The sequence below is a fragment of the Equus caballus genome, chromosome 13 (genome assembly GCF_041296265.1).
Source record: "Equus caballus isolate H_3958 breed thoroughbred chromosome 13, TB-T2T, whole genome shotgun sequence".
NCBI lineage: Eukaryota > Metazoa > Chordata > Mammalia > Perissodactyla > Equidae > Equus > Equus caballus.
Window position 1 is genome coordinate 9,715,151 of NC_091696.1, and position 268,333 is coordinate 9,983,483.

General features: G+C 53.4%; 18 protein-coding genes, 5 long non-coding RNA genes and 2 other non-coding genes across 75 annotated transcripts in view; 11 read left to right on the forward strand and 14 right to left on the reverse strand.

Annotated features, from left to right (window-relative positions):
• Positions 1-1,425: 1,425 nt before the first annotated feature.
• Positions 1,426-1,558, reverse strand: MIR9127 (microRNA mir-9127). The gene is given in 1 exon segment (NR_128159.1): positions 1,426-1,558. It is a non-coding gene; the product is annotated as a microRNA mir-9127 (primary transcript).
• A 336-nt stretch (positions 1,559-1,894) lies between these two features.
• On the reverse strand, positions 1,895-5,814 carry SPACDR (sperm acrosome developmental regulator). The gene is made up of 3 exons (XM_001498790.5): positions 5,104-5,814; positions 4,534-4,857; positions 1,895-2,360 (listed from the first exon to the last, which is right to left on the reverse strand). Exons 1-3 carry the CDS (start codon positions 5,155-5,157, stop codon positions 2,124-2,126), a joined length of 615 nt encoding a protein of 204 aa, XP_001498840.2. The 5' UTR covers positions 5,158-5,814; the 3' UTR covers positions 1,895-2,123.
• Positions 5,815-6,391: 577 nt separating this feature from the next.
• On the reverse strand, positions 6,392-17,337 carry TSC22D4 (TSC22 domain family member 4). 4 transcript variants are annotated; one of them, XM_005598625.4, is made up of 6 exons: positions 16,647-17,316; positions 15,186-16,221; positions 14,570-14,674; positions 12,760-12,926; positions 7,478-7,526; positions 6,392-7,057 (listed from the first exon to the last, which is right to left on the reverse strand). In XM_005598625.4, the coding sequence occupies exons 2-6, from the start codon at positions 15,945-15,947 to the stop codon at positions 6,848-6,850; spliced, it is 1,293 nt and encodes a 430-aa protein (XP_005598682.1). In that variant the 5' UTR covers positions 15,948-16,221; positions 16,647-17,316; the 3' UTR covers positions 6,392-6,847. The 4 variants fall into 4 exon arrangements, with proteins under 4 accessions (XP_005598682.1, XP_014585363.1, XP_001505106.1 ...); XM_014729877.3 differs by lacking the exon at positions 16,647-17,316 and adding an exon at positions 16,399-16,614; XM_001505056.6 differs by lacking the exon at positions 14,570-14,674 and having other exon boundaries at positions 16,647-17,337.
• Positions 17,338-19,937: 2,600 nt separating this feature from the next.
• Positions 19,938-28,430, forward strand: NYAP1 (neuronal tyrosine phosphorylated phosphoinositide-3-kinase adaptor 1). Of its 5 annotated transcripts, none has more exons than XM_023655343.2 (7): positions 19,938-20,078; positions 21,335-21,486; positions 22,975-23,330; positions 23,783-25,297; positions 26,189-26,407; positions 26,624-26,733; positions 27,284-28,430. In XM_023655343.2, the coding sequence occupies exons 2-7, from the start codon at positions 21,419-21,421 to the stop codon at positions 27,545-27,547; spliced, it is 2,532 nt and encodes an 843-aa protein (XP_023511111.2). In that variant the 5' UTR covers positions 19,938-20,078; positions 21,335-21,418; the 3' UTR covers positions 27,548-28,430. The 5 variants fall into 5 exon arrangements, with proteins under 5 accessions (XP_023511111.2, XP_070086855.1, XP_070086856.1 ...); XM_070230754.1 differs by having other exon boundaries at positions 26,192-26,407; XM_070230755.1 differs by lacking the exon at positions 19,938-20,078 and adding an exon at positions 20,507-20,797 and having other exon boundaries at positions 26,192-26,407.
• A 44,360-nt stretch (positions 28,431-72,790) lies between these two features.
• Positions 72,791-96,628, forward strand: AGFG2 (ArfGAP with FG repeats 2). 4 transcript variants are annotated; one of them, XM_023655347.2, is made up of 13 exons: positions 72,791-73,218; positions 82,324-82,417; positions 83,261-83,376; positions 84,769-84,922; positions 85,495-85,660; positions 87,052-87,177; positions 87,860-87,892; positions 92,981-93,101; positions 93,266-93,348; positions 93,540-93,623; positions 94,578-94,706; positions 95,014-95,099; positions 95,452-96,628. In XM_023655347.2, exons 1-13 carry the CDS (start codon positions 72,998-73,000, stop codon positions 95,509-95,511), a joined length of 1,473 nt encoding a protein of 490 aa, XP_023511115.2. In that variant the 5' UTR covers positions 72,791-72,997; the 3' UTR covers positions 95,512-96,628. The 4 variants fall into 4 exon arrangements, with proteins under 4 accessions (XP_023511115.2, XP_023511116.2, XP_070086861.1 ...); XM_070230760.1 differs by lacking the exon at positions 72,791-73,218 and adding an exon at positions 73,304-73,696; XM_023655348.2 differs by lacking the exon at positions 87,860-87,892 and having other exon boundaries at positions 72,798-73,218.
• A 3,355-nt stretch (positions 96,629-99,983) lies between these two features.
• IRS3 (insulin receptor substrate 3) lies at positions 99,984-103,421 on the forward strand. The gene is made up of 3 exons (XM_005598654.4): positions 99,984-101,294; positions 101,488-102,623; positions 103,016-103,421. The coding sequence occupies exons 1-3, from the start codon at positions 100,898-100,900 to the stop codon at positions 103,076-103,078; spliced, it is 1,596 nt and encodes a 531-aa protein (XP_005598711.2). The 5' UTR covers positions 99,984-100,897; the 3' UTR covers positions 103,079-103,421.
• A 157-nt stretch (positions 103,422-103,578) lies between these two features.
• On the reverse strand, positions 103,579-105,280 carry SAP25 (Sin3A associated protein 25). 2 transcript variants are annotated; one of them, XM_005598628.3, is made up of 6 exons: positions 105,001-105,278; positions 104,696-104,796; positions 104,499-104,605; positions 104,260-104,401; positions 104,042-104,139; positions 103,579-103,953 (listed from the first exon to the last, which is right to left on the reverse strand). In XM_005598628.3, the coding sequence occupies exons 1-6, from the start codon at positions 105,144-105,146 to the stop codon at positions 103,654-103,656; spliced, it is 894 nt and encodes a 297-aa protein (XP_005598685.1). In that variant the 5' UTR covers positions 105,147-105,278; the 3' UTR covers positions 103,579-103,653. The 2 variants fall into 2 exon arrangements, with proteins under 2 accessions (XP_005598685.1, XP_014585369.1); XM_014729883.3 differs by having other exon boundaries at positions 104,499-104,796; positions 105,001-105,280.
• Positions 105,281-105,541: 261 nt separating this feature from the next.
• LRCH4 (leucine rich repeats and calponin homology domain containing 4) lies at positions 105,542-116,375 on the reverse strand. Of its 2 annotated transcripts, none has more exons than XM_023655351.2 (18): positions 116,156-116,375; positions 112,476-112,620; positions 112,184-112,310; positions 111,888-111,993; positions 109,945-110,081; positions 109,692-109,807; positions 109,447-109,546; positions 109,108-109,198; positions 108,951-109,030; positions 108,806-108,867; positions 108,587-108,718; positions 108,400-108,468; positions 108,211-108,308; positions 108,010-108,093; positions 107,702-107,787; positions 107,389-107,526; positions 107,212-107,289; positions 105,542-105,915 (listed from the first exon to the last, which is right to left on the reverse strand). In XM_023655351.2, exons 1-18 carry the CDS (start codon positions 116,373-116,375, stop codon positions 105,811-105,813), a joined length of 1,974 nt encoding a protein of 657 aa, XP_023511119.2. In that variant the 3' UTR covers positions 105,542-105,810. The 2 variants fall into 2 exon arrangements, with proteins under 2 accessions (XP_023511119.2, XP_014585364.3); XM_014729878.3 differs by having other exon boundaries at positions 105,542-106,908.
• On the forward strand, positions 115,968-125,838 carry FBXO24 (F-box protein 24). Of its 18 annotated transcripts, none has more exons than XM_070230767.1 (10): positions 115,968-116,795; positions 119,040-119,138; positions 119,239-119,422; positions 120,393-120,631; positions 120,837-121,071; positions 121,728-121,886; positions 122,151-122,272; positions 122,594-122,656; positions 124,777-124,947; positions 125,274-125,838. In XM_070230767.1, exons 1-10 carry the CDS (start codon positions 116,754-116,756, stop codon positions 125,634-125,636), a joined length of 1,677 nt encoding a protein of 558 aa, XP_070086868.1. In that variant the 5' UTR covers positions 115,968-116,753; the 3' UTR covers positions 125,637-125,838. The 18 variants fall into 18 exon arrangements, with proteins under 18 accessions (XP_070086868.1, XP_070086866.1, XP_023511123.2 ...); XM_070230765.1 differs by having other exon boundaries at positions 116,014-116,795; positions 122,525-122,656; XM_023655355.2 differs by having other exon boundaries at positions 116,115-116,923; positions 122,525-122,656.
• LOC111776194 (uncharacterized) lies at positions 117,657-128,984 on the reverse strand. Its single transcript, XR_002812162.2, has 5 exons — positions 128,892-128,984; positions 121,479-121,644; positions 120,879-121,122; positions 119,989-120,173; positions 117,657-117,902 (listed from the first exon to the last, which is right to left on the reverse strand). It is a non-coding gene; the product is annotated as an uncharacterized lncRNA (long non-coding RNA).
• On the forward strand, positions 125,426-131,998 carry PCOLCE (procollagen C-endopeptidase enhancer). Of its 2 annotated transcripts, XM_014729884.3 has the most exons (10): positions 126,785-127,081; positions 127,966-128,074; positions 128,520-128,778; positions 128,975-129,049; positions 129,621-129,745; positions 130,253-130,389; positions 130,730-131,001; positions 131,235-131,312; positions 131,447-131,617; positions 131,757-131,998. In XM_014729884.3, exons 1-10 carry the CDS (start codon positions 126,987-126,989, stop codon positions 131,888-131,890), a joined length of 1,455 nt encoding a protein of 484 aa, XP_014585370.2. In that variant the 5' UTR covers positions 126,785-126,986; the 3' UTR covers positions 131,891-131,998. The 2 variants fall into 2 exon arrangements, with proteins under 2 accessions (XP_001505108.3, XP_014585370.2); XM_001505058.6 differs by lacking the exon at positions 128,975-129,049 and having other exon boundaries at positions 125,426-127,081.
• Positions 131,999-133,129: 1,131 nt separating this feature from the next.
• On the forward strand, positions 133,130-136,545 carry MOSPD3 (motile sperm domain containing 3). Of its 5 annotated transcripts, none has more exons than XM_005598630.4 (6): positions 133,130-133,960; positions 134,421-134,688; positions 134,923-134,998; positions 135,231-135,460; positions 136,048-136,212; positions 136,313-136,545. In XM_005598630.4, the coding sequence occupies exons 2-6, from the start codon at positions 134,484-134,486 to the stop codon at positions 136,342-136,344; spliced, it is 708 nt and encodes a 235-aa protein (XP_005598687.1). In that variant the 5' UTR covers positions 133,130-133,960; positions 134,421-134,483; the 3' UTR covers positions 136,345-136,545. The 5 variants fall into 5 exon arrangements, with proteins under 5 accessions (XP_005598687.1, XP_070086876.1, XP_001505109.1 ...); XM_070230775.1 differs by lacking the exon at positions 133,130-133,960 and adding an exon at positions 133,990-134,088; XM_001505059.5 differs by lacking the exon at positions 133,130-133,960 and adding an exon at positions 134,142-134,224.
• Positions 136,546-139,992: 3,447 nt separating this feature from the next.
• Positions 139,993-153,556, reverse strand: TFR2 (transferrin receptor 2). The gene is made up of 18 exons (XM_001505061.5): positions 153,241-153,556; positions 152,740-152,992; positions 152,460-152,646; positions 148,616-148,756; positions 148,430-148,541; positions 148,203-148,325; positions 147,696-147,812; positions 147,425-147,564; positions 146,905-147,068; positions 145,898-146,017; positions 145,418-145,500; positions 145,271-145,334; positions 145,104-145,171; positions 144,946-145,022; positions 144,764-144,848; positions 144,448-144,675; positions 143,960-144,100; positions 139,993-140,762 (listed from the first exon to the last, which is right to left on the reverse strand). The coding sequence occupies exons 1-18, from the start codon at positions 153,271-153,273 to the stop codon at positions 140,481-140,483; spliced, it is 2,418 nt and encodes an 805-aa protein (XP_001505111.2). The 5' UTR covers positions 153,274-153,556; the 3' UTR covers positions 139,993-140,480.
• A 1,056-nt stretch (positions 153,557-154,612) lies between these two features.
• On the forward strand, positions 154,613-156,071 carry LOC138916981 (uncharacterized). The gene is made up of 2 exons (XR_011424274.1): positions 154,613-154,728; positions 155,875-156,071. It is a non-coding gene; the product is annotated as an uncharacterized lncRNA (long non-coding RNA).
• ACTL6B (actin like 6B) lies at positions 154,798-166,421 on the reverse strand. 7 transcript variants are annotated; one of them, XM_005598632.4, is made up of 14 exons: positions 166,292-166,421; positions 165,749-165,825; positions 165,379-165,544; positions 164,989-165,089; positions 160,749-160,846; positions 159,986-160,080; positions 159,814-159,920; positions 159,024-159,113; positions 158,811-158,872; positions 158,583-158,697; positions 158,388-158,468; positions 158,193-158,288; positions 157,897-157,983; positions 154,798-155,088 (listed from the first exon to the last, which is right to left on the reverse strand). In XM_005598632.4, exons 1-14 carry the CDS (start codon positions 166,314-166,316, stop codon positions 155,008-155,010), a joined length of 1,281 nt encoding a protein of 426 aa, XP_005598689.1. In that variant the 5' UTR covers positions 166,317-166,421; the 3' UTR covers positions 154,798-155,007. The 7 variants fall into 7 exon arrangements, 6 of the variants coding, with proteins under 6 accessions (XP_005598689.1, XP_070086883.1, XP_023511128.1 ...); XM_070230782.1 differs by having other exon boundaries at positions 157,897-158,104; XR_002812163.2 differs by having other exon boundaries at positions 154,810-155,088; positions 157,897-158,000.
• A 2,783-nt stretch (positions 166,422-169,204) lies between these two features.
• On the reverse strand, positions 169,205-173,103 carry LOC111776195 (uncharacterized). The gene is made up of 3 exons (XR_002812165.2): positions 172,789-173,103; positions 172,124-172,241; positions 169,205-171,080 (listed from the first exon to the last, which is right to left on the reverse strand). It is a non-coding gene; the product is annotated as an uncharacterized lncRNA (long non-coding RNA).
• Positions 173,104-173,183: 80 nt separating this feature from the next.
• Positions 173,184-178,669, forward strand: GNB2 (G protein subunit beta 2). Its single transcript, XM_001505062.7, has 10 exons — positions 173,184-173,612; positions 175,850-175,995; positions 176,204-176,242; positions 176,363-176,469; positions 176,796-176,859; positions 176,943-177,105; positions 177,200-177,266; positions 177,602-177,803; positions 177,895-178,111; positions 178,191-178,669. Exons 2-10 carry the CDS (start codon positions 175,939-175,941, stop codon positions 178,295-178,297), a joined length of 1,023 nt encoding a protein of 340 aa, XP_001505112.1. The 5' UTR covers positions 173,184-173,612; positions 175,850-175,938; the 3' UTR covers positions 178,298-178,669.
• Positions 178,670-179,019: 350 nt separating this feature from the next.
• On the reverse strand, positions 179,020-193,775 carry GIGYF1 (GRB10 interacting GYF protein 1). 5 transcript variants are annotated; one of them, XM_070230776.1, is made up of 29 exons: positions 193,650-193,775; positions 190,705-190,832; positions 189,298-189,540; positions 188,436-188,587; positions 188,297-188,356; positions 188,072-188,182; positions 187,847-187,976; positions 187,649-187,744; positions 187,378-187,489; positions 187,104-187,263; positions 186,727-186,767; positions 186,338-186,508; positions 185,874-186,127; positions 185,635-185,743; positions 185,025-185,162; positions 184,736-184,836; positions 184,369-184,540; positions 184,091-184,257; positions 183,872-183,972; positions 183,670-183,786; positions 183,432-183,532; positions 183,132-183,214; positions 182,899-183,039; positions 182,590-182,817; positions 182,134-182,321; positions 181,872-182,032; positions 181,625-181,788; positions 181,409-181,538; positions 179,020-181,315 (listed from the first exon to the last, which is right to left on the reverse strand). In XM_070230776.1, exons 6-29 carry the CDS (start codon positions 188,104-188,106, stop codon positions 181,263-181,265), a joined length of 3,153 nt encoding a protein of 1,050 aa, XP_070086877.1. In that variant the 5' UTR covers positions 188,107-188,182; positions 188,297-188,356; positions 188,436-188,587; positions 189,298-189,540; positions 190,705-190,832; positions 193,650-193,775; the 3' UTR covers positions 179,020-181,262. The 5 variants fall into 5 exon arrangements, with proteins under 5 accessions (XP_070086877.1, XP_070086882.1, XP_070086881.1 ...); XM_070230781.1 differs by lacking the exons at positions 190,705-190,832; positions 193,650-193,775 and having other exon boundaries at positions 182,134-182,318; positions 187,155-187,263; positions 189,298-189,437; XM_070230780.1 differs by lacking the exons at positions 190,705-190,832; positions 193,650-193,775 and having other exon boundaries at positions 187,155-187,263; positions 189,298-189,437.
• MIR9133 (microRNA mir-9133) lies at positions 187,219-187,357 on the reverse strand. The gene has a single exon (NR_128166.1). It is a non-coding gene; the product is annotated as a microRNA mir-9133 (primary transcript).
• A 218-nt stretch (positions 193,776-193,993) lies between the features above and the next one.
• POP7 (POP7 homolog, ribonuclease P/MRP subunit) lies at positions 193,994-202,925 on the forward strand. Of its 5 annotated transcripts, none has more exons than XM_005598636.4 (2): positions 193,994-194,484; positions 202,220-202,925. In XM_005598636.4, the coding sequence occupies exon 2, from the start codon at positions 202,230-202,232 to the stop codon at positions 202,650-202,652; it is 423 nt and encodes a 140-aa protein (XP_005598693.1). In that variant the 5' UTR covers positions 193,994-194,484; positions 202,220-202,229; the 3' UTR covers positions 202,653-202,925. The 5 variants fall into 5 exon arrangements, with proteins under 5 accessions (XP_005598693.1, XP_005598696.1, XP_005598694.1 ...); XM_005598639.4 differs by having other exon boundaries at positions 194,012-194,171; XM_005598637.4 differs by having other exon boundaries at positions 194,067-194,253.
• A 786-nt stretch (positions 202,926-203,711) lies between these two features.
• Positions 203,712-205,792, reverse strand: LOC111776196 (uncharacterized). Its single transcript, XR_002812166.2, has 3 exons — positions 205,419-205,792; positions 204,920-205,135; positions 203,712-203,957 (listed from the first exon to the last, which is right to left on the reverse strand). It is a non-coding gene; the product is annotated as an uncharacterized lncRNA (long non-coding RNA).
• Positions 205,793-212,234: 6,442 nt separating this feature from the next.
• EPO (erythropoietin) lies at positions 212,235-215,893 on the forward strand. Of its 2 annotated transcripts, NM_001081825.2 has the most exon segments (5): positions 212,235-212,259; positions 212,806-212,948; positions 213,217-213,303; positions 213,568-213,747; positions 213,916-214,657. In NM_001081825.2, coding segments are annotated over 5 exon segments (579 nt in total). In that variant the 5' UTR covers positions 212,235-212,246; the 3' UTR covers positions 214,072-214,657.
• Positions 215,894-224,420: 8,527 nt separating this feature from the next.
• ZAN (zonadhesin) lies at positions 224,421-257,819 on the forward strand. Of its 2 annotated transcripts, none has more exons than XM_023655363.2 (47): positions 224,421-224,515; positions 225,535-225,587; positions 226,072-226,215; positions 226,390-226,661; positions 226,855-226,942; positions 227,618-227,770; positions 230,222-230,386; positions 230,723-230,814; positions 230,993-231,071; positions 231,181-231,327; positions 231,852-232,123; positions 232,431-232,515; positions 232,994-234,034; positions 234,744-234,928; positions 237,150-237,291; positions 237,470-237,586; positions 238,102-238,226; positions 238,508-238,653; positions 239,310-239,453; positions 239,823-239,930; positions 240,054-240,223; positions 240,677-240,879; positions 242,171-242,312; positions 242,611-242,858; positions 243,094-243,274; positions 243,599-243,710; positions 245,403-245,503; positions 245,792-245,968; positions 246,981-247,189; positions 247,455-247,596; positions 247,981-248,228; positions 248,320-248,484; positions 248,664-248,788; positions 249,126-249,424; positions 251,921-252,132; positions 252,609-252,750; positions 253,188-253,435; positions 253,927-254,056; positions 254,243-254,414; positions 254,704-254,874; positions 255,121-255,260; positions 255,700-255,899; positions 256,002-256,140; positions 256,656-256,796; positions 257,406-257,514; positions 257,609-257,652; positions 257,733-257,819. In XM_023655363.2, exons 1-47 carry the CDS (start codon positions 224,439-224,441, stop codon positions 257,771-257,773), a joined length of 8,046 nt encoding a protein of 2,681 aa, XP_023511131.2. In that variant the 5' UTR covers positions 224,421-224,438; the 3' UTR covers positions 257,774-257,819. The 2 variants fall into 2 exon arrangements, with proteins under 2 accessions (XP_023511131.2, XP_023511132.2); XM_023655364.2 differs by having other exon boundaries at positions 257,409-257,514.
• LOC138916982 (uncharacterized) lies at positions 250,230-255,598 on the reverse strand. The gene is made up of 4 exons (XR_011424275.1): positions 255,478-255,598; positions 253,761-254,060; positions 251,390-251,537; positions 250,230-250,718 (listed from the first exon to the last, which is right to left on the reverse strand). It is a non-coding gene; the product is annotated as an uncharacterized lncRNA (long non-coding RNA).
• Positions 257,820-260,034: 2,215 nt separating the features above from the next.
• EPHB4 (EPH receptor B4) overlaps positions 260,035-268,333 on the reverse strand; it is a 16,119-nt gene continuing 7,820 nt past the window's right edge. Inside the window, exons 9-17 of the mRNA XM_023655365.2 lie at positions 267,103-267,205; positions 266,830-266,894; positions 266,601-266,714; positions 266,266-266,513; positions 263,688-263,903; positions 263,235-263,384; positions 262,628-262,821; positions 262,296-262,451; positions 260,035-261,149 (exon numbers count right to left, since the gene is read on the reverse strand). Of these exons, the coding sequence (XP_023511133.1) occupies positions 261,020-261,149; positions 262,296-262,451; positions 262,628-262,821; positions 263,235-263,384; positions 263,688-263,903; positions 266,266-266,513; positions 266,601-266,714; positions 266,830-266,894; positions 267,103-267,205 (1,376 nt within the window). The 3' untranslated portion in view covers positions 260,035-261,019. The remainder of the gene's footprint in view (positions 261,150-262,295; positions 262,452-262,627; positions 262,822-263,234; positions 263,385-263,687; positions 263,904-266,265; positions 266,514-266,600; positions 266,715-266,829; positions 266,895-267,102; positions 267,206-268,333) is intronic.

The following is a 268,333-nucleotide window of genomic DNA, read 5'->3' on the forward strand; positions in this document are numbered from 1 at the left end:
ATCGGCTCCCGGGCCTGTAGCTACTTGCAAGGCTATTTACCAGTGACCTCGGGGCGCCCAGGCTTCACCCAACCCTACCCTCCTCTCACTGAAACCTTAGGTCCCCAGTAGGATGAGGAGCCCCTCTTTAAGGACTTGGAGGGGCTGATCCTTGATCTTAGGCAGTGAGGTACTCCTCCAAAGTCCTGGGACCCATTAAACCTCCAGGCTTCCTAGGACACAGACCCTGCAAGGCCTGTTCAGCCTCAGAACACTTCCTGGCACATAATGGAGAAGTGGTGAATAGTTGGTGATTGAAAGCCCCAGAAATGAGCCACTGTGTATCAGTCTGTTTCGAAGCCGCCCCCCCCCCCCCCAAAACAGGCTTCAGCTGTGACTCAGGACTGATTCCCAGCAAAGCTGCTTCATTCATGCATTGAACATGTGCTCTGTAACATGTGTGTATACATGTAACATGTGTGTAACATGTTTTGTGCAAGCCAGACCCATCCGTTGGCTGAATAAAAGCTGCACGACCTTAAACATGACTTTTCTGTCTCAATTTTCTCCTCTAAAAAATGGAAGGCAAAATACTTCATCATAAAGCTATTGTGAGAATTACTTAGAACGAGACATAAAAATAGTCACAAGTAGGTGCTTTTTGAGCGGCGGGTGATATTACTGTCTCTGTAAACGTTGAGACTTGGTGGACAGCTAATACGCTCAGGGTAGCAGAGCTGGAGGGCGGGGCGGCCGGCTGGTGCTCCGGACTTTTGGGAAGGGCCGCCCGAATTCCCAGCAATTGGGCCCAGCTCTCCCAAAGCTGCAAGGAGGTTGGGGGAGGGGGGTTGCTGACTTTTCTAGTGAATCTGGACTTCCAGCAAACCCTCCCTGCCGCTCCTCACTATCCGCTAGCTTTGCTCCCGCCCACCGCCTGCTACTCGAAACTAACCTCTCTGGAGCAAGATCCAGCCGCACAGCGGCCGCGCTCCCGTCCCCGGGGCCTCTGCTGCCCCCTAGGCTCCGGCCCTGCCGACACCCCTTAAGCCGTGAACCCTGAAATCCCCGAATTTTGCTGTCTTGTAAATCTCTCTGCTTTTCCTTGCGGAGCCACCTCTGCGCCTTCGCGTGGCCTGGCAAGAGGGTGGGCTAAGCCAGAGAGGGCACTTGTGGCTCCACCGTGTCCCCCCTCGTCGCCTCCCGCCCCCCAATCTCCCTCCAAATCGCCACGGCCTCCCGCCGGGCCGTTTTGTCCCACGGCGCCAGGCGGACAACCTGCCCCGGTGGCCTCCGCCTCGCCCCCGGCCTCCCCCGGTGCCCCCACCCCGACCCGTTATCCCACCCTCCCACGCCGCCCCCTCCCCGCGGTCCCCGTGTCGCCGCCGGGAACGCTGGGAGGTGTAGTTTTCCGCCTCTCTCGGCCCAGGAACGTGGCCACCAGGGCCTGAGTGCCTTCCCAACAGATGCGTGTCCCACTGTCACCACGCGCGTCTTCAGACCCTCTGACCCTCGCCAGGGCCGAGCCCAAGAGCGCAAGAGAAGCAGGAGAGCTGGCTGGCCGCTGGAGGCGGTGGTTTCCAGGGACGTCTGGTTTCTTGCAGGGCCTTGGACAAGTCTGTCATCTCTGCCACAGCCTTGTAGAATTGCGAGGGAGGGAGGGCGCCGGCTCAGGACCCGGCTCCAATCAAGAGGGGCGGTTGCTATCTATACCACTGGCCTGGCAGAGCTGCCAAAGGCATTTCCACTCTTAGAAGTTTGTGCGGGCCCAGGGCCAGGACCTGCGGACGCCCCCCGGCCCCCCAATCAGGCCCACAAGTTACTCCCTCTCATATTTGGGCCAGCAGCATGGTGCCCCTCCCTGTCCCACCCAAGTTCCCCTCATTGCCTCTGGCCATCCACAAATACACTCCACATCTACTCAGAAATATTGATATTTGTTTCTCAACATTTTGATAATTTTTCACAAATTGAAGACGGAATGAAGGGGAGCAAGTGGGACCCCAGGCCTGGTCTTGGGCTCCCGTTAAGAGGTGACAGGATGAAAACTTCTCCTCACCCACAACTCCTAGCCTGCTGCCCTAACCCCTCCTATCACCTCTACCTGAGAGTGAGGTGGGGGCGTTCTGAGGATGTGGGGTTCCCCCCTAGAGGGGACTCCGGGCATCCTGTCTCAGACCCACAACTGGGTCAGGTTGGAGGTGAGAGCGGGCCTGGACATAGCGCCGCCTTCTCCGCTTCTCCTGCCTGCTGGCCAGCTGCTGCAGTTCTTTCCGAATGGCCCACAGCACCAGGTACACTTCCCGCAGCATCTCAGCCTCCGGTGACTCCAAAGGGGACTTGGTTCTTATTTGGGAAGTAACTGACGTAGAACTCACAGATGACTGTGAAAGAGACAGAAGGTGTACACATGTAAATAGCCACCTGCAGATAAACAGCAAAGGTTTGTCTAATTCCACCTCCTCCAACAGGCCTCAGCTCAAGCACTGCCTCCTCCAGGAAGCCTTCCCGGGCTGTCTCCACTCTGTGTTTGCCCTGTCACACACACTATTTGTTCTGTGGACTTGTCTGTTTTCAATGCTAGAAGGCAAGCTCCTGGAAGACAGGGATGGTCCCTGTCTGACCCACCTCTGAGTCCCCACTAGGGTTTCATGGAGAATGTGTTCAAATGAAAAAGGACAGAATGACACTCCAACCTCTGTCTCCAGCCCAGGGCTCTCTCCTGACCTCCAGGCCTGTATATCCCACTACCTCCTGCTGACATCTTAACTCATCTTGTCCCAACGCCCTAAACTTGTCCCTTTCTCCCCTAAGTCTGCTCTTGCTCCTTCATTCCCCTCTCAATGAATGGCTCCAGCCTGCTCTGACTTCAGTCTCTCCTCTCTCCTCATCAGCAGCCAATCAACCATCTAGGATGACAATTCTACCTCTTAAATAGTGCTCCAATCTGTTAACTTCTTCTACCCGATGCCTCCCCCTCGGTCCAGAACATCCTTCTCTCTCAGCCTGGACTGTCACCCTGCCAATGAATCTTCCTGCCTCTCCTCTTGTCCCCTCTGGCCCCCGTCCACATGGCAGCCAGGTGAACTTGTAAAAATTATTTTAATGCAGTAATACTTTGGTCGAGGCCAAAATAAGTTGATTTGATAGTGATCTAGACATTTCCCTTTTTTTCAATTAAAATTTCGACTTTGAGATCATTGTAGATTCTCATGCAGTTGTGAAAAATAATAGAGTTCCTGATGTACTCTTTCCTCAGTTTCCCCCAATAGTAAAGTCTTGCAAAACTCTAGTAAAATATCATAGTCAGAATATTGACATTGATACAATCCGCTGATCGTACTGCCCAGTTTTACTTGCAATCCTTTGTGTGTGGGGGTTGAATTCTACCCAATTTTGTATCATACATGTAGGTTCATGTATCCAACTACCATGGTCAAGATACAGGAGATTTCCATCATCAGAGGGATTCTTCATGTTGCCCTTTTAGAACCAACTCCCCTCCCCCCACAGGTCCGGGCAACCACTAAACCATTAATCGGGTGTCCATTTCCATAATTGTGTTATTTCGAGAATGGAATGTGATATAAATGGAATACTACAGAATATAACCTTTTGGGATTGGTTGTCTTCACTCAGCATAATTCCCTTGAGATCCATCCAAGTTGCTGCCTGTATCAATAGTTTGTTTCTTTTTATGGCTAAGAAGTATTCCATGGTGTGGATATACCACAGTTTAACCAATCACCCATCAAAAGACATTTGGGGTGGTTTCAGTTAGTCTGAATAAAGCTGCTACAAACATTCACATAAAAGATTTTTGTATAAACATAAAATTTCACTTATCCGAGATAAATGCCCAAGAGTACGATTCCTGGGTCGTGCAGTAATTGCACAGTTTGTTTTATAAGAAACTAGCAAACTGTTTTCCAGAGTGGCTGCACCATCTCACATTCCCGCAGCATCATCTAAGTGCAAGGGAGCTTTCTAAATCCAAATCTGATGGTGTCACTCCTCCGCTCTAACGTCTGCGAGGGCTCCCATTGCTCTTAACATCAAATCCAACCTCCACAATTGGCTACCCACCCTGCCTCATACGAGCTGGCTCTCAGCTCCAGGACCACTCTACTCCGACGCCTACACCTTGGGCCAGCCCTCCACACACCTGTTCTGGCTTCCTGGCACGCTCTTCCCACTCCCTCCACCTCCCCCTACATCCCGGCTACCCAAGTCAGGCTAAACCCTTCAGGTCTCAGCTCCACCCTCTCTTCTGTTAGGAAGTCCTTCCTTGACTCCCCAGGTCTGGATGAGGTGCCTCTCCCCCGGGCTCCCACAGACCCCTGTACCTCCCGTGTCACAGCCCTATGATACTGAACCGACAATCACTATCTTGTCTGTAGCCCCCTTAGTCGGGGTAGATCGGTGCCTGCCTCAGGGCCTGGCCCTTGGAAGAGGCACAGGAAATAAATGGTGAACAACTGAGTGGAGGGAGGAATGGGTCCTGTGGGATTGGGGAGGGTGGGAGGCAGTTGGGGACAAGGGGGACATGGTGCTGACCTTCCAGCTGCACATTTGCCAGCCGGACTGCAGGGCCGAGACCATGAGCGTGGAGACAGACTTGACGGCCGTCTGGGGAAGCTGCAGTAGGGATCGGCGGCTGCGGCCCACCTTCACCTCAGCCCCTTCTGTTGTCTTAGGCAACACGCAGGGATCGGCCACCATGGGGCACTCATGTGTCTTGAAGACGCCCGCCTCTTTGCAGGGCTCAACCAACTTGAAAGTCTCAACCACCTTGGAAGTCTTCTCCACCTTCAGCGTACTTTTCTTGCAGTCAGGATGTGCCAAGATGGCTGTCTTAGCTTTGTATTTCCAGAAGAAAACCTAAGAACCAACACAGGGAAAGGAGAGACAGATGAGAGCGGTGGAGCAGAGACAAGTCAGTAGAAGGGAAGGCACAGAGGGGACGGGACAGTGAGTCTCCCGGCCTCCTCCCTCCCTGTCCTGTTTGGCCACAGGAGGCCAGGAGGGGGGGAAGACCAGGTGAGGGGGGTTTCTATGACCTGGAGGTCATTGACCAGCACCTCCCACCCAGTGTCTCGTGAGGAGAGGGCAGTCTCTGACGCTTACCCAGCAAGTAATCTTTCGCCAAATCCATCGCAAGAACCTCTTGACCACAGTCATTTGTCCTGATAGTCAAGCCCCAAAGTATGGGGCAGAACCCGTATTTGGTACAGTAAGGGGTGGAGCTGGGGGGACAGGCTGCAGGCCAGTGGCCACCACCTAAAGGGTCTCTCCAGAGTTTCAAGTGCAGCAGTGAAGAAAGAAATAGGGGATCCAGGGGAAAGGCCTGCCCCGGCGACTCATCCTAGGCCTTTCCTCCCCTCCCTGGGACAGGGAGAGGAGTCAAAGTGGATGAGAACCCAGAGGGAGGGAGAGTTCTAGCCCATTGTGAGTCTTCCTGGCCCCGACCCCAACCCCCGAGGCCCTTGCAGGACCCCCAGAGCCAATGCCTGTGCCCTCTGGTGTCCTTCCCCCAGATGCAGGGAAGGGAAACTAACATTTATGGACCGCCTGGGACTTGCTGCACATTTCCCATGTATGACGTCATGCAATCCTCACAGCAGCCCTTTGGGTAGGTATTACTGCTGTGCCATTTTACCCACGAGGAAACTGAGATTCAGAAAAACCAAAGCACCTGCCCAAGGTCATAAATCTAGGGAGCTATAGGGCGGGGAGTCCAATCCAGGTTGGCCCCCAGGGTCCAGCTCTCCACAGGTCCCCCTTAGTCCGGGGCCAGGGTCTTCCTGAGGCAGAGGCTGCTGCTCTCCCCTTTCCCACTAGATGGGGTCCTTCTCCTTACCTGCCTCTTCCGCCTGGGCCAGGAGCCCAGCCAAGGCTGTTAGGGAGGGGCCTGCTCACCCACAGGGCCCTGTCTTCAGCCAGCTGTGGGTGGAAGCCACTGAGGCCGGCCAGGCCTGGCGAGGGCACTGTGTGCCTGGGGAGCCTGGCCCACACCCAGCACAGAGACAAGGGGCCCATTCAGGGCCCCCTGCCCCGCCCCCAAGCAGCCACCCGGATCCAGCCCGCAGAGGGGACACGCTGGGAAGCTGGGGGTGGATCCTGCACAATCACCAAAGGCCTCATTGTTTCCCTGTCCCCCAGCCAGCACGTGGGCCGACGCCCCCCTCCCTCCACTCCCTCTGCCTTGCCTCGCCTGCCCCTTCCCAGGACCCAGGCCGCTGGCTCTCTTCTCCCGCATCTCTTTGAACCACTCCATCTGGGCCACATTAGATCTCCCCAGTCTGAACAAGATCTCCCGGGAAGCCCATAGCCTGGGTCTTTCTCCTACAAGTGGAAATGGCCGGTGCAGGCCCACCCCCGTCTAGACACAAGCAATGAGATGCCAACCTCCAAATTCAAGTTTCTTCGGATTTTTTAATTATAATTATTATTTTAATAACAACCTGAATCCCAGAACTTCCAGATACTGTCCATACTCCCTTGCCTGGACTAGGAGAAGGAGCACTTAGAGGGAACAAATGGGGATGGGGTGTCTGCCAGGAGCCTCCAACTCCCCCAAGCCATGTGCTGCTGGGGGTCCCAGACCACTGACACCCAGGAAGGAAGGAGGGGGCTCCATCCGACACCCCATCCTGAAGCCCTCCCTCCTCCTCATGGCCAGGGGATGCCCGAGCCCAGTCCCTGGCACTATGGGGAGACAGAGGAAGGGTGGGGGACAGGCCAATTCTGAGCCTTCAACTCCCATCCCGGAATCAGGGGGCATTAAAGCTGCATAGGAAGGGGGCAGCGGCTGGCACAAGGCCTGGCAGCTGTGGCAGCCCCCAAAGGCACATTGTGAGGGAAGGGAGGCTCAGACGGAGGGCCCATTAGGCGCCGGGGGCCCAAGCCGCGGGACCCCCGAGGAGGGCAGCTGCGCCAGCTGCTCGGGGCTGGCCAGGGCACGCAGCAGTCCATTCTCCTGCTCCAGTGCGGCATTCCGCTCGGCCAGGTCCCGGATCTGCTCCTTCAGCACCTCCACCTCCTCTCGGACCGCAAACATGAGGTGGGACTTCACCAAGTCCTGGGGGCCCAGGGACAGGCAAAGCGTCAGGGGTCCCAGGCCACCCCAACCGCATCCCCTGCCCAGTGCCTTGAGGGGCTGGGTGTGAGAGAGCCCCCTGCTCCCAGATGATGACGGACGACTGGGGAAGAAGCAAAGCAGGGGAGGGGTGAGGGTGGGGGCAAGGACACCGGACAGAGGCAAGGTCAGGGCTTGAAGACAGATATGGGGGCCAGAAGCCAGGCCAGGGACCAAGGGAAGGGTTCAGGTGGAGACAGGAGGGGGCGGAGGAAGCAAGGGAACCCAGCTGGGAGCGGGCTTGAGGAGCCGGGACTAGTAACAAGGACAGCAGGAGTGGAGCAGTGGGTGGCTGTGGGAGGCAAGGGACTGGGCACCAGCACCGGAGCCAGGACCTCTTGGGATCAAGATGGCTTCTCTTACCATGGCTTGTTCGATCTTGTTGTCAATGCCACCCAGGCTTCCGGAGCCACTGGAGAGACACAGGGAGATGAGAGGTGAGGAGGAGGAGCAGGTGCCAAGCCAGTGTCTGGACACCCCGGCCGGCTGCCTTCCAGGTCCTCCTCAGAGCAGGCTCCGGCCTCCTCCACAAGCCCCACTCGCTGCAGCCTCCCGCCCACACCCTGCCTGTACCTGTGGCAGTAGAGAATCAAGGAGAGGAGGGTTTTGTCCATCCCCCGGCGGGGTGAGGGCCGCTGTCCAGGCCCCCCCAGACCCCGGTGAGGTGGGGGTCCAGATGCCCCTCGGATGGGGGATGCTCCCCTAGGGGAGCACGGAGAGGAGACACAGCCTCTTTTCCGGGGAGGCCCTGGAGCCATCCCTACCACTCGGGTCTCATATGATGACACCAGGGACTTGACAGAGACCCCCAGCTGGGCCATCCCAAGGGGAAAGGGTCTTCAGGCCCCCTCAAAGGGAGAGGGCTGTATCAGAAGGACTGCCTGGGGGGCTCAGAGCCCCCCGGGCAGAGCGGAGTCTGTCTGGTGCCAGGCAGGCAGAGAGGAGACAGTGCCTAGGGGGTGCTGGCCTGAAAGATATACACCGCCCCCCAGGGCAAAGCTTGGCTGCTATTGGTTCCTCAGGGACACGGGGACCCCCTCCCAATGGCTGCATGGTGGGCAGGAATTCCCAGACACGGTCAGTGCCAGTGTCCCCTTCTCACCCTGGCACCAATCCCAGAGTGGAGGGGAGGGGGCCGGCTGAGGGAAGTCAGCTGGTGGGCTGGGTCGGGGGAGGAGCTGTGGGGCCGGAGACCTGGGTGGGGAGGGGTGAAGGGTAAGGGAGAACCTGGCCCTGGGGGGCCTCTCCCCACCTCTGACCCCATCCTGCCCCCTCTGGACTCACACAGGCCTCCCTCCAGGCCTCAGCTCCTCTCAGCTGGGAGATAAGAGAGGGAGCAGTGGTGATGGGGTAAGGGGTATTTCTGATGTGCTGGTGGTCTTCCTTGGACTGTCAGCACCCCCGAAACACAAAGCCCACATCATGGGTGACCCTTGGGGCCTGCCCAGAGGGTCCCCCACCTCCCACAGTGAGGTGAGGAGGAATGGGAAAGGTTACCATGGCAACGGGAACAGAGCCCAGAGCCCTGAAAGATAAGTACAGCCTATGACCCTGGGACCTGGGTCTGGGGTCTTGGAGGGAGTGAGGGCTTGAGGACAAGAGGGAAGGTGAGGCTGGAGGTGGGACAGTGGGAATAGGAGCAGGGTCTTCCATCTGGGCTGCAGATGACAGGGAGGGAAGAGCAGGTCTGGGTGCAGTTTGTTAAGTGGCCACCAGAGGTCGACTCAGGCCTGGCTCACAGTCCCCAGGGACAGGCTCTGGGTCCCAGATCCTAGCTCTCCAAGCATGTCTCTCCGTGGCCCAGGGCCTGCACAGGCCTTTGCACCCTGCCCTGTCCACCAAGGCTCTGTCTCCCCACCACTCAGGCCCCAGGATCCTGCCTCACCCCATGGCTCATGACCCAGCCCTGTCCAGCTTCTGCCTCGGCCGCCTCAGCCCAGGGCCAGCCCTCCACCCATGCCCCGCTGTGCTGCAGGATCACCAATCCTAACCTCCAGTCCCCCCTCCACCCCTCTAAGAGTAGCTGGCCCCAACAAGCTGCATCCCGCGCCCTTGTGCTCCCTTGTCAGGCCCTCTCTCCTGCTTGTCAGTTCCAACTGGCTTCCCTGTGGGGGGAATTAGCACTCAATTCAAGGTGACCCTTGGATGAGGCCCTGCAGCCAGGAAGGGAGCACAAGGGAGCTGGGAATTTTCCATTTCCCGTCCAAGCTCTGGGTGCAGAAGGCACCAACAGGTGGAGTAACCAAAGGGGTGACCGGGCCTGAGACAGCAGGACAGGGTGGGGTAGGGGAAGAACACGTGGGACTCATGGGGTTGGGAGGAAGAGGACAGGTTTAAGAGCCCTTGGAGGGTGGGCCAGCCAGCTGGAGAGTCAAAGCAGTTTTCAAGCTATTTCAATCCGAGACACCTAGGCGGAAACTGGGCCACCACTGAACTGCCCCCCACCCCCAGCCCAGTACACACAGACACACAGAGACCAGAGAGGGGCAGAGTCACAGGAATAGGAACACTGGCCTGGCTTGGCAGACACTCCAAGTAAAGATGGTAAAGATGCCAAGGAAGTTGTTCATTCTTGCCAGAAATAAAGGAATAATACAACAATAAACATTTGTTGGCTGACAGATGATTATCTCCTGTTTGTTTAGTGCTGGGGAGTTTTTGACAGCACTTTCCACGGTCACATGGTCACATTCTAACATTAACACTTCAAGGGACCAGGACTCTGGCAGCCCGAGCACTCCCTTTGAGAATCCCTGAGTGAGGGGTGGTGGGCGGGAGCTGGGCTGGAATTCGAGCTGGGCTGGAATTCCTGGGTCAAGGGCAGGAAGATTTGGGTTGGCTGCAAGAGATCAGCCCTCACCACCAGCCCCAAAGGCCACTTGGTGTGAATCAGAATAAAACGCTCCCTTCTTCAAGGCACTTATTGCCATCTTCTGGAAAACTGTCATGACCTCATGGGTCGACAGTGACTTCAAATGTGAGTGGCACCCCCTGGAGTCGTGCAGTGCACAATATGCACAACTGACCCAAGAGTCCTGCAGCGCCAGTCCAGCTGTACAGGCTGGTCCTCCTTTTTGAAAGTCAAATGCAACAGCCTCAAAACGAAGATCAGATGAAGAAGCAGGACATCTGGGAGAGGTGGGGAGGTTCTGATCCCGGGGACAAGGGCCAGCCCTGCTCCCTTACGGTGTTTTGAGAAGCTCCCAGGGGCTGGGCCTGAAGCCAACCAAATGGCATCCGGCTGCCCTGTCTACACTCCCTCCCGGATCTGTGGGGCATTTGGGGCGGGGCTGGGCCAGGGAGCGGGGAGGATGGCTCCTTGCCCAGATTGGGAGAGCTGTCCCTGCCTCTGTCTGTCCTACAGAGAAAGGGCATCCTAGAGATGGTTGCCTCCTCCTCTTCTCTTGGGATACAGGCATCCCAGTAGGAGAGTGGAGAGAGTGTGGCTCTGGAGTCAGACCCAGACTCCGACTGCGGTCCTGCCACTTACTGGCTGGATGATCTTACGCAGTTTCTAACGATCTTATGCAGTTTCTAAAACCTTCCTCCTCTGAACCTCAGTTTCTTCATCTGAGAGGAGCACAGGGCTGCTTTTAGGATTATGTGACATAAGAGGCAGCATCTGACCCAAAGCAGGCATTGGATAAAGGTACTTTTTCTTTCCCGAGTTTCTGGAATTCATTCTGTATAATGCCTGAATCCCCAATGCCAGCCATCCACCCACTACCCACGTATCCACTCATCTCTCCATCCATCCACTCATCTATCTATCCACCCACCATCCACCTATCCACTCACCTCTCCATCCCTCCACTCATCTATCCATCCATCCATCCACTTATTTAAGTATCTCCCAAATGCAAGGCCCCATTGGGGGCACGAAGGTTCTTGCAACCTAGGAGCACACAAACAGTCTGAATTCACCAGGCACCTTCTGTTCCCCCACCTCAGATTCTAAGATTGGTTGGCCATCCTCAACTCCCCATCTGGGATCCAGGTACTTAAAACCCCAGCCCACTTTCACTCTCAAGGAGGAGGTCCTATGCCACCAGGACCCTGAACTCCTCTAAGCTCCAGGCACACCAGAGAGGTGAGGTGGGGGCTACACACCCCATTCCAGGGGGCCAAGGGGGTGACCAACCCAAACTCGCTGGCCCAGCAGGGTGGGGCACAAGGGGCTGGGCTGGGCCTGAGCCCCAGAGGCTTGGCGTGGAACAGGGTAAAGTGGAGCCTGGGAGCTGGACCGGTCAGACTGGGGAGTGTGAGGGGGTGGGACAGAGGGAGGGAGGGAGGGGACAAGCCAAAAGAATAGAGCTGAGGAGGCTTCTGGAGGCAAAACTCTCTAAAACAGAGAAAGCAGGAGGCTGGACTCCGAAATCAACAGGGGTGGGGGAGGGACAGGGAGCCCTGGTGCCAGGCAACCTCCCAAGTGGGAGGGGTAGAGGGTAGGAAGCAGAATAGCAGCAATGGGGGCAGGTGACTCTCCTGGCCCGGGCCAACCTCACACTTCACACATTGCTGAGGGCTGGGGGCCCTGCCTAGCCCAGCTGTGCCCCTCATTCTCCACGCGCCCCCACCACACCCCTCACCTTCCATCCCATGGCTCCCGGCCACCCCTTCTCTTTCCTCTCCGGCTTCCGCCCTCCCCAAGGCCTCAGGCCCTTTTCTTTGGTGGGACTCGGTCCTCGATTCGGGGCGCGGGGTCGGGGGGGGGGGGCATGTGAGGAGAGGCAGGACTCCCCTCTGGAACAGGTCCCCCAACACCCACTCACTCAAGGCTAAGCCCCGCCCCTTAGTTCCTTCCAAACAGGAAGTCCCTCCCCCAGGGCCTCAAACAGGAAGTCCCACTCCTCCCTCCAAAATAAAAGTGGCGGTTCCCCAGCCTTTCTGGGTTCCTATCAGTGTGCTGCCAGAAGGCAGCAGCCTGGCTGTTTGACTCAAGATTTCGTTCCTCCCTTTTCAGCGTGCTGACATTCCTTTGTTGAGACCTGGCCCTCGAAACAGGAAGTTCTGCCCACCGTGCCCCAAAGTCAACGGGACATTCTCCCCAGAAGGGCCCAGCCCAGCCGAGCAGCTGCTGTGCCCCACAGCCATCCTCTCCCCGGCTCTGGCCTGGCGGGGGTTGGAGGGGGCGCTTAGCCCCGGTAGTGGATCTGGTGCAGAGAACAGAGCCCCAGGCATACGCTTTCTTGTTACTAGCGGTCCTACCATCCTCAAGTAGTCAGCAGAGACCGTAAGGATGTTACTGCTGAAGGCAGGGGTCCCATTTCCCTCGGTAGGGAGAGGGAGATGGGAACTGGGAGGAGACTGACTCCCTATTCTCGTCTCCAGCACATTTGCCAGTAAGTTCTTAGAGTTGGCCAGATGATCGCTAAATCTGCAAGAGCTCTGGAATTTGACAACAATGACTCCCTTCAAACCCTAAAAAAAGTCTATGATTTGACAATCCTAAGCCAGGGAGTCCCACCCAGCTCTCTCCACAGAGAGGGAATGGGTCCCAAATCAACTATGCCCGGTGGTTATGCCCAGGCCAAGTTTCTCTGTTTAAGAGGTCCCCTTCAAGTTCAACTTGGGGGAAGGACATCAGGCAGTTTCATGTGGCTATCCCAGATGCTGGGGGCAGAGGGGAGCCGGAGCCCACCTACCTGTCGTCATCGCTGTCCAGGTGGCCACTGATGGCCAACATGGAACGGGCCAGGCTGAGGCTCTGGGCTGCCGCTGCTCCAAAGGGGTCTGGAGACTTGTGTACCAGACTGGCATCGGGGAAGAAGTAGAGGGCCGGGGAGCCGGGGCGAGAGTCAAGTGGGGGCACCTGAAGGCAGAGCGTCGAGCGAGAGAAAGGAACCTTACAACTTGCCCAGCAGTCTTCCTCCCTCCCCACCTCTCCCCACGCACCCTCTCACTTTCGAGGACCCAGGAGTCCCGCCCCTGCAGCCCCTTTCTCCTCCAGCTCTGGGGAAGGCACTGGGCAGGTACTAGAAGCACGGAAAACAGTGGCTCATGGGGTATCAGAGAGGGGCTCTGGTCTGCACTCCAGCACCTTCCACCAGCTGAACCAGGACCGCTAGTCAGAGAGTGTCTGCCTTCTGTCACTTGATTTCTTAAAGCAACTCAAATGTCACTTCCTCAGAGAGGCATTTCCCCATCATTCAACTTGTGGATTCCACTGAACTGTTCTATTTTTTATAACACCTAATATTATCTGAAATTAAAGTATTTTTGCCTCTTCGCTGCTAGAAGGCAAGCTCCAGAGGGCAGAGCTTAGTTTGTTCAATAGCTATTTGTAGAATGAATGACTCCTCAGAAACTGGTCCTCCACCCCTCCCGCCCCCCTCATTCTAGCCTCTCATCTCAAACTTCTCCGACTCAGGTGAAAAGTTCTGCTCCTGCGCTTGCTCAGTCCTTGGTGGGGTGGGGGGGAGCAGTTGTGGAGATGGGGGGAGGCGGAGCCTGGGTGTGGACCCACACAGTCCAACAGGCGCTGGGGGTGGATGCAAAGGGCGGGGGCCACAGGAACAAGACGCCTCTGTGAGGCCCCAGGAGGCCCGAGCTTCTTGGAAAAGCCAAGAACTGAGAGTCCAAGGTGGTCAGAGGGACAGAGCAGAGGAAGGGGGCCCAGGTGGTGCTCCTGGCCCTCTCCCAGCCTCTCTCCGGAGGGAGAAGAGGCAAGGGGGAGCATAAAAGGGAGACAGACTTCTGGGCAGGAAAGCAGCAGTACAGATGCAGGCACACAGGAAGGGGTCAGGACATGGGGGAAGGAAAGGGGCTGGGGGCACTGAGGGGAGAGGGGCAGGGTCAGCGGGCCTCAGGGAAACTCAGGCAGGGCTGAAGGACAGACGGAGGCTGGGGGAAAGGAGGCTTGCTTTGCAAGACTGTGGGGACAGGGACCAGTAAAGGAAACAGCGTCTTCTCCCCTGGGGTAGGAACTGAATGAAAGAGCTCGAGAAAAACTCAAGAAAAGTAGGGATGGGGGGAGCACGAGAGACGCGAGTTTGCGGCCAGAAGGGGTGGGGGGAGCCGGTCCTGACCGGTCCTGACAGGGCCCAGACACCCAGCCTCAGGCTATTTTTATACTGTGGTCTGTGCCCAAGGCCAGGAAGGGGAAAAGCTCTCATCCTCACACTCCCTGACGTTCCTCCCCGCAGTCCAAGGTGTTACTTTCTCCTTTGGGCCAGACATCATATCCAACCCTCACATTCCTGGCTGCCCACCCCCCACCCCAGGGACCCAGGCATCCTGCCCCCCAGCCCAGACTTGTTCCTCTTTTGGAGACAGGAAGCAGAGTGAGCAAAGGATTTAACTCTTTCTCGACTGCTTCCCACCTCTCTCCCACTCCATGGTGGCCACCCCTAGTTAGTGACCCTGGAGAGACCCAGATTCAGGGAACTGAGCCGGACAACAGGGGGCGGAAAGGACAAACCGGCAAGCCCCACAGCCTTGTAATGAGCCCCTCACCCAATTCCTCAGGTCCTCGGGAAAATTTGGCTTCAGACGAAGCTGGAGACGGGGCTGGGATGGGTGAGTAGTGGGGAAAGGAAGACCCCCACCTTCGGAATGGGGCTGCAAAGGAGAGACTTAGAGTGGAATGCCTACTTCTTACCCCTCCCCGCCAACCTTGGCAGCTCCTCTCCCAGAGGCCCACCCACCCAGCCCTGCCCAGGGCCTCCACCCTCAACGCCTGAAGCCAGAAGGGGTGAGACCAAGACAGAAGGTGAAGACCAGAGTGAGGAGGCCACATCTCCGTGATGGAGAGATGGGACTAGGCTATCTGGAGATGGAGACTTGGGCCAAAGGCAACAAATGACAGGCCAAAGAGAAAGAAAGAAGGTGCAGAATATGGGGAAGAAGGAGCCTGCGAGAGCAAAGGCGTGAGAGGAGGAGGAATGGACTTCCAAGAGTGGCAGGAAGAAAAATGAGAGGCTACCTGATCTGACAGACAGATGCCAACGAAGTGAGGAGAAGGCCATATGGAGGTGGTGGCAGAGAGGCCCAGGCTGGAGATCAGGCCAAGGCTGAGATGGGCAAGCACCAGCCCTCAGGTGTCTCCCCGACTCTGGAACCCAGCTCTTACCTGCCCCATCTCCTCCGGAGCAACCAACTCCATCCTCAGCTGCAGGGCTCCATCCTTTGTTCGGGACAGTGGAGGGGTCACCGCTGCTGAGCCCCCAGCCTCCACTTCCACCCTCAGGGAGGGCAGGGGCGTGGCGGCCCGGGATGGGCCTGCGCTATCCCCGGTCCCAGGCTCTGGGGGGCGCTGCTGGGGTGGGGAGGCTGACATGGGGGGTGTCTCCACCTTGGCCTTGCCGGGCACCGCCAGCTGGCCCAGCCCCCCAGTGAAGGACCGGGCCTGAGGTCCAGGGGAGGTGGGAGGTGGCCGGAGCCAGGAGGCGAGGCCCTGAGACAGGCTTGGCTGTGGGGTAGGGGCGCTCAGGCCCAAGCTGGCCAGCTCCAACCTGGAATCCAAAGATCTGCCCCCAGCACCCCCTGAGGCCCCTCGAATTCCCTCCAGGAGCCGGCCAAAACTAGGGGGCTCCAGGTCTCTCTCGTAAACATCCACACACGTCCAACGGCCTCGGCGATAAGGCTCTCCCAGGCCCTGGGGCAGCTTCACCACCCGGAAACGGGAGGCGGGGGCCCCAGGCGGCGGGGAGCCATTCCGGGGGGTGCCCTTGCCCCCTGGCTCGGGGTTGGGCTCCCCATTGGGCACGCGGGGCGGGGGCCCAGTGGGGGCCGGCGGGGCAGGGGAATCTGGATCCCCAGGGCTCCCAGGGCCCTCGTAGTCCGTGGTGACGCTGGTGATCTGGAAACTACTCTTCTTCTTGCCCCCACTCATGGTCCCTGGGGCTCAGGACTGGGCCGAGGTGGGCAGGGGGGGCGGTGGTGGCTCTTCGAAGGGGCTCAGGCGCCCCTGGAACAGGGGGGCCACATGGCGGGGACATCAGGGCCCCTGGGGACATCTGGGTCCGACATGGCGGGAGGGCCTTGCAGGAACTGGGGGTGCCTGGCTGGTGAAGGGAGAACAGGGGAGGGGTGGCGGCGGGAGGGGGAGGCAGGGGCAGGTTTTTCCTGCTGCTGTCGCTGCCGAACTCCAGAGCTGAGTTTGCAAACTGGAAAAAGAGAGAGAGAGAGTGTGTGAGAGAGAAAGCAGTGGGCAGGCCACCTCCGGGGCTTCCTCTCTGGGGAGCAGAATGGGGGAGGAAGGGGAAACTGCCAGAGACCCAGAGACAAAGAGACAGGCAGAGACGACAGAGACCGGAGCATAGGGGACCGAGAGGAGCGCGCACACAGAGCAGGAAGACGCAGCTCAGACCCAAAGTTGGGCACTTCTCGCCTGGGATTCAAACTCTCGGACCGAGTCGTCCCAAGGGCAAGGGCTCCGGGGCCTGGGGGAACAGGGGTGAAGCTGTTCCTCAGCCTGGCCCGGCCACCAGGAGGCCTCTGTTGGGCCTCGAGGCACGGCACCCCAGCTCCCCCATCCCTGGGGCAGGCCCTGCCCCTCCAGCCCAGCGCCCCGCCCCGCCCCGCGCCCTACCTCTCGGCCTCGGCCACCGAGCGGGGCCGGGGGTCCCGGCTGCCTAAGATGTCGGGCTGTCCTTTCCCTGGGGCCTCCCGGCCCCGGCAGCGCGGGAGGCGCAGGTGGCGATCAGAGGTTGGCTGGTCCTCGTCGGGGGCCGCACCTCGCCCCGCAAGGCATCTCCGTGGAAAGTTTGCCCTCCGGAGAAGAAGGAACCCCCGCCTCCTTGGTGGAGCCCAGGCGCGGCCTCTGAAGCCCCAAGGGTCTCCGGAGCGATGCGAGAGGGGGCGGCTCAGCCCCCCGCTCCTCCAGGTGGAGCCGCCTCGGTGGTCGGGCCGAGCGGGTCTCCCAAGTCTCCTCCCGCGTGGTGGCCCCGCTGGGTCCCTCTCCGCTCCTCAGCTCCTCTCGGTTCTGTCTGTCTTTCTCTCTCTGGGCTGTTGACAACCCCCACACCAGGAAGTCCTGCCTCCTCGGGCCTGCTGACTGCTCCTCTCCTCCTCCTCCTTACCCTCTTCCTCCCCTTCCTCCGCCCCCTCTCCTCCTGGGGCTCCCGGCCAGCTGGCCCGGGGCCAGGCCTGCCACCACCGCTGCTGGTGCAGTTGCTGCCGATGCCGCCGCTGCAGCTCCTGGGGCCCGGATCGGGCTCCCTTAACCCCACACCTGCTGGGCCGCAGCCCAGCTCTTCCGCGGAGGGCGGGGAGAAAGGGGAGGAGTTTGCGGCGAGGCCCGGGATTCCCATACTTGTAGGCGCTCGCTGCCATTGGCCTACAGACGCACGGGAGTAGGAAGGAGCTTGCCAGGCGCTCGGCTGGGCGCGGGCGCCCCAGGAGCGCCCGGTCCGTGTTACAGTGCAGCCACAGCTGTTACTGTCATATCTTGGCTGGTTTTCACAGTCACTGGATGAGGAAGGGACTGCTATTCTCCCCTGTCCTTATTTTAAAAAGTGGATTCTTACGAATTTTCATATGCCCCAAGTAGACAGAGTAGTGTAATGAGCTCCCACGAACTCACCGTGCAGTTTCAACAATTGTCAACTCCCGGGCAATCTTGTTTCATCTGCCTCCCAATAGCTTTTGTTGTATTGGGCGGTGTATTGGAATCCAAACACACGTATGTGCATACAGTCGCCCACACAGATGTGGCAGAGGACGCCGAACCCAGCGGGCCACCAGGACTGACCCCTCGCTACCTCTCACCCTTCCCACCGCTCCCTCCCCTTCCGTCCCTCACTTTGGTGAAGTCACGCACACTCATAAAGGGCCTACTATGTGCTTGGCGTGGAAGAATAAACCTCCTACCACCATTTTCTCTTGTGGCGCCCCCAACCAACATTCTAAGAGGAATTATTTTAGCAAAAGCAGTGTGGAACGGCCCGTCTGCCCTCCCTCCCAGGTTCGGAAGCAAATGGAGTCTAATTAATTTTGGTCGAATGGCGCTATTCTAGAGCCTGTTAAAAATTCCTCAGGTTTGTCCACTTCACGTAGTTATCTCCTGGATTCTCAAAACAGCCCCCGGCAGAGATGCGGTGGGTTTCGAGCTAGTGTTTCTGCTAAGGAAACCGAGGCTGCCCAAGGCCTCAGAGCTGGTGTTAGATGGCACTGGGACCAGCTCGGGGCTGTCTGACACTTCCCTCCTTCCTGAGCTTGAGCTCATGGAAATTTTTAATCACTCTTTAGGGTTAGGCAAAAACAAAATGATGCAGAACTCCTTGCCCCGCGTTTATATATTTATTCTTTAGCTCTTTGTTAAAATGCGTCTGCACTCCTGCCTCCCTCCCTTCATGGAAACAGTGCTACCGTAGCCAAGTCCTGAGGCCTCCCAAGTCGTAAGGGCCAGGAAGCCGCGAAGTAGCCTCCCACACAACCCACCCCCACCCCCCACCGCTCTCCCCTCTGGCGATATTCAAAACACATCCCTGTGCACCGCCCCGCCCCCATCCTCCTTCCTTCACCGCAGGCTCACTATAAACTATTCAAAGCTTATCTTTGGACCCTCCCCTTCCCACCAACTCAGACACTCAGCATCTACTTGGACTCCTCCGTGTCTACAGTGCCTAGGACATTTTTGGTCTCTGTGGACATGTTTGTTGAATGAATACATAAAAATTCACTCACCTTAAGGTGTAAATGTGAAAGGACTGGTATGTATTTTATTGTTACCTCTCCTGGGGGCATTTATAACAGCCCTTTAATGTATGGGGCCCTTTACGACTTACAAAGCTCTTTGTATTCATTATTTTGTTGCCCCTCTCCACAACTTTATTGAGGTAGGTATGGAGATGAGGCGTCTCTCAGAGAGGTTGTGTGATTTGCCCAAAGCCACGCAGCACCTCTGCAAAGACTTTGCCATATAAAGTAACATTCACAGGTTCCAGGGATTAGGGCGTGGATATCTTATGGGGGGCCATTTTTCAGCCAGTTAAGGGTAGAACCGAGGTCCCCTTGTAGCTAATGTGCGGCAAAGGGATTTCCGAGGATTTCTCAAGGAGCTGATAAGAAAGGTGATGTGAGGGAGGGCGAGGTCGCGACCCTCAGCGGCTGCCGCGGCCGCACCAGGGCCCTGGCCGCGGTGGTCCCGGTCAGTGGCCGACCCCGGGGCGCCCGGGTCCGGGCAGGCGCCGCCGGCGGACTCAAAGGTTACGGGGAGGGTGACTTGGGCGGCGGGGGCGGACGGGCGGAAGACTTTGAGCCCAGGCGGTGAAACAAGGTCCCGGCGCCCGCGAGGCTGCAGCGATCGGCGACGAGCCGCAAGCGAGCCAGCTCCCGTGCCCTCCCCGCACTTGGGGGGCGGCGGGAAGATGGGGTGCGGCCAAGGGAGCACGCCCCCTGCTGGGCAGAGACACGGCTGGTCCGGCTTCCCGCTCCGAGCCCCTCGGCCTGGAAAGTGGCCCCCCCTGTCGGCCTGCCGCCTCACTGCACTCGGGGCCCCGCAGCCGCAGCCTCGCCCTGGCCCGCCGCGGGGTGCGCACCCGGGAGCGCCGGGCGCACGGGGTGCGCGCGTGGGTGCGGGCCCTCGGCCGCCGCTGGGGGTCGCCGCTGCGCGCTGCGCCCGCTTCGCTCCGCCGGGCCCTTGGACACCGATCGGAGCACGGCCCGGCCGGGTAGGGGGCGAGGGGAGGCGAGGAGCGGACGCCCCAAAGCGGGGGCTGGCTGGCGCCGGGTCCCCGGCGCCCCACGACCTTTCTCCGAGTCCCCCCGCGGGCTCCGCGGCCCCCGGGTCCCCCACCCCAGCCTGGCGGCGCAGCGCAGCTCGGCCGCTCCCGCTCCGTCCTTGGAGGGTGTGGAAGGGTGGGTTTGGGGCCGGGGGCGGGTCTGGGGGCGGACCCGGAGGCGGGGCTGTCTCTGCGGCAGGGCCCAGCTCGGCTCCCCCCGGTCTCTCTCTGTCTCTCCTCCTCCCTCCTCCTGCTCCGGGCGGAGCCCGGCATGGGGGGGCCGGCGCCCGGCAGGCCAGGTACGGTGATGTAGAAATTGGGGAGGCTTGGTGCGGGGAGGTGGGATGGGGGGACACGGGGTAGGGAGGATTGGCGGGGCGCGAGACGGAGAAACCCAGGGTAGCAGGACAAGGGGAAGGGGAGGGGTGCCCGGGAACCTGGGGTCCTTGGATGGAGAGGGGGATGAAGCCGGCCAGGTTTGGAACACACAGGGAAGGGAGAGGACGGCAGTGAGGAGGGGCGCCTAGGAGGAGAGGTGAGGCTGAAGGCGCAAAGGAGTGTGCTGGGGGGAAGGGAAAACAGAGCAGGTATGGAGGCCGCTGCTCAGAAGGTAGCTCTGAGGCCAGACTGGAGACCCCCGGGTGGGATTGAGGGGCGGGGACTAAAAGAGGGAAGCCGGGAGCCTCCCAGATCCTGGAAGAGGAAGAAGGTGATTTGGGCCATCAGCGAGGGAGGCGGAGGAGACCGTCGCCGAGGGCCAGGGCACAGGAATAACGGTGGACCGAGGCCCGGACCCAGGCGAAGGGCTAGAAGAGGGGACGGCAGGGGATGGAGATGGATGGACGGGTGGTGGTGTAGATGCCCGGTTCAGAGTGCCCCCACCCTTTCTCCAGCATCCACGCCCTGCCCTCATGACACCCCCAGCCTCAGGGCCCAAGAGGGGGTGGGGAGCCTTCTCCCCCTTCCCCAGTGGGGTGCCATGTACGCAAGTAGGCCCGGCATAACTCCTTGTCTGTAGGTATGTCCATTTCCAGTAGCCGATTTGTGTGTGTCTGGAGGTCTCTGTGTGCTGTGGGTGTGTCGGGGGTGTTTATGTCTGTGTCTGTCTGCCTCTTCCTAGGTTGTGTTTACCTATGCCGATCTATGTGTCTGCTCTTCTGTTTGTAGATACGGGTTTGTGTCCCGGTGGTTTGTGTGTCTGAATGTGTGTTTGTGTGGCTGCGGGGTTGCTGGACATTAGTGGGACCCGTCTCTCTGGTGGCCCAGGATGTATTTACAGATGGGAATCTGTGTCGATCTGATCTCTCCAGAGTGTGTATTTGTGGCTCTGAACATCTTTGTCAGGGTGTGTGACTCTGTGTACACATGTCCGGCTATGTCTGTCTGTCTGTCTGTGGGTCCTAAAGGTGGTGTTGGGTTTTCTGTGCCTCCATCTGTTTTCCTCTCTCTGAGAACCCCAGTCACGTCTCTGCTCCTCTTTCTCTCTCTCTCATTCATTCCTGGCCCCCACCCACCCCACGTCCTTCTCTTTTTCCTTCCCATCCCCCCCACCAAGTGGATCCGGGACCCAGGGAGGGCCGCCCCCCGGGCCTGGTGGCGCTGAGCAGGGCCCCCCAGCCCCCACCTCCTGCCCCACGACATGAACCTCCTCTACCGAAAAACCAAGCTGGAGTGGAGGCAGCACAAGGAGGAGGAGGCCAAGAGGAGGTAAGTCTGAGGTCCCAGATTGCCCCCTCGCCTGTCCCACCACTGCTTCCCCCCTTGGGGCTGGGCCACATCCCTCTGCCCTTCCTGGCTCCCACAGCTTGGTCACCAGTCTGATCTCAGAGTTTGTGCTCAGCACAGAATTGCTGGAATTGCACACGCCCCATCCCCACCCTGCTCCTGGCTCCTGGCCTCTTGGGGGGCTTCCAGCTCCGGAGCACCCTCATGGCTCTTCCCCATCCCTGGTGGCCGGAGTCCCTCCTTCCTGACTCACCTCTGGCCTGTGGTCTTCTCCTCTCTATCAATGTGGGGCTGACTCCTGGTTCCCCTGTCACCTGACCTTGGAAGGGCCAGGCCCCACAGCCCTCACAGTCCAGGGATGGGGTCATTTGAGGGGCACCAGAGAAGATCCATTTGGCCCCCTCCCGGCCTCCTCTGCTGGGGGAGGTCAGTGGCCAAGTGACAGGGTTGTGTGTGTGTGTGTGGTGGGGCACGTGCAGGCTGGGCCCTGCAGAAGAGCCAGGGCTGGGGGCCCCTCCCTGCGTGCCCTCTCTACTTGCCTTCCCAGGGACCTGGGGCCTGGCCTCTCCCGTCTCACTCCCTTTTCTTCTTCACTCCCATTGACTGCACAGCCTCTTGGAGCCTGACTCAGCCGCCTCCTTGCTCCCTTCTCCCTCCTCGACACTGGAGTTTAATTCTTGTTGTTAATTAGATTAATCAGAGCTATCACTGCACTGATCTCTCCCTAATGAAGGGTTAGTAGACAGGGCCTTAATGAGAGCCCACCCTACAGCAGCTCTCCCCTCTGCCCCGCCAGCCGCCCCCCCTTCACTCACACTGAAGCTCAGGGACAGTGAAAGGGAATGGGGGTGAGCCAGGGAGGGTGACAGAGAGAGGACAGCACTGAGGGAGAGGGAGAGAGAGAAAGAGAGAGGAAGGGAGGAAAACGGATCGGCCGGGGGAGGCTGCTCTGATGATGCGGCGGCCGGACAGCCTGCGTCTGGGAGAGGAGGCGCCGTGTGGTGCGGGAGCGTAGGCCGCAGTAGCCGGACAGGAGGGGAGGCCAGAGGCCAGGTGTGGGGCAGCGCGAGTGAGATGGAGCAGAGCCGTGGTGGCAGGTGTGTGTGCCAGGTGGGGCTGTGCTGCCTGGGTTTGCATCTCTCTCCCCATGTATGAAGCCATCCCCACGTGTGCTGTGTGCCAGATATGCCCAGGCTGGGGCTGGCCAGCTCCAAGGATGCTCCCCTGCACGCATACGCACCCCTTCTCTCATCCCTGCCCCCCAATTTCTTTGCCTTTCTTCAAGCCTAGGGATTCTGCCTGAAGCTTCTACTTCAGTACCCTGGACCTTCAGGCTCCCCCACATCCCCACCCCAGCCCACTTCCTCTTCCCTGGGAGGCCACAGGGTTGCAAGTCCCTCTTGGGGTGGAGGAGGGGGAGGTCCAGGCCTGAGGCCCGACCTCTGCTCCATCTTGGCCTTCTCTCCCCAGCTCCAGTAAGGAGGTGGCTTCCGCAGGCCCGGCAGGGCCCGGGGCTGGCCCGGGGCCCGGGGTCCGCGTGCGGGACATCGCCTCGCTGCGCCGCTCCCTCAGGATGGGCTTCATGACAATGCCCGCCTCCCAGGAGCACACCCCCCACCCCTGCCGCAGCGCCATGGCCCCACGCTCCCTCTCCTGCCACTCGGTGGGCAGCATGGACAGTGTTGGGGGTGGGCCTGGGGGCGGTGGGGGGGGTCTCACAGAGGATGGCAGCACTCGGAGACCCCCGGCCAAGCCCCGGAGACACCCCAGCACCAAGCTCAGCATGGCAGGGTCTGGGGCAGAGACACCCCCCAGCAAAAAAGCAGGTGAGACCCCCTCACTCCTCCCCAGGGGGAGCTGGGAAGATCCATTCTGGGCCAGGGGAGGCCTTCGGGAGGGTTCATTCAGGGAAGAACCAAGGAAGTGGAAGGTTCCACTCTCAGAGGGAGTGGGGGGAGTGCTTTTTGGGAGGGCCTGAGATGAACCATTCACGTCCCTGCAGCTCCCTGGAAAGTCCGTTCTTGGGCAAGGGGTGGCCTTGGAGGGGCATGAGGGTGGGAGAGAATTTAGGGTGGGAGCTGCAGATTCTGGGGAGTTCTTTGGAAGGACTGAGGGTTGATGAGTAGGGAAGGAACGTCTGGTGCTGTAAGTTGAGGGATGTGGGGAAAATAAAGAGGCAGATATGTCCTTGCAGATGGGTCAAGAAGTCAGAAAGGGTGTCCCTGTTCCTTCCCCCACTAAGAGCCCAGTTCATTTTTCTCCTTCCCTTCCCGCTCAGGCTCACAGAAGCCAACTCCAGAGGGCCGAGAGTCCAGCCGGAAGGTTCCTCCACAGAAGCCCAGGCGAAGCCCCAATACCCAGCTCTCTGTCTCCTTCGATGAGTCCTGCCCCCCAGCCCCCTCCCCTCGAGGGGGGAACCTGCCTCTTCAGCGCCTCAGCAGGGGCTCCTGCGTAGCTGGGGACCCTGAGGTGGGTGCCCAAGAAGAAGAGCCCGTGTACATTGAGATGGTGGGGGACGTCTTCAGGGGAGGAGGGCAAAGTGTGGGGGGCCTCACTGGGCCCCCTCTTGGGGGTGGGGGCCCGACCCCTCCAGCTGGCGCCGACTCGGACTCAGAAGAGAGTGAGGCCATATATGAGGAGATGAAGTACCCGCTGCCTGAGGAGGCAGGGGAAGGCCGGGCCAATGGGGTCCCTCCGTTGACAGCGACCTCCTCGCCACACCAGCCTCAAGCCCTTCAGCCCCACATGCACCGCCGTCCAGCCTCAGCCCTCTCAAGCCGGAGGGACGGGACACCCACCAAAACCACTCCTTGTGAAATCCCCCCGCCCTTCCCCAACCTCCTCCAGCACCGTCCTCCGCTCCTGGCTTTCCCCCAAGCCAAGTCTGCTTCCCGAACCCCTGGCGATGGGGTCTCGAGGCTACCGGTCCTCTGCCACTCCAAGGAGCCAGCCGGCTCCACCCCAGCTCCCCAAGTGCCTGCCCGGGAGCGGGAGACGCCTCCCCCGCCGCCTCCGCCTCCTGCTGCCAACCTGCTGCTGCTGGGACCCTCGGGCCGGGCCCGGAGCCACTCAACACCGTTGCCGCCCCAGGGCTCTGGTCAGCCTCGGGGGGAGCGGGAGCTCCCCAACTCCCACAGCATGATCTGCCCCAGGGCGGCAGGGGTGCCAGCAGCCCTTCCTGCCCCGGCCGCCTTGCTCCCCGGCCCCCCCAAGGACAAGGCTGTGTCTTACACCATGGTGTACTCAGCAGTCAAGGTGACCACGCACTCCGTCCTGCCAGCTGGTCCGCCCCTGGGTGCTGGGGAACCAAAGACGGAGAAAGAGATCTCAGTTCTCCATGGGATGCTGTGCACCAGCTCGAGGTCCCCCATGCCTGGGAAGTCCAGTCCCCACAGCGGGGCCATGGGGGCAGCAGCTGGGGTTCTCCATCACCGCGGCTGCCTGGCCTCCCCACACAGCCTTCCGGACCCAACTGCAGGCCCCCTGACCCCTCTTTGGACCTACCCAGCTACAGCAGCTGGCCTCAAGAGACCCCCTGCCTATGAGAGCCTCAAGGCTGGGGGGGTGCTGAATAAGGGCTGTGGAATGGGGGCCCCATCCCCCATGGTCAAGATCCAGCTGCAGGAGCAAGGGACCGATGGGGGTGCCTTTGCCAGCATCTCCTGCGCCCACGTCATCGCCAGTGCAGGGACACCAGAGGAGGAAGAAGAAATGGGCGCCACGACATTTGGGGCAGGCTGGGCTCTGCAGAGGAAGGTCCTGTATGGAGGGAGGAAGGCACAAGAGCTGGCCAGTGAGTGAAAGGGGGGAAAGTGGGTGGGGGGCTGGGGATGTCCATGATGATTTGGCAGAGGTGTTGGGGGGGTTATTTGGAAGCCATAGCTCATTGTCCTGAGCTGGGAAGTTTTCTGGGAGACCAGAGGGATGGGGGCGTGTAGCAGACTGAAAGGATGGGGTCCCGAGTGTGTGCTGGAGGGGCAGGAAGAGCTGCAATGAGGAGAGGGTAGAAGCAGGCCCCAAGGGCAGCCTCCTCCTCCTGCCCTGTCCTGCTCTACTCCCTGCCCCTCCCCTCCCTGGGCTGCAGGGGTGTGTGTTTGTGAGTGTGCGCACACTAGGAGCTAAACACAGCTGCCTCCCAGCTGTTGCCATGGCAACCCATCCAGACAGGAGGGAGAGGAGAGGGAGGCCCCTACCGTTGCCCGGCAACGCAATGCTCTGCCAGGCCTACTCTCAAAGATGAGCTTAGTTCACATGCAGCCCTTCCCCCAACGCCTCCCACCCCCCAACTTCTTGGCCCAGGATTTCAGTTTCTCCCCCTTCTGGAGAATAGCACCCCTGGTCTCTGTTTCAGAAGGTTGTCATCCTGGCCCTATCTGGGGCTAGAGGACTCTGAAGCTAAAGCTGCGGTAGGGGAGACCCTTCTGACCAGGAAAAATGACTTGGAATCAGCAAATACCTATGATTCTCAGCCAGGGATGGTACCAGTGGGTGCAAAGGAAAGTGGCAGTATTGGGGTCTATCCTGTGTGTGTGTGTTAGGGGAGCGGGAAGTAGACTCCCTCACTTCCCAGCTGTGACCTGCAAAGGGGCAGTTACTTCTGGTCACCCATGCCATGGTGTGTGTAGCTGGGGGGACAGCAAGACCCTTCCCATGTACAGACACTGAGCTCTCCTTGTCACCCCAGCAGAGGTCGAGGACGGTGCCCGAGCCTGGAATGGCAGTGCCGAGGGTCCAGGCAAGGTGGAGCGTGAGGACAGGGGCCCCCTGGCATCAGGGATCCCAGTGAGGAGCCAGGGGGCAGAGGGCCTGCTGGCCAGGATCCACCACGGAGGGGACCGAGGAGGGAGCCGCACGGCGCTGCCTGTACCCTGCCAGACCTTCCCTGCCTGCCACCGCAATGGAGGTGACACACACTGCCCGCGTACTCCATACACAGATGGGGCGAGCTGGGGGGAATTTCCCAAGACTCGTGTCCCGGGCCCCACATCCTAATACAGCATCTCCATCCTCTTCCCGCCTCTGATGAGGCAGAGGCAGCCTGGAAGGGGCTGTCTTCAGGGAGCGGAGGGTGGGGAACCTGGAGGCCCCTTCTCTCCTCACTCCTCCTCCTTTGCCTCAGACTTCACGGGAGGCTACCGCCTGGGGCGCTCCGCCTCCACCTCTGGAGTCCGGCAGGCCGCACTCCACACCCCCCGGCCCTGCAGCCAGCCCAGGGATGCCCCCAGCCAGGTGAGGAGGAGGACGAGGTTGGGTTTTGTTTTGTTTTATTTGTGAAGGAGCAGATAGGGAGGAAGGCCTGGCTGTGAAAGAAAGGCAAGAGGTCAGGGTGGGGCCTGACACAGACTAATAGGGCTGGGTGGAGAGTGAGGGGTGGGGGCAGGATCCTGGAAGGGGGCCGCTTAGCATGGGCAGCCAGGCAGGGCCCTGTCCACTGGTGGACACTGTGCCTTTGCATTTAGAAGGTATCCCCTCTGAGGTGCCAAGTGGAAAAATGTATCCTACTGGGAAGACAGCTTTTAAAAGGTGCCCTTTCCTCAGGGTGAGACAGCCTGGCACCAGAGTGCCCAGCCGGGCAGAGGGTGCAAGGGCCGGATTTCTGCTCCCATCTCCAGCCAGGAGGAGAGCACAGAGGCCTTAGGAGAAAGAGGACTTGTTTCTGGGGGAAGGCATTGCTCTCTCCAGTGGGACAGGGCCCAGGCACTCTGAGGTCCTTGACCAGCCTTATTCCTTCCTCCCCTCCACGGTCGTGGCCGGGCCGCGGTGGGAGGAGGAGCCACAGACCCACCCCGCACTGCCGCTGCCGCTGCCGCTGCCCCTGCCGCCCCAGCCCGCCCGCGAGCGCGACGGGAAGCTGCTAGAGGTGATTGAGCGCAAGCGCTGCGTGTGCAAGGAGATCAAGGCGCGCCACCGCCCCGACCGAGGCCTCTGCAAGCAGGAGAGCATGCCCATCCTCCCCAGCTGGCGGCGGGGGCCTGAGCCCCGCAAGTCCGGCACCCCGCCCTGCCGCCGGCAGCACACCGTCCTCTGGGACACTGCGATCTGAGGAGGGCGGGACTGGGGAGCGGGGTTGGGATGCGCCCGGCTCTCCGGGAGACTTGCCTTGAAAGAGGGACACTTGAGGGACCAGGGGAGGAAGAGCCCCGCCCTCCACCCTAAGCCCGGAGACGGGGAGTCTGCCAGGCCCATCGGGCTTGGGGCGCCAGCAGCACCCCCAGAAATTCGGGAGAGCAGGAGGGTTTGCTTGAGGTTGGGAGTGAGGCCCTCCCCTGCTCTCCCCACTGAGCCAGGTAGACCCCTCCTCCTGAGAGGTCAAAGGCCAAGCCGGAGGTCAGCATGGGGGAGGTGGGAGGGGTTAGGGAGGCAGAAGCGGGGCGGGTCAACTGAAGAACAGGGACTAGAGAGTGAGAGATGGAGGGGCTCTTTTATAGAGTCGGGAATGGGGAGGGGGTATTTATTTTGTTATTTATTTTGGTCCGGAGGGCAATTCTGGGTCCTTCTGACCCACTCTTGAGCAGGCAGTAGAAGTGGCGGGCAATGAAAGGGAACCAAGTTTGCACTCTCCCCAATGCCTCAAAGCCCCACCGTCCATGCCCACCCCAAAGCTAGGGATTGGTCTGGAGTGGGGAGTGGAGGAGGAGAAGGGAGGGGCTCCAAGAGCTGAGGGCCGAAGACTCATTTGCAGTATTTACAAGTCGCCAGAATTGGGTAGTGAGCGTGGCCTGCTCCAAAATAGGCATCTTATTTAGCTCTGGAGTGAGGGTCTAGCACCAGGGATCGCGAGATGATGGGGAAGGAGGGAAATTTTAGCGGGTGGGGGGCGGGCAGGGTATTTATTTAAATTTAAAAAAAAAATCAGAAGAGATGTCAGGAACTTTTTTTTAATTCCTTTCTTTTCAGAATAATATATTAAAAGACTAATGATCCTAGAACTGGCTTCTTATATCTCAGTGTGCTCTGCCTTTCTTACCCGTTTCTTGTTGGTGGGAGTTGGAGACTGAGCAGGGAGGGTTGAGTGGCTGTGGAAGTAACAGGGAGAGGTGGCGTTTGAGGTAAGTCTTTGGGAATGCCACCGTGCAGTGACTCAGCAAGCAGGTATCGGGCGTCTGAGGTGTGCTTGGCAGTGCACCAAGGCAGAAGGAATATTCAGACGGAAGCCTGCCCTCAAGCAGCATATAGTCTCTACTCAGGAAGATGAGAGACCTGTGCTGGCACTAGACAGTGCTGTAGGAGTAAGAGAGAGAGAGGGCTGGCATCATTCGAGAAGGCTTCCTGGAAAGTGAGCCTGAAAGGACAGGTAAGGTTTAGATGAGCTGGGGGAAGAGGGAAAGTTCCAAGGTTGTGGTGTGATTGTCTATAGAACAGTAGAAGATGGGGGCGAGGGCAGGAAGTGTGTTTAGATAATGCAGAGAACAATAAGGAGTCAGCCATGATGAAGCTGGTTCAGGGAGACGGGCCTCAAAGCAAGATGCTGGACCAGAGGAATCCTGCTGGGAGGCAATGTATCACCAGGGAGGAGGATAATAAGAATGGCTGGGAGAATGGAGGGCAAGATGCAGCTGAAAGAAAACTTCCTCAGGATGGGGATGAAGGAGCCGAAGGGAGCATCCTCGAAGCTCACGTTTGCAACTCATGTCATTGGGGAAATGATCATCTTGACAGAGCACAGAAAGTGGGGTTGAGAGGGATTTTGAGGGAAGGATGTTGAATCTGAAGGAGTGGTGAATGTTCGGGTTGAGAGGTTTGTTCCCAGCTAGAACAGAGTTTCAGAAATTTGGTGGATGATACAGGAGATGTTAAGCACTATGAAGAAGAACATTTTTTAAAACTTTAATAGTTTTGTATTTTCATTCATATCAGAGAAGTTATAACCAGCACATAAGACTATTTATTTCATGGATATTATTGTACAAGAGAAGGCTAAATTTATTCTTAGTGAGTTGGTTTAAAGAAAAATATTAAGGAAACAAATAATGGTACAGGTGGTATACAGAATATGAAAAATTATGACAGAGGTATGAGAATTCTTGAAGCTTAGGAAAAACCAAGTTAAAGATAAAATGATGATAGTTTGGGAGAAATGACAAGCCTGTGGACATTAGGAGTCATCAACCTAGGAATGGTGCTCAAAGCGAAGACTAAGTTTTATAAGGGAGAGTATGGTAAAGACAGGAGTTAAGAAAAAAATAGTAATAGCTTTTAAAATTTTTATTTATATTTTAAATTGAGATATAGTTGACATGACACTATTAGTTTTAGCTATACAACATAATGATTTGATATATGTATATACTGTGAAATGATCACAGCAATAAGTTTAGTGAACATCCGTCACACACACGCAGTTAGATTTTTTTCTTGTGAAGAGAACTTTGAAGATCTACTCTTTTGACAACTTTCAAACATACAGTACAGTATTGTTAACTATAGTCCCCACGTTGTACATTATATCCCCAGGACTTATTTATTTTATAATTGGAAGTGTGTACCTTTTGACCTTCACCCATTTCACCCATCCCCCAGCCCCCACCTCTGGCAACCACCAATCTGTTCTCTGTATCTATGAGTTCGTTTGTTTTTTTTTTTAGATTCCACATATAAGTGAGATCCTACAGTACTTGTCTTTTTCTGCCTGACTTATTTTACTTAGCATAATGCCCTCAAGGTCGATCCGTGTGCTTGCAAATGGCAGGATTTCCGATAGCTTTTTAAGAATTAGAAAATTAATGGAAGGAAGTATCCTGTTCTTAAGAGCAACAAAACTCATAAAATATCTAGGAGTAGCTTTGACAAGAAATGTACAGGCCCTGTATCGACCAATCAATAAAACTGAAGTCCTTTGAGTTCCTTAAGCACACAAGACTTGCACAAGCAGAGCAATAACTTGTTCTTAGCTGGGAAGACCATAATATGAAAGGTGTCAGCTTCCCCCTCTTTGGGATGGAGGAGGTCTTCCTAAAATGACGTGAAAACCGGAAACCGAAAGAATTTTGTTTGACCCCATTCGCAACTAAAACTTCTACATGGCAAAGTCAAAGGGCAAACATGAAACTGGGAGAATATTTCTAACATGTGAAAAAGATTGATACAATATATGAAAAAGATTTGTGAGTTGATAAAAAACAACCAAAACAAATGTTAGCAAAGGATGTGAACAGACAATTCACCAAGGAAACAGAAATTACCAATCAGCCTATTCAGCCTTGACAATACGCAATGCAAAATAAATCAATAATAAAATATTTTTCACCTATCAGACAAAACTGAAAAAAATTCATAACATCAGTTTGGTAAGTCTGTGCAGACGACAGGCGCTCAGTGTGTAAATGTAAATTAATACAGTCTTTCTGGAGGTCAGTTTAATAATACTTATTAAAATTTTAAATGTGCATAGTTTTGACTCAGAAACTCCATTTCCAGGAATTTATCCTACTGAAGTAGTTACACAAATGTGCAAAGCTCAATGCACAGGGCTGCTAATTGAAGTATTGTTTGAAATAATGACAAACTGGAAACAACCCCTGAGTTCATCAGTATGGCACTGACTAAAGAATTTATGATAACAATGGGAAACTGATGCTGTTAAATAGAATGCGGAAGCTATAGCTGTTCTAAACACAAGACGAAGTTCACAATAAGTGAGCAAAGCAATGTGCAGGAAAGTATATATGGAAAAAACACATTTTTAGAAAAGTTATACATAAATTTTTATGTAGGTCTGGAAAGAAATACGACAAAACACTGATGTTGATTATTTTGAGGTTTGAGAAGAGAAGGGACTTAATTTACTTTTTAAAAAAAAAAATGTATATTGCTTGAATTTTTATGTCTATGTCTTCATTTTGAAATCAGAAAAATAGAATAGATATTTGTTTTTTTAAAAAAAAGAAAAATAATAAGTAAAGTGTTCAAGGAGGATGAGGACAGGGGACAGGAGTTATGCTCAGTGACAAGAAGCAGAGGCAGGCACGAAATGTCAGGCCCTGTGGAGCCAGCTTGTGTGGGTTCAAATCCAGATGGGCACTTAGAGCCAAGTTTCTCCCTTTCATTATCTATGAAATGGGGATAATTAGAGGATTGTTGGGGAGATTGAATGAGATGAGGCTGAAGAGAGGGTAGGATGAGAACGAGATGAGAATCTGAGCAGGGCTGGAGTGAGAGGCAGGCGTGAACCGAGTCAGGGTAGGAAGGGCTCGGTCAAAGGCAGGTGCTTGAGGCAGCCCTTCTGCTAGGTGTGCAAGATCAGAGGCCCCTGAAGAGTTGGAAGTTTGAAGAACCTAGGCTGTGCTGGAACTATCAAGCTCACATGGAGGGGAGGGATGAGCACCCCCGGAAAGTCAGTCTGGACCCAGCCCTGCCTGCCTGCCACCTGGTAAAACTCACCTAGGGCTACACATCCCCTCCTGGGGTCACTCAGACACCTCCAACACTGACTTTCCACCTTGTGAAAACCCCAGCAAAGCAGGAACTCTAGGACAGCACAGCCAGAGGTGAGAGGGCCCTGGAGCGTTCAAGTCAAGAGGGAGATAAGAGCTGGGTGAGGGAGACCCTCGTCGCTGGGGAAGGAACACATTCAAATCAAAGGAGAGACAAACAGACCTCTGAAATAATATTCTGCCTTATGTTTCATGGCCCATTTTGCCCACTGAGATTGTATTTCAGCTCTGAAGAGAGATTTCTATCAAAGATTGCTAGGGCCATGTCAAAAAGACTCAGGAGCAAACTTGAAGAGGCTCCCAATGGCCAAAGGATAGGATAATTTGAGCAAGAAGAAGGGCAAGAAATACAACAGGTTGAAAGACAATTATGCTTAAATTCATGAGTTCATAATAACAAAAAAAAATTCTCACCTTTGGAGGATGCCAGAGAAGCGATTCATTATTTTGAAAACTGGTAAGTAAGCACAAAGAATCCAGCATCTATCTGCCTTTATTAAATCATCGATGAAAGGAAGTTTCTCGCCATAGAAATATTCTGGCTAAGAAATGGAGACGGAACTTTAGAAGTGGAATATCACCATGAAGTCAGGGATCCAGGTATTGAATTTCAACAGCGCTAACATCACACATCACATTACAAGAGACCACCAGGCATGATGCACCTCCTGATGGAAGAATGCACCACCTATGAAGTGTTCTTGGAACCTAGGAATATGATCAAGACTCTAGATGCCACTGCTGATTACAGGAAATACAGAGGAGAGGGGAACACGGTGAACACCAGGGGATACAATCAGCCAAATCGAGACTGTGGGAAATGCCTCAGGGCAAACAACCTAGATTCTTCAACAAATACATTGCCAGGGAAAATAAAGAGATGGAGAAGGAAGCTGTAGATTGAAAGAGACTAAAAAAGACATATCACCCTTTGCAATCTATGGACCATATTTGGATCCTGATTCAACTGAAGTTTTGTTGTTTTTTTTTTTTTCAGTGAGGAAGATTGGCCCTAAGCTAACATCTGTTGCCAATCTTCCTCCTTTTTTTTCCCTCCCTGCAGCCCCAGTACATAGTTGTATATCCTAGTCGTATGTCCTTCTAGTTCTTCTATGTGGGGTGCCACCACTTGGCTTGATGAGCACTGTGTAGGTCTGTGCCCAGGATCCAAACCGGTGAACCCTGAGCCACCAAAGCACCGAAGGAGAGTGGGCAAACTTAACACACTATACCACCGGGCCAGCCCCTCAAACAAATGGTCTAAAAAGCTCACTTGCTGCATTTATGAGACAATTGAGAAGATGACCACTGACTGGATATTTGATGATATTGAGTAATTATTATTAATTTTTTAGATGTGATAATGTATTGTGGTTATGTATTTTTAAGAATCCTTAAAGAGATACTACTGAAATATTAATGGGACAAATTATATAAGGTCTGTGATTTCCTTCCAAATAAAACGGAAAGGGAGAAAGTGCAGGGGGAAAGGTAAAACAAGAATGGCCATAAGTTGATAATTATTGAGGCTGGATGAATGTTTTGTCTGTGCTTGGGTCTGTTCAGAATTTTCCACAATAAAAAGTGTTGTTTTTTTAAAGTCAGTGTGATGAGTCAAAAATTTTCCTCCTTTGAAAAAAATGAGGGATGGGAGCAAATGATCTAGGAAACCCCTCCCAGCACATTCTCTCTCCAATTAAAAATAACCTTCTATTTTTACAAAGCAATATTATATGCATTGTAGAAAGTTGTCAAGTCCTGAAAAGCAAAAATAAAATAAAACACCATATTTCCACCACCCAGAGGTTACCCTTTAAAGCTTCCCGTATAACATTACAGGGCTTTTTCTGTGCATGTGTACGTTTTTTTAAAAAATGAGACCATCCTGCACAAGCTGTTTTGAAAGCTGCTTTTCTCCATTAATGGTCTCCACCTCCCCATGTCAATAGATTTCCTTCTTATCTAATACTCAGGCCATATATACATTTCCCTAATTATGCCCCCAAATGTCCTGTGTCTTAGTCAGCTCGGCAGCCATAACAAAATACCATAAACTGGGTGGCTTTGACAACAGACATTTATTTCTCACAGTTCTGGAGACTGGGAAGTCCAAGATCAAGGTGCTGATCCATTCGGTTCCTGGTGAGAGCTCTATTCCTGGCTTGCGGACAAGCCACCTTCTCACTGTGTCTTCTCATGGCAGAGACAGAGAGCGCTGGTCTTCCAGCCCCTTCCCATCATGGCGAGCCTCACCCTCATAACCTCCTCTAAACCTAACCCCCTCCTAAAGATCCCGCTTCCAAATGCCCTCACGCTGGAGGGCTGCAACATCTGAATTGCACACTGAGAATCTACCCACAACATGCACTGCATCTCCTTATGTTTCCTCATCTCTTCTAATTTGACACATTATCTTTGCTTCTTTTTTTCCCGTAACTCTGACTTGTGGAATAGCCTGGGCCAGTTGTCCTATAGAATGTCACACTCCCTGCACATGCTTGGCGGCCTCCTCAAGGTACCTCTACAGTTTATAGAGACCGGGAGTTAGAGCGTCTGCACACTTGTTGTTCAGACCCAGTTGCCACTAATGCATGCACCTTCAGAGTGGCAGCCCTCTCTGGGGGTCCAGCTTCCACTGCTTCTTCGTCACCTCCAAGCTGCCCCTAGGATGAAATGAGGAGCATGTTGGCTGGTGACTCATCCAGACCACCCACTGGCCTCTGCCACCACCCCAGGGCGATGTTCTGCCGCCAAAAATGGCTGGGAGCCAGAAACCATAGGCTGGAGCACCAGAGATGGTGTCACCACTATTTAAAAAAATTTCCACTGACCAAGTGGTGACCTTATGCTGATTGTGTTTGACATTCCTGCCTTAAAGCCCGGGGATGGGTGGGACAGCGAGATGTACACATTCCAGAAATTTCAGAGTAGTGAGGGGAAACCTTCTGGAAAAATTAGAGACTAGAGGGAAATTTTTATTTATTATTTATTTCCCTGCTCATTCAGATCTGAAGTCACCTTGCTCATTTAGTAACATAAAATGTATCCTTGCATTTGGGTCATAAAACTGTCACGGCTGGTCTACTTAGAGATATGGAAATCTGAAAAATGCAGAACACCTCCCCCTCCCCCCCCCCCATTTTGAGGTTGGGGCTGGGTGAGTGAAAAGAGGAAAAGTTACCTTCCTCTCCTTTGTTGTTCTTTCTTCCTTTCCCTCCCAGGAGGCCCTCAGGTAAGGGAATGAAGACAGCTCCTCATAGGAACTTTTTACAGAGGCAAACCCATACACCCATGGTGGGAAGGGCTCCTGACGAAAAAACAGACCCGAGGAGGGACAGTTGGCTTCTGGAATTCACTCCTGGGGTAGGGTGGTGGCCATCCACCTCCTTCCCAAGAAGAGAGGTAGGAGACCATGCTTGCTGCCTTCAATTACTGCTCTGAAAGAGAGCTGCTCTCCCCCCCCCAACCCTTTCTGTGGTGGACGGAGTCCCCTGCCTTTGCCATTCTGAAGGGTGGGGGGCTCTGTGGGAGAAAGGACATTGTCCCCGTCCACCGACAGACCACCGCTCTTTACACCTTCGAGGGGAAGACCACTCAAGCTTTACAGTGTGCATGGGGGTAGGGGTGGGGGCCAAGAGGACAGCAGAGAGGCCAGCCATTGCTCCTGGAGGTGCAGAAGAAGAAGCAGGTAGAACCACCGGACGGGGTGCAGAGAGAGGATGGATGGGGTGCCGTGGTGGAGACGCCCTGCCAAGGAGGCAAGCAGTACTTGTCCCCCAGAAGGGTGAGTGGGACAAACCCAGGTGGCCAGAAAGTAACCTAGGATGCTCAGCACCGTGGGTGGGCCTAGTGGACATGCATCCCTGACTCTAGTCATCTTGCAGCCCAAGAGGAGACTCTACCGCCCAGGAGATGTGCTAATTGGTACTTAGAGCACGGTTCTCGACCGGGTGAGTTTGCCCCACAGGGGACATCTGGCAATATAATTGGTTGTCACAACTGAGGTTGGGGTTGCTCCTGGCATCTAGCAGGTAGAAGCCAGAGGTGCTGCTAAACGTCCTACAATGCCCAGGACAGCCCCTGGTCTGAAAAGCAGCATCTGGGGTGAAATGTCAATAGCATTGAGGCCGAGAAAGCTTGCATCTTGAGCTGAAGCCCTGAGTATCTTCATACGGTACCCTGAGATTCCTATCGAAAAACCTCACAGCTTTATTCCGTCCACAGGTTTTTGGATGTTTGTTTTTGAGTGGGTCAGTAATTTCTAATTCAGACCAGGCGCAGGTGGGGAATGACACAAAACCTTCCTTAAGTCCTAACCTTTGTCACTTGCTGGCACTTTGAGTTTATATTATCCCTTGTTAACAGCTGGTTATTGACCCTTGATGTATGCACCATCAAAGCTCTGAAATCACATTTCTATTTTTAAAACTCAGCTTTATTGAGGTATAATTTACAGAGGACAAAATGCACCCACTTTCAGTCCAGTTTGATGAGTTTTGACACTCTAGATAGGTGCATCCGCAAGTTTTTTAAAAAACTGTCTTTAGATTTACGGAGTAAAGGTTAGAAACGTGGACTTTGAAGTCGATCAGACCCGGGTTCAAACCCCAGCTCTGCCGACCACTACGTGTAAAATCGGATTAATGCTATTCACCAAACGGGTTATTCTCAGGATTAAATGGCACACTTGAAATTTTTAGCTCTGAGCCCACCTGGCACGTGGTGAAGTGCTTTGTCAGTGGTAATAATAATCATGATTCCTAGTGTTCTCGCCCTTGCATGACACACTTGGCCAACGGAGTCCTCTTTTCTGTACCTGCATCTCTTCCCAGGATGACCACGCCTTTCTAAGGTCACAATAGTCATACATACACACGTGATGCCCAAACTAGTTCCTGCCTCGACCTCTCTCCTGGGCTCCAGAAGAACAGGGCAAGGTCCCGTGGGCGCACCTCAAAGACAACACGCCCTCAGCTGCACTCATCGTCTCCGCCCCACCCCGGAACCACCCGCCATGTCTTAGATGCCCATCTCCGTCAGTGGCCGCACATCCAGTCTCCCGAGGCAGAAATCTCTTCATAGAAATACCTGGCTCCTTCCTCTCACACACACACCCTTTATTCATTAGGATAGCACTTTGCTGCAAAACAGACCCAAACAGCAGCGGTTTAACCTAACCGGGAGGTTATTTCTTGCTCATAGAAGCATTTAGGCATGAGCTGTCCATCGCAGAGCTGGAGGCTGCAGGATATCCGGGGCCAGGCTCTTTCTGTTTGTTAGCTCTGCATTCCAAGGCTGTTGCCTTTGTTCCACAAGGTCTGAGTGGCTTGCTCCCAGGCCCACTTTTCATTCAGCAGGATGGTACCTGTTTACAATGAAACAGGCTCTGCATTTAACCCTCACACCACCTAAGAAGCAGCAGTCTTATTGGGTCAAACCATATAAAATTGCTATTTTTGTTGGTCAAATATGGTAGAATATTGGTAATTTTATATAGTTTAACCCAATAATATCTCTACTTTACAGATTAGAACTCTGATGAACAGAGAAATCAAGTAACTTGCCCAAAGTCACTCAGCAAATGAATGGCAGAGAAGGAATTCAAATCCAGAGCCTCCATGGAAGCTGGGCCCGTGGAAGATTCTGAATAAGTAAAGCTTGGTTCCTCTGTCTCCAGTGAACTTATAATCTCGTTGAAGGGCAACATACAAACATTGGAAAGCTAAATAGCAATTCAAGAGAGAGACAGCAGTAGCTTAACACAGGCATACCTTGTTTCACTGCGCCTTGCTTTATCATGCTTCACAGATATTGCGGTTTTTTCCAAATCGAAGATTTGTGTCAACCCTGTGTCAAGCCAATCTGTTGGTGACATTTTTCCAACATCATTTGCTCACTTCGTGTCTCTGTGTCACATTTTGTTAATTCTTGCAATATTTCAAACTTTTTCATTATTATTATACTTGTTATGGTGATCTGTGATCAGTGATCTTTGGGGTTACTATCATAATTGTTTTGGGGTGCCACGAACGGCACCCATATAAGATGGGAAACTTAATCAATAAATGCTGTGTGTGTTCTGACTGCTCCACCAACCAGTTGTTACCCTGTCTCCCTCTCCTCGGACCTCCCTATTCCCTGAGACACAACAATATTGAAATCAGGCCAATTAATAACCCTAAAATGACTTCTAAATGTTCAAGTGAAAGGAAGAGTCGCACGTCTATCACTTTAAACCTAAAGCTAGAAATGATTAAGCTTAGTGAGGAGGGCATGTCGAAAGCCAAGATAGGCTGCAAGCTAGGCCTCTTGAGCCAAACGATTAGCTAAGGTGTGAATGCAAAGGAAAAGTTCTTGAAGGAAATGAAAAGTGCTACCTCAGTGAGCACACGAATGATAAGAAAGTGAAATAGCCTTATTGCTGATGTGGAGAAAGTTCAAGCGGTCTGGATAGAAGCTCAAACCAGCCACAACATTCCCTGAGGCCAAACGCTAATCCAGAGCAAGGCCCGAACTCTCTTCAATTCTGTGAAGGCTGAGAGAGGTGACGAAGCTGTAGAAGAAATGTTTGAAGCTAGCAGAGGTTGGTTCACGAGGTTTAAGGAGAGAAGCCGTCTCCATGACATAAAAGTGCCAGGGGAAGCAGCCAGTGCTGACGCAGAAGCTGCCGCAAGTTCTCCAGAAGACCTAGCTAAGAGAATTAACGAAGGGGCTACGCTAAACAGCAGGTTTTCTGTGTAGGTGAAACAGTCTTATATCGGAACAAGATGCCATCTAGGACTTTCATAGCTGGAGAGGAGAAGTCAATGCCTGGCTTCAAAGCTTCAAAGGACAGGCTGACTCTCTTGTAAGGGGCTAATGCAGCTGGTGACTTTAAGTTGAAACCGATGCTCATTTACTATTCCGAAAACCCTAGGGCCCTGAAGAATTATGCTAAATCTACTCTGCCTGTGCTCTGTAAGTGGAACAACAAAGCCTGGATGACAGCACATCTGTTTATAACATGGTTTACCGAATATTTTAAGCCCACTGTTGAGAACTACTGCTCAGAAAAAAGATTGCTCTCATAATAGAAAGACTAAACAAGTGGGGCTTCCTCAGACTAAAGAGCTTCTACAAGGCAAGGGAAAACAAGATTGAAACAAAAAGACAACCCACCAACTGGGAAAAAAATTTTGCAATTCATATATCTGACAAAGGGTTAATCTCCATAATATACAAAGAACTCACACAATTCAACAACAAAAAATCAAACAACCCGATCCAAAAATGGGCAGAGGATATGAACAGACATTTCTCCAAAGAAGATACACGGATAGGCACATGAAAAGATGCTCATCATCACTGATCATCAGGGAAATGCAAATCAAAACTACACTAACATATCACATTATACCTGTTAGAATGACTATAATAATCAAGACAAAAAATAACAAATGTTGGAGAGGTTATGGAGAAAAAGGAATGCTCATACACTGCTGGTGGGAATGCAAACTGGTGCAGCCACTGTGGAAAACAGTATGGAGATTTCTCAAAAAGTTAAAAACAGAAATACCATATGACCCAGCCATCCCACTACTGGGTATCTATCCAAAGAACCTGAAATCAGCAACTCAAAGAGACTTATGCAACCCTATCCTCATTGCGGCATTATTCACAACAGCCAAGACGTGGAAGCAACCTAAGTGCCCATTGAGCAATGGTTGGGTAAAGAAAGTATGGCGTATATGTATACAATGGAATACTACTCAGCCATAAAAAATGGCAAAATCATCCCATTCACAACAACATGGATGCACCTTGAGGGAATTATGTAAAGCGAAATAAGTCAGATAGAGAAAGACAATCTCTGTATGATTCCACTCCTATGTGAAAGATAAACAAACACATGGACAAAGAGAACAATTAGTGGTTACCAGGAGGAAGGGGGGTGGGAGGTGGGCACAAAGGGTGGAGGGGCACACCTGTAAGATGACTAACAAATAATAATGCACAACTGAAATTTCACAATGTTGTAAACTGTCATAACCTCAAGTGAAAAAAAAAGAAGATTGCTTTCAAAACATTACTGCTCATTGACAATGCACCTCTGGGGTCACCCAAGACCTCTGATGAAGATGTACAACGAGATTAATGTTTTCATGGCTGCTAAAACAACAGCCTTCAGCAGCTCAGGGATCAAGGAGCCATTTCGACTGTCAAGTCTTATTACTTAAGGAATACATTTCGTAAGACTATAGCTGCCATGGGGAGTGATTCCTCTGATGGACCTGGGCAAAGTAAATTGAAATCTTCTGGAAAGCATTCAACATGCTAGATGCCATTAGGAACGTTCATGATTCGTGGGAAGAGGTGAAAATATCAACATTAACAGGAGTTTGGGAGAAGTTGATTCCAACTCAACTTCAAGACTCAGTGGAGGAAGTAACTGCAGATGTAGAGGAAATAGCGAAAGAACTAGAATTAGAAGTGAAGCCTGAAGAGGGGCTGAATTGCTGTAACCTCATGATAATACTTTAACGGATGAGGAATTGCTTCTTAGGGATGAGCAAAGAAAGCTTTCTTGAGATGGAATCTACTCCTAGAGAAGATGCGGAGAAGATTGTTGAAATGACAACAAAGCATTTAGAATATTACATAAACTAAGTTTTTTAGTTGATAAAGCAGCAGCAGAGTTTGAGAGGATTGACTCCAATTTTTTTTTTCTTTTTGAGGAAGATTAGCCCTGAGCTAACATGTGCTGCCAATCCTCCTCTCTTCGCTGAGGAAGACTGGCCCTGAGCTAACATCCATTCCCATCTTCCTCTACTTTATATGTGGGATGCCTGCCACAGCATGGCTTGACAAGCGGTGCCATGTCTGTAACCGGGATCCAAACCAGTGAACCCGGGCCCCTGAGGAGTGGAACATGCAGACTTAACCACTGCGCCACCAGGCTGGCCCCAGGATTGCCTCCAATTTTGGAAGAAGTTCTACTGTGGGTAAAATGCTATCAAACAGCATCGCATGCTACAGAGAAATCATTCATGAAAGAAATCAGTCAATGCGGCAAACTTCATTCTCGTCTCATTTTAAGAAACTGCCACAGCCGCCCCCAACTTCAGCAACCACCACCCTATCAGTCAGCAGCCATCAGCATCAAGGCAGGACCCTCCACAAGCCAAAAGATTACGACTTGCCGAAGGCTCAGATGATGGTTAGCATTTTTTAGCCATAAAGTATTTTTTAACTAAGATGTACATTTTTTTAGACAGAATGGTATTGCACACTGAATAGACCACAGTATAGCGTAGACATAGCTTTTATACGCCCTGGGAAACCAAAAAATTTGTGTGACTCGTTTTATGGCACTATTCACTTTGTTGCGGTGTTCTGGAACCAAACCTGCGATACCTCCGCCGTATGCCTGTATAGCTACATAAGAATGTCACAAGTCCATCTATGAATCTTTTTTCAACATGAGTGGTAAGACAAGACATTCTTTTTCGAAAAGTTGAGGAGACAGAGCAATGGCTCCCGACTGGCGTGGCCTGGAAGGCGCCCAGGAAGAGGGGAGATTTCCGCTGAGTCTCGAAAGCAGAGGAGGGTCAGTTCCGTGGAGGTGGCAGGAGGGCTATTTAGTGGTGATAACCTCATTCCGTGCTGTTTAACAAAAGTTCAGGACGTCATCCAGGAGGACTTGGGTGTCTGTCCTTACTTGGTTGGTTGTGCACAGAAGGGTCTGTATACTCAGCGGATCTGTGGTTTTCTTCCTGTCAGTCTCTCCACGTTTCTCCCTTTGTGTGTGTGCGTCTGGGATATGGCTTTTTGTGTCTCCATCTGTCTTTCTGTGTCTTGGCATTTCTTTCTCTCTCTCCCTCCCCTTCCTTCCTTTATTTCTCTGTCACACTCTCTCTCATCATCTGTCTCTTCCCATCTTTGCTCTATAATTGCTCCCATATAAATCCTAAATATATCTTCTATTATTCATTGCACATTTTAAATAGTTTGACATGCCCTGCCCCTAATATAAAGTGCAAAGGGACAGAATGTTCCATGGCTCCACCTAAATCTCCCTTCCATTTTATTGCTCCTTCCTCCTGGCCTTTTATTTATTTGATTTTATTTTTATAAAGTTAGACATGCACATCATTTGGTTAAGTTTGTGTGCTCTGCTTTGGCGGTTGGGGGTTCGCCAGTTCCAATCTCAGGTGCGGACATGGCACCCCTTATCAAGCCATGCTTTGGCAGGCATCCCACATATAAAATAGAGGGAGATGGGCACAGATGTTAGCTCAGGGCCAGTCTTCCTCAGCAAAAAGAGGAGGATTGGTGGTGGATGTTAGCTCAGGGCCAATCTTCCTCAAAAAACCAACAAACAAACAAAACCAAATAAAAGTTAAATACTAAACAACTAATCTTGAAGAAAAGCAACCCCCCGTTATTACACTCTTGACTCGCTTCTCAGATTCAATCACATTCAAGTCTTTCAGCCCTTTCTTCTGGTATATACCACTCTGTTTCTATAACACGCTTTGCACAGCTATGTCTTGATTTTTTTCAGTTTTAGAAATGATTTCTTTTTTTTAATGCTTTTTGGTGAGGAAGATTGGCCCTGAGCTAACATCTGTTGCCAGTCTTCCTCCTTTTTTTTCCTCCCCAAAGCCCCAGTACATAGTTGTATATCCTAGTTGTGGGTCATTATATTTCCTCTATGTGTGCCTCAGCATGGCTTGATGAATGGTGCTAGGTCCACACCCAGGATCTGAACTTCGAACCCTGGGCTGCCGCAGCGGAGTGCACAAACTTGACATACCTTGGGGCCAGCCCCTAGATGTGATTTCTTAAAACAGAAAATGGGAATTTAACTCCAACCCCTCCACCCTACACATAGCTCTTCCCCTTCTCCCTTCCTCCCTAAAAAAGTTATGTCCTAACTTTTGGTCAGAGCAGAATTCAGTGTTTATAATATTATTATTATTATTATATAAATATTCTTTACAGCTGAGCCATGTAATAGACTATGATTATATTTTCTTTCTTGGAGTTTTCTTTCCCCGGAGTTAACTGCCTCATCTTTTTGTTTGTCTAGTTTACCAGGTCCTGATCATGAATTCGATCCTTGCAGGTGATGGATCAGCCAAACTTTTTTCTTGAAGACATCCATCCTGCAGCCCTTCATCCCCATTACACTCTCAACAGCTGGCTGTAGGCTGTGACACGGCTGCTGTCCTGGGACACCTTGCACCTCTCTCCCCACTCCTGTTCCTGAGTTCCATGTTTCCTCTTTCCTAGATTATTCCCTCATTTGACTGGAGCCAATCCTCCAGTAGCTTCCTGTGAAAGCATGCCAGTGAGATAATTTCTTTGAGACTTCGAATATTTTTTACCCTAACTGGATTGATAGTTTTGCTAGGTACAGAGTTCTACATTTGCAATCATCTTTCCTCAGAATTTTTTTTTTTTAAGATTTTATTTTTTTCCTTTTTCTCCCCAAAGCCCCGCGGTACATAGTTGTATATTCTTCGTTGTGGGTCCTTCTAGTTGTGGCATGTGGGATGCTGCCTCAGCATGGTTTGATGAGTGGTGCCATGTCCACGCCCAGGATTTGAACCAACGAAACACTGGGCCGCCTGCAGTGGAGCATGCAAACCTAACCACTTGGCCATGGGGCCAGCCCCCCTCAGAATTTTTTTAAATTTAGTTGTCAATCTCTTTTAATAATGGTTTTTCAACAAAAATGTATTAATGCTAACTTTGTGCTTCTCCATGGAAGGTTTGCTTTTTTTTTTAAATTGAGCTATCATTGTCATATAACATTGTATTAGTTTTAGGTGTAAAATACAATGATTTGGTACATGTATATTTCCTCAGAATTTTGAAAGCGTTGCTTTATTGTCTTCTAGCTTTCAACGTTGTTAAGTCCGAAGTCATTCTGATTCTATTATTTCTCTCTATAAACTCACAGGATCTTGGCTTTGGCTTCTGTGTTCTGAACTATCAAGATAATTTGTGTCAATATGGGTTTATTTTAACCCATTGTATTTAATACATATGGGGCCTCATTTTTCTAGAGTTTTTTTTTTGATAATTTCTTCTGATTTAGTTTTCTCTTTATGAAACTAATATTTTTGATGTTGGATCAATATCCTAAATGGATTCTTGAATTTTCTTATTTTTTCTCTCTTATTTTTTTGTAGCTTTGTCATTTGTTCCACTATCTAGGAGATTTTTTTCACCTTTATTTTTCAACCCTTCTACTGAATTTTTCATTTTCAGTACTGTATTGTTAATTCTCGAGAGCCCTTTTTTTTTGTTCTCTGAATGTTGCTTTCTTATGGTCTTTTGTACTTGTTTCAAGGATGAAAGATCTGATCTTATCTACCCAACAACTAACAGTTTTATTTTTTCTTTAAGGTTTTCTTCCACTCCTGCTTCTGCTTCTTCCACAGTCATTTTTCCTCTTTGTTGCTTTAGTTTCTGTCTTTCATGCCAAAGGCTGGCGTGACCTTCAGCTCAGTATTTATACATCAATATCCAACGGTCTTTCTCTTGAGCCAGTCAGCTACTCCAGAGAGGGCTCCACTGATCGTCAGTGTGGGATGGGGTAGAAGGAGGTCATAATCCTGATTTCCAGCACTTAGAAAGGTGACGAAGGGAGGCAGGCTGACTGGAGCTCTCGCTTGCCCTGCTAGGGCCCCTGCCCTCAGGTGGGTTATGTCCTCTGGCCCACAGTTCCTCTCAAGAAAGTATTATATCTTCAGCCTGGATTGGAGGAGGGACTGTCATCTTGTTCCGGGTGGGGAAGGGGAGCTGAGAATCTGTTTCTTTTATCAACTTTACCTGTGTTAAACATAAGTGTTAAACAATTAACATAAAACATCATCTTAACCATCTTTGAGCATACAGTTTAGTAATGTCATGTATTCACACTGTTGTGCACCCAGTCTCCAGAACTCTTCATCTTGCAAAACTGAAGCCCTGTCCCCATTAAACAACAACCCCCATCCCTCCTCCCCTTGCCCCTGGCACCACCATTCTACTCTCCGACTCTATTTGACTACTCTAGGTACCCCACGCAAGACAATCATACAGCATTTGTCCTTTTGTGACTGGCTTATTTCGCTCAGTGTAATGTCCTCAAGGTCCATCCATGTTGTAGCAGGTGTCAGAATTTCCTTCCTTTTTAAGACCGAATAACATTCCGTTGTATGTATGTATCACATTTTGTTTATGCATTATCTGCCGATGGATATTTGGGTTGCTTCCACCTTTTGGCTATTGTGGATAATGCTGCTATGAACATGGTTGTACAAATTTTTAATAAACTTTTATCTGATCTCTTTGTTCATCCCTATTGCACTCCTACTTTCAGGAATACTTGGTGTCTCTACCATCTGGGCCTCTCTGGGGTTCTGCGATGCCAGTCTGCTTTCTACTGGGCTCCCGCGTGGCTGGCTTAGGTCTTGGCTTTCTTTGGTCTCCTGTGAATCAGTTACCATTGTCCATCTGCTTTTTAACTTCAAAACATTTTGTTATAGTTTCCTCTCTTCTGTCTACATTGTCTGTGAGGGTTTGTATCTTAAAAGAAAATCTGTTACTATATTTTAGTGGGATTTCGGGAGGGAAAAGAGGTAAATGCATGTGTACCTCCATATTTACTTAAGGTCTCTAAATTGTGTTACTTCTAAGCAATATGAGTTCTAATTTTTTTCCCTTTGTGGGTGAGTTAAGCTTTCAATTTTTTAAAAATGTTATTTCCTCAGTGTAAAAATATATGTGATTATGAAAAACAGTTTGGCAGCTCCTCAAAAAGTGAAACATAGAGTTCCCATATCACCCAGCAATTCCACTCCCAGGCACGTGCCCGAGAGAATGATCAACACACATCCACACAGAAACGTATACATGAATGATCATAGCAGCATTAGTCATAACAGGCAAAAGGTGGAAACAATTTGAATGTTCATCGGCAGATGCATAGATAAACAAAATGTGATCATCTATACAATGGAATATCATTCAGCCATAAAAATGAATGAAGTACTGATACAAACAACTTGGATGAACCTTGAAAATAACATGCTAAGTGAAAGAAGCCAGACACAAAAGATCACATGTTGTATGATTCCATTTACATGAAATGACCAGAATTGGAAAATCAATAGAGACAGAATGTAGACAAGTAGATTAGTGGTTGCTAGAGAATGGAGAGGAGGAAGAAATGAAGAGTGACTGCCAGTGGGCACAGAGTTTCTTTTTGGTGGTAAAAAAACATTCTGGTAGTAAATGGTGATGATGGCTACATAACTGTATGAATATACCAGAAACCACTGAACTTTACACTTTAGGATGGTGAATTTTGTGGTATGTGAATTATATCTCAATTTCTTAAATGTCTCTGGTTAAGAATAGGACTGAATGCTAGGACAAAAAAAAATTAAAGGAAGTGACATAAAACTTCAATAGAACATCAAATTCTCTTTTCGTCATGGACTGCGGAGAGGCGGAATGCAAAGATCGAGATCTACATTGCAGGCTCAGCCCCTGTAGCTCATACAATATTTAACCATCACTCAGCTGGGATGGATCTCGACGCCGAGAAAGGAAGATGCTCTGGGAAGCAGCAGAGGAATGAGGTGGCTAGACCACAAATAGAAAGGAAAAAGCAGGGTTCTTGTCTCACCTCTGTCCAGTGTGTCTCTTGTTTCATCTGTAAAGTGAGAAGCTTGGATTATATGCTGAGCCCGACTCAGATGAGATCGGGTAGCTCTGGGTTAGGCCCCAGAAATCTGATGGTTTTTTTTTTTTGAGTTCTCAGATGATTCTGACACTCACCTGGGTTTGGAAATCTCTTTTTAGAAAATGGAGTGTTCCAATGGTCAAAAATTAGGTCATCTGAGACTCTTGAACTTCTGAAATTCTTTTTATGAAAGGTCAACAGATTGAAAAGTTCAGACACCCCATCGTATGCTAGGTATATTTGCCAATAGGAAACTTGTAACAGATATAGTTATTTGAGAGCAGAACCAGGTCTCAAGCCCGTTCATTTGGGACCCTATTCAAAGGGGGTAAGTTATATATGTAACTCATACCATACTCCATGCTGTTTTCAGCCTCCCTGCCTTTACCGTCCTGTTCCCTTGCCTGGAATACCCTTCAGATCTTTCTGGGAAATTCTTATGCACCCCTCAAGACTCAGTTCAAGTTTCCCTTCCTTCAGAAAGCCTCCTAAACCTCTCGTATTGAGCAAATTAGCCATCCTTTGTGTTCCCTTGGTGCTCTATATTCACTCACCACTGTTGCATTAGTTAGCTATTGCTGCATAACAAATTATTGCAAGACATAGTGGCTTAAAATAACAATTATCATTTATTATCTCACAGTGACTGTGGGTCAGGAATTCAGGACGTGGCTCCATAATGTTTGGGGCCTCAGCTGGAAGACTAGAAGGCTGGAGGACTGAAGTCACCTGCAGCCTTACTGAGGCTGGAGAATCCATTTCCTAGATGGCTCATTCCCATGGCAGGCAAGTTGGTGCTGGCTACTGACACAGGTCTCAGAACCTCCCTGTGTGGGCCCCTCCACAGGCTGCTTGGATGGCCCCATGCTATAGCAGGTGGCTTCCCCCAGAATGGACGATCCAAGAGAGAGCAAGGTGGGAGCATGATATCTTTTATGACCTAGCCTCAGAAGTCACATGCTATCATTTCCATCACATTCTATTTGTTGGAAGGGAGTCCCTAAGCCTTGCACACATTCAAGGGAAGGAAAATTAGATTCTACTTTTGGGAGGGAGAAGCATCATAGAGCATGTGGACATATTTTAGGACCACTACAACCATTTTGCATTACATGATATTTAATCACATGTTTCTCTGTGTATCCCCTACTAGTCTGTGGGCACCCCAATACTAGGGCTCTGACACAGGGCTTGGCAATGCAGGGGCACTCAAAAGATATTTAACAATTGCCTGGATATCAGAGAATTTAATCTCCCTGACTATCGAGCAGTTGGACCTTCTCTGGCTTCTGAGAATGGGCTCAAGAAACTTGGATGCAGTGGTCCAGACTGTCTGACCTCTCCTCCAAATGCCCTCAACACTGTCCTAGTAAATCCTTCAGACTTGATTAGGACATTTCAAGGTTTAGCATTGGTACAATGCTGCAGAGCTTAAAATCCAACATACATGTTCTAGAGACACAGTACACTCAACATGCCCAAATCATGTGCCTGTCCCTTTCCCAAACCTGCTGCTCCCCTGGTGTCATCATTCCAGAGAAGGACATCAAAAGCCTGGGCACCACTCTGTATTCCCATCTCTGCGTTCCCCCCAAAACCACTCAGACACTAAGTCCTGTAAGGACTTAGCAGGGACCCCAGGGGAAACACCCAGTTAGTGTTGGCGGGCGGAGTCTCTGGATCTGGATATACGCTGAGTACTGTCTAGGGACTGGATAAATGATGTGTCTCATATATGCCTACCTAGTTTCAAATTTATATAACATGCTAAAGTACAAATTTACCTAAAAGTACTCCTAAATTCCAAGCAGTCTTTTGTAATATGTGTTTTTTCCACCAACAAGCAGCACAACTATTTCATGGGGATCAGTGAAACTTTTTGGTGTTAAAGAGAGTTCCTTAAAATCAGTGCCACATTTGTACATGTGCAAACTGTAAATAAACTATTGCATACCCACACAATGGAATACTACACAGCCATGAAAAAGAGTGAAGACGCTCTTTCAAGACTGATATGGCATGATCCCCAATATATATTGTTAACTGAAAAAAGCAAGTTGCAAAAGCCATGGGCTGCAAGTTGTCCACGTGCCCATAACAGTCCCAGAGGCTCTAGCACACTTGGTTTCCCCCAGACAAGGGAGCTGGGGGCAGAGCTATGGACCACAGTCCAGAAATTAGGGCTAGGGACAGAGATTTTTCACAATAGACCCTCAGCACTTTTTGGATTTTGAATGGTGTCTGTATTGCCTATTTTTCAAAACCAAATTAAATTGAAATTTTAAGAAGGGAGAGTCCTCTCAATAGGGTGGAATCTATGGATTTAGATTCCGTATCCTTAATATCACCCACACCCATCCAATCTTCTCTCACAAAATTCTTGAGTAGCTCCACATTGCTTTTTGTATCAATTTCAAATTCTTAAGCATGGCATTCACAGCTCTTGTGATCTAGCCCTTTTCAGCTTTTCTCTCTCTGTCTTCTCTTCTAAAACCTCTAGTTCAGGGCTGCTGACCTCCGTCCAGCTCCCCGAGGGGGCCAGGTTTCTCATACCTTCACACTATTGCTCCTATTTCCTCTACTTGGAGCCCCTTCCTCGTCTGACCTCCCCAGCTCATCTCCACCCACGTTCCAGCATTCAACTCATGTGTTACCTCTTCTAGGAAGTACCTCCTGGTCCTCCCCCAAAATGGGTTAGACAACCCTTCCCATCCAGTCAGTCTTTTGTAAAGACATGGTCGCCACTTCAGGCCGGAGAGGACCCCAACTAGGTGCTGTAGGTACAGAAATTAAAAACATAGCCCCTGCCCTTAAGAAAAGAGCAGATCAGTGGAAAGGCATCCATTAGGACGAAATCAATGCGTCCTCACCGACTTCCAAGCCCTCGGACTGGGAAGTCAACTTGAGTGTGGGATTCTCAATCTTTCAACTGACTGAACAGTTCCTCCCTCCCTCCCCTGTCTTCCTAGGACACTGTGGACACAACAGCCAGAGTATTATCACATTTAATACAGAACTCAATTGTCTCATTTATCTCCTCTCCCAGACTATGCGCACCAAGAGTGGGGAGTGAAAAAAAAAAAGGAAAAGGTACAGGAGGTGGTGGAATTATAATCAGGCCTTGAAGAAAGGAGATAATTTCAACCCTTGTTGTAGATGTGGAGGCAGAAGGACATTCCAGTTTGAGGGAACAGGGTGAGCAAAGGAGGAATGTCAAGATCAAAGAAGACACATGGTTCGCTGTGGCTGTAATGAAGGACATGTGTGTGTGTATGCTTGTGCATGGTGGGGGAAGGGAGCTTTGTGGGAGAGCTGTGTAGGATAAACTGTTCAGATTCTTTGAAAGATTTTGAGAAAGAAAGTGACATAATCAGATCTGAGTTTTAGGAATGAAACTACAGTGGTGGTTTAGAAGATGGATCGAATAGGGCTTGGGGGTGTCTTAGTCCATCACTATGCTATAACAGAACACCATACACTGGGGGGGCTTATAAACAACAGAAATTTATTTCTCACAGTCCTGGAGGCTGAGAAGGCCAAGATCAAGGTGCTGGCAGATTCAGTGTTTAGCGAGGGCCAGCTTCCTGGTTCATAGACAGCCGTCTTCTCACTGTGTCCTCACCTGGCAGAAGCAGCAAGGGAGCTCCTGCGGGCTCTTTGATAAGAGCACTACCGCATTCATGAGGGCTCTGCCCAAAAGGCCCACCTCCCAAAGGCCCCACCTCCAAATACATCACACCCGGAGTTAGGATTTCAACTCATGAATTTCAGGGGCACGCACAATTCAGTCTCTGGCCGCGGGAGAGACTGGCCACAGGGAGATCTGGGAGGAGCCAGCAGGACTCCGTAACTAACTGAACGTGGACGGAGAGGGAGGTTCATACCGGACCTTTCTCTTTCCCCAGTCCCCATCTGCATCAAATCACCACCTGCCATTGAGTTAGCACCTCCAGCTCAGCCTTCCCCAGCTGGGCCTCCTGTCTGAGGCAGGCTGTAAATGTTCAAGATGACTTCCAGTTACACTGCTCCCAACTGCTAAAGAAAAGCAGTTTTGGTCTTTCTTTTGGGAACAGCTTTATTGAGATATAATTCACATACTGTACAATTCACCCACTCAAAGCATACATTTCAATGGGTTTTAGTGTGTTCAAAGAGCTGTGCAACCATCACCTAAATCATAGTCAGTTTTAGAACATTTTTATAATCCCCAAAAGAAACCCCATACGCTTTAGCTGTCACTCCTCAATGCCCCCTCCCCTCCAAGTCCTAGACAACCACTAATTTACTTTCTGTTTCTACAGATCTGTCTGTTCTGACATTTCAAATAAATGAAATCATTCAAATAAATGAAATAAATAAAATCATATGTAGTTTTTTTTGTGCCTGGCTTCCTTCACTTAGCATAATGTTTTCAAGGGTCATCCATATGGTAGCATGTGTCATGTATTCTCATTGCTTTCTATTGTCAAATAATATTCCATTGTGGGCTGGCCCCGTGGCCGAGTGGTTAAGTTCGCGCGCTCCGCTGCAGGCGGCCCAGTGTTTCGTCGGTTCGAATCCTGGGCGCGGACATGGCACTGCTCGTCAGACCACGCTGAGGCAGCGTCCCACATGCCACAACTAGAGGAACCCACAACGAAGAATACACAACTATGTACCGGGGTGCTTTGGGGAGAAAGAGGAAAAAATAAAAAAATCTTTAAAAAAAATAATAATAATATTCCATTGTACGGATATATCACATTTAGTGTATCCATTCATCAGTTGATGGGCATTTGAATCGTTTCCACTTTTTGACTGTTATGTATGATGCTGCTATGAACATTTAAGCATAAGTTTTTGTGTGGACATATATTTTCAGTTCTCATGAGTATACACCTAGAAGTGGAATTGCCGAGTCCTGAGTAACTGCCAGACCATTTTCCAAAGCAGCTGCACCATTTTACCTTCCTACGAGCAGCGTATGAGGGTTCCAATTTCTCTGCATCCTCACCAATACTTATTCTTTCTCATCTTTTTTATTATAGCCATCCTACTGAGTGTGAAGGGGTATCTCATTGATTGGTCGTTTTGATTTGCATTTCCTTAATGATTAATGATGTTGAGCAACTTTTCATGTTTTTATTGACCATTTATATATCTTCTTTAGAGAAATGTCTATTCAGATTCTTCATCCATTTTTAATTGGGTTATTTCTCTTTGTATTATTGAGTTGTAACAGTTCTCTATACATTCTAGACACAAATCTTTTATCAGATATGTGATTTGCAAAACTATTCTCCCATTCTGTGTGTTGTCTTTTCGCTTTTTGATGATGTTCTTTAAAACACAAAGCTTTTCATTTTGATGAAGTCTAATTTATTTATCTTTTCTTTGGTTGCTTATGCTTTTGTTGTTATATCTAAGAAACCTTTGTAAAATACAAGGTCATAAAGATTTTTGCCTATATTTTCTTCTAAGTGTTTTATAGTTTTAGCTTTTACATTTAGGTCTTTGGTCCATTTTGAATTAATTTTTGCATACAGTATGAGGGAGGAGTCCAGCTTCATTCTTTTGCATGTAGATATCCAGTTGTCCCATTAACGTTTGTTGAAAAGACTATTCTTTCTCCGCTTAGTTTTCTTGACACCCATGTCAAAAATCAATTTACTACAAATATAAGGGTTTATTTCTGGACTTTCAATTCTATTCCATTGATTTATATGTCTATCCTTATGCCAGTACCACACTGTACTGCTTACTGTAGCTTTGTCATAAGTTTTGAAATCAGAAAGTATGAGTCCTCCAACTTTGTTCTTCTTTTCCAAAATTGTTTAACCTCTTCTGAGTCCCTTGAATTTCCATATGAATTTTAGGATCAGGTTGCCAATTTCTGCAAAGAAACCACGTGGGATTTTGATAGGAATTGCATTGAATCTGTAGATCAACTTGGGAAGTGTTGCCATCTTAACAATATTAACTCTTCCAACCCCTGAATAGAGGATATCTTTCCACTTATTTTCACTCTTCTTTAATTTCTTTCAACAGTGCTTTGCAGTTTTCAGAGTGTACATTTTGCACTTCTTTTGTTAAATTTATTCCTAAGTATTTTATTCTTTTGGATGCTATTGTAAATTTAATTTTCTTAATTTCACTTTCAGACTGTTCATTGCTAGTATACAGAAATATAATTGATTTTGGTCTGTTGGTCTTATATCCTGCAACCTTGCTGAACTCATTTATTAGTTCTGATGGTTTTCCAGTGGATTCCTAAGGATTCTCTATATACAAGTTCATGTCATCTATGAATAGACATAATTTTACTTCTTCTGTTCCAATCTATTTAATTTTCTTGCCTAATAGACCTGGCTAGACCTCTAGTACAATGTTGAATAGAAGTGGTGAGAGAGGCATCCTTGTCTTGTTCCTGATCTTAGGGGGAAAGCATTCAGTCTTTCACCACTGAGTATGATCTTAGCTGTAGGGTTTTTTTTTTTTACTGATGTCATAATAGTTTATAACATTGTGAAGTTTCAGGTGTACATTATTATTTGTCAGTCACCATTATATGCATCCCTTTACCCCTTATGCCCACCCTTCAATCCCCTTCTCCTCTGGTAACCACTAATCTGTTCTCTTTGTCCATGTGTTTGTTTATCCTCATGTGAGTGAAATCACACAGTGTTTGTCTTTCTCTGTCTGGCTTATTTCACTTAACCTAATACCCTCAGGGTCCATCCATGTTGTTGCAAATGGGATGATTTTGTCTTCTTTATGGCTGAGTAGTATTCCATTGTATATATATACACCATATCTTCTTTATCCATTCATCACTTGATGGGCACTTGGGTTGCTTCCATGTCTTGGCTATTGTGAATAACGCTGCAATGAACAGAGGGGTACACAAGTCTCTTTGAATTGTTGATTTCAAGTTCTTTGGATAAATACCGAGTAATGGGATAGCTGGGTTGTATGATATTTCTATTTTTAATTTTTTGAGAAATCTCCATACTGTTTTCCATAGTGGCTGCACCAGTTTGCATTCCCACCAGCAGTGTATGAGCGTTCCCTTTTCTCCACATCCTCTCCAACATTTGTTGTTTTTTGTCTTGGTAATTATAGCCATTCTGGTAGGTGTAAGGTGATATCTCATTGTAGTTTTGATGATGTTGAACATCTTTTCATGTGCCTGTTAGCCATCTGTATATCTTCTCTGGAAAAATATCTGTTCATATCCTCTGCCCTTTGTTTTGTTTTTTGTTTTTAGGAAGATTAGCCCTGAGCTAACAGCCATGCCCATCTTCCTCTACTTTCATATGTGGGATGCCTGCCACAGCATGGCTGGACAGCCGTGCATAGGTCCCTGCCCGGGATCTGAACTGGCAAACCCCAGGCCTCCGAAGCAGAGTACACAAACTTAACCACTAGGCCTCTGGGCCGGCTCCAATATCCTCTGCCCACTTTTTGATAGGGTTGTTTGTTTTTTATGGTTTTGAGTTATATGATTTCTTTATATATTTTGGAGATTAACCCCTTGTTGGATATATGCTTTGCAAATATTTTCTCCCAGTTTTAGCTGTAGGTTTTTTGTAGATTTCCTTTATCAGATTGGAGAAGTTCCCTCAGTCCTGATTTGTTTAGTGTTTTTATCATGAAGGGGTGTTGGATTTTACAAAATGCTTTTTCTGCATCTTTTGAGATGATCATATGGTTTTTGGATTTTGTCCTACTCATATCAGGATAAAAACCAAAAACCATATGATCATTAACTGATTTTTGGATGTTAAACTGATCTAGCATTCCAGAGATAAATTCCACTTAGCCATGCTGTATAATCCTTTTTATATGTTTCTGGATTCAGTTTGCTCACATTTTGTTGACAATTTTTGTGCCCATATTCATATTGGTCTATAGTTTCTTTGCTTTGATGTCTTCCTCTAATTTTGGTATCAGAGTAATACTGGCCTCATAGAATGAGTTGGGAAGTGTTCCCTCCTGTTCTGGTTTTTGGATGAGTCCGCGAAGAACTGGTTTTAATTCTTCTTTAAATGTCGGTAGAATTCACCAGTGAAAACATATGGGCCTGGGCTTTTCTCCGTGTGTAGTTTGTTTTGTAATTCAATCTCTTATTACAGGTCTATTGAGATTTTTGTATTTTTTTCTTGAATCAGTTTCCATTGTTTACGTGTTTCTAGGAATTTGTCTATTTCATGTAAGTTATCTAGTTTATTGGCATATAACTGTTGAAAGTATTCCCTTATAATCCTTTTTATTTCCGTAAGGTCAGTAGAAATGCCCCTCTTTCATTCCTAATTTCAGTAATTTGGTCTTTCCTCTTTTTTCTTGAAATACTCTAAAAAGCCTAGGCACATAGGTCGCATCCCCAGAGATTTTGACTTAATTGTGCTGGGACCAGGCCGGGGCATCAGGCTATTTCAAATCTCCCCAGTTGATCCTAAAGTACCTCAAAGTTTGGGAACCACTGCTTGAGAGACATTCTAAGGGAATAAGAAGTAGAAAGGCGGTAGGGTTAAATGCAAATCACAGCATTAGGTGATTTGCATTAAGAAGGAACAAATTTTAGTCCCAAGGACCTGGGTAGAATCAGATAACAATACTCAAGGCCACTCAGTGGCCCTACAACAAAAGACACCTGTTACTATTAGCCAGTGATTGGGAACCACTGAAAATCACATCCCTAGAGTGAATATTGATCATATTCTACTTCTTAACTTGAATGGCGAGTTTACCAGTGTTCATTTATTTTTATGCATAATACATATTCTTTGTATATTTCCAGATGTTATCACAAAATTTTTCTGCCAAATATTTTACAATAAAAAAGGATACTGTAAATTGCCAAATTACAGCATTTGCTAAGTTCACAAGGGTGCTGGGTTTCTATGGTTAAAATTAAGGTCTTGATTACCAAAGACTGAAATCCTGGCAGTTGGAATAGCAATATCTTGAGGGGATGGAACTCCCTAGTCTCCTGGGCCCCTCCAAATCATTTCTACTGCATTCACGATCGCCAAGCAAATGTGATGAGTCACCTCCTAATGAGGAACATCTGGTCATAGGAGTTTGGAAATACCATGAAACCAAGAATGATGTGCAGAATCCGAACAGGAAAAAGAGGAATTGCAGACAAAATGAATTGCAGGAGTTTTCTAGGGAGTTGTTGCAGGAGAAACTATGGTGACTTGAATCCCGTGGGTTCATAATCAAGCAAGATGGAATATGTAAAGGAGGGTAGATTATTACTTTTTTTCTTTCCTCCTTCCTCCCTCTCTTTATTTCTGTCTCTGTCTCTGTTCCCTCCCATGCCCCCCACTTTCCTTCTCTTCCTGCACACAGTTTGGCTAATAATACTTTGTGGAGCTGACACTGAAGAGCCGGGTGGCTCTTGGTACATCCTAGATGAATAAATACCAAGATTAAAGGAGAAGGGAATGACAATATGTCACCAACGATCTGGTAACAGCTGCCTGCCCCGTCTCACACCTCATCTTCTTCAGGAAAACTCACCACTGACGAAAGACTAATTAGCACAGGCTCTCTGTTTTGGGGAAAAGGGGTTGGGGAGCATGGAAGAGTTGTCCCAGCCAGGAACCCGGAAGGAGGCCGGTTAAGCAAAATGAAATTACCAAAATTACTGATAACATTGGGGAAGGAGGAAACTAGGTGGTTAGACCCAAGGTGGGGAAGGTGTTAAAAGCAAAGTGGGTGGACCATCCAGTCTCTGTTCTTTGCTGAGGCCAGGCTGACATTCTGCCTGTGGCCATACTGGTTGCTGAAATACTGACATGCTTTCCTATCAATTGGTAAATTGCTGCCTAGTCTCCTGACACCCCCATCCCCATCTACCTGCCTCCAGGCCACCAGACCTCCCTCTCCTCCCACAACTAAAGGGTTAACACCCACCACAGCTGTCGGCCTCCTGGAATCTTAGTGCTAAAGTTTAGTGTCTATTCTAATTGGCTGGTGGCCATGTGGTAACCAGCTGCTAAATATTTTGACTATCACTCCTAGACGTGCCCACAAAAAAGCAAAAGCCAAGTAGGTGTGGTAATTTTGGTGCAAGAAACGGCCTAACATACTGAGTTGTGGTTTTGGCTTCTGCTTGAAGTGTTGGCAGGAACAGAACAGATGGGCAGGCCTGGGTTCTGCTTGATTTGTACAGCAAGATAATTCCTTAGTTTAACGAACAAAGATATAACTGAAGCCAGCACACTACATAGTCATACGCCCTCTGGCCGTAACCATCCCTGCGTCAGTTAAAGACCCAGAGCTCTTAGAAGAGGAGGATGGGAGCCTTGGAGGAAGGCTGCTACAACATCATTCAGTTCTCCCAGCTGGTTGGTACCAAAGATTGACAGGACTTAAAAAATAATGGAGGGTTACCTCAAGCTTAATTAGGTGGGTACCTGATATACGATAAAAGTATTTTTTCTGTTTCTCTTTACCCACACCATCAGAAGCTATCTGTCTGTGGCTGGCAGGTGTAGCAGTGTATCTCCACAGGGACCTAGTCCACTTTACCTAGGGTGACCAATTATTGGGTTTGCCTGGAACTGTCTGAAAGTTCTGCATCCCAGGAAATCCCTGAGTCCCTGGAAATCAGGGGTGGTCGATCACACTAATTTACTCCTCCACGAATGTCACCTTAACCTGCTACATTGATGATATCATGCTGATTTGCCTTGAACATTAGGAAGCAGCAAGCATCTCTGATGTCTTGCTGAGACACGAATATAATAGGGGTGTGAGGTAAAACTTGCAGAAATACAAGGACCTGCCACATCAGTGAAGTTCTTAGGAAGTCATTGGAATAAAGTATAAGAATATCTCCTTCAAAGTGAAGGGGAGGGGAAGGGAATGAAGGGCAAGTTGCTACATTTTATACCCTTCCAACTAAAAAGGAGTTTGGAAAGCAACCCATACCTCTGTTTCAGCAGGGCTTTTTTCACGGCAAGAAACAAAAGTTCACTCAACAAAGCTGAAGGAAGAGAAACAGAAGGATGAGAGAGTGAGAGAGACCAAATCTCCTAGATCTGAGGCCAAGTGGGGTCAGCCTTCATGGAGATTGAAACTCCAGAAAGTTCTGGGTCCAGGAAAACTCTGGGAATGGGAATTTGTGGATTTCCTCCCATCCCAGGTTGTTTATATGGCTTGGCCACTGTCTACCTCTCCTGTTAGTATTTGTCTCCTTGCAGCTGATTCCGTATTTCTCACCTGAAAGGCCAAGAAAGAGAATATGATAACCTTTTCTTTTTTTTAATTTATGTTTTATTTTTAATAAAGTTTTGACATATTCAAAATTTAAAGAGTTTAATACTTCCAAAGTCTTGTTAGAAAAAAAAAGTAGAAGACCCCTTTCAACCCTTCTCCATTTCCAGCTCCTTAGAAGCAAGCACCTTTTCAGTTCTTGAAGTTGATTATTTTGGTATTTGGTATTTATCTACATATTTCCAAATGATATGGTTATATTTTTGTTGTTGTTGTTGTTGAGGAAGACTGGCCCTGAGCTAACACCTGTTGCCAATCTTCCTCTATTTTGTATATGGGACTCTGCCACAGCATGGCTTTATGAGTGGTGTGTAGGTCCACGACCAGGATCCAAACCCTCGAACCTCAGGCCACTGAAGTGGAGCATGTGAACTTAACCACTACACCACCAGGCCAACTCCAATATGGTTATATTTTGAATTCTTTTTTGTTTTTTTTAAAGATTGGCACCTGAGCTAAAAACTGTTGCCAATCTTTTTTTTTTTTCCTTCTGCTTTTTCTCCCCAAATCCCCCAGTATATAGTTGTATATTTTAGTTGTGGGTCCTTCTAGTTGTGGCATGTGGGACACTGCCTCAACGTGGCCTAATGAGGGGTGCCATGTCCACGCCCAGGATCTGGACCAGCGAAACCCTGGGCTGCCAAGGCAGAGTGCATGAACTTAACCACTCGGCCATGGGGCCGGCCCATGAATTCTTGATTTTTTCAGTTTTAGCCATTATCTATTGACTTCACTGTGGACAATGAGATCTACCTCTCTTCACTTCGCAGTCACATACGCACACATGTCACCATCCTCTGAATATATGTTTGTCATTTTAGTTAGAAAGATATTTAGGGTTGTATATATATATATATTTAAAGATTTTATTTTTCCTTTTTCCCCCCAAAGCCCCCTGGTACATAGATGTGTATTTTGAGTTGTGGTTCCTTCCAGTTGTGGGATGCCACCTCAACATGGCCAGATGAGTGGTGCCACGTCCGGGCCCAGGATTTGAACCTGCAAAACCCTGGGCTGCCAAAGCAGAGCATGCAAACTCAACCACTCGGCCACGGGGCCAGGCCCAGAGTTATATTTTTATAACTATGTAAATGCTATTCACAATTCACCCATATGTTATAATGTTATTACTTTTCCATTTGTTTTCCCTGGAGTTAATAATTGTCTTGTCTTTTTGTCTGCCTTGTTTTCTAGGTATTTATTTCTAATTGAACCTCTGATGTATAAATGTCTTCTCATTATGCTCAAATATATGGAGTAGACTGTCACAGAGGTGAAGGTATATTGCTGTGCCTGCCAGGTGAAGGTAAATTATTAGGTCTTCTATCCGTTTCATCTTCTTAAAGAAATCCCTCCTAGAACCTTCTGACCCTCTCCATTCTGGACTGACTGCTGTCTAGGTCTGCAGGTCAGCTGACATCTTGGAATCTCCTTTCACTAACACCCTAGGGAATTCCTTTTATCTGTCTAGTGTTGGATACCCTCATTCATAGAGTCTTCCTCTTTCTTGCTTCATCCCTTCACTTTGGTAGTATACTCCACCAGTAGCTTCCTGAGAAAGAGTGCTCAGAAAACATTCAAGACTGTGTAGCAGAGACTGCTACTTATTCCAGTCATGTCTGTCTTCTATTTTTCCATAGTAATAAAGTTTTTAGCTCGATACAAGATCACCCAATATAAAGTCCATATTTCTGGGGCTGGCCCCGTGGCCGAGTGGTTAAGTTCACATGCTCCGCTGCAGGCGGCCCAGTGTTTCGTTGGTTCGAATCCTGGGTGCGGACATAGCACTGCTCATCAGACCACGCTGAGGCAGCATCCCACATGCCACAACTAGAAGGACCCACAACGAAGAATATACAACTATGTACCGGGGGGCTTTGGGGAGAAAAAGGAAAAAAGTAAAATCTTAAAATAAATAAATAAATAAATAAATAAATAAATAAAGTCTATATTTCTACGTTTTCCAGCCTCCCTTGCAGCTAGGTGTGGCCATGTGATCAAATTCTGACCAATGGGATATAAGCAGAATTGTTACTGGGCAGCTTCTGAGAAACTCCCTGAAGAGATAGCTGGCAAATGCCCCCTGCTCCTTCTTCATCATCCCTTCTTTCATTTGGTGTCTGGTATGCAGATGCTACCATCCTGGACCATGAGGATGAGGGCCACACCCTGAATATGGCAGAGTGGGGGCTGGATTGCTGAGATTTTCATGGAACAGAGCCACTCTAGTGACCTGGATTTGTACATGAGAGAGAAAGAAATTTGTAACAATTGTTTTGGGCTTTCTGTCATTTGCATGGGAACCTTGAATTAATGACAATGTCTTTACTCTAGAGTCATTCAGAATCGTAGGATGGCTGTGTATGGAACTGCAGCTTGGAAATTTATTTTCCTGCAGAATTTTTCATGCATTGCTCCCTTGCCTCTACCTTTCAGAGTTGCTATTATAAATTCTAATTTGGATCATTTGTTTGTACCCCTAGAAATTTATATGGTTTTATTTCTTATCTCTACTATTCTAAATTTCACTAGGTTGTGCCTTGGTGAGGTTCTTAGTAGGTCTCAATTGTGCTGGGACTCTTCATAGGTCCTTTATATCTGGAAACTCATGCCCTTCCATTCTGGGAAATTTTCTTAAATTTTTTCAGTGATACTTACCTGTCCATTTTTCTCTTCTCATATTTCTTCACATTTTTAATTTCCAAGATTTCTTTCTTGTTCTCTGAAGATTCTTTCTTTAAAGAGCATCCTATTTTGGTCTCACAAAAGTAGTAGCTTCTCTTATCTCTTCGAGGATATTAATTATGGGGGGGGGGGTTGTAAAATTTTCTTCTCTCTGCATACTATCTGTTTCTTTCAAGTTGCCCCCAAGTTTCTTTTCTTTTTTTTTTTAATTGACACCTTTCATCTAAGAAGTTCTCCTCAGAAATACTGGTGATCCTTACTAGGCACTAGAAGGGGAACTAAAAGTTGATTGGCAGCCCTGTGTGCCTGGGTGGAGCTTTTCACCTGTAGGGTTCACTGTAGGATGATCCAGCTGAGCCATTTCTGTGGAGAAACTCCAAAGTCAGTATCTCTAAGTCTGTTCTCTTAGGCTGGTCGTATTTCAGGAAAAATAGTTCTAAGCTGCTGCCTGGAGGATAAAGGTCTACTTGGCTACCAGCATTCTGGGAGCTGAGGTGGGGGAGGGGTAGGAGTCTCAACATCTGGTCCACTAGCTTTCTTTAAGTCGTCATATTTTCAATAAGGTACCCTCACCCTCAACTGGGCTTGTGTCCCACAGTCCAGAAACCCTCTATTTTACCTTCTCCAGGAATAAACTTCCAGTCTTCTTTCTGGGGAAGAAGGGGCAGTCACCCACCTGTGGGCTTGAATAGGGAGGGAATCTAGTGGGCTAATGCCTTTTTTTTAAATAGAGGTGAGGAGCTGGCTCCATGGCCAAGTGGTTAAGTCCACAGGCTCCGCTGTGGTGGCCCAGGGTTCGGATCCTGGGCATGGACATGGCACCGCTTGCCAGGCCACGTTGAGGCAGTGTCCCACATCCCACAACTAGAAGGACGTGCAACTAAGATATACAACTGTGTACAGAGGGGGTGTGGGGAGATAAAGCAGAAAAAAAAAAAAAAAAAGATTGGCAACAGTTGTTAGCCCAGGTGCCAATCTTTGGAAAAAAAAAAAAAGGAAGATTGGCAACAGTTGTTAGCCCAGGTGCCAATCTTTTAAAAAAAAAAAAAAAGAGGTGAAATTCACATAACATAAAACTAACCATTTTAAAGTATACAATTCAGCGGCATTTAGTACATTCTCAGTGTTGTACACTCGCCACCTCTATCTAGTTCTAAAGCATTTTCATCACCCCCAAAGAAAGCAGCATGGACATTAAGCAGCCCCTCCTCATCCCCCTCTCCCCCAGGCCCTGGCAGCCACTAATATACTTCTGTCTCTGTGGATTTACCTATTCTGGATATTTCATATAAATGGAAGCATAAACATGTGACCTTTTGTATCTGCATTCTTTTACTCAGCATAATGTTTTCAAGATTCCTCCACATTGTAGCATATATCAGCACTTCATTCCTTTTTATGGCTGAACAATATTCCATTGTACTATGTATATACCACAATTTTCTTTATCCATTCATCCACTGATGGACATTTGGATTGTTTCCACCTTTTGGCTACTGTGAATAATGCTGCTATGAACATTTGTGTACAATTGTTTGCTTAAGTACTTGTTTTCAATTCTTTTGGGTACTGTATATACCTAGGAGTGGAACTGCTGCGTCATATCTTAATTCTTTTTTTTTTTTTTTTTAAAGATTTTATTTTTTCCTTTTTCTCCCCAACGCCCCCCCGTACATAGTTGTGTATTCTTCGTTGTGGGTTCTTCTAGTTGTGGCATGTGGGACGCTGCCTCAGCGTGGTCTGATGAGCAGTGCCATGTCCGCGCCCAGGATTCGAACTAACGAAACACTGGGCCGCCAGCAGCGGAGTGCGCGAACTTAACCACTCGGCCACGGGGCCAGCCCCCATATCTTAATTCTTTATTTACCTTTTTGAGCAACTGCCAAACTGTTTTTTCTACAGCGGCAGCACCATTTTACATGCCTATCAAAAATGTACAAGGGTTGGGGGCTGGCCCCAGGCCTAGTGGTCAAGTTCCTGCGCTCGGCTTTGTTAGCCTAGGGTTTTGCCGGTTCGGATCCTGGGCACGGACCTAGCACTGCTCATCAAGCCAAGCTGAGGTGGTGTCCCACACAGCAGAACTAGAAGGACCTACAACTAGAATATACAACTACGTACAACTAGAATATACAACTATGTACTCAGGGGCTTTGGGGAGAAGAAGGAGAAAAAAAAAGAAGATTGGCAACAAATGTTAGCTCAGGTGCCAATCTTTAAAAAAAATGTACAATAGTTACTTCAAAATGTACTATAAAGCTACAGTACTCAAAACAGCATGGTACTGGTACAAAAACAGGCACATGGATTAATGGAACAGAAGTGAAAGCCCAGAAATAAAATCACACATCTACAGACAGTTACTCTTCAACAAAGGTGCTAAGAACATACCATGGAGAAAAGATAGTCTCTTCAATAAATGGTGTTGGGAAAATTGGGCAGTCACATGCAAAAAATGAAAGTAGACCACTATCTTATGCCAGCCACAAAAATAGACTCAAAATGGATCAAAGACTTGAAGGTAACACCTGAAACCATAAAGCTTCTGGAAGAAAATATAGGTAGTACACTCTTTGACATCAATTTTAAAAGGATCTTCTCGAATACCACATCTTCTCAGATAAGGGAAATAAAAAATAAACAAATGGGGCCTCATCAGACTAAAGAGCTTCTGCAAGCCAAAGGAAACCAGGATCAAAACAAAAAGACAACCCACAAACTGGGAGAAAATATTTGCAAGTAATATATCCGACAAGGGTTAATCTCCATAACATATAAAGAACACACACAGCTGAACAACAGAAAAACAAACAACCGGATCAAAGAATGGGCAGAGGATATAAACAGACATTTCTCCAAAGAAGATATACAGATGGGCAATAGGCACATGAAAAGATGTTCAGCATCACTAATCATCAACGAAATGCAAATCAAAACTACACTAACATATCATCTTACACCCATTAAAGTGGCTATAATCACTAAGACAAAAGATAACAAATGTTGGAGAGGTTGTGGAGGAAAGGGAACCCTCATTCACTTCTGGTAGGAATGCAAACTGGTGCAGCCACTATGGAAAACAGTATGGAGATTTCTCAAAAAACTAAAAATAGAAATACCATATGACCCAGCTATCCCACTACTGGGTATCTATCCAAAGAACTTGAAATCAACAATTCAAAGTGACATATGCACTCCTATGTTCATTGCAGCATTATTCATAGCAGCCAAGACATGGAAGCAACCCATGTGCCTATCTACCAATGATTGGATAAAGAAGGTGTGGTATACATACATATACAAAGGCATACTACTCAGCCATAAAAAAAGACAAAAGCGTCCCTTTCACACAACATAGATGGACCTGGAGGGTATTATGTTAAGCAAAATAAACCAGACAGAGAAAGACAAACAGCAGATGATCTCACTCATATGTGGAAGATAAACAAACACAGGGACAAAAAGACCAGTTCAGTGGTTAGCGGAGGAAAGGGGCTGGGGGGGCGGGCACAGAGAGTGAAGGGGAGCACTTATATGGTGACAGACAAGTAATAATGTACAACTGAAATTTCACAATGTTGTAAACTGTTATGAACTTAATTAAAAAAATATACAAGGGTTCCAATTTCTCTACATCTTTACTAACAACTGTCATTTTTCTTTTTCTTTTTTTTTTTTAAAAATTATAGCCATCCTAGTGGGTGTTAAGTGCTCTTGATTTGTATTTCCCTAATGATTAATGATGTTGAATATCTTTTCATGTGCTTACTGGCCATTTGTATGTCTTCTTTGGAGAAATGTCTATTCAAGTCTTTTGCCCATCTTTTTTTTTTTAAAGATCTTATTTTTTTTCTTTTTCTCCACAAAGCCCCCTGGTACACAGTTGTATATTCTTAGTTGTGGGTCCTTCTAATTGTCGCATGTGGGACTCTGCCTCAGCGTGGCCTGATGAGTGGTACCATGTCCACGCCCAAGATTCGAACCAACGAAACACTGGGCCGCCTGGAGCGAGAGTGCGCAAACTTAACCACTCGGCCACGATGCCGGCCCCGCTTTGCCCATCTTTTAATTGAGTGGTTCTTCTTTTTGTTGTTGAGTCTAATGCCTTTCTAAACTTTCAATTAATATTCTTGTCTCCACATTTACCCCACTTCCAGAGGTACCTGCTGCCACCAATTCCTGAGGGGACCACTTGCAGTTGTCCCACAGCTTACTCGTGTTCTGTTTGTGGGATTTTTTTTCAGTCTTTTTTTTCTTCCTGTATTTCACTTTCAACAGTGTCTATTAGTATGTCTTCAGTTCATAATCTTTTATTCTGTAGTGTCAAACCTGTTGTTAATCCCATCCACTGTACTTTTCATCTCCGACATTATATTTTTCATTTCTAGAACTTAGATTTGGGCCTTTTTAACATCTTTATCTCCTCTTATCATGCTCATGCTTTCCTCTGCCTTCTGCAACATATGAAGTATATTTGTAATAGCTGTTTTGATGTCCTTGTCTACTAATTTTATCATCTGTGTCATTTCTGGGTCTGTTTCTATTGTTTGATTTTCTCACGTCTCCACAAGTCATGTTTCCCTGCCTCTTTGCATCTGTGATATTTTTTAATTGGATGCTAGACATTGTGAATTTTACATTTCAGTGCTGGATTTCTTTGTAGTCCTTTAAATATTTTTCACCTCTCTGTTAGGATACAGCTAAGCTATTTGGAAATAGTTTATTATTTTTTTTTCAAGGCTTGTTTTTAAGTTTCGTCAGTGAGGACCAGAGCAGCCTTTAGTCTGGGGCTAACTTGGCTCAACTACTGAGACAATAGCCTCTGAAGCAGTCTCAATGTCCTGTGTATTATGAGATTTCTCCATTCTGGCTGTTAGGAATGTGAACTATTCCCAGACTTGTGCAATTCCCAGAAATTGTTTCACCTGTTCCTTTCTGGTAGTTTATTATCCAAGCCTTGAGTAGTTTCTTCATACACATGTGACGATAAGTACTCAGCTGAAGACTCGAGAGAAACCCTCTGAAGATCTTAGGAGCTCTCCCTCTGTCTTTGTACACCTCTCCCTCCAATACTTATCCCTGTAAACTCAAGCTCTCTTGGCCTCTGCTCTGTCTCCTCAACTCAGGGTACCCAGTGGGCCCTGTGTGGGTTCCCCTCCTTGTGCTGCAGACTGGGAACTCTTTCCAGGCAGCAAGCTGGGGCAATGGTAGAACTGACCTCATTCTTTTCCCTTTTCTCAGGAATCACTGTCCTGTGCTTTCTGTTGTCCAGTGTCTGAAAACAATTGTTTTGTACACTTGGTCCATTTTTAAGTCATTCAGTGTGAGAGGGTGAATGTAGTCCCTGTTACTCGAACATAGGCAGAAGCTGAAGTCTCCTTGCTTGTCTCTTCACATCAGACAACTTTAAAGGCCACGGGCCACGGTATGATTTGCCTGTCTTAGGACCCTGGGTCTTCCCACCCTCCAATCAGCTATACCAGGAAGCTGTAGTACAAAATTCTACTGCTACAGTGGGCTGCCCACTCAATGGGGGCTATAGGAAGACCAGTTGATTTCCTTAGAAGACTCTACAGGCATGGATGGGCCCATGGCCAACATGCATAGAACAACCCTGCTTAGGAATCCTTCTTTGACTCATTTATTAGTTGGCCTGAAAATATGTCCATTTGATTGAGGAGGAGAAGAAGAAAAAGGAAGTTTTGAAACTAGTCCAGGTTGCAAATCAAGATGCCGTTATGGTCTTGGCAACCCAGTGGTGATGGAGGTGTCTAGCTCACTGAACCTTCAGCATGCCCAACAGAGAGTCACAGTGGGGGCCCCTGGGGTTTGAAGCCAGATGATATTTCAGCAGATAACTATTCTCCTTTCAGGAAACATCTCCTAGCTTGCTCCTGAAGTCTAGTGTAAATATCTGGGATGAAAAGTTACCATGAAACCTGAACTGAGCATAGTTTAATCCACCTCACCTCAAAATTGGACAACCCAGAAGCTCTCCATTATTAAGTAGACTCCACATCTTGAAGGCCTATGTAAGTTACTTGAGCACCTTGTTCACATCGTTTTACCCTTCTCCCCTCCCCTGTCATGTGTGCTCTCACTTGCCCATTGTTCCGCATCCTCAACATGAGCCCATTCATTAATGTCCATCAACATGACCCATTAATTAAATAAGGGTAAAAAGACTCTAGCCAGATTTATAGATGGTTCTATGTGGTATGATGGTATCACTCAGAAGTGGACTGGCTCAGCATTATTATATTAAAAGCCCATGGAAAGTTCCATTTTGAAGATGGTACATAAAAGCAGCATTTCCCCTTTACCTTCTTGCAACCAACCATCCAAGAGCAATCGGGAGAATAAGAAACAAAAATACAAATTCCAATCTCAGTGAAAGAACGAACTAGCTCAAACTTCAAACCAGAATTCAGGTGGAAGCACTGCTGAAAGTAGCGGCGGTCTAGCAGGGGTGCTTGTGGAAGGAAAGGTACCAAGGTCATTGCTATTGCAGATCTCAAAAAGAGCCAGCACAATACAGTACTCAAGGGTAAGGGCATACCATGGGGCACAAAAGCCACTTCAGAGTCTGTCTCAGGTGTTTGAGATGGGGGAACTGAGCAGGCAGGGGGCAGGCAGAAACTTCCTGGACCTTGTTTGGCTCTGAAAAGCAGAAGAAGTGGGGTGAATGACAATTCGACAGGGAAGCCATTGCATGAGGAAGTCTCTTTCTGGGGTGGCAAGGTAAAAGAGGGACTTTACATTTAAAGAAGAACTCTACACATAAGTAAGGAGTTGGATGACCTCAACAGCATAATTAATATGGTAGATCTGATATTATCAAACACTGGGTACTTAGTTTCAAGCACCCAGAGAAAATTCATAAAAGTTGGCTATGTCTCAGGCTACAAAGAAAGCCTCATTAAGTTGGAAGAAAAATAACTAATATATATGTCATTCTCTGATCACTATATAATATAACTAAACATGAATATTAAAAGTCAAGGGAGGGGCTGGCCCCGTGGCCGAGCAGTTATGTTCGCGCGCTCTGCTTTGCTGGCCCAGGGTTTCACTGGTTCGAATCCTGGGCGCGGACATGGCACTGCTCAGGAGGCCATGCCGAGGAGGCATCCCCCATGCCACAACTAGAAGGACCCACAACTAAAAATACACAACTATCTACCGGAGGGCTTTGGGGAGAAAAAGGAAAAATAAAATCTTTTTTTTTTTTTCTGAGGAAGATTAGCCCTGAGCTAACTACTGCCAGTCCTCCTCTTTTTGCTGAGGAAGCCTGGCCCTGAGCTAACATCCGTGCCCATCTTCCTCTACTTTATATGTGGGACGCCTACCACAGCATGGAGTGCCAAGCGGTGCCATGTCTGCACCCGGGATCCAAACCGGTGAACCCCGGGCCACTGAGAAGCCGAACGTGTGCACTTAACCACTGTGCCACCAGGCCGGCCCCAAAAATAAAATCTTAAAAAAAAAAAAAGTCAAGGAAAATGTTTCTATCATCTGAATATTTTTTATTGTTCTCTTTTAAAAGAAACTCTTGAGTCAATCAAGAAATACAAATCAAAATGTAGAATATTTAGAAAATAATAATAAAAATCACAACATATCAGAATCTATGAGATACAGCTGACACAGTGCTCACATGAAATGTATTTGGCCTTAATTAATAAAAAATTAAAATAAAATAAGTAGGCATCCAACTCAGGAAATTAAAGAATAAAAAAATAAACCTGAGAGGCAGAAGAAATAAATTAATAGATACAATCAGAAATTAAGTTAGAAAACAAAAAACAGTAAAACGAATACATAAAATGGGAATAGATGGATGCTTCTTTAAGATGATAAACTATATTTACGTTAACCCAAAAGTCAACATCAAGATTTATGGGGAAATAAAGATACACTTCCATTAAAAAATTTTAAAATAAGCACGCCCCATCTCACACATTCTGCCCATGGCCCACCTGCCAGCTCCCGGCCCTTCCCACAGTCCATCAGAGGACACACGTAACACTTTAAGGCCCCTTACAGAAGGAGAAAAGATATTCCTTATTATTTAACTAGTTCTAGATGTTCGAACAACTTATTTAGACAAGAGAAAGTAATTAGAGATGGGAAAAAAAGTTAAAACTATCATTATTTGAAGATCTCTATCTGGACAAATGCAGAAAATCATCTGAAATAAAGAAGTATTATAAACAGTAAGTGAATTCAGTGGGAGGCGGGACACAGTCCTAATAGGGCCTGTCAGGAATCTAGTGGCAGGTCAATTCTATCAGGTCCCTTCTGTAATAGAGGATGTGGTGACTTACACATTCTGGAAGAAACATTTATCCTCTATTTGGATTTTCTTTCCCAGCAGGTCATACCTCTGACGATTTCACCATCCCTGGAATTACTGACTTTGCATAACACAGGGTGGTCCAGACAAAATTGGCTCGAACCAAGAAACTCACTTCTCAGTAAAAGAAATAACACAGTTGGCAAGCCACGGACCATGATCATATTTCCCATCCACCAGAAGCAGCTGGCCTTATAGAACAATGAAATGGTGTTCTGAAAACAGATCTGGCAGTAGCCGGGAGACCGCACCTGTGAGGCTGGGACACTTTCTTATAGAAAGCGATATGTGGTCTCCAACAGTGACTGAAATGCAGTGTCAACTCTCCCTCAGCCAATATAGAGGTCCAAAAGCCAAGGGTTGGGGTGGGAGAGTGGAGGGTGGTAGCTCTCACTATTACTTTTCTCTCTCAAAATATTTGCTTTCCATCCCCCAAGTCACTCACGGTCTGTGGACTTAATTGTCCAAGGGCCAGGTGTTTGCAGTAGGGAACCCAGTGAGGGTTCCACCTGGCCATGTGGGACTCCTCCTCCCACTAGGGCATTGGCAGAAAAGGGTGTTCCCATGCTGGCTGTGTTCCCCTTGATTATGAAGGGAAAATAGGGTTGTTATTCCCCGATAGGGCCCGGGAGGGGCAGAGGTGGTTGCCTCCTTGCACCACTGCACCCAGTGGCGCAAATTAACAGAAAACTATCACGATCCACAGTAACATTCTAATTTTCCTCCCCTACTATTGTAGCATCGGGGTTTGGTGGTGGCTGAGTCTGCCAATTTGTTCAAGGCTTCAGGGTGATGAGAAATAACCCTGGGCTAACAAGAAACTATAGGAGGAATGGGCAGCCCTTGGAAACCACAAACTCTGACTCTTAGAAGAAACATTTAAAGTGGTCTGAGATGTCACATCTGCATATCTGGATGTGACTTGCTGTTGCCTCCTTTTAGGGACGTTGAAGTGCATTTGTGGCTCTGATAACTGGAAAGATGGAACAAAGAACACACTGGGGTGCCCAGGGCTTAGTTCTGGGCCCTCTTCTCTGTCTCCCTGCTGTAGCTAAGCAAACTCATGCAGTCCTGTGGCTTTAAATAACTCCTGTATACTGATGACTCCTACACCTACATTTCCAGCTCTAGCCTCACCTGCAAATCCAGACTCTATATCCTACCTGCCTACTTGCTCAGCTCCTTGGAGGCCTCACAAGGAGCTCAAACCAACACATCCAACGAAAAACTACTGATTTCTGCCTATCAAGCATCCCCTAACCTGCTCCTGCTATAGTCTTCCTTTTTTCAATAAATGTCGTCATAAGCTACCCAGTTGCTCGAAACAAAAATCTAGAACTGCCTTGTCCAGTATGACAGCCACTAACCACATGTGGCTATTTAAATTTTAATTCATTAAATAAGAAATAAATAATTTTTATTTTTATAAAAATTAAAATACATTAAAATAAATATAAATAAAAATAAAATAGAGCCAGCCCTGATGGCCCAGTGGTTAAAGTTCAGTGCTCACCGCTTTGGCAGCCCAGGTTTGCTTCTGGGTCACGGAACAACACCACCTGTCTGTCAGTTGCCATGCTGTGACGGCATCCCACATAGAAGAACTAGAATGACTTCGAACAAGGATTTACAACTATGTACAGGGGCTTTGGGGAGGAAAAAAAAAAGAAGAGGAAGATTAGCAACAGATGTCAGCTCAGGGCCAATCTTTAAAAAATAAAGAAATAAAATATAAAAATATAATAAATATAAAAAATAAAATAAATATAAATGTATAAAATAAAAATTAAAAATAATAAAAATTTCAGGTTCTCAGTTTTACTAGCCACATTTCAAGTGCTCAATAGCCACACGTAGCTAGTAGCTGCCACATTGGACAGTCAGATACAGAACATTTCCATCATCAGAGAGTTCTATTGACAGTGCTTCTCTAAAGACGTTGCCACTGAGTCCTCTTTCCCTCACCTCCCACACATAATCCAATAACAAAGCCTATAAGTTTTACCTCCAAAACATTCCCTGAGTCAATCCATTTCTCTCCAACCCATTCCTACCACCCTGGTCTATGCCACCATCACCTTCCACCTGGAATGTCGAACTCACTTCTTAATTGCCCTAGTTCCAATCTTCCCCACCTGTAACCATATCCCCCATAGTAGACAGAATGATTCTTTTCAAAACTGAAAATCCGATCCCGTCCTTCTCCGCTACAATCCTTCCAATGGCTTCTGTGGCAGAGACTGTGGTTTTAGCCTAATAACCTTCTTCGCCTTCTACCTCAGTAACAGAACCTCTGAAGTTTAGGTGAGCATGTAAAAGCCCAAAATAAAGAATCCACTTTCCAGAGTCCCTCCTTGCACTTAGGTGTGGTCATGTGACTGAGTTCTGACCAGTGAGAGCCAATGACGTTGTGTGCAGTCTCCTGGCACGTCCTTAAAAAGAGCAGGCTCTTCCTGCTGCTGTAACGGGCAAGATGGCTGAAGCTGGAATAGACCATGAGGGGAACTAGGGAGTGGAGGTAATGCACTGTGGAGCAACAAGATAGAGGGAGCGACCCACCAGCCCTACCTACACTTTTACAGGGAGAGAAATACACTTTATCTTGTTTAAGCTCCAATTATTTGAGGTTTTATGTCAGAGTGGGGACCTAATTCTAAGTAATACAGCCCCCCATCACACTTAGAAGAAAATCCAAACTCCTTACCAAAGTCTGGAAGATTCTCCATGATCAGGTCCCACGCCAGCATAATCGCCTCCACTCTCTCCTCACTCACCATGCTCTGACTTTCTCTTTCGCTGCTTCACCATACCAAGCTTCTTCACGTTTCAGGGCTTTTGCACTTGCTTTCCCCTCTGCCTGGGTTGCTCCTCTTCAGATCTCCTCATGGGTGACTCCTTTTTGTTATCCAGGTCTCATTAACTATCACTGCTTTAGAGATCTTCCCCTGCCCAATCTAAAACACCCAACAAGCCACTCTCTTTTACAATACCTCATTTTAATTCTTTGTATAGAATTTAACACTAACTGATGGCTCTTTAACTTGTTTATTGTCTGCCTCTCCCTATTAAAATGTAAGCTCCATGAGGATAGGAATTTGGTTGGTTCAGGCCATATTTCCAGTATCTAGAACAGTGCCTGAAACCTAATAGACACTCAATAAGTACTTGTCAAATGAATGATCACATACTATTCCAGGAATAATGTGTGGTTAACAGTAGGGTCTCTAAAGTCAGACGACCCGGATCAGAATCCTGGCTGGGCCACGTTCCAATTGTGGAACTTACCACAAGTTTTATTACTTAAGATTCCCTGTAAAATGAGATTACCCAGGGCATAGGATAGGAGAAACCGAAACAGCGTTTATAAAGTACTCCCTCTCCTTCTCCCTCCTTCCTCTGAGAGCTCCCTTCTTTCCCCCCTCCCTTGGGCCCCTCATATGGCCTCTTCTCGTCTGCTTTGCGTGCCTCTCTGCACACTCCAGCTGAGACCAGGCCTTTAAAATTTGGCGGGAACTAACCTCAGCATTTGGAAGGACCAGAGCTGCGCACGCGCGGGACACCTACCTTTCTCTCGCGCGCTAACTTTGCAGCCTCGACAGCCTATCAGAGTGAGCGCCGGAGCCCGAGTCCCGAGGACTCACCAATCGCATCTGGGAGGCGGGCCGCCGTGGAGGCAGTGGCGAGAGGGGGCGGGGACAAGGCGAGGGCACGCGCGGTTCTCGCGGTCAGGGTTTCTGCGGGCCAATGGGAGAGGCCTGAGGGCTGAAGGCAGTGGGGCGTGGTGTTGGCGGCTCCCGCAGCTCGAGGCCGTCCAACGTCGGGCCAATCAGAGTGAGGAGGTGGGTGGAGACTAGCCAATCAGCGTGCAGGATAGGCAAGGCAGGGGGCTGAGGAGTGTCGCCCGGACGCCACCGGCTCCTGAGCTTCTGTCAGGGGAGCCGGGCGTGCGGAGGCGGCTGAGGAGGCGGGAAGGCGGCAGTGGTTGAAGGGGCGATTGCTGCCTTGCGGGGAGGAGGCCCGAGAGCGTGGGCAGCCATGGTGATGGCGGCGAAGAAGGGCCCAGGCCCGGGTGGCGGGGTCGGCGGAGGAAAGGCGGAGGCGGAGGCGGCCTCGGAGGTGTGGTGTCGCCGGGTGCGGGAGCTGGGCGGCTGCAGCCAGGCCGGCAACCGCCACTGCTTCGAGTGCGCCCAGCGCGGGGTCACCTACGTGGACATCACCGTGGGCAGCTTCGTCTGCACCACCTGCTCCGGCCTCCTGTGAGTGGACCGGCGCGGGGGCAGGACCCGGAAGGAGCGGCCGAGAGCCGGCGCGGGGGACAGCGGGGACCCGGGGCGAAGGGACAGAGCCGAGGTGGGGGGCGGCGCGGAGGCCGGGGACGCACCGGATGCGGCGAGAGGCCCGCCTGCTGCAGAGGTGTCATGGGGCAGGGACAGGGGCAGAGGCGACAAGACACCCTGGGAGTCGCGTCGCAGGGGAAGGGAAGGACAGCAGAGAGGAATGGAGAAACTCCCCAAGGGAGGCGAACGGAAAGTGGGGAGAATTGAAGGGAACTGGGGGGCGGGATAGAGATTTAAAGGGCCAGAGAATGACATGCACCTTGAAAGGGAACTTCACGTCGGGGGAGGGCGAAAAGGAAAGAGAGGGGACCAGCTGGGCTCAAGATGAAGGTGTCCCTTTCTTCCCTCTGGCTTGTGCCTCTCCTGGAGTGTGAGATGGAGAACCAGTTTAAAACAGGTAAGTTAACCCAGCTTGACACATGGAGATAGCAGGTAAGGTAAGCAGGTTCCAGTGTTCAGGTGCAGATCCTAATCTTGCAGGGCCCTGGAAGGCTACCCAGAGGCAGATTTCTTACAAATCTAAGAGGCGAGGGCTGCCGGGTTGCCCTCCTAGAGAGCTTAACTTTTCCGAAGGTTTGGGGATCTGGATGAGCCATCCCTTAAGTGTAACAGTTTACACCTTTAAGCTTCCAGTTGCCATGGCCGGATCCTGGTAGTGGCATCCCGCAACTCATTCTAGATTTGGGGGAGTCTTGTTGTATGATCTGCAGTGCTACGCTTGGCTCTGGCACTGTACCTGGTCATGCCTGAGCTAATTCAGAGCCACCGATCTAGCCTGGATTTCTGATTATATAGTAGTAAGCATTTTTCTCCTTAGGGAATTATTTGGTTAGATGCATGATTAACATTTGATACCAGGCCTGTGTCTCTACTTTTAATAAATTTATCAAGGGATTTATTTTGACTTTTTTAGTATTATTTTAATACCTTCATTTGTTGGTTTGGTTTGTTTTTTAACAAGGAGCGTTTTCCTTGTTTCTTCTTACCCCTTTAGGAGCCAAGCAAGGAGGGAGCAGTATTGTTCTTACGTGACAGATGGGAGAACAGAAGCAAAGAGAGGTTTAGTAACTTACCCAATGCCATATGGGGTTGCTGTTTTCAGCATTTGTTGTTTGGTATTAGTTCTGACCATGGCAGACCAGAAATGAAGATCCGGGGCTCCTAAGATACAGTTTAGGATGATTTCTCTATTCGGTTTTTACCTCCTCTGCCAAACTTCTGTGTTGTGAGCAACCTCACTTGTGTGTTGTGAGGATGGACTTGACTTTGGTCTAAGGAAAAGCCGCTATGGCTCTTGGGACAATGATTCCAAGCAAGAATGTGTCAGAAGTTGAGATGGAAACTCAAATGAAGCAAAAAGAGACTTGAGACTGGGACAAAGTACTCTGAGGGGAGCAGGAGCAAAAAATAGGAATATTTATAGCATAAAGTAGAAAGAGAGCAGATTCCTGAAGATCCTGCTGTTAAAAGGAAAATCTGATTATGGAGTCTGGAGAGAAGTAAAGGGAAGCAGGGCAATAAAGTTGATTGTGTATCAGAGTCTAGGTCGTAAGATGAAAATGTTAGGGAGCAGTGTTACTTCATTCCCATGGTTAGCTGTGATGGGATGAAAGATAAAACATGGAATAAATGAGAAGTGCTGACATCATTATCGTGATTTTATAGATCTTGATTTAGAGTCTCCCATAAATAACATTTCCCTGCTATAATGAATATCCCTCAATCAGGCCAGAAGGAGGGCCAAGGGATCTGGGACACACTAAAAACCTGGTTTCTTTTGCTGGAAAAGTTAACTCCTTAAATATCGGTGCACAATTTGTGGAACTTTACCGCTTTCCCCTGTGGTCATTATTGTTGATTTCATTAATGAAAAATCAAACACCCGTGATCTGGGCAGACCCTGCGTGGAGGTAACTATGGCCTAAAGATTGATTAGTTTGTTAGAGAAGTATCCTGAGAGACCTGGCTGTCTCTGGGATATGTGTACCTCAAACTGGGGGCTTAGCTCCTTAGGAACTTAAGTTCCCTTGGGACTAAGTAGGAGGAATCCTGTTTTAGTTTCACAAGATCTAGAGAGGACATTTTTGCCTAGTGCTTTGGTAAAGCATCATGAGAATCACTCGGAGTGATTCTCAAGGTGGTAGACTTTAGGGAACACATTTTGGTGGTTGGGAAATAAGGAGCTAGGCCAACCCTTTGTTAGCAGGAGGTGAGAGGAGAGTGAAGGATCCAGAGGCTGCGCCACTCAATGAAGCTGAACTGAAGGCATGTTGAGCTTATAAAGAGAGAATATCAGAAGAAACTCTGCAAGAAAGCTGGAGTTCCCCCGGCTGTGCCTGTCTGCCTGGGTTCTGGTGGTGCTTCTCTTTTGCTAATTGGAGTTCTAATTAGCATGGACTAGGGCAAGGCATATAGAGCTTTTAAAGGGGTCCTAAAGTATTACCTGTGTCCTCTGATGGACTGTGGAAAGGGCTGGGAGCTGGCCGGTGGGTCTTAGGCAGAGTGTGTGAGTTGGGGCCTGCTTATTGCTGGCTGCAGAGTGAGGAGGGAGCTCACACAGTCCAGCCGGCAGAGGAGAGGCATGGCTCCACGGTGACACATCCACCGGTTAATATCTTAAATCTGCATGGTTGATTGCCCATAGGTTAGGATTTTGTGGTGCTTGGAAGTAAAAATTGTGGTAGGCCAAGAGCCTGCACATTCACTGAGTCGGTCAGTCAACAAATATTTACTGAGTGCCTGTCAAGCCCCAGACACTGTTTTAGGCAGTGGAGATCAGGCAGTGTACAAATCAACAAAGTACCCATCTTCATGTAGCTTATGTCCTAGTGGAGGCCACGGACTCGAAATAAATCATTAAATATATAACTGCAGGTAGTGATAAGTGCTATGAAGTGAAATAAAGCTCAGCATGGCCTAGAGAGTGATGGGAATTCATATTGAGGTGTGATGATGAAAAGAGAAGAAATACTCTTTGTTAAAGTGAAGAGGATATTGAGGGGGAAGAATTGAAGTACCATAGCCAGAGAAAGGAGACAGCAGGACTGGCTTTATTTTGAATTTTGAGTGTGTTACAAATATGTCTACCTCTTAGTGGAATGGAGTATTCTAGGGGCAGTGAGCAGAGTTCCCAGCTGGCTGGATTGGCTGATGGAGCAAAACTGACTGTTCCAGACAAAGTTGAATTTCCCAAGATTTGAAGAGAAATTCAGATTTTGATATTGGCGGGTGGGTATGACTGTGCCTTCATCCCTGCATGTGTGAACTCATTCTCACTCTCTGTTTTTAAATGAGAAATATTTTCTCAGCTGTAGCAAAAACCCACAGCTTCGGTGTGAGGGCCTGGGAGAGAAGCTGCTAGTTTCTGCTGTTTCTAAATTTACGTACATGCTGTCATAATTGTAGGTCCCAAATTTGACCTAGTTTTATTCATTTGGTTTTGTTTCAAAAGCTTATTTCCTTAACCTGGATAGAGATCCTTTGAGTTTCCATAGTATAAACATGTGCTTGTTTGTTTAGTTACATTTCTAACTCTTCCACTAAAGAATGAATCTGCCATTTGAAGCTAGGATGGGATAAAGATTGCCACTAAAAAGGATTTATTTCCAAAGCAGTGCCTTAAATGTTCTTTTTTGTTCTGGTTCACTTGGATGCCCCAATGGATAAACTGCTTTTCTTTAGAAAGAAAATAGATGTTGAGGCCTGAGATCTCGTGACATCAGCGATGGACACTACCTTTGACACCCAGTTTTTTCAGCAAAGTATGTGACCTGCTTTTCTGACCCCGCTGTTTGGATCCATCCTTTTTTTTTTTTCTAAAGATTTTTTTTTTCCTTTTTCTCCCCAAAGCCCCCCGGCACATAGTTGTGTATTTTTAGTTGTGGGTCCTTCTAGTTGTGTCATGTGGGATGCTGCCTCAGCACAGTTTGATAAGCAGTGCCATGTCTGTGCCCAGGATCCGAACCGGCAAAACCCGCCGAAGCGGAACGCACGAACTTAACCATTTGGCCACGGGGCCAGCCCCTGGGTCCATCTTTTAATCCATGGTCCTTTAGGTCTCAATAGTGGATACTTGTCTCTTCTCCTTCTGCACAACTTTACTCTGATAATGGGACTAAGTCAGGATTAAGGTGGACAAAGCTCTGGGCTGGGTGTCAAGTGATGTGCTTGACATCTCTTTATGAGTGACAAGTTCCTACCTTCCTTGTGCCTTAGTTTCCCTGTCTGGCTCACTAGTAGTGGTTCCTAGTTGAAGCACTTTTATCTCCATGGAAGGAAGGGTGTAGTATGTTATTCAGTAATTCAGTACTTTTCCATCTCTCTGTGTTGGAGAAGTAGACATGTCCCTTGCCTTTATTTTATTCCCATTCCTCCATCCCCTCAACCTCACCTTTCATATTCACCTCTGCTGGGCAGAGGTGGACAGAGTCTCAGTAAATTACACATTTAGGCACTCTATCCTACAGGGCCCTTGGACGACTTGAAAAGCCCCTAAGAAAATAATAAATTACCAAAGGGATGAGAAGAAAGGAAAAAAATGTAGAAGGATTTATATTGAGCCTGAAGAAGAGGGCAGCTGGTAGTGCCAGGATTCTACGTGGCTCTGCATGAGACAACAGCTGTTTATCATTGTTACTGAGGAAGAACTACAGGAAATAGATTGAAGCAGGGGAATTTAGATTAGGAGGAAGTTTCCTAAAATTAGTGAAATTGACCCTGGAGCAGGATAATAGGGGAGCCTTCCTATTAGGGACTATTAAAAGTCTGTAATAGGGACTCTTCTTGGTGATGTTTGGGTCCAAGGTAAGAGCTAACCAGGGTTAGCTGGATGCTGCTCAGAGGCAGAGGGATGGAATCCCGGGAGCAAAGAAACGCAGTCTGGGGTATATTAATTTAAACACAAATATGCAGAGGTAAGGAATTCCCAAGTCCAAATCTGGCACAAATGAAAGAACTCGGGTGTTGGGTGGAACTGTTTTTTTCCACTCTTGACCTGGCAGAACCTCCTTATCTGAGCAGCTGAACAAGTTTGAGCTCAGCTCAATCTTATTAAGCAAGATAGAAGTAAAATATGGGCCAGTTTGAGGGTGATGACCACAGAGAAACAAAAGGTGTGATATTTGTAGAAACAGTAGTATGCTTAGTAGAGCCCGAGGGAGGGGAGAGCAGAGAGAGAGAGAGAGAATTGGGCAGACTTTAGGATCTCTGCACATGGCTGCACTTGCCAAGCAATTTAGCGTACTTCAAAGAGTGATTCAGAGTACTTCAAATACCATTTAGGTGCCCTGTGAAAAAGATATCATGGCTCTGCTGAAGGCCTGGGTCCTAGGAATGCACTTGCCTTCATTTGGAAAAACTTGCCCTATTCTGGGCAAATAAATTTATCTGTATATTTCCCCAGCACCTCCTGGTAGAAACAACAGAATGGATTTGCTGTGATAACTGAAGGGCAGTGCCTCCTTCTAGCTCTCACTTCTTCTTTTGGGGAGGACCTGAGAGTTATGTTGGGCAGACTGGGTGCAAGTTGGAGAGTTGGGTCTGTTTGATTCCAGGCCAGTGACTCATATCTGGCCCATTGCATGACCATGGTATGTACCCAGCGGAAAGCAACACTCCTAGAGGAGGGGGGCTCTTGCTTCTAAATTGCTTCTCTCAGCAGCAGTGGCCTCTCTGTGATTCAGAAGCAAATGCTCTGACTCATAGGCCATGTAACTAGGCCCTCTTTCTGGGCTGCAGAGTTTTGCCTTGTCGAGAATTCTCCCTGCCCCCAAACTGTGGCTCTGGTTATACATAATCCAGTCTACAGACATCAAGGTCAGAGCACTGCCTTTTGTACTGTGCTACGGAAACATCCTGTTCCGTCAGATTCGTTTGGCCCAAAGCACCTAAATCACTTATTTGCTCTTCCTTCCCTTCATCCTAACCTCTCCCCCTCCAAAAATAAACTTTCCGGTCCAAGTTCAGCCGTAGGAACCTCTGTTGTTCTGAGCATCCCCTCTAGACTGATGTGTGGGCCGGGTCCCTCCCCCTCCACCTACAAGGAAGCACACCTCCCTGTTTACGCTTTGCTAACAGTTCCTGGTTGTCCTTTCAGGAAATGTCAATGACCTTTTTGTGATACGCTTTGTGTAAACATAATACATTTTACTTTTCCCATAACCATTTCTCTTCCTTCCCCCACTGCTGCATCCTGGTGCCACATTCTCGCTGATCCATCTGTGTGCCTAAATGGCACCCTACTGCATTCAGAAGTTCCCTGGGTCCATCTTGTAAGCAAGTGCCTGGTGATCGAGGACCAGGTCCTATAATTCTTGTATCACCCAAAGTGCCCAGCACAATGCCTTGTGTTTTGGCAAAGTAAATATTTGGTAGTGGGAGGTGAAGAAGAGGACTGGGATCCTGGGGACAGAGAGGTCTGCTCTGGCTAGACCTCAGAAAGGCCTGGTGTTGTGAGGGGGAAGACCTAGGGGTTAAGGGGAGAAAAGGAAAGGGAAAGAGTATAAAAGCGGCTGTCTAGACTTCAAACCTAGACAAAACCAAGCCATTAGTAAGGGAGGCTTTAGGAGAGAAACCTGGAATACCTCTGAAATATGATCAGAAGAGAGTCTTCAGGGCAGATCAAGTTGAAGAGCTATTGTTTGACGTGTAGTAACAAAGCCTTGCTTTTGGTTTTCCCTGCTCTTATCTTTCCTCAGGCCGTGAGTCCTCTTTGATATTGCTTGTCTTTTAAAGGGGTATCTTTACTTAAAAGTCTAGCAGCAGAATTGCTAAAACTGCCCTCAGTTGTAGCCTCCAGTGTCCTGTCCTTTGTTAGATTCCCGTAATGGGTCATTTATTATCCAGAAGGGCTGCTGCCCTTCACTGTTCCCTCTGCGCTGTGTCATCTGCCCCCTGCCCCCGCCGCCTTCACTTACACTAACACGTGCACTGCCCTGCTTCCAGGCTTGGCAGGGTGCCTTTATTCTGCGTGTACACCTGCAAGCGTGAATGTGTGTTTTCCCTATCTTTCTCTGAGATTTCCATTTGGTGAATTTTGTTGTCTCCTCCTTCTCCCTTTGCTTTCCTGAGGGCATCACCTAGGACCCTGTTGAGTTACTTTTATTTTCACATCTTGATTTGCCCATGTTTTCCAGGGGCATAAACGTCTGAAGAGGCCTCAGCAGTTGAGACTGTCTTTCCCGCATATGCCTGTGGTCGTTTGCTCCTAGTCCCAGGGGCTAGTTTCTTTGTTTTGGTGCAGCCGGTTTTGTTTTCTTCTGATGAGGGCAGTAGGTCTAGACCAGAGTAAAACGTAAGGTGTGTCGACGAAAATAATCCATAACCAATCTATCCATGAAAATTTGGGTGAGTTTATTCTGAGCTGAAATCTGAGGACCATGGCCCAGGGCCTTTCTTCCCAAAGGAAGAAAGGGCACCAAAGAAGTGAGGTATACAGAGTGGTTATATACCCCCATACAGGAGGATTCACATATGATTGAAGTGTCCCTCCCACAATAGTCACAAGATTGCCCTGTCAGCACAGCGCTTGATGGACACAGCAGGTAGTGGGTCTGCTATGTCAGAGGGCAAGCAGGAGGCAAGCCTATTGTCTCGAGCTGGGTGGTCACAGGTGAGCTCAGCAATCAATTCCTAGCCTAAGGAAAGATGCTTAATCCTTAAGGGAATGCCAACGTTGGCAGGGGGAGGGAAGTTGTACCTTTATCTCAAGGGCCTTTGTTCTTGCCATAGGGAATATCTCAAGCAGATATACAATGCATGCTCAACAGCCACAGTCAGGCCCTTTTGGAAAGACAAGGTCAGGCCGAATTAGGTTTATACCAAATGGCTTCCTCATACTCTCCAATATATCCTATTGCTTGCCATTTTTTTTTTTTTTAAAGATTTTATTTTTCCCTTTTTCTCCCCAAAGCCCCCCGGTACATAGTTGTATATTCTTCGTTGTGGGTCCTTCTAGTTGTGGCATGTGGGACGCTGCCTCAGCGTGGTTTGATGAGCAGTGCCATGTCCGCGCCCAGGATTCGAACCAACGAAACACCGGGCCGCCTGCAGCGGAGCACGCGAACTTAACCACTCGGCCACGGGGCCAGCCCCTATTGCTTGCCATTTTTATTTGTCAGGTGTAAAGAAAGGGGAACCTATGAAACCCTGCCTGGCTTGGCCCCAGGTTTCCCCTGCTAGAACACTCCGGAGGGCAGTTGAGTGGGGGCGAGGAAGACTTCTCTGCTGTGATCTCCATAGGGCTTCTGTGGGCAGAACTGGATTCCCAGGGAGTTAACAGAACACCCAGAGCTGGCACAAAAGCATCACTACGGGATATATGTTCCTGACTCATGCCAATCTCATATCTCATTGTCGAACCTGAATTCCTCCTGCTTCGCTAAAAGATCTAGCAATGAGAAAGTCTGGAGTATTTCTTTTCCCAGAGATCTCTTGCTAAAAGAGAGGGGCCCTCTGCATCCCTACCCTATGCCAGCTTTCTGTGTAGACAAGAGGAGGGGCGGCCAGCCAAGGGACTCTGGGTTTTGTCTCCAAATCTTACCTTTGTTAGTATAATCAGGAATAGTTATGGGCCTTTGTTTTTTACTTTCCTCATGCTTGAGGGATTTGTGTGTCTTCATGGGCTCTGGGACCTTGAGGGTGTGCTGTCGGTCGAAACAAGAAAGCAGGAAATGGGAAGTGGTCGCACGTCTGAGTTCCCAGAAGTACCCCTCTGCCTTGCAGGCTGAGCCCTGAACTATTGGGGTCTGAGCCAAGGTCGAGGAGGCTTCTGGATGGACAAGTGCTGCCTTCCTCTCCAGAATGACAGGGGTCACACTATGTCCCTGACTCTGTCCTTCCTGCTCTCATTGGAAGCCTCCAAAACATTCTCATTTCCCTTTCCTTGAATTAGAAGTTGCTTCTGGCAGGGAGTTCTACCTGAGCTCAATTTATGTGCCGTTTTATTCTTTCTCCCTCCCCCTCCTCCCATAAACAGACCTGCGGTGCTAACTGCGTTATACTTCTCTTTCCATTTCTCTCCCACAGGAGAGGCCTGAACCCCCCACATCGAGTCAAGTCCATCTCCATGACAACTTTCACTGAGCCCGAAGTAGTATTCCTGCAATCCCGTGGGAATGAGGTGAGCTGCCACTGACAGAGTGGTTACATGCTGGAGTTGCCATATCTGCCCTCAGAGCTTTGCCTCCAGATTATAGAAAAACCTTACAGATTTCCTTTTTAGTCAAGTTCCTCTTATTTTTTAGTATGTCAGATTTCTAGTCTCATGTATATTTACGGAATCTTAGTTATACAAATTATGGTTTGTCTAGGCCCCTTGTTGGAGGAATCAGGGGAAGGAGCTAAATCTTTGTAGGGGGTTGCCCTTGGGCACTCGAGGGGGAAAATGGGTAGAGCTCCAGTTGAGAAGCATGCAGAGTTGACTGGGCCCACCCCTCTGAGGAAGATCTCCTGGAGCCAGCTCAGCTGACCGGAGCGTCAGTAACCCAGGTTTAGTCCATGTCATTTACCTGAAAGTGAGTTAAACCCCTTCCCAGCTAAATCTGCTGGTGGGAAGTTGCCATCCTTGGTGTTAGCAGTACCCAAGCTTACAGTGATTGGCTCACTTGGAGGGTGCAAACAAGGGCCTTTGGAGGGTGTTCTGGAAGTCACAGCTCTGAACATTGTCCCTGAACCCAACCCCATCCAAATTTAGTTCCCCATAATTCTCATGGCCCCCATTTTCTTTTACAAGATGTGCCACAATACGTAATTATAAATTCATTTTTATTTATCTAAGGCATGACCTCCCGTTAGATGATCAGCTCTGTGGGGACAGGGATCCTGTCTCTCTTGTAGGTCTACCAGATCCTTGCGCTGTGCCCACACTCAGTACACAGTGATTGATGAAGAAATTGGAATTGGGATCATTGCCGTTTCATGCTTTCTACTTCAACTCCTCTGTCACCTGACTCCATTCCTTTAGGTTTGCAGGAAGATTTGGCTGGGTCTTTTTGATGCTCGGACATCTTTAATACCAGATTCCAGGGATCCTCAGAAGGTGAAGGAGTTTCTCCAGGAAAAATATGAGAAGAAGAGATGGTAAGGAGGAGGAAAGAGATTGCTGTGGAGACATACATCCACAGCATACTGTATCTGACAGTCAGTTTCCAGAGTCAAATTGGGGCTTCTCCCAAAGGCTAGCCTTGGGCTGAGTCTATTCCACGCCAATTCAATTAGGGCTAAATTCTGACTTCAAAATAACAAAGCTACATGAAAGGACAACTTCTTCTTGATCAGTAGCCTTGCAGATTTGATATCCCCTCTTTTGGGGAGACGGTAGAGTGATTGGAGGGAGAGCTAGGCCTGTGGGAGTGTGGGTTAGTTTTTATAGCTCAGCTGATCTCCTACATGGAAAGAGGTGGCTGGAAGCGCTTGTCCTATAGCTTTATGCTTTTTTTTTTTTTAATTTTTTTGAGGAAGATTAGCCCTGAGCTAACATCTGCCGCCAATCCTCCTCTTTTTGCTGGGGAAGGCCGGCCGTGAGCTAACACCCATGCCCGTCTTCCTCCACTTGATATGTGGGACACCTGCCACAGCATGGCTTGCCAAGTGGTGCCATGTCCACACCCAGGATCTGAACCGGCAAACCCTGGGCTGCTGAAGCGGAACATGCGAACTTAACTGCTGCACCACCGGGCTGGCCCTATAGCTTTATGCTTTTAACTCATTGTTTCGTTCATGATTTACGTGTATTCCATTTTCCTGATGAGGAAAACAACATCTCTGTTCTCTCTTGTCTTTTCTCTCCCCAAGTATCACTTCCTATTGTTTGATCTCTGGGGTGTGTGCATGTTGTGGGGTAACTATAGGGTGGTGAAGAGAATGCAGAGAGCAAGGAGATTGATGGGGATAAAACAGCATTTTCAAGTCCCTCCTGGAGGTGTCCTCAGGATAAAGAAGATACTTTCAGAGTAGAGACCCCATACACGGTAATGGAAGGGGGTTTTATCAGAAGTAGCAGGAGCTGGCAGGATAGACTGTGAGCACTTAGAAGATGAGGCGGCAGGAACTTTTTCTATGGGACTGAGAAGGAGGAATCTGAAGAAACACCTAGGAAACAAAAAGGAGGACCTTGAGTAGGAAGTTGGAAAATAGCATCACCTGTCCATCAGCATTGTTGCAGCTGTTGTTGCTTGAAACCCAAATGGTTTCACGTGTCAGAAAGAGGAGGGAGAGAGGAAGGGAAAATAGACACAAGCCAGAGCAAACTGAACATTCCTGCAGAAAAAATGAGCATCTGACAGTAAAGGGGAAGCTCAAGATAGGCAGAACCTTTCTGAGTTGCTAAATTCCCGTTAGTTTAAAAAGAGAATTAGTAGGGAAAAATGAGAAAGGACTTTGACTGCCATAACCTGTTTTCCCAAACGCCTAACCTGAGGCTGGTCCAAGGTTTTACCCCTTTCCTTTCAGCCTAACTGTTCTTTCTCAAAGGTATGTCCCCCCAGACCAAGTCAAGGGGCCCGCTTACACCAAAGGCAGTGCCACCACCCCTCTCCAGGGCTCCCTCCCGGAAGGGAAGCCCCTGCGGACACTTCTAGGGGATCCTGTGCCGTCTCTCTCAGCTGCTGCCTCCACCTCGAGCCAGGTAACTCTCAGATCTGCCCTTCAGGATTACTTGGGGATTTGGGAGACGGGGCTGTCAGTTTCCTAGATCAAATCCCCTGTACTTAGCAGACAGCAGTACAGCAGGTGTGAGCTGGTTACCTATGTCTTGCATCTATCACCTTGAATCGTATCTTTTGGAAGAAAGAACCCAATAGGAAGTGGTATTTAGGGAAGTCAGAGTATCGTCTTCAAACCTGACCATTCCTCCATGGAAACACCTAAGGGGCTCGGACACTGCTTCAAGCACCTGGGAAAGATGAGGAGGTAACCTTTCCAAGGGGACTATTGGGTGACATCCCTGTAAATCTCGTGGTTACCTTGACTGATAGGTTCTCAAATGTGTGGTTCTAGGAGCCGGTGTACTGAGAAGACAGAGGAATTAGGTATGAGAGGGGCTAAGGCAGCTTGTGCCCAGGAAGCCTCTCGGTTGAGGGCAGTTTCTCCCTCTCTTCTCTCTCCGCTTGCCTCTCTGGGGGCAGCCTGGGGAGCCATGCAGGGGCCTGGGTCATGTCTGGGATTCCAACTGCTCTATGTAATGCCTTCTCCTCCAAGTCTGTCAATCAGTCTCAGTCTCGGATATCCCAGCCCCGGAGCTCTCAGCCACCTCCTCCCTCCTCAGTCAAGAAAGCCAGTACTGACCTGCTGGCTGACATTGGTGGAGACCCCTTCGCTGCTCCCCAGGTGGCACCCGCTTTTGCTGTATTCCCAGCCTTTGGGGGTAAGTAGGACTCGGGATGAGAACCTTCCTACCACACAGGTACCCATAGCACAAGGAATTCACTCCCTTGGGGTGAGCAAGTTTCACGTGGCTCTCTCTCCACACGAATGAACGCAAGGGTCATTCTGAAGCAGCAGGACTGTGAACATTGGGCTGGGAGGGTCGGGGTCAAGTGAGTATGGCCAGGATTATGTTTGGGAGTTTGACCATAACACATTACAGTTGCGGGCTCCTAGCCCTTCCTTTTAGAACACTGGAAATAGCACTTTTATTTCTTTCCGTCTCTATTAAAATGGGAGTAGGGGGATTATCATGTGTTCCATTCCCTCTAGTGTCTGCCCAAAGATCAGGAGTAGCCAAAAGAGAGTTAAATAAAGTGGTATCTAGTGTCCCTTTTTCCTTCTTAAGACCCCCCTCTCAGGGAACCCTAGTACACTGCAGGTGGGAGTGCAAACTGGTGCAGCCACTATGGAAAGCAGTATGGAGTATCCTCAGAAAATTAAGAATAGATCTACCATATGATCCAGCTATCCCACTGCTGGGTATTTATCCAAAGAACTTGAAAACGCAAAGGCGTAAAGATGCTTGCACCCCTATGTTCGTTGCAGCATTATACACAATAGCCAAGACTTGGAAGCAACCTAGGTGCCCATCAAGGGACGAATGGATAAAGAAGATGTGGTATTTATACACAATGGACTACTACTCAGCCATAAGAGATGATGAAATCCGGCCATTTGTGACAACATGGATGGTCCTTGAGGGCATTATGCTGAGTAAAATTAGTCAGAGGGAGAAAGTCAAATACCGTATGATCTCACTCATAAGTAGAAGATAAAAACAACGGCAAACAAACACATAGCAACAGAGATTGGATTGGTGGTTACCATAGGGGAAGGGGTGGAGGGCAAAAGGGATGATTAGGCTCACATGTGAGGGGATGGACTATAATTAGTTTTTGAGTGGTGAACATGATGTAATCTACACAGAATTCGAAATATATTACAATATACATCCAAAAGCTATATAATGTTATAATCCAATGTTACTGCAATTAAAAAAATTTAAATTTAAATTTAAAAAAGACCCTTCTCCCATGAAAAAAAAATTTTATCACATGTCTCTGCCCAAACTAGGCCCTGACAAAAATGTTAATACCTCATGGAATAATGATAAAAGATGGTAGGGAGGGAACTTGAAGGCCTCTGAGATCCCCTTTCCCCTGCATGTTCTGGCTCTCTGCCACAGGGCCCTGCCCTCTCCCTTTGAAGAGGACCCTGTGAAAAGGCAGATGTCCCATCGAGTGGACTTTGGCCTTTAGAACTTGTATACATTATATAGATTACATATACATTTTATATATATAACCTTTGTATTCCCTCCATCTCTAGGCCAGACACCTTCCCATGGGGGCTTTGCCAACTTCGATGCCTTTGGCAGTAGCCCCAGCCCTTCTGCATTTGGAAGCATTCCTCCAGCTGGCCAAGCCCCATTCCAGGCCCAGCCAGCACCCACAGGTAAACTCTGCCCCACGGTTTCCTTTCCCTCTTGCACTGCCTCCAATTGTCTACATCCATACGTCACTCTTCATTCACATCTGCACCAACCTAAGGAATTGTGCAAAGGAGAACAGGACAAAGAGAAGAAGCTCCAGGAAAGGATGAGAGGAGGCCGATGAGGTTCTTGTCAGGCAGAGGGGGCTCTATTCTGTTTTTTTCATGTAAGGACGATGGCTGAAATTCCAGAGGAGTTGTACAGGTTGTGCACTAGATTTCTGACTGGAAGTGAGGGAGACCTGAGTCCTAGACAAATTGAGAATGGACCTGATCTTTTCTCTAGAGTCCTCTGATTGTGTTGTATACTGCCCAAAAGGCAAGGTCTGGTCAGAGTCCAAGGTAGTCTCCAGAAGTCCCCACCCCTCCCTCTTCGCAGAAGCCTGGAAACTCTGCGTTGTGTTGGTTCTGTTGTGCAGTTGACAGAGAGTCTAAAGGCCGCCTTAAAGCATTCGGTTTCTAAGCTCCCAGCCCTGGAGTCTTCATAACCTTTGGGCCGCCCCTCTTCATCTGGACTTCCTGGAAGCAAGGGAGGGCAGCTGGAGCACGGTCAAGACCATCTGCTGGAGAAAGCCAGTGACTTACGCTCTCTCTTTTTCCCCTCCCCCACCTGCCCGCCCTTTCCCCGCTCCACCCTCACTGCCAGCCAGTCGGATGCTAACGGGAAGTTACAGCTTTGGTAAGTTATCCTTCCACCCCCAAGCCTGCCCAAGGTAGGAGCCTAGCAGGTCCTCTGATCCTAGGGTTAGGAAGGATCCCTTCAAGTTTAACCGTTTTACAATGGGGCAGAGCTTAGCCCAGAGCCGAGAATTCCTGACTCCTGCTCTGCCACAGCCTTCCCACTGTGCCCTGTGAACTGGTTGGTTGCTTTGGTTTTTATTTTATTTTAATTTTTTCAAATGGGACAAAAAGAAACATTTTATATTGCTAAAAGTTTACATTCACTAAGTTCTCACATCTTGAACTTAAAGTGACTGACAGGGTAGCCTTGAAATTCATAAAGCAAAAAACTATTAGACACGATAAAAAGCTAATAAACCAACGGAGAAGGAGACTGGAATAGACTGTCTCACAAGATTAATAGATAAATTCGAGAGACAAGTAAGGAAGAGGACGATTTGAGTAACACTTGAACAAGTTTGACCTAAGACATATAAGTAGAACTTTGTAACCAAAACACAGAATATATATTATTTCCAAACACATTACTCTTTTAGGGCCAGCCCGGTAGTGCTGCAGTTAAGGACACACCTTCCACTTCCGCAGCCCGGGGTTCACCAGTTCGGATCCCGGGTGCAGACATGGCACCGCTCAGCAAGCCATGCTGTGGCAGGCATCCCACATATAAAGTAGAGGAAGATGGGCACGGATGTTAGCTCAGGGCCAGGCTTCCTCAGCAAAAAGAGGAAGATTGGCTGCAGAAGTTAGCTCAGGGCTAATCTTCCTCAAAAAAAAAATTTACTCTTTTATAATTTGACCATATACTAGAAAATAAAATCTCCATAAATTCTAACAAATAGAAATTGCATAGGTCACGTTCTATATGATTAAAGATGTCCCAAAATAATGTTTCATATCCTTAAAGGCATGAAACAGAGAAGGAGAAAATCATTACAATGTGGAAAACAGACAAAAAGCTAATAGCCATAGTGTATTTTTTAAACTCCTATAAATAAGAAAGAAGAGAATAATGGACAAGGGATACAAGCAGATAATACCTAGATAAAATGTGAAAATGTCCTCAACCTGACGAATCAGGGAAAAAGCAAATTAGGAGAAGAGAATAATTGTGCACATTAAATTCACATAAATTACAAAGATTGATAATGGCCAGTATTGTGTGGGGAAAATGGGTCCTTTGGTATGTTGTTGGTAAGAATGTAAATTGGTACAGGAGTATTCAATTTAGTGAGAGGGAAGTGGTTCTGGAAACAGAACGGGAAAGGAAACAGCCTATACAAAGTGGTTATAAGTTGGGCCATTCAGAAATATGTTTCTAGCATGACTGATTGCTTTAAAGAGAGAGCTTTAAAGGCCCAGGCTTCACAGGAGAGAAGGCAGGCGGCAGCCTTGGAGCCATCCGGGGCTGACCCTGGGATGAAGCATTTGCCCAGTGACTGGTTATCACAAAAAGCAGACAGTCTGCAGCCAGATCCAGAGCCACCCAGCACTGGTGAGGCTCTTGCCATTGCTCGGAGTGTCCATGTGTCACTCTCCATGAGGGAGGATTGAACTCCTTTTTTTTTTAAAGATTTTGTTTTTTAAAGATTTTTTAAACTTTTCCTTTTTCTCCCAAAGCCCCCCAGTACATAGTTATATATTGTTAGTTGAGGGTCCTGCTAGTTGTGGCATATGGGATGCCGCCTCAGCATGGCTTGATGAGTGGTGCCGTGTCTGTGCCCAGGATCCGAATCGGGAAAACCCTGGGCCGCCAAAGCAGAGCGTGCGAACTTAACCACTCGGCCATGTGGCCGGCCCCCGAGAACTCCATTTTGAGTTGAGGAAACTGGCTCAGCTTGGCCAGTGACTTGGCCAAACTTGAATGGCTGATAAGCGGCAGATCCCATTCACTTTCCAGCACACAGTGATCATGGGGCCGTTTCTGAGTGTAACATAAAGAACTACTGGGTATAAAGTAGGGAGATTGTGGTGAGAGGTGGGTGTCTCTTCTGACAAGCCTGGTTGTATTTTTATATTTCTGAGGGGGAGGACGGAGAGGGCAGGTTTCTAAAACTGCCTTTTCCCCTGAAACTGCTATAAGGCATGTATACACACCCAGCTGTGTGGAGTGAGGCTCTGGAAGTGTAGAAGCAAACAAGAGCCCAGGTATTCCTGGCTCGCCTCCTTTCTGAGGATGTGCTGTCTGTGCACTGCCGACCCTGCCTGAGCGAGGGCCAGCTCTGCCCTCTAGTGTCCGCAAGGAAGCACATGCACTGAGTGCAGACAGCAGGACAGTCCTTCTCCCAGCCTGGAAGGGCTGAGGACCTGGGAGGGGAGCTCCCTGGCATGAAGGCCCAGAGCAGGACAGGAGAGTCTGACCTAAGTGATGACAGGGAGCTGTGTTCGCTTGGAATTCCATACACCCCGAGTCAATGAGGCAAGGGAAAGGCCGGAGGCCTGAGAATCAGAAGATCCACACCACCCTGCTGGCTTTCCAGCCTTCCTTATGGCCTGGGCATTGGAGAGGATGGAAGAGCAAGTGTGCACAGTGGCGTTATAGTCTAGTGCTTGTTCCTCCAGAAAGCCTGGGAGTTGGGGAGGGAGGGTGGCCAAGGAGAACACTGTCTTTTAAGTGCCGGCACTCAAGAAGCAGCCCATCTTTGGAACCTGTCTTCCCTGCTGGATTCTCAGCTTCTCCAGGTTAGAGCTGGGTCACTGTCGGTCATGCTCAGTGCCTAGCACAGCGACGACACCCTTAAGAATGGTTTTCGGATAAATACAGCCTAACAGTTTAGAAAAGGAAGAGCATGGAGATTCAAAATAGAGTTCTGGGGCATTCAAAAAAATGCCCAAAACTTTACTGACAAGAAGCCAGGCTGAGGGTTGAGGGGCCAGGGAGCAGTGTGGATTTGAGAACCAGCCTGGCTTTGCCATTTCCTTCCCCACCTCGTGACTTTATCTTTCCCTGTCCCTCCTTCTTCTTCTTGTCTCTGAGAAAGAAAAGGATCTTCTCTTGGGACGGTTGCCCCCTCATGCTTTCCCACTTTCAGCAGACTTTTGTCTCATCAGCTTTCTTATCTGAATTTCACCTCCACTTTTTCCACCTCTGCTGGCATATTCCCTTCCTCCCACAAATACACTTACAGTTGCCCGTCCTACAAAATGTTCCCGCAGCCTTACGCCTGCTCGTCTCTGTTGTCTCAGCTCCTTCCACAGCCCTGCCTCTGGGAAGAGGAGCCTATGGCCTTCCTTTACTCATTTTGTTGTCCTGTGTCCTATTTTTTTTTTTTACACATTTTATGGCATAATATACATATTGTTCTGCACCTTGAGTTTTCTTTAACTTAATAGCACTGTTAGCCTTTTTTAATCAGTGCATGAAGAGCTTCCTCATTCCTTTTTTTATAGCTGCACAATAGTCCGCCGTATTACATATCATAATCTATTTAATCAGCCCCCTATTGAAGAATCTTTAGGATGCTCCAGTCTTTTGCTGTTAAACAATGCTGCAGTTAATAATCCTGTATATGTCACATTTTGCACATTTGCAAGTTATATCTGTAAGAAAATTCCTGGCAGTGGAATTGGTCTACTGGGGACACAGTTGATGCAGAAAAAAACCCAAAGATATCTCACTACAAATATGTCAAGTGCTATGAAGGGGAAACACAAGGTTCTATAAGAGGAAAACGAGGATCAAATTCATATTGTGGGACAGGGAAGGCCCATCCGAAGACATGGCTCTGTAAAGACTAGAGGGTGGGTAGGAGCTCGCAGGCCAAGGCCCTGGGTGGGGCCTCTTGTTCAAGGGAGAAGCAGAGCGTGAGGGAAGGTCAGAGTTGAGGGCCTTGTGCACTTATGTTTACGATCTGAGTCAGCCATCATGTGTTCCTTTGAGACCTTGTCTTGCTTCTCTGACCCTGGAAACAACTTCTTCTATCATCAGTATGATTTTAAAATACTTTCACTTGCCTCAGAGGGTCTTTACAGCCACTGTACAAGAGGGCAGGAAAAAATGGGCTCAGGAGAATGAGACGGTTTGCTAAAGTCACAGGGGTAGCAAGTGGTAAAGCCACAACAAGAATCCAGTTCTTCTCACTCTGCCTATTCCAGCGTTCATGCAGCATACAGTTCTTGAGCACTGTCCTGTGGCAGATGCCATGGAAAGCGCATTTCCCTTCGGTGATAATGAGTCTTCCAGCACTCACAAAAATAAACCCTTCAACTGCTTGTAGCCTCATTTTACCCTCACAATAGCCCAGAGTGGTTGACAGGATCCTACCGTACAGATGAGATGTAGACACGCACATAAAGAGGCTTTCTTAAAACGACAGGGCCTCGGGCCTCTTCCCGTGACATGAGATTGCTTGGGATTTCTAGGACTTGCTCCTCGGGCTGTTTTGTAATGTAAAACTCCCATGTGTGGCTTGCCCTCTGTGCTTTTTCTTTTTAGACCTGAAGACCAGGGAGGGTAGGGGACCCTGCAGTCGGCCCTGCCCCATGAGCAGTGTGCCCAGGCTCTGCTCTAAGCTCGTAGCCTCAGGCTGGCCTCCTGAGAGGAGGTGGCTCAGGTGGGAGCAGGAACAGTGCTGATAGCTGGACGTTCATGCTCATCACCCCCAGTGCCATCTCCACACTCCATGGGAGTCTCCCGAGGGTCCTCGGGCCTTTCTGCCCTTCACAGCTGCTCCTCCACCCCCTCTACCTGCCGCTTCATATGACCTATCCATAAATGGAAATGCTGGTTTGAGGAAAGGACAGATTTTTCTATCTCTTGAGGGAAAAATGGGACGTGTAAGTCAAACTAGAGCAGGAGGGCCAACGATCCGACACAAGGAAGAAGGGCTTTTCTCTCAGCAGTGGCGCCCTGAGCACTAGGGAGATCGAGAAAGGCTGAGTATCACGTGGCCTAGAATTCTGGGTGGGAGACAAGCCCTCTGAACTGGGTGATCCTTGGGAAAATGGACTGGCTCAGAGAAGCCAGTTGGTGCCTCTCATGCCATCACTCCACTCCTTCTCCACCACATCCTCGCCTCTGTCTCTTCTCCTGCCCCTTCCATCCTGTCTCACCCCAGCCCTCCGTGTTTTACTTCCTGTGATTGCCCAGGGAGCAGCCAGGGGACTCCATTTGGTGCCTCTCCTCTTGCGCCTGCCAGTCAGCCCAACAGCCTCACAGATATGGGCAGTCTCCTGGGAGCCGGGGCGTCAGCTGGAGGTGTCCCTAGCAGGTAGGTCTGTATGTCAGGGAGTTTGTCTTTGAGCAGGAGAGCCAGCCAAGAAACCTCAGCTCCTCCTGCCCGGCAGGACAGGGTTTGCCATCTCCTGTCCTTTGCCCAGCTTGTCTCCTTGGTGCTGGATGATATGCATGCCGACTTCTCTCCCCATATTGCAGCATCTTCGGGATGGCCGGCCAGGTCCCCACGCTCCCATCGGCTACGACTGGTGGAGGTGGCAGTGCAGGACTTGCCTTTGGAGGTGAGTCTTGCTTGTGGAGACCCAGGGTGGGGATCCAAAGCCAAGAGGAAAGTGGGGGCTCTGGACAGGGAGGGGAGTGGAGAGAGATGCACACCAAAATTTAGAGGGATGCTCAGTTATCGCAATATTAACCAAATGAGAACAAAAAAAATAACTGTCTCTTTCTCCCCCCTCCATTCCACGTTGAGCAGCCTTCACCAACCCTTTCACAGCTCCTGCTGCTCACCCACAGCTGCCTTCCACCAACCCATTCCAGCCCAATGGCATCACCACAGGTAAGCCTCCCAGACTGTCCCCTGGCCCTGACTTTCTCCAGGGCGTCAATTCTCCCGCGCGCCTCTCTCTTAACACCCCAACCCCATACTGTCAGGAGGAGCAGCAGGCAGCCTAAGCTGACAGTTGTGGTCCTCCCAAAACGAGTCCCCCTGCTCACCCTTTATCAGCCCAGGCCAGACCCAGTTTAGTTTCCAGGCCACCTAGTGGGCAAAAAGTAGAAGCACCCAGGTCACAGAGTCAGGATTTCAGAATTAGACAGACTGACGCTCACCTGAGCCAGTTCAGAGGTTTCCTGGTGACTGGTACTGTCAGCCATTCTCACTTCTCCAGCCCTCAGCAGTGTCACTCTGGGAGCCCAGCCTCGGGCCCTTCTGTGTCCCTCCTGAAACCATGACCCTTGTTCCCTGCCCTCATCAGCCAGAGTCCTGTGGTCTCCTCTTACTTACCCTCCTCCCCAGCCTCTGCTTTTCTCTCTTCAAACTCATGCCCCCATTCCCTTTTTTCATTCTCAAAAACCTGGAGGCCAGGAAGAGAGCATAATAATGGCTACCAAGCTGACCCACGTGGCAGGCCCACTGCTGAGCACTTTGCGTCGTTACCTAAATTTCACAGCAGCCCCGGGAGATAGGTACGGTCCCCATTTTAGAGAGGAGAGAACTGAGGCACGGAGAGGGCTAACCATTTTCTTTAGTTTCTGCAGTTTCGTAGGTAGCCATGCCTGGCTTGTAACTACTGTGCTCTCCACGCCACAAGCCGCTGCAGGCAGGAGGAAGGCAGCCTGGAAGGCTGCATGGAAGCTCAAGAGTTCCATGGCTCATTCAGGGTACCTCTGCAGGGTACCGCCGGCTAGGGAAAAACCATATCCCATTTCCCCACGGGGAGGATTTAGGAAGAAGTGTACTCCAGCCTCCCTTCTAGAGCTTCACCTGAGCCTCATGTTCCTCACCCCACAGGGCCTGGCTTCGGGATGAGCAGTGCTGGGCCTGGCTTCCCCCAGACAGTGCCACCCACTGGAGCCTTTGCCGGCACCTTCCCACCACCGATCTTCCCCACACAGACATTGGTGGCTCAGCAGCAGAATGGTAAGGGCTTCAGACCTCACCCCCAGGGACTGTGTGTGTGTTTATGAAGGAATATTAGGGAGCCAGACATCTGAGCTAGTTCCCCTTTGGACCAGTAGGGGGGAGCAGGGAAGCAACAGTGGCCTGTGTCCTCTGACTCAGCTCCACACCCATTACCTCAGTCAGGCAGGCAGGCAGGCCCCTCTTGCTGCCCCCTCCCCACCCCCGGGAACTAGATATGCCTGCCCTGCAGAGGGGTGGGTGAGCTGGTCAGGACCGGCATGACGGACAGGCTCATGGCAACTGAGTGTCCGCTCCTGCTTCCCAGGCTCTTCCTTCAGCGACTTAGGATCAGCCAAGCTGGGGCAGAGGCCACTAAGCCAGCCAGCGGGCATCTCCACCAACCCCTTCATGGTGAGTGCCCTCGTGTGGGCGTGTGTGGGGGATGGCCTTTCACTCTAGGGGTTGGTGACAGAATCCTTCCAGGACAGGAGGTCCATGTGGGGTGGAACTCATGCCCCTTCCTCTGAAGATCTGCCTGGTCTATGCCAGGGAGGAGGGCGTTAGGCAATGGGCCTCAGCTCTTCTGGGCCCTGTCACCTCCACACTGCCCGCCCCTCCACTGGCCTCTTAGCTCCCTCACTTTCCCACTGTCCTCAGCATGGTAATTTTGAGGGAGAAAGGAATCCTGAACTACATTTTTTCTGTGGCCTCCAGCTTTTCTCCACTAATCTAACAATTTGTGGTGGTTGTTGTTTCTTTCTAGACTGGATCCTCATCAAGCCCATTTGCCTCCAAACCTCCGACCACCAACCCATTCTTGTAGCACTGTGTCCTGGGGTGGGCCCTTCTCTGCTCTCTGGGGCCCCTCTACTGCCTGGAGCTCTGGTGACCACTTGCCTGTGGCATTTCTGTGCGTCTGAGACCAGAATGGGCCTTATTTTGTAGGGTAGGGATCCTAGGGATGGTAGAGGTCCTGATGCTTTGCTTGGGGCTTGCAGATAAAAGGCAGCTTCCCAGGTCAGCTACCCCCAAGGCTTCCTCCCTCCCTCCCTCCAGCCCGAGCCCAGGCAGGAGGCCCAGGAGGAGAGAAGGCAGGGCCTGGCCTCGAGGAGTGATGGTGTTTCATTTCTCAAATTATTCATTATGATGACAATCATCCTCCTCCTCTCCTGCCCTCAGCATACACAGTGCTCCCTTCACTCCCAGCCCTGGGCGCGGAGGAAGCTGTGGGCACAGACTGACGGGCTTTCCCTGTGGGAACAACTCTTTCCCCATGCCCAGCTTTCCAGCACTGTTCTCATGGAGGGAAGCACAGTGGGGAAGTAGGGGAGAGGTGGAGATGAGGCGTGGTGTTGCTGTGAAGGCCCAGGGAGGGGTGGGGGCAGCCAGAGTGCCCTTGGGGCCCTGCTTGGGCCAGCATACCCTTTTCTCCCCACCCCTGCCCGGCAAGGAGGCCCTCCATGGCTGTGCTTCCCCAGCTCCCTCCCTCATCCTGGGCATTCAGGATGAATAGTTTTACTGACATACTTAAACGTGCCCAGCTCCTGTCAAGCACTTTAGTTAGCCGTGGTGTCATGTTTGGATACCGGTGTTTTATATTTATACATAGAGAATTTTCTAATATAGGCTATTATATATATACACACATAGAGAGATATACACACATGCAGCCGTTCTCCCGCTCAGACAGCTCTTTGACATGGGGAATGGGACGAATCCCCATCTGTGCCTCCACCAGCAAAGCCAGAGCTCCAGGGGGTGGGGGGGAGGGCAGTCACATGTCCTGTCCACCCCAGAGCCTGGGCTTTTCCAGGGAAAGGCTTTGTGCAATTGGCTGTTTTTTCTTTCTTTTTTCCACGTGCCTCCCCTGCCCCCAATCTCTGCACCAAAGCTGTTGCTGGCAATGTTGGAAAAGAACTGCATTTGAAAGAAAAAGAAAATGGCTCCCGTGGTCTTGCTTTGGGTCAGCTCAAGGGGCCTCATGTCAGTCAGCATGACTGCCTGGGTCTGTGACGATGCTGCCTGGCCAAGGACAGGACTGGTTGCCAGACAGAGCCAGTCCCTCTCTGAACTTGAGTACCCTGTCAGCAATGGGATGGCGTGTCAAGGGAGTCAGGTGGCTGTAGTTGGGGGGGGGGGGGGCGGGGCAGGCGATTGCCACTGGGGCTGGGGCGGACAAAGGAGGAGGTGTCAGTGCGGAGATGGGACTACAGCTCCCCCTCTCCTGGGTTGGGTGCATTCTCAGCTCCTCCCCAGACGTTCCACCTGAGCATGTTGTGTCAACAGCAGTGGTGTCTGCGCTGTTTGTGTGGTGACAAGACAGACAGCTTGGGTTAAACACCTCGCCTGGTGGAGAGGCCCAGGACTCGGCCTTGCTGTCAGGAGAGGTTCCTCCCTTTTTCTCCGTTGCCCAGGAACTCTGGCCTTTCAGCTGTTCATTCTTGAGACTTCTCTGGGTCTTTCTACCCCGTGACCTTTAATTGCATAACAGCAAGGAGAGGTGAAGACTGTGTTATCACTTTATTTAGTTCCAGGGTTTTTCTGGAAATACCTCCAGCTGCTGCTATTTGCCCAGCCAAGCATGGCCTCGCCACCTTTCCAAGGCTCAGTACCCCTCCTGTCTTGTGTCTGTTCTCTCAGCCTCTGCCCTCCTCCCATGTCCTGGTGGATCTCCTGGGTGGACCACCATCCTTTTCTCCCGGGTTTTTCATGTTCTGTCCCCTTCTCCCAGTATTTTTCTGTCACCCTTGCTTGTCTCTCTCTCCTCCCTTTCTTTGTTTCCCATTCTCTCTGCTTAGAGCCAAGGAGGGAGGGAAGCTGAGATCCGTCGTGGTGTGGGAGGAGGAGGAGCCCAGTCTTCCTTTCCCCAGCCCTCCCACACCTCCTTTCCTAGCCCGTATGCTGAGGTGCGGAGGTGAGACTAGAGGCCCAGGGGCTGCAGTGCCTCTTCCTGCGTTTCAGTCACGCTCCTGCTGTTACCCAGGGCTCTCCTTACTGCTTGGTGCCTGGGCCCGGGACCTCCCTGCAGTTCCGCCTCCCAGTCACTCTGTCCGACGTGGACTCCAGCCAGCTCACTGGCCAGGGCAGGACGACCAACCAGTCAGAGAAGTTACACAGGGTCAGCCTCCGACCCCAGGGCAGCAAAACCAAGAGTTCCCTAGGCACAGACGGAGACCAGGACTGCAGCTGCCTCTCTTGGCAGGGAACAGCCGTAGTGCCGCCTCCAAAGGGCCCCCTCTCTCCAGGCGAGAGGCGAAGAATGGAAAAATCCCTGGGCTGACAGAAAATGTCTAAATGACTGGGCTGTCTTCCTCCTGCCCGGGCCCTGCACGGCCCTGCCTGGTGGTCACAAATCTGAACCCCACCACAAGCACATCATGGGGGCGGAGGGACTCACCCAGGCTCCCACTAGGCTTCTGACCAAGTCCTACCATTCCCTTGGCCAACACTGTGACCATGCTCTGCAGACAACAGTCTCTGGCTCGGCCCCAGCCTGCAGCAGGTCACCTCCTGCTGCCCCTGTGGGTGAAGAAGCAGGAGCCAGGCCCCAGGACCTCGGAAGCTCTGTTCCCTCCACATTGGAGCCTGCACCATGGTGGTGGGGCGGGGGAGGGGCTGCTGAAGGAAGGAGATGGCACTGTTCCTGCAGATGGGGAGGGAGGGCACGGGGAACAGCCCAGCCGTAGCACCCCAGGCTCCTCCGGTAAGTTCCTCTCCCTGGTAACAAGATTCTTCCATGGGGACTTAGAATGTGCAGAGCCCATCCATGGCTGCCCTGCACCTGGCAGGGGGGTGCACAGGTGGACTCCTCAGGTTGGGGGAGGTGTTCTCACCCAGCCAAGCTGAGGTTCTGCCACTTCCTGTCCCTGGGGAGCAACTCCAGTTACCAGGGCAACAGGCTAAAATAAATCTTGTCTGGGTAAGGCCAAGGGTAGTGTCGTTGCTAGGGCGACTGATTAGGCCAGTTGTTTGGCTCCAGGCTTTTCCTGGTACCCAGCAGGCTAAATCGCCTGGCACTGATTACCAGCCCACTCTACCGCTGTCGCCTGCCCAGAGCCCAGGCACTCAGGTGCCTGCCGCTTCCTGCTTTATCTTTGCCCAGCACTTAGGGGCTCAATGACACAAGGTAGTTTGGAGCTGGTCTCTGTGACAGCAGCTGTGATTTTACAAGGACTGAGGTGCTGTAAAGTGGCCTGGTTGATGGGGAGCAGGAAGGAATAGGTAAGAGACCCTCCTGTGGGTAGCTTCAAATCAAGCCTGGGGAGTAAGGCTCCAGGCCAGGAGCACGGCAGGCTCCCTGTGGGTGCCCAACTCCTTGAGGCAGTGCCAAGGCTGGGAAGGTCTTTTGTGTTCCTGCCACTGTGCACAGGGTGCATATGTCAAGGCCACACTGGAGGCTATGGCCTTGAACACACTTGTTTTGGTGGCCACTTATTGATCCATCACATACCTGCCTCTCCCTGGCCAACACCCACCAGTGGTGGTGGCTGCCACTGGCCCCAGTGCACCACCTGAGCCCAGCACCTCTCCTGTACGTTGGGGGGACTTTGGCTGACCAGGAGGCACCTGGAGTGGGCTCTGGGCACCGCCTGCCTGCTAGCCAGATGCCCATCCTCACTAGTTGGCTCCCTGCACTCTCAACATGACCCTTGTAAAGATGTTCAAGGATCCTAGTTTCCATGCACATGGCACAACTGGCTTCTGCAGGATTCCAGCTCACAGAGGAGCCCCTTCCTCCCAGGGCTGGGAAGTGGAGGGGCACAGGTGGGAGGCCTTGCCCTGCCTGCTCAGGTGGCCCTGGCCCTTGGACCAGTCTGAGAAGAGAGGCAGCTTCCCTTGCTTCGGTGCTCTTGTTCTATCTCCTTCCTTACCCTAAAGGTGCTCCATCTTTAATAGGGGCCACGATTGCCCTCCTCACCGCCCAACCCTCAGCTCCCTCCTGTAGATATCTTACTTGCCATGAAAGTGATATCACAAGGTCCTCTAAGGCCCCCACCCTTGTGTCAACTGCTGGTTTGTCTTGCAGGGTGTGCACTGACCAGCGCCATCACCCCCAGCATGAGTCGGTGGTCCTTGCAAGGATCAGAAGTAGGGTGTAAAATGTCTGAATCCCAGCCCCATCTCAAACCACTCAGAATGCAAGGGGCAAAGGGTATCTCCGCCAGAGAGTCTGCACTTCTGTGATGAGAGCCTTCCACAGGCCCATGCATTTTTGGACAGTGGTGGTGAGGAGGGGCTGAGGGCAATGGGGCAGCAAGAGGGACATGCCCTGAGAGATGGTCTTTTCCTCCACAGGATCTCCTTCAGCGGCCACTTGACTGGGATTCTGGTGGGACTGGTCTGTGCACAGGGACCAATCCAGAAGTTAACCTATCCCAAGACACGGCCTATCACCCCAAACCCACAGAGAAACAACCTCCAGCTTGTCTGACAGCGCACAGCCCTATGCTTGAGGAGCCCGGCTCTTAGGGTTACTTGGGAAGGAAGAGTACAGAACCATTCCTAGGTGGGAAGGGGCGACCCAGGTGCCGGACGCCTAGAGCCCGAGTGGAGAGTGGCAGGAGCTGGAATGGGCTGCTGCTGGAAGGGTGGCCCGGCTTAGCCTCCCACTAATGGCCAGGACTGTGGACGCCGCCAGTGCGGTCACCTCGGACACAGTTGCATTCACATTCACCTCACATCGTCGCTTTCTCGGCAGTCAGCTCAGACCAGTGGAGACGCCCCCACACTCCCCGCCCCTGCGAAAGCCCAGTGCGAGGGGGTGGGGTGGGGCGGAGGCTGCCTCCCCTAGACTTTCCAGCTCCAACTCCACTCCCACGGCCCGGCGTCCAGAGCCCGGGGCGCGCGAGGGTTAACCTCGCGGGGGTGGGGACTCCGGAGCAGTCGGCTCGGCAGAGCGAGGGAGGGGAAAGGAGGCGACGGGAGGCGCGCGGAGCCGGCTGGGGTCGAGCCTCGGAGTATTAGAGGCCGTTGGAGCCCCGGGTATCGCAGGCCACCGGGCAGCCTCTGGGGCACACGCTGCGCGCAGCAAGGGGCCACTGCAAGCCCCCTGCCCCAAACTTCAAGTCGGAAGCAGGGGACAGACGCTGGGCATCAAGACTTGTCTGGACGCCCCCGTCCCTGGGAGCACCACCTCCACCCCACGTCTGCGGGTCTTTTCCCAGCCGTCTCCGTCCCTCCTCCGACCACTTTACTGCCTTTGGCCGGGGATGAAGCCCGGAGACGGTGGCCCCACGGCGACCCCGGAGTCCGAGTCCGCCGACGCGCCCCCCGGTCCGCCGCGGCCCTCGGCCTGGCCCGATGACGTGCGGCTCTGCGGCCACCTGCGGAAGCAGAAGTCCCAGCGCCGCCGCTTCTTCGTGCTCCGCGCGGACCCGCCGCGCCTCGAGTGCTACGAGAGCGAGAAGTTGTTCCGCGCCGGCCGAGCGCCGCCCAAGCTCAGCGTGAGCCTGGCGGGCGCGTGCACCATCAGCAAGCGCGTGGACGCGCGCCACCGCCACCTGATCGTCCTCTACACGCGCGACCGCAGCCTGGGCGTGGCGGCGGCCAGCGAGGCGGAGCAACAGGCGTGGTACAGCGCCCTGCTCCAGGCGCGCGCCGCCGCCGGTGAGGCCCAAGCCCTGGGCAGGAGGGGATGGCGCGGGGTGCGGGGAGGCGGGTGATCAAGGATTCGGTTTATCCGTAGGCTCTCCCTCCCCCTAAGTCTGCGAAATCAAGTTCAAACATGAAGAGTTTCCACGTGTTCAGTTCTCGGGGCACAGTGACTCCAACCTCCCCGACCAGCCCATTGTCTCTCCAGGTCCTAGTTCCCAAGAGGCCCCCGGGACCTGGATCCTCGCTCCGTTTCAGGACGTCTGGCCCGTGACGCTGCGGCCCAAGGGGCTGGGGCGGACACGAGGCCTGGGCAGTGGCGGCTACCGCCTGTGCCTGGGTTCTGGGGTACTGAGCCTGCTGCGGAAGCCCAGGGGTAGAGGCTCCGGGGACACCCAGGCATGGCCGCCGCCGGCCCTCCGCCTGTCCTTGCTCAGTGTGCGCCGCTGCGGCCACGCAGACTCTTTCTTCTTCCTGGAGCTCGGTCGCTCAGCGCCCACGGGTCCCGGGGAGCTGTGGCTACAGGCGCCCGATGGTGTGGTGGCCCAAAGCATTCACGAGACCGTTCTGGCCGCCATGAAGAGACTCGGGGACGGCGTTACCGGTGGTAGGGCTGAGCCACTGCCAAGGGATCCCCCGACAAGCGCCCCCGGGTTCTCTGTCCCCCAACCTTATGAGACCCCGGCCTCCGCGGCCCAATCAATCAGTCTGAGCCGTCCGGGTTGCCTGGGTGAGAGGAGCGAGCAAGCAACCCTCAAGACCCTGGTGACGCTGGGGGCAGTAGCCTCGTACCCCCAGGGGTTGGAGCAAGGCGGGGGTTACATAACCATGGGAGCCAGGAGTGACTATGAGCCCATGGGGGGCGGCGATGCAGGCGGTTACATGGTGATGGCGCCCCCGGGCCTTCCGGCAGCCGCCAGCACCGCTCCTCGCCAGCCACTCCAGGACTCGGGGGGCACTGAATACGTGCCCATGAGCCGCTTTGCACCAGGGTCCTTTTCCTCGAGCTCCCTGCCCGGTTTCTACAAGCCCGGGGCCGGGGAGCCTGGACTCGGGCTCCGAGGCCCCCGTCTCTGCGTCGGGGACAGCTGGGGACCGGCGGGAGCTCACCCCTGCTTGCAGGCGCCGTCCGAGCTAGCCGGGGAGTACGTGTGCATCGAGTACGTGGCCCCGGACTACGTAGGAATGGGCACTACCGTACCGCAGCCGCCCGACGGCCGCCTCAACTACATCGACCTGGACCTGGTCCCTCCTCTGCGGGCGCGAGGCGACACCCCCGGGGCCAGCACTCACCGCCCGCACAGCTACGCGAGCATCGAGTTCCAGAACCTTGGCGAGGCGCGGGTGAGGAAACCTGGCGCCCCGCCCTGTCTAGCCAGGGCTGACGGATGGATGAGGAGGAGGGGAGAGAAAATCGGGCAGCTACCAGTGCCCTCCCGCTCGCCCCCCCTCAACCACCCCTCACACCTGTGCCCACGGCGGAGGGGCTCTAAGGCCCAGGTGCCCCTTAGGACGTGTGATCTGTAGAGGCCCTGAGCTGCCCCTTAGGTCCCGCTGCCCACTCTGCCCCTTCTAGCTGTGGTGCCTGGGAAACTTCCAGAAGGAGGTTCCACAAGAAGTTGGATTCTCTTAAGGGAGAAAATTCTAGAACCTCTCCCCTTTACAAAAAGAAAAAAAACTCTACAAACTTGTAGGCTTTCTCAGCTAAAACCCTGATCCTCTCTGTTTCCCCACAGGGTTCCTGCAGCATTGCTCCAGAGTCTCAGGTTGGCCTTGGCCCCCAATCCTGCCTCTGGTGACGACTCCCACATGGATCCCCCTCCCCCCTACACCTGCAGTGCCTGCCTTGTGTCTCCTCCCAGCCAAAGAACTAACCCAGCCCCAGAGCCTAACTCCCGGGGCACAGCACAAGTTGGATGAAAGCACCAGGTATCTTATCCCTAGTGCCCCCCAAAAAGTGAAGTGCCACCCCCTTACTCCCTAGTTTGCCTCTCCCAATGCCAGCCACGTGCTCACACCATCCTCCCTTCTCCGGGACCCAGCAGAGCTCATGGAGTACCTGCATCCCACTAGTCTGGGGGACTGTACTCTGGACCCCCACCCTGGCCCCACCCCACAATTAAAGGTTTCCTGCTTGGTCAATCTGGAAAGGTCTTAGATCCACAGATTCCCCGATCTCACTGTAGGGGGTGGCCAATGAGTAACCAGAATTTGAGGGAGGGCAGCCAAAGCCGTGGTGGAGGAAGAGATCCCATCCCTGCCTCGGCGCCCCACTCTGCTACTCGCCACAAGGAGCCTGTTTGCAAACCAGCACTGTTTTATTGTCAAAGAATCTGCCTGGGGGAACAGGGGGCCCACTCTGCCCCCAGAGGAGCTATAGACAATGACTGTCTGGGGTCCCTGGGAGCGATGGATCAGCACAGTGAGAACAGCTCCCGCCACCACTGAGGCCTGGGTGGTCAGAGAGAGGGTCAGGGGGGCCAGCAGGGGGCGTGGGAGCCCCTGAGATGGAGGAGCTGGGTCTTGGCTCCCCCTGGCTCATCTGCAGGAGGCCAGTGAGGGCGATCAGCTCAGGCCCACTGAGCCAGGCGGTGGAGCAGCCAGGGGATGAGGTGGGGAGGACCCAGGGGGACATAATAGGGGGTGGGAGCAGCAGCTTCAGAGAGCCCAGCACCTGAGGAGAGAGGAGAGAGGAGGGGGAAGTGTCCCCACCTGAGCCGGCAGGGAGGCTGGGCTGAGGCCAGAGCAGGAAGAGCGCTCACCTGCTGAGAGGCCTCAGACAGGTACAGGGGAACACGCTGCCCTCGCGGCAGCAGAGGGTCGGAAAGAAAGACGTCTTCACAGCACATCACCGGGAACCCTGGGGACGAGAAGCGGCTATGGTGGCAGGCGAGGGGTCCCCACGCCCTCGAGCTCTGCGCTGTTCCCTACGGGGCGCATGCAGCATCACTCCAAGGTCTGAGGGGACCAAGGGAAGTACCTGCATGCTCTCCATTCTGATGTCCTGTTGCAGGAGCCAGGGGCCTGGGGTTCCTGCCTGAGGCTGCCTCATACAGTGGCCAGAATGAGGGATGACACAAGGTCCGGCCTGAGAAGGCAACGCCAGATGCAGAGCTGGGCCCCTGTGGAGGGGCAGGAAAGATCACTAGGGCTTCAGCCCCCTGCCAGGGCACCCCTGCCCCACCCCAAGGCCGGAGCCCTAGGCACCCCTAAACTCACCCACACCAGCCAAGGTCCTGCTTTAGAGTCGTAGTTGAGGTCCCAGGGTGCTAGCAAGGTCATCCTTGAGGGGGCCACCTCCCAGGCCATCTGGGGGGAAAGCGGCACTGGGGGGCGGGGACTCGAAGAGATTAAGACAGGCTCAGGGGTCGATGAAAGGGTCCTGTGGGGGAAGGGCAGCAAGGCCCTGTACCTACCCGGGGTTCTGGGCCACTGCTCAGCAGCCGTGCCTGGGGGCGCCTGGGACAGCAGCTGCTCTCTCCGAGTCCAGGAAGGCCTTGGGGACCGGGGCTGAGGGCTGGGAAGGGGAGGTATGAGATGTTCCCGTCACAGCTGCCCTCACTCCCCTTTCCCCCTCCCAGTCTGAAAACGGACAAGGGCCAAAGGTGCCTTGTGCGGGGAGGCTGGTCACACCCATTCTTCCCTATGGACAACTGAGGGAAGACCTCACACTGTGGTCCGCCGTCGGATGTCCCCCAGGTGCCTCGGGCCGAGCCCTCACCTGTCCGGTGGGGGTGTTCCTGGCTCCCCCAGGGCTTCGTCTCCAGAGTCCCAGGCCTCGCTGGGGTCACTGCCCGCCAAGGGGCCTTCTTCCTGGGGCGCCTGCTCCTCGCCCGCGCCCCCCCACGGAGGGGGCCAGGGCAACATGTCGCGTCTGGGGGGAGGGCAGGGCAGGGCCGCACCTCTGTGCCCCGCGCCCGCGCCCCCGCCAGGCCTCCCGCCGCGCCCGCCTCACCCCGCCTCGGCCTCCCACGCCCTCGACGCCCGGCGCTGCCCTAGGCTCTCCGCGCGGCCCGAACCTCGGCCCACCTCTCCAGGCCTCGCCTGGACGCCGGCGCCCAGCGCGTTTCCGGAAGGGCCACGTGGCGCGCGCGCTCCCGCGGGCGCCCCCTGGCGGCGGGGGTGGCGGGGCTCCCGCCCTCCCGCCCGCCCGCCCAGCCAAGCGGCGGGAACTGCGGGCCCTCAACATGGCGGTGGAGGCACCCTCTTCCCCTCGGCGCCTCGCTTTCCTTCGCAGACACACACACACCTGAGGGGCGACCTAGAGGGCTTCCAGCTTCTCTTTATTGCACTTGACACATCATCCAGCACCCCGGCTTCCATCCCAGACCCTCGGCCACCCAGGGGCGGCCAGGCGCCTTGCTGGGCCGGCCTGCTCCCAAGCCCTCGGGCCGAGGGGGTGCCTGAGGGAGGGGGCCAGGCCCGAGGCCGCCCTCACCAGTCCTCACTAGAGAGCAGAGCCCAGGCGCGTCTGTCTTCGCTGTTCCTGGGGTCCCGGCCGGGTGGGTGCCCTGAGCCCCGACCTCAACCCCTAAGGCCGTTCCAGCAGTGCGTGGACGACAGCAGCGATGTAGGGGAGACCCCTTCCTGGGGCCCCCTCCTCTTCCAGGATGTGGTGGGGCTGGCACAGGGACTCCTGGGGGGAGGGGCCCAGGTTAAGTTCCGCTTGTCACCTTCTCCTCTGAGCTTCCCTGCCCTTCGCAGAGGGCAGGGTGGGAGACACCCTAAAGGAGCCTGGGCAAAGGGGCTGGCAGGATGGCCCCTCAAAGTGTAGGAGGCGGAGGTCAGGGGCTCCCTGGACATGGCTTGGGGACAAATGAGATGCAAGGAAGCTGCCAGCAGATAACAGAAGAGAGATGACACAAGAGGCCAAGGCTCAGGGGGAAGGAGAGACCTGTCGTTTCCAGAGGGCAACGCTGGAGTAGGCAGGCTAGCACACAGAGCCCTGACATGGCCAGGGCTGCGCCTGGCCATAGCGGGACGGACGCAAACACACACACACAGAGGCGGCCACAATCTGTACAATTTATACAAGAGACAGGGCCCCACCTGGGCCCCGGCATCCTCTACAAATATAGAGTTCTCTCTACAAAATATAGATAATTTAGCCCCCCATAGCTGGGGGGTAGGGGTTGGCTGGAGGGAGGGCTCAAGAGGAAGGTTAAGATGCATCCCTGGGGGGAGCAGAGGGCCGGGCAGAGCCGCAAGAGGGCTTGAAGGCACCATCAGCACCAAGAGGGGAGGGGCTAGAAGAGGGGGCCAGAGGTTGGGGGCACCAGAGTGGGGCCTGTGAGGTCAGTATTGGGGAGGAGAGGGGGTTCACTAGTGTCTTTGGTAGGGGCTGAAGGCACCACCGGTGGGGATGGGGGTTGCACAGGAGTCTTATAAATAGAAAAAGGGCAAGGAGGTGGGGGAGGGGCAACTTCGGGTCCTAGGAACCCAGGAGGCGAGTGTAGACGACATAGAGCAGCAGCATGAGGACCACGTAGAAGAGGACGAAGCCACCCAGACCAGAGGGGGGCCAGAGGGGCGGGGGGGCCCTGCCCCCCACCCACTTCACGGCCTCCAGGGTGGTCCACAGCCCCTGGGCGGTGCCCTGGAGGAGATCCGAGGGCGAGCACAGGTCAGCCTGGGAAAGGAGGGTAGGACAAATGGACAAGGACAAAGGACAGACGTCAGCAGCAAGACAATCTTCCCCACCCCCTACCCTCAGGTGCCAGGGGCAGCGCCACGCCAACATGCAGAGTGCAGGGAAGGGAGGCATGCAGGGGAGACGTGCAGGATGGGGGCCTACGGACATGCTTCCTTCTGGGGAGCAGACGCCCCTTGAGCGGAACCCTGCCAGCCATGCAGAGTACTCAGCCGAGCCCAGGATGCCACCACTCTTTACAGGCGAGACCAGCCCCGGGCTCCTGAGGACACCCCCTCATACCTCAGGCACCCCCATTTTTCGACAGGCTTCTAAGAAGCTCTCCACATTCTTCCGAGACTTGAGGGCACTGAGTTTTGGCTGGGGGTGGGTAAGAAAGGAAAAAGAGAAGAGAGTAAAGGAGAGGCCACAAGAGTCCCCTGTCCCATCCCCTACTGCCCGCCCTGGGCCCCAACTGACCACAGCAGGCGAGGGCACGTGAATGAAGGGCACGGAGCGGGGCCGCAGCTGGTTGGCCAGCTGGCAGAGGATGACGCCATTGGCCAGAGCCTCTGCCAGGTCCTCAGGCAGGGGCCGCTGCAGCCGTGACTCTAGGACCTGGGAGGCAGGGGAAGAAGTAGGGAGAGGTCAGGGTCAGCAGGGAACTCCCAGAAGCCCCTTCTGTCCTCAGCAGAAGCACCAGGGTGGGCAAAGAGGGTGTTGGGGGAGACCAGGAAACTGGAGGAGGCGCCATGCTGAGCCCAAGCCCGCTCACACAGCTCCAGCCTCTGACCTGGCGCAGCTGGGCCATCAGCTCCTTCTCATCCAGAAGCTGGGGGGATCGCCGGGGTCTCAAGACAGAGTCTGGTGAGGAAGGGCCTGGAGAGAAAGGAGGGTATGTGGGCTGTCTCGTGACCCACCCTCGACTCGGTAGCTGGGTCGCAGTGTCTGGCACACACATCTCCTGCCTCTGTGCTTGTGGGATTTTCAACACAAAGGAGCAATTGACCAGAGAACTCGCAGGCCAGAAGCGGTGACTGCAGCCCAAGGGTTAGTGCTGGGTCAGCACTGGGTTAGTCCTGGCGACAAGGGGAGACCCACCTGAGCCACTCTGAGAGGAAGAACGGAAGAGGAAGCTGTTTGGTCTCTGAATGGAGCCGAGCGGCCGGGGAGCAGGTGGTGTCGCTGGGGGCCAGAGCAGAGACATCCCCTCAGTGTCCCACTCTTCCCTCGGGCCACCGGGTCCCAACCACCCCTTCACCTGCACAGGCCCCCATCCTCTTCCCAAAGCCCCTGTCCCACCTGGTCTGGCCACAGGAACAGGCTCCTGGGAGGTGGGGGCGGGGGCTCCCTGACCCCCTGAAGCTCCCAGTTGGGGGGCACTGGACTTAGGCGTGCCGCTGAGGAAAGACGACAGGGAATGAGAGGATGGTCAGGAGAAGGGTGTGCGGGGAGAGGGCTCAGGGAGGCGGAGTCTGCGAGGACACTTACTTGTAGGTGGCCTGAGTAGACGAGGCGGCAGCACCTCCGCCAGCAGCCCTGAGCCCCAGCTTCAGAAAACTAGAAAGTGAAGGAGAGGTGGGGTCAGCGGGGCCCGGCAGGGGACCCTGCCGACCCCAAGAGGCTCATTACCACTCATCCAGGGCCCACCGCCCAGCAGCAGCCCTCATGCCCACACCTGTCCTTCTTGGGGGCCCCCCACACGCCACTCTGCTGTTGCTGCTGCTGCTGCTGCTGCCGCCGCTCCCGCTCCTGCCACAACTGTAAGGTGTCTGGGCGCCGCCGCTCCTCCCCTGCGGGCTCCTCCCGCCTGCAGGGCAAAGGCAGGATGAGAGGCAGAGCCGGGCAGGGGATGGAGTAAAGGGAGGAGGGGCCGGCTCGGGTGGCTCTGGGGTACCTGCTGCTTAGCGCCCTCTCCCCGTCCCCTGCCACGGGGCTTAATTCTGGTGGCCGCTGCTCCTGAAGAAAGAACAGCAGAGGGGCTGAAGGAGTGCCTATTCCCTCATGGCAGACAGACAGACAGACACGGGCTGGCCCCTCACCTCAGCAGCAGCACCTCGCTCTTCGTCCTCCCCAGGGACGTGGCTGTCAATGAAGTCAATCTGCTCAGGGTCTCCGTCAGCTGAGGAGGCCAGGGCACGTCAGCAAGCAGCTGGAGGGCCTTCTCCCCAGCTCCCAGGCCCTGTCCCCAGTACTCACCAGAGCCATCCTCCCTCCGCTCCCGGGGCCCCCGAGGCTCCCGGGCCAGCTCCGAGATCCGGAACGACAACTCGGAAAATTCATCCGTGGACTGTAAATGCAGAAATGCAGAGATGGGAGACAGCCTCTCTGTAGTACCAGGGGCTTGTGGGGTTCAGGACCTCAGGGTCTCCTGCTGAGCCAGCCCTTCCCCGAGATACTTGGGTGAGAAAAGGAAGAGGACAGCTCCAGCCACCACCTGTCACTCTGAGATTTAGAGGTCCCAGGCAAAGCGTCCCGGCTCACAGGTTCTCCCCTGGGGCTGAGACCCCCAATGTCCCTTGGAAAGGAGGCCCTTACCTCATTTCCAGACCACCTCTTGCTGCCACTATCAACGCTGTGGAAGCCTGAGTCCAGCCCGCCATCATACCGACGTCCCGGAAATAAGTCCTCAGCTGGGCTGGGGCCAACCAGGGAGAGCTGGTCAGTCCTATTCTGGACAGCAATCCCCTCATTCTCCCTCCAGAAACCATAGGGTCCCTGGTGCCAGGAAGGGGTGTCAAATATCCAAAGGCTTCCTTCCTTCCTTCCCACTTGGGACTTACCAGGGACTGAAACTTGGGGGACGGGAAGGGGCCAGGTCCCCCAGTGCAGAGCCCCCGCGCCGCCCAGCCTCTGTTGACAAATACTTGAAGATGTGAAGTTTCCCCTTCAGGCAGATCTAGGTGTGAGAAGGCACATGGCGGGGAGTTAGGGGAAGGCGGGGGGGGGACTCCCCAGATCCTGCTTGGCTACCAAAGGGACCCACGCCCCAACTCCTGCCCATTCTCAGCCCTGTCCCCACGGTCCACCCCTCACCTGAGCAGGCGGGCTCTGCAGGGGGTTGCTGTCCAGCAGAATGACCTGCAGGTGCCTGAGGCGGCAGAAGGAGACCGGGATGCGGGAGACACGGTTACAGGAGAAATCCAGGCGGACAAGAGGAAGGTCCCCCAGCTCTGGGGGTGGGTGAGGGAAGAGTCAGGAGCAGGCCCAAAGCTGGGGCCTTGTGCTCACTTCCTCTGCCCTCTGCTCTGGCCAGCCGGTCACCCCTGGGTCCACCACAGCCTTTGTCCCAGCTGGCTGAAGGCACTCCCCAGGAACAACCTCCCTGCTCCTCTTCCCGCTCCAATCTGGCCCACCCTCAGGCTCACTCCCCCATCAGGCCTATCCGACTTCAGCTCCTGTCCATCTCATTGCTTCCCTCCTTTTTTCCACCCTGGCCTCTCCATTCTCAAGTGGTTTGGCCACCACAAGACCCAAACCAAACTGTGACACTGCGTTGCTCAGAAACCTTCCATGACCTGCGCCGGGGCTGCTAAGGGTGAGTGGGCTGTGCCCAAAAGCACCCAGGCAGGAGGGGATGGCAAGCCCGTGCACTTCACTAGCCAAGCCCTGACCCCTGGGCGAGGCTCAGGCCACCCACAGGAAAGGTGCCTTTGTGTACTTCTCAGAAGCACAGACCGATTAGCGGTGGCCCAAGATGCACACCAAAAATCACCACTCCCTGGTCAAGCACCGTCAAGGTCTTCATGATCAGGCTCCACCCATGTTTCCCATCTCACTGCCTGCCCTCCGACCACATCAGACAACCCTCCAGCTCCTGGGCTTCTAGGCCTTTCCACATGCTGTTTGCTCAGCTGGGAGAATGCCATTTTTCTCTCCATGCATCTTTCAAGGTACAGCTCAAGTGTCACCTCCTCCATGAAATCTTTCTAGACACGAGGTTGGAATTCATTGCTCCTTCCTCTGTGTCCCCGGGGCATTTTGCTGGGGTCTCTTATATGGCCCAGAGAGAACCCTGATCGAATGCTTATTTGTACCCCTACTGATTCAGAAGGCAACAGCGCCGGCGTAGGAGTAGGGGGGAGGCCAGAGAACACAGAGGACCACCTGACTCCCCTCTCTTGTTCCTCAAAATCAAGGTTGGCACGGCACAGGTCCTTCCTGCCTAGCCCTGGCTTGCCTTTCTAACCGCATTCGTGCTGAACCATGCTCCCTCCCACCTCCATGCTTCGCACATGGGGTTTCCTCTGCCTGGGATGCAGAAGGATGCAGGATTCCCCTTCAAAGGGCAGCTCCTGCTGTGCCCGTGGGGTAAAGGCTTCCTTAACTTCCCCAAGCAGAGCTGGGCACCTCCCTCTAGCTCCCGCAGCTCTTTAAGGATCCTGTTCTAGCACTTCCCTCTGCTTGTCTTTCCCCATTCAGGCATGAAATCTTGAGTTGGCCCCAGATCTGAGTGACATCACTCCCATCTACCTGGTCCCCACCTAAAACACAGGAAACACATACAACAATGCTGGCTGCATAAAGGAAGGTATACATGCTTTGGAGCAGAGGCGATCAAATGTTGGGGTGCATCACAATTAATTAGCTCGTTAAAATGGGGCTGCTTGGGCTCCCGCACGTGGTCCTACTGATTCAGAGTTTCTGGGGAGGTCATGCAGGGCGTCATGTGACTCAGGGGTCTGAGAGCTCCTGCCAGGGTGAGTGGTGACACAGGGTGACCGTGAGATTCTACAGGGTGCCGATGCACTCCACTCCCCCTCTCTGTGCCTTTTTCCACATTTGTAAAATAGAGCTAATAATCCATGTCTTACCAGCCCCAGAGGGCTGCTGGGCAGGAGCAAATAAAGCAATTTACAGTTTGTTTTATATGCTGCAAAACCTAAGGCAACTAAGGCATGATTTTTCTGTGAAGATTCCTTGTCTGTGACTTCTCCAAGGTAGACACACACACGCCACCAATTCTTCCTTTTCCTCACCATCAGGCAGGGTGCTGAGCTGGTTCCTCCGAACATTGAGATCCCGCAGGGAAGGGAGGCTACACAGCTCGGCGGGGAGGGACTGCAACTCATTGCTGCTCACATCCTGGAAGGAGGAAGGAGGTAGGAAAGGAGCCACAAGACCAGGAGCATCAGAAACCACCTCCTGTCTCTGGCCACCCCCTTTAGTCCCGGCCTGCCCCTCAGGCGCATGCTGCCTTTCCCTGACTTCCCCCAAAAAGGTCCCTGGTGCCTGGGTCAGCAACCCCTCCTCTCGCCCCACTCCCCATCCTCACAAGCTGTCGCAGGCTTCCCAAGGCGCTGATGTCGGGAGGCAGGGCTCCCAGTTTGTTGTTGCTGACAATGAGCACCCGCAGGGGCAGCTGGCAGATGTAAGGGGGCAGCGATGACAGCTGGTTTCGGCTGTGGAAGGGAGAAAGGTAGTGGGCTCACTCTCCAGGCACGGCGTCCCAGTGTCACCCTCCTTTCAGGGTCACCAGGAGGGTCGCTCAGGGAACTGTGCCCTGGTACTTGGGGCTGAGGACAAGCCCCCCGCCCCCACACCCCGCCCTGGGCCTGCCTCCCTACCTGAGGTTGAGGTAGGTGAGAGCTGTGAGATTCCCCAAGGCTGGGTTCAGACATCTCAAGCAATTGTGGTAGAGGCTCAGGCCCTCCAGGGACACCAGTTGGCACGCCGCCTCCGGCACCTCGGGGAACCGGTTCCGGGACAGGTCTAGGGGAAGCAAGTGTTGGGGGAGAGCTTGCAAACGCCCAGCCCTGGACAGGAGGACCTTGACCTCCCCCAGAGCCAGCTGGACAGCCCTCTCTCCCCAGCTGACCTGAGGAATCAGACCTATAAACCTGGGCTCCTCAGAGTGAGAAGAAAGCCTTAGGCAAATTGGAGCACATTCCAAGGATGACCAGAAGGGTAGAGGGAAGGCAGAGGAGACGCTGAGCCAGAGAAGCCCAGACCGGGCCGGGGGCAAGCCATGAACACCATGTGGGAACACACAAATGAGGAGCTATCCTAGAAGCGTGGATTCTTTAACTCTTGTGGCTCCTGCTGTTTTGCGATGCCAGGAGAGGTGGAAGGCGAAAGTTGTAGGAGAGGGTTGCTGCTCCAAAGAAACTAGCAAAGTGGTGGGCAGGGAGGCTCACGGTGACTATACCGACAGCCTCTGGGGGAAGCCACTGAGAGTGTGCATCCCTCCTGAGGGCCCTGTCTCCCAACCGCAACCTGTTTTCAACCCAGGGAGAAACCAAGGGTCACTATAGCCTGGCTCTAGAAATTATGTAAGGCTCCTGATCTGGACAATGGTTTTTCACCAGCCCCTGGGATCAGTAAGCCAGGTCCAAGGGACTATGAAGTTACAGACGCCCAAGGACCAGGAGAGGAGGGACCAAGCTGGAGGTGGGAGTCAGAGTCCTCAGGTCCCTCCCATCCGGGCACACCTTCCTCAGGGCTGGCCTCCTTCCCACCCTCTTCCAGCCTCACCAGCCCTCCTCCACTTCCTCTTACCGACCCAGCCTTCAGGAGATCAGCTCCTCTGCCTGAGTCTGGGGCATGGGTAAGAGTGGAGAGGAGAGGAGAATCTATGACCGCCCCCTTATCTCAAGCAGTGGCAGGCCAATTCCACTGCAAGGAGTCGGGCACTGGGGCTCCCACCAGCGTGGAGGCACTCACTGCCTAGTCCTCTCCAAGCAGAGTTTCTGTTTCCTCTGCTCAGCCTGTACTGGGAGGGGCCCAGGGGCTGCTGGGGGAAACCCCGGCAACAGAACTTGGGTGAGCTTCTTAGAGGGCCTTCCCCAGGGAGGGGTGAGCAAAAGCTGAGGGGAGGGGAAGCTGGGGTATATCCCCCAAGGAAACAAGTCTTGTGACAGGAAACGAAGTAGAGACAATCTGTCAGTTCTGTCTCTGGTGGGCGCTGTGTTTACCAGGGCGGATGAGAGCCTGCGGCCCCAGGGATAGCTCCCTCTCCCTCTCTGCTCCCAACCCTGGTGCACACAGCTAGAAGACCTGTCATGGGAGAAGAAAGTTCCGGAGAGGGTGGGAGGACCAGATGCAGTCCTCCCACCCTCACCCTCCACCTGCCTGCTTTCCCTGTGTCCACAAATGTGTGTGCGTGCGCACACGCATGTGGATGAAGGAGGTGGAGAACAGGTTATGATGGGGGTAAGTGGAGCAAAAGCCAGGAGCGGAAGAGCCCGGGCTGGAGGAGGCAGGGCACAGGAGGCACAGGATGTGGTCTGTGAGAGAATAAGCTGCACTTCTCTTTTGTGCGAGCAGCCCCTCCCCCATCTCAGGATTCATCCTACTATCAGGGCCCCAGGAACAAGTCCAAGGGACATCAGGGACCGGCGCCACAGAAGCATGGAAGCAAAACACCAGTTCAGAAAGAGCTGGGAAAGCAGGAGGAGAGGGTTCAAAATGATTTGGGCAGCAGAACGTTGAAGCTTTTAGCCTGGGTTGAAGGGCAAAGAGGTGCGGAGGGCAGGGTATGGGCAATACTGACTGTGTTTTTGTCACTTCCCCTTTCCACTCCAAGCCATAAGCACCCCTTGGGGAGAGGGGACGGAGAAGAGAGTCTGGACAAGAGAGACCCCACCTGGCCGACAACCTGGGCCCTGAAAGGACTGAGGATTCCTGCGCGGAGAGCAGGGCAGAGACGGGTTCTCAGGAAGCTGGGATTTTCTCCCTTCACGACAGGAGCTCACTAACAGGACTGGCTGCACCCTGAGCCCGGAATGCTGGGGGAGGAGCGGGGAGGGGGTAGGAGCTGGGAGGGGCCGGGGAGTTCTTGGTAGTTTTCCCCCCGGAGTCCACTCACAGAGACAGAGCCCTAAGGAAGTAAAGAATAACATTTGGTCTTTGTCAAAAAACAAGCAAGGGGGAGGGGAAAGGGAACAGACGGCGAGTGTCACACAGCTGCTGAGGTCAATCTGGAGCTTGGGGGTTAGGCGGCTAGGGGAGACCGAGAGGGACAGGCATGGCGGCGGGGGCTAACCCATTCCCTGAACTCACTCCGCATAGTGGGCAAGTTAGTTTACCTAGCCGCCCAAGAAAAGTGGAGAGGTTTAAACTGGCTCTCCCCACGACAGTAGAGGAAAGAGAGTGTGTCCACTGGAGTGTTTGCAGGTGGGCAGACACCTGCTAGGGGAGAAATGCTAGGGGAGTCCCAGGGCAGCGTCAGCAGGAGGGCACTCTCCTCCAGCCCCAGGTTCCACCCTGGGCTAGGCTGGGGTGGGGCTTCGGGAATGCAGTCCTCCTCCCGTCTCCCAATCCCCAGCCCCCAGCTGCCAGCCCAAGGTCATAGGCTGCCTCCTGAGCAGCTGAGGCCCGACTCACCTGTCACAGCGAGCCCCCCACACCCACCATCAACAGACACCAGGGTGGAGCGGGCATGATTAGCGGGATGCTGCGGGTGGGGGAGTGGAAGGACAGTGGGACCGTCTCTAGCTTCCCAGCACTCCTATCTAGGAGATAAGATTTCCTTCCTTTCAGCAACTGCCTCCAGTCCCTCCCCTAGGGAAAGCAGAGACTGAAATGGGAATTCTAGGGTCCCTATGAGGTCACAGGCTCCATAGTGACCTCACACACGCAGGAAGGAGGAGGAGTCGCAGATAAAGGGGGTCAGGGATAATAGGCGGAAGAGCTCGGGAAGAAACGAGTTAGGGGAGGTGGGAGATGTGCTTCTTTCCCATAGGCTGGCAGGGGGAAGAGCGGAGAGGGCCAACGACCTTAGGGGGCGGGACTATAAGCAAAGTAAGCAGAAACATCAGGTTGTTATGGGCGAATCCACGCGAAGCGGGGGCCTGGGGCCACTCGGTTCTCGGTGGAACTGGGGCAAGAGTTGAAGACGAAGTGGAGGAGACGAAAGGAGTCCTTAGAGGGGCTGGTGGGGGCTGCTTTATGGAATGATCAGAACTGAGGTTGAAGAGGTCATGCAAATAAGCCAACCAGGTGAGGGGCGGGGCCATGCTACAGGTGCGCAGATATGCAAATAAAGACAAGCGGAGGGCCGCAGGCTCTCACGACTTCGGCCGGGGACACTGGGCATTCGGTGCAAACGAGAAATTTGTTCATCGTCTAGCAGTTCTTAAAGCGGAGGTGGCGGGGAGGGGTCGCAGGCTGGTGCAAATCGCAGGGTCGAGCACCCGACGGCCAGGTGAAGGGGCGGGCCACGCTCCCGGGCCCGGAGAGAAATAAGCGAGGGGGCGGAGCCATGCAAATGAGGGTCCCGGCCGGGCTGGGGGCCGGGCGCACTCACCAGCCTGGGTGATGTCTGACAGGTCGTAGCTGCGGGCCGCGCCCCGGGGGAAGTGCTTCAAGCGTCGGTTAGACAGGTTCAGGGTCCCGGTGGCCACGGCCTCCTCGAGGGCCCGCTCTGCACTGCGGCTCCCGGGCAGACCCGGAGCCCCTGGGACGGAGGTCGTGGCCGCCGCCTCCTCACCCCCGGCGGCGAGTGGGGCCGCTACCGCCGCCGCCATCCGCTCCCGGCGGCTCCCGCTGCCTGACTGACGGGACCGGCCGTCCTCCTGCCCCCTCCCCCGCCTTGGAGCCGCCGTAGTCGCTTCAAGGGGGAGGGAGCGGGCTCAGGGACCCCGCGGACCAATGGCGGTCCCGGGACGCCTCGGAAGGGGCTAATCAGAACCCGCCGAGGGGGTGGAGACTCCAGCGCAGGAGTGAGGTGAGCGAAGGGAGGGGGACCAGAACAGAGCGCTCGCCAACGGCCGACGCTCCCGGCCCCCCGCCCCGTGCAGCCGCATCCAATCACAATGCTGAAGGCTGGAGATCAGCCAATCAGGCCCAACCCGGAGGCGGGGACGCCGGCGTTCAACTAGAAGGGATTGAGACCGGGAGACCGCATGGTGCTTTTCCAACGAAAGCCAATCGCAAGCCAGATACAGGCGAGTGACTGTCAAGAAGACCAATTAGATCCTCCAGAGGGAACCTGGCCCGGCCTCTTCTCTAAGGGACGGCTCTACCTACCAATAGCATGGGCGAGAAGGCCGTCCCTTCGCTAAGGAGGAGGCGGGTGAGCTAGAACTTTGAGGTAAAGAATGTGAGCGCAGTGTGCCGGGCAGTCTGGGAGGACCGGGGGCCCCCGAGTCGTGTGTGCGAGCTGGCAGTGTTAGGGAGCGAGGCAGTTCTGAGGGCGTGAGGGAGAGCGGGAGGTGCAAGGCGACGCCGGAGGCCAGTGAGCAGGGGCTCGTTGCGGCCGAAGGGACCGTGGAGGCCATTCTGGCTGCGGAGGCTGAGGCCCTGCGACGGTCTCTGGTTCCGGGCCGGTGGGTGGATGGGGGCTTCCCAGGGACTGGAGGGGCCCAGCTCAGCTCCTGGAGGGAGGCTCGCGGAAGGCTGGCCTGCCCGCCTACCCAGAGGAGCGCACCTAGGCGGGCATCGGGATGGCAAGACCTGGGGAGATTTAGTCTAGAAGGGACCACTCATCTTGAAGAAGTTCTGTGTTTTACAAATGAGGAAACTGAGGCAGAGGGCAGTTGATGAGTTGGCAGGAGCAGACAGCCAGTTACAGCTTGCCCTGGAAGCCAGCTCCCCACTGTATCAGCTTTTACAGTGGACTTGTTCCCTTTGCACCCACTTTGCCTCCCGAGGTGAGATGGCGTGGATGAAGGGAACCCAGATGCTAGAGGAAGCTGACGATACTTTTTCCACCTGCTGAGAGATCGTAATATCCTTTTAGGCCACTTATATGTTAACAGTTGCCTAACCACCAATAACGGAAGGGCCTTTCTCATAAGTCACATCTCTGAGGTTGATATTCCTAAGCGTTTATTGAATTACTAAAATTCCCTCCTAGGTATCCCAAACCAGCTGTTTACTAGTCACCACGCATAAGGGAGTTTGACTGGATGGTTGACAGCCTGTCAGCACAGTAAAAGAACAATCCTGTGACACTGCACAGCTCAGGGCTGGTTGCCCAGGGCTGGATTCCTTTGAGCCCGTGGAAGAGTCAGCCATCCTGGGATTTATTGGTGTAGATCTTCTGCTCCTACCTGGACAGACACATAAGCCCAACTCCTGCTGTAACTCCTCTTAAATGTCACTCCCCTCCCCTCATGAGACTAAGTTCCTAGCTTAGATTCTGGGAGATACGCGAAGCTTTCAAAGTACATCCATCCCTTCCTCCCACCTTAATAGGTTGCCCTTCCTACATGCCATGATGTGACTGTCCCAGGAAAGCCGTCTGCTTCTGGATGTGTTTTTCATGAGGCTGTAAAGAGTCTGTGTGGGATTGTTCCCCCTTCCATCTGGTGCATGCTTTCGTGAGCTAGATGGTCATTGGCAGGCTCCCCTCTCCCCTTCACCTGTCAAACTGAGTTTATACTTTTTTTTTTTTTTTTTGGAGTTTGGAGGCCCTGAGATATGAAGATTTCACCTGTGTTTCTCTAGAAAGTTAGTGCTAAAAGGGCCTCAAGTGGAAAAACCTCCTTACTCCCTAAAAGTAAAGCCCTCATCTACCAGTAGTGCACAGTTTATTTCTCCTCTAAAATGCATAGCCCATGAGCCATTGGGTGGCTAGAGCTGAGGATTTGTCTAAGAGAAAATTCCGGGCAAGGTTGGGGAAAATAGGTCACAGTGGCTGGGCAGTGAGGTCACAGAGAGGTTTGTCCGCCCCAGGCTCCATGGGGGAGGGGCCTGGGAGGCAGAGGGGCCCCAGAGGTCCCCCAAGCTCAGGCACAGGACATGGTGTGGGAAAGGCAGCAGGGACGGGGACCAGGGAGCTGAGTACCGGGGGCCAAGGGGCCCGGAGAGATGAGGGCAGGAGCAGGGCGGGAGTGGTCAGGATGGTGAGGAGAAGCCAGAGACGGAAGCTGCAAAAATTTACCGGGCTGTGCGGACAGGAGGGGCTCAGGGTGAGGGGGGGAGGGAGAGGGCAAGGCAAGGGAAGGGCAGGAAGATGGCAGCAAGAGATGGGGGAGGGGTTATTTGGAGAATTTGGACCAAGGAATAAGGCAGACAGGGAGGGGTGACTTATGGACCTAGAGAGAAAGATGGGAGGATTTGACAGCGCAGGGCTGGAAGTCAGAGCTGTGAGCCCCCAAGACAGTAGTTACTGAAAGACAAGCTGAGAGAAGAGAGACAAAGAGGCATGACCCTCATGGAACCCCTGTGTTCCCCCTCTTGAGTAGGTGAAGCGGAGCTGCCCTTCATGTGGCCCAGAGCCTGGGGGTGAAGAGAAGAAGGGGAGAGGGAACCCTATTTCAGTTCAGTTGTTTCCCCCAGAGCTGGTGAGTCCCTTGGAGGGGAGGGACTAAGAAGAGAGGACTGGCAGCCAGACCACTGAGGAGCCCCCTCAGTAACCCCCACTTCCTCCCCCCTGTCCCCCAGGTGGAGCATATCATCTCGTTCCTCCCAGTCAGAGATGTAGTCGCCCTTGGCCAGACCTGCCACTACTTCCGAGAAGTGTGCGACACTGAGGGCGTGTGGAGACGCATCTGTCGCAGGCTCAGTCCTCGCCTCCGAGAACAGGGTTCCGGGGTCCGGCCGTGGAAGAGAGCTGCCATCCTTAACTGTACACCTTCCCCAGAACCTCCAGTTCCCTTTGCCTCTGTCCTGCCTTCTTCTGGGATCCCTGCCACTCCATAAAGCTGCCTGAGGACCTCAGCATTCCCAGACATCCTTCCAGGGCCCCTTTCTCTGGAAGGGACTTGCTAGATTCAAACATATGCCATTGACTATTTCAGGTCTCTAGAGCTACCTTCTGATAGATGTCCCACCCAGTGCCCCCATTATTAGCATCCCTGCCAAGTCTCCCTCCATAGTCAAACTCTCTTCCAAATCTTGCCCTGGAGACATCCCCCACTCCCCAAACCTAGAATTTTCCCTGCTCTTATCCAGCGTTTCTCAACCTTGTCACTGTTGACATCTTGGACCAAATAATTCTTTGAAGTGGGGAGCTGTCCTGTGCATTAGAGATATTTAGCAGCATTCCTGGCCTCCACCCACTAGATGCCAGTAGCATTTCCCCGAATTGTGACAACCAATGTCCCCTGAGGGATAAAAATCACCCCTAGGTTGAGAAACATACTTGAAACCCCCTCCCTCCCCAGGGAGCCCCTATTACTTCATCTCACACACCAGAGATTAGGGAGATCCAGATAGCAGATCCAGCTCGTGGAGGGGAGGGAGGGCTGCTGGCCTTTCTCAGGCATTCCTTTCATTCCTCTTCTGCTTTTCTGTGTATTCTTGTATTTCCCTTGATGTCTCTGATGCAAGGTTGGACCAAAGAAGGGCTCCCTTAGAAGCATGTTTTTGGCCCTGAGCTGAGGTGGGGCAGAGAACTGAAGTTCAGATATGGGGTATAATTGAGGATATCTTCTAAGCTTTCCATATGTCCTATGGAATGGCTCTGTTCCCCAGTCCTGGGAATGGGGAGGACCTGGATACCAGAGTATCTGAGAAATCTAGTTTGCCCAAGCTCTGGTTCATCCCTCTCCTGTCATCCCAGCCCCTTGACCCTTCCATCTCCTTCCCTTCTCCAGACACAAAGGGCCTGTATTTCCAGGCATTTGGGGGCCGCCGCCGCTGCCTCAGCAAGAGTGTAGCCCCCTTGCTAGCCCACGGCTACCGCCGCTTCTTGCCCACCAAGGACCACGTCTTCATTCTCGACTACGTGGGAACCCTCTTCTTCTTCAAAAATGCCCTGGTCTCCTCCACCCTTGGCCAGATCCAGTGGAAGCGCGCCTGCCGCTATGTTGTGTTGTGTCGCGGAGCCAAGGATGTGAGTAGCAGAACCCTGGCAGCTCAGAAGCCACCCCTCCTCCGGGAAGCCAGTCTGGAGGTGTCCTCCCAAACCAGGAACTGGAAAACAAGTCCTCACTTCCCAGCCCTGCACCCAAGGAGCTCACCTCCCACAGGATCCACTTGCCCCAGCCTCATCCCACTCCAAGGCCGTCGATCCCAGACGCCTTCATCTTTTCCTACAGTTTGCCTCGGACCCAAGATGTGACACAGTTTACCGTAAATACCTCTATGTATTGGCCACTCGGGAGCAGCTGGGAGTGGCAGGCGCGACCGGCAGCCGGGCCTGCGACTGTGTCGAGGTCTATCTGCAGTCCAGTGGGCAGCGGGTCTTCAAGATGACCTTCCACCACTCCATGAGCTTCAAACAGATTGTGCTGGTTGGTCAGGAGACCCAGCGGGCTCTGCTGCTCCTCACAGGTGTGGCCTTGAGCTGTGGTTTGCAAAAGTTTCCTGCAGATTCTTGGGGACCTGCAGGGAGGGGGAGGGAGGTCTCACACAGGGTTCTGCGTGCCACCTCATCTGGTCTCAAACAGCTCTGCTTTCGTCTGTCTCCTAGTCTACGATTCTGCATATTTCATGTGAATAAAGGGCCCTCCTGCAAAAAATAGTTTGGGAACCACTGTTCTAGTGAATGCCTGGTTTTTTAAATTCTAATCTCTCCAACCTCCATGCCAGGCACTTCACTTTATACCCCAAACTGCCACCCTACTTTCTCAGTGTCCGCTATATTTGACCACACTCCCAAACCTGAGACCTTCGGGACCTTCTGGCCCTGAATCCCTAGACATCATTCCCAAAATTCAAATTAGATTCTGCCAATCTACCTTCTAGGTTTTCTCTACTCATCTCTCACGAGAAGGACTTCCTCGATTTATTTTTGGTGGTGAGGGGCTGGAGTCTGGGGAACTTGAGGTCACTCTTTCCTTAGTTCATCTCCACTCTTTTTCTTCCAGCCCAACTCTGGGGTAGTAAATGTTTGATCCTGTATGGCTTAGAGAGAGTATTGGGAAATTAATGTGGACACTGGAGGGTCCGCTCTCCTACATAGTTGTCTGTCTCCCCCGATCCCCCAGAGGAAGGAAAGATCTACTCTTTGGTAGTGAATGAAACCCAGCTGGACCAGCCACGCTCCTACACAGTTCAGCTGGCCCTGAGGAAGGTGTCCCATTGCCTGCCTCACCTGCGTGTGGCCTGCATGGCTTCCAACCAGAGCAGTACTGTCTACATCACAGGTAAGAACCACCTCCCTTCTTCTCCAGACCCCAGCCTTGAACAGACTTTCCAAATATGAATACCCTCCATCCTTATTCCAGCTCTGTGGTGGACCCTTAGGGCATCCTAGTGAAAAGATGTGTTTAGGTTCCCAGACATCATAGCCGATGCATTTCCAGTGGGTGTGAAACTCCCTAGATCTTGCAGCTTTCATCCGGGGAGGGGCCTTATCCCTATGAAATGGGTGCCTAAAGCTGCTGAGCTGAGGGCTCCCGACCCCCCAGACCAGGGGGGAGTGTATTTTGAGGTGCACACCCCAGGGGTGTATCGTGATCTCTTTGGGACCCTTCAAGCCTTTGACCCCCTGGACCAGCAGATGCCGCTTGCTCTCTCACTGCCTGCCAAGGTAGGATCCTGGAGGGATGGGGCAGGTCAGAGGGGGCGGGGCTTTAGGGACTGAAAGGCACTGAGGGTCTGAAGTGTGAGCAGGAATCATTGATCAGGGAGGGACAGGAGACCCAAAGTGAGGGGTGATGTAGAGGGCAAGGCCAAAAGAGATGAGCTGGTGGTGGCAAGTTAGCGGTGGGCAGATTCTGGAGCTCAGAATTCCTCTGGAGGGAACTGAATGCCCAGCTCCCCTTTCTGTCTCACCTCCTAGATCCTTTTCTGTGCTCTTGGCTATAATCACCTTGGCCTGGTGGATGAATTTGGCCGAATCTTTATGCAGGGAAATAACAGATATGGGCAGCTGGGAACAGGGGACAAAATGGACCGAGGGGAACCCACACAGGTGAGACTGTTTCCCAGCAACTCTCATCCTGACCCCCTTCCTCCAATTCTCAAAGCCCCAGATCTCTCCCTTTCTCCACTTTCCTTAGACTCCACTTCTTGCTCCCTAGGGAGATTAAGGCAGCCAGTGTGTACTGCTGGTCACACTGCCACATGTCCTACTCGGGCTGGCACTCTGAGGTCTGTCCTGTGCAGTGCATGCTGTCAGTGCACTAGGAATTGAAGGAAGCGGGACACCCGGGTGGGCTGGAGTGACTAGAAGAGGTGAGATGTGAGCAGGGCCTAGTGGGTTAGATAGGATTCCAATGGGTATAGGAAAGGCATTCTGTGTGTTGCGGATGGGGACAAAGCTTGCACGTACCTGGGACAGTGAAAAGATGGGCCAGACTAAAGCAGAGAGGGTGTTTGGAAATTGGTAGATATGAGGTGGCATAGGTGGTGCGAGCCTGGAGAGGTACAGATATGGGGAAGAGTCATTGCAGGTTCTGGAGCAGGAGAAGGCAACCCCCATGGGTGACTGAGGACAGGTCACTTGGCCATAGTGCCCAGGAGGCTGTGGGTGAGAAGCCTGCTGCGAGGCTGTTGAGTGATGGCAGCACTTGAGACAAGCGCCTGGGGCTGTACAATGGCAGCCAGAATGGAAAGGAATGGCTACCAGCGATGTTTTGAAAGGAAATGAACAGGCCCTGGAAACTGATTAGATGTGAGGAGGGGTGAAGGACAAAGGTGGCTCTGGCCTTTCTAGGTCCCTTGAAAACAGATGGTATCACAACAAACATGTGAGCTGGAAAGGGATGCTGGTTTGGGGAAAGAGGAAGAGGGTGAATTTGGACTTTTTTGCAGTGAGAGTAAAACACTGAAGTGGGAACGTCTTGCTGGCAATTGGATTCCAAGTTCGAACAAAGCTGAAACAACAAAAGTAGAGATAGAGGAGGAACCCTGGGCGGTAGCCGTCATTGTAGGCAGAGAGAATGAAAAGTTGTGGGGAGGCACACCCTCAAATGCCACATCCCAGAAGCCACGGCACAGAAAGTTTCAAACTGGAAGGGGTGATGAATGTGACAGAGCGATAATGGAGGAAGACACTTACTGACATGAAAAGATGGTCATGCCGTATTTTTAGGTGAAAAAAAGTTCATGAATGGTTTACATCATATGATCCCATTTTTGTTTAAAAATACACAACTTACATGTATATGTTGGTATAGGCAGCAGTGAAGAAGCATATCCAGCAAGATGTTAATAGCGGGTGGTGGGATTTCCAGTGATTTTTAAATTAACTTTGCTTGCCAATATTTTATAATTTTTCTGTAATGAGCATAAGTTACTTATCTATGTCTTCTAAATTAAAGCGCATACAGTCTCAGGAGAAAGCACGCAGGAGCGGCCCTGAGATTTTGCAGCCGGGAGGTCAAGTGCTTTTGGAGAGAACAAGTCAGTAGCACCGTAGGGAGAGAAGCCAGATCACAGAAGGTTCAGGAAAGACTGGCTGTGGTGAGAACAAGAAAGCAGTAACCCTCAGACTGGTCACGTAACCAGTTCTGCCTAAAACACAGAGATAGGAAGCAGGAGGAATCAGGCAGAAATATTTTTTTGAAATAGGGTGGCTATTTTGAAAGATAATGATATGACAAATTGAAAATGCTGGAGACGGAAAGAAGGAATAAGTGGAAGGAAAGTCCTTCCTGGGGCTAAGTTGGCCTTGCACAGGGAGGGAGAGACTCTTTAAGCCCTGGGAATAGGAAGGCTGTATTCTTCCCGCTGAGGCTGGAAGGCAGGACGAGAGGCTGGACTGGCACAGGCCTGTCGGGTGAGAATGAGGGAGTAGACAGCAGGCCCTGGCCTCAGGCCCTTGTTTTCTGGGGAACAAAGATGAAGAACCAGCGGAAGCGCTAGACCCCATGTGGTCAGACCGTGGGGTTGCAGGAGAAGTGAGGAGGGAGATTTGCTGCCCTCCCCATTCATCAGGGCAGATCTCCTGGGGGAGGGGGAGAGGATGCTGGGTCCCATTTCTCTTGGTTTCCCTAGAGTCTGCCATGAGCCTTCCTGTCACCCTTCTCCAACCTAGGCCCCCAGTCGCTTGGTGTTCCCCGCTTAGGGACCCTGGCCCTGTGTCCTCAGGTACATTATCTGCAACGCCCCATTGCCCTGTGGTGTGGCCTCAACCACTCCCTGGTGCTGAGCCAGGGCTTGGACTTCAGCAAGGAGCTGCTGGGCTGTGGCTGTGGGGCTGGAGGCCGCCTCCCCGGCTGGCCGAAGGGGAGTGCCTCCTTCGTCAAGCTTCATGTCAAGGTCAGAGCAGGGTCAGGCGAGCAGGCAACCAGGGAGGGCAGGAGCAATGGCACTAGGTAGCCCACAGGACTGTAGCTGGGGCTCCTGCAGGGACCCAGGGCCTCCACTTCCCCACCACCACCCACCCTCCTTTCCTGCTGCGCACCATGGCTCCTGGCTGTCTCCCTCAGCAGACCCTGCTGGCCCTCTTTGACCTCACACAACCCTAGGGCTCAGCTCACTTGCTGGCTCAGGGCTGGTCTGAGAGAGAGGAACACAACAGCTGGGGCTTCCGGGGAACCCCTTGGTAAAGGCCCCACTCAGCCACGCCCCTTCTCTCTTCCAAGGTCCCTTTGTGTGCCTGCTCCCTCTGCTCTACCAGAGAGTGCCTCTACATGCTGTCCAGCCATGACATCGAGCACCATCCCGCCTATCGGGACCTACCGGCCAGCAGGGTGGTGGGGAACCCCGAGCCCAGCCCAGGGGCCGGAGCACCCCAGGACCCTGGTGGGACAGCCCAGGCCTGTGAGGAGTACCTCAGCCAGATCCATAGTTGCCCCACGTTGCAGGACCGCATGGAAAAGATGAAGGAGATCGTGGGCTGGATGCCCTTGATGGCTGCACAGAAGGATTTCTTCTGGGAGGCCCTGGATATGCTGCAGACGGCTGCTGGAGGGGTTGGCGAAGGCCCCCCAACCCCTGATAGCTGACCCCTCTCTCCTACTCTCCCCCCTAGAGGGAGAGTCTGGCTCTGGGCCAGGGGCACACACTGTGTGTGTGCATGGGGAGGAGGACATAGCGGGGTGAGGACTGTTTTGTAAAATGTTCAGAGGGCTGCCCAGGAGGGGCCCCCAACCTGACTATCATGGACAAGAGATTTGATGGACAAATAGAATAAAAGGCTGAAATGAGGCCCAGTTTGGAACCCTGGGGCCTAGGAGGAAAGTGGGGCAGGGGATGGGGAACCTGAGGCCTGGCTCTGAGGGCATGGGAGGGCAGGGGTGGGGCAGGCAGGGCAGAAGTGGCTCAGGCTCGCAGTTGCTACAGAGCTGACAGCACCTGAATCCTTCAGCTCCCTTTCCCCTGCCGCTCCCAAGACCCAACCCAGCCTTCCAGACTTGGAAGTCCTAGGCCCGCCTTCTGGAACAACTCAGTCAACATGTGTTGCTTGGTTCCCCCACTTAGATCCTCTGTCTACCAGACTTATTCCCATCCTGAGGAAGCCACTTCTTTCTGATTTCAGAAAGATTCCTACCCATTTCCCTTCAGCCCTGTGAAGTCAACCCCACCCCCCCACACACATACCCACCCCCCCCCCACCCCCCGCTGGCTTCCCCTGTTTACCTTCCAGGTCTGGTCTCACATGTTATCCCTTTTCTGTACTTTCTATTCCATCCTCTTCCTCAATAAGGGAGACACTCCCTCTAACCACATACTATGCCTCCCTACCCTGCTCCCATTCCTCAACATATTTGGGAGGGAAAATAGGTGAGCAGAATTCTTTCTCCTTGGCCTGGTCCGGTCTGGGAAAGGAGAGAAGACGGTAGAAATTCAAAGTGGAAAATAAACTGGAGCAGGGAGTGGTCAGGAAGAGGGTGAGTGGAGTGATTAGAGGTTGGGAGTCCAGGGAAGGACTTCCTCTGGGTCCTGAGGAAGCAGGGACTGGGGAGGACTGTGGGAGACCAGAGAGTCCTCAGGAAGGACCAGAGGCTGTGTTCACAGGATGCTTGGGCACCGGACAGAGCCGGCTTCCAGATGACATTACTTGCTGCCTGGAGTATGAGTGAGGGCCTGATGCTCACTCTGCCCTCCATTGCTCCACCCCCTACTTAGGTCAATATTTATGTGTCCTGGACCTAGAGAGGCCCCTGGCCTCACCACTGTCCCAGCTCTACTCTCCCTGTCCCGCCTTCCCCGCCGCCCGCCCCACCGGCCAGTCCCCACGCCCACACACCAGAGGCTGCCTCATCTGGCACTGATTATCCTGCTGCTCCTGCCGAGGCTGCTAAACTCAGCTGCTGCCTCTGTCTCAAGGACCCCAGCGCCTCTCCCCCCAAGCCATGCTGCCTGCTGCCACAGCCTCCCTCTTGGGGCCCCTCCTCACTGCCTGGGCCCTGCTGCCTTTCGCCCAGGGCCAGACCCCCAACTACACCAGGTAGGTCTCTTGGCACCTTCCAGATAGCCCGAGTGAGCTTCAAAAGCCCTGGTTCGTAGGGGGTTATGCCTGTGGTTCTTGTGGAGTCTTTTGCTAACACACGACCCCCCAGATCTCCCATAGCCCCCACCCTTCTCTGGCCCCCAAGTCCTCCCTCCCTGCTGCAAGACCACTGTCTCCTGCAGGTCACCACTGCTCCCCATTCCTCCACCCTCCATCCTTTGCCCCCTAAGCCTCCCCATCCACCCAGACTCTTGGCCCCCCCATGGAACCTGAGAGCGCCAAGACCTTGAACTTGCCTGGTAGCTAGACATCTGGATTCCAGGAGGGAATTATAGAGTGGTTGTGAGGGGAAGAGGGGGCAGCGAGTGGGAGACCTGGGACTCAGATACTCAAGTAGTTAACTGGAACAGGAGCAGGGCAAAGGTTGGGAGCTCAGGGGGCCTGGTCTCCAGGTTCAATTTGAGGGCCATCGCTGCCGCTTCTCCCTCATCTCTCCACCCCCTCCCCCCCACAGCCTCGTGGCTGTGTCCACATCTGGAAGCAGTTAGGCGGCTCCTGTCCCAGACTGCCAGGCAGTGCGAGGGGGGAGAGTGAGGAAGGGGGGCCGAAGAGGATTCCGGGAATTCCTGTTGGGGTGGGGGTGGGGACTCTGGGGGGTTGGAGGTACAGCCAAGTTGCTGGCCCCACTTTTTCCCGATCCTCTGCTGGAGTGTTTCCCACCCCAGCCCCAACCTGGCTGGCTGAGGCCACCCCAGATCCCTTAGGCCTTTCTCCCTCATCTCCCTGGCTTCCCTCCCTGGCCTCCCCATCCGTATTACCCTATCCCAAGCTCCCTACTACCCGCCCCCCACCCCATGGCTGACCCCTCTTCTGTTCTCCAGACCCGTGTTCCTGTGCGGAGGGGATGTGACTGGGGAGTCAGGTTACGTGGCAAGTGAGGGTTTCCCCAACCTCTACCCCCCCAATAAGGAGTGCATCTGGACAATAACGGTGAGAAGGCCCCTCTGGTCACTACCCTGTCAAAGTCTCCGGGGCCTGGGTCCAGGCAGCCAAAGGCCTGACTACTAAGGGACCCCGGCCCCAGCACCACCTTCTCAACCTGAGGGAAGTCCCAGGCCCTCCCCTCTGGTCACTGATGGCATCTGTGCCCACAATAACAAGTGGCGAGTGTCCTCACACCTTATCTCAAATCCTGCTTCTCCCCTCCCAACTTGATTCCGGCGCCCTCTAATCTCTCCACAGACCTCAGGCCTTGTCCCCTTGCACAAGCCACAAGCTGGCCACAGAGCCCAGCCCCTCTGCTCTGCACCCTGATGGGCTCTGTTCCTGTTCAGGCCCAGTTTCTGCAGAAAAAGTTTGGGAAAGGGAGGTGCCCTCTGCCTGAGTTGTGTGTGGCCTGACTTTGCGGGTCCCCTGCCCCTGTCCCCGCCATCAGGTCCCTGAGGGCCAGACTGTATCCCTCTCCTTCCGTGTCTTTGACCTGGAGCTGCACCCTGCCTGCCGTTACGATGCTCTGGAGGTCTTTGCCGGGTCGGGAACCTCGGGCCAGCGGCTCGGTCGCTTCTGCGGGACCTTCCGACCGGCGCCCTTAGTCGCCCCCGGCAACCAGGTGACCCTGAGGATGACGGCGGACGAGGGCACGGGAGGACGCGGCTTCCTGCTCTGGTACAGCGGGCGGGCCACCTCGGGCACTGGTGAGACCTCCCTCACCTCGGCCTTCCCCCTCTCCTGGCCCCGCCCCCGGCGCAGGCCCCGCCCCCAGCCTTAACCTCCACCCCAGAGCCTAGGGCCCCATTACCTCCCTTACCTTTTTTCCTCACTAACTGCCCCTTCAGTCCCTCCTCCCCGTCTTCTCTCCTCCCTCCCGCTCCCACCCACCCCCTCTTCCAGGCCCCCCCCCAGGCGCGAGGCGGAAATGGGTCACCGACCCGCGGGTGGAATGGGCGGCCTGGGGTTACTGGGACGGTGAGTAACTGCCCGCCCCCATCCGCAATCGGGCTCCCGCAAACGGGCGCGAGGGGGCACCCCCGGGCTGGGGGACTAGGTTCCCCCAACCCGGAGCCCCCTACACCCAGCCCGGGGCTCCCGATTGCGGTCCCATCACCCCCTCCTGGCGGCAGAAGTCTCCCCTAAAATGTTTAAGGCAAGGACCTCCCCAAAGGCGCCTCGGGAGCTGTGCCCCAGTTTGAGGGCACCCTCACAGCGTGGGGACTCTCCAGCCTGCAAAGGAGGCTTTTCTGCCAGGCCGGGGAGATGGGATCTCCCAGGGGAAGAGGAGCGATGTGGCCGCGGGTCAGAGGGAGGGGCAAGAAGGGAGCTTGTCCAGCCAATTCCTCCTCCCCCCTTCCACCGCCCGCCTTGGCGCCCGGCAGTCCCTGAGCCCCGCTCCTCCAAGCCCCCGTTCCGCTAACCTACCCTTCTTTCCTCCCCCTCTTCTCGTCCCCGCATCCTGAGACCCAGGCATCCGAGCTTCCTGCACAGGCTCCCAGGCTAGAGCTCTCCTCTCCCCACCCCCGCTCCTCTCTCCCCTCCCCAGAGCACCAGTTTTGCGGGGGGCGGCTGGAGAAGGCCCAGGGAACCCTGACCACGCCCAACTGGCCCGAGTCCGATTACCCCCCGGGCATCAGCTGTTCCTGGCACATCATCGCGCCCCCGGACCAGGTACCAACCCTTGCCCGGGCTGCCCTGGGGCCCCGAGCGGCGCCCTCCAGCATGCAGCCAGCAAAGATTTATTGATCATCTACTATGTCCCGAGCACTGCGCTTGCGCTGGTGGGGAGCAAAAACACACCCAGACCTGCTTGCACGCAAACAAAAAATGTAAAATTACACCTGTGACGAGTCTCACGCGAGCGAGGTACACCAAGCTCTATAAACTGTGTGTTGGGGGGAGGAGGTTTCTGGGTCTGTCCCTTGAGAATGAGCCAGGACTTGATCTTGCCGACCAAGGCGACGGACGCCTCTGCAGGGTTCCCGTGGGTGTGTGCGATCCTCCAAGCTGTAGTGGGGATGCATTAAGAGGGGGGCTCGAGGGGACGCGGGAGAGAGGAGGCTGCTGCAAGCGTCCCACAGGCGGCGGCGGGCGGAGGAGGGGGGAGGCGCAGAGTCCCCGTGCCTTCGGGCTCCCGGGGTCCCGCCGCGCAGCCTCCGCCTCCCCCGCCGCCGCCAGGTGATCTCGCTGACCTTCGGGAAGTTTGACCTGGAGAGCGACACCTACTGCCGCTACGACTCGGTCAGCGTGTTCAACGGGGCCGTGAGCGACGACGCCAAGAGGCTGGGGAAGTTCTGCGGCGACACAGCCCCGGGGTGAGGGGGCGGGACCTAGGTGGGCGGCGTGGTGCGGGTGTCTCCATCTCCCCAGCTGCGGGAGTGGGGGGACTGCGCTGCTGTGGAGAGGGGCAGGGCTTAGCTGAAGAGGTGGCATCTGAACCCGGGAGCCCCAAACGAGTGGGCGGAGCAGGTAGGGGGCCAGGGGAAGACCAGGCTCGGCGCCAGGCCTGGGGTCCGCGGATCCAGAGGCGAGGGGGGCCTATGAAGTCGGGAAGCTAATGCAGCCGAGCGAGGTCAGGGGTTCAAGGGCCGCGGGCCTGGGTAGGGCGGGGTGCACGGCCCGCCTGACGCCTTCCCCAATGCCCGCCGCCCGCAGTCCCATCTCCTCCGAAGGGAATGAGCTCCTCGTCCAGTTCGTCTCGGACCTCAGCGTCACAGCCGACGGCTTCTCGGCCTCGTATAGGACCCTGCCGAGGGGCGCCGCCAAAGAAGGGCCGGCCCAGAGTCCGGGGGAGGACGCCCGGCCCGGTCCTCCGCTCCTCGGCCCCGGCCCCAAGCCTGGAGCCGGCCCCAAAGTGAAGCCCAAACTCCCACCTGCGGAGAAACCGAAGGCCTCGCCTGAGGCCAAGGCAACACTAGTGGGTCCCGGTGAGTCTGGGGAGGAGGAGGGGGACGCAGACTGAAGGCAGGCGTTTCCAAAAAGGCCTTCCTGGGCTCATTCATTCATTCGTACAACACTCACTGGTGTCTCCTCTGTGCTAACGGCTGCTACTGAGCTGGACAGAGCTCTGAACAAGTTCAAATCAATGAGACTGATAGGGAAAGTGGTCCTTCCTACCTGCTGGGTAGGTCACCCTCCTCAAACAGCGCTCCCCTTCTAGATGCACTAGGTGTCCCCTGCCCGAAGCAGTGCCGGCGGACAGGCACCTTGCAGAGCAATTTCTGTGCCAGCAACCTGGGTAAGGGGCCCATTCCCCCAGCTCTGCTCTTCCACCTCCTCTAACCTCCCCTCCTGTCCCCAAAGTCCCCCCTCCCTCTGGTTCCAGCCCTGCCCTGCCTTGTCTCCTCACCTCTCACCCCTACTCTCACACAGTGGTAACAGCAACAGTGAAGTCCATGGTTCGGGGCCCAGGGGAGGGCCTCACTGTCACTGTCAGTCTCATTGGTGCTTATAAAACCGGAGGCCTGGACCTGCCCTCTCCACCCACTGACACCCCCCTGAAGTTTTACGTGCCCTGCAAACAGTGCCCCCCCATGAAGAAAGGTAAGAGATGTGGGAAATGGGGAGGGAACCATAGACTCCTGCAAATGATAGAGGTGGTCGAATCTGAGGGGCCCAGACGAGGATGTACATCTACAAGGTCTCAATAACGTAAGCTCTTCATCCCCCGCCCCTCCCCCAGGAGCCAGTTATCTGCTGATGGGCCAGGTGGAGGAGAACAGAGGTCCCGTCCTTCCTCCAGAGAGCTTCGTGGTTCTCTACCGGCCCAACCAGGACCAGATCCTCACCAACATCAGCAAGAGGTGCCCCTCCTAGCCTGTTCAGGCTGCTGGGTCCCAGGCCTGAGACCCAGGCCAGCCTCCAAGCCCCTGACCCGAGGAACTCTTTCTTATCCAAATAAATGTTTCTTGACTGAGGAAGGGATCACATCTCCATTTCTATGGTTTTGATGCCCATCTTGGGGATTTCTTTTCACTCATTCATTAACCTCAACAGACATTTACTATACAGAATAATATTTTAAGAATGTAAGTCAGGGGGCCGGCTCTGTGGCCGAGTGGTTAAGTTCGCACGCTCCGCTGTGGCGGCCCAGGGTTCAGATCCTGGGCGCGGACATGGCACCGCTCATCAGGCCACGTTGAGGCGGTGTCCCACACCCCACAAATAGGAGGACCTCCAACTAAGATATACAACTATGTATGGGGGGGGGGTTGGGGAGATAAAGCAGAAAAAAAAAAAAAGATTGCCAACAGTTGTTAGCCCAGGTGCCAATCTTTAAAAAAAAAAAAAAAAAAAAAAAAAAGAATGTAAGTCAGATCTTGTCGCCCCTTGGCTCAAAACTCTCCCATATTCTCAACACACACACAAAAGGGTTATGTAGACGTGATGGATTGTGGTGTTCTTTTCACAATGTATACATATATCAAAACATCAAGTTGTACGCCTTAAATATCAACAATTTTTGTCAAAGATATCTCAATAAAGCTGTTAAAAAAAACTTTTAAAAAATTCTCCCAGGGGTCGGCCCCGTGGCTGAGTGGTTAAGTTTGTGTGCTCTGCTTCGGCAGCCCAGGGTTTCACCGGTTCAGATCCCGGGTGTGGACATGGCACGGCTCGTCAGGCCAAGCTGAGGCAGTGTCCCACATGCCACAACTAGAAGGGCCCACAACTAAAATATACAACTATGTACTGGGGGGATTTGGGGAGAAGCAGCAAAAGACTGGCAACAGTTGTTAGCTCAGGGGCCAATCTTTAAAAAAAAAATTCTCCCATAGTTTGCCATCAGTCTCAGAATAAAATCCACAGTCCTGCTGTGGGCTCTAAGGCACTAGGTGATCTGCGTCCTCCCCCCACCTCCTCTCATCTCTGACTGTTGTCTCCCTTAGAACCTCCGCTCCAGTCTCACTGGCTCCTTGACCATTCTGGTCCACGTCTGCTGTTCCCTCTGTCTGGGATTCTCTTCCGCAGATATCTCATGGCTCCCTTCCTAACTTCAATCAGATCTCAGCCCAAAGTTCACCCTAGTCACTCTTTTATTGGTTCATCCCAAATAGCAGGCACTGTTTTATAAAGGTGCCGAACATACACAAAACAAAGGCCTCTGCTCCTGTGAAGAGGACAGTACTTTCCACTGCAGCAGAGAGAACAACAAAATAAACGTAAGACTTCAAGTAGCCCCGAGTGCTATGAAGAAAACAAAAGCAAGAGAAAAAGCCAGACAAAGGGGGACTCTACATTTGACACGGTGCTCAGGGAAGGCTTTCGCATAAGATCATTTGGTTTTGCTCCACTGCTAACCAATTGTGTAGTGAGACTGGGGTGAGATTCTCAACCTCGCCTGTTTCCTGGTCTGTAAAAGTAGCTGAAGACTCGGTGGGATGATGTAACTGGCAGGGTTGGTAAATCTGAACTCCCTGTGGAAATGTGAGTGACTTCCGAGTCCTGTGCAGGAACGAGAGAACCAGGAGAGCAGCCGTGGGCTGAGATCCGAGTTCCAGCTGGCAGCGACCTCCACCTGGCACTAGGGAAGACGGCTCTGGCTGCTGCAGAGGCTTCCAGGAGAGCCCGGGACGGAAGCGGAGAAGGAGGGCTTCCTCGTGGCAGAGCCGGTGATCCGGACCGTCTCAAAGCCGGGGCAAAGACCAGCTCCGACGCCACCAAGTTACCCCGGGCTAGAGTCCTAGCCAGAAACCCGGGTCACGTTTCTATGCCCCGGGGAACAAGCCAATCACGTCTCTAGGCGCACCAATCGGCGCACGCTTACGGCGGAAACGAGCCGCCCTGGCCAGTGACAGAGGCCGTACGGCGGAAGCGCAGAGATGCTCTCCTGGGAAGATGGCAGCCTCGGTCTGGCCAAAGTTGATTGGCAGGTTCTGTGACCAGAAGGTGAGTATCATAGCACGAGCGGCCGTTCGGAGGCAGAAGCGAGCTCAGGGAGGGTCGGCCGCACAGAGGTCCCTGGGGAGCAGGAGGCGGAAAGGGCGGCTCCGGAGGCGGCCGCGGCGGCAGGCGGGGTCTGGCCGGAGAGAGGAGGCGGGAGTCCCGGGGCGCCCGGAAGGGGCGGGGCCTGTGGGGCCGGGCTCTGGAGATCGGGAGCCCGGCCTGGAGACGGGTCCCGGGTTGGGAGCCGCGAGGGGCAGGGTTTGCGGGGTGGGCGTGACCATCGAGGTGGGGCTTGGGGGCGGGACCTAAAGGGACCTGGGGCAGAGCTGGGGAAGGGAGGAGTTGGGGGGCCTGGGCCTGGTCTGCGGGAGCCTGATCTAGCGGGTTTCCGAGGCGGCGGCGGCATCGGTCCAGGCCCTGCCCCGCGATCTCATCTCGTTCCCTTTCGCCCCTCTCCTGCCAGCTGTAGACTCCAGGCCCTGTCCCCTGAGCTCTGCCCTCGGATGTCCCACCGTCCAGAGCCTGCATGCGCCGTGGGGCGCTCCAGGACCAGGAGCTGGTGGGTCCGGGGGCTCCTGGGCGGGGGTCCCGGGGCGCCCCTTCTCCCTCGGGACCTGTTGTCCCGGTCCTCGTCTTTCCCCCGGATCTAGTATTCAGGGCGGACCAGCGGAGCGGACCCCGGCAGCTGCTGACCCTCTATAACCCCACGGGAGCTGCGCTTCGCTTCCGAGGTGAAGGGATGGGCGCCTCATTGCTAGGGATGGGGGGTGCTGGCGGCAGGACATTGAGGAGCTGTGAGGGCTGGAAGAGTGAGACAAGCGCAGGCAGACGTCCAGCCTTGGCAGACTAAAGAGTCATGTCTAGCCCTGGGGTAGAAGGCAAGGGGGACTCTAGTGTCCCTCTAGGGGCAAGGCTTGTAGGATCTCTGAAGCAACGGTCGCTCTCTGTCTGCCTTTATCCCTCAGTCCTGTGCACAGCACCTGCCAAATACACAGTGTTTGACGCAGAAGGATATGTGAAGCCTCAGTCCTGCATTGACATGTGAGTTGGGAGAGTGGGGAGGCAGAGGGAAGCCAGGGGTCGCTGCCACCCTTCTCTGAATTATCCTGCCGTGGTCTTAGGTGTGAGACCTAATCCTCTTCAACCTGTTTTCCCCACCCTCTGTCTGTGTCCCTAAGGGAAAGGCTCCTGGGAAGGTGGGGCCTGGATCCACTTGGATCACTGCCTCTCACTCCCTTCCTCTCAATGGGCCTCTCTCCTGTCTTGGGACCAGTGTGATTCGCCATGTGGCCCCCATTCCCAGCCACTATGACGTCCAGGACCGCTTCCGCATTGAGCTGTCTGAGGAGGGAGCTGAGGGCCGAGTGGTGGGGCGCAAGGACATCACCTCGGTCCTGAGAGCCCCAGCCTACCCCCTTGAGCTTCAGGCACAGCCCGACCCAACACCCCACACAGGGCCTCCTTCCTGGACAGCACCACCCACGGCCAGACACTTTCCGGAGAGTGAGTTGGGGAATGGGAATTCTTGACTTCTGCAGGGAGGGAGGACCCAGCATTCCCCCAGAGGTGAGCTCAGCTGGAGTCGAAGAGAACTTCTGGTTCAGTCTTTTGCTTTTTGGTGGAAACATTCCCAGGAGTTGAGATTTTATATCAGGTTAGAGAAAAAGCAGACTACAGTTTCCCTCGTTTCTGGCTTCTACTGAGAGGGAAAAGTTCTTCCTTAGCTCTAACATCAGTACTTCCTATCACATGCCAGCTTAGTTCAGTTCAATAAGAAGGCTGTATTGCGCAATTATGCTGTACCAAGTTGTGTGCTGGGTATGGGGGCTAGAGGTCCCTGCCTGACAGACAGGTACACAGGAGCCAGTAATCAAAGCCCGGTAAAGACAGAAAAACAATGCTGAGAGACCAGAGGAGAGAGGGATTCTTGTGGCCGCTGGGACAGAGGCCCCAGAGAGAAGAGGACACTTGGCAGTGTACCCGTGGAGGGCAGTAAAAAAATGGATACACCTTCCATCTTCAGCCTCCTCCCTGGAGGACCTTGGGCCGGGCAGGGGGGGCTGGAGCTTCTGACAAGCCTTGTTTCCCAGACCCCCGCCCACAACTGGCCACCAGCTCCTTCCTCCTGTTTGTGCTGACGGGCATCGTCTCTGTGGCCTTCCTGCTGCTCCCGCTCCAGGACGAACTCGGCAGCCAGCTGCCCCAAATCCTGCATGTCTCCCTGGGACAAAAGTTGGTGGCAGCCTATGTCTTGGGTGAGCACAGTAGTGGCTGGGGGGGGAGGGGTGGAGGCTGGGAGGAAGGCTAACAGAGCCCCACGGCTACACCCACAACCTTTTCTTTCTGCCTCTCCAGGCCTCCTCACCATGGTGTTCCTCCGCACCTGAGCTCGCTGCTCAACGTCCACCCCCTTCCCTGGTCAGGGACCGGACTTGCAACACCGTGCCCTCATCCCTTGCTCAATTCCTGCTCCCTTCTTCCTCCTTCCTGGCCACTCCCCCCACCCCACCCCCCTACCAGAAATACCCAGGGATTTGTATTCATTTTCCAAGTTGAATAAAATTAATTTTTAAAGTTAAACTGAGAAATGTAAGGAACGTGCCCCTTTCTTCCCACTTCTTTTCCTCCGGTTCCTCCTGCTCCCACTCCCAGGGGGCCCAGGCACCTGGGCCAGTGAAGAGGCCCAGTGAGGACTTAGAAGACTTGGCTTCTGGTCCTGCTGCTGCACCAAAAAAGCTGTGTGACCTTGAGCAAGTCATTTAATTTCTCTGAGCTTCTGTTTCTACCTCTAAAATGAGAGAATTGGGCAAGTTGATTCTTAAGATCCCCTTTAGCCCTGAAATAGGATCCAGTGCCTCAGCTAAAAAGCAACAGACAAAAATACCACCTCATCCCACCCGCTGTAGAACTGTCTCACCATCTTGAGCCATCAGAGCCCCTTGCCAGAGCTGCCTGGTTGCCTCCAATCCCCAGAATCCTTTTTTGCCTTTTTGACCACTTCTCTGGTTTATTTGTCTCTTCCTTTTTTTTTTTTTGAGGAAGATTAGCCCTGAGCTAACATGTGCCGCCAATCCTCCTGTTCTTGCTGAGGAAGACTGGCCCTGAGCTAACATCCGTGCCCATCTTCCTCTACTTTATATGTGGGACACCTACCACAGCCTGGCTTGCCAAGCGGTGCCATGTCCGCACCCGGGATCCAAACCAGCGAACCCCGGGCCACCGAATCGGAATGTGTGCACTTAACTGCTGCACCACCAGGCCGGCCCCTGTCTCTTCCTGTAAGACTTCCACTCTTGTGGGTCAGAAACACTAAGGTCCCTGCCAAGATGAAGGAAATGGCATTGCCTGACATAACCTCAACTCAACCAGGCAGGAGAAACTAAGGCACAGGGAAAGAACAGGATCTTGAAAGGCAGGCTCCCAGCCTTCCTTCAGATGGGGGGTGAGGGCAGCCAGTGACACGGGCAGGTTGTTGACTGGGGGCATAAATCAGCCAGATAATGTTGTAAAGACAGACTCGGTCTGTTAGGCTGCTAGAAGGTTATCAGTTGTTCCACCTTTACTTTGGGGGCCTTGGGACCTGCCCCACTTCCCCAGGGACTCTTGTCCCTCCCACACCCAGAGCTGGCCTCCATGGGGTGTGGCCCCCATAGTGTGCAAAGACACGCTCTGGAGCCTTTGTCTAGGAGTGTGAGCAGGGCTCTCATCGTGGCCCAGCGAGCCCCTTGCCAAATTACATGTGTATGAGTGATAACCATTCACACTGGGCTGGCTGTGCCCAGGACCCCAAAAAGGCATTTGTAGTACCAGTCATTATGATGCTGCTGGTATGTGCTGTGAACAGGCCTTGCTGCCAGTAGGATCTGGAAAGCTTTCTGAGACAGCTTTGAAGGGACAGTATAGGGGTGGGAGGAGCTTGGGACACAGTCTTTTTTTTTTAAGTAAATTCTTTAGAAAACAATACTGAGCTTGTAGCAATTAGAGTGGGTGTGTATTAGTTTCCTGTGGCTGCTGTAACAATTTATCACAAACGTAGCGGCTTAAAACAAGGCAATTTTAGTTCTCTTACAGTTCTGGGGGTCAGAGATCCATAATGAGTCTTCTGGGGCTAAAATCAAGGTGTCAGCAGGCCTGTGTCCCCTCCAGAGGGACCAGGGGAGAATCTGTTTTCTTGTCTTTTCCAGGCTCTAAGAGCCATGTGCATTCCTTGGCTCAGGGCCCCTTCTGCCATCTTTAAAGCCAGGGGTGGCATTAATAAATGATCATTGCTTTAAATCACTAAAAAAAAAGAAAACAGGAGTGTAACATCTTCACATCTGTCTCTGACTCTGACCCTCTCCTTGTTATCACATCTCCATTGTCTGTCTGATCCTCCTGCCTCCTTTTATAAGGGGCTTAATGATTACATTGTCCTCCTTCCCCCAATCCAGGATAATCTTCCTGTGCTAGCCCACTAGGGCTGCCACTGACTGAGTGGCTTAAACAAGAAAAATGTATTTTCTCACAATTCTGGAGGCTAGAAGTCCGAGATCAAGGTGGCAGCAGGGTTGGTTTCTCCTGAAGCCTCTCTCCTCTGCTTGTAGCTGGCCCCCTTCTCGCTGTGTCCTCACACAGTCTTTCCTCTGCACACGCACATCCCTGGGGTCTCTCTGTGGGTCCAGTTTCCTCTTATAAGGACACTGGTCAGATCGGACGCACCCTAACGGCCTCATTTTAACTGAACCACCTCTTTAAAGACCCCATCTCCAAATACAGACACATCCTGAGGGACTGGGGGCTTCAACACATGAATCTGGGGGGGACACAGCTCAGCCCGTGACACGCCCCATCTCAAGACCCTCCATTTAATCACATCTGCAGAACCCTTTTTGTTGTGCAAGGTAACAATCACAAATTTTGGAGATTAGGAAGTGGACATCTTTGTCCAGACCGTTATTCTGTCTGCTACACGAAGCAAAGGGACAAGGTGAAGAAGAGTTGAGAAGCCACTTCGGGAAATTTGTTCTGGACTGTATGTCACAGAAACACATAGTCCAGGAGGGTTCTGACCCTGGTTGGGTCTCCTGAGAACCCACCAAGTCAGCTCGGGGGGCTACGGAGGGGCTGGTTCCATCCTGGAACCCAGGGGCTGGGGCATCTCAAGCCATAGATGAAGAGGCCTTCACTTCCTGGTGTCCTGAGGGGCAGACTAGGACTTCTCCTACCATACTGGGACCAAGAGGCCCAAGGAGCCTGAGAGATGAGCCCTAGGATTTATGCAGCTGCCCTCCAGCAGCTCCCACCTGACTGGACAAAGAGTGGCCAAAGGGGACCCTGGCGGGAGGGGTCCCAGGCTGGGCCAACATAACAGGTGTGTGACCACTCAGAAGAGGGGTTAATGCTATGTAGCTGCCGTCTTGAAATTCCTAACGAATTTATGTTTTGGAAGTGCAGCTCGATGGGGGCCATGGAGCATGTGCTGGAGGTCCTGCCTCCCCTGGATGGGAGACAGCTGCCACCCTCCTTCCCCAGCAGGGAGCTGGGCTCAGGCGCAGGCACAGGGAAGGTCTGGGTCAGGGTCAGGGTCAGCCACGTGCACTATCCGTACCAAGTTGTGGGGCAGAACCCTGGGTGCCTGTGAGGATGTGCCCCAGACTATTTCCCTGTCTGAGGAATCTGGACATTAAATAGCAAATAAAAAAACACCATGACAGGTTAAGAGACTGAGGGAGAAAGGAAAAAGCTTTGTGCTTGCTTCGTCAACCAGAGGCCCTGCATTTTCATTTCGCACCAGGCCTTGCAAATTATGTAGCCCTCCCTGGTTCCAGGAGAAGGTGCAGAGCCAGCCCCCCACCCCATGGTGGTCATTGGAGAAGGGCCTCCTTATTTCCTTAAGCGGTTTCCTTAGTTCCTCAGGTACGAGAACAGCTCAGTTCTTCCCATGGAGTCAGCATTCCTGCTCGCAACCTCTCTGGCCCCTTCTGCCCAACACTTCCCTAGGTCTCAAGGGAAGAATGATTGGGTGGGGGGAGGGGGAGGAAGGAGCATAAATGTGCTTATGAACAAGAATGTCACTAGGTGGTTTATTGAAGTCCAAACCCCAGCTCGTCCCACCACAGACCACGTGTTGGCCATAAGGCTCTAGTCCCAGCCACCTTCCCCACCAGGAGGGCTGGCCAGGTCCCAGGGCCCAGGAAACATTCCAGAGTGGTCTCTAGGTGTGGGGGACCCTGCTCCTGAAGGCGAAGGGACTGTGACAGACGGAGAGGATGCTGCTCTTTGATTAGCTGATAGGATGAATGTCCCATTGAGGAAGGCACCGCTCACCTACTCCTACAGTTCAGGGCCAGGGGTATGTGGGTGTCTGCGCTGGAGTCAGGCCCCCTAAGAGACAGGAAGGGCTCATGAGAAACCCGTCAGCAATGAGAGGTGGTGCAGGGGCACCTCGGTCACCCAGAAATCGCCCAGGCGGGGAGAGCAGGAGCTCTCGGCAGGGGGCAGGGGCAGGCGGGGGCCCCGGGGCAGGTGGGGGCCCCGGAGGGCCTCAGAAATTGTTATCGATGTTCCAGACGTCCCCACTAAGCGCGTTGGCTGCCCCCTGCAGCGTCCAGGTGAGCAGGGCCAGCTGACGTCGGAAGCGGCTCTCCTGGAAGCCCAGGCCGGGCGCCACCCCGGAGGAGGCGGCCCCAGGGGCCCCGGAGCCGGAGCGCAGCAGCCGCACGTGGTCGAGCAGGGCGCCCAGCGTGTGGTCTCCGCGGCCCAGGAAGATGTGACGGAACGGGGAGTCGGCCGGCGACACGTACTGGGACAGGAAGTAGAACTCCACCTGCGCCGAGATGGGGATCGGGTCGGGGTGGAGGCTCCGTCCGGGAGCGAAGGCCCGAACGGCAATTCGTAGCCAAGCGCTTAAGAAATACTATCGTGCAGCGTCCTTAAGTCCCGCCTCCATCTGGCCACCCAATCAGGAATGGCCATTCTGTGACGTCACCAACAGCCGAGTAGGCTGAGTCCTCCAGCTGTGTTCGGTTCCATCCTTTTCTTCTATCCTTTGAGCCTCCAACCTGCATCTAGGTCTTCCCCGTCTGCCTTTCTCCCCCATTCACTTCCCTGCCCAAAACCCCAGAAAACGGTCTGCCCTCCTGCTGTTCCTCGCCTCCTGACCCCCGGTCATTCCACCCCGCCTCTGCCAATGTCCACAGCCCAGAGTCAAGGGTCAAGGGGACAGGCCAGTCCTAATGAAGCGCCTGCCTCTGCAGCCTCATCCTCTGACTCAGATGCGGTTGTCTTTCCCGAGATGGCCTCGCTCCTAGCCGGGTTCTCCTCCCACCTTTCCGCCAGCCTTTCTGGTTCCTTCTGCTCCCATCTGTGGGCAGGCCCAAGGTTCTACCTCCACCTCTGCTCTTCCCTTTCCCGACAATCAGTGGTTTTCGACCCTGACGGCATATTAGAATCACTCGGGGAAGGTTTTTATTTTACCATTGCCTCGGTGCCACTCCAGCAAAATCAGAATCTCTGGGGGTGGTCTCACACCTCTCATCTTTTTTACACCTCCATCATTCATTCAAAGAGCTCGGCCACGCCCCTGGCTCCAACCAGGACCTCTGCGGGGTCAGTTGCTGTCTACTCACCATATCATCCACTGGAATCCTGCCCTCTAGCCTCCTGGACCGCCCCACTGGGGTAAGGGGCACCTGGACACAGCCTCACACACCTTGGCACCAACTTCCTCCAAAACCTGGCCTGGTGAGCACCCACATTCCTTTGGGAACGCCGCGATCTTTCCCATGTGCCAGGCTCTCAGCCTCGGAGGTGAGTGAGAGTAGGGTGAGCCCACGCTTTGGGGTCAGATTGCCTGGTTTCCAATTTAATCTCCGCCACTTACTCTGTGATCTTGGATAAATGACTTAGCTTCTCTGAGCCTCAGCTTCTGTGTACAACACTAGCAACCTCACAGGATTTGGAGCAGTCAGTGAAGCAAAGCCCTAGCACACGGTAGCCCTCGATAAATGGCAGCTGCTAGAATTATTCTCCTCCTCTTTCCTCAACACCCAGTCTGTCCATTTTCCCCTCCAAATGTCTCACATCAGTCGGGTCCCCTCACCCACAGTGGCATTTGCTTCCATCGGCCACCCTCACCCAAAGCTCAGCCGTCCCTAACTTCATTCCCTCTCCAGGCCATTTTCACTCTGGCCAGATCCTTCTTAAAACTCCACTTAGCCCACATCATCTCCCTGCTCAAAAACCTTCCTGATTTCCTTGATGCCCAGACCCTAAAAACCCAAACTTCTTATCCCGGCATTCAAGGCTCCCCATACGTGATCCCTAACCACTCTTGGGTGTTCCTTTCCCCTCTGCTTCTCCACAGGACTTCTGTCCAGACTCTGCTGGTCCACACCCTTCTCTCAAGGACAGCCAGGCCTATTTCACCGCCACACCCTTATTCGGGGTCTCTCCACTCTGAAATGTCTTTTCTTTGCACCAACCCAAGTTCTGTGCACGCTTCAAGACCCATATCCCAGTCTAAAGCAGGGGTTAGCGAACTTTTCTGCAAAGAGCAAAATAGTAAATACTTTAGGCTTGCAGCCCATTCTGGTTCTGTTGCAACTGCGCAACTTTGCTGCTGTAGCAGGAAAGCAGCCATAGACAATATGAAAACCGATGAGCATGGCCATCCTGCAATAAAACCTTATTTACAAATACAGAAGGCAGGCCAAATCTGACCATAGTTTACCAACCCCCGGTCTAGAGCCACAAAGGTCCCTGGGCCTGGCCCAGCCCGGTGTTTCAGGTTCTGAAGTCCTGAGTCTGTTACTCTCCAGCCCTGAGTCTGAATCACATTCCTTACACACAGGAGTCCCTCTTCCCTTGGGAGGCGTGTGGCAACTTCAGGGGTGGGGTGAGGGGGGTGTCTGTGTGTTCCTGGAGTCTGGCACAGCAGGGGTTAAAGCAAGATCTGTGGATGAAAATGAACCAGCCCCAATGTCTTGTCTCACCACAGGGTGACACATATCAGTGGAGGGGACAAAGGGAAGGCGAGGAGAGGTCAGGAAGCTGGGGAGGAGCAAGAGAATCCTGAGGAGAGAGGAGAAAGAGAGAGATGAGGAGAAAGGAGTGAGGAGGAAAGAGCAAGAGGGATGGGTTTGTGAACAGAAGGGAGGAATGAGTGACGCCAAGGGAATCAGGCAAGGAAACAACAGGAAAAAGCCAGGAGGAGAGAGAACACGAACCTGCAAGGGGCAGACATGTTGTCCGCAAACGGCCGATGAGTGCAGACCCTATGAGTTCCCTGTTCACCCCGCACTCACTAAGGATGGTCCTGCTTACAATTCTGCCCTACAGACTTTTTCCCACGCCCACAGTCCCTACCCGTCCGTTTCCCAAGATCAAAGGGTTGCCGGGTTCAGTTCTTGGAGTGAGGAAATGGAAGGAAGAGGGTTGGAGCTGGAGAATGGGTGCGGCTGCAAAGTATTCAAAGCTAAACTGGCGAGAGAATAAGCTCTTGTATAACTTTCACATGACACCTCCTCCAGGCAGCCTTTCTAGATTTCACCCATCTTATTACCAGAAGGAAGAGAGATCTCCACGCCCTGGATTTCTTAAGCCTTTTGCACTTTCCGGGAAGCAACCTTGTGCCTCTTGTACTGTGGACTATTATGGACAAGCTTTTTCTCTCCAGAGGGGTGGGGAGGCAGTGGGGGCCTGTTTGTGTGAGTGTGGCGGGGAGGTGGGGGCAGGGCGGGGAGGAGGGGAAGGGTTGTCCCAGTTCTGCCACGCGTTGGCCCGGTGACTGTGGCCAAGGGGCTGGCCCTCCCTGTCTATTTCATCACTTTGCGGAGGCTGCCTCGGTGGTCGCTCCAGCCTGCTGGGTCTGTGAGCACTGCCCGTCCAGCGCCCCGAGGAGGCAGAGGGGACGGGACCGCACGGCGCTCGGGGCAGGTTAGAGGGTCCCTGGGTCGTGGAGGAGGGCGGGGCAGCGCGGGCGGCGGGGCGGGGCCGGGGGCGCGGCAGTGGGCGGGGCCTCACCCGCATCATGCGCACGTTGTACATGCGCATCAGCCTCTCGTCGCTCTCCTCCGAGCTGTAGATCTCCTTCCGCAGCTTCTCGGCCGCCCGGATGTAGTCCCCCCGCGCTGAGTACACCCACTGCAGGGTCAGCCCGCGAGCCTGAGGGCGGAGGCGCAGGCTGGGGCCGGCGGCAGGGGACAGGACTCTGGCCTAGGATGGGGGTCCGGGCTGGGGTTGGGACCTCCAGGCCTGGCAGGAGTGGAGAGGTATAGGGGGACAGGATGCTGGTGTGGATCGAAGGGCGAGGGAAGAAGACCTGGGCTGTTGGGAGGTACCAGCAGGGTCCTCGGGACTTAAGTGACTGGGGCAGGAGGAAAGGGGCCAGACTGGAGAGGGGACCTAGACCCCAAGGATTGGGAGAAAGAGGGACCAGACCCCACGCCTGGGCAGCACTTTAAGGGGATATAGCGCCCCCCACCCCCAGAAGCAGGGTTGGCATCCTGGACCTTGAGGTCCCCAGAGAACTCGTTGAGGCTGCCGATGTGCCTGAGGACCACGTCCCCATAGCCGCCGAAGTCCAGGGGCAGCAGGTGATCGTGGCTGAGCCGGATGAGGAGCTGGCCAGCGAGCTGGGCCACAGCCTGGGCCACGGCGGGCAGGCGGCCCCGCAGCACCTTGTGCAGGTTCTCATACGTGTCGTCCTTCGTGTGCAGGAACGGGTACGGGGTGCCATCCTGCCGGGACAGGGCGCGGGCTGGCGCAGGGGCAGGGTGCAGAGAGGCTGAGGGACCGCTGCTCGGGGGCAGGGCCAGAAAGTCTCACCTCCATGAAGGAGAACTCGACGGCAGGGACCCCCGCAAAGGCCGTGAAGGAATAGGCACTGCTGTCCATGGGCAGCGGCTGGATCCTGGGGGTGGGCAGGTTGGAATGCTCTGTGGGTTCACGCTCCCGGGCTACCCACACACACACCTGGCTTTCTCCCTTTCCCCCTCATCTCAACTTACACCTCAGCATCCCAGCTGCGATTGTTGAACACCACCTGCTCGTAGAGGGTCTGCCCGCTGCGGTTAGGAGAGTCCACCTGGGGACAGGGGTGGGGGGACGGGTCAGGCTCTGTCCGCCACCAGTCTCCCTCCTCCCCTGCTCCTGGCTGGGCTCTTGCCTGCTTCAGGATGCTCTCGATGAGGCTGATCAGAAGGGGGCTGGTCTTGGCATGGAACTTGTCATCCCCTGCAGAGAGGGAGGGGGAAGGATGCCAGGCTCAAGGCTTGGCCCCAAGGGCAGGGGTGCACCTGAGGGGGCCCAGGTGGTGGCACTGCCCCCGCTCACCCAGCACTGCGTTGTCCAGGCTCACATAGACTACGGCTTTGAGGTGCAGCACGCTGAGGTAACCCTGTGGGTGATGGGTGTGGAGTATGAACTCCCCCCACCCAGCTCTTCCCACTGCCTGGCTGCCTCCCCAGGACCCCACGTTACCTCTAGCCACTCCGTGGAGCCCACACTCCCAAAGTCACCTCCGTCCCAGCTGATGAAGAGAAGACTTCTGCGGGGGCGGAAGCCTGGGGGCAGGGGGAGAGGGAGGATGGGCTCCGCTGGGGGCCAAGCAAAGACCCCCTCTTTGTCTTCTTCTGTCCTGGGCCCCTGGGATCTCCTTCCCTCTCACCAAGCCCCCATGGCAGCCCATCTCTCCTGGGTCTGCCCCAACTCAACTGTAACGGCGATGGAGATTGCTTACATATGGAATCTGCCCCTTAACCTTCACTCAGACCACGGAGTAGTAATACCTTCATATTTAGATGAGGAAATGGACATGCAGTGATGCCAGGGCCACGCAGATAGGAATGAGTGGCCCGGTTTGGAGCCCAGGTCTGAGTGGCCACCCTCCAGCCTGTGCTCCTAACTGCCCCTCTGCCCCATCCTGCCTCCGCCCAGCCTGGGCCCAGGCCCTGGCCTTACCATTGCTCACCATGGAGGAAAAGGTCCGCACCAGCTCCAGCAGTATGGCCGTCCCCACGGCGGACTTGGCCGCTCCTGGGCCCCATGCGTCCCTCTGGGCCCCGATGACAACATAGTGATCTGGGAGAGGGGATGTTTGGGGTCCACCTCTTACATGGGCAGAACCCAGAGGCTTCTCTCCGCACCCCCCCCTCTGGGAGGGCGGGTGCTCCCAGGGCCTCACCACCATTTCTCCAGGCCTCCCGCTTCTCCAGTCTCCATCTCTCAGCCCCTCACAGCCCTGCCATCCCTGCTGTCCCTAAAAGGAGCGCCCCTCCTCCCCGTGGCCCTGCCTGGCTGGCCTGTTCCTTCATCGGGGTGCCAGGGGCCATTCTAGACTCCAGAACCTTCCCGGTTGGCCATGTCCTGCTGTTTCCCGGGTCCAGATAGGCTTTCCTCTTTTAAATCCCTAACCCTTGCCCCTCCACACTCCCGCCACCAGCATCATCATCTGAGCCTCATCACAGGCCTCTCTGTGCCTCTCCCTCAGTGCTTACAGGTACCACACTCCTCTTCCCAAATAGCTGCTGTCGAGACCCTACTCTTCGGCTCAAGAGCCCACGGTGATTCCCATGGCTGTCCACATCTAGTTATGCTTGAAAGGCTTGGCTATGGAATCTGACCTCCCTTCCATGCTGTAACATCACCCAACTGATGCTTGCTCACCCCTAGTGCTGGGGAGCTCACTACCGTGCAGAAGTGCCCATTCTGTCTCTGGACAGGTTTGACCATGAGGTCTCCTCACAGCCACTCCCTTCGGTCCCAGTCCAGCCTCAACTTGCTGGCCTCCCTCCCTCCCTGCTAACCTCTGCCACACCCTCCACTTCAGTCAAAGCTGCCTCCCTGCCCTGAGCACCACGCCTGCCCAGTCTCCTGGGTCTCCCCCTCCAGCCCCGCCTCCAGCCAGGGTGGGTTATGAGCAGTTCCCCTCCTGCAGGCTGTAGGTGATGCTGGGCAAGCGAGCACACCTGGCTCAGAGCGGCCCTCGATGCAGCCAAAGATGTTGCTGATGGGGGTGGAGGCCCTGTGGTTGTTGACCCCCAGATGCAGTCCTGGCCCAGGGCCCAGGTGATAAGGGGAGACTGGGAGGCTCCCCTGCCATTCTTGGGGGACCACAGGACCTTCAAGCCTCCTGGAGAGTGGTAGAGCAGAAAGGGTTGGAAGTGGCAGAGACGCGAGGCTAGAGAAGAGCTCAAAACCCCCTCTTCACTCTTTCTCTCCCTCCCATCCTCTGGCTCCAGCTGTCTGCCTCTGCACCCTGCCTGCGGCCTTGGACAGTTGTGCAGGTTGTGTCCTGCTCAAGGGTGCCCAGTGGAGATGGGTGTGACATCCAACTGGAGCTCCACTCACCAAACAGTGGGCCCTGGCAAGAGGCCGTGCCCACCCAGAGGAGCCACATTTTCTAACTCACCGAAAGGCATCTTACGGGGCCGGCTGCAGCCTACCTCCCCCTGCCTCCTCCTCCCCTGGTCCCCACATGCCCCTCACCTCAGCAGGAGGGTGGCAATGTCTGCACTGATGGGCTGGGCTGGGATGCTAGGGAGGCCCGAGGACTGCACTGGAGGGAACTGGGTTTGATTGAAGGAAGGGAAGCCAGGTGTGTAGGGGTCCCCAGTTCCCAGGTGCACCTGTGGAGAGAGGGGTGCCCACGTGGAAACGGCGAGCGGGGCTCCCAGGAATAGTGTGCCAGCCTCATCCTGGGCGAGGAGGTGCAGCCATGGCACCCCAGGAAGGCACTACTGGCTACCCCCAGACTCACGTGTCCAAACACAGCTCGGTGGCTGGACAGGGGGAGCTTGTGTGGGTCCTGGGAGAAGTCTGCTGGGTCGGGGTATATGAGCACGCCTCGGGCCCCAAAGTCCTGGGCACTGGCCACCTGGGGAAGGGAGGCAGCTAAAGGACTCCTTCTCCCAGAGAAAACCGATTTAGAAGGGCAGGAGAAACAGTGAAATGGCATGGCCTTTGATCTGCAATTGTGGAGCCGCAGAGAGGCTACAGGCACCGCCTGGCCCTCATCTTCCGCCCTCCCGCAGCGCCTCGCCAGCCCTCAGCCTCCACTGTGCCCCACATTCCCCGAGGTCTCTGATCCCCACCCAAACCTCCTGACTGTTTCCCACCCACATTTGCTTACGACCCACTTAGTTCTTTCTTTTCTCCCTCTGGCAGCCTCCTAGACACTTCCCGTTTGCCGCTATCCGATCTCCGGCTTCCCCAGCTCCCACCGTCCCCGCCGCGCTCCATCTCCCCCCAGCCCGGGGACCCTCACCTTCTGGGCAAAGCTGATCACCCCCAAGCGCACCAGCAGGAGGCGCCCCGCTGGCTCCACGCCCCTGGCCCGCAGGTCCTGCAGGTCCTCCGGCCGCCCGTAGTGGGCGTACACCACCTCTCCCTGGGGATCGGGAGGACGGTGAGGCGCGCTCCCCGCGTCCCTCCTGCGCCGTCCGGGGAAGGGCGCGCGCTGCCCCGTCCTGGGGCCGGGGCGGGGCCACTCACCGTGGCGTTGCCCGTGGCGCTGTAGGGACAGTAGACGTCGGGGTCCTCCAGCGGCAGCTGCTCCCCCGGCCCTCCGGTCGCATCCACCCAGTGCAGGGTGTTGGGGTGAGCCCTGAGGACCGGGGATGGTGAGCGCCCCCTCCCCGCGCGCCCCACTGCCGCGCCCCCGCCCCGCCCCGCACTCACGGGTCCGGGAACTGCAGCCCCACGTAGTGCGTGTCTGTCCACACGTGGTCCAGCTTCTGGCTGGAGAGCGCCACGCGGATGTCCTGAGACAGGGCGGCCATCCCAGCCGAGCCGGCTACCCTTTTCCGAAGGCTGGTTTGCCTGAGCGGGGAGAGCTGGGATTGGGGTGCGGAAGGGGAGAGGGGCTAGGACTTCTGGGCGCCTGGAGGAGAGGGAGGGAGGGGGGAAGGATGCCCTGGGTGCTGCGGGGCTCCCAAGTCTCTCGCTGACCATGCCATCGCCACCCACCCCATCACTACCAGGGTTGTGCCCACGGGCTCCAGGGCCTCCTTCTGGTTAAACCTTAGCTTCTGATAGCTAGGGTCCTGTCCACCATCCCTTAGGTTCTTCCCGGCTCAGGCCAAACTCACGGATCTAGCCACCGTCCCCTCCACACATACACACACTCGCCTGTGCTTTGCCCCAGACACGAAAACACTTTTCTTTCAAAGGGCTATCTGGGCAGAGGTGGCGGACCCTCCATCTCCCCCATCTCCACCTGGGCCCCATGGAGACACCTTACACCAAGAATCCCCGTGGAATCTGGGGCCACTTGTCTCGGTGGAGACTTCATCCTGGCTTCGTCCATAATCACCACTAACTAGCAAGCCTGTTGTCACTTGAACTCTCCCTTTTTTTCCATGTCACCTCTGCCAGGCTGCCTCTGCCTGGCCTGCCTGTAGACCAACTCCACCTGTGCCCTTTCCATGTCAAACAAACTGCTCCCGCCCCAGCATCCTCACTGACTATCCCTTCTGCCTTTGGCCTTGGCAGAAACCCAGCTGTCCCTCAGAGACCCAGTCTCCCAGGGGACTCTTGAAGAAGGCAGCTCAGGTTCTCATCCTCCCCGGGCTTGGAGTGGAGGCATGTTCCTGGCTCCGTTGTTCAAATTTCTGACCATTTCTCCTCCAGTAACACTCCTCAGTGCCGTCGGGCAGCAGTCTCACCCTCTGTTCCTCCTCACTGCTATCTTCTAGCCAATTGGTCCCTTATCTGCTTTCTTTGAGGACTCTGGCATCTGGCTTATCATTTTGCTCCCCCTACTGAGGTCCACTAAGCTTCTGCACCACTTCAAAATCCACGTGGATGGTGCACCTTAGTCTCAGCCACCCTCCTCTCGGCTCTCTCGGGGACTATTGCGATCCATGGTCCTAGGGGTTTTCTCAGCACCCTTCCTGTCCCCCTTCTCCCCATCCCGTCCCCATCAAGGAGCTCAAGTGTTCATTTGGAACTGCCCCTATCAACGCAGCCATAAAATAATAGGTGATACACAAACTAGAGGTCACACTGAAATATAGACAGACCTTGAAAACATAGTGTTAAAAAACTTTATCTAAATCAAAAACACACACTAGAGACAGCTATATCTGAATAGTGGGTCTGGAGTGATTTTTTCTTTACATTCTTCTTTATATTTTTCCATGTTGCTTAAATTTTAAGATAATGAACATATAGCATTTTACACAAACAGTGTTTTGAAAAATCTACATGTGCACATGAAACGTTACATAGATGACGAAGGCACATGCGTATTTAGAGGCACGCAGCAAACACACTAGCTAAGGTTCTCTCTCTTTCCTCTTAGAACAAAATCCAGAACAGTTCATGTAGCCAGTAAGACCCTTTAAGGCCTGAGCCAGCTCCACCTCGACAGCCACATGGACCTTCCTTCACTTCCTCCAAGAGGCCACCATCTTCCCGCTTCAGACCCTTTGTACCTGCTGTTCTCTGGCCTGAAGTGCTTTTCCACTTTCTCTTTGCCTGGCGAACGACTCACCCCCTCAGGTCTCCGCTTGTCACTTTCTCAAGGGAGCTTTCCCTGACCCCAAACTAAATCAGCTCCCCTGGCTATAGTCATTCGTCACATCCTGTACTTTTCCTTCAAAGCAAAGATCCCCATGATAATTACGTACGTAGTCAGGATGTGATTATTAGGTTAATACTGATTTCCTCCAATAGACCATTAGCTCCATGAGGGCGAGGTCCAGACTTTGGTTCTCTGCTATATCGCCACTACCTACTTAGCCCAGCATCTGCCACATAGTGGGTGCTCAAAAATATCTGTAGTATAATTGAATGCATGACCTCATTGGTGTCACCTCTAGTCCAGCCACCTACTTCCCTGGCCACACCCTGGATCTTATTAGCCAGAACTCCATCTCTGGAATATTTATCTTGGAAATCTTCCAGAATATTCCAGAATCCTATCTTGGAGGATTTACTGAACAGCTGCTGAGTGCCAGGCACTGAGGTAGGTGTTGGAGACTCTGGGATCAATAGGACACAGTTGATCAGATCAATCTTGAAAGTTCCAGAATCCCGCTCTCTGCCTAGAGCTTTTCAGGTTCTGACTCGCTCCCTTGCCCTCCTGTACCTGCTCTTCAACTGCACAGAGCACTCCAGAGGGTCCAATTTCTCCAAGTCCCTCAGCTCCTCCCTGGCTTCCCTTCCTTCCCCATCCAACCTAGGGTCACACCTCACTTCATTGCTTGCTCCCTTTCTCGGTTCGCTCTTGCCTCCCTGCCCTCTGATGGCATCCACTGTGCCACACCCCACCCCTAGACCTGTCAAACCATCCACCTGCGTGGCCTGTCCCCAGACTACCAAATGTGCTCAAGAAAATAAGGAAGCCCTGCGTGTTACTCATGCCTCAGATTTAAGGTCTTTGAGCAAGGTGGATCCAGCAGTGAATCAGAAGAGGAATAATACATCTCGATCAAGTTTACGTTGACCTCAGGAAGACAACGCAATCTATTAATACAAATTGCTACATAAACATTAAAGAAGACAAATCATGTGATCATCTCAGCACATTCTGGAAAAATATTTGGAAAAAAATTCTATACCTTTCCCTCCTTTCCTGATCATTAAAACAAAAAGCCCCAGTAAGCTAGGAATAGAAGGAAACTTCCTTAATTTGCTTTTAAAAAGTTACCCAGGGTCTGCAGCAAAGTTCAGACTCAATGACGAAGTACTATAAAAACGGTCCTAGGAAAGGCAGGAAATACTCAAGGATATTTACTGCCATCATTACCTAAACTCATGTCCTCCCCAAGCAATAAGAAATGCAAAAGACAGAGAAGGTATAAGCATTGGAAAAGACGCTATGTGTCCCTCACTATAGCTTATACACTTTTCTACTTAGAAAACCCTAGAGAATCCACTGAAAAGCGATTCCTGACCTAAAAGAAGGCTATTGGTGGCCTGACCCCGTCTCTGGCCCTCCCGGGCAGCTCCTTCCCAGCAGAGAAAGGCAGACCTCAGCAAGACAGACGAAACGCTGGCCTGCTGTGCTGTGCTGCGGGCCCGCACAGTCTGTGCCTGCTGGCATCCCTCACGATGTAGATGTGGGGATGGTCTGCACCCACAATGCATTTGCTTGCTTGTTTTTCGAATTCCTTAAAATGACCCTTCTCAGAACCCCTCCAGAGCTCCCCAATGCCACAGGTCAAAATCCCAGCTCCTCGATATGGCATTCAAGACTTTTCTGGGTCTCTCCTACCTCATATCTGGATGCTGGCCTCCTCTGTCCTCATTCAGACAGTCAGCGCCCTCTGCTCTTGAATGTGCCACCCTCAGAGCCTAGGCCCTCTGCAGTCTCATTTCCAGAGCCGCCCTCCCTCCCTCTCAGCTCCAAATGCCTGCATCCTTCCCAGGACCACTGAACAGAGAGGCCAGGGATGCTGGTAGAAGGACTCTGAAGGGGGACCCCGACACCAGGGTCCTGGGCGAGGAGGAAGGGAGGTGGAGTCTGAGCAGGTGACCGGTTTTGGAGGGCCGGGAAGGGGGCCAGGCTGATCCTTACTTGATGGCGTCCTCCAGGGACCCCTCTCCCAGGAGCCGCAGGAACATGGCCTGGAGGTCGCTCCAGTATAACATGCCCTGGTGGGAGTCCGGGCCCAGCTCATAGTTCATGTCCTCGTTGAGCACCAACACGTCGTCCCCGCACACCTGGCAGGACCCTCGGAAGGCCACGTAGCCCAGGAGGAAGGCTGGCGGGTGGCAAGATGGAGATTCTCCTTGCGCCCCTCTGGACCCCAGCAATCCCCCCCCAGCCCTTCACTGGTGTGGAGGATGGCTCTCACCCACAGTGAAGATCAGCAGGGCTGTCAGGACCAGGCAGGGGGTGGCCCTTCGTCCTGCTGCCGCCCAGAGTCCAAGGTTTTGACGTCCTGGTCGAGAGCCCAGGGGCTCAGGGCCCCTCAGCTCCATGTGGCAGAAGTGGGCCTGTGGCTCGGCCCCCTCCTCCCCGTCTTCCTCTTCCTCCTCCAGACGCCCCTGCTGGGTGCCCTCCACACGCCTGTAGATGGTCTGAGAGAGTCTTGGGGACAATCTTTGCTGTGGGGAGCATGGTGGGCATGAGATTGGGGAAAGAGGCCTTGGCGATAGGGAGGGATCAGACAATAATGGGGTCAAGTGGCTTTGGGTGCCAAATGAGCACTGGGCAGGGGAGAGAGCCCTGAGAGGCAGGCTGGAGGGGAGAGATGGAAGTGGGAAGGGGAGGGACCGGCTGTGGGGTTCGGGAGGGGGCTGAAGGACCTGAAGAGAGAGGGTTTAAGGTGTCCCCCCACCCCACTCAGTCTTACCGCTCTCTGGAGTAGACCCCAAAGCCGCTCCATGCTCACGCCCCCTCCTGAGCCGTACCAGCTGTCCCCCCTTCCCCGCCCCAGTGATAAACCGTTTGTGGGAACCCCCAGAGGGCCTCTTATCAGCCCTGGCAGGCAGCCTGAGCCCCGCGCAAAGGGTGGGAGCACAGCCCTGGCCTCAGTCCAGCCTTCCGGACATGGCCCCCCAGCCCAGGCCAGAGGACAAGGGGCTGTGCCCTCCCCTGCCAATCCTGCCGCTGTCCCGCTCCTGCCCCCTGCCTGCAAAACAATCAATTTTTTGACCTTGGGGCAGACTTTGGCCTCCAGGTTCCCGTCAGGGGTGGGGGAGGAGAGCTGATAGCTGGGGAGGGCGGAGACACGGATGCCCCTCCCCTCTCCTGCTTCCACCCCTCCCCGTGTCCTTGGGGGTCCCCTTCCTAAGCTCCCCATCATGAAAGGAAGCTCCCCTTCCTCATCTGGCTTGCAGGCCCCGGATGCCCAGGCCCTGTAACACACTAGCTGCTCTCCCTGTTCAGATGCCCGCCCCAGTGGGATCCTAAGCTGAAGATGCCTCAGTGTGAACTGGGGGTTTGGTCTGGCCACGTGGATGTCTGTCTCCTTGGAATCAGGCTGAAAGCGAGGTCTCAGGCTCCTGCTGGCTGCTGAGGAGGGAGGGGCATGGATAGGAGCACATGGTCAAGCAGGACCAGTGAGTGCTCCAGGATGGGACTCCTGGAGTCAGGGATCTGTCGGTCAAGGCCCTCCAGGCATGGATGGAAAGAGTCCTGGCCAAGGCGTGGGCACAGTTGAGTGACCATGGATAAGTCATAGTCCTCTCTGGGCACCCGAGCCGCTTTGGTGACCAATGGACTTGGGACACATGGGTTTCTATCTCTTTGGGGCTTGGGGACCCCAAGAACACATCACAGGCACAAACTGCTAAGTTCTACCTAGGGTTTCAGGCAGGAGGCGTAGGCCCCCAAGCCCCGCAGAGGACTCCTGGACAAGTAGCTCTGGAATAGAAGGGCTCAGGGTCCCCGAGTTGGGGGTCTCCCCTGGGAAACCTCAGCTCCTACCCAAGTCGGGAGAAAAGCTCTGAGCTGCTGGAGCGCAGCAGCGCCCCAGTCCCCGCCCCACTCCTGCCACCGCCAAGAGCCCCGGGAAGGAGGACAGTGGCGTAGCCAGGCTGACCAGGGATGCAGGTCCGGGGGTGCTCACGCGCTGCCACGCCCGAGGCCCGAGGCCCGAGGCCCGAAGCCCCGCCCACTCCAGGCCCCACCTCCGGCCCCGCCCCTCCGTCTGCATCCTCTCTCCTGCGCCCCCTTCCCGCTCCTCGCCACCCGGTGGTCTCGCGCGACTCTGCCGGGTCCTCGCTGCGTGATCCACGCTGGATCGCGGCCCCTTTGACGGCTGAGGCATCGTGGTTCCTGGGGCTCGGCCTGGCCCTCAGACTTCGCCCCGGCGTCCACTGTGGGATCACCAACGGATGTAGGTGTGGCCCTCCCCTCGCCTCCCCCCAGACCCCTGCCCCACTCCCCACATCCAGGGAGCCCAGACTTTTTTTTTCTTAAAAGATTTTTACTCCCTTTCAACCCAGAAACATCACAATCGAAGAGAACGAGAGGGGAAGGAAAGAGAAGAGGGCGATGCGGGTTAGGGGACTTCGATCTGCGCTTGCGGAGGCCGGGCCGTGAAACCCTCTCGCCTTGCTTTTGCATCCCCTCCCGCCCGGCTGCAGACGGGCCTGTGGGTGGGGAGGGGGCGCCCTCAGGGGCACTTCCGCTCCACGCACTGCTTCCCGCCCTCCTCATATTCCTGCTTGGAGATCCACATCTGCTGGAAAGTGCCCTGGGTAGGGGGACAACATCGGCGGTCAGGGGTCAGGGCGGCCCTGGAGGAAGGGGGTGTGCGCCTTCCCGCGTTACACCCCAGCAGGCTCAGCTCCTTGAAACCCTCCTCCTGGTCTCTCCCGTCTCTCAGTCCCACATCTCTCCCGCAACGACCTCCCCGCCCCCTCCTCCCGTCCCCCCCTTCATATTCAAAGGGTGAATACTCCTCTTGATATCGTTCAGTCCACGATTCAGTCATTCAACAAGTAGTTACTGAGCACCTGTCTGCCCGGGCCAGGCAACCAGCATCCCAACACCCCCCCAAACACACACACACACACACATTCCTCCTTCACCAGGTATTCTGTCACTCTCTCAAGGGTCACAAACTTGTCAAGTCTCCATTCCCCAGAAAAATCCTTCTTCCACCCTCACCATTCCGGCACCACCTAACCTCTAGATGGAGCTGTCTTCTCTCTGGGCCCCGCCCCCCACACTTGTTGCAACTTTCTCCTTGAGGGTCTCCTGCACTGGGCATCTCAGACTGTCCCTTCTCTGATGGTTGCTCTGTCTCTGCCCTAAAGTTAATGTCTGCGTCCCTGGTTCTGCCCCTGTTTGTCTCCTTGGCTCACAGAACAAACCCTGGACCAGCTCATCCATTCCCGTGGCTTCTGCTCATGCGCTAAAACCACACCCCTCGCCTGTTTCCAGTACAAACCTCGATGGGTGCGGGTGCCAGAGGTCACCGTCTTCCCTCAGGCCTCCCCCAGACCTGCTTCTTTGGTCTTTCTCACCTTTACACTAGCGCTGCCGATACAGGGGCCACTCGCCACCTGCAGCTACTGAGCACTTGAAATGAGGCCAGTCCGGGTGCACACCCCATACTGAAGACTAAGTCCAGAAAGAAGAATGTAAAATATCTCAATTGCTGTTATATTGATCACACATTGAAATGATATTTTGAATATATTGGATTAAGTAAAATACATCTTTTAAACTTAATTTCACCTGATTCTTTGGACTCTTTTTAAATATGGCTACTAGAAAATTAAAAATTGCATATGTGGACCGGCCCTGTGGCCAAGTGGCTAAGTTCGTGTGCTCCGCTTCAGCGGCCCAGAGTTTTGCCGGTTTGGATCCTGGGCTTGGACATGGTGCCCCTCATCAGGCCACACTGGACAGTGTCCCACATTCCACAACTAGAAGGACCCACAACTAAAATATATAGCTACATACTGGGGGGATTTGGGGAGAAAAAGCAGGGGGAAAAAAAAGATTGGCAACAGTTGTTAGCTCAGGCGCCAATCTTGATAAAACAAAAAAAATTGCATATGTGGGGGCTGGCCCCGTGGCCGAGTGGTTAAGTTCGCGCGCTCCGCTGCAGGCGGCCCAGTGTTTCGTTAGTTCGAATCCTGGGCACGGACATGGCACTGCTCATCAGACCACGCTGAGGCAGCATCCCACATGCCACAACTAGAAGAACCCACAACGAAGAATACACAACTATGTACCGGGGGGCTTTGGGGAGAAAAAGGAAAAAATAAAATCTTTAAAAAAAAAAAAAAATTGCATATGTGGCTCCCATTATGTCCCCATCGGACAGAGCTGCCAGAAGCTGGTGTCCTGGGCCTTGTCCTGGACTCTTTCCCTCTCACCTCTTGTATCTAAACAATGTCCACATTCTGTCGGTTGGACCTCCCAGTTCCACCCCCGACATCCATTCCTCTTGAACCCGTCACAGTGGAGACCACAGCAGCCCTCTCCAAGCCACTCTCCACTCTGCAGCCCATGTGAGTTCCCCGCACTCAGAGCCACCATGTCTGCCCATCACCTTTGGCCTTGCCTGCCCTCCCCGTGGTCCCAGCACCCTCTCTCTCTCTTGGCCTCGTGAGTTCTTACTCAATCTTCCCATCTCAGTTTGAATGCTCCTTAGAGGCCCTTCAGTGACCCCTGAACTAGATCAGGTCCTCCCTTGAAAGAACACCCTCACACTTCGTGGTTACTTCCCTATTAACGGTCTTGGCCTCTAGACCGTCTCTGCTCCTGGAGGCAGGGACTACGTCAGGCTGGCTCCACATCAGGCGCACAGGACGCCCGCAATAACTGGGTGTGGTTCACACGCTCCTAGCCCCGAGCTAACTTCAGGCTGGCAGCCTCCTGACTTTCTGACCCCTGTTTCTGTCTCCTTAGGGGATTCTCCTCCAGTGGATGTCCTCCTTGTCCTATCATGGCCCTGCTGTCCCCTCTGTGTGGCTGACACTCCAGATGCAGTTTGCATCTCCAGCTCCCCGCTCAACGTCCCCTGCAGCCGGTCCGGACTGAACTCACCACCTCCTGCCCCAGAACCAAGCCGCCTGCCTCCCCTCTATTTGCCCTTTGCTCGCCACCTCATCCCCACTGCTACCCAGCCTATGACTCCAGGGTGACAGAAGGAGCCTCCTCGCAAGGTCCCCTTGAGTCCAGCATGTACCCCAATCCCCAAACACTCAAGCCTGAGGTAGTCTTCCCAAACATGCTCATGACTGTCACATCGCCTTGCACCAAACCTTCAGTGTCTCCCCTCCGCTAACTGAGTACCGTGGCTGCCTCTTCCTGGCACACGAGGCCACCACAATCCCATCCCAACCAACCTCTCCAGCTTCCTGTCCCTTCTGCTCCCTGATTTGTGTCCTGATGGAGTATTTACCCTTCTGGGAGCACTGACCGCCCTTTCTCAAAAAGACATGCTTGTTGAATGAATGAATGAGGAGGGAGGCAAGAGGGCGGGGCTGTCTTGGGTCTTCCCCTTTCCCACATTCAGCACTAGGCCAGGACCCTTCCCTCTCACCAGTGAGGCCAAGATGGAGCCCCCAATCCAGGGGCTGAACTTGCGCTCCATGGTGCTGTTGCTGGCGATGAGCTTCAGGCGCATGCTCTGAGGGGAAATAGGGGCTGGGGGAAGCAGACGCCTGGGTTCTGGGAAGGGACAGGGCTGGGGGTGGGAAAGACTGGGAAGCCATAGGGGGAGAGGGTCTGCTCTGGTGGCCAGGATGCTCCTTGGGGAAGGAGGAAGAATTTAGTCTCAAGGGGCTAAGCCAGGATTGAGGTCCAAGGTCCTGGTGGGGAAGTGGGGTGGGCTCCTACCGGTGGGGTCTTCTGGGAAAGCTCTCGATTGAGCCTGTCAGTGAAGCCCTGGAGCAGCGTGTTCCCCCCGGTGACAATGACACTGCCATACAGGCCCTGAGGGCAGAGAGGAGGAGTGAGCCCCCAGGGTACAGCCCCTCCCTGTCTCCCCCCTACGTCTGGGCCCCTTTGCCCAGCCACAGGCTTGGGCCTCACCGGGCGAATGTCGATGTCGCACATGCCGATGCTGGTGGTCACCACGTGGCCCACACCCAACATGGTGTTTCCTGACAGGCCCTGCGGAGAAAGGCGACCTGGGCTTTGTATCCTCTGCCCCATCTCCCCAGATCCCCTGTGATCCTTCCTAGCCTCCCCCACACCCCAGCATCCGGAGACTCCAGCCAGCCCAACCTTGACATTGGAGGGATCAAACAGGCCCTCAGGGATGCGGAGTCGCTCAGCGCCGTAGTCTGTGTTGTAGCCATTGGGCATCTCATAGTGCACTGTGGGCATCTGTGCAGCCACCCTGCCCAGGAAGGAGTAAGACTCTGCCTGGGGGTGCTCCCAAAGGACCAGAGGTGCCCCCTGAGTCCCAGTTCTGCCCTCTCGCCCACCCGCCTAGCCATGGGCCCCACTCACTGCTCATCGTAGGGAGAGTCTGAGACCTGCAGCACGGAGGCCTGGAAGTCCTGAATCACCTCCTGAGAACCCAGGGAGGAGTGAGGGCCCAGGCTCCCTCCTCAGCCTCCCAGCCCACCCGCAGGGCCTCCCTCCCTTCCCCTCTACACAGGGCAGGGGACTAGTAGCTGGGGAGAGGCAGGGTGTTTCAGGGGATCCTCTCCAGTTCCTCACGTTGCACATGTAGTTGTGCCAGGACTTGGAAACCTGAGGTAGCTTCTCCTTCTTCTTCCAGTTTGGGGGGGCGCCCTCCCGTACGGGCTCCTGTAGGGGCACAGCCTATGAGCGCCTTCCCCATCCCACATTTGCGGGCCCACCCTGACCATCCCTGCTTTCCTAGCACTCTCGGCTCTGTGCTCATGGGTGTTGGCTTCTCTGTGCTGTCGCCCACAAAGGGTGTTTCTCTCCCTTCCCCATTGGAGGAGAGAGAATGGGGAGAACCTTCCCCGTGAATGCCCGTGTGTAGCTGATCTGGAAGTGCCTGGTCAGAGAAAGCTGAGGGCCTGGGGAATACATTGGGAGACCAGAATCTTAAGGTAACAGCCTTGTACCCGGCCATGTTCCATGTGGGGGTCCAGGGGGGACCCTTGCCTGCAGTGTCTCATTTAATGCTCACAGCTGCTGTATGCGCTGTTACTCCACTTTACAGGAGAGGAAACTGAGGCTTGGGAGATTCAGTCTTATGCTCTAGGTCACACAGCTTTTACATGGTAAAGACTGACCTTGAACCTGGGTCTATTGGATGCCAGAACGCACCACACTGGCCCTCATACATCCTGCTACTAGCTAGCTGTGTGTCATCAGCCACATCCTTCAGTCTGTCAGCGTCTCTGATGCACTGATGTTAACTGAGGAACCGGATCCAGGGTCCTCTGGGGGCCCTGCGGCTCCCCGCTCTGATACCTGATGGGTCAGTGGGTTGCCAGTCATAGGGTGAGTGCCCAGGACTCCCCAGAGGCCTCACCTTGGCTGCGATCATGTAAGGTGGGATGATGTCAATGGCCATTTCCTGGAAGAGCTCCCGGCACTGCATGGAGATGAAGTCCCCTGCCAGAGGCGACTTGACAATGCCTGGAAGGGGAGGAGTGTCAGCGTATGGTTCCCCAAGGCACCCCTGACCCCTGTCGAGACCCCACCTTGCTGCAGGACGTAGCCATCATGCACTGGAATGGCGGTGGTGTGGGTGGCCCCACTGTCCAGCACTAGGCCCGTGGAACGTCCGTTTGCAAAGCTGGCGTGGGATGGGTAGGTCAAAGAGACAGCGGCAGCAAATGAGGGGGCTGGAGTCCAGGTCTGGCTTGGCCACTCTCTGCTCTCCCAGGTCTCGCCCATTCCCAGTCAATAAATCTCTCTTTCTGGTTTGTGACCCATCTGCTGGAGAAAGGCTCCTGGGACCCCTGTCCCTTCTTCCCTGTCTGAATCACAACTTCTTCCTCTGTTTCTTCCTTCTGAGCTCCCAGTCTCTCTTTAGTCTTGGTTCTACATCCTAGGGGCTCCCTGAAAGTAGGGGCCATATGGCCCCAGTGCCTAGCACAGGGTTCAATGCAAGGTAAATCCTTAAAAACATAAATGCCGACTGGCTGTTTGGGAAGGGAACTCCTCAGTGTCATATACCTCTCCCTCCCTTCTCCAGTGCCAGCCCCTGCTGTCTACTTGGCCCAACTCTCTCTCTCTCTCTGCTCAGCCTGATCCAAGGAATGGGAAAGGGCCCATGACCTGGCCACTCTGGAGTTCAAGGCACTCAGCCCACAGGGGCCCTCTACTCTAATGGGGATCAAGGGGGTGCCTGCCCATCCAGGACATTGATCTCCAAAGAATCAGGCCCAACCCCCAGCTCAGTGGGCCACGCACCCCACCCTGGCCCTCCACCCAGGCACAGCCGTTCAACCCAGAGGATACGCGGTAAGCACCGCCGTCTTGCATAAGAAGAAGGCAGGAATGTTGTACTGCTCGAACATCAGCTCTGTCAGCTTCTCCCGCTTGGCCCGTGTATTCCACTGGGGAGAAAGTGCAGGAGGGGTGGCTTCAGGAAGGGAGAGGCACAGATGCAGGTATATACACATGCACACACACACACACAGGTCAGGCCCCTTGACTCACCTAGACCTTTAGAATGTGAGAACTATAAAGAATTTTAAAGATCATAATCCAAACCCAGCTGAAGAAAACATAACTCACAGAGGGATAAGGACTTGCCCAAGATCACACAGAAAGCTCTTGGTAGAGCTGGGTCTAGAGTCATAGTTTCTTGACTCCTGGCCCACTGCTCTTTATTGTATAATACACTCTTCAGGCTCCTCCCAGCCCCCAGTACATCCCTCTTCCTCATTCTAACCATCTCAGGCAAGAAAGCTGGGGAAGAGGATTTCTGGGTAAAAATGGTAGATTGAATGCAAACATCTAATTTTATTCCCTTCCAAGATCCCAGCAAAACTATAATAAAGGGGCAATTTAAAAAGACATAAACCCAGAAAGCCAACCAGCATGTGAAAAGATGCTTAACATTGTTGGCCATTAGGGAAATGCAAATTGAAAGCACAATGAGATACTACTGCATACCTACTAGGATGGTGATGATAATTTTTAATAAACCACACACACACACACACACACACACACACACACATGTGCACGCAAAACAGAAAATAACAAGTGTTAGAAAGGATGTGGAGAAATTGAAATCCTTGTACATTACTGCTGGGAAGGTTAAATGGCTCAGCCACTGTGGAAAACAGTTGGGAGTTCCTCAAAAAGTTAAACATAGAATTACCATATGAGCGAGCAATTTTACTCCTACTTATATACCTAAAAGAATTGAAAACAGGTACTTAAACAAGTCCTTGTATACAACTGCTCATAGTAGCACTATTCACAATAGCCAAAAGTGGAAACAACTCAAATGTTCATCAATGAATGAATGGAAAAAGAAATTGTGGTACATCCATTCAATGGAATATTACTCAGTCATAATAAATAATAAAGTAATGATATATGCTACGACATGGATGAATCTTGAAAACATTGTGCTAAGTGAAAGAATATAGACACAAAAAGTTACATATTGCATGATTTCACTTATATGAAAGATCGAGAATAGATATATCCATTGAGACAGGAAGCAGATTGACGGTTGCCAAGGGCTGGGGGCTAGGGGAGTGGAGAGAAACTACTTAATGAAAATGGATTTTCTTTGGTGGTGATGCAAATGTTTTGGAACTAGATAGAGGTGATGGTTGCACAACATTGTGGCTGTATTAAATGCCACTGAAATGTTAACTTTAAAAAGGTTAATTTTATGTTATATGAATTTTACCTAAAGAGAGAGAGAGACATACACCCTCAAGGGTTGGGGATAATAAGAAAGGAGTAGATAGCAACAAATTTTTGGTCAGGAAGATTGGCCCTGAGCTAACATCTGTTGCCAATCTTCCTCATTTTTTTCTTTTCCTCCCTAAAGCCTCAGTGCATAGTTGTATGTCCTAGTTGTAGGTCGTTCTAGTTCTTCTATGTGGGATGCTGCTACAGCGTAGCTTGATGAGCAGTACGGAGGTCTGTGTCCAGGATACAAACTGACGAACCTCACGTCATGGAAGCAGAATGTGTGAGCTTAACCACTCGGCCACAGGGCCAGCCCCAACAAACTTTTGAAGGTTGAAAATCAGATAGGTGAGCAGTAACTGACTTAACAGATTCAAGAATGCTGATTCCTAAACTGGTGGTGGAAAAAGTCAGGAACAACCTGTGTTAAATTGCAGAATCCTCACAGGGATCAGGAATTGGTAGTTTCAGGTATCTCTGGAAGCAGAGGGAAAGGAAAAGCTAAAATAATATTGTTTAAAGCTATTCAAGTACCAGATCCCTAAATTATCTCCCAACACCATGTCACTGCGCTACTGCCCACCCCAACCCAGCAGAAGACTGGAAGTTTATTCTGTGGAGAGAAGAAAACTGAGGGTCTCTGAACTGGTGGGACACTTGACATAGTTGCGAGTGAGGACCCTAAAAACAGGGGAATTAAGTGATGCCATGCTTATTGAATGCTGAGAACATCAGCCATATTCCCTCACCTGGCTCCCAGAAAGGAGGTGGCCAGGCCTGTCTTCAGGGTGGGTTACATAAAAAATCTAAAGATGCCAATTATCAGAGGCTGCTCAGAAAACATCCCAGTCAGATCGTCCTATAGCAGAGATGGCAGTCAACAAGTCCCTTGCCCCACACAGCCTCCAATCAGCTTTAAAAAGCTGGTCCCCCACACTTAAACATAAGCAGATGACCAAAGATTTGCAGAAATCTGATAAATATCTCTAAAATGAGATGGAGGCTCCAAAATAAGGGCAGAAAAAAGCACCTTGGAAGAAGAGAAATTATACAGGGAGATGAAAACTTCCAAAAACAAAACAAGTAATACCCTTAGTGAGATAACAGATGATATCGCACCCATGAAAGAAGAATAGGATGCTCTAAAAAGTTACATTCATGAAACAAAAAAAGACCTCTTGGAAAATAAAAATACAAGAGGAGAAATGAAAAACTTAAAAGAAGAGTTGAAAAATAAATTTGAGGGAATATCTTGAGAATTAGAGGAAAAGATAAAGAGAGGAGAAAGGATTAAAAAATTAGGGGACAGTTCAGGAGGTACGAAATCCAAATAATAGGATTTCACAACAGAAAGAACAGAGAAAATTGAGAGAAATAAATCATCAAATAAGTAATTAAATTTTTTTTCACTGAATTAAAGACACAGGTTTCCAGATTGAAGGGACATACTGAGTGTCTTGAGTAATGGATAAAAATAAACCAATATAATATTGTGAAATTATAGAACACTGAGGACAAAGTGAAAATTCTATAAACTTTCAGGAAGAGAAAAAATTACGTCAAAGAATCAGGAATTAGATGGCTTCAACCTTCTTGATGGCAACAATAAATGCTGGAAGACAATGAAGAAGTGCCTTCAAGATTCTGAAGAAAAATGATTTCCAACCTGGAGTGTTATACCCAGCTAAGATATCCAACCAAAGTTAGCCATGCAAGGTCTCAAAAATTTTACCTCCCATGACCTTTCTAAGGCAGTTACTGGAGGATGTGCTCCATGAAAACAAGGGAGTGAATCAAGAAAAGGAGTCATGAGATACAGGAAACAGGAATTCTAACACAGGAGAGAGGCAAAGGGATTCCCTAAAATGATGGTGAATGGAGATGTCAGGATGATAGCTATGTCCTCTGAGTAGAAGGGAACTAGTGCAAAATGGAGCAGATCAGTGGGCTCCTGGAGAGATTTCCTCAAGAAGATGAAATTGATAGAATACCTAAAGGAATTAACGTCTTTAGAAAAGATATAGATAAATGATAAATAATTTAGGGTCACATTATTAAGTAGATAGAAAACTATGCAAAATAAAAACCAAGACAATTTTCAGTTCTAGAAAAAACAAAAAGTTGTTTAAGAAAGCAAAAGTAACCATAATTTATTGCCTGGTTCGGCCCTGATTACCATACAAAATAATAAGAGTGTAAATACTGAATATTGATCTTTAAGAAACTGAAAATACAACTGTACTTAAAGACGGGGAATGAGAAATATGTGTGCAGACTGGGGGAGGAAAGAGAGCTAAATTTTCATTTTCTATTGTGGGAAATCCATATATAATGCCTAAAACTAAAAAATCCACAAGCAGCTATTTAAGTGTGATATTTAGAGATATGAAAGGAAATGACAAAAAAAAATGAGCCAAAAGAGAGAAGCAGTTGCGTCTAGAAAAGGGGAAATGGAAGGAGGGTGAGAATGGCAGTTTTTTTCTTAACCTACTTTTAAAGAAAATTGATTTTTATGTGCATATACAATATTGACAAAAATTTTAAGTTAAAAGGTCAAAAAAGGGCTTTGGGAGGAAAAAAGGGCAGTGGATAAGGCCAACTTTGGGAAGGGTGAGTAGATTATTGCAGGAGGAGGAGAGAGGCATGGAGATTCAACCAGGGAGGAAGGAAAGTGGTTGAAGATGATAGAGTTGGAAGGAAAGTCTGAAAAGCCAAGTGGAGTGATTGATGGCAGCGGCCTGAGGAGCGAGGTAAATTGTGGAAAGGAGGTGCTCCATCCTAGGTTTGGACTAGGGGGTGGATGAGACAAGGAGACACTTACCGGGGCCTCTGACATGAGCACTGGGTGCAGGTTTGGCTCGGACTTGACGTGTTTGCTGTAGGTGTGGTCCAGGATGGCACGGAAGCACTCCCAGTCCTCGACTGGGGCCAGGAGACCAGTGTGAAGAAATGAAGACAGGCAGGCAGGCAGGGGTCCGGGGACAGGAGGGAAAGGGAGGAGGGAGGCCAAGTTCAGGTGAGGAGAAGGAAGACTAGCTCCACGGGAAATCCCCCTTTCCCAGGAATCTGATGTGGGTCTTCTGGGTTGGGAACCAGGTGGCTGTGGGAAGAAGTGAGGGGATCCCCGGGACTTGGGCAGCTGCAAGGAAGACTCCGTGGGTGTGGGGTGCTCCCAGTCTTTGTCAGGAGACGGTGTGTGAGGACTCCTTACTCATGCCATTCTTGAGAGGCGACATGACCTCCGCTCCATCCCGAGGCACGTGCAGGGCGTTGGTGTCGATGTGAAAGATCTTCCCTTTCTTGTCTTTCTCCCCCTCCAGTTCCAGCCCGCCTCCCTCCTCCGCGGCCAGCAGCCCCACCGTGGTGGGGAAGTCAGCCTGGAACGGGGGATGGGCAGGAAAAGGGATCAATCTTTTGCCCCGATCCAGGACCTCGGCAAGGCCCTCAGCCCGCCCCTGGGTTTACTCCCACATTCCCGTTCTACAGAGCTTTTCGCTGGGCTCTGAGAGCTCCAGGTCATTGGAAAGCCTGGAGGGGAGTCCGGAGCCCCTAGGATTTGGGGAAGGGGCTGGAAGGCTCACCTTGGGGCAGTCCTCCCCAGCGTACCCAGCGCGGACTGAGAAGGAGCCAATGTCAAAGACCAGCGCCCCCACCTCATCTGTGCGGGGAGACAGGCGTGTGAGGGGACCTCTCCCAAAATCTCTCCCCCTGGATAGTTCTGAGAGGAGGTCAGGGCAGAGCCACAGTCTCGCCACCTTCAAAGCCAGCCGGGGCAGGTGGGAGCTCGGCCTGGAGTCCCGGGTCCTGGGAGTGGGGGGTCAAATCTCCAGAGTCCCTTCTTGCCCTGTGGCCTTGTTCGGGCCATTCTCCTTGCTGGGAAGGAAGGAGCCGGGGACTGGGAGGAAGTAGGTTGAATGGTGGACAGGTTGGGCCCGGTGCGCGCGAGCGTCCCGGGAGGGTTGAAGGTAGGAGTGGCGCAGGACCCAAATCCCGGGCTGGACCCCCTCGAGCGCCAAGGTGACAGGCCCCGGGGTGTCCAGAGCCTGGGTCGCACGGGTTCGGGGCGCAGGGCTGCGGGCGAGGCCGCGCCAGGCTGGGGAGCCTGAAGCCGGAGGCTCACTCACCTCCGCCGTAGACGCCCCCGCTCATAGTGCCCTCAGCGCTGCTCGCGGCCCGTGGGCGGCGGCGGGATCAGCACCGAGGCGGCCGGACAGCTCCCGGGATTGCGGGCGGGGCGGGGCGCGGGGCGGCCAATCGGGAGGCCGGATCCCCCGCCCCCAACGGCGCCGCTGATTGGCTGCGAGGCGAGACAATAACCCGGCCTGGGGCCGCTGCTTTAAAGGCGTAGACGCCTCAATGTTAGGCAGCCAGGAGGGGATTAGGCGGAGGATGGCAAGGACATCCAGACTGGCCCTTAGGGATAGGCGGGTAGAGAGCAGACAAACGAAAGAGATGGAGACCTTGTCCATCCAGAGACCAGGACTCCGCAGGGTGACTGATGGGGCCTCTGCTCCCTTGCTTTTTTAAATGAGGTCGAGGGTGGGGCGCCATCGTCCTGCAGAGTCCTCCATTCTCAGGGTCCTGAGCAAGGTTTGCCATACTCAGGCCTGAATGAAATCACCGGGAGAGGGAGGGAAAGGAAGAAGGAAAGAGGAGGGATGAAGGAGGAGGTGAGTCTCCATCTTCCCCTGTTTCATTCCACCCTTGTCCTTTTTTTTTTTGCTGAGGAAGATTAGCCCTGAGCTAACATCTGTTGCCAATCTTCCTCTTTTTTTGCTTGAGGAAGATTAGCCCTGAGCTAACATCTGTTGCCAATCTTCCTCTTTTTTTGCTTGAGGAAGATTAGCCCTGAGCTAACATCTGTTGCCAATCTTCCTCTTTTTTTGCTTGAGGAAGATTAGCCCTGAGCTAACATCTGTGCCAATCTTCCTCCACTTTATATGTGGGTTGCTACCACAGCTTGGCTGATGAGTGGTGTAGGTCCAGGTGTAGGTCCATGCCCCCAAACAGGGCTGCTGAAGTGGAGCACACGGAACTTAACCACTATGCCACTGGAGCTGGTCCACCCTTGTCTTTCTGAGGGCCACTGGTCCCCTGGTGCCTGGGCCTTATACATACACACGTGTACACACATTCACACATGGGCGCTCAGCTAGCCCAGCTGTAGCTTCCTTTCCCCTGCCCTCTCTCTTCCTCTGCTCTCCTCAGGAGGCATTTATCAAGCAAGTACATTTTCCACTAGTTGGCTCTTCGGTTCTCCTAGGCGCCTGGCATGATGCCACCTCCACAGCAGTTTTGACAGCAAAGGCGAAGGAGCAGCTCTGACAGCCTTGCTTAGCTGTGAGACTCTTATGTGAGGCTGTGTAGGTGTGTGCCTGTGTGTGTGTGTTTATGTGTGTCGATATATGTGTGCATGTGCATATGTATGTATGCATGTAGGTACATGTGAATACATGTGTTAAGGGCTCTCCTACCTACTTGCTTGGGGGTAGAGGGAACATTAAGACCAGAGACGGCAGAAGAAGAGGGTACTGTGTGATAGCTGCATGCCCCTGAAGGGTCTCTGCTCACCAGATGCCCACTCTGGAAGGGACTCCACCCATCCCCAGCCAAAGGACAGAAGGTTTGAGCTGGCTCATTGGTTACCCACTGGCAATGGTGGCATTTCACATGCACAGGATTGGTTCAGAGTCCTGCCTGGCTCCCCAGACTGGAGGAGTCCAGGCTGCAGGGGAAGGGGTGAGCTGTAGTGGGGAGCGCTGACTCAGGAGCTGGGAAACTGAAATATTCCTGAGTGACCCTAGGTCAGTCATTGACCTCTCTATAAATTGAGGCCTGGATGAACTGGATGAGCCCCTAAACCTCTGGCGCCTGTATTTATTCACCTTTCTAAATGGGAGGTGAGGGTTAAGTGAACACTGGAGGAGGGGAAAGTGATTCTATTCACGGCCTGCAACTCTTCTTTTGTTGACATTTAATGAGTTGCTTCCCTTCCCCTGTAAGTTCATCTTGTCAATTCCCACTACTACATCCCTCCCCCACCCCACTCAGCCTCTCAGATTCAGAAACTGCCCCAGTTGGGAGAAACCTTACTGATCATGGATCCAAACCCTGGATTTTACAGGGTTTTCCCCAGATGGAGGCACTTGGGTCACACAGCCCACTGGGGCAGAGCCAGGACTAGAACTCACACCTCTTCTCAGCCAGTTGAGAGATGACCTTGTTTCACAATACCTCTGTCTTCCTCTCCAAGCATCACGGTCCCCATGTATAGGGATGAGGACTCAGTCTGATGCCACAGTCAAGTCCCTGGCTAAGAGCTGGGCACGCAGGACTACTCGGTAAACACTGAGTCCTAAGAATGTCCCTGGGGAGTTTTTGAGGCTTTCATATTTTTATGCATAAGTTGGAAATCTGTAGTCTACTTGGTAATGGGAAGTGAATTTTCCTCTCCTAGCTGGTGGAACAGCGACAGTCGGCTAATTACAGCACCTCCTGGTCAACTGTGGTGCATTTTCACTTGTCATGGGATCTGACACGATATTCTATTGTATTACGGAAGTGGCTAAAGTGAAGGTTATAAATATATTTCATTCGTCATTCATTGATTCAACAAACATCTTTTATGCCCACGGCGTGCCAGGCCTTCCAAGAGGCATAGGAATACTGAGGTGTATAAGAGATAGCCCTGCTTTCAAGGAGTTTTGGTGCAGTGAGGAGCTCAGACATGCATGAAAGTGGGGTGAAATGGAGGCCCAGGGGAAGAAGGGGCTACCTGTCTCTGAGAGTCCAGGGAGGCTGCCAGAAGTAAAGTTTGAACTGAACTGTGAAGGATGAATAGGGGTTCACTGGTGAACAAGGTGGGGAAGGTCTTCCACACAGAAAACAGCATGTGCAAAGGCCCAGAGACATGAATGTTTCTGGCATATGTTGAAATAGTTAGGAGCTCAGTCTAGAAGGAGAGTTGGCTATGAGCTGGTGGCAGAGAGCAGTGTCAGGGGGAGATGAGACTGGAAAAGTAGTCAAAGACCAACCTGTTCACGCCTGAACTCTATTTTTATTTAGCAAACACAAGCATCTACTCTGCCAGGCACTGTTATAAATGTTTTACAAATACTAAGTCATTTAGTCCTCATAATGACTCGATCACTATCCCCATCTTGCAGGGGAAACAAAGGCATGGAGAGGTTCAGTGATTTGCCCAAGGTCACTCAGCTGCTAGGTGATAGAGCTGAGATTTGAACTGGGGCATGCAAAAAGTATCGATCTGGGGGAAATGTTGCCCTGCTTCTATTCGTTTCATAGATGCTCTCTAAGTACCCGATAGGCACTGGGACTAGCCTGGCCCATATAGCTTCCCGTGAGTTTCACAGAGTTTAACGTCTCTCCTGGAAGGTAGATGATCAAACGACTAACTCAATAAAGGCATCTGGAGGTTCCCACATTCCAGGCCCACAGTCAGTTGGCTGAGCACCTGGTAATGACATTGAAAGTGGTAAGTCAGGACCCTCAGGCTCCACACCTTGGAAATGATTGGGCAGCTCGTGAGGGTCTGTTCATTGCTGGGTGAGCTCTTATCCAGCCCTATGCCAGAAAAACCAAGTGCCTTGGCTTCACAGGAAGCCCCTAGTGCAGGTGGCAAGTGGCCAGAAATGAATAGTCCAGTAGAGGCTGCAGTGGGAATGGAGCCAGCATTGCAGTGGGGCGGCAACAGTGTGGTCAGGCAGGCAATATGGAAACTCAGCCTGAGAAAATGACCTGAATTCTCCTGGCTGACAAGGCAGTTGAGCTGGAGTGGGGGTGGGAGGCATTCTGACAAGACCCAGCCCATGCATCATGCAAAGAAGTTTGGCCCTTCTCTTGGAATCAATAGGGAACTACTGCATGGCTTTTAAAAACAAAGTTATATGATCCAATTTGCATTTTAGAAAGATATCTCCGGCAGCTATTTGGTAGGTTGATTAGAGAGGGACTATCCTAGAGGCCAGGAAACAGCGCTCGGCATGCAGTGGAAGTGATGGAATGAAGCAAAATTTGAGAGGTGGCACTGACAAGATGTGTCCACCGATGACATAGACCGCTAGCCTTACATTAATAGCCATCTTCCATCTTTCTTTATGAAAAACGTTTTAGCTGGGTATATGGCTACAGACTACTTTTCCCAGCCTTCCTTGCATCTGGCCAACTTCTGAGCAGAAGTTAGTGGTGTCCTTAAACAGAAAAGGAGTTGTGCTTCCACCCCACCCCTCTCCCCTTCCCAATAGATGAGATTCAGACACAACAGTGGGAGCTGCCTGGGCCACACTGGACACAGAGATGGAACTCACATGTTGAGGTTGGCAGAGATGCCCCCGCAGTCCTGGAGAATGTATTTTGGGGTTGTCAGTTAAGCCACTGAATTTTTGGGACTCTTTGTTATAGCAGTTTTAACTATACCCTAACTAGTGACTATCCTTTGGATATGGGGAATGAGGGAGTGAGAAGCTCCTGGCTGGATGGTGGATGCTGTTAACTGGGCCAAGAGATTCAGAGAAGGGGTAGGGTTGGGCAGGGTGGGGTGAGGTGGAAAAGGATTAATTTAGTTTCGAATATGTTGAGTGTAAGACATCTGTGAACAGCGGTGTTCAGTAAATGTTTTAACAACAACTCTTTGAGGAGATGGAGCCCCGATCTGAAGTATTTGCCGATTTCCATGGTATGAACACTCTCACCATGACAATGACAAGTTACTACTATCAACGTGACCTCACTGAACAAGGAGTTGGGAAGAGAGGTATACAATGGGCTCTTGTGAGCTGGTCTGAGCTGGCACGAGCTGACTCCAACACACCACCGACCGTGAGCATCCAGATGGAGATCTTCAGCCTGCAGCTGGACAATCACCAAGTCTGCACATGCGGAGAGACACGTGGGCTAGAGATAGAGATTTGAGAGTTACAGCAACTAAGGGGTAAAGTCACAGCAATGGATGACGTCACCAGTGAATAACATGGAGAGTGAGAAGAGGAGGCTGAAGTTGGGATCCTGGGAAAAACAACGTTTACAGAGTGCCCTGAGGAGGAGGAGAAGGCCAAGGAGAAGCCTGAGAAAGAACAGTCAGAGGAAGGGGGAAGTGTCCCATGACCTGTCCGAGCCAGCTTCTCCACATGTGCCCCAGGGATTTTGCCTCCTCAGAGAAACTGGCCATCTATTGGTCATTTCCTCCTTGTCTGCATCCTTCACCTCTCTCTCCCTGCTGTCCTTCCCATTAGCATCTAAAAAAGCTCCAGTAGCTCCCATCAAAACACAAACATCTTGACGCTACATTCTCCTCCCACTGCTGCCCCACTTTCTATACCCCCTCCAAGCCAAGATTCCCAAAGCCTTGGCCACTCCGGTTGTCTCCACTGCCTCATTTCCCACTCACCTGCAGCCCACTGCAAGCAGAGCATCCACCAGGGGCCTCCACGTTTTCCAATCCTGTGGGCACTTCCCAGGCCAGTCTTGCTTCATCTCTGCAGCACTCACTCAACACAGTTGCCCATTCCCTTCTTGGAAGCCTCTTTCCTTTTGGGTTCCAGAACTCCACATTCTCCTGACTTTTTTCTTAGCTCTCTGCTTCTCCTTTGGCAGCTTGTTCTCCTCTGCCTGACCTCTAATGTTGGAGTTCCACAGGGCTTGGTATTAGGCCATCTTGTCTTTTCCCTGAACCTCTTTATGACTTCATCGGCTCTAAAATGCCACACCTTCCCAAGGCTCTATTCCAACTCAGACTCTTCTGCTGAGCCCCAGCCCTGCTCCAACAGCCACCTACCGGACATTCTTCCTTGCACCTCTCCTAGGCACCTCAAACCTAACACGTCCAACCTAAAACTCTTGATTTGCCTCCCTAAATGTGTCCCCTCCCAAATGTTCTGCTCTCAGTAAATGGCACTTCCAAGCCACCAGCGCTAATTGTCATTTTAGCGATCACTTACCATCTGTCTCCTCTGCAGAGCGTAACCTCCCGGTGGGCAGAGGGTGCACGTGTTCACGTTTGTATCCTCAGTGCCTAGGACAGCGCCAGATACATCACTGGGACTCAATAAATATTTGCTGAATGAGTTAAAACAAGGAAGTATATTAGCACTGAAACCAAAGTGAGAGGAAGCAGTGTCAGATGCCCCACAGAGATTAACAAAATTGGGTTCTAGTCCTAGGCTGCTAGTTTTTAAGTAATTTTAGGGAAGTCACTTTGCCTATCTGTAGATTGAGAGGAAATTGAAGCAAATTATCTATCAGGTTCCTTCCAAATTCTGTCTAACAGGCATATATTGTCTACTGCTAGTATATCATTGAATTGGTAAGTGCACACAAATGGAATTTGTGCATGACTGCAAAGGGGGCTTTCTTATTTCCTTTAAAAATCGTGCTTTGAAAACTATTTGTAATGCCTTCAGCAGAGACTAAATGAAAAGTGTCTATTTTGATAGTTTTGCTTTTAAATTGCAGGAGGACTCAAGGAAGACTATTCACTGACGAACTTTCCAAAGCATTTTCACACTCCGTGGGGATCTCATCGCACCTCATCCAAGGTGTATCGCAGGGCATGTAGCTGTCAACACTCTCATTTTACAGATGTGGAAACTGAGGCTAAACTTACCTTCTCACCCCTTCCCAGGGATGGTCCACAGGGAGTTCATCAAGAAGCTAGTATTGATATCATTGCACAGTAAAGTCGCTAAAGCTGCCTTGGTTCCTATCTCAACTCTGCGACCCTGAATCTGTTTCCACTACTATAAAGCGGGGGAAATGCCAGTACTTCATAGCACTGCCATGAGAATTAAATAAGTAGGAGCTCAGGAATGTGCCCCACTCATTCCTGCTCACTGCTCTTTCCCTGGGCAGCCTTCGGGGCGCGGGCCGGTCGGGATCTCTCTAGATCCGCCCCCTGTGGGGGGCGTGGTCTCACCAGGGCGGGGGGCGTGGCCAAACCGAGAACTGGGGCGTCGAGCTCCCCTTCCCTGTCTGGAGCCGCCCAATCCGGGAGGGTAGGTCACGTGACCAGCGAGCGGTTTCGCCCTCCCTTATGCCGGTACCACCTCTGCCAGTCCCAGGGGGGATGTCTTGCCCCTTTTAGGGAAGCAAAGCATTTATTTTGGTCCGTTTTGTGTCGAAATAGTGTGGAGTAATTCTTTGTCGCGACAGAGTCAAACTTTGCCCCTTAAGTGGTATTTTCCCTTCCGGCCTCCCCCCACTCAGTAATTGGTCTCGCCCAGCCGGGCCCTGGGCGCGGCGGCGACGGCCGCGTCACTGGCGGGCGGGATCCCTCCGCTCTGGGGAGAGCGGCGCTGGACGGTTGAGTTGGGGTGACTGAGGAAATCCATCCGCGTCGCCGCCGCTGCCGCCGCTGCCGCCTCCGCCGCGGAGGAAGACAGGACCTTCCACGCTCCGCCAGCGACCCTTCGCAGAGTCCCACCGCCACAGGTACCTCCGCTGACAAAAGGAGTTCTCATCCCCCCAGCCCCAAATTCCCGTCGGGGGAGCCTCTCTGCCTTCTGTCTCTTCGGTCTGGCCTCTTGGGAGCGGACGTAACTCCCCAGACCTCCCCTCCCTTCCTCTGGCCCCGTCGCTTCCAAACCCGGAAGGGGAACTGGGGGACCCTCGCCCTCAATGCACCCACTCCCTGCACCATTGGGGCATTTTGCCTGACCCCAGACCGCAGCCCAGCCCCTCCTGCCTCTTGCTCCCTGGGAAGTTGGGGGGCTAAATTCGGGGCTTTCTCTAGGCCCCGGCCCGCCCCCTTCCCCCCCTCCCTCCTGCCCCTGGGTAGCACCCCTCGTGTCCTCCCATTTCGCACCCCCGCCGGCATTCGCCTTGCAAAACTCCAGAATCCTCAGAGAGGCAGCAAGGCCGCGAGGCCACCCTTCCCTTCGGCTCCACCCTCGATTTGGGTTCTGCCCGTGTTTTCTGGCCCCACTCTCCTAGACCGGAGACCTCGACCCCCTATTTCCTTTACAAGTCGTAACCTCAAGCCCAGCTCCCCGGCGCCCCCGCCCCCCGCCTAGCTTTCTTTTGGGCAAAATGGAGGTCGAGGGGGCCGGAGGGCCAGGCCCACTGCGATCGCAGCGCGGCACCGGCCCGCGCCTTCCAGCTGCCAGATCCGGGGACCCTCCCTGTCCCCTCCCCTTCGCCCCGCCGGACCTGCGGAGGCGGTGGCACCCCCAGTTCTTCTTGGGGCCCCAGCCGCTGTATGCCCAGAACCCGGGGGCCCCTGAGGGGGCCCTGAAGGGTGATGGGGACTGAGGGCTGGGAGCGTCGCCCCCGCCCCCAGCGGCTTCCTCCTGGCCTGCTTCCTTCTGCCCCTGGCCTCTGGCGTTGCCGCCCGGCCTAGGCTGCCGGCAGCTGGAAGGAAGGGGCTTTGTCCGGCGCTCGGGAGGTGGCGTGGGGGGCTCTGCCTCCCGTCTTTTGGGGGGGCATCCCTGGTGCTGGCGTAGAAAGCTGAACTGACAGAGGGGAAATGTCAGTGGGGAAGAGGAACGCCCAAGGCCTGGGGGAAGTGGGAGCAGGGTGGGGGACGCTGGGTCGGCAGAGTGCAGTGTGCATGGCCGGATCACACAGGTGTCCCAAGCGGGGGCAGGACTCGGGGCCCTGGAGCGCAGCCAGCCCGGCCCCTGGGGCCCCGGCGCGGAGCCGCGGGCTGGGCTCCTGGGGTGCCGAGGGCGCAGGGGCCGGGCCGCCTGGGGCCGCCCGCCGGCGCCTGGGAGAGAGCAGCTCCGCTCCTCGGTGCCGGGGACCTCTCCTTGCAGCCCTAATTACTCGAGAGCCGCTCCCACGGGCTTTCTGCGGGCGCGCCGGGGCGGGCGGGCTCGGCGCTGGAGGGAGCAGCGGCTCGGGGCTGCCTTCCCCGCCACCCTCGCCGCCACCCGCCGCGGGCGGCTAATGGGACGCAGCCGGCCCGGGGATTATCCGGGGTGAGCCGTCCCGAACCTATTAGTGCCCAATCGGCTTTTCCCAAATCCTGTAAACAGCCACCCTGGCCGGTTCTGGGGAGGGGCGGGAGGCTGGGTCGGGCGGGGGCGATGGGGCCGGGGGTGGGGTCACCCACCCTACAGGTCTCTGCCGTGGATGCGGTTGCCTTGGCAACTGGGCTAGGGTGGGGGCACTTCACCAATGAGGTGCTCTCAGTCCGGGTGACGGTTGCCTAGGCAACCCCACGAACAGCCCAGCTTCCCCCTCTGGTCTCCCCCCGCCCCAGTCGAAGCCGGGGGTGTGTGTGGAGGGTGTGCGGCGTGTGGGGGTGAATTTAAAGAGGCACCGCCCCTTTTAAAATTAGGCGCTAGGAGGGCGGTGCCGGTGCGGGCCGGGCGGACGCCAGGTCTGTTTTCGAAGGGACTCTCCCCGCCCCCCCCCCCCCCCCCCCCAGTTCCTGCCGCGAGTGTCCCGCCCGGGCTGCTGTCCGAGGGAGGGGTTTCCCCTGCGCTTCCTCTTGCACTTCCCGCTCCGTTTCCGGGGGGCGGGAGGAAGATTGGGGAAGTCAGCTATTCCTCGGCAACATCCCGCCTGTGCCAGCGACCCCGGCTCTGCCCCCGGGCCGCGGCCACCTCTGCCGCCCCCTCCCCCCTTGGACCGGTGCTCACCCCTTCCGGGCCGCGCTTCCACCCCGCCTTTCCCCACTTCTTCCCCCGCGGCCTTGGGCCTGACGTCAGCCCTGCATCCCCCAGGCCTCGGGCCAGCGGCGAGGAGCTGCCTCCCCCAGCCCCCGTCCCGCGGCCCCCAGCCGCCCCCAACCCCGCCCCACGGGCCCGGCGCCATGAGTGAGCTGGAGCAACTGAGACAGGAGGCTGAGCAGCTCCGGAACCAGATCCGGGTGAGGGCTTGGCCGGCGGGCTGGGGAGGCTGAGTGGGTAGGGCCAGGTGGCTTGTGTGTAAGGCTGGGCGGAGGGTTTTGGTGGGTGCGGGTACCCTAATCTCTCACTGTCTCATCCTCTCCACTCGCCTGTCTCCTGTTTCCCGTCCTCTTGGCCCCCTCCCATCTTCTCTCCTGCCTCACTCTGACTGGTTCTGCCATGTCATAGGATGCCCGAAAAGCATGTGGGGATTCAACGCTGACCCAGGTGAGAATAACCCAGGGCAGCACTGGGGCTTTGGGGAAGGAGCAAGGGTTTGAGCAGGTATATTCCTGGGAGGCCCCTGTGGTCTGAACCTCCCTGAGCCCGCTCTGCTGCCATCTCCAGATCACAGCTGGGCTGGACCCAGTGGGGAGGATCCAGATGAGGACACGGAGGACCCTCCGTGGGCACCTGGCAAAAATCTATGCCATGCACTGGGGGACAGACTCAAGGTACGTATGTGGTTGGGGCTGTGAGCTGAGCTTTTGTTTTGCCTGGGGCTGAGGTTATAGCAGGCGGAGTGGGCAGGGGTAGGGGGCAGCCTTTCAGATCTGGTGGGGTGAACAGGATCCCCATGTTGCCGAGTTTAGGAAGACCGGGACTCCCAGACATCCCCAGGGGATAGGAAACAGGACCAGACTGACGGGAACTTCGGGGCTGCTGCTGGGAGTTCTCAGAGGGGCCTCCTACCAGATGGGAGGGGAGGAGAGGGTGACCTGTCTCCTGAAGGGCTTTCAGGTTCTGACCCCTCCTTATCTCCCCTGCCACTCTCCAACAGGCTGCTGGTCAGCGCCTCCCAGGACGGGAAGCTCATCATCTGGGACAGCTACACCACCAACAAGGTAGAGGTGGTGCCTGAGGCCAGCTTGGGCTGGGTTGCAGGCCCTGGCTGGCTCTGACCCTGGGCATCGCCCCTCCTCCCTAGGTCCATGCCATCCCACTGCGCTCCTCCTGGGTCATGACCTGTGCCTACGCGCCCTCAGGGAACTTCGTGGCCTGTGGGGGGTTGGACAACATCTGCTCCATCTACAGCCTCAAGACCCGTGAGGGCAATGTCAGGGTCAGCCGGGAGCTGCCTGGCCACACTGGTGAGAGAGGCCTGGCAGGGCACAGGCACTGTTGCAGGGGGAGGGGCTGCGCTACCCTGCCTTAGAGATCCGGCTGACCAGCCCCTTTCCCCAGGGTACCTGTCGTGCTGCCGCTTCCTGGATGACAACCAAATCATCACCAGCTCTGGGGACACCACCTGGTGAGGCCCTGCCAGGGCTAGGCAGTTGGGGCTCGTTCACGCTTCCTGCCGGGGGGCCGCTACCTCAGTGCTCTCAGTGCATAGTGTACACCCTGAGCAGGCAGGACGGAGCCCTCACTCTGAATGCCTTAGCTTCCCTCTCCTGTGGTGGGAAGGAGGGGGAAGGGGCCCCCACCCGACCTGGGACAAGAGCAGACTTCTGTGACCCAGTGGCTCCCAGTGCCCCTTCCCCCAAGGCTCTATCAGTGCTGTGCTCACAGGGCAGAGGGGCAGGGAGGCACTGATCAGTCCTGCCCCCCATTCTGATCCCTTCCTTCTTCCTATCACCTCTCCAGTGCTCTGTGGGACATTGAAACAGGCCAGCAGACGGTGGGTTTTGCTGGACACAGTGGCGATGTGATGTCCCTGTCACTGGCCCCCGATGGCCGCACCTTTGTGTCAGGTGCCTGCGACGCCTCCATCAAGCTGTGGGACGTACGGGATTCCATGTGCCGACAGACCTTCATTGGCCACGAGTCCGACATCAATGCCGTGGCTGTAAGTTCTGGGGCGAGCTGGGCTGGCTGTCTTTTCACAGCCCGTGGCCCTAAGCCGTGCCCTCATCCCACTCCGGTCCTGCGTCCTGCAGTTCTTCCCCAATGGCTATGCCTTCACCACGGGTTCTGACGACGCCACCTGCCGCCTCTTTGACCTGCGGGCCGACCAGGAGCTCCTTATGTATTCCCACGACAACATCATCTGTGGCATCACCTCTGTTGCCTTCTCGCGCAGCGGCCGGCTGCTGCTCGCTGGCTACGATGACTTCAACTGCAACATCTGGGATGCCATGAAGGGTGACCGTGCTGGTGAGCGCTGAGTGCCGCGGGGGGAGGGCGGGGACCGGGAACCCAGGCCCCGGGGAGTTCTGATGCCCACCCCCTACAGGTGTCCTCGCTGGCCACGACAACCGCGTGAGCTGCCTCGGGGTCACTGACGATGGCATGGCTGTGGCCACAGGCTCCTGGGACTCCTTCCTCAAGATCTGGAACTAACAGCCCCGACCCCAACTGGGCCCAGGCCAGGAGGGGCCCTGCCCACGCCCACACTACAGGCCGGGAGCTCTGGGGCTGGGTGCACGCCGAGTCTCCCTCCCCGGGCCACGGGGCCTTGGGTCCCTGCTCCCCTACCCAGGTTTGGTTCCTCCCGGGGCCCCCACTGTGGAGATAAAGATGGGGATAGAACGGGGGAAGTGGAGGGGCAAAAAGCCCTCGTCCTTTTGCTGCCCTGGGGTCGGGGCCTCATCCCTCTGGAGGGCCAGAGGCAGGAGGTGGAAACTCCAGGGGCTGGCTTTTTTAAAACTGGTTTTATTTTAATTTTTATTATATTTTCAGTTTTTCCATAAAGGAACCAATTCCAACTCTGTACCTGGTCTCTACCCTTGCTTGTATCTTCCTCATTCCAGGTCTCTGTCCCTCAGGGCAGACGGGGGGAGGGGGGGGAAGGGCCCACCAAGTACCGGGCCAGAGAGGAGACCCTACTCTTCCTCACACCAAAGCAGAAGTCACAGGCAGGAGGACCTTCTCTGCCCAGCAGGGTCATAGGTGTCCCTACACACGCCCAGCCCTCCAACCCCCTAGTCTGGCGGGGTTCTTTGGGTCAGGCTGGCTGGTCAGGCTGTAGCCACCCCCTGCCCACAGCTCTTTCAGTTTCCAACTCTGAGCAGAGCCTCTCATCCTTAAGGCCCCCTTCCCCCCGAGAAAAACAGAGACAGGAAGGGAGAACACACACCAAGTTTTATTGGGGGGTATTTACAGGGGCAGGTAGAAGAGAGGGGAGTCACACGGGGAGTGGGGGGGATTGCAGGTACAAGGCAGACAAGGGCATGGGAATGGCCCCTGCACCCACCCCAACCCTGGGAAGGGTGGGAGAGCAGCCAGGGCCCAGGAAGACGGGCTGGGGAAGGACAGCAATGGGGCTGAGTCCCTGGGCTGGGGGGCTCAGGGACTTGTAAACATTGACCACTCTCAGAAGGGGATGGGGGTGGGAGAGGGCTCCCCCTACACTTCCTCACAGGGTTAAGGCCTCTCCAGGCTCAAGGGCCCCCTAAGTTCAAAGTCTCTTTAGCTGGGGGGAAGGGGAAGGAAGAGACAGGGCAGAGTGTCATCCCCCGCCCCCTGCATTGGCTGCAGCAGGGGTGGGGGCAGTTACATTCAGTCACAACAGTCCTCCCCCCACACCTCCAACGCCACCAGAGACTGGCGTGAGGAAAGGGGGAGCTGGGGGGCCAGCAGCAGCAAGACATTTCCCCCTGGCCCATCACCCCCTTATTGCTTTAGAGAGAATATTGTCTTCTCACGGACGCTAACACTGTTGAAACCAGGGAGAAGCAGGTGGAGGGGGCCCCTCCACCCCCGAGGCCAGCTTTATCCCCCAACACTGACCCAGTTGCCACTTTGGTGCCAAAAAAAAAAAAAAGAAAAAAAAAAGTCGCCTCTCTGGGGATGGATGGGGAAAGAAAACTGGGGCCACTCCCCACTTCCCCAGGGCAGGAAGGATAAATACATTCATGGAGGGGAGGCAGTGGCAGAATCTTGCCCTAATACTGCGCTCTGAGCAATGAGGTCGATGGGAGAAGTTAGATGAGAAACCCAAAAGAGAACTGTTAAAAAAAAAAAAAAAAAAAAAAAAACGAATGGAGACAAACCCAGGTAGGTTTGGGAATAAGAAGTCGGTGAGCAGTAACAGAAGGGCCGCCTCCCCCTGACGCGGGAGACAGACACTTCTAGTCTTAAGCCCCCACCTTAGCCAACATTAAAAACGCATTGGGGAGCAGGGAGGGGAGAGGCCGCTTGCTCCTCTCCCATTTGGTCAATGGAGGGGTCAGGGCAGAGCTGCGTGGTCCACATCCCACACAGCTGGCCGCAGGTGGGGCTCCCTTCTACCAGCCCCCGCACCGCAACCCGAAGCTGAGCTGCCCACTCCCTTGGCCTCCCAGGCCCCTCCTCTTGCCCCTTCACAGGAGAAACAACAGTCAAGTGGTGCCTCTCTCTCCAGCTCCTGAAGGAACTGCTCCACCTCCGCCTCGCTCAGGGTTGAGGCAGGGGGCACAGCAGGGGCTTGCGGCCCAAAGAATACATTCATGTGGCAAGGCAGGGAGCTGGGGCTTTCAGCTTCACACCTGGCCATCCCCCGAAATGGCAGCGGTGGGGGAAGCCCCACCAGGGCCAGAGTGGAAGTCCGGCCGCCCGGACAGCCAAAGGAGGTTGGCACCTACCGGCCCTCTCCCGTCTAGCCTGGCGGCCAGCACAGGCCAGCAGCCCGGGGGTCTGAGGCGGCCGGCCCATTTGTGCAACTTGCCCCCAAAGCAGCAAAGCCCAGGGGCTACTTTGGCCCCCCCCTGGCGGACACCTCTGCCACAGTCACAGCAACAAGGGAGCCGTTCACAGCTGGTCCGGCCGGCGGGGCTGAGGGGGCCTCGCTGTGCAAACTGCTGGCACCCCAGCTTCCAGTTACCCCAATGGCCCACCGTGCGGGGCAGGGAGGGTAAGTGCAGCCTCGGGGGCCAGGCAGGACAGGTCCGTGGGGCCCAGGTCCCCACTGCCCCAAAATAACAGTGTGTTTTTTCTTTCAGTCTCCTAACCTTTTTTTTTCATTGTTTTTTTTCTTTAAAAAAAAAAAAAGGAACCTCTGTGGACCTTCCATTGTCACCCCCACTATCCCCAGAGGGGGAAGGGGTGCTTAGAGTCTAGCTTTTAACAATTTTTCTTGTCTCTCCTAACGTTTTCTTCAATGCTGTTTAAAATTTTTAAAAAAAGGAAAAAACCCCTTCCCCCCAATCTGTAAAGTGCCTCGTGGTGGGTGAGTTAAGGTGCATCGTGTGGTTTGTAACAAGTGCTGGGGACCCTGCCCCTGCTTCCTCCTCTGCTCCTTGCGGGGAGCCTGCAGGCTGGGGACCGGAGGGTCCAAGCTGCTGCTGCTGCCCTGGCCTACAGCCCGGGGGCTGGTGGGACGGGCTGGTCAGTAGTCATCCACGCTCTCGATCTCACCAGAAGGGCCGTGCAGGGAGTACCCTGAAGCCGGGGAGAAGCTGGGTGTGACCACTCACCCAGGCTCCTGCCCCATGCTCAGGGAGAGCCTCCTTCCTGGCCCCAGCCCCTACTTACCCAGGATGCTGGGGTCTGAGTGCAGCATGAGTGCCCGCCTCTTGGCCTTGCTGCCCTCCCCAGGGCCAAGTTTGGTGCTGTGGTTGGTCTGAAAGGCCGTCTGCAGGGAGCTGCTGCTCAGCCAAGCCTCCTGCAAGGCACCAGAGATGGAGGGTGAGCCAGGAGGGCAAGCCAGGAGGACACCCCCCGCCCAGCCGGGGCTCGGGGAAACCTCACCTGCTGCTGCTGCCGTTGTTGGCTGGCTTTCTGCTTGGCCCTCCGCTCCAGGAATTGTTTGGCAAATTCTTTGGCTTCCAGCGTGTCCCCCAGGCAGGAACGGATATAATCGTGGACATCGTAGGGGGATTCCACCTCCTTGAGGATCGCTACAGCCATGGGCACTAAAGGACAGGATAGGGGTGGTGTCAGGGTCCACTTGATGCAGCCCGGCCCGGCCCAGCCTCCCAGGGTCTGCCGCCTATACCGTCCAGGCTGCCCGTGGTGCTCAGCGTGTGCAGCATCTGCTCACACCACTGGGTGAAGCCATCCTGGGGCCTGGGGATGCCCTGCAGCAGCTTCAGCAGCTTCTCTTCCTCCTCTGTCTTTTTGCGCACAGGCCGACCTGACAGGTGGCTGTACGAGTCACTGAGCGGGACAGGGTGAATCAGAGACAAGAAATCAGCGCAGGTGTTCCACATCCTTCCAGCCCTGGCCCTCGCCCAGACCCTGCAGGCCCTGGTGGGTACCTGAGAGAGGGGCTGCTCCGGCTGTTCTTCAGGCCCAGGCTGCGGGCCAAGCTCCCGCTGCTCTTGAGGGTGTCCTCCCAGAGCCCCAGGCCACCGCTGCTGCCCCCGCTCTTGTCGGGCCCGCCCCACAGCGGCCCAGCCTCAGATACCCACTGGTTCAGGGGGGCAGCGCCCAGGCCCCCAAGCTGCTACAGACGGCAGGAAGTCAGGGTGGCCCAAGCAGGGACACACACACTCAAGAGAGCTAAGTAGGGAGGCTGGTTTAGGTGGGATGGGGGGAGCAAGGTGAGGGCCCCAGACAAAAGAGATCCTTCAGAGCCAGACACAGGCTAGCACTCGGCTGGAAGCTTTGGGCTCAGCGACGCCCCACCCCGGGGTCACCTGGGAGCTGAATGGAAGGGGTTCCCGAGGGCCCGAAAGGTGCCAGTCAACCAGGGAAGGGCCCAGCCTGCTCACCACACGGTGGTTGGGGGCCTGGGCCCGCGATGGCTCCCGAGGCGGCGGCTGCTTATGCAGCTGCCGCTCGCCCTCCAGCTGCAGCTCGAGCAGCGTCTTCATGGAGAGCCCCTGCTTGGCCAGGCCAGCCCACAGTGGGGGCGGGGAGCTGGGCGCAGGGGGCACGGGCACAGTGGCCACTGCCTGCTGCTGCTGCAGCAACTTCAGGAGAAGCTCCTGCTGCCGCACCTGGACGGGAGGGATGCAGTGAGGGTGCGCGGCCGGGCCCCAGGCTCAGGCTGGCTGGCCAAGGGCTGGTGGGACCCCCACCTGCTTGCGCCGAAACAACTCCTCTTCCTCCTGCCGCCGCTTCTGCTCCTCCTGCTGCTGCTGGCGGCGCTTCTCCTCGCGGCGCTTGCGCTCTTCCTCCTCCCGCTTCGCCCTGAGCTCCACTTCTCTGCGCTCTTGGAACTGGCAGGGCCAACGAGACCAGACGTCAGACCTGGGGCACCTGGCCTTCCCTGCCTCAGTCATGCCCTTGATGCCCAAGGACGCCTACTCACTTTATGTTGCAGCTGGAGTTGTTCTAGAATTGGACCCTGAGTCGAAGAGTTAATTGGTATGTCCCAAAGACTGGCCTCACCGCCTGCAGGAGGCAAAGGCAGCTGCAGGAGGGAGCTTGGGTCCCCTGGGCCAGAGCAGCAGGAGGGGTGGAGCGCCCCGTACTTCCTGCTCACCTGGAGCCAGCTCGGCAGGGGCGGGGGGTGGGAAGGCATGCTGGAGATGGCAGGAGGCATTGGGACTCAAGAAGGGCCAGGGAGGGAGGGCTCAAGGGCCAGGGCAGGGACTGGCTGGCCACACACCTGACTGTGATGAGGCTGAGGTATGTATGTCCCAGAGGGGGCCCGAATCCGGCACTGACAAGGACCGGTTCATCGTCGGGAGCAGGTTCTGGTCCCCACCTCTAAGGAGCAAAGCATTGATCCTCAGCACCCTAGACACAGCTACGGTCTGCCCCATCTCCCCCTGTACACATCCTGAGGGCTCAGACACACACACAGCCACACAGAGATGCGATGAGACGAAGACCAGCCCACAGACCTGGGGGGTTTGAGAGCTTGGAGCTGCTGCAGGAACGCGGTGAGCTGCTGCTGCTGCGGCGGCGTCAGCTCCCCCAGGGCTGCCTTTTCCCGGAGGGCACACTGCGGGAGCTGGCGGCTGCAGAGACGCACCCAGGTGTTGGGGGGCCGGCCACACGGCCAGGGCCTGGCCCCACAGACAGTCCCTTCCAGGACCCCCATACCTGCTGACCAGCTGAAGAAACTGCTGGTGCTGCAGCTGCTGGTACAAGGCCGCCGCTGCCAGCTCCTGTTGCTTCTTCAGCCGCTCCTGGTCCATGTTTCCCTGAGGGAGAGGGACAGCATTCCTGCGGCTCCGACCTTGTCTCGCTCTGCACCACCCGCTGCCGGCCATCAGGCTCCCGCCTCCCCTCCCTGCTCCACGCCAAAGGGGGTATGCTCACCAGCAGTGGGGGTGGTGAGGGCCCCGGGGCGAAGGGCACACGGCCCCACATCTTGATCACCTCACCCAGTGGCTGGAAGCCCTCGTCACAGCCCCGCTTCACAAGCAGAGCCATGGAAAAATAGCCCGCCTGGAACCACTCCGCCATCTCCTGTGTTGTGAAGGGGCCTGGGCAAGGGAAGGGGGATTTCAGTTAGAAATGTGCACCAGAGAAGCCCGGAATGAGAAGGGGGGTGTCCCCGTGCCCCCTCCCGCATGACCCCAGCTCCACATGGGCACCTTGGATCTCTCCCTGGGGGTCCTTGTAGAACCACTTCCGAGCCGCGCCGTGGCTGAGGGGGAGGGCAGTGGCAGCTGCAGAGTGGCGCAGGCCCTGGGCCTGCATGGCGGCCGTGAACTGCTCCTCCTCCAAAGAGCTGTCCTGCAGGGAGGCCACCAGCTTCTCCGCCTCCTGGAAGCCCAGGGAGAGAAGGCTCAACCGCCCAATCCCAGCAACACAGGGACGGGGCTGGGGCTGGGGTCAGGGGCTCACGTCCTGGATACAGCGGGCAGATAGGGAAAAGCCTGGAACATGGGCAGGGACAGGTGGAACGGCTCTCTGTGCCCAGCTGGGGAGGAGCCCTAGAACCTTCTTAGGCCCCCACACCTGCTGCAGGTGCTTCAAGCCTTCATCATCTTCCAGATCTCCGGGTGGGCCAGGGGGCGAGCCCCCCCCAGGACTCAGCTGCATTCCCCTCATATCGTCTCCTAGAAGGAGTGAAGAAAGGAAGGTAGGATGCGGGGTCTGGAGAAGGAGGTAAGGCAGTCCCCTATCCACCCTCAGTCCAGAAAGCTCTATCTCTAGCCCCCACACACCTCCTTCCCACAAGGAAGGGGAGCGTTTGCCCCACCAGCCCCTGGCTCAGGGAAAGGGTGGCCCCGCTCTCTGGTTGTACCTTCAGCGGCCGGCAGGTCTTTCTCCCCAGCATCATCACCTTCGCCATTCGCTCCCCAGAGCGGGCCCAAGGTGGGCAGCGGGGAGGGGCCGCTGGGCTGCTCCTCCTGAGGAGGCAGAGGGGTCAGCTCCTTCCCACCTGAAAGAGAAGGGGAATTACCAGAATGCAAAACCGAGGGCAGGAAGGCCTTGCAAGTGATTCAGCACAAACCCTCCATTTGTGGCCAGAGCCTGGGCCTCTGGATACTGAGCCCACCCACTTAACTTTGGTCAACTCCCCTAACGTTCAGCACAAACCCACGGTGTACGTTTACTCTTTCGCCCCTAAGATACTGGGCATGTGACCATGTCACTGTCCAGGGCTGTATATGTAGTACCAGAGATGTAGTACTGTCTTCCACAGATTCTTCAAGGGATTCTCAAAGGTCATTTTAATGATGCTTGATTTTCACTTGACACACTGCCTTTAAGACCCAGCCCTGTTGTTTCCGGGTTCCTCCCCACATCCGTCAGCACTGGCTGTCCTCGAGTTTCTAAGCAAGGCGGACGGACAGCCAGTGTCCAGCTGAGGGACCCCTCAGGCTTCATCCCTGCCCCACCCCCAGGCGTACCTGACTCGGGCCCCTCCTGGTCCAGCCCTTCTGGAGGCTCCTCCTCCTCCTCCTCCAGGCCCTGGAAGTCGAGCTCCTGCTCCTCAGGAATGGGCTCCTTGGGACTCTTCTGCATGGGGTTAGGGAACACAATGGGGAGGTGAGGGGCAGCCGACAGATGGGAGGAGTGAGAGGACCCCATCAGGGCAGGTTCCCACCAACCTCTAACAGAAACCTTCCCCTTGCCTCCTCACAGATACCTTGAGAGGCAAGAAGGCCCCAGAGGCATCGAAGGTGCCCATTTCTTCATCCTCATCGTCCAGGCACCACTCGGGGAGCCCATCCTTGTCGTCATCAAAACCGTCAGGCCCTCGGCACCTCCGGAGGTGAGAGCTGCCTCCCCCACCCCGCCCCTCCTCTTCACCACACCCTCCTCGATCCCCTCGCAAATCAAATTCAAACTTGCGACGCCGGTCCCCATGTTCCCGCCAGCCAGCAGAGCGGGGGCCACCATCTGGACAGGAAAAGTTGGAGGAGAAGGAGAATGGGTATCCCGGTCAAGCCAGAACGTCCACGTTCTGCTGCTCCCCAGGACCCCCGGGGACAGCGGCACTTGCAGGTGCCCCACCCACCGCACTCCAGAGAGCTTTTCGCACCCTCCGCCTGGCGTCCCAGGAAGTGCCTGCCACCACCGCCCACCCCACCCCTCTGGCGCCCATCTCACCAGGGCTGGCTGAGCGCCAGCGGTCTCCATCTCGCCGGGGTCCTGCCCCAATTCTCCAGCTGCCCTCTTCCTCTTCCTCTTGCTCCTCTCGGAGAGAACGCCAGTTCTCGCTATCTGAGCGGGCATGTTCCTTCCGAGGGCCAGCCCCTCCCTCCTCAAACCCGGATCGTGCTTAGGGGCGGGGAAAGACAGAGTCAGTGAACTCAGCCCCGGTCCCTGGAAGACTCTTACTCTAAACCTTCCTGGTAAAGAGGAGCCCAGCTCCAGGCCCTCCTGCCCCACCATCTCCCCCAGGAAACATCCCCCTTAGTACGGTCAGCCATTTCAGCCCTCCCCCCGCCTCTCAAAGACCTCCAGGGCCTGGCTACTACCCTCGCCACTCTCCATACCTCCATCCCTCCTGGCCGACTTCTCAAACCGCCTCTCGCCTCTGCAAGAGGGAAAGATGCTGGTCAAAGGACAGCTTCCCTCCCCACCCTGCGGGAGCTCTGCACACCTTGTCCTTTCTGCCCGGGGCGGGGGCGGCGGGGAGTGTTACAGGGGACAGAGAAACTGGGAAAAGTCAGGCTTGGGAGGGATCCCAAGGGGGCACAGAGAGCAGAGTGTCCCAGGACAAACAGGTACCATAAGAATCAGAAGGAAAAGGGCAGGGCCACGGGGACAAAGGGCACAGAGAGAGACCTGACAGGGCTTATCTGGTGGGTCTCCTGCCGTCCTCTACTGACAGACCCAACCCTTCCCCCCGCAGGCAACCCCGGGACCTAACCCCAGGGCTTCTCTCTGCTCTGCCTCGATGCCACCTCCTTCCAGCCTGCACCTGTCATCCCAACTCTGGCTACGCTGGATCTCCCGGGGGTTTCGGCCAAAGGCCCCGTCGCCTTCCTCAATGCTTCTTTGGTAAAAGCAACTGTCACCGCGGCCACGGCCTGGAGAAAAGACGAGAGGCACATGGGAAACCTGCCAGATCATCTCTCTCCACAGCCTCAAGACCACGAGCCCCACCTCTGCCGGCCCCCAGAACACACCAGCACCCCTTCTACCTCGGCTCCGCGTGCTGCCCCTGCCACGGGAGGTGCCACCGAGGGGGGGGCCAGCCCCTTTCCCCATCAGCCTCAGCACGGCCACACTGTTCACTGACAGGGAGAAGTTTCTCTGAGGAGGGAGCCAGGGGCAGCAGTAAGGACCCAGGCACCAGACTGCCCCGACCCCTGTCCAAAACTGCAACCTCCACCACCTGTCTGCCCAACCCCAGCCCCTCACCAAGGTGGAGACCCAGCACCCCGACCCGCAGCTGCCCCAGCCCAGCCCCACCTGCTCCTCCTCAGTCAGGGGCTCCAGTGCCAGGGGCTGCAGTGGCTCCTCTTGCAGCACCGCAGCAAACTCCTTGTCCTGCAGCTCATCAGGGACCTGTCAGTCGGGGCAGGAGGGCAGAGATACCACATGCTCCTGGGTCCTCTCCACTGCTGAGGCCAAACGGGCAAGGGACACATACCCCTCCCACTCCCTCACCTTGGTCTCCTTGACGTAGAGGGCCAGCATCTCCTCTCTGCCGTAGCGATAGTCAGCCAGCTTGTATTTGGGCATGGCAGGGGATGGGGGTGGGGAGGTCACACTGCCACCGCTGGAAAGGGCCCTCAGCCTAGAAAGATGACACAGGGGAAGGAGAAAGACAGGCGTCTGAGCAGCCCTATCCTTCCAAGTTTCTCCATGCCACCCAAAGCACACCTGACTCACCACTCAGGCCCAAAGTTCAGGGTCTCTGCTGCCATTGTGGGGCTGTGCGGGTGCTAGAGGTCAGAGGGGCTGAGCAGAGGAGGGGGGACCTGGCGTTCTCTCTCCAAACACCTGTGGAGCATAAGGACATTGGGCCTTGGTGGCAGCACACCCAGAGAACCCCAAGAGAGTGAAGAATAGGTCCCCACCTGGGTGGGCACAGTAAGAGGCTCTGAAAGGACTCACGTAAGCAGCCACGAGCCACTCACACCATGAGTTGACCAAAGAGTCACGGTGGGGACAGACCTGGGGGAGGAGAGGACACAGGGCAGCTAAGGCCCTTTCCAGCTTCTGCAGGGGCACCCTCCTTCCACCCCAGACTCACCTGGCAGCCTTGCCCCAGGAAGCAGGGAGGGTGGGGGCTGGGCTCTCTTCAGGCAGGGGCCTATGCTGGAGTGAACCAGGGTCCCCAAACTACTGGATGTTGCTCTAACCACAGTGGTGCCGGGGAGGGACCTTCACATCCGGGAAAGATCCCTAATGAGAGATGAGGGGAGCAAGGCGGGGTTAAGTCAATGGGTCAGACGGGCCTCCCTGCTTCGGGCCCTCCTCTTCCTGCGCAACAGGGGGACTCCCAGCTGCCTGGAGGCTGCTGCTTGTCCAACACAGGGGCCCACGGCCCCTGCTCCTCCTCATTTGAGTCCCCCCACCTTAGGCCTCAAGAGCAGCTCATCATTCAAAGGCTGAGTGAGGTGCTGGAGGTGCGGCAAAAACACGCAGGCACCTCACTAGGCCCAGCTCGCTCGCCGTGTGGCACAGTATCTGGTAAGAGGCTGGTTCAGGTATGCACGGGTGTTCAGGACAACGATGAAACGAAAACAAGCAAACAAGCAAAAAAACTCCCTGGCACCACAAGTATTCTAGAGAGAGAAAAGGTGAGTTATGGAGAGAAGGGTTAGAAACTAATCTGGAAACAAAATTACTTCCCTCTTGAAAATACTCAGGGCTGGCTGCTTGGCAGCTAGAATCCAGGGGTTCAGTTTGGGAAGAAACCCAGCACAAGGGAGGCAGGGGGTGTTCCTGAAGGACCCGGGCAGGCAAGTCCAGCTGCGCCCTCATGGGCTGATGGACCAAACAGGACTCAACCCTCAGACTCCTTCCCCAGGATCAGGAGAGGCCTGATTGTAAGGATGAAGGGCAAGAGGGAACATGTTATCAGGGTACAAGCTGGAAGGAAGGCTCCTCACCATAAAGCAGAAATAAGGGCAGAGTTCCTGAGGCTGACAGAAGCAGCAGCGGTGGCAGTGACCTGTCCCTCTAAAGAACAGCGGAAAAGGCTCTCAGGAGGTGGCTCATCCCTGGTGGTTCCAAGCAGAGGACGGCCGGGGCAGGGTCCCAGGGAGCTGCACGAGGGCTGCCCTCACTGGCTCGGGGGTAGGCTGGACCGGAGTGCCTCCAGGGTTCCCATCAAACTCCGCGACTCCACAACTCTGGAACGAAGAAGGGTTTCCACCAGAGGGGCCAAGGGAAAGAGGCTGTCACCTACAATGGCAGACCGGAAGACGAAGCTAACTCTAGGAGAGACAAAGGACCCACTCCCCAAACCCCAGCATCCCAGGGCGAAATGCAGCTTTGGGGACCCTCTAGAGCGGGGCTGACCTCCCGGGGCATGAACATCTCTTCTACAACAGCCCCGGCTGGACATTTCTGGTGATGGAGCGTGCTACGGCACACCCGGGCGACAGAGAAGATAAATCAGTTGAAAAGCTCTTCCTTTCCCTGGATTCAAGGAGGCCTCAGGACAGCAGAGTAAGGTTAATCCTTTCTACACTACAACCTGTATGTAATGTGGTCAGCAGATGCATCTTGAAGACGTTATGCTAAGTCAAACAAACCAGTCACAAAAGACCCAATACTCCTCTCATATGAGATCCCTAGATTCAGGGAGAGAGAGAGTAGGATGGTGGGTGCCAGGGCTTGGGAGCCAGCAGAGTGGGGAGTTGGTGCTTAACAGTGACAGTTCCAGCCAAAACAGGGAAGACGAGAAAGTTCTGAGACGATGGTGGTGATGGTTACACAACAATGTGAATGGATTTAATGCTACAAAACCATACACTTAAAAATGGTTAATGGGGCCGGGCCCGGGGCCGAGTGGTTAAGTTCCAGCGCTCTGCTTCAGCGGCCCAGGGTTTCACTGGTTCGGATCCTGGGCGCAGACATGGCACTGCTCATCAGGCCATGCTGAGGCGGTGTCCCACAAGCCACAACTAGAAGGACCCACAACTAAAATATACAACTACGTACTGGGAGGATTTGGGGAGAAAAAGCAGGAAGAAAAAAAAAAAGATTGGCAACAGTTGTTAGCTCAGGTGCCAATCTTTAAAAAAAATGGCTAAAATGGGGTACGTTATATTCTTACCAGCATTAAAAAAAAAGGTTTAGAGAAAAAAAAGACATTCGGGGATAGCTACTGCATACCTATGTCTTCCCCACTCCAAGAAAAACACCTCACATTCCTTTGAACAAACCTCTGGCGAGGCTGCTCAGAGCCGCCTCCAGCTCACTCCAGAAGAGGGGCTTCTAGAGGGACAGAAGAGTCCCGTGGGCGTGGAAGGCTGCTGTGGGGACAGGGGACAGCAAAGGGGACCACTCACCCTCCCCCCCTTCCAGGGAGCAGCAGGGCGGCTGGCCGCGGTGCTGTCTACTTCCGGCCTTCTCCCTTCTGTCCTGGCTGTAAGGAGCAAACCGAGGAGAAGCGGCTCCCAGGTGAGAGGCAGAGACACTGCAGAGGCAAGAGAGACGCAGTCAGGGCCGAGAGGAAGCAGGGGAGCAGCCGGAGAAAATGGCCATGGCTCTGGGCAGGTCCAGCCAGAGGAGGACCTGGTCCCAGAAGCTGGTGGCTGCCTGGTCCTTCCTCAGGCTAAAGGAAGCATGCATGGCACCCCGGTTTCCATCCCTCCCAACAGGTGTGTATCTTTTCCACATGCTTCCTCGAAGCCTTGACGGAGGCGACTCTGCTCCCCAGGGGACATCTGGCAATATCTGGAGACATTTCTGGTTGGCATGACTGGGAGGTACCACAGGCATCTACACTTCCACACTTTACCTGGGTTGAGGCCAGGGATGTTGCTAAACATCCTACAGTGCACAGGACAGCCCACCCCCCGACCCTGCAACAGAAAATTATCTGGCCCCAAATATCAACAGTGCCACGCCTGGGAAACCCTCCTCTATGCCCCAGCACAGGTAAAGCCTAATCTCTGTTTACGCGGAAGAATGAAAGAGAAGAGAAACCAAATTTACTCCAGTTCATTCTCCCCTCTGAAGAGCAAGGAAATCACCCCTAATTACACTGCCCCATGAGAGAAATTTGAAATCCTGCCAGGAGGGAAATCCTCGAGAAAGGAACAAGTTTACAAAAAATTGACTTAAGTTTTTCTAACACAACTCTCAAAGCCAAGCATCTGTATCCCTTTCCAGTGAAGGAAAGAGCAGGAGAGGTGGCAGGCAGAGGACAGGGGCAGCAGCCTTCCCGGCTGCTTGGTCTAAGGGTCTCCTGGAACTCGCTCCAGCTTCGCCCCTACCCCTCGGCCCGCCCTCAGCATCTGTCTGCCCATCCACCTGCTCCCTCCTCGCCCTCTTCTCTCTCTCTGGCCTCAGTATACCCTCACTCCCTTGGCATCTGGATTATTGCTATTAAAAGGCTGCCCCCTGCCGGACTCAAGGGGAGAGGACACACATTGGTCCTGGGTGCTCACAACAGGCTTGAGGGAAGAGGAGGGGGGGCCTGTTCTCTGGGGTTCAGAACTCACGGGAGAAGAAAAAGATCTAGAGATGGGGCGGTTCCAGTACACGCTAAGTTAAGAACATCATTTCCTCATTCCATCACCCCTAAAATTAGCCCCCATCCAGAGCAATGTGCCTTGGCACAGAAAGGTACCACTATTAACAGAAGTAGAGGCCCAGATTCCCCAACATTTCAGAAAGCACCCAGCCCCAAGCCTTTTGGAGGTGACTCCACCCTTTCTCAAGATGGAAAGAGTCTCTTGGCGCCGTAGGACGAGAACTCCGAGGCTTAAAAAGGGGTGCAAGCCCGCATGCCTCCTGGGGGGTGGGCTATCCCAGCTCTCCGCTCTGAGCCATCACCACAAATAACGCCCCTTGGCATCTGCCTACTCGTTACCAGTTTCAAAGGACTTCCACACTTTACCTCATTTGATCCCTCTGCCCACTTGCCCAGTCTTGGGCTCCAGCCAGGGAAAACAAGGAAGGGAGGCTGCAGCTGCCCAGACAGAGGACCCCGACGACCCCAAACACTCTATCCCAGCCTGCAGAAGCAGAAGCGGGTGCAAAAGCAGCAGGAACCACCCCAAACTCACAAGCACACTTTGTGAGTTTTAAACCATTTTCAATTTCCCGTTAGAATTTTTAAAATCCTTCACATAGCCATCTCCTCTGCTCTAAAATGGGGCTATTTTTTCTATCCCAAATTCCAACCACAGAGGTAAAACCGAAGGCAAACTGGGGTCGTCTAATTCATCAAATGGCATACAAGACTAACGCATCCACTGGCTGAAAAAGCCAGGCCAGGGGTCTAAGGACCCACTTGACCGTAAGCACCACGCGGGACCCTTGAGGCCCCTGGTCCCCAGGCCACGGCAGCAACGCAAAGTCCAGATCTGTCCCAAACCCTTGGCAATGACATGCTAGACCCACAGTCTAGGAAACAGGACTGGAGCCAGGGTGAGGGTGGGGGGCCTGGGACCGCACAGGGACCAGCACAGATGAAGCCAGACAGCAAACTCCCACACCGAGTGGGGAGTCAGGGGACCCGCCTGTTCGTCCCCACGGGGCTTCAGCCGCAGAGGCAAGGGGTGGGGGGCTAAGATGCAACTGGCGTGTGAGCTCGGAGGGGCGGCCGAGAGGCTGCTGATCCTTGCGAGGGCAGCCCCCGAGAAGCCAGAGGGGGGTCAGACCGGCAAGGATGGACGAGAGAAGGGGCCAACAAGTATTGATGGAGCATCTCCCCGGGCCGGGCGCGCTGCTGGACCAGACCCGGCGGCATTCGAGCCGTGACCAGGCGAGAGGCGCGAGAGGAGGGTCTCTCGAAAGTTAACTTGAAAAAATCATCAAAGGCCAAGAGTGCGGGGCGGGGGCTGCAGCATCGCGGGGGACGGGCTGGGAGGGGCCCAGTCCGGAGACGGCGACGGGGAGGAAGGAGACCCCAATGACCAAGCACCAATGACCAAGCGCTGGAGAGAAACTGAGGCGAGGACGCGGCCGGGGGGCTCCGGCGGACGGGCCCGGCTGCCCCGGCGGCCGAAGTCCCGGCCGCCCGAGCGGAGCCGCAGGGCCCGGCCCCCGCGACGAGCACGGCGGCGCGCGGGGAGGCTGGGGCGCCGGGCCGGGCGGGGGGCGGCCGGCGGGGGCGCGGGCGCGGGGGCCGAGGACGGCGTGCCCTTCAGGGCGGGGGCGCGGGCGGGCGGCGGGCCGGGGGCGGCGGCGGCCCGCAGGCGGCGGGGGAGGGTCCGTGCGGCCAGCGCGCCCGGGCTCCGCGGGTCGGCGCGGCGGGGGCGGCGGCGGCGGGCCCGGGCCTTACCGCGGCGGGCGGGCGGGCGGGGGGCGGCGGGGGGTCCGGGCCGGGCGGCGGCGGCGGCGGCGGCGGGGGAGGGGGCGCTGGCGCTCCCGCGGCGGCCGCTCCTCTCTGTTTGTGTTTGTAGCAAGATGGCTGCCCGCCTCGCACCACGTGACGCGGACGCGGGGCCGCGGGGCCGCCCCCTCCGCCGCCGCCGCCGCCGCCGCCTCCCTCCCCGGCCCCGGCCGCCCCGGCCCGCCGGCCTCGCGCGCTCCCCGCCAGCCCCGCGGGCGCGGCCCGGACACCCGCCGCCCCCGGCCCCCCCGGCACGTGACCCGGGAGCCCAGCTCGTCACGTGACGCGGGGCCAGCTGCGCCCCGGGGGGTGGGTGGGGGTAGGGGGCAGCCCCGGGGGGCATCCCGCGCTGCACCCCGGCACGTGACGCGCGACCGTCGCGACTCCCAGTGGCCTCGTCGGTGTTTCCCGGCCAGTCGGCTTCCTCCGGGGAGGCCGCCTGGATTGAAGGAAAGCTTAACCACTCCAGAGGTGCGTCCGTCAGACGGCCTGGAAGACGTGAAAGGAGCGGAGAGCCGAATGATTTAGAAACAGCCCGAGGCAGTGCTGGCTGGTGAGACCTGGAGTTTCTGTCTGGCTCCGCCACTGACTGGCTCCTGGACCTCAGGGGCCAAAGGAGTTGACGCTTTCGGGCCTCAGTTTCTCTTTTCTAGTAAGGTGTGAATGCTGTTCTCCATCCCATCCCCGGCCCCCATCCCGCTCCCATCCCGGCGAGCTGGAAGAATTAGAATAGGTGAATGTGAAAGGCTTTGAAAAGAGGGAAACTGCTATGCAAATATGCAAGGTAGGTTGACACCTCCTTTGTTTAAAAAAGAGGTCTTCGAGAACGACTTTTCCGAATCCCTGAAGTTTTTAGGCTGAGAAAGCTTTGTGTGTGTTTTCATCACTCTCCTCCCAAGTCTTTCCAGAATGTATATTGTCCTTTCCAGCTTCCTAAAACAACCGTTACTAAGTACACAATAATCCTCCTCAAGACGGGGAAAGGTGAGTTCTGACTTGGAACTCGAGTGCCCACAGGGGACAGTTGTGCCATAATGGAGTGCGGACCTCGGGAGCTCCCACGAAGGCCCTTTGTTCCTGCGCCGAATACCCGCCCACCCCAGCCGCGCGGCTTCTGTGCACTTGGAGTTTTAGTGTCTCCTTTTTCAGTTCCCTCCACTTTCTTGCAGCCAGGATTCCCGCTCCAGTGTGTCAGTCAAGCTGCTTGCTCACAGGCTGGAAAAGGCAGTTGTTTAAAGGAAGGGCTCCTGTGCTGGTTCCATCCATTCCTGACTGTGGCCTTGGGCGGGTTAATTAATCTCTGGGGTCTCTGGATTGCGTGGTTAAGCATTTGGCACAGGGCAGGCGCTCCACAAAAGTTGGCTAAGAGGGGCTTCTGGTTCCACAGGGTCCACAACATTCAGACTGTTAGCACTGTGTGAAAATCTATCAACAGACTCCAACTTGGGTCAGAATTCTTCTAGACTAAAGTTCTTAACGTTATGATGGCTGTGTTTTCTTACTCAAAAGCTTTTGCTGTTGATGCGTTTTGTTTCTGAACTTTTCTACATCGTGTTCTAGGTGATTGAAGTTACTAGCAGCCTAACCTCTGAATAAATGAGGTCTTGGCATGTTTTAATTGTTAATTGGCAAATGTGAGATTGCAGATTATAGGAGAGAAACGGCTCAGAGGAAAAAGAGGGCGACCTCTGTGGAGTGGAAGCAGTCGGGGACAGGGGCAGCCTGTGCTGAGCTGGAAGGATTTGGGTAGATTTAGGAAAAGCGGGCATGAGCTGGAGAATAGCCACAATCCAGGCTGGAGGAGAAGAGGACCTGGATTGCTAGTTGGATGAGAGGTGAAGTGAACCTCGGTTGAGGGCCTCCATGAAAATGTTTTGGGTTTTTTTGGTAAGGAAGATTGGCCCTGAGCTAACATCTGTTGCCAATATTCCTCCTTTTGCTTGAGGGAGATTGTCCTTGAGCTAACATCTGTGCCAGTCTTCCTCTATTTTGTATGTGGGACGCCACCACAGCGTGGCTTGACAAGCAGCGTGTAAGTCCCTGCCCGGGATCCAAACCTGTGAACCCCAGGCCACTGAGGCAGAGTGTGTGAACTGAACCGCTGTGCTACCAGGTGGGCCCACAAAAATGTCTTTGATCTGAGAATAGCACCCACTAGATGCTGCCTGACAAGAAGAGCACATTCGGCTCCAGAGTGGGAGATCAGAGTGTTTGCCCAGGTTCCCTGGGGACCAGCGTGTGACCCTGGAGAGGTACTCTGCAGTGGGGGAGGGTACCTCTCATAGTTTGGGCCTCTGCTGCTGCAGAGAACACTGGAAATTGGATGATAGAAGCGCCCTCTTTGGGAAAGGCAACTAATGAAATCAGAACTGTGCATCTCCCATACAGTGCTTAAAAATTACAAAGAAATCACTTGGACCTAAAATATTTTTGTTTATTCAGGTGCTATGCTGTAAAATGTCTTGGTCTGTGTTGTTTTAGATTTGCAAGCTTTTGAACTAAACAAAGAGATTTGGTTAGATGATTAATGGAGATGAAAGGGAGGTCTCCAGGAAGACTAGACAGCCAAACTCTGCCTTTTTTCTTAACGGCAGATTCCTCTGCGGTGTTTGCCTTGAATGAAATGCAAAAAGATAAGGACCATCTAGTGTCAGATTGGTTTATTACAGAGCCCGGCTTCACCCACCTGAATTGTGAACCTTTGTATTTATCTGGATGTCAAAGTTTGGAAAATGTATTTTAAATATCACGAAAAGGCACAGTCTGAGTCGTGGAGTGATAATTCATAAACTGTGCTTACTGTTAATTATCAGACAAAATGGGCCCTGAAATTAATATATTGCATTCAGAATTACTTTCGGCCATGAGCTACATTCTTTGGTGGACCAAATGTAACTGCTTGTCTAGTCAGCAATGACCTCCACGTTGCTGAATCGACTGGTCCATTATCTTATGTGGCTTGTCAACAGCATATGACACAGCCAGTCCCTCCCTCCTCCAGGAAATGCTTTCTTCACCTGGCTTCCAGGACATCGTACTTCCTTGGGTTTCCTCCTACTTCACTAGCTGCTCCTGCTGAGTCCTTTGCTGGTTCCTCCTCTTTTCCCCTACCTCCGAGGGCTCAGTCCTTCCAGACCTCTCTGTTGTAACGGGAGGGACTGCACGGGACATGAGCCCCACTGCTAGACGTTCCTGCCTCAGCTTAGTTGTTGCCTCCTTTGGAAAACCTTGGATGCCCCAAGGTCATGTGGGCTGTTCCTCCTTGGGGGTCCACCAAATCCTGTACATGGTCCCACCTGAACGCTGGTCACACTCTTGCCCATCTTGTTTACCTTCCACGCTAAACTGGGAGCTGCTTAGCACAATATTCTATGATGTCACCAGTATTCCAACAGCCTAACAGTTCTCCTGATCGACCTTTTATTGCGAAGTGGTATCCCATGGCCGTAGCACGGTTTGTTGGACCAGTCAGCCATTGGAAGATAGCTGGGTTGTTTCCAATTTGGGGCTATTACATATAAAACTGCTGTGGACATTTGTGGATGAGCTTTTAAATGCCCAGGAGTGCTGTTGCTGGGTCGTATGGTAAGTGTATGTTTAGTTTTAGAAGAAACTGCCAAACTATTTCCTAGAGTGGCTGTCCCCTTGGACATTTCCAAGCAGTGTATGAGAAATCCAGTTTCTCCACATTCTCATCAATACTCGGTATCGTCAAGGCTATTTTAGACATTCTGATAGGCGTGTACTGGTATCTCATCATGGTTTTAATTGGCATTTCCTTAATGGCTAATGACGTTGAACATCTTATGTGTGTTTTTGCCATCCTAGGACCATCTTTGCTAAAGTGTCTGTTCCCGACTTTTCTCATTGGGTTGTTTGTTTTGTAACTCTTGAGTTTAGAGTTCTTTGAATACAGTCTTTTGTCAGATATGTGACTTGTGATTATTTTCTCCCAGTCTGTGGCTTCTCTTTTCATCCTATTAATGTGGTCTTTCACAGAGTAGAAGTTTTTCATTTTGATGAAGTACAGGTTATCACTTTTTTTCTTTAACAGACGGTACTTTTGGAGTTGTCTAAGAACTCTTCACCCGACCCCATGTCATGAAGATGTTTTCCTCTAAAAGTTTTCTCGTTTTACATTTTATATTTAAATCTACCATCCATTTTGTGTTCATTTTTTGCATAGGGCTGAGGTTCACTTCTCTGCCTATTTGCCCAATTATTGAAAAGACTATCCCTTCCCCATTGAACTGCTTTTGCACCTTCGTCAAAAATCAGCTGGCTGTACTTGTGTGAATCTATTTCTGGTTCTCTATTCCACTTAATTGAATAGAATTATTCCACAATTCTATCCTTTGGCAGATGCGACACCGTCTTGATCATCGTGTTTATGTAGTAAGTCTTAAAATCAGGTATTGTGATTCCAACTTTTTCTATTTCAAAATTGCTTTAACTATTTTATTTCCTTTGCCTTTCCATGCAGATTTTAGAATAAACTTGTCCATATCTACAAAAAGTCTTGCTGGGATTTTCATAGGAATCACATTAAATCTACAGATCCATTTGGAGAGAACTGATGTCTTTACTATGCTGAATCTTCTAGTACATGGACATGGTCTATCTCTCCGTTTACTTAAATCATCTTTGATTTCTTTCATCAGCATTTTGCAGTTTTCGGCATACATATTTTGTACATGTTTTGTTAGACTTATAACTAAATATTTCTCCCGCCTCCCCTGGAGTGATTGTAAATGGTATTGTGTTTTATTTTTATTATTTTATTTATTTATTTTTTTGGAGGAAGATTAGCCCAGAGCTAACATCTGCTGCCTATCCTCCTCTTTTTGCTGAGGAAGACTGGCCCTGAGCTAACATCTGTGCCCATCTTCCTTTACTTTATATGTGGGACGCCTGCCACAGCATGGCTTGCCAAGCGGTGCGTAGGTCCGTGCCTGGGATCCGAACTGGCGAACCCCAGGCCCCCAAAGCGGAATGTGTGAACTTAACCACTGCGTCACTAGGCCAGCCCCTGGTATTGTGTTTTAAATTTCGGTTTCCAATTGTTTATTGCCAGTGTATAGAAATATAATTGAGGGGGGCTGGCCCCGTGGCCAAGTGGTTAAGTTCACACACTCCACTTCTGAGGCCCAGGGTTTCGTCAGTTCTCATCCTGCGTGAGGACCTGGCACTGCTCGTCAGGCCATGCTGAGGCGGCATCCCACATGCCACAACTAGAAGGACCCACAACTAAAAATATACAACTCTGTACCAGGAGGCTTTGGGGAGAAAAAGAAAAAATAAAATCTTTAAAAATATATATATATAATTGATTTTGTATGTTGATCTTGTATCCTACAAACTTGCCAAACTCACTTATTACTTCTATGAGTTTTTTGCAGATTCCTTGGGATTTTTGCTGAGGAAGGCTGGCCCTGAGCTAACATCCGTGCCCATCTTCCTCTACATTATATGTGGGACGCCTGCCACAGCATGGCTTGCCAAGTGGTGCCATGTCCGCACCTGGGATCCAAACCAGCGAACCTGGGCCGCTGAAGCGAACGAACGTGTCAACTTAACCACTGGCCCCTGTAGATGTTTTGTAGATGCTCTTAATCAGGTTGAGGAAGTTCCTTCTATTCCTTGTTTGCTGGGAGTTTTTTATCATAAATGGGTGCTAAATTATGTTAAATGGTTTTTCTGCATCAATCAATAGCATCATGTGATTTTTCTTCTTTAGCTTGTTATTATGGTGGATAATATTGATTAGTTTTCTTTTTTTTTTAAGATTTTATTTTTCTTCTTTCTCCCCAAAGTCCCCCAGTACGTAGTTGCATATTTTTAGTTGTGAGTCCTTCTAGTTGTGGCATGTGGGATGCCACCTCAGCATGGCTTGATGAGCGGTGCCATGTGCGCACCCAGGATCTGAACCGGCGAAACCCGGGGCTGCTGAAGCAGAGTGCACAAATTTAACCACTCGGCCTTGGGGCCGGTCCGGATTGGTTTTCTTATACTGAACCAGTCCTGCATCTTCGGAATAAACTCTTCTTGGTCGTGGTGTGTAGTTCTTTTTATATACTGCTGGATTCAATTTGCTAACATTTTGCTGAGGATTTATGCGTCTTTGTTCATGAGAGATAGCAGTCTGTACTTTTCTTCTTCTGTATTGTCTTTTCTGGTTTTGGCCTCATAAAAGTAGTTGGGAAATGTTCCTTCCTCTTCTGTTTTCTGGAAGAGATTGTGTAGAATTTCTGTTATTTCTTTTTTTGGTAGAATTCACCAGTGAAACCATGTGGGCCTAGATATTTCTTTTTCTAAAGGTTTAACTATGAATTTAATTACTTTAATAGTTATAGGACTATTCAGATGATCTATTTCACCTTGGAAGAGTTTGGTAGTTTGTAGTTTTCTAGGAATTGGTCCATTTCATCTAAGTTGTGGAATTTATGGATGTAGAATTGTTTGTATTATTTTCTAACCATCTTTTAATGTATAAGGGATCTTTAGTGTTATCCCTTCTTTCATGTTTGATAATTTAACTTGTCTTCTTTCTCTTGTACTCTCTTGTCAGTCTTGCTAGACTAGAGGCTTATCAATTTTACAGATATTTTCCAAGAACCAGTTTTTACTTTGAGTTTCTTTATTGTTTTTCTGTGTTCAGTTTCGTTGTCTTTTGCTCTTTATTATTTCCTCCCATCTTCTTGCTTTGGCTTTATTTGGCTCTTCTTGTTCTAATTCCTTGCGGTGGAAGCTTAGATTATGCTTCCATTCTTTTGAAAATACTGTTCAGTGTTTCCAGAATACTTCTTGGTTCCCTGAAGAACTTCTGTTTATCCATCAAAGCTCAGCTCAGATGTCACTTCTGAGGCAGAATAGGGTTGTACCCAGCCTTTCCTCCTCACGCCCCCATAAACCCCCAAATTTGTGATTAAGGAAGGAATCTGACGCTAAAAGAACTATAGGATTTAAATGGTGCTGAGAGAGAAGTTCTCAGGGATCTGACCTCTTTCCAGCCCCCAGTCAAATGGGATCAGACTCCACCCTAGGCAACTAGACAGGGGTCTGGGGGTGGGCAGGGGGGCATAAAAATGCCAACGCACATGTGTAGGCTTATAGTTTACAAGGTCACATTGGGTTTCACGACCCAATGGCAAGACAGGAATTATCTCCATTTAAATGATGGGGAAACTCAAGAGGAGAGTAGTTCCAGGTCCCCAGTGCATGTCTAACTCATTTCCGAAAGGAACTCGCCAGAAGCTACACCAATCTCGGGGGAGAATCCCCTCCCCAGGCAGAGGAAACCCCTCCCTGCTGGCCTTGGGGAGCCACGACCCCCCGCGCGCCGCTCCACCCTGCCCGCCAGGGGGCGCACGTCCCCGCTCCCGGGTCGCGGGCAGCATTCGAGCTGGTGGGCCGTGGTTGAGGCGTGTGGGTGGGTCTGCGTGCCCCGGGGAAGCCGTGGGTCCCCAAGGGCTGGCCTGGGGTGGGGTCAGCCCGGCAAGAGATAAGGGAGAGGGGCGGGTCCCCAGGAACTGCAAGGGAGTCCCGAGGCGCCGTCCGCCGCCTCGTCACTCAACTCTCCCATCTGTGGGCAACAGGGCCCTCGGGCCGGAGGCCAGCGCTGCCAGCTCCGCCACGCCGCCTCTGACTGGAGGAGGGAAGTGATGGGCGCGGGAGTCCAGTTGTGCCTTCAGGCCCTTCGCGATCACGTTCTCCTGAACTCGCCGCCCTCTCTGCTCTCTTTGAAAGACCCTCCCTCAAGTCCTACACGCCGCTACAGTGGCTTCCTCCCCGCCTTTCTCTCCTCCAGGACCCCTTCGCGGGCCGGGGACTCGGCCTGGCCTGGGAAAGCGGACCCTCCCGGGCTAGTCCTCCCCGGCTTCGACTTGGGACACGCCCCCTGGCCCCGCGCCCCGCCTCCGAGGCGTACACGTGGTAGATCCCGTCAACTCCGGAAGCCTCGCGTTACTGAGACACACCGCGCGGTCGCGCGAGCGCTCAGGAAAGGGGCGGGGAGGACGGAAGCCGGGAAGGCCATTCGTGCGCCGCAGGGGTCTGGCTGGGGCGGGGGCCACGTGCACGCTCCGCAGCCCTTTCCAGAGCCGGGCGCCGACGGAGCGGTCGTGATCGGGCGTTCTGTAGCGCTGCTCTTTGCTTCTCTTCCGCTCCTGGGGCCTGGGGGTCGCGAGCAGCGCCCTCTGTTCGGGCCGGTCGGCGCAGCGCTTGAGTGGCCCGGCTGGGGAGCGGGCCCCGGGCGCGCAGAGGGTACTGTGGACTGGGGAGAGTAGGCGCGGGGAAGGGGCGGCGGAGGGCTTGAGGTTGGTGATGTCATGGATGAATAGGAACTGAGAACCGGGGGTGGGGGAGATACGGGGACTGGAGGGGAGTGGGAGGGGACTGAGAGGCTGGAACGGAAGAGGGGCGTCGACTGCGCCCCCTCCCGGCTGCACGCTTTGGGAAGGAAACTGGATGGGAAAGGAGGCGAAGTCACCCTCGTTGATCTTGTCCCTTTCCCGTGCCAGGGCACACAGCATGGCAGAAAACCGAGAACCCCGCGGGGCCGTCGAGGCTGAGTTGGACCCGGTGGAGTACACCCTTCGGAAGCGGCTGCCCCACCGCCTGCCCCGGAGACCCAATGACATTTATGTCAACATGAAGACTGACTTTAAGGCCCAGTTGGCCCGCTGCCAAAAGCTGCTGGATGGCGGGGCGCGCGGTCAGAACTCATGCACTGAGATCTACATTCACGGCTTGGGCCTGGCCATCAACCGTGCCATCAACATTGCCCTACAGCTGCAGGCAGGCAGCTTCGGGTCCTTGCAGGTGGCTGCCAATACCTCCACGGTAGAGCTTGTCGATGAGCTGGAACCAGAGACTGATACGCGAGAGCCGCTCACCCGCATCCGCAACAACTCGGCCATCCACATCCGAGTCTTCAGGGTCACACCCAAGTAACTGAAGTGAGGCTGGCTTGCATTTTCTGTGCCCCTTCACGCAGCTGGGCTCAGCTGAGGCTCTCGTTGTACTGAGTACTGTCGTGGATTTCCTACCAGACCCATGTAAGAAAAAGCCTGTCCCCTCACAGCCCAGAGGACTGAACTGACACGGGGAGTCTTGTCTCTTTTTGGGCCCAAGCAGTGGGTCTTCCTGAATCTTTGTGGTCTGTAACCATTGTCCTATACAATAAAAAGTGTCAAGTTGTGCTAGTGTCAGGCCACCCCACTGCCACTGCCTCTCGCCTGTGTAAATTCTGTGTGTATCTGGAAAGGAGAGCCGGAAACTTTAAGTATTTGGGTACGGGAGGGGAACTCAAGTGTTTCTTGCCTTCACAGAGAGCATAGGTTTACTACGGACGGTGTAACATAAAACAAACTTTACAGTGTAGAAGCTGGACGATCCCAGTGTTTGCTTTAAAATGTCCTCTCAGAGGAAGGCCGGCTGAAGTCCAGCTGGGATAGATGTAGGCTCGAGAAGCATCAGGCTCTCTAGTGGCGGTTTCCAGGCACGGGAATGGTGAGGGTTTAAGGAGGAAGGAAGCAAAGACCGGGGCCTCTTGTGTCGGTCTCTGATGTCAGGACCGACACAAGTTTCACTTGATTCCTGGTCCTGCGGGGCCCAGATTCATCCAAGCAGCTGTGGTCCAGAGCCCATCAGACCCTTCTGGCTGGGCTGTTCTAGTGGGAAAGGAGAGCTTGCCCCCTGAATGACTGGGCACACAGGTAATAGATACTTTTTTGTTTGCGTGTTTGGAGGAGGATCTGATTTCTCATGTTTATCCAACCAGAGTCACCTAAAGCAATGTTTATCAAAGCGGGTGATGACCCGTTTGTGGGTCTTGAAATCAATTTACTGGGTCATAGACTTAAAAGCAAGTGCAGAACAAAAAATGCAACTGAAATGGCACTGTTTTGTTGACACTCAGTTATAGATGTGGATATATACATGCGTACTAGTGATGTAAATTGTGTTTTTTTACTGTCGGTCGAGTCACAAGAGTTTAAAAGCCTCAGATCAAAAGGTTAGTAACAGAATTTTACTCTAGTTTGCTTGAAGGCAGTTTGGTTTGGGGTTCTGAAAATCGGGCTTCTCATTTATCAAAATCCCTTCCTCCGGCTTGAGTGTTCGTGTTGGTGAGGGACTCTGATGCTGGATGACTGACTGCCAGCAACTCAGGAAAGCAGACTCTTACAGGAAGGACTGTCGCTTCATTCACATGACACATGCTGAGTGCCTCCTGGAAGCCAAGGCCTGGGTTGGGCCCTGGGGAGGGATACAAAGATGAGTATAAAATAGCCCCTAGCTTCAAGGAGCTCACCATTTCATTGGGAAGGTGGATACACAAATTTTTGTGTATGAGTAAGGTGTGTTACATAAGAAGTAAGAGTAGCCACAATAGGGAAAGGTGAAGGCAACAGCAAACTTCCTGGTGGGGTCTAAAATGGTTTCACCTTTGGCCTGGGTATTGAAGGAAGAATAGGAGTTTGCCAGGCAAAAAAGAAAGGACATATCTAGCAGAGGGGTCAGCATGCACAAAGGGGATTCGTGGATAGGTGGGGCATGTTCTGGGACTAGAGGGTCACTCAGGGTGCTAGAAAGCAGGAGGCACTGGGGAGACTTGAGGCAGACAAGACCAGAGACATTTCTATCACACCCCAGTAGACTCCCCACCTCATTCCCTTGTCAGCCTTGACTACAAGGCTCCCCTGCCCTGGGGCTCTGCAGTAGCAGAGTGGGGAGCCAGCAGGGAACTGCAGTGAGCTCTGTGTCTCCCTGCACGTATGTATTCTTGTGTCTCTGTGCTCCTGGCCTAGGCCCAGCCGAGGTGGCGGCAGGCAGCCCTTCTGCGTTTGGTTTATTTTGGCAGCTCCCTCTTTCAGCCTATTTGTTTGTTGTTTCTACTCCATGTTCTCTCACTGCTTGCCAATGGGGCTTCCCTCAGTGGCAGGTCTGCAGAAACAGCCCCTAGACGTTGCCCCTGAAGGAAGAGAGGGTCTGGGGCTCACCCTGTAGTGTGTGTGGGCAGGTAGGGGGTGTGGGGAAGGCTCCTGCATCTGTCTGAGTGCATGCACGGTGGGCGGGCCAGGAACTCAGTTTTCCTCCCATAGGGACGCCAACCCTGGGCTCTGTTCCTCTCCCTTCTCCTGGCTCCCTGAAGCGTCTTCCGTGGAAGCTTGGGAAGCAGAAGAGGATGGGGCAGAAGGTACGTCCAAATGCAATTCTACCTTGTTTTTACTTGACAACTGCAGAGCCCACAATAAGTGCCAAATGACCTCCTGCTTCAAAAACAGATCCCCAGAGGCCAGGACCGAAAGGCTTGTCTTGGAGGAGGCTGTAGACGTTGGCTCATCACCCATAGCATCTTGAGCATCCACTAGCTGTAGGGATCTGTTAGGCGCCAGGCCTGCCCGGGGAGGTGCCAGCCAGTGGTCCTGCAAAGTCTAATAGGAAGCAGATAGATTTAAAAAGACAAATAATTTGCCTAGTGCTCAGAACTGTGCTGGCGTTAGTAAGGGCTCAATAAATAGTAACGGCTGCTATTGTTAGTATGAGACATTTTGCTGGAAAATGGTTTAGGGCCTCTTAATGGGGATGGGGGAGGGGCAGGAAGGTCATTCGTGTGTGTGTGTGTGTGTGTGTGTGTGTGTGTGTGTGTGTGTGTGTGTGTGTTTGACTTACGAGGCCGGGTTATTAGTTCTGTGAGCTTTTCTATTTGTGGCTCACCTGCGGGAGCAGAAGACAGGCCCTCAGGACATAGGAACTGGTTTGGATGTGCTGATGATCCTCCTGGGAAGGTCCCCACACTCTGTCCCTGTGAGTTCCTGGTGCTTGGTCAGGAGCCGGGGAAGAATGGCATGTTCCACAAACCCTCCAACCTCTGGAGAAGTTGGACTGGAGTATGTGTCAAATCTAACTCCTAGGGGCCGGCCTAGTGGGGCAGCAGTTAAGTGCGCACGTTCCGCTTCTCGGCGGCCTGGGGTTCGCTGGTTTGGATCCCGGGTGTGGTCATGGCACCGCTTGTCAAGCCATGCTCTGGTAGGTGTCCCACATATAAAGTAGAGGAAGATGGGCACGATGTTAGCTCAGGGCCAGTCTTCCTCAGCGAAAAGAGGAGGATTGGCAGCAGTTAGCTCAGGGCTAATCTTCCTCACACACACACACACACACAAAAGTAACTCCTTAGGGAACAGATGTCCACCTGCACAGAGATGTGGGGGGAGGCAAAGGTTATCCCACCAAGGAAAAAGTCGGTGAAAATGGCCACTGAAGATGATCTTCCTAATGGGGTTATGGGTCCTTTTTAATTTGTTTTGGGTTAGTCACATTTTCTAGTTTTTCAGTGATCACATATTGTGGGGTTTTTTTTGTTTTGTTTTTTCTGAGGAAGATCAGCCCTGAGCTAACATCTGCTGCCAATCCTCCTCTTTTCGCTGAGGAAGCCTGGCCCTGAGCTAACATCCGTGCCCATCTTCCTCTACTTTATATGTGGGACACCTACCACAGCATGGCTTGCCAAGCGGTGCCATGTCTGCACCCGGGATCCAAACCGGTGAACCCCGGGCCGATGAAGCGGAACGTGCGCACTTAACTGCTGCACCACCGGGCCAGCCCCACATATTGTTTTTGTAATAAGAAAAAGTTAATTTTTTACAAAGCCTGTTCCTTTGTTCTGTTCTCTAGGGGGGGTGATCAGGGGGTTTAGTTATCAAACGGATGAGATAAAAGTCGAAGTGACTCCATTGCCAAATCCAGTAACTAATAAATAGCTGATGAATAGATGGATGCATGCATTTGTTGACGGATGTCCAGGATGGCTTGCTTTTGACTCTATAACAAGTCTCTGTCCCCTTGAGAAACGCCACCTGTCTTGTCACTGGAACTATGCGAGCAGAGACTGGACCTTCATCTTTAGGGGACCTTCTAGGTCCCTTTCAGCTCAGCGTCTATGAATCTTGTTTGATGCAAGAAAAACATACTTTTGCAAAAGTACTAAAATTATTTGCTGATCCATGAAATAAAACGTGAGCAGAAAGGCTCACTTACATTCAGGTCGGGGGATGCCTATGGGGTCAAGCAATAGGTTCTTGTAATTTGTTGGTTCTCAGTGAGCCATGAACAATTTGGGAAAACATTTGCTAAATTTGGATATTTAAGAGTATGTCTGAGGCTTCTATAAACTTGCCTTGAGTAGATTGTGGCCTTTATTCCTCCAAGTAGGAAGAGCCTATAGGACCACCCAGTAGAGTGCGTGCAGAATCCTTAGAAAGTCCCCAAGGCCAGGTTAACAAAAGGAAACTTTTGTATTCACAACTACACACCTGCAGAGGTCTTTCGTGGGAGAAAAACATCACTCCCACTGGTGTTGCCAGGAGTGTTTTAATTTAGTTAGGATCCTCTTGTTTTATTTTTGGACAGGAAAGCTACTCAGGCCAATTTAGCAGCTCCATCTTCTGATATAGGGTGGGTGATACAGGAAGAGGCTTAGGAACATTCAGCAATCCTTGTAAGTTAGAGATCCTAGGATGTAGGCCGACATGTTTCACAGAAACCTAACCAGGGGAAGAAGTTCTGGAGCTGGAGGTGGAGGTATTGGTGCTCCAGGAGCCATCCTTCAAGGACTGTGGCATTGGAGGGATTCAAGAGACAAGCGACCGAGGAAGATGACCCTGTAATGCTCCAAGGTTTGTCTGGGGTGGGCCCAAAGGCCTCATTCAGTCCCAGGTCTCTGGGGCTTCTCTGGGCCTCCCGAGGAGGAGACCCACATTGATAGGGCAAGAAATCCCTGTTGGCCCCAGGCTTTGCGTAAACTAAGTTGAAGACTTGTCTTGATATCTGCATCTTAACCCACCTCCAACTCCCGCAGTGACGCCATTTCACTCAGTGGTGTTCAGGGGCAAGTTTCTCTAAAGTATAGTCACTGTACACACCCAGGGATGCCTCTGTCCACACTGCACTGTTCTCACAATTCTAATGAGTTGCTTGGGGTTGGGGGAGGGGGTGGACAGCGACAATACCAGAGATATGGTGCCATGAACCTGTGCCCAGCTCCCCAGAGAGAACAGCGGAAGACGATGGAGGAAGGTTGAAGAATATGCTGGAGATTTGATCTCCAGGCCTCCAAAGTGGAGACAAATAGGAAGGATACTAAAGCAGAGCGTGCAGGAGTAACAGCAGCGTTTATCGATTACCCTATGCCAGGCGTTACGTAATCCCATGACAGCTTGGGAAGTGATTACTATCATTTTCACCATCCTCAGGCTCGGGGATAAAGTCACTTGTCCAAGTCGGGTGCTAGCAAGTGGCAGAGCTCAGGCCACCAATCGCTGCTGGGCCACAGAGCTGCTGGCTGAGAACAGAAACCCGGATGTCTGGTGATACTGGCTACTTTATAGCCAAGAAAGTAGCCCTTGCCTCATTTTCTCCAAGTTGACCTTCGCACAGGACTTTCTTTGATTCTCCGCCAGGAATCTCTTCTAAAGCGTTCTTGCTCCCTTCCCAGTTTCCCAGGGTCCGGCAGCCCTCCACCACCGTACCCTCCAGGGTCCGGGCCACCTCACTTCCCAGCACAGAAGGGCTTCTGGGCTGCCGGCTGAACTCCCCAGCCAAACCAAGAAACCACTGCTTGGAAAGGAGGAAGGAGGAGAGGCCCGGAGGCCCCCCTTGTCCCCAACACGACTCCAGGCAGCTGGGGCTTCGTGCTGCCTGGGGCTCTGGGACAGCTCAGGGGGGCTGTAAATTTGCTTCTCCTTGGATTTTTCAGTCTGAATTGGCTGCCAGGAAGACTTCATGGAACAGAGCCTGCCTCCACCCCCGCCATCCTCTGTCACAACCGTCCCTTTTCAGACCTTGCCTCTGTGACTGCCTGCTCAGGAAGTGGATGGCCGCCTCGCAAGCCCCCGAGATCCCAGAGCTAGGTTGTCCAGGCATGGCTCCAGCAAGCACTCACAGGATGAGCAGCTCACTTCCCCCTGGGAGGCCCATTCTCTGGCTGAGGTGTCTGGAGTGGAGGGACCACACAACGCAAGCCACGTAGGAGTGATGACCGTAAACAGGCAACATGCTGGGTGCCTGGTGGGTACGAAGGTGAACGAGACCTGCCATAGACTGTCCTTTGCTCCCTTCTCTGATTAACAGGACACCTGTGCTGCCTGACTCCAGAGAGTACCATTCTCATCAGAGTCTATGTGAATGGCACTCCCTGGAGTTGTGCAGTGCTCAACCCTGACAGTTGGACATGGTGGCCCAGCCAGGCGAGGCCTAAGACATGTACATAAAGGATGGCAGCACGGAGGAAGGGGACAACTTCCTGCGGGGGGATCAGGGAAGGCTTCATAGAGGAGGTAATGCTTGGATTTGGCCTTTGAAGAACACGGGGAGATGGTGTGGAGGGTGATCCAGGTGGAAGGCACAGCATGAGCAAAGGACAGGAAGCAGCAAACCATCTAACTGAGCTCCCGTGATGGAGGGAGTGGGAATGAGCAAAGTGGGAGAAGAGGCTGGAAAGGTAGGTGGATGGCAGAACACGGGGTTTTAGTTCTGAGGCAACCGGGAGCCATTGCTGGCTTCTGCTCCAGAGTGACAGGAAGACAGCTATTCAATGGGAAAGTTAATCCAGCAGCAGGGTTGGGGGTCAACGGGAGAGGTCAGCGAGGAGACCCTCTGTGGTGGCCCTGGGACTGGGTCAGCCCCATGCCAGAGGAATATAAGCAGGCAGATGGAGGGGGCACTGGTAGGGGGGTGGTAGGCCTTGGCCGGGGAGCCTCAGGTGGCTTCCCGATTTCTTGCTGCTCCTCAGGGTCTCCCGCCATCAAGAACGGGTAGATGGACCCTGCTGGGCAGTACCCAAGAGCACCTGGGTTGAAGTTGGCCCCCAAACGAGCCTCTGTCCTCTTGGTAGGATTACTCTTGGGTGCGGGGGAACCGAGATCCTCTCCTCTACCTTGTCTCCCAAGCTGCGATTGATCGTAGCTCTCTCTCCAAAAGCCCCAGGGGATGAGCCCGCACCACCCCTGTCCAGCAGGCCCCAGCACCGAGGGACGGGTGCTCAGGGCCCACGTCCTCTCCTTTCGTGAAGGCAGGCGCCTCTGACAAGTTGCCATGAGGGGAGGAGCAGGTCGCACAGCCTGAAAGCCTCCTCCTCTCCTGAGGCCGTGTCTAGCCCCCATCCGTCGCTGGCCCCCTCTCCATGGTCAGGTCAGGGCAGTGACGCAGGAGTCAGGGGATCGGGAACGCAGAGCCTGGGAAGTGGGGGGTCGGGGCAGAACACATGTGCGGACGTGTGTGGACGTGAGTGTGCGTGTGCTCGTCCCACAGCTGGGATCTGCGAAGGGAGCAGAATGGGCTCTGAGGGCTAAGTGGGGCTGGGAGGCTGCCTGGGTGTGGAGAGGAAAGCTGGGACCAGAGGGCATAGCGGGGCGTGCAGACGCCAGATTCAGGGAGGACCCCAAGAGGAGGCTCGAGGTGAGCAGAGGGTCCAGGGCCCCCATTAATTCCCGCCAGACGCACACCAGCCTCTGTCCCCCAGCCCTCCCGTTCACCTCTCTGAACCCCTCTTTGAACATGCTCTCCCCACACCTTATGGCTCCCTCCCTCCCCTCCATCAGGTCTTTATTCCGGTCACCTTCTCATTGGCACCCCTGCCTGCCTGCCTCATCTAAAACGGCAACCTCATCCAGAACCCGGCCCACCCCACCCCACCCCACCCCTGCCCCATGCCTTCTCTCCTTAGTCCTCATTGCCCTTGGAGAGCCTCTATCTTTTATTCATTTTTGTGTTTTCCATCTACCTCTCCACTAGAATGTCAGCTCCTCCAGGACAGGCATTGTCTGTCTCATCCCCAGGTCCCTGGCCAAGAGGAGGTACTCCATAAATATTTCTTGAATGAATGAATGAATGGTTCCCACTCTTTTGGAACAAAATCCATATTCCTCAGAGTGGCATTCAAGGCCCTTCACAACCTGACCCCTCCCTAGCCAGCATTCTGGCCTAAATCTCCGCCTCTCCCTTCCACACCCTCCACCCCGACACACCTGACCCACCACTCACTTAGCTGGATCCGCCTCCCCCCCCACCTCACATCTCTTCCCATTGAAATCCTAGCCGCCCTACAAGGCTAAGCTCATTGTCACCTCCTGTATCAAATCTTTCTTGATTTCCCCAGCTCAAGGTGAGCTCTTCCTCTTCCAAACTCTTACAGCTTGGCGCTGCAGTCAGTCCTCACACACGGCCCTGTCTACTCATCTCTGTCCTAAGCTACACACTCCAGGAGGCAGGAGTTAGGTCTCAACACACCTTTTTGTCCTGCAAAGTGTGTGATCAAGTATCTTGCACAAAAAAAGACACTGAATGCATGAATGAAATACCTCTAAGGTCATGGGACTGGGTAGGGAGTGAAAGCACATATATATATGTAACCACCTGTATTTGTGGGACTTTCCTGTCCTTTGTGAGCCCTGCACAGGATCTGACTGGTACTTGCAGCACGCCCATTTGACAGGTGAGGGCCCTCTGGCTCAGGGACTGAGGCCACTTTCCAAGGTTTGAGAGGCCGGTCAGCCTTGGACTCCTGCTCGGGGGAGCTTGCCCCCTGCCACAGGGCTTCCTAGGAGCCACAGCGGCTTAACTGCAAATCCGAGCTGCCACCACTCTGGGGGTTAGTGCTATTTCAGGGTTCTGAAGAATTTGCCACACAGGTGTTTAACCTATATCACAGGTCAGAAAAATGGACGGCAAAGTGCATGTGTGTCCTGCACAGCATGCCATGTGCTCTGTGCCCTAAAAGTTCAGTGTCTGGGACTTCAGGGTCCTAGAAATGAGAAGTCCTGGGAGAAGACCCCCAGATTTCTTGCGCCAGGCACCCCCATCAAATCCCTCAACAGGAACAACACTGGTTTCTAGAACAACTACTGGGATGGAGAAGGAGGGCAACCTGACTTGCCCCTGCCAGCACCTTCCCGGCGGCCTCGCAGGAACCCAGGCACTCCCAGCTCTGAGCCCCCGCCCAAGACTGGGACGCCCCCCAGGGAGGCGTGGGGGTCCCCAGCCTTTCGCAGAATGGCGCTCCTGTCCCAGGCGCAGGCATTCTGCCCGTCTTGCTGGTGCGCACCCGGCTGCTCCTCCCGGCATCCGGGGTCCGACGGGAGCCGGGGGCCCCGCGCCCGCGGCAGCTCTGCTCCCGCCCCGCGAGCCCCCGACCCAGGCGTCCTGCCCCCTGCTCTGACCCCTCTGGCCCCCACCTCCCGCGACCCCTCACGCGCGCAGCCTCCCCCCCACACGCACGCACACAGCCTGATAACAGCCCGACCCCCGGCCGCAGCCGCAGTCCCCGGGCCAACCCCGGCCGGTCGCCTCGCCTGGCCGCGCCGTCCTCCGGACCCTGGCCAGGGGCCCTGCGCTCGCTCTGCCCCGACCCCGGCTCGGCGTCCCCTGGACCGCGGCCCCCTCCTTCGACTCGCGGGGCTGGCTCTGCCCCGCCGAGCTTCCCGGGATGAGGGCTCCCGGCGCGGGCGCCGGCCGAGCCCCTGGCGTCTGACCGGCGGGCGAGGCGTGGAGATGGGGGTGCGCGGTGAGTGCTCGCGGGCTGGGGCGCTCCCGCCCGTCCTGGGCCCCTGTTTGAAGAGGGATTTACCGCCGGGGCTATTGGCCCCGAGGTGACTGGGTTCAAGGACTCAGCCACTTGCCAAGGACCCTGGAAGGGCAAGGGGGGTGGGGCAGCCTCCACGTGCCGGGGAGTCCCTGGAGAGGTGAAAATCTGACCTGGAGATGGGGACGAGGTTTGGGGGTTCAGGGAGAAGAGGGGCTGCCAGGTGGGTGGGGAGGAAGCTGATACCTGGGTCTCGGAGCAACAACCCGGATCTGCGAGAGGGGCAGCCTCTGTCACACCGGGATTGAAGTTTGGCCGGGAGAGGTGGATGCCGGTAGCTGGGGGGTGGGGTGTGCAGGCGGCAGCAGGATTGAATGAAGGCAGAGGAGACAGACCCTGAGCGCTGGGAAGGTTGGGGGCAGGAGCCACTAGCTGGGGGCAGAGGAGGGGGATGCGTGAACCTGCCCCTCCAAACCAACCCTCCCCTTCCCCTCCCTGCCTCACACTCAGCCCGGATCTCCTTTCCAGAATGTCCTGCCCTGCTGCTTCTGCTGTCCCTGCTACTGCCTCCTCTGGGCCTCCCAGCCCTGGGCGCCCCTCCACGCCTCATCTGTGACAGCCGAGTCCTGGAGAGGTACATCCTGGAGGCCAGGGAGGCCGAAAATGTCACGGTGAGGTCCCCTCCCCAGGACATTCCACAGGACTCACTCTCAGGGGCCCAGGGGTCTCCTCCAAGATCTGGGAGCCCCGACTCCTTCCTGGCACTTGGTTCAGGGGTGGAGGTTGGAAGCCAGAGCTCTCAGTAAAACTGATAAAACTGGTAGCCCCCGACGCATACCTGGAAGCAGGTGAGGGGCAGAGGCGGAGGGTCCTATGGCCTGGGACCGGGGCCGGGGCTGGGGCCCCTGGAGGTTCTGACTCCCCAGTTGTGCATTTCAGATGGGCTGTGCCGAAGGCTGCAGCTTTGGTGAGAATGTCACCGTTCCAGACACCAAGGTTAACTTCTACTCCTGGAAGAGGATGGAGGTGAGTTCATTTTCTCCTTCCTCTTGGAGAGTCTCATTTTGGGAGCCTGACAGGGTGGGAGGGAGAATGATGACGACAGAAAAGAAATTAAGCAGCAAAGATAAGGGCTGAATGAAAAGTGTTCGTTCATTCATTCATTCATTCATTCATTCAACAAGCCTTATTGCATGCCTTCTGTTTGCTCAGCTTGGTGCTTGGGGCTGCTGAGAGGGAGGAGGGAAAGGGCGGCTTGGGCCAGCTGACTCGAGACTCTGCTCCCTTTAGGTGGAGCAGCAGGCTGTGGAAGTCTGGCAGGGCTTGGCCCTGCTCTCAGAAGCCATTCTGCAGGGCCAGGCCCTGTTGGCCAACTCCTCCCAGCCATCTGAGACCCTGCGGCTGCATGTGGACAAAGCCGTCAGCAGCCTGCGCAGCCTCACCTCCCTGCTTCGGGCGCTGGGAGCCCAGGTGTGTAGGACCCTCCCACACTCTTCCGTCTGCCCTTTCTGTAATGTGGGAGAAGGGCTCTGCCCAGGAACACTGAGACGCTCCTCATCCCCCGCTCCAGTTCTACCCCGAATCCCATCTCACTCTGGGGTCCCGGACTGCAGTAACCTTCTGTTCTCTCCCTGGTAGAAGGAAGCCATCTCCCCTCCAGATGCAGCCTCTGCTGCTCCACTCCGAACATTCGCTGTTGATACTTTGTGCAAACTCTTCCGAATCTACTCCAATTTCCTGCGGGGAAAGCTGAAGCTGTACACAGGGGAGGCCTGCAGGAGAGGGGACAGGTGACCAGGTGCTTGCACCCTGGGCACGTCCACCACCTCGCTCACCACCACTGCCTGTGCCACGCCTTCCACGCCACCACTCCTGACCCCTGTTGAGGGGCTATCAGCTCAGCGCCAGCCTATCCCTTGGACACTCCAGGGCCAGCGGTGACATCGCAGGGGCCAGAGGAACTGTCCAGAGCTCAACCCAGATCCAAGGATGTCACAGGGCCAGCCTGAGGCCCCGAAGCAGGAGGAATTCAGAGTTGATCAGCTTAAACACGGGGATAGGCGCCGTGCTGGGGAGACCCCTAACTCATCTCGGTGCCCTGCGGAACTGTGATGCCAGGACAAGCTGGAGGGCAAATATCTCTTTCTGCCCCTACCAAGGAGGGGCAGGATGGACTGGAGAATTTGGGCGGCAAGCCATGAATTCTCCAGGTCTCATGGGGACTCCCATGACAGCAAGAGCCCACTGGACAATGAGGGTGGTGGGAGCCGTGAAGGTGGGATGGGGGCTGGCCCTTGGCTCTCACGGGGTCCTAGTTTTTGTATTTTTCAATCTCATTGGCAAGAACTGAAACCACAACATGGCTGTTGGCGGTTCTGTTTTCCTGAGAGCACCCTACTTGCCTGGCTCTGCCCCATCCTGGCAGCAGGCAGCAGGCCTGGGAACCCAGAGGGGGAGGGGAGGGCCCTACGTGCTGCCTCGCATGGCCTGTCTGACCTCTTGACCCCACCGGGCCTGAGGCCACAAGCTCTGCCCACACTGGTCAATAAGGTGGCTCCATTCAAGGCTGTCCCTCAGTAGGCAGCTGCCCACTGGCCCAGGACAAGTGTTTAGTGAGCCACGGCTGCCACTGAGGAAGTAGGAACCAGGAAGAAGGGCCCCTTTGGGGGCCGCTGGACCCTTATTATTTCCAGCCTCTTCTCTGTGGTCCCTTTGGCTAAAGCACATTCCCGGCATCAGCCTTTGCCACTGCAGTGCGCAGACTCCCTCTAAATCCAGCTGACTCTTTCCTTGCCTGGGGACGGTCACCATTAATGCGCTATGCTGAATCCTGCAGAAGAGGCAGTAGACAGTGGGGCCGCAGGAGCCACCTTCCCAGACAGCTGATTCATTGCCCACTCGCTCTGGGCCCGATGCTACTCTGGGTGGTTCACTTCTGTGACCTCATTTTGTTCCTTACACAACCCTAGGAGAAAGTTACTGCTGTTACTCCCATTGCACAGATGAGGAAGTAAAGTAACTTGCCCAAGACCAAGATGACAGGAATCCCCATTCCCCCAGCACTCACCCCCTCCCTCTTCCACACAGTCCCCACCTGCTTCTGACCCGGGGGAAGGGGGACCCACAGCAAGCTAACTCGACCTTCACTCCTGATCCCCACTTCTAATTTTACCCTTTACTCAGGCAACCGACTTCAAATTCCTTGCCAGAAATAACGCTGCAAAGTATTGCCCAAGAGAGACCTGTGCAGACAGCAAAAGGTGTCGCAAAACTGTATCGGGACCCCAATCCTGGCCATTATCCTCTTTGTGGGAATCAGTCTTTATGCTTCTATCACAAAACTCAGAGACGTCAGCCTGCGACCCTGCACGTATGCAAAAGAGGGAGAACGGTTTGCAATCTGGCGCAGGAAAAATCACGGGCAGGTTGAGGGGTTGGAGGGTATTTGCCAATTCTGTGTGTCTGCGGGTGGGCGGGTAGGAGGGTCGGCCAAACCGGCTCCTGCGCTACACTGCCCTCTTCAGGCTGTATTGGGAAATGTTAGCGAAGTCTACAAGTAATGGACTCCTTAGGGATTGCCTACATTTCAATAAAAATTTGTATTGTGGTTTCCACACATGGCATCTAGTTCTTGCCCCACCGCTGTGAATCAGTAAGGGAAGAATTACTCTTCCTTGCTGGTGAAATTCAAGCTAAGAGACGTGTCCTGAAGCCCAAGGAATCCAGCTAATAAATGACAACTAGGACCTGAATTTAAGATTTAGGACTCAGAACCCCCAAAACTTGTCCACCTCTTTTTCAGCCTGATTGGCTGTCTAGCCAGTTCCTGGCTCTTTTTTACCCCAGAATTTAGGGCCACTGATCTCATTCCTTGACTTCTCTTCAAACCGCTTACTGCTTTCAGTTAAAAAAAAATAGTGGAAACTGAACTACATATCGGACCTAGGCCAGGTGTGACGGGCGAGTATGTTAAGAACATTTAAAACATGATTCATTTATTCCAGATTTATGGGATGACTGCTGTGTGCCAGCCTTTGCATTAAGAGCTACAAAACACGAAATCGTCTGCGCCACTGTGCCACTCACCGCCCAGTGTCCACTGAGCTCATTAATTTAGACATAGTCAGCTTGGTATGCGACTGAGTGCAGAGAGGCCCGCGATGGGAAGAACCTGGTGAGGATCAGAGTCCCTGGGAAGAGACACAGATATGCAGGGAGGGCGTTCCCAGAGTTCAGGGGTTTTTAAGTGCAGGCCGGGAGGGGGAAGTTTCTTCTGTACCATTATTATTATCACTAACAACACATTAAATCTCTGGCACCTACATGATCTTCTGTGATTCTTGCCACAAATCCGCAAAGCAGGACAATGAGTGTCTTCTCCATTCGTCAGATGGGAAACTATAACTGAGTTGTGCCAGGTGAGGGACCGAGCCAGCTCTTCTGACGTCCTGGCGGGAGAGGAGCCAGCGCAGCCCAGTTCTGAGTCAGCGGGTTACATAATTGTTCAATGGAGATGCCTTCTGTTTGTAGAGTGCTTTGCAATTTACAAGGTGCTTTCCAGAGCATTCTCTCATTGGCTCTCCTAACCTCATGAGGAAGGCAAAGACGGTAGAGGATCCCCATTTTGGCAGAGGAGGAAACCGAGGTCCAGAGAGTCCATGGGGCTTGCCCAGGTCACAAGCCACTGAGAGGAAGCATCAGGACCAGGAGCCAGGCGCTCTGACTCCCAGTCCCTCTTCCACCTGAATCACGGATCATTAGGGAGAGGAGAGAGTAGAGGGAGGAGACAGAGGGGAGGAAATGAGGCATTATGCTCATCCATCTCTCGCTACCAACTCCTTCCCATTCTGTCTCCTGTCGTGGGCTCCCACTTGCTCCCTAGATAGGCAGAAGGTGCCTACTGCCCGAGTCTCCCACCACTAGGGGCCAACTCAGCCACCTCCTGCAGCCGCAGCTCCCACCTCACCTTCAGTCTCTCGACTTTGGGTACTACTGGCCCGAATCCTCTCCCTAGGCTTGCGCAGCGGGCTGACCAAATGCACCTGCCTGATCCCAGCTCGCAGGCCACCTAAGATTTTCCTACACAGTCTAAAGGCCTCACCACAGAAGGCGATTGTTGCTGGAGTTGAGTCAGCCAAATGGGGCCTCTTACACATTAGAATCTAAGTTGAATGTTAACTATATTATTTCCAGTTGGCCAAAAGTAATTCCTCCAAAATTCCATCATAAAACTGTGACATTATGAAAGATTATTGGCAACAAACAGCAGTACGGTTTCCCAACTTATGTGAGATACGCCCAAAGGTCTATAAACTTGATTTTTAAAATTGATTATTAAAAAATTATAGGACCCACAAAACATTTCTGATTTTTAAAAAACCTTGGCTGTGCTAGCCTCTCCATCTTACAGATAAGGAAACTGAGGCCCAGAGGGGGAGAGCAAAGTGCCCAAGACACACAGTGAAGCCAAGACTGGCTCCCGTTCTCTGCAGCGATTCCCAGGTTTTTCCACAACTGAAGGTCTCTCACATCTATTCCTGCAGCTGCCAGTCTTGCCAAGGGACAAACCCTCTGGGGCCTGCCGGTTCCTGATTCCCCAAAATGCAGATCCCAGTGGTTCCCTCCCACCACCATCCCTTCCTGTCCTGCCTTGAACACCAACCCCCACCTCCAGACAGGTTGGAAGCTCTGGCTGTCCAGCTCTGTGGCGCCAAAGGGAGGTCAGCAAAAGCAGCCCTCAGAGGCCTTATTGCCCAACCGGGAGGGGTCAATTGGCTTCTGAGGCTCTTCTCTGGGTTAACCATTTCCTGCCTCTGTCCTTCCATTGATCGTTCTTCTAACCTGGTGTGGAGGAAGGGTAGACCAGGGCTTGTGACCAGCAGCCTTCGTATCCCCAGTTTTGCTGTAAATGGACAGAGGATCGCTCTCCCAGGTTCTGACTCCTGCAGGGGCCCTACTGGTGCTTATTTGGGCAGGAGGAGTCCCCAGGACTGCGAAGCGGTTTGGAACCTCCCTCTCAATGCCTAGTGCATGACTGTGCCAGTCTCTTCCTTACAGCTCACGAGAAGGCCGGCCAGGCATCACTGTCACTTGTCAGGGGCAAAGGCCTGGTGCCCCAGGCACAGATTTGGTAGTATGGAGTGGGGGGCTGCTGAAGTGAAGGCTTCTAGGAACACCTGGCTGTGGTGGGATACAGGAAATCTGGACCCTGGATAGCTCAGCTCACTGCGGGGCCAGCCCTCCAGCCTAGATCTAGCTCTGTGCGCAATGGGAGTCGATAGGGCTCTTTAAAGCGGCAAAATCGTCCTTTTAGTGGCAATCTTATGTAGAATTGCCATTTATGAAACTGATGAAAGCAGAGCTGCTCTGGTGGTGGTGGGACCCTGCCCCCATTTGGATGCCCCCTAACAGCCCCCAAGGGGCACCTCGCAGAACTATGGGACTCGGCAGGACACAGGGTGGGGACTGTCAGCGTCGAGCTCTTATGCTGGGCAATTGTCATTTCTCTGGACCTTCGTATCCACAGATGGAAAAAGAGGCCGATAATTTTGCCATGAAGAGGACACGAGACTCGGTTAGGTTAGCCGCAAGAACTGCTGTTTCCGGCTCCTGGAAGCCCTCCATCCATTCATGTCCCCATTCCCCCTGCCTCCCTGTGAGCGTTCTTTGGCACCACCATCTGTGACTCTCTACAACCTCCTCTCCTGACTCCCGAGGTCAGACCAGCCCCTCTTTGATGTATCTCTGCCGGGGCGGGCGGGGCGCTGCTGGGGCAGCTTTTTGAAAAGGCAAATGAGATCGTCACCCCCATTGCTTAAAAACTTTTGGTTCATCCTCAAATGTATGGCATTCCAGGTCCTCCAAGACGCGGCCCCTGCTGCGGCCCCTGCCTCCTCCCAGTGTTACGTCTACTCACGCACACACCTAGCCATTCTCCAAGGCTCGTGCTCCCCGTAAGCTTGGAACATTCCCTCTTCACGGAATGTGCCTTCCCAACTTCTTTGCCTACTTACCATCTCTTTGTAGTTCAGAAAGCTCCTCAGGTGTCCTCTCTTGCAAAAAACCTTTCCTAACCAGCTCCCTTCCCTTCCTGTCGCCAGTGACCTGGGTCAGGGACTCCTTCCACACACTCCCTCCCAAAGCACTCGTCTGCCTGGCCACCTGTCTGTCTGCCCACAGAGGAATGCTGGTTGGAGTGAAGTCTTGAGCAATGCAAGTGTGGAGAAAGGTGGGAAGGGGTGGGGCAGAGAGAGCGGCGGTGTTACCACACGCTGGAGAGAGGGATGAGCTGGCCATGGGTGGGACTGGCATGGAGCTTGCCTGAGGGGGGTACCACTGTGCCTTCTCGCCACCAGGGCCTTCTCCACTGACCTCCTACTTCACAGATGAATCAAAGCTGCCCTCCCCACGCCCTCCCCTCACAGAGCGGGCTTGTCCCTCCTATTGTCTGTGTTCTAGACTCTTCTCACCCACCTCCTCAGGAGCCCCTTTCTCATCTCTTTGCTGTCAGACCCTTCCCATGAGCATTTACGCAGGCTCAAACTTCTCTTATCTTGAAAGGACCCTACTGTGCCCCCAATTTCTGCACCTACTCTCCAAGTCTCCATTGGGACCTCTTCTTCAACTTCCACCCCCTCCTCAAACCGTCCAGTCTGGCTTCCTCCCAACTAGGCCCCTCAAGTGGCTTTCACTAGGGTCTCTATAATGAACCAAATCTGTTCCACAGGAAGGCCTGGAAGCACGCTCACTGTGTGCAGAAATATGCAGGCCACATGGAAATCCCAGCCACCCCTTCCCAGAGGGAACCACCGTGCACAGCTTGCTGGGGGTCCTTCTACTTCCATCCCTACACCTCGACCTAAATATATGTACATGGACACATACCTTTATTTGAGCATTCTACATAAATGGGACCATACTATAAATTATTTTTCTATGATTCACCTCTTTAGTAATACAGCCAGGGGCCCTTTCCAATATCAGACTATACAGATCCACCACCATTCCTTTTTTCTTTAAGTCAGGAACAAACTTTAATAAACAGTATTACAACATTAAGTAATATTTTTTCAATTATTTTTTTAAATTGTGGTAAAATACACATAACATACTCAATATAATAAAGGCCATATACGACAAACCTACGGCCAACATCATACTCGATGGGGAAAAACTGAGCGCCATCCCTCCGAGAACAGGAACAAGACAAGGGTGCCCACTCTCTCCACTCTTATTCAACATAGTACTGGATGTTTTGGCCAGAGCAATTAGGCAAGAGAAAGGAATAAAAGGAATCCAAACAGGGAGTGAAGAAGTGAAACTCTCACTGTTTGCAGATGACATGATCTTATATGTAGAAAATCCTGAAGAATACATCAGAAAACTATTAGAAATAATTAACAACTAGAGGAAAGATGTGGGGTACAAAACCAACTTAAAAAATCAGTTGTATTTCTCTACTCTAATAACGAACTTACAGAAAGAGAACTCAAGAATACAATTCCATTTACAATCACAAAAAAAAAAAAGAATAAAGTACCTAGGAATAAATTTAACTAAAGAGGCGAAGGACTTACACAATGAAAACTATACAACATCACTGAAAGAAATAGATAATGACATAAAGAGATGGAAGGAGATTACATGCACATGGATTGGAAAAATAAACATAGTTAAAATGTCCATTCTACCCAAAGCAATCTACAGAGTCAATGCAATCCCAGTCAGAATCCCAATGACAAAGAATCCTAAAATTCATATGGGGTAACCAAAGACCCCAAATTGCTAAAGCAATACCGAGAAAAAAGAACAAAGCTGGAGGCATCGCAATCCCCGACTTCAAAATGTACTGCAAAGCTACAGTAATCAAAACAGCATGGTACTGGTACAAAGACAGGAACACAGCTCAACGGAACAGAACCGAAAGCCCAGAAATAAAACCGCATGTATATGGACAGCTAATCTTCAACAACGGAGCCAAGAACATACAACGGAGAAAGGCAGTCTCTTCAATAAATGGTGCTGGGAAAACTGGACAGCCACATGTAAAAGAATGAAAGTAGACCATTATCTCACGCCATGCACAAAAATACACTCAAAATGGATCAAACACTTGAAGATAAGACCTGAAACCATAAAACTCCTGGAAGATAATATAGATAGTACACTCTTTGACATTGAACTTAAAGGATCTTTTCAAATACCAGGTCTTCTCAGGCAAGGGAAACAAAAGAAAAAATAAACAAGTGGGAATACATCAGACTAAAGAGCTTCTGGAAGGCAAAGGAAACTAGGATCAAAACCAAAAGACAACACACCAACTGGGAGAAAATTTTTGCAAATCATGTATCCGATAAGGGGTTAATCTCCATAATATATAAGGAAATCACACAATTGAACAACAAAAAAACAGCCCGATCAAAAAACGGGCAGAGGATATGAACAGACATTTTTCCAAAAGAAGATATACAGATGGCCAATAGGCACATGAAAAGATGTTCAACATCGCTAATCATCAGGGAAATGCAAATCAAAACTATACTAAGATGCCACCTTACGCCTGTTAAAATGGCTATAATCACTAAGACTAAAAATAGCAAATGTTGGAGAGGGTGTGGAGAGAAGGGAACCCTCACACACTGCTGGTGGGAATGCAAACTGGTGCAGCCACTATGGAAAACAGTATGGAGATTCCTCAAAAAACTAAAAATAGAACTACTCTATGACCCAGCTAACTCACTACTGGGCATCTACGCAAACAACTTGAAATCAACAACCCAAAGTAACACATGCACCCCATGTTCATTGCAGCACTATCCACAACAGCCAAGACATGGAAGCAACCCAAGTGCCCATCAACCGATGACTGGATAAAGAAGATGTGGTATATATATACAATGGAATACTACTCAGCCAGAAAAAAAGACAAAATTATCCCATTTGCAACAGCATGGAAAGACCTGGGGGGAATTATGCTTACCGAAATAAGCGAGACTGAGAAAGACAAACACCAGATGATTTCACTCGCATGTGGAATATAAACAAGCACACAGACAAAGAAAACAGTTCAGTGGTTACCAGGGGAAGTGGGGGGGGGGTGGGGGTGGGGGTGGGGGGTGGGTACACCAGGTGAAGGGGAACACCTATGTGGTGACAGACAAGAAATTATGTACAACTGAAATTTCACAATGATGTAAACTATCATGAACTCAAATTTTTTAAAAAAGGAAAAAATACACATAACATAAAATTTATCTTCTTAACTATTTTTAAGTGTACAGTTCAGTGGCATTAAGTACAGCCATCCATCTCCAGAACTCTTCGTCTTCCCAAACTGAAACTCTGCCCGCATCAAACACTAACTCTCTACCCCCTGTCCCCCAGCTTCGGGCACCCACCATTCTAATTTCTGTCTCTATGAATGATGACTCTAGGTACCCCATGTAAGAGGAATCACACAGTATTTGTCCTTCTGTGTCAGGCTTATTTCACTTAGCATAATGTCCTCAATATTGTAGCATGTGTCAGAATTTCCTTCCTTTTGAAGACTGAATAATATTCCATTATATGTATAGACCGCATTTTGTTTATCCATTCATTAGTCTCTGGACGCTTGCGTGGCTGTCCCCTTTTGGCTATTGTGAATAATCCCACTATAAACATGGGTGTACAAGTATCTCTTGAAATCCCTGCTTTCAATTCTTTTCAATTTTTTTTGAGGAAGATTGACCCTGAGCTACCATCTGTGCCCATCTTCCTCTATTTTATATGTGGGATGCTGCCACAGCATGGCTTGATAAGTGGTGTGTAGGTCCACGCCCAGGATCCAAACTGGTGAACCCCAGCTGCCAAGGCAGAGTGTGCGAACTTAACTGCTATGCCACCAGGCTGGGCCCCTGCTTTCAATTCTTTTGGGTATATACCCAGAAGAGGAATTGCTGGACCATATGGTAATTTCATTTTTAATTTTTTGAGGAACATCATTCTTTTTAATATCTGCATAATATTCTTTCGTATGAATAATATTCCTTAAATATGATCTAACGACCACATATCTACTGTTAAACATTTAGGTGATCTTGATTTTTTTCCCTATTGTAAACAATGCTGCAATGAACATCTTCAAGGCAAGTACATCTTTGTGCAAATACGCATGTATTTCTGTGGGAAGATTCCTAGAAAGGTCATGCTGGGTCAAAGACACGTACATTTGAAAGTTTAACAGTTATTGTCAAGTTACCTTCTAAGAAGTTTCCACCAACATACAGTCTTAGCATCCACATACGTCAGTGTGTCTACTGGCATCCTGGCCAACACTCCAGGCCATCAGTCCTTTAAATTGTCGTCAAGGTGACAGCTGTCGTTTTGATTAGCATTTTCCTCATTACCAGTGAAGTGGAACATCTTTTCCAATGTTTCCTGGGTGGTTTTATGTCTTTCTCTGTGACTTGTCTTTTTTGATTTTTCGCCAACAAGCATTTTCAGTTCTCACTGTCGTTGACCTTCCAGTCGCCTCTGCCACTATTGTCAGCTATAGAATTTTAGGTTTGAAATGATTTTCTGTTGGAATTCTGCAGACAATGTTCCACAGCTGCTTAGAATCTACAGTTGCTGTTGAAAAGTTCGATGCCATGCTGATTCCTGATCTTCAGTAGGTGACCTCCCTTTTGCTGTCTAAGTGTTTAAGATCTTCTCTTCACCCCCGAGATTCTGAAATTTCATGACATGCCTTTCATGGGTCTCTTTGCACGCATCCTACTGGACCCCTTTTAATCAAGAGACATATATTTCCATTCTGGGAAATCTGGCGTTTTTTCTTAAGTAACCTCTTTTCCTTTGTTCTTTCTTTTTTGAACTCTTTTCATTGGGTGTTCGACTCTCTGGACCAATCCTCTAAGTCTCTTTCTCTTTTCTCTCTTTCTTTCCTTCGCACTCTCTCTCATTTTATTTCTCTTGATTTCAGCTTACAACCCTTCCATTGGATTTTAAATTTCAGCCCCGGTAGTGTTCATTTCCCAGAGTGGTCTCATGTTCCCTGACTGTCTAGTTTTCATGGCATCCTCAGGAGGCAGCCAAGTGAGGAGGGCCCGGGGGGTATAAAGTGGCCTGGGCTTCTCACTTTGCCTTCCCCCTCTCCCCTGAGAGCTGCCTTGAGATCCCACATGGCTCCTCCAGTCTGGACTCTGGTGCTGCTGGTGGGGGCCGCCTGGGGCCAGGGCCACATGCCTCAGCCTGTCCGGTAAGCTGGGCTCAGGGTGCGACTGGGAGTGGCTCTGACGAAGAGCGAGGGGCAAAGCTGGAGGAGGCAAGCAGGCTAACGATGAAGGGCGTGGCCCTGGGGAGGAAGGCAGGAGCCCGACGACGGGGTGGGAAAAAGATGATAAGCAGAAATAGGGGGAACCCCACAGCCCTAGAGCCCAGAATGAAGTGTCGCGAGAGCTCAACAGGAGCGGGACAGAGATGAAATGTAAGGAGAGAGGGAGGAGGCGCAGAGCTGGGAAGACAGGTCCTAGGACGGCAGGGGAGCAGAGAGAGGTCAGGCCTTCAGAAAAAGGACAAAATCCAGGGCAGACCCAGCAGATAAGAGAGACTTCAAGTAGGAGGCAGCAAGAAGTGATGGACGGCTTGGTGTCCTGGAGCTCGTTTGGGGGGATTTGAACAAGTAGAACTTGAACAACTGAAACAAAGGGCTGTTTTACATGGCCCTCGCCACCTGGGGAGGGACAGACAGCTTCTCTGTGGATTCGTAAGGTGAAGAAGGGTGACTCCTGTGTTACTCATCTGTACGCTCCGTTGCGTGCAGCTGGGACAACACCACTCCTGCCACCCACCTGGCAACCCATGTAGTTCCTGCTCTATGGGGACAACCTGGGCCGTAGCACAAGAAGACCTGAACCCAAAGGAAGGAGATCCCCAGGTGTAAACCAGGTCCCCCTCACGTGAGACTCAACCACGCATGACATCTAGGGCACAGAGGAGTGGAGGGAACTGGTGGGGATGTGAGGAGCTTGGAGGCGACACACTTTTTAGGAGCTAGATGGGAACGTAAGGCGAGGAGGCTATGGGTGACCTATCTGAAAACCTTAAAGAAGACAAATCAATATAGATTCACTGCATACACACTGATACCACAATGGATACCAAAAAAGGGGGACAATCCTCCATAAACGACCATTCAGAAAGCTCACAATCACTGAGGCCTGTAATTCTTGACAATGACAAGTATTACATTTTTTCTTTCTCCAAATCAACCCCAAGGAAACAGAAGGTTCCAGACGGGAAGCCAGTTGCCCGCAGCTCTAGGGACGACTGTGAGTTTGATACCAGGACTGCTCAGACCTCTGTCCTTCCCTGGTGGGGGAGGGGTGGGGGGCCCTCAAGTACCCTGGGGGCCGGGCAACGACATAAACATGCAATAAATGTGTGAAGGGCAGCCCTGAGATGATCGAGGGCGGCGGAGGAGAGCACAAGGCCTGCCCAAAAGATTCGCATTCAAGGAACACAGTGTGTCCTGCCCAGACACAGCCTATTTGCCCAGCTGAATCCAGGCCCCTGGGAACTCAGTTTACATACGACCCCTGCCCTAGTCATTCTGCACCAGCACCTCCCCCCAAGCCCCCAATTTCTCCTAAGAGATGGCCTTTCTCGGATTCTTTCCCAAATAGCTGCTCTGGACCCTACATCTTGGCGGCCGCCTTCTCTAAGCTTAGCAATGCTGTTATGCCCCCTCTTCCCATCTGGCTCTGTGACGGCCCTCCCCCCTCTCCTGGCCTCACAGTGGCCCTTTCTTCCCAGCCATTCTCACCCACTGTGATTTTGAGGATGACTCCAAACCCCTCTGTGACTGGAGCCAAGCATCCACAGATGATGGGGACTGGACTCCGGCCAGCGGGCCCTCCCTCAGTGGCACTGGACCTCCTGGGGGGTACCCCAATGGCGGTGAGGACGCTTAAGGTTTAGGGAGGCAGCTGGGAGGTGGGCACGGGCAGATCTGGGTGCAGGGAGCAGGGAGGCAGCTGGAAGTGGATGCTTCAGCTCTGAGAAGGGGGTGGGAGGGGCAGCCCTCAGAGGCAGCAGGGCCTTACTGTGCTGGGTGGGCTCTGCCTCCCGCAGAGGGCAAGTACCTGCACATGGACTCGGACACCTTCCACCAGGGCGAGGTGGCCCGCCTGCGCAGCCCCCGCATCTGGGAGCAAGGCCCCCTGTGTGTTCACTTCGCCTACCACATGTTTGGGCTGTCGTGGGGCGCCCAGCTCAGGCTGCTGCTGCTCACGGGCCCGAAGGGCAAGATCCCCAGACTGCTCTGGAAACACAGTAACACCCAGAGCCCTTCCTGGATGCCCACCGCCGTCACTGTGCCTAGGAGGTCCACCCTGCCCAGCCAGGTGAGGCCGAGGGCAGGGCCCAGGACCCCAGGGGGATTCTCTGTGCTGGGGGGCAAGGTGGGGGCGGACAGGCCCAGGAGGGGCTGGGACAAGGAGGGGGCGTGGGGGCTGGGCCATCTGAATTCAAGCAGGAAACTGGGAGCCTGAGGCAAAGGGGCTCACAGGGTGAGTGGTCGCTTCCTCCCTCCCACAGCTGATATTTGAAGGAAGGAGGGGCAGCACAGCTTACCTGGACATCGCTCTGGACGCCATCTCTGTCCATCGGGGCTTCTGCAATCCGAGTGAGTCTGTCCCTCCTCCTCTTTTTCCCGGCCCCAAAAATCTGCCCAGGATGGCAGGAGCAGCTCAGGGACCATGACTTGGTTTCTCCCAGGGTTGGGGTTCCTTGCTTCCCTCCACACCCTTGGACTCCCGAAGAGACCACCCCTAAAGAGAGGTTCTCCTTTAACACAGAGTTGGGGTGATAGCCGTCCTAGAGTAACCAACCATCCCGGCTTGCCCTGGGCTGCCTCCATCTTAGCACTGAAAGTCCTGCATCTTGGGAAAACCCCCAGTCCTGGGCAAGCCTGGACGCTTGGTCACCCCGTTACCCCAGATCCATCCAGAATTAGCCCGCTAAGCTGACATTACAGATTCAAGGGGAGCAAATTTAAGTGAAGGAACATTCCAGAAGCTGGGTGCAAGGAATTAACACTTACTGAGCACAGGCACTGTGGTAGATGCTCCCTGTACATGATCCAGCTTACAAGAGGCGGATATTCCCAGTTTACAGACGAGGAAACTGAGGCTTGGGCAGGTTACGTAGTCTGCGTCAGGAACACAGCCACTAGGGAGTGGAACCAGATCCGGCTTGAAAGACCTCCAGATTGGGACTCAGAATTCTGACTCTGGACTGAGATTTTCTGAGCTGTCCCCTCTTAGAAAGAGCTAAATCCTCCCTCCTTTTTCCCCCTCAGTCTGCATGATGCAAATGTGCGACTTCGACACTCCGAATGATCTCTGTGGCTGGAGCTGGATCCCGACGGCCTCTGGGGCCAAGTGGGTCCAGAAGCAGGGGTCGTCGGGGGTGCAGAACGTGGGGCCTGAGGAAGACTTCTCTAGCCCTGGCTGTGAGTAATGGCCACACTCCCATCGTCCTCTGACACTCTGGGCTTCTAGTGACCTCTGTGGGAGTTGATGATGTTTGCTGGAAGACCCAGTGGGAACTCCCTTGGACGGTCTCAGGTGAATCCCAGCAACCTCCAACCTCCACCAGCTCAAGCTCCCCGCCAGAAAGCAAACCCCAAGCACCCGGCCAGCTTCCCCCGCTGCCACCCCACAAGCCTACCTGGCTGACCCAACACAGCCTGCTCCTTGCTTCCTCTCCCTGGCACCGTTCATTCATTCATTCATTCATTCACCTAACAAGTATTTATTGAGCACTGATGATGGGCCACGTACCGTCCCAGGCAGCCGAGATACATTGTTAACAAAACAGACAAGGTGGGGCGCAGGACGACAGGGAGACAACTCCTGAAACAACTGAGAAGTAAATTCTATAGTGATAAGGTGAGCAGTGCTATGGGAAAAATAAGTTGAACAAAGTAAGGGCCTTAGGAGTACAAGGGGAGGTGGGCTGGAGGTTTTAAATAACCTCAGGTGGTGGTCAGGATAGGTCTCATCTGGGTCACATTTGAGCCCAAACTTGAAGGAGGTGAGGGAGTGAGGCATGAAAATGTCAAGGGGAAGAACATTCTAAGCAGTGGAGTCAGCCATGCAAAGGCCCTGAGGTAGCAGTGGGCTAGGGGGCGGATGTTGAGGTACAACAAGGAGCCGTGTGCCTGGGATGGAGAGGATCAGCTCAGACGGCCACTAGGAGGGGCAGATTATGTGGAGCCTTGAAGGCCATTCTTAGGACTGTGGCTTTTATTCTAAGGGGATAGGGAGCCTTTGCAGGACTTGCAGCAGAGGAGTGACTTGATCTGACGGATGTTTAAAACGATCACCTGGGTTTTTTGCATTGAGAATCTACTGAACGGACCTGGCAAGAGCAGAGGCTGGGGGGCCATTTAGGAGGCTTCTGCAATAATCCAGGCGATTCTCTTTCCTCCTCTTCTATTTCATCCATGTCCATCTCTAGCTTCTTTTCCACCACCTCCCTATGCTCTCAGCTTGGCTTTTCTTCTTCTCTCTAGTGTTCACCCCTTCCTTCCTTCCCTCCTTCCATTCCTTCTCTCCCCCTGCCTCTCATTTTCCTCTCCTCCTTCCTTCCTCCCTGCTCTCTGGCTCCTTCTCTCTCCCTCACAGCAGCCACTTCCTCTCTCAATCTTCACACAACATGCATTTGCAGCCCTCACTGAGTGGGTGTCATGCCAAGCTTTGCAGGTCAAACAGAATCGTGCTCCCTAATTTCCTTCTGAGTTTCTACTTCTTCTCTCTTCTCTTTGCCTTTGCCTCTCTCCATTCTCCATCCTTTCCCTTCCTTCCACCTTTTCATTTTCATTTTCTTTTCTCTTCTTCTCCATGTTCCCCTCCCCTACTCCACAGCCCTTTCTGTCCCCTCCAACTCCACGCTTTCCTTCCTCTGAGCTTTCTTGCTGCCTGAGGTTTGCCTTCCAGAAAGACCTTGAGAACCCCCCACCCTCCTTCATTCTAGGCCCCTGGAGAGCAGGGCCGGGCTGCCCATCTCTGTATCCCCGCATCTCTGCATCCCCGGGAGCCTTTAGCACGTATCCCAGGCCCCGCAGTTTCAGTAAATGTGTTTTGTTTTGTTTTGAGTTCTTCTCTCTCTTCCTTTTTCCATCTTGCTCGCTTCCTTATATTTTTTCACCTTTCCTTTCGTCTCACTCCTTTTCCATTTCGCAGATGTCCCAGCACGCCACTCCTTGCGTTCTCTTTTACCGCTTACCACTTCCTTTCCTTTCCCTCCTCCTTCCCTGTTGCTTCCTCTCTTTTCTTTTCTCTTCTCTCCCACACCTGCCCATTTCCTCCTGTTCAGCCCCTCTCTCCCTTTCCCAAGCCCACTTTCCCGCCCCCGGGGAGCGCGCTCACCACGTGGACCCTGTGGGAGTCGGGCACGTGCACGCACGCGCGCTGCCGGCGGCCCCTTCAATGTCCCCCAGCTACCAGTTGCGTCACGGAGCGCGGTCCACGCTGATTGGCTGCCTCAGCTGGTGGCCGAGGTTGGGGGGGAAGATGCCCAGTCCTCAATGTCAGACCGACCCTCTCTCACCAGTTTGTGTGAACCGCCTATCTCCAGTGGATCAAGGAAAGGAAGATGTGACTCTGGGGGACCTAAAAAGTCAGAACCCAAAGGACAAGGTTCTGGCCGCTGCTTCCGAGAGGACGCTGCGTTTCGTATGGCGGCGCCCGCATCCTTACCCGGCCCTGCCAAGCACTTCTGGAAGGATCGAATGCTTCGGCCCGTCGTGAGACCGGTGTAGGCCCACCTCAGCGCCGGTTGATTCTAGGCAGCTGTTGGGGCTCCCTAGGGCCAGGCCCCCTCGCCTCGCAGGGTCCTCTCCCTGTACCATAGTCGCCCAGTTGCAGGCGCCGCTCCTTACTGGCCTTTTCCTTCGCAGGTGGCTTCTACATGCTCCTGGACCCCAAGGATGCAAAACCAAGGCAGAAATGTGTTCTCCTGAGTCCTCTGAGCCGGTCCTCTGGCTGTCTGACCCTGTCCTTCCACTACACCCTCTATGGCCAGTCTCCTGGCGCAGCCCTCATGGTCTATGCTTCCGTCCTGGGTAAGAGTGGAGAGGTTCCGGGGTTTACCCTGACCTGAGGCTCATCTTCAGGCTTGAGTTGACAGGGAAATATGGGGCATCCCTCAGAGTCTAGGAAAATCTGGGATACGTGCAAGATTATTCCACAGATGGGAATTGGGGAGCCAGGAGGGCACTGGGTTCTGGAAAAATAGGTAAAAGTGCAGACGAGTGAGAAAACACGATGTACTTGAGTTTGCCGGGGTGGGGAGATCCACTCCAAGTATTCCCTTTGCTGCTCATCCTTCCGAGTATAGGTTTGAAGTCATTTTCCAGTCCCCTCAGTCTCACTTCTCTCTCGGATTCCTTCCATTGCAGGCAGCATCCGGAAACACACTCTCTTCTCAGGACAACCCAGACCCTACTGGCAGTCTGTTTCTGTCAGTTACACAGGCCAGGGACAGATTCAGGTACAGAGGAGCAAGAGATTAGGTTTCCTTGCATGTGGTAGGCACCCCCGATATTGAAATGGACTGAGGGTCTGGGCGCGGGAGGAGCTTGCCTGGGTCCCAGAGTAGAGTAAAATCAGACGAGGGTTGGGCATGTGGGCTGTTTTCTCACTCCTGGCCCCTCTCCCACTCTCTTCAGTTCGCCGTGGTGGGCGTCTTTGGCGTGGTCCCAGAGCCAGCTGTGGCAGTGGACGCAATCGTCATTGCTCCCTGTGGGGGTGAGAGCGAGGCCCCGGAAGTCTCAGATCTCTCAGAATCTGGGGTAGGGTGGAGGAGGGATGGAGAGTACGGCCAAAATTTCTCAAATCTCCCATTCTGATCCCCTAGAGAGCTTTCCTGAGTGTGACTTTGAAGATGATGCCCGTCCCTTCTGTAACTGGGCCCAGGCATCAGGAAATGGCGGACACTGGGCCCGGGGAAGTAAAAATCAGTCCCTTCAGGGTCCAGGCCCCTTCGGAGCTTCCCTTAACGGCGGTGAGGAGATTGGGGACCCCTCAAGCCAATGAGTTACTGAATGTGCTCCCAGCTAGGGGACTGGCTGGTGTGATTGGTGGAATAAGATGTTGTAGGGGCTGAAGGTCAGCCAGCAGGTGTTTATTGGGAAGCTGCCATGGGGCCAGAGCTGTGGAGATGATAGAGGTAGAGTGAGTTGAGGGTTCTTAGGGCTGTGGGGTCACTGAAACCCCCAGAAAATCCAGGCATCTCACTCCATTGAGCTCGGGGCTTCAAAATCCACTATCTCATTGTCAGTCAAGACATTTAGTGGTACAGCTGACAAAGGATTCTGGGTTGCTGGTTTGTTTTTCCCTTTCTCTCTGATCCTGCCTTCTTAGTTAGAAAGCCAAAATGGGCAGAAAAAAAAAAAAAACAGTGCTACAATGAAGGGAGTTTTGGTGTTTTCGTCAAACCCCCATCTGGAAAGCAAGGTGTTGCTAAAGAAAGCAGCGCTAGACTTGTCCTGTAGGGACTTCTCATCTTGCCCCTTCCCTTTTGCCCAGAAAGTCACTATATCTACCTCCAGCCTGGCAAGTTCTCCCAGGCGGGCCAGTCTTTCCGACTGATGAGCCGGCCCTTCTGCACCCCGGGTGCGATCTGTGTGGAGCTCTCCTACCACATGTACGGCTTTGGAGAGGGCGCCAAGCTCAGGCTCCTCTTGGAGAGTCCTGCGGGCAGTTCCCCAACTTCTCTCTGGCACTGCGTGGGGTCTCAGAGCCCTGACTGGCTGAACACCTCCATCACCATCCCTTCAGGACGTCAACAGCCCATACAGGTGAGAGACGGAGAGAGTGGGCCCTGGAAGTGTCTGTAAGGGGCATGGTGAGTGGGACGTGATGCCTGGGATCTGGGAGCCCAACCATGAGAAGATAAGATGCTGGCAAGGGAGCAGAGCGGATGTGAACTTGGTGTTCCTGAGAAGGCTATCCAGCTCCTGAAAGGGGCAGCGTGGAGTTGGACTGTCGAGGCTAGAACAAAGTGGTGTTCTGGCAGAGGACAGACTCCATGCCCAGCAGAGTCACCGAGTTGCCAGGGATTCACCTTCATTTCTTTCTTCCCTCTTGCTCCCTCATTACCTTCAGCTGATACTTGAGGCCATCAGGGGTACCAACAGTGCGTTCGTCATGGCTGTGGGTTTCATCTTCATCAATCATGGGACATGTCGAGGTAAGACAAAACCCAAGGCCCCAGAAAGGGGGCCATGCTCTGGGATGACCAGCTCTTGGGCTTCTCTATATCTGCTGCTTAAAAAGCGAGTCCTCTCTGTGTGAGTTCCCTCACAGCTTTGTTTTCTATAGTCTGCCCACCTCTACCTTCCCGGCCCCATCAGGCTGCTCACTTGAGTGAATGTGACTTTGATGCCATGAATTTCTGATGGTGGATCCAGAAGTTCTTACCTAGTGAATGGTGATCCTGATGGGAGGACCGATATCCTGTTCATTTTGTGCTTCCTGTACTCGGCATGATATCTGGCATACATTAGAAACAGTGTTTCTTGAGTGTTTGTTGAGTGAAGGTTGGGGTTGGGAGTAGAAGGAGAGGTGTGAATAAGTCACCCCTTTGAGCCCACCCACTTTAATTAGATGTGAGTGAAGAGAGTGGTGGTATGATTTTGACTAAACCCCAGGGATTTTTTTGTTTGCAGGACCTGCACCAACAGTGCTTCCTTCCAAATCTCCGGTTCCCCTGACTGGCCCTTCTGAAACCCCTGTCTTCACAGGAAAACATATGGCCACCACAGAAAAACCTACTGTCCCCAGTGAAATATCCACCATCCCCACTGAAAAAGCAACTGTTCCCACAGAAAAGCCCACCGTCGCCACAGAAAAGCCCATTGTCCCCACTGAAAAACCGACTGTTCCCACAGAAAAGCCCACCGTCCCCACAGAAAAGCCCACTGTTCCCACAGAAAAACCAACAGTCCCCACAGAAAAGCCCACCGTCCCCACAGAGAAGCCCACCGTCCCCACTGAAAAGCCCACCGTCCCCACAGAAAAGCCCACTGTTCCCACAGAAAAACCAACAGTCCCCACAGAAAAGCCCACCGTCCCCACAGAGAAGCCCACCGTCCCCACTGAAAAGCCCACCGTCCCCACAGAGAAGCCCACCGTTCCCACTGAAAAGCCCACCGTCCCCACAGAGAAGCCCACCGTCCCCACAGAGAAGTCCACCGTCCCCACTGAAAAGCCCACCGTCCCCACAGAGAAGCCCACCGTCCCCACTGAAAAGCCCACTGTTCCCACAGAAAAACCAACAGTCCCCACAGAAAAGCCCACCGTCCCCACAGAGAAGCCCACCGTCCCCACAGAGAAGCCCACCGTCCCCACTGAAAAGCCCACCGTCCCCACAGAGAAGCCCTCCATCCCCACTGAAAAGCCCACCGTCCCCACAGAGAAGCCCTCCATCCCCACTGAAAAGCCCACCGTCCCCACTGAAAGGCCCACCGTCCCCACTGAAGAGTCCACTGTCCCCACTGAAAGGCCCACCTTCCCCACAGAAAGGCCCACCGTCCCCACAGAAAGGCCCACCGTCCCCAGTGAAAGGCCCACAGCTCCTCTGACACCCCAGCCCAGCCCAACACTTGTACCCACTGAACCAACAGTCTTGGCCATGCCTCTTGGTGCTCCAAGTATGCCCATGACCGCTGTGACCCTGGCCAGCACTGAAGGCCCTCGCCCCACTCCAGGTATGTGATGGAGCACTGGACAATGAGCTGAAGGCAGGAGACAGTGACTAGGAGAGAGAATTAGGAAAAGGGATGCTTCTAGAAGAAAACTGCAGTCTTAGAGGAGAAGTGAATCAGACATGGTGACTTTAGAAGAAACGTTGAGGACTGATGACCCTGAGTGAGAGGGTCAACAGGGCACAGGTAGGGTGGGGGTTGTTGGGAACCCAGAACTAAGCTTACTTCTTATATTTTTATTGCAATGTAATTCATATATCATAAAATTCATCCTTGGAAAGTGTACAATTCAGTGGTCTCAGTATATTCACAGGATTGCGCAAACATCCTCCCTTTCTAATTCCAGAACATTTTCATCACCCCTGAAAGAAAGCCCATACCCATTAGCAGTCACCTCCCATTCCCCCTCACCCCCTAGTCCTCAGCAACCACTGATCTACTTTCTGTCTCTATGGATTTGCCTGTTCTGGACATTTTATACAAATGGAATCACATGGTACGTGGTCTTTTGTGAGGGGCTCCTTTCATTTTGCATCACGTGTTCAGGGTTCATCCGTGTTGTGGTGTATGGCAGGACTTCATTCCTTTTTGTGGCTGAATAATAAGGATCTAGTTCTTAGAGAAGCAGTTGAGTGTGGGGAAGAGGAGAGAGGGGAAGTCTCCTTGAGAAAAGCTGTAAATGGAGGCTTTACTGAGGCTGTTTTCCCCTTAGCGAGCTGCCCCCCAAATGCCCACTACGAATCCTGTGCCTGCCCGGCCTCCTGCCAGAGCCCGAAGCCCACCTGTGAGTTCGTGTGCCAGCCCGGCTGCGTCTGCAACCCTGGCTTTCTGTTCAACGACTCCCGCTGCATCAGCGCCTCTTCCTGCAGTTGCATGTACAACAACAATTACTATAAGGTGAGACCACGGGGGTGTCCAGACGCCCGAGGGAGATTGCAAGCCCAACACCTGGGTTCTGGCTCCCTCTGCTCCCTGAGGGAGGGGAATTTGGATCCCTGGAATGTGCCCAGGAGCTCAGGTCACAGGAGTGGTTCCACAATGGTGGAGTCATTCATTCGTGCGTGGTTTTGGATTGTCATCTTGTTCGTACAATAAATACTTGGTAAGCACCCGCTTTGGCCCGGCATGATGCTAGGGCACACAGAAGGTTCCATCATCCCATGGCCCTGTGCTAAGTGCTCCTAAGTGTCTTGATATTTTTGTACTTCTGTGTCCCATCCTGGCAGCCCTGATGCAAGAGACACCAGACCAGCCAGGTGGTGCAGTGCCCTCCTCTCCATCCTGAGGAAAGTTGGGGGTCCCTGCATATACAGAGAGCCCCACACACTGAGTTGAGCTTCAGGCATGTTATTCCAGGCAGAATATGACATTCCAGAATCTTCTTCCAAAGGAACTTGCAAATCCTGATAGGCAAGGTCAAAGGAGAGAAGTTACTGTTCTCGTCTCCCCTCCTTGATGGCCCCCCCGGGGAGATACACAGCAGAGGCTCTGAAGAGGCACAGACTCTGGACCAGCGCTGTCCAAAAGGGACAGCATGCAAGCCACAAACATCACTTTACACTTCCTAATAGCCACATTAAAAACAGTAAAAGGCGGGGGGGGCTGGCCTGGTGGAGTAGTGGTTAAGTCTGCACACTCCGCTTTGGTGGCCTGGGGTTCGCAGGTTCGTGGGTTCAGATCCCGGGCATGGACCTACACACTACTCATCAAGCCACGTTGTGGCAGCATCCCACATACAAAATAAAGGAAGATTGGCACAGATGTTAGCTCAGGGACAGTCTTCCTCACACACACACACAAAAAGGAGGAGGAAACAGGTTAAATTAATTCCAATAATCTACTCAATCTCAAATATTCTCATTTCAACATAGAATCAATAGTTATTAATGAGATATTTACATTCCTTTTTTTATATTAAGTCTTCAAAACCCAGTGTGTATCTTGCACTTTCACTATATCTCAATTTAGACCGGCCACATTTCAAGGGCTCAGTGGCTACAAGTGGCTGGTGGCCACTGTCTTGGCCACAGCCACCTGAGAGTCAGGCCTGTCCGAGCTTGAATCCCAGCTCCAGCACTCGTTCACTGGGTGACATTGGGCAAGGTTCTTTAGCTCTTTACATCTGTCTTTGTATCTATAAAATGTGCACATAAGATTTCCTACGTCCTAAGATTGTTGTGAAGATGAAATTAGATCCTGACACAGGCCAATTACTCAATAAATGTTAATTGTCATTATTATTAGCAATTTATGATAAATATCATATGCTGCCTATTAATTAAAAGTGCATGAAGCGATTGATCAGTGTCCAGTGCCTCTTCTCAGCTCTGGGTGTCCTTCCCATTGTCATTGGGGGCCATGCTGCTTGTCTCTTCGGGAGCCACTTCCTTCCCAACCCCCTTGAATCAGTCTCCTGGGTGTCCCCGATTAGCTTCAGCCACAGCCTGGGTAGAAAGATCTGTCGCAAGCATCAGCATCAAACATCTCTTCCCTCCGCCCTGGGACGCATGTATTAACTTATTATATATCCATTTATTATTCAGCAAATGTTGATTGAGTGCTCTCAGCCCTCCTGGTGTTGGGGTCACCAGGAAGAGGACATGGTCCTTCTCTCCTGATGCCGTCAGATTCTGAGGGACACCCTGTGTCTTGGTTCGCTCTTTCATTCAGCACGTATTTATTTATTGAATTTATTCATTCGGCATTGTGCTGCGTGTTGGGGCTAAGACAGGAAAGATAGACGTGGTCCCTCACAAGGGTGCTTACAATCAAACCATCACAAAAATAAACATAAATGTGCAGTTTTCCTAAGTTCTGGAAAGGAGCTATGACCCATGAGGATGACCTAGTCAGAGAGGTTTTCAAAGTCTTCCTGAGAAAGCAGTGACCCTTGAGCTGAATTCTGCTGGTTGCGTAGGAATGATTTAGAGAGAGAGGGAAGAGCATTCAAGGATGAGAGAATGGCATGTGCGAATGTCCTGTGGTGTGCGGGAATAGCTGGTGAGTGGTGGGAAGTGGAAGAGTATGAGCAAGGGTAGATCTGCAGGTGCAGTGGTGGAGGATAAGGGGAAAGGACCCCAGAGCCACAGCACTGTGACTCCGGATCCCTTGCCCCCAGCCTGGGGTAGAGTGGTTCAGCCCCAACTGCACGGAACGTTGCCGCTGCTGGCCGGGCAGTCGGATGGAGTGTGAGCTCTCTCAGTGTGCAACACACACAGTGTGCCAGCTAAAGAATGGCGAGTACGGATGCCACCCCTATGGTAAGCCCCTCCCCTCATGCCCCCCCTGCCAGCCTGCCAGAGTGGGTGTAACACCAGGGTGCCCTCCATTGACCGGAGGAGCCGGGGTGTTGCATTGGGTGGGTGAGGTGGCTGTGTATGGGGCCTGCCTGGTGGCAGTGGAACCAGCCTCATGCGTTCCCCTTTCTCCCCTCTGCAGGCACTGCCACCTGCTTTGTCTACGGGGACCCTCATTATCTCACCTTTGACGGGAGGCATTTCGGCTTCATGGGCAAATGCACCTACATCTTGGCCCAGGCCCGTGGCAATTTGACAGGTAGGGCCCTAGAGATGCCCCTGGCCTGGGCATGGGGCCGAGGTCAGAATAGCTGGACATGGGAGCCCCATGGGTGGCAGGAAAGGGCCCAGAGCAGATGGGAGCAGGGCCTTCTGGAAAGCTAGGGTTGACGCAGCCACCCCAGAAGCAGAAATTCCTCGGGCCCAGATGAACAGGGAAAATACAGTTTAAGACGCTTCTCCTTATCAGTTGCTTCCTTGGCCAGCTTTTATTGAGGGCCCGCCTTCCATAGTGACAATAAAGGGACAAGAGAAGTAGCACAGACCTGCTGCCCTGGAGGATGTCCCAGGGAACTGAGGGGAGCCAGTTTCGCGGCATGGTTGCAGGCTGTTCTGGGAGAGATGGACAGTTCCCCTGTGCTCCTCTCGAACTGCAGAGCCGCTGTGTCTGTGGTCCCGCAGTGCCGGGTGTGGGTACCACCCTCACCTCTCCCAGCCTCAAGAAATGCTTGTCGAATGAGCCTCTGGGCCCTCTTCATCCCTCTCCCCACCCAGAGCCATTCTTTAGGGTGACAGCAAAGAACGAGGAGCGCGGACAGGAAGGTGTGTCCTGCCTGAGCAAAGTCTATGTCACCCTGCCCGACACCACCATCACGCTGCTCAAGGGCAGGCGCACGCTGGTGAGTCCCTTTCTTTAGTTATGCTTGCAGCCTGTCCTGTGGGCGGCTGTGGCCTTGGTCCTGGCCGGCTCCTCCAGCCTCCAGACCCTCTCAGGGACGAGCTTAAATCAAACAAGGCTGGCGGGGGCCCTTTGTCAGTTCCAGGGCGCTGCAGTGGAAGAAGTCATTAGGATTGCTGTGGGGGGTGTTGCGGTTTCCAGCGCGGATGTGGGAGTCTGCTGGGGGTTCTCCTTGAACTCCGGATCTGTGTCTCTGCCTCCTCCCTGGACCCCGCCTTCCAGGTTGGGGGTCAGCAAGTCACCCTCCCAGCGATACCTTCTAAAGGCGTCTTCCTGGCTCCAAGTGGGCGATTTGTGGAGCTGCAGACAGCGTTTGGTTTGCGGGTGAGATGGGATGGTGACCAGCAGCTGTTTATAAGTGTGTCCAGGTGAGGGGGCGACCCAGCGAGGCAGCTGGCACTTCTCCCCGCTCTGCCCCCACCCCCAGGACCCCTGCATCCCTTCCCCTTCCACTCTAGGCACTAATTCTCACTCAAGGGTAGGAAGCCCCCACGCTCAGCTGGCAGAGGCCTCCCTTTGGATGAGGAGACAGCAGGAAATGGTTTCAGGGCAGCGTGAGAATAGCAGGATATACACACAATGCTTTGGGAATGTGCTTGAAGGAGTCCCTAAAGGGCTGTGGGAGCTTTCAGAAGAGTGGTCACTTGACCCCGGTCTTCAAGAAAGAGCGGCTCCCCAGATGCACAAACAAGGGCCAAAAGACCTTATAGAAACAGTGGACAGCAAATGTAAGAAGAAACTAGAATGTCTTAGGGCCAGCCAGAGGTTTGTTAGGGCTGGAAGAAAGGGGTGTGAGAAGACGGGGGCTCAAGAAGAGACTGTAAAGATGGCTCGGGGGCAAGGGCTGGGAGGTCCTTGTGTGCCTGGCGCCTGGCATGGAACCTTCCTCTGAGTCGGCACCTCTTTGTGCTCTGCCCACCTTGAGCCTGGGTCCCCCAGCTCATCCCCTCTCTGCTGTGCTCCCTCAGATGACTGAGGTCCCCTGTCTCCATTAACGCCTCCTCCACTCCTGGCATGCCCCTAGCACCTACTCTGGCAAACTCTGTGGTTTGTGTGGCAACTATGATGGCGACAGTAGCAATGACAACCAGGAGCCGGATGGCAGCCCGGAGCGAGATGACGAGGAGCTGGGCCACAGCTGGCAGATGGTGGAGGATGAGGACGTGGAGTGAGTGGGGACATCCCCATCTCTGTCTCCACCGTCCTGCTCCTTTCCCCTTCTAAGAACGAAACACCAAAAACTGGCATCATGCCTTTTCTCCTTGCCTGCACGCCCCCCACTTCTGTCCTTCTCCCCATCCTGTTCCTGGCCAAGTTCACGAACTCGACCACTCGGCTCACCCCCACTGTCCGTCGTCCTCAGGCATTCTGAACAGCCCTGCCTCTCACTTGGGGACTCCAGGTCTTCCCCCCTCCTTTAGGGCTTGGTGTTCAAATGATCTCCACTAGGGGTGCCCGAGAACCGGGGCTGCAGTGGGAGGGGCCAGGATGGAGGTGACCCTCGGCCCTCAGGGCATTTGGGATGGGTCTCTTCCAGGTGCCAGAAGAACCAGGCCACTCCCCCGTCTTGCACCTCAGCCTTGCTGAACGGTCTGTCGGGGCCAGAGTTCTGTGGACGGCTCGCGGACTCCCATGGAACCTTTGAGTACGAATGAGGCCAGGAAGGGCCGTGCAGGCGGCCACTTGGCACCTGGGGTCCTCCTGGGCGGGAGGTGGGAGGTGGGAGGTTCTGTCCCCTCATTCCCTCTGGCCTGGCCTCTCTCTTCAGGGCATGCCTGCCTCACCTCGGGGCCTCTCCCTTCTTCGAGAGCTGCATGTTTGACCTGTGTAACTTCCAGGGGCTGCAGCTGATGCTGTGTGCCCATATGGCGGCCTTGACTGAGACCTGCCAGGATGCTGGCTATGTAGTGAAGCCGTGGAGAGGACCGCAGTTCTGCCGTGAGTCGCTCCCAGGGCAGGGCCCCTTCCTTCAAGATGCAGATGCAAGCGGAGGGCTGGCATCTAGGAATGCTAGCACCAGCCTGGGGGTCCCTAGTTGGACCCCTTCACTTGCACACCAGGACAGGGAAAGCTGTAGTCAGAAATAGCCACTGAGAAAATCACACAGCCTTCCCAGCCATCTGAAGCTCTGCAGAGCAGTGCCCGTACGTGTGCACACGCATGCCCAGGTCACCGACCACATGTGAAGCATGGACGCGTGGCGTGGGAGGGTGCACAGTGAAAGCTGAGCATCTCAGCTGGCTTCTCCCAGTCGCTCTCTTCTTCTCGAGATTGGGCATGAGCCGCTAGCTGCGGGCCTTCAGAACTCGGCTGTGAACTAGCTATGGACCTTCTTTCTCTTTGCCCTGTCCTGTCTCATGCCCTTCTCACCTGGGCCCCTCCTTCCCCCAGCTCTGGCTTGCCCACCCAACAGCCACTACACCCTGTGTGCCAAGGTGTGCCCCGACACCTGCCATTCCGGCTTCTCCGGCATGTCCTGTCAGGACCGGTGCGTGGAGGGCTGTGAGTGCAACTCGGGCTTCGTCCTCAGTGGTCTCCAGTGCGTCCCCCGGTCCCAGTGTGGGTGCCTCACCCCCGGGGCTGGCTACTTCAAGGTGAGCGCCGGGGCTGGGCAGCCAGAAAGCCCTCCCCCCGTTCTGAAGTCTGTGCAGGCTCGTGGGCCAGAGAGAGAAGAGGGGAAGCCAGGGGGTCATAACACAGTTATTTCCCACACCGCCTGGCAGAGGCTGACACCCCTGGTTCTCTCCCCGTCCATCCCCCTGCCCATCACGTCTCCTGCTAAGGGTCTCTTTCTCCTGCTAAGGGTCTCTTTCTCCGCTGAAGCACTTTGGCCCCTCCCTGGGCGCTGTCACCACAGTCTTCTCAGAAGCAGCATTTAGAGACACATCTTCTTCTGGGGTGCTTCTCTCTTCCTTCTTTGCCTGTCCCTCTCCCAAGGCCAGAGAATGACACAGATGTCCGGTAAAGCCCTCTGCCACCTAATGCCCCTTTGGCTCTCCTCCCCACCCCACATCCACCCACCCTGGTTCCAGGCTGGCCCACTGTGTGCTCTTTGTCCATGCCTGGCTCTCCTCTCAATTTCCCCTTCTCTGTGCCCCTTTTCACCCTACTCTGCCTCCCAGCCACCACGCCTATTGGAATCTTTCCCCTCCTTTGAGGCCCTGTTGCCATGCTACCTCCTCTTTGAAGCCTTCTTTTTTTTTTTTTCCTTAGATTTTATTTTTTTCCTTTTTCTCCCCAAAGCCCCCCCGGGTACATAGTTGTATATTCTTCGTTGTGGGTCCTTCTAGTTGTGGCATGTGGGACGCTGCCTCAGTGTGGTCTGATGAGCAGTGCCATGTTCGCGCCCAGGATTCGAACCAACGAAACACTGGGCCGCCTGCCGTGGAGCTCGCGAACTTAACCACTCGGCCACGGGGCCAGCCCCGAAGCCTTCTTGATAAGCAAAGGCAGAAAGCATCTTGCAGGGAGTGCTGAGTGTCTGTCAATGGCAGAAAGCTCTCACTGGGTGCCCTGATTGTCTTCTTTGGGTCCACCTCGTGTTGGAGCACAAAGTCTGTTAGTTTACTTGTTTCCTCCCCCCCCCCCCCCCCCCGCCACTAGACTGTGAGTTTTGCTTAGGGCAGGGACATCATCCATCTGGTTCATTCCTGAATCCTTAACGCCTGGCACAGTGTAGACAGGTAAATATCTGTTGAAACAGTGAAGGAGCAAAGACATCATGAGATGCCTGAATAAGCAAGCCAGTGCCAGACCTATGCAACTAAGCCTGGAGCTTTGGGATGACAGGATGCCTCCCCAGTGAGCAGGCCAGTGATCTGAACACAGTGGCTAAGAGTCAGACCTGGGTATCACTTCTTTCTCTTCCTTCCTTCCATCCCCCAGATAGGGCAGCAGTGGTTCAAGCCAGGCTGCAGACAGCTCTGTATCTGTGAGGGCAACAACAGAATTCGCTGCGAGCTCTGGAGGTGCCAGCCCCAGGAGGTCTGTAGTCTGCAGGGTGGCATCTATGGCTGCCACGCCCAAGGTGAGCAGTCGGGGAAGGCAAGCAGGGGAATGCCCGTGCAGCCCATGCAGCAAGGGTGTAGCCCTGCCCTAAAGCAGGTTCCCCAGAGAGCTGAGCCATAACCAGGGGCTAGAAGGCAGTTCCCCAAGCCGAGCAGGTCTTCAAGGACCCAGAGAGTGAGGTTGATCTAGTCCCTGTCCTTGACCTCTCCGAGCCAAGCCAACCACACCGATGAGCCATGGGTACCGTTCCAACGTGGACTCGCCAGGATGGCAGCTCAGAGGTCACGCCTCTCTGAACTCCATCTCCTCCTCCCCAGGGACTGGCACCTGCACTGTCTCAGGGGACCCCCACTACCTGACGTTCGACGGAGCCCTGCACCACTTCATGGGCACCTGCACCTACGTCCTGACCCAGCTGTGCTTGGTCAGGTCCCTAGAGAACACCTTCGTTGTGAGTGCCACCAATGAGTTTCGCAGTGGGAACCTGGAGGCCTCCTACGTCAAGGCTGTCCACGTGCAGGTCTTCAACCTCAGAATCTCGCTGATCAAAGGCCACAAGGTCGTGGTACGTGCCTCTGCTCACCTCCCAGGCCCCACACCACCGCCCGCTCAGCATCTCTGCACCTCCTTGTCCGCAGGCCCACCCATCTGGCTTCTGGAGCCCCTGGGGGTAGCCCACAGCAGACCCAGCCCCAGTTCCTGAGACACACCCGCCATCCCCATCCTGTTCCCTGGTCTTGGCCCTGTTCTTGTCCTTGTCTCAAGCGCCTTTCCCTACCTGGTCCTCCCTGCCTCTGTAGCTGGACGGTCGCCGGGTGGCCCTGCCTTTGTGGCCCGCACACGGCCGGGTGAGCATAAGGCCCAGTGGCTCCTTTGTCCTCCTCTACACGGACTTTGGGCTTCAAGTTCGCTATGATGGGAACCACCTGGTCGAAGTGACAGTGCCCTCCACCTACGCTGGCCGGCTCTGCGGGCTGTGCGGTGCGTTCCCTGGACACCTGCGGTCAAAGCTGGGACGGTGGACAGGAGCCTGTCTTGATCCTAAGACTAGGTCCTAAGACAAGGAGCCTATCTTGGTCCTAAATCAGATCATTTAGGAGTCCTAAGTGCCTGTCCACCAGTTAATCGGTTGAGGGTGTTGTGTGTGAGGGTAGGTGTTAGGGGAAGCCGAAGGAGAAGAAGAAGAAAGGGTGGACCTTGGTCTCTTGAGTGAAGAGCGAGGGCTGCCTCTTCTGGGAAGGAAGATGGTGGTCCTGGGGCCGGGTCTGCTGGCAGGGCGCCTCTGTTAACCGCTCCTTCTTCCAGGGAACTACAACAACAACAGTTTGGACGACATTCTGAGTCCGCATAAAAGGCCTGTAGGCAGCTCTGTCCAGCTGGGGATCTCCTGGAAGTCAAATGAGTACTCTGAGCCAGGGTGAGCTGGAAAGGGGGGCAGCCAGGCTCGGGGAGCTGGACTGGAGAGGAGCCTCTGTGGGCAGCCCAGAGGTGTCCTTGTGTGTCCCAATCTCCGAGCCTGGGGTTGAGGAGGTGCTGCTCTGACCTCCCATGCCCTTGCTGGCTGATTTCTCCCGTGCTTACTGACCTCTCCCTGCAGAGCCCTCTTAGGAAGTCTCTCCTGAGATCTAATCTGCTTGTTTTTTTTTTTAATTGAGGTCACACTGGTTTATAACATTATATAAATTTCAGGTGTATATCGTTATATTTCAACTTCTGCATAGACTGCATCGTGATCACCACCAAAAGTCTAGTTGCCATCCATCACTGTACCATGTGCCCATTTACTCCTTACACCCTCCCCCGCCCCTTCCCCTTTTGTAACCACCAATCTATTCTCCTCATCTATGTGTTTGTTTATTTTCCACATATGAGTGAAGTCATCCACATTTGTCTGACATTTCACTTAGCATAATACCCTCAAGGTCCATCCATGTTGTCACAAATGGCACAATTTTGTCTTTTTTATGGCTGAGTAGCATTCCATTGTATATGTATACCACATCTCCTTTATCCATTCATCTGTTTGTGGGCACTTGGGTTGCTTCCAAGTCTTGGCCATTGTGAATAATTCTGCGATGAACATAGGGGTGCGTATATCTTTTCAAATTAGTGTTTTCCTGTCCTTTGGATAAATACCTAGAAGTGGAATAGCTGGATCATATGGTATTTCTCTTTTTAATTTTTTGAGAAATCTCCATACTGTTTTCCATAGTGACTGCACCAGTTTGCATTCCCACCAACAGTGTATGAGGGTTCCTTTTTCTCTGCAACCTCTCTAACATTTGTTATTTTTTGTCTTGTTATTTATGGCTATTCTGACAGGTGTCAGGTGATATCTCATTGCAGTGTTGATTTGCATTTCCCCAATAATTAGTGATCTTGAACATCTTTTCATGTGCCTATTGGTCATCTGTATATCTTCTTTGGAAAAATGTCTGCTCATATCCTCTGCCCATTTTTGGATAGGGTTGTTTGTTTTTCTCATTGATGAGTTGTGTGATTTCTTTACATATTTTGGATATTAACTCCTCATTAGAGAGATGATTTGCAAATATTTTCTCCAAGTTGGTAAGTTGTCTTTTCATTTTGTTGATGGTTTCCTTTGCTGTGTAGAAGCTTTTTAGTTTGATGTAGTCCCATTTGTTAATTATTTTCTTTTGTTTCTCATGCCTGAGGAGACGTGATATTCAAAAAGATACTGCTATCTGATGTTAAAGAGAGTCCTGCCTGTGTGTTCTTCTAGGAGTTTTATGGTTTCAGGTCTTACATTCAAGTCTTTAATTGATCTTGAGTTAATTTTTGTATATGGTGTAAGATAATGGTCTACTTTCATGCTTTTGCATGTGGCTGTCCAGTTTTCCCAACCATTGATTGAAGAGACTTTTCCTTTCTCCACTGTATGTTCTTGGCTCCTTTGTCACAAATTAGCTGTCTTGAGATCTGACCTTCTTCCTTCCTGCTGCAGCCTCTGACCTTCCTACTTGAGGGCACCACCTTGTTCTCTTCTCCTGTCCTTATTCCCCGCCCTGTCTCCCTCTCCACTGTGGCTTCAGTTTTGGGGAAGTTCTCTCCAGTCCTAACTCCTGCCCTTCCCCCTCTCCTCATCCAGCTGCTTTGTCGGTGGCGCTGGTGGCCAGCCCTCCAGATGCCAGGAGAAGGAAGCGGCAGACACCTGGAATAAGAACTGTGATATCTTAATGAACCCTGTGGGTGAGCCACATCCCCTGCTGGCCCCTTCTCCTTCCCCTAGGGCGGAAGACAGAGGAGGGGGACTGGTGAGGGAGGGAGGGAGAGTGAGACACGACATAGATAGACGATCAGGAGGAAGGCAAATGGCATGCCGAGGCTGCCTTCACCTTCTTGGGAGGCTGACGGGTTCTCGATAAATATGGATTTTGATCAAAATGGATGTCGAATTCCCCCCAAAGCAGCGGCATGGTTCTGCTCCCTTCCCAAGCTTCCTCTCCTCTCTCACACCAGTGTTGTTTCATCTTCCAGGTCCCTTCTCCCAGTGCCATGAGGTGGTGCCACCACACTCCAGCTTCGCCAGTTGTGTGTATGGCCAGTGTGGGAGCAAGGGCGACCCCCTGACCCTGTGCCGCTCCCTGCAGGCCTATGCGTCCCTGTGCGCCCGGGCCGGCAGGGCCCCTGATTGGAGGAATAGCACCTTCTGCCGTGAGTGACCTGATGACCCGCCCCCGCAGCCTGGAGGAGAGCCCCGGAGCCCTGTCCTCTCTTCCTTTCCCTGAACTCTGCTCCTCTGCCCTTCCCTCCACAGCCTGACCCTCAGCCGCCACTGGGACCCTCCTCCCTTCTTGGCTCTCCAGTTGCTCCAAGCCCGACTCCCGTTCTCTGCTAGTCTCCCTGCCCTGGCAGCCTCCTCCATCTGATTCTCACCTCACTGAAAAGTTCCTCCCTTGTTTAGTTACTGCCTCCTTCTCTGCTTACCTGGGCCAGCTCTGTTCCCTTTCTCCCTCTCTTTCCCAGGAACTTTTTTTTTTTTTAAAGCTTCAGTGCATGGTTGTGTTTCCTAGTTATTAGCTTAGTTTTCCACGTGAGCGGCCGCCACAATATGACAACTGACAGACAGGTGGTGTGGTTCCCCGACCGGGAAACAAACCTGGGCCTCGGCAGTGAGAGCACCCAATCTTAACCACTGGGCCACCAGGGCTGGCTCTCCAGGAACGTTTTTTTTCCAACTGTGGTAAAAGATACGTAACATGAAATTTACCACTTTAACGATTTTTAAATGTCCAATTCTGTGGCATTAAGTATGTTCACCTTGTTGTGCAACCATCACCACCATCATCTCCAGAACTTTTTCATCTTTCTGAACTGTCCCCATTAAACACTAACGCCCATACCCCCTTCCCCCAGCTCGGGGCACCCGCCATTCTCCCCTCTGTCTCTATGAATTTGCCTATTCTAGGGACCCCCCCATGAGTGGAGTCACAGTATTTGTCCTTTTGTGACTGGCTTATTTCACTCAGCATAATGCTCTCAAGTTTCATCCATTTTGCAGTGTGGCCAGAATTTCCTTCTTTTTAGGGCTGAATCATATTCCTTTGTGTGGATTAAGCCCATTTGGTTGATCCATTCATCTGATGGATATTCCCGGGAACTCTTCATGTCCCAAGGTCAGGGAGATGGAAATCACTCTGCCTTCCTAACACTGGTTTCTTCTTAGCTCTGAAGTGCCCATCGGGCAGCAGCTACAGCCGCTGTGCCAACCCCTGCCCAGTCACCTGCTTCAGCCTGACCACCCCAAAAGACTGCCCGGCAGCGCTGCCCTGTGCTGAGGGCTGCGAGTGCCAGAAAGGGCACGTTCTGAGTGGGGTCTCCTGTGTGCCCCTCAGCCAGTGTGGCTGCACCGACCAGTGGGGCTCCTACCACCCGGTGAGAGGCCAGACCGCAGGGGGCACACTGCCCTGCTCGGCTCCATGAGTATGGGGGCAGGAAGGCTCAGAGCCAGAGAAGGGGTAGGGCCGGGCAGTGCTAGGGGCTGAGGAGCAAGTCCAGAAGCCGAAAGGCTGAGAAAGGCTAGGGATGGAGGAGAGTACCCAAGTGGAGTGAGCCTCGTGGGGGCCCGGCCTGGGGGAGCCTCCCGTCCATCTCCGCCTTCCAAGTTTCTGTTGGCTCCGCTGATGCCCACGCCCCACAGGTCGGGGAGAGCTGGTTCACAGACAACACCTGCTCCAAGCTCTGCACCTGCTCCACCCACAACATCTCCTGCCTCCAGACGGCGTGCAAGCCTAGCCAGATGTGCTGGCCCCTGGATGGGCTGATGCGCTGCCGGGCCGCAGGTAGGAGGACCCACAGCTGCCCAGAAGAGCTCACCCCCTCACACCCTCTCTGGGTTCCTAGTCCCGCTGTACTGCAGAGCTTCTGGCGGGGAAAGACGACCCCTGCGCTGTCAGGAAGGGCTTCTCGGGGTTCACCCCTGGTTCTCCGAAGCGCCTGTGAACTTAGATGGGCTGTTATAAGTCTCTCCCTGGCAGAATAACACCCGCGCCACCCTACGCCTCACACCTGCTGGCCCTTGTGCTTCGATTCTCGTCTTTTCTTTGTCTTCCTTCCCTTTGCAGGCACCCCCTCCCCACCCCCTTCATAGCGTTTCCTTGAAGGTGGGGAGAACACCTATTCTTGCTCGAGGCTGGGCCATCCTCAGCCCCCTCTCTCTCCTTCAGATATGGGAGTGTGCCGTATCTTGGAGGAGTCCAACTACGTGAGCTTCGATGGCGCCTACCATGCCTTGGGGAGCACCTGCACTTACGTCCTGGTCAAAGTGTGCCACTCCACCATGGACCTACCCTTCTTCAAGATCACTGGCAAGAATGGGGAACGGGAAGGCCAAACCTCCACTTTCTACCTCCGCCAGCTCAACGTCAACATCTTTGGCTTCCTGGTCACCCTGCAGCAGGGCCACCGTGTGCTGGTGAGCTGGGTGGCGTGGGCAGGGAGGGATGACGTGAGCTCTGGGGAGAGGGCTCTGGTCCTTCTTCCTTCTCCCATGTCCTCCTCTGTAGATCAATGGCACACAAGTCAGCCTCCCCTTGACCTCCCAAATCCGGGGCGTCAGCATCACTGCCAGGGGTGCCTACACCGTGCTCAGCATTAACATCGGGGTGCAAGTCAAGTTCGACGGCAATGGTTTCTTAGAGATCAAACTCCCTAGAGCCTATTACGAAAAGGTGGGGAAAACACCTGGCTCTTCTCTAGGAGAGTCAGCCTCCAGGGGCTGATGCCACACTGATGAGGTCACTTCCCAGAAGGGAGGAGGGCTGTGCCTGTCTCTTTACCCTGGAAGAGGGGGCGCCAATGAAAATGCTCTCTACCTCCCCTGGTGCTCAAAAATCCCGTGTCCCCCCAGGTCTGTGGCATGTGCGGGAACTTCAACGGAGAGGAAGAGGACGAACTAATGATGCCCAGTGACGAGCTGGCCGAGAATGACACCCAATTTGTGGACAGTTGGCGAGATAAGGAGTCCGACCCAAAGTAATTGTCCCCGGAGACTCTCTGCCTTTTCATAGGAGCATGAGCTGGCATTCTAGACTGTTTGGCACACCCAGGATAGGAAGACAGGAGCATTCCTGTATGTGTGTAACTTGACGGCAGTGGCTTCCGGGTCCCAGGAATCTATTTGGGGAAACATGGATGTCTTCCTTTCTCGGCTTTGAAATGTGAGAGGAGCCCAAGTCTGTGTGGAAGGCTGGCCAGAGCTCAGAGCAGCTTGCGGGGAAGACAGAGAGGTCTTCGGGTCATTTGGGAGTGCCAAATCATTGTCATAGGTGGGGCAGTGGCTGTCCCTGTGATGACCCCCTTCCGTTCCCAGATGCCAACAAGATGAGCAGACGGTGACCCCAACAGAACAGCAGGAGAAACCGATTACAGACTGCAGGCCAGCTGACCTAGTGACAGCCCAGAAGGAATGCGAAGCGGCCTTTCACGCTCCGGCCTGGGCTGAGTGCGCCACCCGTGTGATTGTCAAACCCCTCCTGCTCGGCTGTACATACAAGCTCTGTGAGTTTGGAGGGCTAAACCATCTCCTCTGCGAGGCTCTGCAAGCCTTCGGGGCCGCCTGCGAGGCCCAGGGGCTCAAGCCCCCCATTTGGAGAAACAGCAGCTTCTGCCGTGAGTGTCCCCTATGGTCACCCCAAAACTGCTCCCAAGCCCTGCTCCCCTCTGTGTATCCCTTAAAGCTCCTTTCCGCTGGTTCCCGACCTATTTCTGACTCTTTCATGTCTCTGATGTGAACCGTTTACAGTAACCTCTTAGCCAGGGCCCCTGCCAACAAGAGAGCGCGGGCTGCTTCTCGTCTCTTCCTTCGCCAACGCTGCCTTTCCAAAGGAAGTGTAATCGAGTTAGCCCCCTGCATGGCTGTTGCCTGAAAGATTAAGTCCAAGCTCCTCTCTGAGATGTACTGGATCTTGCAAGCTACCCCGGCCTCTCCTCTCTCACCCCTGTTTCCGGGCACCTGTGCATGACCTGCACCGCATGACCCCATTCCCCACACGGGCCTCGCTTTCCACCCCTCCCTGCCTTTATACACACTGCTCCCTGCAGCTGGAAGTTTCCTCCTTCTCTCCTCCTGGAAGACGCCTAGGCATCCTTCTGTAGCTCTTTCCTTAAAATTTAAAAAAATTTTATTATTCACATGCCATAATATTCACCCCTCTAAAAGTGTACAATTCACTGGCTTTTAGGATCCCCACCAGATTGTGCAACCACTACCGCTATGTGATTCCAGAAGCTTTTAAATTTTACGACAGTGATTAAAGTGGTTTTAGTATGTGATAGATTCACATGGTTCAAAAACTTAAAAAGTATTTTAAAGATGCCCAGTGCGAAGTCCCCTCCCATCCTGACCCTGTGGGCCCAGTTCCCAGCCTGCTCTTCGCAGCATCTGAGTATTTTTCCAAAGATCTTGTATTTATGCACGTGCAAACAAGTGTAATTTATTTTCCTTATTTTCTTACAAACAGCATACAAGACACAGTATTTTGCGGTTTTTAATCACTTAACAACCTGGCTTACAGATCCTTTGGCGTCAGATACTCTCTTTTGTAGCTGATATTCCATTATCACATCATAATTCATTTATCATAATTTATTTGACTAGTCTCCTCTTGGTGAACTTTCCGATTGGCAAAGTTGTTTCCAATCTTTTACTATTGCAAATGGTGCTGCGGTGGATAACCTTACGCAGATAACGATTTTCTATGCGTATGTTTCTGTCTGTGGGATAAATTCCTAGAAGTGGAATTGTTGGGTCAAGGACTGTGTGCCTTTGTGCTTTGAGATACTGCCAATTGGCTTTCCACAGGGCTTGAGGAATTTACATTCTCACCCGCCCCATATGAGAGTGTCCGTTTCCCCACAGCCTCGCCAACACGGAGCGTTATCCTGCTTTTGGATTTTTGCCAATCTGATAAGTAAAAAATAAAAAGAGTCTTAATTTGCATTTTTCCTATTATGAGGGAGGTTGTGCATTCTTTCAAATATTTAGCAGCCATTTGAATTTCCCTTTCTGTGAACTATCTCTTCCTACCCATTTGCCATTTTCCACTGGTTTGTTGGTCTTTATTGAACTATTTCACAGAAGTCCCTTATCTATTACAGAGAGTAGCCTTTTATTAACACCATGAGTTACAAAAATTTTTCCAGGTCTTTTCTTTTCATCTTTGACTCTTTTTTTTGCCATGCAGAGAAAAAAAAAAAAAAAAAATATATATATGTATTTATGGGGTCAAATATACTAGGCTTTGTTTTATGGCTTCTGCATTCTAAGCCATAGTTATAAATGCCTTCTGCACTCTGAAGTTCAAAAAGAATTTGCCCATGTTTGGCTCTAGTATTTTTATCATTTCATTTTTTTATATTTAAGTGTTTGATCCACGGGGATTTATCCTGATGTGTAGTATGACATATGAATTGACTTTGTTGTTTTTGGTTTTTTACAGCATTATTAAATGACTAGTCTCGTCTTTTCCCACTGACTGAGATGCCACAGTTTATTCTACACTGAATTCTCATACATATTTGGGTCCCTATCTGAGCTTTTTCTTCTCTTGCATTGCTCCATCTTTCTTTACTTACTGGGAACTCAATGTCGTGATCCTTGAGAGTTTAAAATGCGTTTTCATTTCTGGTGGTGACATTCACTACCCACTCTTTGTTTTTTCAGAGTTGTCTTGGCTTTTCTGATTTGTTTATAGCTTCATCTCCACTTTAATATCGTCTTGTCCTATTAAACGACAAAATGAAATCATGTTGGTGTATTTCACTGGCGTTATATTAAATGCATAAATTAACTTAGGGAGAACTGACATCTTTATGTTGCGGGCTCTTCCTATGCGTGGACGTTTCCATTGGTTCACAAGCACTTTTACTGAAAGGGCTCTGTTTAACTCCTCCCTGAGTCACTGCCTCCCTGCTCTGAGCTCCTGTTATACCTCGTACCCGCATGCCTGCCACCTGCTTGCTGACCATATGCATCAAAGGCTCACGGTGGCTGCTGGCCGACAGCCGTCTCCCATGCGGAACTGGGAAAACCATTGCTGTTCCCATCTTTCCTTGGGACCTGGCATGTGGCGCACTCAGTCAATGTCTCCCCTCCCCCTCCCCCAGCTCTGGAGTGCCCCACCTACAGCACCTTCACGACCTGCGTTCCTGCCTGCTCACCTTCCTGCCAGGACCCGGAAGGCTGGTGCAAGGGCACCGAAGTCCCCGCCACCTGCAAGGAGGGCTGCGTTTGTCAGCCCGGCTACGTGCTCAGTGAGCAGCACTGTGTGCCCTGGAGTCAGTGCGGTTGCAAGGACGCCCAGGGCGGCTTGCTCCCCGTGAGTGGAGATAAGACACCTTGAGGATGGAGCTTTCTCCTTTTCTGTGCCTCCGTTGGCTGGGGCGTCTCGCTGGCCCTGGGGTGTGAAGGTTGGGGACAGGGCAGGCTGGTCTCCAGCCAGGCATGGCTAGAGGTGCATGATTTGGGTTTTGGATCTGAGGAATCCAAACAGCTGGGATGTGGCATGATGTAGTGGGAGAGGCTCAGCCTTGGTTCGACTCCTGACGGTACCAGTCATGGGTCAGGGACCCCTGTTACCTCAGCTTCCTCATCTGTAAGATGGGTCCAGTGGTACCTCCTGAACAACATCTGTAAGACTCCAAGCACAGTGCCTCTGGGGGGTGCTCCAGGGACATAAGGTGCAAACAGACCCGTAACTGTTAAACCTTTCAGACTGTAGACTTGGGCTGTAGTGGTGAGAGGGTGAACTGGCTCTTCCTGCTCCCTCCCTTGTTCTTCCTGTGGCTTCTACAGGTGGGTAAGACCTGGCTGTCCCATGGCTGCACCCAGAGATGTGTCTGCAAAGCAGGAGCTATTCAGTGCCAGCCCTTCACCTGCCCCTCTGGTTCCCACTGCCAGCCCGACGCCACCAGCACTGACACCTGTGCTCCCGACAGTGAGGATGGCCCTCATGAGGGAGGTGGGGAGAGGCGTGCTCAGGGCTGAGGTGGAGCAAGAGGCAGGGCTTCCGCTGGGATGCTCTGGGGAGAGAGGGCGGCAGGGGCAGGCAAGGGTGGTGGCTCCCGTCACAATCTCCCCCCCCCCGCCCCCCCGCCACCCGCTGTTCTCATCCTGGCTCTCCCCAGCTCTGAGGCCGCCTGCAAGTCATGCCTCTGGCTAGGATTTGCTACACTGAGGGCAAAAAGAGGGGCCCCGATAGGAGATCCTCTCAGGTTTTTAACTGGGGCTGGGAGAGGGGGAAAGTTGAAAGATCAAGTACCCAGGGTGGCCAGGGCTGAGAGTGAGGGCGACAGAGACGTGGAGCCGTGTGAGGGATTCTGGGACTTTTGTATCCGGGCAGGGTGCCTTCTCAGCGTTGGCCTTTCTCGGCAGAGTCGGAACAATGCTCAGTTTTCGGGGACCCCCATTACCGCACATTTGATGGCCTCAGCTACCGCTTCCAGGGCCGCATGACCTACACCCTGGTCAAGACCGTGGATGTGCTCCCCGATGGGGTGGAGCCCCTGGTCGTGGAGGGACGCAACAAGATGATTCCCCCCTTCACCTCCATCTTCCTGCACGAAATCCTCGTGATGGTCTACGGCTATACAATCCAGCTCCAGACCAACCTGGAGCTTGTGGTAGGAGCCGGGGGGCTGGGAGGGTCTGGGGAGGTAGGCTGGGCCATGGGGGGCCGCCTGCAGCAGGTGAAGCCAGGACTCTGTGTTCCCTGGGAGGGTCCCTGCAGGGGCTGCCTAGTTTTAGAAGTCAGAATCAGTGCCACACTCCCCTCCTGGGGAGAGGTAGAAGGGGCAGTGGGATTAAGCAAAAGGTTGGTGAGAGACAGGAGCAGAGAGAGGAGAGAGCGTGCAGGGTGAAGGTGGAGTGAGGCTGAAGAAGCACCAGGGGCATGAACTCTGCCAAGCTTTTTGCAAAGAAGGGGCTGGGGCCGCAAAAGGAGCAGACCTCAGAGAGGCCTCTGCTACTTGCGATAGCAAAGGCTGCTGGGTATCTTGTTCCACAGAGTGACGGCATGGAGAGGTACTGAGATGTGCAGAGAGAGGCAGAGGCAAAAGTGGTAGACGGTCAGGTTGATTCAGGACGCCCTAGGGCTCCCGTCTTCCTTCTCCAGGTCAACAACCAGAAGATGGCCATCCCCTACAAGGTCAACGAGCATCTGCGGGTTACCATGCGGAGCCATCGCCTGTATCTGATCACCAACTTTGAGCTGGTCGTGAGCTTCGATGGAAGAAATAACGCAGGTACCTGCGAGTGGGGACAGGAGAGCCGAAGGGATGTTTCTGGAATAGGGGAGGGAAACCACGTCTTAGGCTGAACATGGTGCGAGTGGGCTGGGAGTGAGGCCCCGAGTTCCAGGGGAACAGACAGGAGGGGTGGGAAAGAGAAGAGGGGGGAGTCTCACTTCTGGACGCCCCCTCCTCCTGCAGTGATTTCTCTGCCCAGCATGTACGAGGGGCTTGTGCGCGGCCTGTGTGGGAACTACGACAAGAACCGGAGGAACGAGTTTATGCTGCCCAATGGCACCCTCACCCAGAACCTCAACACCTTTGGCAACAGTTGGGAGGTCAAGATCAAGGAAGACCTTGCCCGTGTCTCAAGGTGAGAGGGCTGGGGCTCTGAGCAGGGAGGCCCAGGCCCCGGGGAGATGAGCAGCAGCCCAACATCTGTCCACACTCTCTTACGCCATATCTCAGCACAGGAGGACACGCAAGGCGCGCGCCCAGCCAGCCAGCCAGCCATGCTTGATTCTCCTCAGACCGGCTGTGGGGCGCCTGCCGTGGGCGTCCATTCTGTGCATGCGCTCCCTTACGCCCCCTTCCCAGTTCTCCCTCCCCCTAAGTTCACAGTCCTGGGGGCCTCACCTGGCCCTGCGCTGTCTCTGCCCCAGGGCCATACCAGAGGAGGAAGATGGAGAGGAGGAGTTAGGCTTCCAGGTGACAGAATGCAGCCCGGAGCAGCTGGAGCTCCGCAACAGCACCCAGGCTTGTGGGGTGCTGGTGGACCCCCAGGGCCCTTTTGCCACCTGTCACCAGACTGTGGCCCCAGATCCCTTCCACGAGTGAGTCAAGGACCCCAGACATGCGGGAATGGCCTTTCTCCGGGTCCTGCTGCCATCTGGGATTTGTGCTCCCTTGGGCTCCCTTCTTTCTCTCTGTGGCCTCGGTTCCTTATGAGCCACCCCCCACCCGCCCCACACACACATGGCCTGATGTCTTTCTGCTGGACTTCCAGGCCCTCTTCTTTAGGGCTGGGTCTCCTGGCCTCCTGTCTCTGACAGCCCCCCAATTGTCCCCGCCACCCCCAGGCACTGTGTGTTTGATCTGTGTGCCGCCTGGGACCCCAGACAGCGGGAGGAACTGCGCTGCCAGGTCCTCAGCGGGTATGCCATCATCTGCCAGGAAGCGGGCGCCGCCCTGGCCGGCTGGCGAGACCACACCCACTGTGGTGAGGCGCTGATCTTCCCCAGCAGCTGACCCCTGACCCCATCAGCCATTTCTACCCTCTGCTCTGAGCCCCCACCGCTGCCCCGACCTCGGGCTTCCCGCCTTGGTTCCCCGTCTTTCAACTCTCACCTTGTCAACGTCCTCCCAACCTCGCCCCCTCTGCCTCGACCTGGGAAGCCTCACCCCCACCCACGTTACCCTATCCCACTCCTTCTCACCAATGCCCATCTTTGCTCCTCCAGTTCCTTCACATGCTTTAATGTCCCAGATGAAAGGCACCCAACCAAAGCCGGCCCCCTGGCCTGGCTTCCCGGCCAGCACAGAGCTCTGTGTTCTGTTGGCTGACCTTGGTCCCTTTCTAGCTTCCGGCTGCACATTCCCCAGACCTGTTGGGCTGGCCCCGGCCCAGCCACCTTCTGACTGCAACTCTGTCCCCTCAGCCTTGGTGTGTCCAGCCAATACTGTCTATCAGAGCTGTATGACACCCTGCCCCGCCTCCTGTGCCAACCTGGCCGCCCCCGGGGACTGCGAGGGCCCCTGTGTGGAAGGCTGTGCCAGCCTCCCCGGCTACGTCTACAGCGGCGCTTGGAGCCTGCCCCTGGCCCACTGTGGCTGCACCCACAACGGCATCTACTACCAGGTCTGGGCTGGGAGGGGGAGGCCTGGGGTGGCGGAGGGGTCAGCCACATGAGAGAGGAAACCCGACTTTCTCCTCCCCGCCCTTCTCCCCTCCCCACTCCAGCGGGGTGACAGGTTTGTGACTGAGGATTGCTCTCAGCGCTGCATTTGTGCCAGCTCGGGGGTCCTGCTGTGTGAGCCCTTCAGCTGCCGCGCTGGGGAGATCTGCACCCTGGGCAACTTCACGCGTGGCTGCTTCCGAGGTGAGCCCGGACCGCCCCTTGGCTCCAGCTGCCCCCATACCCTGGGGGCCCCAGGCCTGAGGACCCTCCCTCCCAGTCCTCTGCCTGCGACTCCTCCCCATCGATGTGAGGAAGTTCACGCCATTTAATCTTGCTCTCTTCACTGGCTCCCTTCCTTTTTTGGGAGGGGCAAATGGCAAGGACCTGGCTTTCGAGCATCTGCTATCTGCTAGACACTGTGCTGGGCCCTTTTCCCAGCATTAGCCTCCTGTGAGCTCCTTTAGTCCTTACTCAGCGCTTGGGGGTAAGCACAGCAGCCCCATTTTATAGTCAAGAACATGGAGTTCAGAGAGGGTGAGCGATTTCCCCAGAGCCCTGGGCTACTGAGTGCAGACCAGCATTGGACGCCAGGCCAGGGAACCCCAGCCAGTCTCTGTGAGCCGCTGCTGTCTTCCCTGGGGTCCCAGCCCCCAGCGCCTCTCCCTGGCTGCAGGTTTCCTCCTAGAACCCCCTCCCAACCTCCCCCATCCCTGCAGAAAGCCCGTGTCTACGGAACCCCTGTCAGAATGACGGGCGGTGCCAGGAACAGGGACCCCACTTCACTTGTGAGTGTGAACTTGGTTACGGGGGAGACCTTTGCACGGAGCCTTGGGATGTGCCACCCCCTGAAAAGCCAGGTAAGAACTTCATCCCAAGCCCTGTGTCCTCACGGCCCCTGTATGCCTCGCCCCGCTCTTATTTCCCCCTCTCGTATTCCTCTAAGCCTCTCCAGTACCTTTTATTGTTTTTCTCTATTCAAAGTTATCATTCCTTGAGCCTCTGGGCCACTGGTTCCCCAGTTTTACCTTTTGCCCAAGATTGCCCGGGCAGAATTGGGGTGGGGAGAGCTTGTTTCCATATCACTCTGGGTCTCACCCCCAGAGATCCAAATTCGGTGGGTCTGCAGTGGACCTGGAAATCTGCATTTTAACTGAAGGACATGATTCCAGGGCTGCCACTCTTTGAGAGGCACTGGCCGAGACGGTACTCTGGGCTCCAGGGAACCAGCTGGATGAACAGCCCCCTAAAAAGGCGTGTGGGAGTTGTGTGTTCAGAAACAGAAGGGGTTCCCGGGGGTGGCGCTAAGGCTTTGGAGCCCCGGGAGCCATGGCCTCCAGGAGAGAGAACCAGCCACACCCAGGATTTAGGGGGATGTGGTCCCTTCCTGGAGGCAACTGAGAACTGAAAGGGAGTCTCTGCCCCCATCCCCTCCTCTCCCATGCCCCTTTCTGTTCCCTGCACCCCAGAAGTATTCGCATTGGTGGCCATCCTGTTGGGAATGCTGGTGCCTGTGATAGTCGTGGTGCCTGCACTGACCAGAGAATGCGTTTCCAGGAAGAGGCGGAGGAGGAGGAAGTGAGTTCTGGAAAGGGGACAAGGAGGGGCGGCTGGGGGTGCATAAACACGGGGAGTGGGCACCAACGCTTGTCTGTTCCCCACTGCCCCCTAGGGAGGAAACGCATAGCCAGAATGGAGACCGGCTGGCGGACGCAGGTGAGAACCAACCCCACTGAACCCTGGAGGCCAGGAGTCGAGTCAGCCTCTAATATGGGTATTCTTGCTTTCCTCCTCAGATTATGTTCCCAGGCGTGCCTTCAAAGTCACTCAGTTTTGAGTTATCCTCAAAAAAGGAGAGAGAAAATAAAATGATTTATTATTGAGGTGTGAATTTCCACATGATTATGGTGGAGGAAGGGTCTGTGAGGTGGGTCTTGGGGGAGAAATAGGAGGGAGACAGGCGTGTGGGGTCGTGGGCTGGGTGCTCTGCAAAATGTCCAACGGGGAGGGGACCCGAGGTCTGAGGAGGTGTCTGTCCCTTAGACAAAGCCACGTGGGGGTGGGCTGTCAGCCCTCTGGCTTCTTGGACACAGGAGAAGAGACTGCACTTTTCCTGTCTTCACCCCAGGGCCTCTGAGTTCCCCACCAGGGGCTGTGAAAGGTGACCCTGAGAAGTTTGACGTTTCTAACGATGAGAATAATCGCTGGGTAGCGGCTAAGAATGGGGAATGTGGCTTTTTCGAAAGGGCGAACCAGCCTGTGACCCTCTGGGGAGGCCTCCACCTTCTGCACGGGTCCATTTCCCAAAAGTGCCTGGGGGTTACTGTGGTAACTGAGGGTGGGGTCTGGGGGCCGGCATGCTGAGGAGTTTTGAGCTCCATCCTAGGAGTGACCCCTCAACTCAGCCTCAGGCCAAAGGGCAAACATTCTGACCCCTCCCCCAATGCCTGTACCTTCCACTGGACAGGTCCTTGCTTGGGAGAGGGGCTGGGACATCCTGCTTGGGCTCTAAGTAAAGAGAGGCTACTAACTTGGAGGAGGGGTGAGGGGTGGGTGTAGGACCCCTGGGAACAGGGGACAGGGGATGCCAAATCCAGCAGGGCACTGGGTTCTAGAAAGGAATCCTTACTCTGTGCTTACTCTCTGAGATGGCCCCTGCAACCGCATTCGTTTAAGGAAGTGAGACCCAACCTGGGTGGGGAAACGAGCCCAGGAAGGGAGGGCTGCCCCTGGCCAGGCCACATCCCCTTAGCTGGCAGGGAGCAGCTCACACTCTGGAGCTGGCCATGGCAGGAAGGGTCGGGGCAGTTTCTGGAACTGGTCTGGCCATGCTCTAACCTGGGCATCACGGGCTCCCCGCTGCACACCTGCCCTGACCTTCACCTGGTCTTTGACCTTCTGCCTCTGTTCTTCATCCGTGCCCTGCTCCCTTGACCTCTGCTCCTTCCCTTGCTAGCTAAGGTCACCTTATGTAGCCAGGATTTCTAGTAGGCAAAGGAAGGGGGTGGCCTGGGCTGGCATTCTCCAGACAACCTCCCTCTATACCCAGAACCTCCTCGTTCTTGGCAGAAATGAGTTCCACCCCGTCTTGGGGTTACAAAGAGGTATGGGCAGTATGTCATCCAGGGAGGGGACAGGATTCCAGAGGTACTAGGGACTCCAGAAGAGGGCTGTAGAGGCAGGAAATCCAGGACAGGATCACCGCCCGAGGCTACCTGGCCTGGAGGAGCAGCAACTGTGATGTGGGGTCCTGCACCAACCCTGACACGACACCAGGGGGCAACTGAGACACAGATATGGCAAAGCTACACTAGGTGAACAAAGCTGGCGGGGCCTAGGCCTCCCCCTGCAGGTGTCCCCTGAGGGCGGGCAGAGATTGGGAGCAAAGAAGGAAACAGAAGATGGTGAGAAAGACAACGGGGGATTGACCCCATCCTCGTCTTCCTGTTTGGGAGGGAGAAGTTGGGGGAAGACGCTCAGGTGGTTTTCCCCTCCTCTTCCCAGGAGGCTGGGAGAACCTGCCTGGGCAGCATCTTGAAAGGAGGAATTGTCCTCCCAACCCAGCCCAGAATCAATGTGTGTGCACGCGCGCGTACACATGGTGGGGGGGGATCCATGGCCTCCACATCAGCCCTCTGCCCCTCCCCCACAGCCAGTGCAGACACGCTCCCCCCACTGCCTCTAAACCAACCCCAGCTGTCAACATCTGGCCCACATCTGTCTCCTTCATCTGACTGGACCCCACCCCAGCCAATACCCCCTTCTCCCCTTCAGGGGGCTGCAGGGCGGGGCTGTAAGCTCAAGGCCTCTGCCAGGGACAGGGAACCACGACAAGGGAGGGAGGGGGCAGCCCCACTCCGGAGGTGCCCCAGGCTCTTGGCAGAGCCATCTGGAGCTGTTAGAAGCAGCTGCCAATGACTCATCTCCCACTGCCCCCACCCCACCACCTCAAACACACCCTGGGGATGCGAACAGAGCACCCAGCCCCCCACAACCCTGTCTCAAGACCTCGACCCCTGGCTGGAAAGCTTCTCCATACCCAGACCCCACTCTCCTCAGAAATCTATCCCATCCTCCGCCCACAATCACCCCCAGAGCTGCGACACTTCCCATTTTCTTTTATTTATACAAAAAATTGTTTTAAATATAATTTAAGAACCCCTCCAAGCACCGGTGGCTGTCTCTGGCTTCCACACCACTACCTCATCCCCCACACCCCCTCATGGACACAGCTTGAGGGTACTTGGGGGGCAGGGAAATGTCTGGGGGGAGTGGCGTGACCAAGGCACTGTTCTGAAAACAGACACAACGATGGGTCCCTGTTTCAACTTGGGCAAAGGAGGTGATAATGAAACAGGTCCCCTCAACACGAAAAGTTATGACAAGGACGGTAGAAAAACAAAACAAAAACAAAAACAAAAAAAAAGGAAGGGAAGAAGGAAAAATAAGACCAAAAACAAAAAATAAAACTCAAAAACCTTCAATATGAAGGCAGCAGATTGGGGAGGGGCATTTACAAGGGAAAACTGAGTTGGGTGGAGACAGCAGCAAGGTCGGGACACCCAAGCCCAATGATTCTGTCACTGGGCCATGACAGCTGTCCCTGCCTCCCGCCAGGGCGCTCCACCCCCGAGCTCGCAGGCTGCCCACCCTCTTCTCTTTGGTCTGCAGGGCCGGGGCCCTTCAAGGGGAGGAGGGGCACCCGGGGCCCGAATTGGGGATCCGAGGGAGGCTGTGGGCATCGTGCCCAACCACCCCGGGGGAAGTTGGCATAGCATGGGCGCTTCCTTTCCCTCTGGTCACACCCAGTCCTGAGGGAAGGGCTCCCGCACCCTTGGTGTGGGGTTCCCTGCCCGGGGGGCATGTCATTTCTACACTCCCATGGCAGAATCCCCAGATCCTGTCTCTCCAAACTGCCAGCTCCCCATCCTCATGGGTTCAAAGTGCAATCCAGTGGGGCACACGGAAGGGGGCCTCTTGGGTACCACCCCCCGACTCTGCCTCAGGGAAGAAGGGGAGCTAGGTCCCTGGCGTGGGGGTTCCTGCCGCTCCAGAGCTGTGGGGCCAGGCGAGGAGGCGCAGGTCAGTACTGGGGGGCTGGCGCTCCCGACCCGCCTGGGGCTCCAGGCTTGGCCTGGGACTTCATGTGCTGGACACTGGCCAGGATTTTCTTCTGGTGTCCCGCCAGAGTGACTCCAATTCGGAGCAGGTCCCTAGGGAAGAACGGAGAGCTAGGTGAGGCGGGCCATAGGGCTCCCGGCGGCTCTCTTAGCTTAACTCCAGAAACCGTCCCGACTCGGGACTGTCAACCAATCAGAAAGGCCAGCAGGGAAGCGGGGAACACGTCAATAGTTGCCAGGCAGTTTCCGGAGGGTTTAGGAGCCAGGCTGCAGAGGCGAGCAGCCGCAGTAAGGGGTGGGGCTAGGTATCCCGCAGGGGCCCAGAGGCGGGAGGTGCCGGCTTCGAGGTGGGGGCTGCGGCCTGGATGCTGGAGCAAGGATTAGGAAAAGAAGAATCAGAGGAGAGGAACGAAAGAGAGAAAAAAGCCCACAAGATTAGGCTGGGGGAAGGGACTGCACAGATTGCATTAGAGGAGAAGTCAGAAGGAAAAGGCCAGAGACAGAGGAAGGGCTGGGTGGACAGGAAAGGGAGGGAAGGGGTGAAAACAAATTGCTCCCCCCCATCCTGACGCCTGGAGACTGAGATAAGGGAAAAAAGATGAGGTGGGAAATGGAGAGCAAGAACCTGTGTCAAGATGAGGCTGGGACAAGTCAGGGAGGAGAGCACCCTGCCCTGGGGGGAGAGGGAGGGCCTCCCGGGACCTTCAGGTTCCGGATTTCTGTTATTCAAACCTTGGGCAAGAAGAGTCCTCGAAAGAGAAATGAGAAGGCAGAAAGGAGGAGTACCAGAGAGAGGCCAACTAGGGAAAGACAGTCTTTGGGAGGTGCTGGAATCATAAAACCATTTAATATTAAAGCTGGAAAGGATCTGCAAAACCCAGTCCAACCTTCTCCTTTTATGGGTGGGAAAACATCCAGAGTTGACACGTTGTTAATGTGAGAGCAGGGTCTGGAATGCAGATAGATGCACAAAGAGAGATACAGATTGAGAGGCCAGGAGTGAGATAGCTCAGGGCTAAGATGGTGCAAGGGGGTGAGGCGGGCACAGCTGGTCTGGAAGATTCCCTGGGCTCTCAGCCCCAGCAGCTGTTACTGTTTTGAGGGGCTCTAGAAAACAGAGTTGGCACCAGGAGTTGACCTCAAAGGCCCCTGCTCAAACTGTGGGCCTGATTCTGGTCCCCAGGTGCCCCTCTGACTGCTCGGCCCTCACCCCCACCTCCAGCCCCTGCCACGACTTACTCAGCGGAGATCTGGCTGACCAGCTCGAAGGAACCAAACCCAGCGGCTGCAAAACTTTCTTCGTATCTTCCCATCTTGATGGCTCGAAGCCACTCACCCACAGAGCCGAAAGCTGAGTAGTGAGGCTGCCGCTGATCCAGGAGCGGGTGTGAAGCCCTGGGAGGCAAGGATGGGGAGGACGCGCTGAGTACCAGGCCTGTACCAGGGCAGGGATGCTGAGCCCAGCCTTGGAGAGGCAGCGGAGACCATCCCACATACCACCAAAGGGAGAAAGAGAGGTTCTGGGGGGCGGCAGAGTGCAGGAAGGAGGGCCCTTTCTCTGAGGTCCTCACCCGCCATTCTCCCTGGCTACAATTTTGAGGCTGGCAGGGTTCCGGATCATCTTGTCAAGGGCGCTGACCACCTGGGGGAAGCGGGGCCGCGCATTCCGGTCCTTCTGCCAACAGTCCAGCATGAGCTGGTGCAGGGAAGTGGGGCAGTCTGGGGGTGGGGGCAGCCGGTAGTCCTGTTCAATGGCATTGATCACCTGGAATGACAAGTAGAAGCACTGGGTGAAGATGTCTGGGGAGAATGACGATGCCAAAGGACCCCAAGGAGACGGTGACTGAGCACATGCTGGGACGGTGCCACAGCCCTCCAGAATGATAGATCTGGGGGTCCTCCTGGCCAGGCCGAGTCTAGCTGTGGCTCGATGCCCCAGCAGCTCTTGGGTTGTAATCCAGACATGTAACCTCTCAACCATTCTGTCCATCTCTGTGTCCTTCTGTGACCAGACCTGCTGTACCAAAGTCTTGGATACAAAGACCAGCTCTTTTTCGTGCCACCCTCACCATCTCAAAGATCCGGCAGTGATGAGCACTCTGGGAATCCCACCCCCCACTCCACAGCCCAGGTGAAAGAACATTCCAGGAACAGTTGGTAGGACCACGGGACACTTACATCCTGATTGCTCATATCCCAGTATGGCCGTTCCCCAAATGACATGACCTCCCACATCACAATCCCGTAGCTCCAGGCATCACTGGCAGATGTGAACTTCCGGAAGGCAATGGCCTCAGGGGCTGTCCATCGGATGGGGATCTTTCCTCCCTAAAGATGGGGGAGAAGAAGGTGAGCTGAGGAACCCACAGAACCAGGCCCCCTCCCCCCTGCCTTTGCTTTTCCCCCTGGCTCAGGCCTCCCTTCTTTCTGGGACCCCAGCACCCAGCTCAACTCTGTTCTTTGCCTAGATACCTGGAACACAGGTCCCGAAGCTGACCGTCCCCTCCATGGTCTGCTCCTATATGCTGTCCCTGGACCAGAGCTGACCATCCCTCAGCGCCCCGCCCTTCCAACCTTCCCTCCCTACCTGGCCCTAAGAACCTAGTTCATACGCCCATCCCCCGGCCTCACCAGGGAGCTTGTGTAGGTGGGATCAGAGGAGTTCTCCTCCAGGAATCGGGAGAGGCCAAAGTCTGACACCTTGCAGACGAGGTTGCTGTTGACCAGGATGTTGCGGGCGGCCAGGTCTCGGTGGACGTAGCTCATCTCAGCAAGGTACCGCATGCCCGAGGCAATGCCCCGCAACATGCCCACCAGCTGGATGACCGTGAACTGTCCGTCGTTCAGCTGGAGAGCGGACAAGGGAGAGTGGGGGCATGGTTAGGACAGCTGGCCCACCGTTCCCTCTTCTTTCTAAGCCGTATTTGCCATCTCCAGACCCATCTCATGCTCACCTGTAGGGCAGGGCTGCCCACTGCCTGGGAAGCCCTCCTCCTCTCTCTTACCCCGAGCTCTCTCGGCCCTTACTGCAGTATCATGACACATTGCTTATAATTGTTCCTGTTTCAAATATATGCAGCAGTCTCTCTTAATGAGATTATATTGCAGATATTTTAAAATTTTCTTCCATTTAACCTATGTAATGCTTTACACCCAGGAAATTCTCAACAAATGCTCTTGATCCAAAATGTTCTTTTTATCTGACAGCGACAGAGTTCTTGACGGTTAGGAGTGCTCTGAGCTACCTGTCCACAGGTGGAGATGCACCGGTGCTGACCCAGCTGCATCTCGCTCAGCCCTCTTGGACCAACTACGTGTAGCGCACAAGAGAACAGCGAGGAGTCGGGGCGTGACCGGTGACCACAGCACCAAAACCAGGGTCTAAATCTTGGCCTTGACCTTGACTGAGTTTGCCTTTACCAGGTAAGCCGACCACTCGTGGACAGTTAACTAACCCCATCTTCTGGGTTCAGCCAGCATGCTGGGGACCCTTGGCAGCCCTGCAGGGCCAGGGACAGAGTCTGAAAACCGAATTCTGAATCCGTCCTCACAGCCTGCACCTACTCCAGGCCTCAAAACTCAGTTTGTGGAAACACCACTTGCCAGATGCTCAGGGTATAAAGCCAGGCATCACTGTGATTCCTTCCTTTCTTTCCTTCACCTGCCACTTACAATCCCTCAGCGAGTTCTGCTGGCCCTGCTTCCAAAACACACCCCAAGTCCAACCACGTCTCAGCACCCCACCGCACCCTGCCCCGGCCTGAAGGACGGCAGGGCTCCCCCTTGGCTCCTGGCTTCTGCTCCTGCTCGCCAGCACCTGCCACAGGGACCTCCTTAAATCATCTCACACTCCTGCTGGAATCCCTCCAAAGGGTTCCCCTCCAACTTCGAATCAAAGCCAAATTCCTGACTAAGGCCACGAGGCCCACTTGGCCGGGCCACCACCTATGTCACGGTCGCTCCTCCACTCACCAGCTTCAGCCTCATGGGCCTTTCTGCTTCTCAAACATGCTGAGTTCCTGCCCCCTCTGGGGCTCTCCTCTCTGCCCCCAACACGCTTCTCCCCCCATCTTCTCAGGGCTGCCTCTGTCTCATCTATCCAAATGTCGCTGCTAAAACAGACTTCTTTCCCCTCCTTGTAAACGGATCTTTGTCCACTGCCAATGGAACAGACTCCTGTGTCCACAAGGGAGGGTCAGGCCGTCATCGCACCACCCCAAGCTCTGCCTCAGCATCACTCATGGGGGGAGCCAGGCAGCCTGTGTCTCCTGAGGGGGGGCCGTGTGAATTACACAGCACCCCCGGGGTAGGCTGGCCACAGACGTTTAATTCTGAACTTATCAAAACATTAGATATAGCTTCTCCTACAGGAAATACAGAGAAACAAGCTAAATGACCCTACAGGAAAGAACCTGATAAATCCAGAAGTGAGACACTGATGGTGACAAGTGGCCTAGCTCTTCAGCATGTCAGTGTCACGACAAGGGATTTCGAAAACGCTCAAAACAGTAACCACCAGGTGCAATGCTTGATCCTGAACTGGATCCTGGTTTGGATAAACCCGCAATAAGGGACATTTTGGGGAAAAGTGAATGTCCACTGGGGGCTGGATGATACCAGGGGAGTGTTGTAATTCTGTTCAATGTAACATTATTTTGCTATGTGGGAAAACATTTTGATTTTTCTAAAAACGCATTGTAAAGTTAACAAAATAATAAAGTTCACTAAAACCTGTTAAAATGACAAAAAGAAAATAAGCTCTTTCCCCTCAACGGCAGCTACTTTTCCATGATCCTTTTTAATTGTTTTCGTCTCTACAATTCTTTGTTCACTTTCTATAAAAGCTTGCGTGTTGAATTGTTAATTCTCAGTCTCCCCCTTACACTGTCAGGTCTGTAAGAGCAGAGATGCTCATGGCTCTATGCCGGGGCCTAGGATGCTGGCTGGTGCATAGAAGGTGCTCAGGAAATATTTGTCAAAAGGATGAAGGATGACCCTTTATATCCTGGGGTCAGCTGGCCCCATAGAGAGGCCAGTTCCACCCACGGCGGAAGGAGAGGCCCATCCCAGGAACTCAACCTTTCCTGCAGGGAGAACCAAGGGCGGATGGGGAGTGACTTGGGACCCACTGTCTGTCCTGGGTTCTGAGTTCCTTGGCTGCGCTGGGGGAGCTCAGATGGACGTGGAGGCTGGGGACAGGGGGGCTCACCCGCAGGAAGGAGTCCAAGGCGCCGTTCTCCATGAACTCAGTGAGGATCATGACGGGCACACTGTTGGTGACCACACCCTCCAGGCGGATGATGTTGGGGTGCTCGAACTGGCCCATGATGGAGGCCTCGCTCAGGAACTCGCGCCTCTGGCGCTCCGTGTAGCCACCCTTCAAGGTCTTGATGGCCACGCAGCTCTCCTTCTTCCCTGGGGCCTTGAGCCGCCCCCGGCACACCTCGCCAAACTCACCTTCAGGGAGGACACCGAGGGTCAGCTCTCCTCCGCCCTGGTCTGGCCTGCCTGCCCTCCCGGGCGCCCAGGCATCTTTCCTCTCACCTGCGCCAATCACCTCTTCAATCTTGACATAGGAGACGTCGATCTCTTTTGCAAATTCCCTCACAGCTTCATTAGGGTCTTCATAGGTGAAGGGGTCAATGTAGACTTTAGTACCTGAGGGATCAAGCAGAGCCCGTCAGTTACGTAACATCCCCTGCCCTCAGCTGCCCTGATTCTTGTCTCACAGCTCTTGCCCCAGCCCTCTTTCCTTCAGGATAGGCCTACCCACCGTGCCCGATGAGATACTGTCCGTGTTTGTCCGAGTATTCCGCTTCTCTCCCGCTGCTCTGCTTCCTATAGCCAATGGGAAAGAAAAGGTAAACTGAGTCACACATCTCTGTGTTCCCAGAGGGACACGACAGGAAGAGAGGAGCGGGGATTGGAAAAGATTCCAAGTGAAAACAGCCTCCTGGGGCATAGAAGGAGGCTTGCCCCGGAGCAAGAGGGCAGGTGGCCATGTATGTGGGGCTTTGCAAGGGCCCCCAGGGCCTGGAGTCCTCACCTGAGGCAGAGGACAGCGATGACGATGACCACCAGGACCAGCACCACGCCCACAACCGCCGTGCCTGCGATCAGTGCCAGCTGCTCCCGCCAGCTCTCATTCTCTGGGGAGAGAAACTGGTGATCAGAGAACCCACTGGCCCCTGGGCCCCGCACCAGCCTTGAGGAAGGGGCCGTGAGTCCCCTGAGAACAGGCCCCCAGCACAGCGCGGCAGGCTCGGGAGAAAGAAGGGAGAGAGGGAGGAGGGAGGAGGGGCCTGGGAAGCCCAATGGTTTACAAAGTGCTTTCCACGGCCCGTTGGCCCCCAGAAGTCCCTCAGGGCAAAGAAGGAAGTTTCCCAATCTTATTACCACCAGAGTGGGTTTGATTTTGTTCAGTTATGAATCCCGGTGACCGCAAAAAGTCCCAACTGAATGAAAAGTCCCAAAGGCTAAAAATGAAAAGGTTTACAGCCAAAAAGTGGAAACAACTCAAATATCCATCAATGGATGAACAGACAAATAAAACCCGCTGTAGCCGTATGAGGACTATTTTCTGGCCATAAAAAGGAATGAGGCACTGACATGTGCTACAACATGGATGAACCTTGAAGACATCATGCCGAGTGAAACAAGAAGCCACGAAAACCACAAAAGGAAGAAGTCACAAAAGGCCACGTATTGTGTGATTCCATTCGTATGAAATGTCCAGAAGAGGCGAATCCATGGAGACAGAAAGCAGGCTGGTGTTTGCCAGGGGCTGAGGGCTGATGGAAGGGGAATGGGGTCTCTTTCGGGGGTGCTGAAATATTCGGAAATTAATTGTGGTGATGCTTGCGCAACTCCGTGAATATACCAAAAGCCATTGATTTGTGCATTTTAAATGGCAAATTGTTTGGTATGTGAAACATATCTCAATAAAACTGTTAAAAAAGTTAAAAGGTTTTAGAAAATCACTGGGCTAGCATATGAGAACTCACAAGCGTCACCTCATTTCATCCCTGGAGCCCTGTGAGAGGCCTCGGGATATTTCCATTTTTTGGATGACAGAGCTGGGGCTCAGGGGTCAAGATTCTGCTAAAGGTCACACAGCTGGAAAGCTGTGAGCGGGTCTTCACACCCAGCTGTTGGTTTCGGTTTCTGCACTGTGTGCTCTCCTCACCAGGCCAAAATGCCTCGTGGCTTTGAGGAAGAGGAGCACGCAGATGTGACTTTGGGGGGTCCTTCGAGGCAGAGGCCACACCTCCAGCCTC

What these genes read in the sequence shown, in the direction of transcription:
- SPACDR (XM_001498790.5), bottom strand. Translation starts at nt 5,157, where the DNA reads ATGACTGTGGTCAAGAGGTTCTTGCGATGGATTTGGCGAAAGATTACT. An exon ending in GGCGAAAGATTACTTGCTGG is followed by an intron (nt 4,858 to 5,103) that starts GTAAGCGTCAGA and finishes GTTGGTTCTTAG; the next exon opens with GTTTTCTTCTGGAAATACAA. An exon ending in GGCAAATGTGCAGCTGGAAG is followed by an intron (nt 2,361 to 4,533) that starts GTCAGCACCATG and finishes TCTCTTTCACAG; the next exon opens with TCATCTGTGAGTTCTACGTC.
- TSC22D4 (XM_005598625.4), bottom strand. Translation starts at nt 15,947, where the DNA reads ATGAGTGGGGGCAAGAAGAAGAGTAGTTTCCAGATCACCAGCGTCACC. An exon ending in CCGAGGACCTGAGGAATTGG is followed by an intron (nt 12,927 to 14,569) that starts GTGAGGGGCTCA and finishes CTCTGCCTTCAG; the next exon opens with GTGCCCCCACTTGACTCTCG. An exon ending in CTGGACAGCGATGACGACAG is followed by an intron (nt 7,527 to 12,759) that starts GTAGGTGGGCTC and finishes GTGTCTCTCCAG; the next exon opens with TGGCTCCGGAAGCCTGGGTG.
- NYAP1 (XM_023655343.2), top strand. Translation starts at nt 21,419, where the DNA reads ATGAACCTCCTCTACCGAAAAACCAAGCTGGAGTGGAGGCAGCACAAG. An exon ending in GAGGAGGAGGCCAAGAGGAG is followed by an intron (nt 21,487 to 22,974) that starts GTAAGTCTGAGG and finishes TTCTCTCCCCAG; the next exon opens with CTCCAGTAAGGAGGTGGCTT. An exon ending in CCAGGGATGCCCCCAGCCAG is followed by an intron (nt 26,734 to 27,283) that starts GTGAGGAGGAGG and finishes GAGGAGCCACAG; the next exon opens with ACCCACCCCGCACTGCCGCT.
- AGFG2 (XM_023655347.2), top strand. Translation starts at nt 72,998, where the DNA reads ATGGTGATGGCGGCGAAGAAGGGCCCAGGCCCGGGTGGCGGGGTCGGC. An exon ending in CTGCCTCCACCTCGAGCCAG is followed by an intron (nt 84,923 to 85,494) that starts GTAACTCTCAGA and finishes TTCTCCTCCAAG; the next exon opens with TCTGTCAATCAGTCTCAGTC. An exon ending in GCCCAATGGCATCACCACAG is followed by an intron (nt 93,624 to 94,577) that starts GTAAGCCTCCCA and finishes CTCACCCCACAG; the next exon opens with GGCCTGGCTTCGGGATGAGC.
- IRS3 (XM_005598654.4), top strand. Translation starts at nt 100,898, where the DNA reads ATGAAGCCCGGAGACGGTGGCCCCACGGCGACCCCGGAGTCCGAGTCC. An exon ending in CCAGGCGCGCGCCGCCGCCG is followed by an intron (nt 101,295 to 101,487) that starts GTGAGGCCCAAG and finishes TTGTCTCTCCAG; the next exon opens with GTCCTAGTTCCCAAGAGGCC. An exon ending in AGAACCTTGGCGAGGCGCGG is followed by an intron (nt 102,624 to 103,015) that starts GTGAGGAAACCT and finishes GTTTCCCCACAG; the next exon opens with GGTTCCTGCAGCATTGCTCC.
- SAP25 (XM_014729883.3), bottom strand. Translation starts at nt 105,146, where the DNA reads ATGTTGCCCTGGCCCCCTCCGTGGGGGGGCGCGGGCGAGGAGCAGGCG. An exon ending in TCAGAATGGAGAGCATGCAG is followed by an intron (nt 104,140 to 104,259) that starts GTACTTCCCTTG and finishes TCTCGTCCCCAG; the next exon opens with GGTTCCCGGTGATGTGCTGT. An exon ending in TGTCTGAGGCCTCTCAGCAG is followed by an intron (nt 103,954 to 104,041) that starts GTGAGCGCTCTT and finishes CTCTCTCCTCAG; the next exon opens with GTGCTGGGCTCTCTGAAGCT.
- LRCH4 (XM_014729878.3), bottom strand. Translation starts at nt 116,375, where the DNA reads ATGGCGGCGGCGGTAGCGGCCCCACTCGCCGCCGGGGGTGAGGAGGCG. An exon ending in TGCAGAGCCCGCCTGCTCAG is followed by an intron (nt 109,808 to 109,944) that starts GTGAGGGGTGGA and finishes TCTCACACCTAG; the next exon opens with ATCTGCCTGAAGGGGAAACT. An exon ending in AGAGGTGGTCTGGAAATGAG is followed by an intron (nt 109,199 to 109,446) that starts GTAAGGGCCTCC and finishes CTGCATTTACAG; the next exon opens with TCCACGGATGAATTTTCCGA.
- FBXO24 (XM_005598629.4), top strand. Translation starts at nt 118,410, where the DNA reads ATGAGCCATTGGGTGGCTAGAGCTGAGGATTTGTCTAAGAGAAAATTC. An exon ending in GCGGACAGGAGGGGCTCAGG is followed by an intron (nt 118,764 to 119,039) that starts GTGAGGGGGGGA and finishes CCTCTTGAGTAG; the next exon opens with GTGAAGCGGAGCTGCCCTTC. An exon ending in ACCGAGGGGAACCCACACAG is followed by an intron (nt 122,657 to 124,776) that starts GTGAGACTGTTT and finishes CTGTGTCCTCAG; the next exon opens with GTACATTATCTGCAACGCCC.
- PCOLCE (XM_014729884.3), top strand. Translation starts at nt 126,987, where the DNA reads ATGCTGCCTGCTGCCACAGCCTCCCTCTTGGGGCCCCTCCTCACTGCC. An exon ending in AGTGCATCTGGACAATAACG is followed by an intron (nt 128,075 to 128,519) that starts GTGAGAAGGCCC and finishes CCCCGCCATCAG; the next exon opens with GTCCCTGAGGGCCAGACTGT. An exon ending in GGCAACACTAGTGGGTCCCG is followed by an intron (nt 131,002 to 131,234) that starts GTGAGTCTGGGG and finishes CTCCCCTTCTAG; the next exon opens with ATGCACTAGGTGTCCCCTGC.
- MOSPD3 (XM_005598630.4), top strand. Translation starts at nt 134,484, where the DNA reads ATGCGCCGTGGGGCGCTCCAGGACCAGGAGCTGGTGGGTCCGGGGGCT. An exon ending in AGCTGCGCTTCGCTTCCGAG is followed by an intron (nt 134,689 to 134,922) that starts GTGAAGGGATGG and finishes TTTATCCCTCAG; the next exon opens with TCCTGTGCACAGCACCTGCC. An exon ending in GGCCAGACACTTTCCGGAGA is followed by an intron (nt 135,461 to 136,047) that starts GTGAGTTGGGGA and finishes CTTGTTTCCCAG; the next exon opens with ACCCCCGCCCACAACTGGCC.
- TFR2 (XM_001505061.5), bottom strand. Translation starts at nt 153,273, where the DNA reads ATGGAGCGGCTTTGGGGTCTACTCCAGAGAGCG. An exon ending in TGATCAGCTTTGCCCAGAAG is followed by an intron (nt 147,813 to 148,202) that starts GTGAGGGTCCCC and finishes TCCCTTCCCCAG; the next exon opens with GTGGCCAGTGCCCAGGACTT. An exon ending in CGAGGGCCGCTCTGAGCCAG is followed by an intron (nt 146,018 to 146,904) that starts GTGTGCTCGCTT and finishes CCCCTCTCCCAG; the next exon opens with ATCACTATGTTGTCATCGGG.
- ACTL6B (XM_070230782.1), bottom strand. Translation starts at nt 166,316, where the DNA reads ATGAGCGGGGGCGTCTACGGCGGAG. An exon ending in GGCACAACTACATGTGCAAC is followed by an intron (nt 158,873 to 159,023) that starts GTGAGGAACTGG and finishes CTGGGTTCTCAG; the next exon opens with GAGGTGATTCAGGACTTCCA. An exon ending in TTTCCCAGAAGACCCCACCG is followed by an intron (nt 158,105 to 158,192) that starts GTAGGAGCCCAC and finishes TCCTTCCCCAAG; the next exon opens with GAGCATCCTGGCCACCAGAG.
- GNB2 (XM_001505062.7), top strand. Translation starts at nt 175,939, where the DNA reads ATGAGTGAGCTGGAGCAACTGAGACAGGAGGCTGAGCAGCTCCGGAAC. An exon ending in CACTGGGGGACAGACTCAAG is followed by an intron (nt 176,470 to 176,795) that starts GTACGTATGTGG and finishes ACTCTCCAACAG; the next exon opens with GCTGCTGGTCAGCGCCTCCC. An exon ending in GGAGCTGCCTGGCCACACTG is followed by an intron (nt 177,106 to 177,199) that starts GTGAGAGAGGCC and finishes CCCTTTCCCCAG; the next exon opens with GGTACCTGTCGTGCTGCCGC.
- GIGYF1 (XM_070230776.1), bottom strand. Translation starts at nt 188,106, where the DNA reads ATGGCAGCAGAGACCCTGAACTTTGGGCCTGAGTG. An exon ending in AGACCTGCCGGCCGCTGAAG is followed by an intron (nt 184,837 to 185,024) that starts GTACAACCAGAG and finishes CACTCCTTCTAG; the next exon opens with GAGACGATATGAGGGGAATG. An exon ending in CCTCACCACCCCCACTGCTG is followed by an intron (nt 183,973 to 184,090) that starts GTGAGCATACCC and finishes CCTCTCCCTCAG; the next exon opens with GGAAACATGGACCAGGAGCG.
- POP7 (XM_005598636.4), top strand. Translation starts at nt 202,230, where the DNA reads ATGGCAGAAAACCGAGAACCCCGCGGGGCCGTCGAGGCTGAGTTGGAC.
- EPO (XM_070230547.1), top strand. Translation starts at nt 212,652, where the DNA reads ATGAAGGCAGAGGAGACAGACCCTGAGCGCTGGGAAGGTTGGGGGCAG. An exon ending in GGGAGGCCGAAAATGTCACG is followed by an intron (nt 212,949 to 213,216) that starts GTGAGGTCCCCT and finishes TGTGCATTTCAG; the next exon opens with ATGGGCTGTGCCGAAGGCTG. An exon ending in TTCGGGCGCTGGGAGCCCAG is followed by an intron (nt 213,748 to 213,915) that starts GTGTGTAGGACC and finishes TCTCCCTGGTAG; the next exon opens with AAGGAAGCCATCTCCCCTCC.
- ZAN (XM_023655363.2), top strand. Translation starts at nt 224,439, where the DNA reads ATGGCTCCTCCAGTCTGGACTCTGGTGCTGCTGGTGGGGGCCGCCTGG. An exon ending in GAGAGGACCGCAGTTCTGCC is followed by an intron (nt 240,224 to 240,676) that starts GTGAGTCGCTCC and finishes TCCTTCCCCCAG; the next exon opens with CTCTGGCTTGCCCACCCAAC. An exon ending in GATAAGGAGTCCGACCCAAA is followed by an intron (nt 248,789 to 249,125) that starts GTAATTGTCCCC and finishes TTCCGTTCCCAG; the next exon opens with ATGCCAACAAGATGAGCAGA.